The sequence below is a fragment of the Culex pipiens genome, chromosome 3 (assembly GCF_016801865.2).
Source record: "Culex pipiens pallens isolate TS chromosome 3, TS_CPP_V2, whole genome shotgun sequence".
NCBI lineage: Eukaryota > Metazoa > Arthropoda > Insecta > Diptera > Culicidae > Culex > Culex pipiens.
In genome coordinates this window covers 120201393-120489750 of record NC_068939.1, presented here as the reverse complement: position 1 = coordinate 120489750, position 288358 = coordinate 120201393, and the positions used below count along the sequence as shown (strand labels likewise).

The 288358-nt window shown below is 38.6% G+C and overlaps 14 protein-coding genes, 1 long non-coding RNA gene and 1 pseudogene across 27 annotated transcripts in view; 7 read left to right on the top strand and 9 right to left on the bottom strand.

Annotated features, from left to right (window-relative positions):
- LOC120428975 (uncharacterized protein ZK1073.1) overlaps positions 1-3999 on the bottom strand; it is a 123111-nt gene extending 119112 nt beyond the window's left edge. For both annotated transcript variants that reach the window (XM_052711096.1, XM_052711097.1), the window contains exon 1: positions 3740-3999. The gene's annotated coding sequence lies outside the window, so the exon portion shown is untranslated. The remainder of the gene's footprint in view (positions 1-3739) is intronic.
- Positions 4000-12567: 8568 nt separating this feature from the next.
- Positions 12568-13867, top strand: LOC120413976 (uncharacterized). Its single transcript, XM_039574983.2, has 3 exons — positions 12568-13268; positions 13325-13430; positions 13713-13867. Exons 1-3 carry the CDS (start codon positions 12693-12695, stop codon positions 13790-13792), a joined length of 762 nt encoding a protein of 253 aa, XP_039430917.1. The 5' UTR covers positions 12568-12692; the 3' UTR covers positions 13793-13867.
- Positions 13868-17395: 3528 nt separating this feature from the next.
- LOC120413940 (protein jagunal) lies at positions 17396-22529 on the top strand. Of its 2 annotated transcripts, none has more exons than XM_039574939.2 (3): positions 17396-17763; positions 20475-20853; positions 21024-22529. In XM_039574939.2, the coding sequence occupies exons 1-3, from the start codon at positions 17675-17677 to the stop codon at positions 21153-21155; spliced, it is 600 nt and encodes a 199-aa protein (XP_039430873.1). In that variant the 5' UTR covers positions 17396-17674; the 3' UTR covers positions 21156-22529. The 2 variants fall into 2 exon arrangements, with proteins under 2 accessions (XP_039430873.1, XP_039430874.1); XM_039574940.2 differs by having other exon boundaries at positions 17397-17763; positions 20475-20847.
- A 1642-nt stretch (positions 22530-24171) lies between these two features.
- On the bottom strand, positions 24172-25947 carry LOC120413959 (uncharacterized). Its single transcript, XM_039574965.2, has 2 exons — positions 24899-25947; positions 24172-24838 (listed from the first exon to the last, which is right to left on the bottom strand). Exons 1-2 carry the CDS (start codon positions 25910-25912, stop codon positions 24284-24286), a joined length of 1569 nt encoding a protein of 522 aa, XP_039430899.1. The 5' UTR covers positions 25913-25947; the 3' UTR covers positions 24172-24283.
- A 2158-nt stretch (positions 25948-28105) lies between these two features.
- Positions 28106-84494, bottom strand: LOC120413955 (katanin p60 ATPase-containing subunit A-like 1). 4 transcript variants are annotated; one of them, XM_039574962.2, is made up of 5 exons: positions 84374-84494; positions 34369-34757; positions 28675-29623; positions 28383-28616; positions 28106-28317 (listed from the first exon to the last, which is right to left on the bottom strand). In XM_039574962.2, the coding sequence occupies exons 1-5, from the start codon at positions 84454-84456 to the stop codon at positions 28119-28121; spliced, it is 1854 nt and encodes a 617-aa protein (XP_039430896.1). In that variant the 5' UTR covers positions 84457-84494; the 3' UTR covers positions 28106-28118. The 4 variants fall into 4 exon arrangements, with proteins under 4 accessions (XP_039430896.1, XP_039430895.1, XP_039430893.1 ...); XM_039574961.2 differs by lacking the exon at positions 84374-84494 and adding an exon at positions 74162-75112; XM_039574959.2 differs by lacking the exon at positions 84374-84494 and adding an exon at positions 55635-56226.
- Positions 81162-82285, top strand: LOC120413956 (uncharacterized). Its single transcript, XR_005604995.2, has 3 exons — positions 81162-81385; positions 81445-81740; positions 81800-82285. It is a non-coding gene; the product is annotated as an uncharacterized LOC120413956 (long non-coding RNA).
- An 8576-nt stretch (positions 84495-93070) lies between the features above and the next one.
- On the bottom strand, positions 93071-95460 carry LOC120413954 (another transcription unit protein). The gene is made up of 2 exons (XM_039574957.2): positions 95302-95460; positions 93071-95234 (listed from the first exon to the last, which is right to left on the bottom strand). The coding sequence occupies exons 1-2, from the start codon at positions 95330-95332 to the stop codon at positions 93139-93141; spliced, it is 2127 nt and encodes a 708-aa protein (XP_039430891.1). The 5' UTR covers positions 95333-95460; the 3' UTR covers positions 93071-93138.
- Positions 95461-100561: 5101 nt separating this feature from the next.
- LOC120413963 (uncharacterized) lies at positions 100562-104680 on the bottom strand. The gene is made up of 3 exons (XM_039574969.2): positions 104220-104680; positions 101230-101838; positions 100562-101172 (listed from the first exon to the last, which is right to left on the bottom strand). The coding sequence occupies exons 1-3, from the start codon at positions 104553-104555 to the stop codon at positions 100783-100785; spliced, it is 1335 nt and encodes a 444-aa protein (XP_039430903.1). The 5' UTR covers positions 104556-104680; the 3' UTR covers positions 100562-100782.
- A 1917-nt stretch (positions 104681-106597) lies between these two features.
- Positions 106598-108506, bottom strand: LOC120413968 (histone acetyltransferase type B catalytic subunit). Of its 2 annotated transcripts, none has more exons than XM_039574975.2 (5): positions 108349-108506; positions 107967-108213; positions 107412-107909; positions 106910-107341; positions 106598-106841 (listed from the first exon to the last, which is right to left on the bottom strand). In XM_039574975.2, exons 2-5 carry the CDS (start codon positions 108201-108203, stop codon positions 106782-106784), a joined length of 1227 nt encoding a protein of 408 aa, XP_039430909.1. In that variant the 5' UTR covers positions 108204-108213; positions 108349-108506; the 3' UTR covers positions 106598-106781. The 2 variants fall into 2 exon arrangements, with proteins under 2 accessions (XP_039430909.1, XP_039430910.1); XM_039574976.2 differs by having other exon boundaries at positions 106598-106838.
- Positions 108507-108594: 88 nt separating this feature from the next.
- On the top strand, positions 108595-109262 carry LOC120413969 (UPF0545 protein C22orf39 homolog). Its single transcript, XM_039574977.2, has 2 exons — positions 108595-108747; positions 108812-109262. The coding sequence occupies exons 1-2, from the start codon at positions 108670-108672 to the stop codon at positions 109205-109207; spliced, it is 474 nt and encodes a 157-aa protein (XP_039430911.1). The 5' UTR covers positions 108595-108669; the 3' UTR covers positions 109208-109262.
- A 12092-nt stretch (positions 109263-121354) lies between these two features.
- On the bottom strand, positions 121355-256972 carry LOC120413939 (CDC42 small effector protein homolog). Of its 2 annotated transcripts, XM_052709575.1 has the most exons (5): positions 256107-256972; positions 216666-216769; positions 131647-131907; positions 122112-122218; positions 121355-122036 (listed from the first exon to the last, which is right to left on the bottom strand). In XM_052709575.1, the coding sequence occupies exons 3-5, from the start codon at positions 131786-131788 to the stop codon at positions 122028-122030; spliced, it is 258 nt and encodes an 85-aa protein (XP_052565535.1). In that variant the 5' UTR covers positions 131789-131907; positions 216666-216769; positions 256107-256972; the 3' UTR covers positions 121355-122027. The 2 variants fall into 2 exon arrangements, with proteins under 2 accessions (XP_052565535.1, XP_039430872.1); XM_039574938.2 differs by lacking the exons at positions 216666-216769; positions 256107-256972 and adding an exon at positions 162029-162394.
- On the top strand, positions 136674-137781 carry LOC120413967 (geminin-like). The gene is made up of 3 exons (XM_052709957.1): positions 136674-136693; positions 137177-137556; positions 137643-137781. Coding segments are annotated over exons 1-3 (402 nt in total). The 3' UTR covers positions 137645-137781.
- LOC120413966 (uncharacterized) lies at positions 137695-138368 on the top strand. Its single transcript, XM_039574972.2, has 2 exons — positions 137695-137831; positions 137891-138368. The coding sequence occupies exons 1-2, from the start codon at positions 137824-137826 to the stop codon at positions 138366-138368; spliced, it is 486 nt and encodes a 161-aa protein (XP_039430906.1). The 5' UTR covers positions 137695-137823.
- On the bottom strand, positions 142977-226102 carry LOC120413917 (nucleosome assembly protein 1-like 1; annotated as a pseudogene).
- Positions 256973-262854: 5882 nt separating the features above from the next.
- On the top strand, positions 262855-264130 carry LOC120413934 (DNA repair protein RAD51 homolog 3-like). Its single transcript, XM_039574931.1, has 5 exons — positions 262855-263111; positions 263171-263277; positions 263336-263526; positions 263586-263717; positions 263781-264130. The coding sequence occupies exons 1-5, from the start codon at positions 262948-262950 to the stop codon at positions 264012-264014; spliced, it is 828 nt and encodes a 275-aa protein (XP_039430865.1). The 5' UTR covers positions 262855-262947; the 3' UTR covers positions 264015-264130.
- On the bottom strand, positions 264026-278253 carry LOC120413933 (annexin B9). 6 transcript variants are annotated; one of them, XM_039574925.2, is made up of 7 exons: positions 278097-278253; positions 273240-273306; positions 269262-269744; positions 268975-269200; positions 268474-268655; positions 267909-267926; positions 266569-267031 (listed from the first exon to the last, which is right to left on the bottom strand). In XM_039574925.2, exons 2-7 carry the CDS (start codon positions 273267-273269, stop codon positions 266975-266977), a joined length of 996 nt encoding a protein of 331 aa, XP_039430859.1. In that variant the 5' UTR covers positions 273270-273306; positions 278097-278253; the 3' UTR covers positions 266569-266974. The 6 variants fall into 6 exon arrangements, with proteins under 6 accessions (XP_039430862.1, XP_039430861.1, XP_039430864.1 ...); XM_039574928.2 differs by lacking the exons at positions 266569-267031; positions 267909-267926 and adding an exon at positions 264026-264255; XM_039574927.2 differs by lacking the exons at positions 266569-267031; positions 267909-267926 and adding an exon at positions 264443-264986.
- Positions 278254-288358: the final 10105 nt, after the last annotated feature.

The following is a 288358-nucleotide window of genomic DNA, read 5'->3' as shown; positions in this document are numbered from 1 at the left end:
ATAAAGTGCACCGTTTTAAGTAAAAACCATTTTTAGGTAATTTTTTTGAAAAAAATCGCAGCTGTTAATTTTTTTTAAATCAGTGCCCATGTTTGCCCACTTTTGAGAAAAATATTTTTGAAAAGCTGAGAAAATTCTGTAAACTTCTGTACTTTTTTATTGCAAATTCGATTTTACATCGAAAAAAGAAGTTGACTATCTTTTGCGACCAATATTTCGACTTGAGCATGAGCATGAGCATGAGCATGGTTGACTGCCAATGAGCTGCTACTCCGTTATTGACAGATCAGCTGAAGTTAAACAATGAATCAAAAATGATCAGTGGGAGCCAACCATCCGTTCACTGTTTAACCTCTGAAGATCCCTTCTTTATTAGTCAATACCGGCGCCCTCCCAAGAAGCCTGCAGTTCAACGAAAGGGAGGAATGTTAGTCCGATAGTTGAAGTTGCAGACTCATCAAGCACATAGTTTTTCGCTATATACTTGTTGATACCGCTTGAGACCGTTGAATCCACAGCATCTCCTTCAAGCATCACGTGATTTTTTTTTTTTTTTTTTTGGTTTGTAGGATAAGGTATTGGCTTTTCGATGCCTCCCGAGCTACGACGCTATGGGGAGGACTTTCATAACAGACCCGTCGGCGAGCCTTCCGAGCAACGATGCTATGGGAAGGTCTTTCTGGTTAACACACAAAATCACTCACACACAGTTATTTTGCTCCACTATTAACTCGACTTTTTAAACTTGTTAGTGCGTCTTTCAATTATTATATAGAAATGGCTTTTTCACCGCAAAAAAAGCAAGAAACACAAACAATTCACGACAAAAGGCACACAAAAAATCACTTTTCACTCCGAATATTTTTTACGACCACGCGCTCCCTTTACAAATTATGCACTAACCCCATACGAACAGCGACACATAAGCACACAAAAAAAATAACCTTAATAATCACGACTTCGTGTCCCCACTTCCAACGCACCAATCTTTGCGACCAATATTTTGATTTTTTTTAAAACTCAGTATTGATTCAAAAAATCATAACTCGGTCAAAGATTTTTTGCACAACCTGGAAATTTCTGGAAAGTTGGCATTTGATGTCCCCTAAAACATTTCCAAAAATGAAAAAAAATAAAAATAGTTGTTTTTTGCAAATCAAGGTTGAGTGACAAAAAGTTTCACCAATTTTTTTTACCGTGTATCATTTTATTCAGTGTAGTCCTTATCCATAACTACAACTTTGCCGAAGACACCAAATCGATCAAAAAATTCCTTCAAAACACACAGATTTTTGAATTTTCATACATTATTTTTGTATGGACAGCTGCCAAATTTTTATGGAAAACTATATGGACAAACTAATGATGCAAAATGGCTTCTTTGGGCATACCGAAAGCACCATGAAAGTTTTAGCCGGATTAAAAAAAAATACAAAAATTAAAATTCAAATTTGATTTTAAAGCCTTCCCTCAGTAAGAAATATTCAATTTACCCTGAGGTTTTGATTGAATTATATGTAAACAAAAACTCTCAGCGATCGATTGCAATTGTCAGTTTTCCAGCAAGTACTCGTTCAAAGAGGAAAAATGAATTTTAAAACTTCAAACGCAACACGAGCAACACTGTACTTAAATTTTGAGTACCCCATTATATGATACGTAAAAAAAATCTTCAAATTTGCTTACCCAAAAGTTTATTTTTACCTTTACTACAATGATCGTGATTTAAGGTCGTAGAAGGTGTCCTTCACTTTTGGGGCAATGACTGTCAATGATGGTTCTGAATTCAGGGTTCAGAAATAGTAAATTGAAATGAAAAAATAATCGCGATATTTGAAATGCTTCTACACACAACACAAAGAAAACCAATTTTTGATTGAAACATTCTGATTCAAGATTTGAATGTTTTTCTAAAACAAACATGGCCGCCAAATGGCCGATCTGGAATGATGCCTTCCAGAGCCTTAAAAAGCTTTAAAACAGACCCTTTCTGATTAGAAGCCATATGACTCGGTCAGTTCTAGAGAGGTTTGTATCGAGGTGCCCCGATTTGGATGAACCATTCAGCGTTTTTTTGTCTATACATAAAATCTCGGGTGAGTTTTCAAAAAGCCGTAAGAGCCACCGTGACCTCCGGCATTTATTTTCGTTTTTCTCTTAATTGAAACAATATTTCATTTGTTTTTAGTTTAGAGCATTTGAAGGACGTGTAGATGAATAATCTCAAGCATTTTCAAATTGGTTATTCATAAGAAGGACGAATATCGATGTAAAAAGGGCTTAGTTTACCAATGGTTCTTAGGTCTTTTTAAAAACTAATTCGAGATTAATGAGCTCATGCCAAATAACAGCCCTGTACGACTCAGGGAATTAAGGTAAAACGGGCATTGAAGTTTGAAGTCACAATAACATTAACAATATTAAAATTGCTCGCATTTTCGTGAAACTTGATTAAATCACTGTAAAATGTGCCACAAAGATCCGGGATCGGTTTGACTTTTCCTCATAGCTTTTGCAAATTACTGTTGAAAATAAATATTTTATAACCCCAATATCAAACAAAAAGTTTGATCCAAATAGGGACTCCTCGACACAACCAATGACACACTGTAGAAAATCTCGCTCTTAAGTATTGTCAAAAAAACATTTCCTAGAAGAAGAATAACCTTCAAAAAATGCTATGGATTTCATGTAAAGTTAAGATCATTTGGGAAACAAGGTTAGATTTGTGTTGAAACCCTAAGAAGAAATTTAAACGATTTCATCGGTTCGTTCTGGCTAAAAAACCAACATTACTACACACTTGATAACGTAAAAAAAATCTTGATTTATTTCATTGTTTGTAAATAAACAGTATTTATGCAACTGATTAAGTTACAAACATATTCTCAGATTTGTGTTTTCTTTATTCGTTGTTTAAATATTTATGAATACATTATAAACCACACTCGAGAATCTCTCGAGCTGATAAGAAACCGATCGAATCCAAAGATTCGCCAAAACGAAGTGCCAATCCAAGACTCAAACTAGTGCAGCTATTTGAGGTCCGCCATCCAATTAAATCCACAAAAACGATTACCGCAGCAAAACTTGCCTCAAATCAATAATATTTATAGTCGTACGCGCGCGAGGGGGAGATCGCCGTACGCCACTCATTCAGTCACGGAACCTGCAGCTGTTGTTGGCATATCGGTATCACCACCGCAGTGGTGGCAGCAAACACGCGACTTCCTTGCAGTTTCAACTTTTGCCAATTCGTCGTACACGTACGAGAAATACGGCAAGTCAAAAGGTCAACCGAATTCGGCGGCCACCGAAAGAAGCTTCTGTCAATAATATCGCGAGATTTTTTTTGCGAAATTTTCCACTGACACTGTTGTGGGTTGATTCGTGGTGCAAGTTTTTAAAAATAAAACTTTCTTCTTTCGCTGAATTTTGGGTTTTGGGGATTCAAAATGATTCGAAGAAGATGACCATGCCATTTAGTAGCCGATGATCTACTTTCCCTTAAGTAGTCCTTAGCAGTTCCAATCAATTGGCTGAATCGAATTTCCTTGAGTCGTTGATATCCGGACGGGACAGCAGATGTTTCGAGCTGAGACGAAATCGACTTCGCGATCGATTACAATCAATTAGACGGACGATCAGCTAAATTTAACTGACCGTCCGTCAGTACGGCTTCTACAAAGGAAACACTTGTTGTCGGCTTTGACAGGTTTCCGCCGATGCACACACTCACTTTCCCACTGCACTGTTGCAACTGCTCGATCTATTTTCGGAAACCGCGGTGAAGTTCAATGTCACGCCGACTTATTTCTTAATTAAGATCTTTTGGAAAGATCACCGCGAACCTTAAGGACAAATCAACAATCACAGACGACCACAACACTTGTAAAAACCACTAAACTCCCAGAATTTAAAAATCGCGCGCGATCTTCCCCGAGAACAAACTTCAACCCGGACAATCTTTCGATTAGATTACACAAATCAAACTGAGCTCGGTAAGGCGTTGAAAATCGCTCGGAACCTCGCCGCGCGAAGTTGATGTTTTCGTGCCGTCCCTGTCTCGCAGCCGGGTGATGGTGGCGGAACGGCCGCACCCAAAAGCCGACCCGTTGCACCCACACCACCTCCTTGTGCCACAGCGGTTTACGACCGACCGACCGGCAACTGCGACGTTTTCGGGACTGCAGCAAGACTGCTGCTTCTGCTAGGGTAAGCGGGTATGTTGTGGTCCTGTTACAAGAACGAAGATCTTAACAGTTCTCATCCTGCATTCTGACAAGGTGGGCGCCGTTGATGGCCAGGGTGAGAGAAGCGACGAAGGACAAACAGTTGACTTGCCTGCATAAACTCAAATTTGATCATATCAAACTAAACTTTTTTACAGCCTAGCCTTCATTAGGGTTAATGACAAAGTTACGTTGTAAAACTACGATTGATTGGAAAAGCATCCCAATACCACCAGCAGTGTAAAGTAAGGCAATTTGAAGTCAATATCATGTTATAAAATTACCCATTTTAAACAAATTCTTTGAAGTTAAAAGTAAAAAAAACGGTAAAAACGGTAACGGTAAAACGGTAACTTTAACTATCTGATTCTCGGCCATAACTCATGAGTTGCAATTACAATAAGACTGTTCTATTCCCTAACAATTTTTGGGGTTGTAATCAAATTAAAAAAAAAAATAATAAAGCCATATTTTCTGAATTTCTATCAAGAAAGTATCATAAGTGCTTAAATAATTATGCTGCTGCCAAATAAAAAATGCCTAAGAAGTTTGAACAGTCCAAGCTCATAAAAAATAAATAAAAATAAATATCATGCAAATTCTACAAAACAGTTTACAGTAAACATAACCTAGCTTTTCCATCTAACAAAAACAATTTAAATTTTATTGTATCTTGCCATATTTGAAAAAGTTAAATAAATATGCTTAAATAATTTAAGAAACAAATTTAATTAACTGTTTCCTAGACTAACTTTCCCTAAAAATAGATTTTTTATTATTTTCACTCTGCTCCAAATTGTTTAGGCCATTGCAAATTTAATTTCATGTTGCAAATATTTTTTGAAGATTATGTCCCTTGATTCTAAACTGCAAACTTAGGTTATTTGAATAAAAAAAGTTTTAAAAATTGCATTATGCACCAGCCCAGTTGTTTCGGAATCATTAGTTTAAAAAATATGTAAGCATGGACGAGAAAAAAAACTTCTCGCGATACTGTACGTTGGAATTTCATACAAATCAAAATATGTTTAAAAGAGCCCAAACATGCTAAATCTGATTATCAATGCAGAAAAATGCATTTCAAATTGTTTTCAGTTGATTAGACTTCTATTCCCATTGAAATTGTTTAGTTTTTTGAAAATATTTCCCTGATTTTTAAACCAATTTTGACATAAACTTTGATTGTTACAGCATCTATGTTTTCTTCTCTTTTTTTTTCTTTTTTTAGGAAAGAATGAAAACATTCCATAGATAATGTAATCGTGACTAAAAAGAACAAAGATAATTAGAAAAGAATTTTTTCTCCCTTATTTCAATTATTATTGTTTACAAAGGTTTAAAAAAATAGATGTTCTATATGATGTTTTGAAATAAAATAATTGAAAGTGACATATTTTTTCCAGCTCTTGCCGCTAGAATGGTACCCTGATTTGAGAGCTCGATTGGAACCCTGAACAACGTGTGATGTGGTTTTGGCTCAATCAGCCTTCACTGAAATTTAAAAAAAAAGTACCAAATTCTTACATTCTAGGAATTTTGCCTCCTTTTCTCATTAAATAATCCTAACAACCCAATTACTAAATAAGGAAAGGAGCCAAAATTCCTAGAATTTAGGAATTTGGTACTTTAATATATATAAGTGTTCAGAATACCAAAATTTTCAAAATATTGAATTAGAGTCACATTTTGGGTTTCTATGAAATATGATTAATTTCAACATTAAAACATATAGTTTTTTAATGGAAATTTTTGAAATTTAAAAATAAAGACATCTCGAATTTCAAAAATGACCTTTGAGATATTTTCAGCACAATTTCCCCTTTCACAAGCAACCTCGTGCATTAAATTTGACCTAAGGTTTTTCGAAATCATTTAGTTTTGAAATTGCGTTGTTTTAAAATTGAAAAGGCTGTGACTTTCAACCAATAAAAACAAAAATGAATGTTCAGAGTTAGTTGTTTGTTTTCAGAGCACATAAGCAGCTCTAAAAATAACTTTTTTAGTTTTAGTTTTATCGATGTTGATAAAAATACTTATCATATACATTAATATTTTATGCAATTAATTTTTTAGGCAATTCAAGTTTTATTTGGCCAAAAATTACGCATCTATAGTTTTCTTTGAAAAGGTCCTATAAACAAAATTTTCAAGTTTTGCGTTTTGGATGTTTTTAGAACCGCCTTAAGTCAGGTGTATTCAAAAACACTCAAAAAGGAACTTATGAAAATTTTGTTAATAAGACCTTTAAAAAAAACTCCAGACATTTACTATTTTAAAACGTCTTCAAAGTTTTTTTGGTTGTAACAACTTGTAAGAGGTTATTGATACATTTTTTAACAAAAAATAAATTTAACAATTTAGTTAAAAATAATAAAAATATCGGATTGGCGTTGTAAAATAAGTGTCAATCTCTTAAAAAATAACTTAATCATTAAAACAAATAAAAATAACGGTTAAAAGGGTGCACAGCAACGAAGGAAGTTGTTGTCTTCTTATTCCAAAATTGTCAAACTTACGGACCCAATCCTGCAATAACGGGATTGTAAAATTAATCAAACTTTGTTGTAAATTACTGTGTGGACAGTACTTTAGGGGATGAATAAAAAAATATGTCGATAGTATCCGTAGTTTTGAAGATACTAAAATGTCTGTAACTAAAATCTGGGTGCAAAAGCTCTGGTTGATGTGCACCGTTAAAAAATATTTCAAAGCAAAATAACTTAAAATTAAAAAATATGAAAATGTTTCAAATAACTCTGTGCAAAAGTGCAAAATAAATTAAAATTTCTTTGTGTGTTTAACCAAATATGATGCTCTTATTTCTAACATAAAAGTAAATTTCATAGTATAAATTCCTCTAGATTTTGAATTATCTTTCATTGATTTTTACAAAATTGCATGTAGAAAAATGTTACATTTTTACAAAACTTTTTGATTAAAACTATTGAAAATCATGCTTGAAATTGGGAATTTGGCTATAGCTCAATATCAAACCTTAATAAATTAGCAAATTTACCAATTATCTGTACCCCTACCCTGATACTATTCGCTCCCTTCGGTTCAGTTTTTTAAGTATATGTGTACTGTGTACCCAAGTGTGCATAAAAACGACTCTGTTTACTATTCCCGTTTCTTCCACACCCCACGCTCCCTATTTGCCACAATCAAAGAAATACCAAGACACCTCCCGAATCTTTCCACCACTTGGCTTGAAACGGGACTCGAGTACAGAAACAAACAAAAAATTCTGTTCAACAACACTCGGCACATCTTCTGCGGCATTCTAGAAATTAGTCTTCGCAGCTGCACCCAGACTAGCGCGCGCGCGTTTTCGCGTACACTAATTATAATTAACCACTAAGCGTTTACTGAGAAGAGGGGAGAAGAGTGCTGGTCGGTGTCAGTGAGTGGGGCGCCGAAAAAGAACGCATTTTAACCGTTGATGCGTGTGTGGAATACGAAACATCGTTCTTAGATTTGCTTTGGGTGGGAGTGGATTCTTGAAGTGGTGGTTGTAGAAAACGCTATTAAACTTGCATTATTGAACCTAACAAAATTTTGAAATCAACGGGTAATTCTCCACCAACTCACGCAGCTGTTGCGCCGACCCCTCTACGATTTGCGTGCAACTTCGTCGTAAGGGGTAATTATTGTCCCTGATCACGATTTTTTTCGTATTATTTTATTTTCTTACTTTTAACATCAAACTCGAATCTGCGACCCCATTTAGTCCGATTTGAATAGTTGATTTCCTATTAAAATACAAAATGGATTTTTTCAATATTTGATCACCGCTATTTTGGCCGCCATGTTGGATTTAAAATTCTAAATCTTTTTAGCATAGTTTAGTGGTTATACTTAAGGGGTCGTGCATAAACCACGTGACATTTTTTCGAGAAATTTTGACCCCGATGGTTTTTCGTGGTTCACACCAAACCACCCAACCCACACAAAGTGTTATGGAATCTTCTTGAAAAATCCATCCAGCCAGATCTTCAATGTTTTGGACTCTTTGGAAAGGTCTTTCGATTACCTAACCAACGGTTTGTTGGATGATGGATCCGTATTTAGTTTTAATACATTGAGTGAGATACGGCCTCAAAAAAGTACATAAATATCACTCAAGTGGTCATAACTCGAGACAGGGTTTCCCGATCTTCAATGTTTTGGACTCGTTCGAAAGGTCTTTCGATTACCTAACCAACGGTTGGTTGGATGATAGATCCGGACATAGTTTTAAAACATTTAAGTGAGATACGGCCTCAAAAAAGTACATAAATATCACTTAAGTGGTCATAACTCGAGACAGGGTTGCCAGATCTTTGATGTTTTTGACTCGTTGAAAAGGTCTTGCGAACTAACCAACGATGTATAACATTAGGATATTTGAATCGATTTCCGGTCACTTATCCAACTTCCGTATGAATACAAAAACACATTTTTATACATAACATTTGAACTACATATCGAAACTTTATAAAAATCAATAGGTACGTATGGGACCTTAAACCCAATCGAATGCAACTGGTTTGACCAAAATCGGTTCAGTCAGTGCTGCGAAAACTCAGTGAGAATTTTGGTCACACACACATACAGACATTTGTTCAGTTTTCGATTCTAAGTCGATAGGTATACATGAAGCTGGGTCTACGAGATTTCTGTGAAAAGTTCATTTTTAGAGCAGGATTATAGCCTTACCTTAGTGAGGAAGCCAAAAATATGCAATCCGAGATTTTGGTGTCTATCGATTCCTTACACCATCCGCAGAAAAAGTCGGAAATAATATTTTAAAATGGCTTTGTCTCAAAACCTTCCTAAACTTGGGCGTCATCCATAAAGTACGTACGCTCTTAAGGGGGGAGGGGGGTTTGCGAGACTGTGACGTCACGCTACACTCAAATAAATGAGTTCGCGTAAACGTGAACAGCGTTCATGCCAACGGGAACCAGGAAGAAAACTGTTCACTTTCATGGTGCAATGCACTATAAAAGTTGAACAGTTTTCTTCCTGGTTCCCGGTGGCATGAACGCTGTTCACGTTTACGCGAACTCATTTTTTTTGAGTGTAGGTTTTTTTATGATAGCATAATATTAATTCGAAATGTACACAATTAAACTAAATCCATTTTTTCTAAAATTGTTTGCTTACTATTATTTAGAAGTACCGTAAAACGGGGTGACTTTGATAAGTTTGCGATTTTCCACAAAATGAATAGTATAATTAAAATACGTATGGAATTGTTTAGAATCATACTGACCGTGGTAGAGAAGTGTTCTAGGGAATTTTTCATAAAATTTTGAAAAAAATAAAATTTAGTTAAAATGTTGATAAAAGCCATTATTTTAAACTTCTCAAAGTGTCATGATTTTCTCAATGAACATGATTTCGAATCGGAAAACGGAATGCATTTTAGGAATCTTTGGACAATTTTCCACTAGGAACAGGTAAAATAAGTTTGTAAATAATAAATAATATTAGTTTTTGAAACACAATTAAAAAAAAACTCCAAATTTGTAGGCAATTTCAGTTAAATAAATTTAATGTAAAATGTGAAAATTTGTGATTCGTGATTTGAATTCAGTATAAAATGCAATATAAATCGATAATTTTATAAACAAAACTAGTTTTAACAAAAGTCAGGAAAAATTCCGACTTTTTAACAATTTTACCTAAAATTTATATGTATTTTGTTTAAAAGCTTATAAACATAGTTAACTAAATATAAACATTGGTTTTTTTCTTAAAACTATATCAGCTACTTTAGTGATGGTACATTTAACGTTCAAATAAAGTTTGAACATCTTAAATATGATTTTAACAAGAAAAACTTTGACTATCAAAGTCACCCCGGAATTTAAACTAAGAATTTTTAACGTAACTATTTTTCTAAACACTGTTGAAAAAACTTTTTTTTCGAAATAGTGTATGGACTTTGTGTGGCCTATCCCAGTACATGTTTTAAAAATAATAATCTTGAGAAAAACCTTACCTGTTGGAAAATATTCCAAAAACAAATTGAAATCCTATCAAAGTCACCCCGGTTTACGGTTTCACATTTTAATTTATTATATAGTAACTTTTTTTTTTCAGCTGGAACTTCAATATTTTCCAAATTCTTGCTCGATAAAAATAAATGCTTTGAAAGCAGAGTGTTCACAAGAAAACAGCTATAAATGATTTGAACTTATTAGATACAAAGCTGTGAAAAACAGTTTTCAAGATTTTTTAATACTTGAATGTTATAACAGGTTTTCTAATTTTTAAAAGATACAAAACTGTTTTTTATATTGCAATGTTTATTCTTAAAAAATGAATAGTTAGACAACTTTTTTTCATATTAAAATTGGCAAAAATACCAAAATTATGAGAGTTTAAAGAAATAAAAACTATAAAAAATCCCATCAAAAACAAGGGGGGCGGGGGTTTGGCAAAATGTGACGAACTTTTTGAGGGGAGGTTCAACCTTGTGTGACAAAGTGTGACATAGGGGGGAAGGGGGGTTAATTTTGGCCGATTTTCGCGTGACATACTTTATGGATGACGCCTTGGCAACGAGATACTTGACAGACATATGAAGCAAAATCCATCATTATCTCGAAATGCATATTCTTTATAGTGCTGAAATTCTAGAGATTGTTTTGTTTTCTTATTCAAAATCGGATGTTACATCTTAAGGGTTTGTTCAAATATTACGTTCAGAGATTTTCGGTATTTCAGACCCCCTCCCACCCTTCCCTCTCCCCCCTGTCACGCATTTTTTCCTTTACCTTAAACTGGGCTGTCACAAACGCTAGACAACACCCCCCCCCCCACCTCCCCCTATTAATGGACGTAATTTTTGAACGAAGGGGTCGTGCATAAAGGGCTATATCAACGAATGTTTTAATTTACATTTTTCTATAACGGTATTTTGAGCACCGCGACTGCACTCCTTTGTTGAAATGCTTCATCCGAACTGTCCAGCAAAGAGGTCGCAAACGACAAGGCATTGTGTGAATTCAACGTGTGCCACCATTTTTCCAATTTCAGCCCCTTTTGTTTTTCTAATTTAGTAAACCCTAAAAGTCTCACTTTTCTAATTGGTAGGTTTGATTATTGAACAACAGTGGACTCTCTGTCTGTCGATCTTCAATAAACTTTTCAGTTACGTTACAGTTACGCGCTGATGCCTGTTTTGCCTGATGGGATTGGAAGTTTAAAGTTAGTTCGAGGACCCGTCTAGTTCTTACTCTATGCTTAGGAGGGGCCAGACAATGCCCAATGACCTTGGAATTGGGCCGGTAAGAAATCCAAAACAATCTTTAGAATTTGAGCACCATAAAGAATATGCATTTCGAGATAATTATGGACTTTGCTTCATTAGAGAGCCTATATGGAGAGGCGAAATGTCACTCTCAGGGTTCCAATCGAACTGTCAAATCGGAGTTCCAATCGAGCAACAAGATCGTGTAAGAACAAGGTTGGAATCAATTTAAAATAATTTTGGCAAAAAAAGAGACTTATAACAATCACAAGCATTGTAAAACTGTTGTTGATAATAATCTGGTAGTTTTTGTTATGTTTGTGCTTGTTCGGTACAAGAAAAGTGCGCAAAGAAAAACTACAAGTTTTTCAACCTTAAATTTGAATGACTTTGGGTGTTTGAAATTTCTTCCAGAACATTTCATTTCCCTATGTAGGTCCCTATGCTTCATATGTAGTTCTTGGGATACAGCCATTTTAGAATGTTATCTCTGATTTTTCTACGAAAATCTATAACAAAAATACAATTTCGACCCATTTTATAATAAGAATTTCAAGATAATGATAAATTTTGCTTCATATGACTGCCAAGCTTATCTGGGCCAAGTTTCAGAAGGTTTGCTGATGTAGTTCTCGAGATATAGCCATTTTAAAATGTTATTTCCGATTTTTTCTAAGAAAATCTATAAAATCAATACAATTTCAGCACTGAACTGAAAAGTTGCTGTGCTCACTAAATTTTGAATTTTTTTTCCATACAATCATAATACACCCGAATGCTCCACACCGCATTTTGTTGCATTTTTAAGCCCTTTCAGATGTTTTTTGAATTTTGAAATTTGATTTAATTTTGCCTAAGTTACAGCCTTTTTAAGATTTTTGACGTTTTTTAACCTTTAAACGTTGTGTCCTGATTTGCCCTTCTTCTCGTTGTCCTAGAGTGCTCCTATTTTGATCAGATGCTAGTTTTATATGTACAAACAACTCCTGAAATTTTCAGGCATATTGGTGAGGTCGATATGAGATGGGTATGCTTTGCTCGTGGACTCGCTCTTAATACCTTCAACTTTTTTTTTAAATGTTTAGTTGCAAGGGATATTTAAATTACCCATACCAAATCAATCCAGACAAACTGTGTAATATAAAACAACTACATTGAGAAGAATATAAATAAACCATCAGTCTTCGTTATCACCTTCCTCCGAGCGGACCATCACAATGCAACGCACCTTCCAGCAGTTCGAACCGACAATCTGCTACGACAAACCGGCGGCCGCCATCGTCTCCCCGGAGTGGTGCCAAACGCGCCGATCGGCCGCCCTGGCCGGAACCCTGGTTCAGCAGCTGGTGGTTCCACGGAAATCCGCCAAAGCCTGGAAGTTACGCGCGGGTGACCTGTGTCGGGTTTCGTTGAACGAAGGTCCCCAGGTTGGCGATTTGAACTTTTGGAATTTGGACGATCCTCGGGAGCGGTTCTACTCCGGGAAGACGCGGCAGTTGCACGCGTCCCATTTGCGGGTTTATGACCGGCTGTGGAGTTGCTTTCCGTACTTGCGACCGATGGCCACGTTTGTGCGGGATTCCTTGGCCGAGTACGGCATCGATAAGGATGGTGGAGCGTTGCACGATGTGATCGGGACGAGGTGTGATGATTACACGTACAAGTTGATAACGGGACGGGAACGGTTTGGAAGTTGCCACAGCTATCTGGTGGAAGCGGTCAAGCAGTTCGGGCTGGAGGAATCCGATGTTCATGATGTGTGGAACATTTTCATGTGCACTGGATTCACCAGGGTAAGATAAAGGACCGTTTTTTAACGATGGCTTTATTATGTTTACGTTTGTCGTAGGATACCCAGCAGTACTTCTGCAAGCCAAGCCCAGCTCGGAAGGGTGACTTTATCGAGTTTATTGCTGATATGGATTTGCTGGTAGCACTCAGTGCTTGTCCGCAAGGTAAACTGTTTCCATTATCTTTTGCAACCAGAGTTTATGATCAGTTTGGGCATTCTTTTATCATAAACACTTCAGATCTAATTGACTGTTCTACACCCAAATGAAAAATGAAGTCCCCTCATTATGACGAAACAATTAATGTCAGAACTGCTGATAATAAGTGATATGATTCGCTTTTTGTACTGCGTGTCAAAAAGACTTTTGTTTGGGTGTACTCAATCAACTGTTATCGTGAAGCTTGGTTCTCGTACTGTTTACAAAAGTTGCAATTGATTTTTTCAGGTGATGTATCTATCGTTGTTGGACAGGAGGTACCCGAGGAGAAGTGCTTTCCATTGATGGTGGAGGTTTTTAGACCATGATTTGAAATGTTTATATAAACTAATAATACAACAGAATTAATAAAAAAAAACGATTACAATTCAAAGCTTTTCTAAATTGACCAAAACAATACAAAAAAAACAAAGATTGAGATGAGATTGAGATGAGATTGAGATGAGATTGAGATGAGATTGAGATGAGATTGAGATGAGATTGAGATGAGATTGAGATGAGATTGAGATGAGATTGAGATGAGATTGAGATGAGATTGAGATGAGATTGAGATGAGATTGAGATGAGATTGAGATGAGATTGAGATGAGATTGAGATGAGATTGAGATGAGATTGAGATGAGATTGAGATGAGATTGAGATGAGATTGAGATGAGATTGAGATGAGATTGAGATGAGATTGAGATGAGATTGAGATGAGATTGAGATGAGATTGAGATGAGATTGAGATGAGATTGAGATTGAGATGAGATTGAGATGAGATTGAGATGAGATTGAGATGAGATTGAGATGAGATTGAGATGAGATTGAGATGAGATTGAGATGAGATTGAGATGAGATTGAGATGAGATTGAGATGAGATTGAGATGAGATTGAGATGAGATTGAGATGAGATTGAGATGAGATTGAGATGAGATTGAGATGAGATTGAGATGAGATTGAGATGAGATTGAGATGAGATTGAGATGAGATTGAGATGAGATTGAGATGAGATTGAGATGAGATTGAGATGAGATTGAGATGAGATTGAGATGAGATTAAGATGAGGTTGAGATCGTTTCATTTATCTTCATGTTCCGTATCAAAACCATGAAGTTCGATACCCATATTGCCTAAACTCGTGTAGTTCGCTTGCTTGTTGTAGCCAGAATATTGCCGAGTATAGCGCAGTAGGCTTCGATTTTTTGACAGCGCGCTGACACACACACACACACACACATTTGAAGTTGCTTGTTAATTTCGGGGTAAATCTACTTGCAAAGCTGGATTCCATTGAATATCTGTTTTGCACACCCGAGCGGCAACATCACAGAGGAGCAGCTTACACCGTCGAAGATATTGAGTGAAGTCGTTTCCAATTTTGGCACTGGCCACTCCGAGTTGTGGCCAATGATGTCCAAATGCCACTTTTCATGTCTAGTATCAAAAACCATGAATTTTGATTTCCATATTGCCGAATCTTGTACGGTTCAGTAAATGTCCCCTCGGGAGAACCTCCCTGAGGGCACTGGCCACTCCAGGTTGTGGCAAATTTTGTCAAAATGGCCATTTTCATTACCAGTATAAAAAAACTATGAGTTTTGGTACCCATATAGCCTCATACCCACGTCATTCGCTTTTTGTTGCAACTGTGTTGAAAATTCATGAACATGACTTACTGCGTTGCATGCCACTTCCCTAACACGGACGTAAACTTCAAGTGCCGAAAAGCAGGATGCAAAAATTTTGGATTGTCACCGCAGATGGAGCTTTAAGACTAAGTTCTTTGTCAAAAAAATCGTAGCCAGCTGCGCGGGCGTGAACATATACATGAACACACCGCGTAGGTACTCGAGGTACCCCTCACGACCAAGATCTTGGTGCCGCTTCAATGGCATCCCCATGCGGATATCGTCCCACAACCATCTCCATCAATTCTTCAATTTTGCGCGCCTCCGCCCTGTATGTAGTAGCCGGGGTGACATGGGCCGGGGAATCGTGAGCAGAGATGTCGTGAGAAGATATGACGTAAGCCAGGCTGGCGCGAGGCTGTGTGGCAAGATCAAGGCTTCGGCTTCGCTCCAGGGCTTCTAGCCTTTCTTCGGGGCTTCTAGCCTTTGTTCAACCGCCGTCAGCCGTGAATCTAGTTCAAACAATTTTTGCTGCATGTTGACCTGTCGTGATCTCCGTGATCTCCCGTCGACATTTTTCAGACAAAGTCACAGATCCGACTTGCCTTTTGCAAGATTTTTCCTTCAGCGCTCTCTTCACATTATCACATAGGAAACAGGACCGAGAGATAAATGAAAAGACCAAGAGATAGAGAGAGAGAGGGAGAGATCAGCTTTGTTTCCTACAGTGTCCTGTCGCTTAGTTCCAAACCGTCTGCAATTCGCAAATATTTAATTTCAAACGAAGCTTCATGTAAACTGGGTGCTGTTTCTTTATTTGATTATCCGATGTAATTTATTCGCGTGGGTGTCGTAACTCTTCTTGGAGGCGACGCCATTTTCTCAGCCATTTCAAAATCCTAATACGAAAAGCGTACTTCGTTCTTCAAAGCTCGCAAATAGACTGATCGCTCTCTAGAACGCTGTGCTGGGCAAAGGTTCACAGCACCGAACCCTCTCCGGAAATCTCTCTTCGTTTTGGAGAGTTTCTCCCTCTCTCATATCACTGCGCACGAGCAATTCGTTGAGCCGAACCAACAACATTCTCGAATTTGTGTAACGCTCACCAATAACACGCTCGTGTCGTGGTGTGTGTGAATGGTGGTCGCTCGAATTCTCTTCATCATTTCACAGATAATTAGACATCAAATAATCTAATTGTTCTGTTCAACTTCTTTACTGAATAATTCAGAACATTAACAGTTCATTTAACTAATCACAGACAATATGAAGCGGATTTACAATTATTAGCAATTCTACTAGGCTTATCTCCGACAGTGGGTATCGGATATTCGAATTGGATTGTGTTCTTTAAAACTGATATTGTCAGTACTGTTAAGGGACCATCCACAAACCACGTGGACACTAGTTTTGGTAATCGCAACTACCCCCCCCCCCCCCTCGTGGACAATTGTCCATACAAAAAAAAACTTTTTTGTATGGAGCGTGGACAATCGCCATAACCCCCCCCCCCCCTCAAAGTGTCCACGTGGTTTATGGATGGTTCCTAATGAGTTTTCAGCATTTCAAGCGTTATAATGTGAACGGGCCATTGTGAATTTCCTAACAAAGATTGTATCCTGCTCACTCCTATTTAATCATTCAATGAAATGAGCCAGATACACTCTGGGTCCGGTGGTTTAGTGGTTAGCGTGGTAGCCTCTGAATCCCAGTATGGCCTGGGTTCAATCCCAGACGGACCCGGTGGCATTTTTCGAGACGAGATTTGCCTGACCACGCCTTCTATCGGATGGGGAAGTAAAACGTCGGTCCATTTGCGTAAAAAGAGGCTATGGGAGACTCACCACACATAACCTTCGGACGCCTAGAAATGAGCAGAAACTTGCAACAGAGACCACAAAAGACCCGGGGGTCGTTAAAGTGGATTACTTTGCTTTTTTTTACACTCTTTTTTTACTAACATATATTTTATTGCTTGATTTGAAGCATATTAAAGTTTGGTTACTTGGTGAAAAAGCCACCATTCGCAAATTTGATTAAAAACTCGTTTCAAATAAAACCATGTCAAATTTCAATTCGATATTCAATTTACACAATTATTATTGTTCAAGTTTCACCAACATTTCAGTTTAAAATAATTACCTCGCTTCTGGTGTTCCACATTCACATGACTTCACGGTTATCTTATGATTTCTCCTCTTTCACCACGATCAAAGCTTCGAACCATGGCATGCTATAAAATTTTACTTTTCGCCCCCTGCATTTGTCTGACAAGCCTCCCCGACGGCGGCGACCATCTGTCAAAAGTACGATACGTGTAGGGAAACCGCAACATACACGACGGCGACGTTCCGTCAGTGGACGTGATGTTGTGAGCCGAACGAGCCGAGAACCAGAGGCTGATCGTAGTGTGAAAGTAGTGAAAGAATTTTTCCCCGTGACGAAAGGCACGACGACGACGACGACGACGAGACGAAATCCGCGGGCGCTACATTCTCCACATCTCTCCAACGTTTTGTCCACTCGACCGACGTCCACGGCCTGCAGCACCTAGCCTGTGAAACCCGGAACGAGACTCACGATGGCATCCCGGGGCGGACCCATGGTCACTGGCACCGACGGTGCCGACTTCGAGCACAGACAACGTGTGGCCGCACATTACCAAATCAGGTTAAATTTTGCTTTTCTCCTTGAATTTATCGCTTTTCCTAACGATGACGGAAGTGTCAAAGCGTGCAACGTCAAGCTGGGCCGTAGCTGTCAAGCAACAGCATCCCAGGCCAGTGATTGTTATCGATTGCCAACGCAATCGATTCGCATAAATCGCTCGCGTAAAAATAGAGCTTCCATGAAGGATATTTTTGCATCGGTTTTGGCAGATAGTGACAGTATGTAATCGCTTCATTAGTATTTATGCTTGCTTACGCGACAACGACGACGACGACGGTTGTGTGGTGAACTGGTCCCTTAATTATAGCATGCTGAGCTGTCAAGAGTGCTATAAAATTTCGCCCGCCTTCACCAACACATGCGTCGAAACCAACACAACCGTACTGTCGCCCCCCTGGTAAGGTGTGTGCGTGTGCGCTGGGTGGTTTGTTTGTATCATCTCTTCTTGCTTCAACTATGTTTAGTCGGCGGCGCTATGTTTAGAAGAAACCGAAGAAGCATGGACAGACGGTTATGGATAGAGAGAGAGAGCGTCGCTTGTTTTATTGCGGTTTGTTTACCTCAACACCTGGTCGGAATCCGTAGAACGGAACTAAATCAATGTTGTTTTTTTTAATATTCTTGTTTAAGTTTAAGAGAGTTTAGAGAACATCTATCTTTTTATTCATATAATTGAACAGAATGATTCACTTGCATTCAGAAGCTTTGGTAAACGCAAGATTTCCTTCAACATGCTATGCATCTCTGGGCATTTGATCCCATGTAGGAATCAACCCCCTGGTATAAGTACAAACAACGCACCAAACCAAGCCTGCTCCGGTGGAATCGCTGGCGGTGGTTGGACTCGCAATCCAAAGGTCGCCAGTTCGAACCCTGGGGTGGAAGGATCCTTGGAGTAGAAAGAGGTTTGGGTGCTTTCCCCATTCAAGCCTTTGGAATCTTAAATCGAGCAGAAACTTGCAATTTAGACCTCAAACAACCGGGAGTCGTTAAAGTAAATGGTTTGATTAATTTGATTTTGATTTCCAACATCCTTCTTTTCTAAACGGCCAGGCCAACTGCGTAAAGCTAACCGCTAAGATGATTCGTTGAAATGGATTGAGTTAGAGCACGATTGTCCAAACAACAATACAATAATGAACTAATTCTCCCATTTTACGTAAAATTACCCTCTTTGGACAACGTTTGAAGTTTGCATAATGTTAGGCTAGTTTTTTTTGAATTTTCTAACCATTTTTCCTTGAAAGTCCAACCAATTATCTTTCTTTTGCATTCAAGAGAGCTAAAATCGGTTGAAATGACGCGTTGGTATGATATTTTGAAAAATGTGGTTATTGCAAAAATCGACGAATATGGTAATTTTTGGACCACCCTAATGGCCAAACGAAAAAAACGAGCCTTATTATATGGCCAAAAACCCCATTTTTTTTATGTTGAGCCAAGCCGGAGCACTTTTTTTTTTGTTTAACTTTCATATGGAACTGCTGATGTAATACAGTGGACTCTCTCGTTGTCGATATCGAAGGGACCATCGAGAGCGAGAGTTATCAAATTATAGAACGAAAAATCAAAGCAATCTATTTGAAGGGACTGAAAATTTTATTGACAGCTGGAGCAATATTGATATCGAGAACATTGACATCCTTATTTCGACTGAAAAGCCACTTTACAGTTCACACTCAATTTGGTTGGAATATTGCCTAAACAGTTGATTAGTATTTTGCCAAATACATTTTCTCAATAATTCATCACCGCCATTTTGACCACCATCTTGGATTTATAACTCAAAATCACTTTAGAGTTGTTTAGGGATCATACCTAAACTCGACAATCAAAAATAAGACAGCGAAAAAAATGTTTTATTTCGTGGTTTGTTTTTTTTTAATATACACATTTTTAGAGGTAAAATGAAGCATTTTTTATTGACATAAATGATGTACCAGATCGCAGCTATAATATTACAATGATTTTTGTACTGTGAGGGCCACTGATGAAAATTAACCATTTTTAAAATCCACTAAAATTGTTTGCTTGCATTACTATTGTGGATTTAGTTAATAGCTGGATTTTCTGGGATTTTCTCACGATGGTTTGAAACGGTCGGGGATAGACCAAAGGGATTCCAAATTATGTGAAAAAAATCAAATTAAAGAAAAATTATAGGTGAAATTTTTCGTCCTCAATCACTTCCCCAACATCTGAAATAATTGGGTCCTAAAGCCCTATGTTAATTTTCAATATCAAACTATGGGACCGGAAACAGGACAGAATGGAACGAATCCGGACAACAAATGTTTGGCCGAAGCCAGAACAGTTTCCTCAGCTGACCAGTGCTTGTCCCGGTCGTCTGCTTCTAACTTTAACCGTGATTCCGGATGCAGCTTTTCTTCAACCTTTGGGAACAAGATGGGCTCTTTGATGTCCCGGTGGCGCTCATCTTCCTCACTGACTCTTAACTGCTGCCCTCCAACAACAAACTTCTAGATATCTGATATCTGTACCTGTACTATCACTTTTGATTGAACAAATCAGAATCAATTTTCAAATCCAAAACAAAAATAATCATTTGTCCAAATAAATGTTTTACTGTTATTCCAGCTAGTTTTTGCAAACTTTTACGGTAAAAGTAGATTACTTTTAGTGTTACAGCACTTTTTATTTGTATGTATACGTAAAGGTAGATCTGAGACTGTTTTGTTTTCGCATTACAGCGCCCTCAACAAGGCCCGGTTAAAATACTGCATTTTCTTTCACTACCTGCTGTTCTTCGTGATGCTCGTCAAGCTGTCCGCCGACATCCTGGACCGCCTGGACATCTTCATCCTGGAGATCGAGGAGCTGCAGATACCGGCCCCGCTCTGGTGGGAGTACTTCTGGTGCCTGTCGGTGTTCCTGTCGTTTGTGGGCCTGTCAGCGGCCCGCCGCAACCGGGTGAACGACATGAAGAAGTACATGGTCGGCATCAGTACGGTTGCGTTCGTGCCGCTGATTTACTGCATCATGTACTACCTGAACGACGTGCTGGAGTACATTAGCCTGGAAGAGGGCACCGAGCTGGAGGACACGGACATCTTCGTCTGGCAGGTAATTGTTAGTACCAATTTGCAGCGCGCCTCGTAACGGACCGAATCCGACTAATGATTTGCTCTCCTCGAAATTTTCCCTCTTTTTCCATCCCTCGTGCACTTGTTTGCTGTGGTTTGCTTGAAATGCTTTCTCGCACACGTATCTCTTTCTTCCTCTTTTTTTTGTCTTAACAGGGTTACCCGTACGGACTGCTGTGGTACGGATTCGTCCTGGTGGCGGTGCAGGTGCACCTCTTCTCGCTGTACTTTGCCTGGAACCTGGTCAAGGCCTGGAAGGCTCGCGGAGCGCTCAAGCGGGAAAACTAGGACAGCACCCAGCCCAAAACACTCACTGGAATCAACCGTTGAAAGACAATATTTTTTTGGACTAGCGCGCAACCTCACGTACTTCAATGCTATAGTAGAGTTGCTACCTATCACTACCACCTAATTCACTAAACTAAACGAGACTCGATAGGATCGATCACATAAGCACACTTGGTACTTGTTTTGCAATTCCACCCTAGCGCACCTTTGACTAACCCTTGGTCAGTCAGCAAACAACGTCCTCGTACTAAGTGTCATGTCGTCCCAAACCTCCACACCTACACATAGCATGAATCAAGCAGTTTTACCATCGATGTTGTACAATAAGATATTTGATCAATTTGACAGAATAAAAGAAGCCCTAGCATTTAACGCTAGAACAGTAGGAAACCTTCCGCACAACCATCCCGTTGAAATCTCCAAACCACTACCGAAAGAGGAGGAAGAAGCCATTCATCTTATTCACACGGAAAAAAAGTCCTGTCAACGAAATCGCAAACAAAACAGTGACAATGTTGTCGAATCCGAAATCAATTCGCAAACACGTGTTTACGTTTTCGCTGACAGAACTTCACTCCGTGCTGCATCACCGTACGAACACTATTACTTATAAATACATACGAACGAATACAAGGCTGCCACAGACCTTAACACGTAAGCAATTTGTTGATTTTGTTAGCTACGTTTAACTTTTGAAATAAATCTTTTGTACCAATTTTATATTTTTGTTGTCGATGCGGAATCGAACCATGAACTGACAATTTTTCGTTTACCATGACATCAGTTTTTTTTTGCAACACTCGAATGCCCGAGTGTTTCACATTGGAGAATCAACCACTTAAAACAAAAACAAGATATAAATACACAATTGATAGACAAATAACGAAGAGCTCAATTAGTTTGATGTTTACAAAACATAGATTCTAGAAGAAATAAAAACAAAACGCAAACAGGAAGCAGGTTACACACACACATACATACTTTTTTGTGTAAAAAGAAATAAACCATAAACGAGCGATGCGCTAAAGGAGCTTGAACCAACCCACAACAGGACAGCTGAACTTGGAGAAAACCCCCCGCCTCGAAAACGGACTTGGCTACAGAGGCGCTACCACCTATGACAGATTGCGGATGTTAGTCCTTGAAACAAGGGAAAGCAGGATATTTTGCACGGACATTTTAGGTAAAAGTGAAAAGTAAAATAGACGATAACGGACAGACAGAGACAGTCGGAGAGAAATAAGCAAACGATATTTATTGTGAGTAACGTTATTCAAAAACCCGTTCTTATGAAAGCATTAGAGAGATTGAAAACTTTAGGAGGGAGGAAGCGTAAATAAAGTTGTTGTATAAACAGGAGGACCTGGAACCAAATGTTGTTTTATTTAAAATTTGAAGTAACCCTCTAAACTCAAGGTATTTTTCCCCTGTCTGCTGTCTGTGTTTAAGAAACAATCGAAAAAAAAACTCCATGCATTGAAGTCACTCTTCATATGAAAGAAGTTTCAATCTTGTCGTGCTATCTTGACACACCCTGAAAAGTTATTTAAGTGCGACAACTGACCAAAGGGATTTCAGGTTAGAACGCGTATGACACACGTACATGCCCGACTAACGTAATTATAACTCGAGACTCTGGCAACCAAATTCAACCAAACATCGGGACAATGCAAAGAATGTTCAACCAAACAAAACGTGTTTGTTATTGCTTACATTGCATGCTCCAGTTTTTGTTTATTCAAGTTCAAACATTAAAACGCATTTTTCTCGGAACGTCAAAAAGCGACGTGCGACAAGATCGCACGACAACATCGATCTAATATGTCGACGGTAACATTTCAATTTGCATATTCTGAAAGTACTCCTAATAAGCTACCTCTCCACCAAAAATGAGCAAGAGTTACTTCAGTAAAATCTGTTTAATCATGATTTTAAATAAAGTTACATAAACAAAATCTCTGCCATCAGCAGTCCCTGTTTATATAGCCCTGTCAACCTGTCAAACAAAAGACTACATGATCCTGGTGACGAAAAAAAAAGCAACATGAACAAAGCGCCATGTACATTCGGCGAAGAAAAACGAATCATAACAAAGCGCCCCCCTCAATAACAGCAGGGTGATATCGACGTTGGTGATTTCAAAAGGAGTTATGTTTGTTTTTCTGAAATAAAATTACGGAAATGATGGTTTATTGAATTTTGAAGATCAAGTATATCTAAAAGCAACGTTTTTCATCGTTTGTTATATTAGAAAATCTTATTTTGCTTTTATATTAAAATGGGAATTGAAAATGGATGCTCAACATTCAAATCGATGCCAACATTTCAAAAAGCATCATGTACACACCATCCTTTTTGAGAAAAACGCATTTGAATGTTGAGCATCCATTTTCAATTCCCAATTTAATATAAAAACAAAATAAGATGTTCTAATGATAACAAACGATGAAAAACGTTGCTTTTATTGATACTTGATCATCCAAATTCAATAACACATTATTTCCGTAATTTTATTTCAGAAAAACAAACATAACTTCTTTTGAAATCACCAACGTCTATATCACCCTGCTGTCATTGAGGGGGACGCTTTGTTATGATTCGTTTTTCTTCGCCGAATATACATGGCGCTTTGTTCATGTTGCTATTTTTCGTCACGAGGTTCATGTAGTCTTTTGTTTGACAAGTTGACAGGGCTATATAAACAGGGACTGCTGATGGCAGAGATTTTGTTTATGTAACTTTATTTAAAATCATGATTAAACAGATTTTACTGAAGTAACTCTTGCTCATTTTTGGTGGAGAGGTAGCTTATTAGGAGTACTTTCAGAATATGCAAAAAACCCAGAAAGTGTCAAAATGTACATGATGCCTTTTGAAATGTTACCGTCGAAATGCGTTTTTCTCAAAAAGGATGATGTGTACATAATGCTTTTTGAAATGTTGGCATCGATGTATCTGGGACCATAGAGTATCATTTAAGCAGAAAGTTTCATTTATCATAAGCATTAATAGTTTATTTATAATTATAGGAAAATATCACAACTTGTTTTAAATTAATACACCAATCGCCTAAACAAAATTTGCAATCAATATATATATATATATAATTTCAAAGAAACCCCCTAAAATCACATAAAATGATGCACCACACAGCTCGGCACAATGTCCCGTACCGCCCGAATCCCATCATCAGTGATCCGTCGACAGCAAGCGACCTCCAGGTAGTGCAGGTTCGGAAATTTCCGCACCACGTCCAGCAGCTCCCGGTCGGTCATACCGACGATAAACTTGAGCCGGAGTCGCTTCAGCGTACCACTCGGATGCAGGTAAGCCACCGGGACGTCCAAGCTGTTGAGCACCAGTTCGTCCAGCTGTTTTAGCACTTGTAGCGCGTTGTCGGCACTCGGTTCCGCGTTGGCCATCCGGTACGAGCGATCGGCAATTTCCAACCTTTGAAGCTTGGTGAAGGGCTTACAAGCGGACAGCAGGGTATTGCGGATCGTGAACTTCTCGTCGAAGGTTATTTTGAGCTGCTTGGTGTTTGGCAGTAGTTGGGTGAACCGCTGGAAGATCGCCTGATCGTTGTCCGATTCGTACATGTGCAGGTGGAACGTTTCCACGGTGGGCAGTGGCTTGCAGTCGGTTAGGAGGTTGGAGTTTAGCTTTCCGGATATTCCTAGAAGCTGAAATGGGAGAGAATAATTAAGAACTGGTTTGTAGACTTGGGTGAAATGCTAACTCACCTTTAAACATTTAAGACGGTTTAAATAACACAGAGATTTTTCACTCAGCTCAGTTGATTTCATATGAAGAATCTTCAGTTCTGGGCAGGCCCTCGTCAAAGTGTCCAGTACAACATCCTGGATGTTGCAATCAAACGAAGCTTCCCTCAAATTCGTGAATTGCTTGAAGAAATTCTTCTGCGCAGTCACCGACGTTTCAACAATCTTACCAGACAACTTAAGTATCTTCAGCTTAGGAAATCGTAATTCATTTATCTCGAAGTAGTAGTCGGATGCAAACATCTCCAAAGATTTCAGCTGAGGACCAAACTTTTTCAACGCTTCTATCGATTGACCGATGTTCTCCGAGCTGGTAAAGTTGACCGTAAGTTGTTCAAGGTTCGGCGCAAATCTAGGGACGTCCAATGCTGGACATTGTAACATGTGGTTCAGCGATCCCAAATCTTTCAAACGGCGCAATACCGGAAACGACCGTTCAGAATTCCCTTCGACACTCGAGAGACCCACAACCAACTGTTGCACGTTCGGCGTCTTCTCTACGATCTGCTGCAACTGTTTCGCCTTGAACATTGTCAGACAGAACAAGCTGTCCAACTCGCATCCGAAACGATCCACCAAGTTCAACAGCAGCTCAAACTGCGCCTCCGGGCACTCTTTCGGTCCAAAGAACGCCATAATGTGGCGATAACGCCTCGCACTGCTCCTCAGAACATCGTACTTGCTGGCCCGGAAGTTCTCCCAGTCCACGAGACGGAGTGTCACGTGGCGCATGAAGCGTCTGGAAAAGGCCAGTGCGCACCACGTGCGGCAAACCAGCGAGACGGATTTGCGATCGTGCAGCGGAAGGAAGCCGAACACGTGCTCGAGCATTTCCGAAGGAAGGATCTCATTGATGGTGGATTCTTCTTGGATAGATTGCGATTGGTCCGTAGTCGCCGTGGACTTGCTAACTTCGAAAAGTGCTTGTTTGGTAGAGAATTCTTGATTGACTAAATTGCTCTGAGCAAGTGCCATAATGATATTGAACTAGCTTTAAATTTATAAAATATATCTATCAAGGCTTGTTGTAAACTGAATAATATGCTTTTCAACCTTGAATATTATATACAACGTATCTGGTTTGAAAAGGTCTACCCTACAGAAATAAATATCCCTGATAGGTAAGGTAAACTAACAGTTGGTAAGTCATTTTTGTAATCGTATACCTACTGTGATTTGAACATTTCATAGAGACTGAAGCTAGTTTTTATCCTTTTGATCAAAAATACCTTGACATTTACAAACAATGTTTCACTCTTGTTAAACATATTTACAAATTTTTGGTAATCACGACAAAACTATCTTATAAAATCAATGTTTATCTTGGTTACCAAAAAGAAAAACTTTCTCAAAATTGGGAAACCAATTCAGTTTAAAGCCAATTTTGTCCGTTTTGGCCTCATTCGATCCGTCTTGGGGTCCCATAAGTCGCTATTAAAAATTATGCAGTTTAGTTAAATACCGTAATCTAGGGTGAATCGGGACTACAGTCTGAATAGGGACAGCAGTTTTTAGAGCACTTAAAGCTTTTAAATTTGGAAATGGACGTACCGTAAACTGGGGTCAATCGGGACACATGGGGCGAATTGGGACAGCAGTTTTAATCATGTTGGAGCACAATATTTTGATTTTTCTGGTTGGTTTCGGTTAGAACAGACTCAGGCCAACAAAATTTGTACATCCATTTCCAAATTTAAAAGCTTGAAGTGCTCTAAAAACTGCTGTCCCTGTTCAGACTGTAGTCCCGATTCACCCCAGATTACGGTACACATTATGTTGGCCTGAGTCTGTTCTAACCGAAACCAACCAGAAAAATCAAAATATTGTGCTCCAACATGGTTAAAACTGCTGTCCCAATTCGCCCCATGTGTCCCGATTGACCCCAGTTTACGATACTTCAAAAGTTAGCAAGATTGTAAAAATTGTGGTTTTTGTAAGAAAACTCGTCATGTTATATATTTTCAGAATGTTATTTGAAAGACCTTTCCAACGCATCCAAAACATTGAAGATCTGACAACCTTATCAAAAGTTATGAGCACTTAAGTGTTATTTATACACTTTATAGAAGCCGGATCTCAGATATTTTGATGAAAACATTGTCCGGATCTATCATGCGACCTATCTTTGGATAGGTAATTTAAAGACCTTTCCAACGAGCACGGATTGGATTGGAGATCTGACTACCCTATCATAAGTTGTAAGCACATAAGTGCCCTAAATTATGAAGATCTACACTACCCAATCTGATGGTATGAATAATGAGTCAAATTGACAAAACACTGAAAAACACCGCCCTTTGGTGTCTATTTTGGATAGCACCCTTCAAATGTGAGGAAGGCACCAACCATTTAATGGTGGATTAAGTTAATTGTTCAGGTTCAAGTCGACTGTTTAGTTACATTAGTTTCTTTGAGAGATATTTAGCTCAAGAATCATTTTGTGTTTTTTGTGTTGTGTGTTTTTTGTAAGTTGTGTGTTAGCAAAAGAGTCAATACGGTAAATGTTCAGTACACGGTGCTCAAAACACCTCTGAGCAAAAAATAAAAACATTTGTGATGTAGTTTTCGAGATACAGCCCTTTTAAGATGTTACATCCGATTTTTTCTAAGAAAGTCTACAATTGCCTTACAATGTGGACATTTTAAAGAATATTCAATTCGAGATTATTCTGCCATTTGCTTATGATGACTGTTGAGTACATCTGGGTCAATTTTCAGAAGGTTTGCTGATGTATATTCTGATTTACAGCCATTTTAAAATGTTATCTCCGACTTTTTCATTGAGACATGTGATATTGCACTACACATTAGTAAGGCATCTTTTATTGACTCATCTCAGCGTTTTATTTATCTATTTCATGCAAAAACAACAATGTTCTTATGTTACAATAATGGTAATAATACAACATTGGACACATTTAGTCAGATAAAGAAACAGATAAGTGAACTTTACGAAACGTAAGACAGAACACCTTCGAAATCATCAAATTATTATCTTAGCGAAAAACAAGTTTTCCTAATGAACACAACGGCTGTGGATGCAAGTTCGCATGAGATCATCGTCGATCGGTTTGAGAGACAAAATGTGACAAAGAGGGGAAAAAGGGGTAGCAATATCTGTTTGATGCCAGAACCAGAAAACCATGCGGATCAGGCGGAGGGTTTGAGCTTAGACGTAACACTAGCACGACCCGTACTCGTCCATCCACGTTTCATAGCGGACCACATCGTTCGCGGATACCGACTTGCGCGTCTTCTTCATCGCGTCCTGGAAGTCCTGGGCGGTCACCGGCAGGTCGACCTCCTCCCGCCGGATCATCTTGATCTCGGACGGGCTGAGGCCGCTGATGTGGCGCCTCATCGCCATCATGGCGGCATCGCTGGCGGATGAAACGAGAAGTCGATTAGAAACTGATCAGGTATTGGGCATCCGGAAAGAGCTTACCGGCAAACGTTAGCGATGTCCGACCCGGTGTACCCGTCCAGCTGTTCCACGATCGCTGGCGTCTCCAGATCCGGCGAAACGTTGACGCCCTTCAGGCAGAGCTCCAGCAGCGCCTTGCGGGTGTTGTCGTTCGGAAGACCAATGTAGACGCGCTTCTCGAACCGCCGTCGGAAGGCCTCGTCGATGTCCCAGGGGTGGTTGGTCGCCGCCAGGACCATGATGATCTTTTCGTCACTGAAATTTTTAAGAAGTTTAAGATTTTGAAACTTTGAGATTGAAACTCTTTACTCACTTGGTAGCATTCAACCCGTCCATCTGGATCAGCAGCTCCGCCTTGAAGCGTCGACTTGCCTCGTGCTCAGAATCGCTGCCCCGGGACGCACACAGCGAATCAATCTCGTCGATGAAGATCGTGCTGGGCGCGTAGAACCGGGCCATTTCAAAGAGCAGCCGGACCAACTTTTCGCTCTCCCCTCGGTACTTGGACGTGAGCGTACTCGAAGACACGTTGAAAAAGGTCGTTCCACACTCGGTGGCCACCGCCTTGGCAAGCATGGTCTTGCCGGTTCCCGGCGGTCCCACCATCAACACTCCCTTCCAGGGGCGTCGAATGCCTCGGAAAAAGTCGGGCAGAATAACTGGGAGGACAACGGCTTCCTGCAGGATCGCCTTTGCTTCGTTCAACCCCGCCACGTCGTTCCACTGGACGTTCGGATTCTTCTGGAGCATGTCCTTCTCCAGCGTGTCCACCAAATGGGACTCATACCCGATCGAATTGAACATCTTGGACTTTTCCAGCCGCTTGACCGGCGAGTGCTGCTGCTGCGGCGAGTTCTCCTCCACCGAGGTCACTTCCTGATCGTCCGAACCCCCGCCCTCCTCCGACGAGGACTTCTTCGGCCGCTCCTTAATCTTAGACGTGGCCAACTTCCGCGCCCGAATCCGCTCCACCGAGCGGCTCTTCCGCAGCGAACTCTTCTGGCCGCTATTGCGGCTGCTCCTCCGATCCGTCGGAGTGGTCGTCGAGCTGGTGTAACCGACGCTGTTCTGGTGCGTTAGCGATGAGGTACTGGTGCTGTGGTGCTGATTGGAGTTGTTGATTGAAGGCAGCGTTGGTTGCAGTTCCGGGTCGCGACGCCGCAGCGACGAGATCCAGCGGGAGTCGGTGGCCGTGGGCGGCGAGGACGCGTTGGAAGCCATGGACGCGACGTGGCTGTGGTGGCGCGGGTTAGGGTGGACCTCTGGAGCGGGGGAGAAGTGAAAAAAGATTAATTATTGATTTTCTTCCATTGGATTTGAAATTTAACTAGTACACTCAATGCAAAACTTTTACAACAAATTACAAGGCACTAAAACTAAGAAAAACGTTAAAATCTTTCAATTGTCAATTCAAGCAAATTGGTCTAAAATTTGTTAACTTTGTACAACCTTTTAAAAATTGCAGTTTATGCAATAAGTCGCAAAATAATGTTTTTTTCAGCACGATTCGCACATTATCCGCATTGACAAGTTAGGTAACTATGATAAGTGCTTAAAAAATCTAGTTTCGCCGCGAGCTGCATGTATTTTTTTTTCAATTCCAAAAAACGCTTTTGAATAGGATTTTTCAGTGAAACTTTTGCTACCCCGCTTTAGTTTACCGTACGTTTGGTCAACTCAAAAATCAAAACAGTGTCGTAAAGTATTATTTTTCGATTAAAAAAAATCGGGTCTCAATATTTTGACCAAGGAACTCCCATGCCAAATTCAGCAAAATTGAATCTGATACCTGCATATTTGACGTGGGATCGCAGAGTAACTTACTCTGTGGTGGGATAGCTATGCAATATATTTGGCGGTGATAAGTAGGCCATTTCAAAACTGACAGGAATAGTAACTTTTTTTTAACAGAATTGCTAAAACACTTTTCCACCTTTTAAAAATTACAATTTTCATTCATTTTTATTTTTTTAAATAAACATTGCCATAATAATTTGAATCTCCGCGTTTGATCATCTAAAACATACAAAAAAACATTTTCTACAACTTAGTACAAAAACCAAATAAATCATAAAGGTGAAACTTAAAATAAATAAATATTTTTATACATTTTTTTGTTTGTATGCAATGCATTCAAAATTCATTCGAACGCTCTATATCATCTCAACGTCCTGATACAAAGTGTTAACAGTTTCCAATAAATTACGAATTACAACCTTGCTGGAGACAATTAACTATTCGTCAGAAAGTTGTCATATTAGTTGGAACGACTGAACCATTTTTCCAACTTTTTGTTTCATTAGCTAAAATAATTTGCCCAGAATTGAATTATTTTTACTTTTATCCTGTCCATCGTCAACTCTCCAGAATATAAATTTGTTGCCATGGCGAATATAAATTTGTTGACAAAAAGCATTTAATAGGGATAGCTTCAACATTTGTAATGTTGATTCAATAAATAAATAAATTAATGAAAATAAATTTAAATAAATGTAAATATAGAGAATTTTCTCAGCTTTTCAAAAATATTTTTCAAAAGTGGGCAAACATGGGCACGAATTTTAAAAATGAATAACTGCGACTATTTTCAAAAAAGTTACCTAAAAATGACTACAGTCATGCCTCGGTTTAGCACCGCATATGAGGGATGCAAAACCGAGGCGTGCATAACCGAGGCACAGAGCTTATGGGATTTTGGCTACGTCTTTTCAAAAAAATACTCAAAATTTTTTTTTTTCAATATGGGTATCAAACGAATTTTCACAAAACTACGTATTTTTGAAAAAAAATGATTTGATTATTTGATACCCATAATGTAAAAACTGAAATTTTGAAAAGTTTTACAAAAATACGTAGTATTATGAAAATTTATTACAATTGAAATGTATGAAAAAAATCCCGATCGCTTGATACCCACTTTGTAAAAACGGAAATTTTGAGTATTTTTTTATCGAAAATACGTAGTTTTGTGATTTTTTTAGTATTTTCAAAGAATATTGTTATTACATTCGAAATGTATGAAAAAATCCCGATCGTTCGATACCTACATTGTAAAAACGGAAATTTTGAGTATTTTTTTCGAAAATACGTAGTTTTGTGAAAATTTTGAGTATTCAAAAAAATGTTGTTATTTCATTCGAAATGTAATGATACCCATATTGTAAAAATTGAAATTTTGAGTATTTTTTCGAAAAAACGTAGTTTTGTGAAAATTTGGAGTATTTTCTAAAAATGTTGTTATTACATCCGAAATGTATGAAAAAAACCTGATCATTTGATACCCATATTGCAATAACAATATATTTTTGGATTCTTTAGAGAACAAAAAATGCATTTTCGAAATACAGGAAAAATACGTATTTTTGTAAATTTTTTAATGAAATAATAATTTTAATGGATAACTGACATCATCCCGATTCCAAAACACTATAATTTTTTGATGTTTGCATGATTTTTCATACGATTAAAGCCAATGTCTCCCATATAGCCAAAATACCATAAGCTCTGTGCTTCAGTTAAGCACTGGGCCGTGCTTAACCGAGGCAGCTGAACGGTGCAAAACCGGGGCAGTGCAAAACCGAGGCGTGCAAAACCGAGGCATGACTGTATAACTTGAAAACGGTGCACTTTATCAAAATTTCACTGAATTTCTTTTTGATTGCAAATTCGATTTTACATCGAAAAACTTACTTAATCCACCTATGTGGTTGATGCCTTCCTCACTTTTTACCAACTATGGGTAATATGAGTGGTTTGGAAACATATTTCAGCTATTTTTTTAGATTCAGAAAAATAAGTACACAGATATAACTTAAGTGGTCATAACACGAGACAGGGTTGCCAGATTATCAATGTTGTGAACTCGTTGGAAAGGTCTCTCGATTACCTAACCAACGATGGGTCGGATGATGGATCCGGACATCGTTTGCATACATTTAATTGAGATCCGGCTTCAAAAATGTATATAAATATCACTTAAGTGGTCATAACTCGAGACAGGGTTGCCAGATCTTCAATGTTGTGAGCTCGTTGGAAAGGTCTCTCGATTACCTAACCAACGATGGGTCGGATGATGGATCCGGACATCGTTTGCATACATTTAATTGAGATCCGGCTTCAAAAAAGTACATAAATATCACTTAAGTGGTCATAACTCGAGGCAGGGTTGCCAGATCTTCAATGTTGTGGACTCGTTGGAAAGGTCTCTCGATTACCTAACCAACGATGGGTCGGGTGATTGATCCGGACATCGTTTGCATACATTTAATTGAGATCCGGCTTCAAAAAAGTACATAAATATCACTTAAGTGGTCATAACTCGAGGCAGGGTTGCCAGATCTTCAATGTTGTGGACTCGTTGGAAAGGTCTCTCGATTACCTAACCAACGATGGGTCGGGTGATGGATCCGGACATCGTTTGCATACATTTAATTGAGATCCGGCTTCAAAAAAGTACATAAATATCACTTAAGTGGTCATAACTCGAGACAGGGTTGCCAGATCTTCAATGTTGTGGACTCATTGGAAAGGTCTCTTGATTACCTAACCAACGATGGGTCGGATCCGGACATCGTTTACATGCATATAAATGAGATCCGGATATATGTGAAAACACATTTTTATACATAACTTTTGAACTAGTTATCGAAACTTCAAACAATTCAATAGCGATGTATGGGACCCTACACCAAGTCGATTGCAACTGGTTTGGTCAAAATCGGTTCAGCCAGTGCTGAGAAAACTCAGTGAGAATGTTGGTCACATACATACATACACACACACATACACACACACATACACACATACATACACACACACAGACATTTGTTCAGTTTTCGATTCTGAGTCGATATGTACACATGAAGGTGGGTCTCCGAGCTTTTCATAAAAAAATCATTTTTAGAGCAGGATTATAGCCTTACCTCAGTGAGGAAGGCAAAATGAAGTTGAAAAGTTTTTGCGACCTATATTTTGATTTTTTTTTAAATCAGTATTGATTCAAAAACTTATTAGATTTTTGCACATTCTGTAAATTTTTGAAAAGTTGGCATTTGTTGTCCCCTAAATTTTATCAAAAAATAAATGAAAATAAAAATAGTATTTTTTGCCAATCAAGTTTTTGTGACAAAATTATAAATCACCATTAATTTTTTTTTCGTGTATCGTTTTTTTCCAGTGTAGTCCCTACAACTTTGCCCAAGACACCAAATCGATCAAAAAAATCCTTCAAAAGATACAGATTTTTGAATTTTCACATATCATTTTTATATGGACAGCTGCCAAATTTGTATGGAAAATTATATGGAGAAACTAGTGATGCAAAATGGCTTCTTTGGGCATACCGAAGGCACCAAAAAAGTTTCAGCCGGATTAAAAAATACAAAAAAAAATCGAATGACCGAAATCTCACAGAATTGCTTAGCTGCAACTATTTTGCGAATTCCGAGATAACAAGTAACTATTAAACAAACCCCGAAGTGTTGAGAGATAGCTGGGGAGGCCAGCTATGGTTTTACACTAAGAGTTTTGTGAAGAAGTTTCCTGAAGCTTGAGAATTAGCCCTTTTTTCGTGTTGCTCCAGCTTTAATATCCTTAAATTTGAAATTTCCGTGCCATTTTAGTCTAGCTGAGCCATGTACCAGTCTGCCCAACCACAAACCTTAAAATTAAGGCCATCCAGAGCGAGCTAAGCAAAAGTCGTCATAAACACATGCAACCCCCAGAAAGGAAAGCCGAACTCCGTCTTGGACAATGTTGTTCTGAACAAAACCACCGACTCTCACCACCTTACCAGCACTAATTTAGGGGTCAGTTTCGAAACATTAAACGTGAAATTGGGGTTAATGTTATCGAATAAGGTGTGTGTAAAGGTGGGGAAAACCCCCGTTAATGTAGGTATTGGGGCCAATGGTTTTCGCTCATTAAATCCCGCGATAGATACGTGGACGACCTCCTTTCTTCCCCCCTTTTTTTGATAACACCCAGTTTGTTCGAATAAGGCACCCACCCATGCGACACAGACGACGACGTGCGGTTAAAGTCTTGGCATAATCTTCATGCTGACCTTGTGTTGGAATTTTGTTCTTCTGCAGGTTGACCCGGATCGTGGAACCGGGCGGGCCGCCGCCGCCACCGGGGTGGACCGAAGTCGCCGCAGCCACGTTGCTCGTGCTGGTTGCCTTCTTCATGCCGATGACGGGCACACCTCCACCGCCGATGGATGGTCCGGGTCCGCCCCCGCCGGGACCACCCCCCGCCCCTGGGTTGGTGGCCGAAATTCGCGACGGCCGGTGGGTGGTGGTTATTTTCGTAAAGGCGAACGGTGCTAAATTGTCCAGTATCAGCGTGTCCATCATGCGGGCCATGTGCTGGAAGCTGGACGTCGACGGTTGGGAGCTGTGTTGGGGGAGAAAGAGAAGAAGCAGTTGTTAGTGTTATAATTCAAAGGAATATCACTTTTCTCACTTGTTTATTTGGGTGATAATTTGAATTTTGGTAAATAAGTAAGGTAACATTTTATAATGATTTTTTTATTGAAAGATTCAAAATCCTGGAACAAAGATACAAAAATGTTTTTAAATATTTTAAGCATGATTTGGGATACAAACTGAATCATATTTGTTTTAACTAAGTTTAAATTTGTTTAGAAATATGTCTTTTGTCCAAAAAGCAATATCCAATAAATAATAAAATTGATTATCCTTAAAACAAAAGTACCTTTTCAAAAAAGTGCATTGTTGTCACTCTTCACTTGAAAGAAGTTTCAATCTTGTCGTGCTATCTTGGAACACCCTTAAAATTTCTGTAAGTGCGACAACTGGTCAAAGGGATTTCAAGTCAGAACGCGTTTGACACACGTACATGCTCGACTACCATAAACATTTTTAATGTTATCTTGGGACTCCAGCAACCAAATTCATAGAAACTTCGGGACAATGCACAGAATGGTCAACCAAACAAAACGTGTTAGTTATTGTTTACATTGCGTGCTCTAGTTTTTGTTTATTAAATGTTAAACATTGAAACGCGTTTATCTTGGAACGTCAAAAAGCGACGTGCGCTATCTTGTAAACGTTGATTTTCCAATTTTGTTATATTTTCATTTTTTACACCAACCCCAGACAATTTTTCATAATCGTGACTCAAATTCTCAGGGTACACTCAACCCTCGATGGTCGGTCACTTTTTCGTTTGACACTTTTTTAGTTTGTACCCCGTTGGTTTGTCAAAGTCAAACTAAAAAGTGACGAACTGGCACTTTTTACACGGCGCTTGCGCACACTATCAAAACAAACGTTTGGTAGTGTGTGTGGACTCCGTGTAAAAGGGGTGTCAAACTAAAAAGTGACCCCGTTCGTTTGACAACAGTTGGTGTCAAATCATGGGGGTTTGAGTGCATTCGAAGTAATTGCCCAGAAATTGCAAATCAAATCTGGATGCGCCATCGAGTCCAAAAATGAACTCAGTTTCCGAGCAGGAACACGAGAATACCAAAATTTGGTACCCTTGCTCGGGTTGTCCTGAAATGACCCATCAATTAAATTTTTAAAAGTTTGTATTCATTCAATTCGCAGAAAAACTATCAACAAAACCAAACCAAACCAGCACTAAGTTATCCCTTCCTAAGGTGTTAGGGTCTATATGACCCAGACGGCTTATAAAATGTGCTGTAACTTTTATTCATTCTTACTTACAGACTTGAAACTTTCTGACTTTTCCTAACTTTGTAAAATAAACATTTTGCAACCGGAAGCAACCTCCAGCGCCACCTAGAAAGGGCGCTACAAAAAAACTTACGTTAAAGGTGTTAAGGGGTCTATATGACCCCGGAATTAAAAAAGCTGGCAAAAATCCATTTTGCAACCGATTTTCGTTCTTTTGGACGCAAATGAAAGGTATGGATGTCTAGAAAGGCACCTGTGCTATGCGGACCCAATTTGGCCACTTTGGTTCCTGGGAATCGATTCCAAAGGAACAAACTTTCCGGCAAACCGGCTCTCATAATTTTTATTAGATTTAGCTATGGATTAATGCATAATAAACTATATATAATCTCTAAAAATACGAGTCATATGCTCCGGATCAGGTTGCATGCCATTTGGATCATATCTGGCCACTCTGGAACCGGTTCCGGATACCCTGGAAGTGGCCAGATTGCTATTTTGGTAAAAGCCTATCGTGCGACATATCAAACTTCATGGAATTACATGCCATGGACACTGGAACCAGCCAAAAGACAATTGGACCATATCTGGCCACTCTGGAACCGGTTCCGGATACCCTGGAAGTGGCCAGATTGCTATTTTGGTAAAAGCCTATCGTGCGACATATCAAATATCATGGAATTACATGCCATGGACACTGGAACCAGCCAAAAGACAATTGGACCATATCTGGCCACTCCGGGACCGGTTCCGAATACCTTGAAAGTGGCCAAATGGCTATTTTGGTAAAAGCCAATCGTGCAACATATCAAACTTCATGGAATAACATGCCATGCATGCTGGAACCAGCAAAAAGACAATTGGACCATATCTGGTCACTCTGGAACCGGTTCCAGAGTGGCCAGATATGGTCCAATTGTCTTTTGGCTGGTTTTAGTGTCCATGGCATGTAATTCCATGATGTTTGATATGTCGCACGATAGGCTTTTACCAAAATAGCAATCTGGCCACTTCCAGCGTATCCGGAACCGGTTCCAGAGTGGCCAGATATGGTCCAATTGTCTTTTGGCTGGTTCCAGTGTCCATGGCATGTAATTCCATGAAGTTTGATATGTCGCACGATAGGCTTTTACCAAAATAGCAATCTGGCCACTTCCAGCGTATCCGGAACCGGTTCCAGAGTGGCCAGATATGGTCCAATTGTCTTTTGGCTGGTTCCAGTGTCCATGGCATGTAATTCCATGAAGTTTGATATGTCGCACGATAGGCTTTTACCAAAATAGCAATCTGGCCACTTCCAGGGTATCCGGAACCGGTTCCAGAGTGGCCAGATATGGTCCAATTGTCTTTTGGCTGGTTCCAGTGTCCATGGCATGTAATTCCATGAAGTTTGATATGTCGCACGATAGGCTTTTACCAAAATAGCAATCTGGCCACTTCCAGGGTATCCGGAACCGGTTCCAGAGTGGCCAGATATGGCCCAATTGTCTTTTTGCTGGTTCCAGTGTCCATGGCATGTAATTCCATGAAGTTTAATATGTCGCACGATAGGCTTTTGCCAAAATAGCAATCTGGCCACTTCCAGGGTATCCGGAACCGGTTCCAGAGTGGCCAGATATGGTCCAATTGTCTTTTGGCTGGTTCCAGTGTCCATGGCATGTAATTCCATGAAGTTTGATATGTCGCACGATAGGCTTTTACCAAAATAGCAATCTGGCCACTTCCAGCGTATCCGGAACCGGTTCCAGAGTGGCCAGATATGGTCCAATTGTCTTTTGGCTGGTTCCAGTGTCCATGGCATGTAATTCCATGAAGTTTGATATGTCGCACGATAGGCTTTTACCAAAATAGCAATCTGGCCACTTCCAGCGTATCCGGAACCGGTTCCAGAGTGGCCAGATATGGTCCAATTGTCTTTTGGCTGGTTCCAGTGTCCATGGCATGTAATTCCATGAAGTTTGATATGTCGCACGATAGGCTTTTACCAAAATAGCAATCTGGCCACTTCCAGGGTATCCGGAACCGGTTCCAGAGTGGCCAGATATGATCCAAATGGCATGCAACCTGTTCCGGAGCGTATGACTCGTATTTTTAGAGATTATATATAGTTTATTATGCATTAATCCATAGCTAAATCTAATAAAAATTATGAGAGCCGGTTTGCCGGAAAGTTTGTTCCTTTGGAATCGATTCCCAGGAACCAAAGTGGCCAAATTGGGTCCGCATAGCACAGGTGCCTTTCTAAACATCCATACCTTTCATTTGCGTCCAAAAGAACGAAAATCGGTTGCAAAATGGATTTTTGCCAGCATTTACAATTCAGGGGTCATATAGACCCCTTAACACCTTTAACGTAAGTTTTTCTTAACATCCTAGGAAGGTTAAAAACGATAAAAATAGTAAATTCTTGTAAATAGCATTTAAACAAATTCGATTGTAATACTTAGTTATTTTATATTATTTATCTTCGATCGACGAAAAGGTGTTAGAGCAATTCCAGCTCAAATCGGCAATTTTTCTGGTACTTTTGTACCCGACCCTCTCCGATTTCAATGAAACTTTTTAGACATGTTATCTTAGGCCTATATAAGCCATTTTTGTGTGTATGGAGCCAGTTGCACTCGATAATGACATTTGATAAGGGCGTAAGGGTTTTAAATATTTTTGTATTTTGTAAATTAAATATTGCTGTATCTCTATGCCGTTACATCGTATCAAAAAGCGGTCAAAGACAAACTTTTAGGAAATTTGACGAGCTTTTTGAAAAAAAAAAACTGAAAGAAAAATACACGCCAATTCTATGAGAAATTTCAACAAACTCTGGAAAATTGGACGAGCTTTCCGGTAAAAAGTTAACGAGACTGAAAAATCAAGCCTGTCATATAGAAATAGCCAAAAACTACTAAAACCCTATTTTTTCAACATTTTTATTTTTAAAACCACTGTATCTTCACAAGGATTGGACATAGGACGATGGTCAATATGGAGATTTTTATGTAAAATTGTCTGGAAAATCGATTCCCACTATCTGTTTTAAAACATTTTGACGTTTAGACCACTTTAAAAAATAACAGTTTTAGTAAACGTTTTTGTATGTTTTTAGGAGAGACATACCATTCTGCATTTTTCGTGAGTTTTTTTGTCACATTTTAGGCTATTTTCACAAAAATCTTGAACGAAAAAAAATCGTGACATCACTTTAAAATTTAACTTTTAAATTTCTCATAGAATTGGCGTGTATTTTTCTTTCAGTAATTTTTTTTTTTAAAAAAGCTCGTCTAATTTCCTACAAGTTTGTCTTTGACCGCTTTTTGATACGATGTAACGGCATAGAGATACAGCAATATTTAATTTACAATATACAAAAATATTCAAAACCCTTACGCCCTTCTCAAATGTCATTATCGAGTGCAACTGGCTCCATATACACAAAAATGGCTTATATAGGCCTAGGATAACATGTCTCAAAAGTTTCATTGAAATCGGAGTAAGTCGGGTACGAAAGTACCAGAAAAATTCCTGATTTGAGCTGGAATTGCTCGTTATTGAATTAATTTGTTATGTATGTAGTTGATTCAGCCATGACGGAAATAGCAACAAAAACATCCGTAGCAAATACTGTACTAATTTTGTTTAAATAAAAATCAAATTTTGATAAATTAGAATGATTCCTGGTTCCTCTCCAAACAAAAATTCTTATTACCAGAAGTATCAGTCCTAAAGCTAGCTAAATTTCATATTATTTGAAGAAAGTTTCCTCGACTCCAATTACTGGCCCCCTCATTTCGTGAAAACTCCATGCAACATTTCGGAGCCCAAGCCTTGACACACATAACGTCTGCCTTCATGATTAGTCGCTTAGTTGTAACACTTTACTGCCCGCAAAGTCCGACGCTTAATCGCGGCTCATTTCCCTCCTGAGGAAACCTGGAAACTGCCCAAAGTGTGCTTTCAATGGGCTCCAGTCACGTAACCGTCAGAACTTTGCTCTATAGAGAGGCGAAGAAGCACGAAATTACACAGAAGTTCATCCACTAAATCAATTTGGTTTGTCCCGTGAGACTTCACCATCTTCTTCTTGGTTGTCATGCTTGAGGATAGTTGAACTTGAACGAAAAGAAAAAAATGCAATTTCCTATCTCGGAAAAAACGCACAAATAAAATTGCAACAGGTAAGATGCTGCAGAGCAAATAAACTTGAAATATGTGTGTCAACGCAAGTCAAAAACCGGAAATGTTGCAAACGCGACACTCCACGTTGTCCTTGTCACACATATTGCACACGACTTTATATAGCTTTGACTAACTGGGCTTTTGCTGTAAATATGCTGGCAACCACTTTCGTTGCGGGGAAATTCGATATTTATGCAAAAGTTTCGCGCATTTAAAGGGCGACTATTTTGAAAATAGCGTGCATTAGAAATTATGCAGATATATTTTGGAAACAAACAAAATTTCGTTTGACCTTTGAAAAAAGAAGCGATTTAAATTTGGACTACCATTTTGGAGCGAAATTAATTCACTCTAGTTTTGGTGGAAAATGTCAGCTCGGAGAAGTATCGATCGAATTTGATATGTTGGGAGTAAATAAAGTGCGTAATGTGCTGGGTACACCCATTTAAACCTGGGAGGGAGAAGCGAAGAGGTCTTCTTATTCTTATTCATTTTCTTGTTGTTGTTTTTGTTTTTTGTGCAAGATAATTTCTCTTCCCATTTAAATTTCCAGTCAGTCATCATCTGCCCTTCTTGACAAAACAAATTTCAAACAGCTCATTTCAAAATAGTGCTCAAGATCGTACATGACTCATGTGATGCAACTTTCTCCGCGGTTTTTTTTTTTATTCATTACTTATTTTTATTTGGTCCTCTTCGGTGCCGAGACGAGGGTAGGACCGGAAATCATGAATGTGACATAAAAAATAATGAAAATATTTTTTTCAACTAATGACAGCAAGGGTCATTTCACACCATACTTGCAGGACATGAAACCACAGAGTAACACAGAGCGAGCAGTCCGAAGAAATGTCATTTTATTTTTTGGCTGAATGAGGTTTGCTGGTAGCAGGCGTGCGATGTACCACAAAGTGGAACCAAAAATCGAATGGCAGTAGTGACTCTGTCTTACTCTGTGATGAAACCGATCACTTTTAATTGATCTGGGTGGGTTTGCTGCTTTTCAACTGGGTGCTGAACTCGTTGAAGATCCTCCACAGCTCAGCCGAACTTTAGAGTACCTCCTTGCCTTGTTCCTTCGTGACTCCACAGGCGTGAGGGGCCAGTATTTTGTTTGCTGCTTCCTGCTTGTCGAAAACGAACCTTCTGTTTTTTTCCGGAACCGCACCCGACAGCGGAGGAAACTACGCCGCCGTGAGCGCCGGTACTGCCGGACTTATTTTTCTGTAATATTCCTTTCTGGTTGCAATAAAATGCAAAACCCGAGCATTGGAGGAAGTAAAGTGAATTCGCTGTGACATGATCATTCTTCCGAGATGCCGGCTTTGCAGAGCGATTGTTTGAAAAACGGTGGCTTATGTTAAATTGAACGGTCTTAATTTTTAGGCAAATTTTACCTACGATGATTTTTTTTCCATAAAAAAAAGAAAACGTTCCGCTTCCTTTCAATTCATGTCAACCTCAGGCTCGCCGTTTTTTCCCGCTTTGTTCCTATTTCCATCCAGAGATTTTTTTTCACTTCTTCCACAGCTCTGGTTGTACTGAACGATTTATATATTTAAATACATTGACTAACTACTACTAACTTAATAAGTCTTAGTTTAAGCACATGTATGTAAGACATAACATTGATTGATTCATGGTCATATTGGAAATATAGGGGAAATATACCCATTTTAATCACTCTAAGTCGTTCGACCCATTCTCATCACTTTTGCCGTTTTCAGCTATTAAATCAACATTTTCAGATGTATCAACAATGGAGAGTTGCTTGCTCACTTTTATTTGAGCTATTTATTACTTTGGAACAGTCAAAAACACTTTATGAAAGCTGTAATTCATGATCAAAGTGCTGATAGGCCGATAATAGAAATAGGCTGAGAAAGGGTATAGTTCCCCTATCTCATGAATATATATTTTAAACTAAATCTTATCAAAAATAAGCAAAACTTGAAAAATAAATAAAGTTAATTATTTTATTTTAGCCTAAATTGTCTCAGTCCGAAAAAACATATGCAAATTTAAAAACTTTTTTAAATTTATTTTCCTAACAAATACAATACTGCTCTAACCAAATAAGAACAGTAACAAAAATTGAAGGCGGCTCTCACTGACAGTTCGCAAGTGGCTGACACTGACAACTAGGTGTATTCTTCTCCGCCCGACTCAGATTTAAACTGTTCACTGGTAATTGTAACTACAGAATGATGTATGACTGTTGACAGGCATAAATACGAGTGCAATGAACATATTTCTGTTCTAGAAATATGTTTTGAACAGCAATTACTTTTTTTTATTATTTCTAAGAGGGAAAAGCCTTTTCAAGATAAGTTCAATTTCCTCTCGTGCATAGCAAACCTTATAATTTTGTATAATGCTGTATCAAAATAATTTTCCTTTTGATATCAATAAGTAGTTTTATGTTTTGCATAAACCTCAATATTACATTACATTTTTTTTAAACAAAACTTTAGAACTCTTTGTAAAGTTAAGGTCCGCCAATTGTAAACATTCGAGTTTTCCGGAAAACTGTAAATATTCCTTCATTTAATATTTTTCGGAAAATATTTCTTCATTCAATATTTGCAGTTGACCTCAAGAAGGAAAAACAATGATTGTTTTGAGTCGTTTTTTATCATATTGCAAAAATCCCGATACTGGAAAATTATATATTAGCTAGTTTTTTACTTCACAAAAATCTAATAACAAGTTCATCTAAAAAGTTTGTGCAACTTTTGAAAAATCACTCAGTGCGGATGAAGATTCAAAAACATTTTAAACTACAATTTTGAGTCCAAAAACGCTCAAGAACGTTCTTTTGCTTAAGGGTGCACAGCAACCAAGGAAGTTGTTGTCTTCTTATTCAAAAATTGACAAACTTCTTGATATATACAGCACTTCCATTTGAATAGGGCCTAAACCGAAAAACAAGTTCTCCGATCGGGCTCGAAATTTTTCTGGGGGTTCCCTGGCCAAAATAATTAGACCCGTATTTTTTTGTTTGGCCATTAGGGTGACCTACATCGTGCTAGGGTGGTTCGAAAAATTGCATTTTTCGTAATTTTTCGCAAAAACCACTTTTTTCAAAAATTATATCTCCGCGTCATTTCATCCGATTTTAGCTGCCTTAGACGCTAAAGAAAGGTGATTATTGCTATTTGAGAAAAATGGTAAGAAGTTTCATAAATCTAGCTTAACATTTGGAAAAGTAGTATGAAAACTTAAAATGGCGTTTTGACCGTGTCTGGACCAAAAAGCCTATGTCTGAACATATTTTTATCGGATTCCTCGGAAAATTTTACATAACATATCAAAAAACTGGCGATGTTGAACCGTACGTTTCCGAGATATGATTTTTTGACAATAAAAACTGAGTTTTTCATCGCGCCACGCGCAAAAACAGGAAAATTACGAAATCTGCAAAAAATCAACTTTTTTCACTAAAACTGCGATAACTTAAAAATTTTAGCGATGACCTATACATTAGGGTGGGTACGTTTTTCAAAAAGTTCTCGGATCAAGTTTTAGTATGGTTCCCCTTGTAGGGCATGCCCATAGGGACTTTCATGCCAAATATCAGCTCATTTGGTTGTAAACTGGCTGCGCGCATCAGGGTTAAAGTTTACATGGGAATTACTATGAGAAATTGGAACTTTTTGTTCAAACGCTCCTACAGGTCGTGGAAAATCACGCGCCAACTTCTGGTATGGTCAGGCCTATGGGGAATGGTCTGGAGAACACTTTTCCCGAAGAGAGCATATGGATTCGTTGTCCCTAGACCTGGCGCATCGGCAAACAATCCAATGTCTCCGGAATCAACGGTTTTCCCGCAAAAAGTATCAAATTTTTCTAGCATGCTATGAAAATTTGATGAACACCGCGACGCCATATGTCAGACAGCTACCACGTGGTTGAAATATTTGCAAAAAAATACATATTTGCTATGCAAAGATTCTGAATTCGACTAAATAATATCTGGATTACTCGAAATGATCATTTTCTAGTTAAAAGAAGGTTTGCAATTGAATATTCCAGCCGTTTCTCACCCACGTGGTAGCTACCTGACGTATGGCGTCGCGGTGTTCATCAAACTTTCATAGCATGCTAAGGAATATTTGATGCTTTTTGCGGGAAAGCCTTTGATTCCGGAGACATCGGATTGTTTGCCGATGTGCCAGGTCTAGGGACAACGAATCCATATGCTCTCTTCGGGAAAAGTGTTCTCCAGACCATTCCCCATAGGCCTGACCATACCAGAAGTTGGCGCGTGATTTTCCACGACCTGTAGGAGCGTTTGAACAAAAAGTTCCAATTTCCCATAGTAATTCCCATGTAAACTTTAACCCTGATGAGCGCAGCCAGTTTACAACCAAATGAGCTGATATTTGGCATGAAAGTCCCTATGGGCATGCCCTACAAGGGGAACCATACTAAAACTTGATCCGAGAACTTTTTGAAAAACGTACCCACCCTACTATACATGTTAGGGTATCAAAAGTTGCGTATTTTAATTACAAATAAAGCTCAAATTGATCATTATTTTTAAAACAATTCGTTTTTATAAATGGATTTCCTGTATTTCGTTTATTTTGAATGAATTTGCCAAAAATGTATAGCACAAATTATTATCAGATTCATTTCAATTTATTATTATTTGACGTTTACTTCACATTGTGAAAAAATCATAAGTTGTCTACATGAAATTGTTATTGAAAAATATCACTAAGAAACAAGGAACAATTTCGCCGTGAAATTTCCTACAAGTAGCATGCATTAGTATTGAGCGAAATTTTTTGGTCATTTTGCGGAGTGGTTTTTAACATTTTTTCACTCAAAAGAACTAATTTTACTCCTAAAAACGCCCTGCCATATCCAAATATACGCAAATGATTTTTTTTCTGATGACGTTAAACTATAAATTGAAGCATTAGACGATCACATTTGCATGACTTGAGTACGTGCATTTCTAAAAATTTACTCAAAAAGCACTTTTTTTCATACAAGCTCAGCGCGCGAGTTTTAAAACATGTTTGGGATTTTGTTGTTGTATGGACATGGACATCCTAATCTATCACCAAACATTGTTGGTCGGTGTTATCTTCCACCGTAAAATCTTTGTACCACGTATTTTGAAACGAAATTGATAACACTTTGTGACGTCAAAAGTATCGATTTCAACGGAACCCATACATCACTTTCGCCCGAAAAGAAACCAAACCTTCTTTATCGCCCACAATCTACATCTCATTAGACCGCCTCCACCGGGTCGCCGTGAGTCAGCCCAAAATCCAAGCCTAAATTTAGAACTCTGTTAAATGCCTTCGCGGCAGACTGTTGTAACACGCCCAAGATTGCCGGTTTGACCCTGGAATTTGACTTGGTCGTTGTAACAAACCAAACTGCTTGCTCCAAATAGTCTTCTAGCGGTTAAATTGCTTTCAAATCTCTAAAAAACGAATTTGTCCACAATTCAACGGGTTGACCGGAAATGCAGCGCAACGAACTCAAGCGGTGGCCCAGTTTTGGGTCACGTCCGTTCGTCACACTTACTTTTTTATTAGTCAGTTCCAATCGGAAGACATTTCTTTATGCTAAATAATTGATCTCACGACAATCATACACACAGAAAAAAAAAGAGTTATTACACGCCACGGTTGGTCAACCGGACGAGGTCGTTGTCCTGCATGAACCGTTATTCAGCAAGGGGGTGCGGGTACTTTTGAGTACACATAGAGGTTCAGTACAGGTACCTACCTGAGTTGGAAAGTACGATTTATGTGAGGGGGTGGTAGCGTGCCGAAGGAAAAACCGACAAAGAATTCAAATAATGGCACATGCAGTCTCACGTGCCGGACTGTAAACATTAAGAATGCATTTTTTAAGTGTAGCACTTTACTATAGGCTCTAAGTTGGAACTCACGTGTTTTTCCTTATGTGGTCATTTGAAGCTACTTCAGTATTGGAAACAATTTGATAAAATATATAATCCGGTTAGTTTTTGCAGAACCTCACAAATTTCTCGCAAAATTTATGAAATTAATTTCCATATTTTTTCGATCCATTTCAAAATACATTCAAACCCCGATGGTTTGACACCAACTGTTGTCAAACGAACGGGGTCAATTTTTAGTTTGACACCCTTTTTACACGAAGTTCACACACACTACCAAACGTTTGCTTTGATAGTGTGCGTGAGCGCCGTGTAAAAAGTGACAGTTCGTCAATTTTTAGTTTGACTTTGACCAACCAACGGGGTACAAACTAAAAAAGTGTCAAACGAAAAAGTGACCAACCACCAGGGGTTGAGTGTAATGGAAAATTTATGGTCACTTACAATAACAAATATGTTTTTCAAGCCTTCTGAGCAATTTTCTCAAAAATAAGCAAATTTTTTGAAAAATTTATTGTTGTATTCTTTAATTTGAATGAAACTTTGTGTGAATGAAACTTTGTGTGACAAAAAATGCCAGTTGCATCATTGTTTCGCTCATACAAGTCTCCACCAATTTTGGCAACCATCCATAAATAAGGCTATTAAAGTATTCAAAAATCTGCAAATTGAGAACGGATTATCTGATCGATTTGGTGTCTGCGGGAAAGTTGTAAGTACAGCTTAGACAATTTCAGAAAAAAATTGTTACACTTAAAAAAATTACCCATTTTTTTATTGGGCTTAAAATAAAACACAAACACAAAACAAAACATGGACAAAAAAAATAAAAAAACAAAAATAAAACCATTATTTGACCTACACTTATCAGGGGTCAATTTCTACATTTTTGTATGACCAAATCTTACCCCTCAGACTCAATGTCACCCATGATGACAGTATTGAAAAAGTTGGTCATAATTTATTTGGCAGTGTTGCCAATTTATCAAAAAAACATAAAATTTTTAAAACGTTGAAAAACGTCGATTTTTTTACTTTATTTTTAGATGTGAAATTAATTGGCAATCGAAAAGTACATTTAAATTTCGATACCGTTCGACGCTTTTAAGTTAAAGCCACCGAAATTGTTATTTTGTTGATAACGTGACTTTCTTTACCTGTACTGCCGTTCTACGCATAATTGTCCCATGTTCAAAAATGTGCATCTGAGAAAAACGCGATTGAAATTTTTCTTCCGATTTCTGTGATTCTACGCTTAATTGTCCCGTGGGTCCCTATTCATCCTTTAAGTCCCGAATCATCCCAGTTAGCAGTTTATCACTCTTATTAGTAATCCTCTTGCTAACCAACAGGTAAACAAGACACAATACTTCGTAAAAGTAATGATTCCGTTAAAGAAAATACTTGGTGGGACAATTATGCGTAGAAGTGTAACGATGGGACAAACAGACTTGGTGTTGTTTTTGATGAGTTTCCGAACAAAGTACTAGATTTTATGTGTTTTTCTTAAAGTTTATATCAAACTAAACTTAAAAATGTCAAAAAGTCAAAATCGTCCAAAAATGACATGGGACAATTATGCGTAGAACGGCAGTGTACAAGTCATGACCAAGCTTAATCATCTCTAAAATCTAAAAACAAATCATTTGTTATACATTTGCTTAAAAGACATTTAGATTAGTTACTGAGATACATCCTCTAAAACAGGGGTGACCAAAGTATGGCCCGCGGGCCAAACGTGGCCCGCAAGGTGATTTTTTATGGCCCGCGGACCTAGCGTGTAAAGTGGCTTTTTGACCCATCTGTAAAATGATTTTATATTTTTTAAATATTTAGCATATACATTTATGTGAACAATTATATTTTTGTTCATTTTAAAGAAATAATTTATACATGCTTTGATCCCGACTAAACGACACAAATATTTTGTTGAGAAATCTATCCTAATAACAGTTTAAAAGCTATTAATTTTTTTTTAATTCATAAAACATTTATGAAAATGAGCTATAAATCGTTCCAATTTTACTCAAGTAGAAAACTTTACAAAAAGCAAAAACATAGATTTTCTAAACTAATTAAAAAATTACAACGCACCATTTTTTCTGGGCTAAGCCTCAAACTTATTTTGTACTTAGAAACTTTTCATCTCGGGATCGAACTTGTGTCATTTGAGTTATGAATCTAACATCTGATTCAGGCATACCATCATTTATTCAAATTTTGAATTTGGAGAAATAATGGTTGAAAACCCCTTTTGCAACGATTTAACATATTTTGTGTACTATAGAAATAAAATGACCTATTTCAAGTTACACCTTCTATTTTTTTTGAAACAATAATGAAAATGTAAAGGAAAATACGAGGGCTTTCAATTAAAAACCTTTTTTTATTTTTATTATATTTGAGAAAGTACAATCGTCTTCAGCCACAAAATGATCATTGATCAACCACCCCACGACCTTGACCCGTGATTTTTAAACTTTTACCAAAAGTATTTGCAGCATCCTTAACTGACTTCAATGTTTATTGAGGCATGCAAATAAAAAGCTAAAGGATATTTTTTTTTGCATTTTTTATATTTTGTTTATTTCAATAAATTTGAACCAACTGATTAGAAGCTTTTTTGAAATTTTTTTTTGAAAAACTGTAATTTTTTGTTCTCTTATATTTAAATGATAAATAAAAAAAAAATCATAGAATAATTTCAAAAAGACAACTCCTGATCGAAGTATTCTCAGTATTCTAAATTATAAAAACGTAATTATTATTATTATTTTTTTTTTTAATAATCATATTTTCACAGTTGGCCCGAAAGCTCACATGAGCTTCAAATTTGGCCCGCCATTCTTTGAGCACCCCTGCTCTAAAAGGAAAAGCAAGGGTTTCTCATCATCAAATTTTTAAGAGGCGATAACTCAACAAATATGCGGCCGATTTTTAATGTCAATAAATGAAAGTATCGTGGAACTTTACGATCTTTCATACAGAAATACTCTCAAAATTTCCAAATCAACCTCAACATTTTCGATCATACCGAACAATTACTTTGAATCAGATAAGAGAATTTGAAAAATATTGTTATAACCTTGAATTGTACAACATTTATACCAATTGATAACCTGCCAATACCTTTAAAATATAATGTTTTAGCTGCTTTTGGCCCACAATTACCATATTTTGATTAGTCTAATGATTCTTGAAATGAAAAACATAACATTTTTCATTCCATCAAACGGAATTATTATTACATCGTTTAGAGAGATTGAAAGAGGATGGTTTATTTATTTGTATTTGTATTTGTATCTTTATTTCAAAAATATACATAAGGGCAAGCCTTTTATCGTATACAGAGACATCATTAAGTTCGAATATGATAAAACTACAAACAAAAAAACATAAAACTAACTAAAAATTAGGATAGAGTACATCAAATGATCATTGTTTAAATAAAGAGAAATAACTTAACCTAAAAACAAATGAGAATGACTTCAACATGAAGAATTTAAGTGATAAAATAAACTGGTCAAGAAACTGTTTCTATCAAGTGTTCATTAAATATTCCCTACACTGATGCTTGAAATCACTTATAGAAGTAAGATTTTTCAGACGATGAGGCAAAGCGTTCCACAGGCGTGCGCCACGGACTACGAATGAATTCCCCAGATAATTAGTATGATGAGTTGGAATTAGAATGTTATGTGTACGTTGTGATCTACTAAAGGAAAGTTCTTCATATAGATAAGTTGGCTCTTTGAATTTAATAAGTTTAAACAAAAAAACAAGAAGCTGCAAATGAAAATATTTTTGTAATGGTATGCCAAGAATTGACGACTGATATTGAGAAACATGGTCATATCTGCGTAAATTGTAAATGAATCTAATACAACTATTGAAACAAACTTTTAAATGACGTTCAGTTTCTGCTGACAAATGAGAGAAAATCACATTACCGTAAATAAAGTGAGGTAAAAGAAGAGTTTTTACTAGTTTTGTTTTAGTATCAATTGATAAAGTGTTTCTATGTTGGTTTAAAATTCGTAAAGTTGTATAAACCTTCCTAATAATAAAAGATACATGATCGTTCCAGGTTAGGTGTTTGTTCATAACTATTCCAAGATTGTTTACTTTATCAACTATTTCAATTATATCGTTGTCTATTGTAATGGGCGGTAATACAGGTAGATCAGAATTAGGACGAGTAAAAATTATGGCTTTTGTTTTAGATGCGTTAAGTACTAGACCATTATTGCGACAAAAATTTAAAATGGATAAAAGATCAGCGTTTAGCAAAGAAATATAGTGGGGAAGTTCTGAAATAGGACAAGATAAATAAACTTGGGTGTCATCGGCAAAAGATTGTATACTGCAATAACGAACATGTTCTGGGAGATCATTAATTGACATTGTAAAGGCTAAGGGACCTCCAACGGATCCTTGTGGAACACCTCGTTCGTTTTGTCTAAATTGTGATCGACTTCCATTGATTTCAACCAATTGATGTCTTCCTCCTAAATAACTCTTACTTCTGATATGCATGTGTAATTGTGTGTTATGATATATTTATTTTATTTGAAGATACAATATTTAATTTAAGACAAAATATTCGTAAGACAGTTACAATTGTTCACATGAAACTTGAGTCAAATTAATATCCTCAATCCCAAGTGCGCAAAAATTGCAAATATTGCTTAACAAACAAAAACCGCCACCTCGCACGAATCCCAAATTTTCTCGTTTATTTCAAGCACCTTCAATTTAGTTGAACGACTCCAACTCCTCCCAAATACCGTGCTCGACAATCCTGCAAGTCAATTATGTACCACCAGTCAACAGCCAACCAACACATGCAACGCCCTCTCGTCCAACACAACATCAAAATGTATCCTAGCAGCAGCAGTCATCAGTCGCGGGGTCATCAAACTCGCATGCTAGGCTGGCAGTTCAGTCCAGCCTGAGTCCAGTTAAGGTTTAGGTCCGAGGAAAACTTGGGTGGAAAAACTATTCCAAATAGCGTGCCTGCGGTCATTATACCAAACTCTGTGTGAGTGTGTTCGCTTCCATTTTGACTGGTCCGGTGGAAATTCCTAGGTGAAACTTCTCTAGTCTTGGTGAAAAAGTTGTACCGTTAGGAGTACATATCCTATTGTTGGAAACTTTTCCATGATTTAACAGTGCACATCAACCAGAGCTTTTGCAACAAGATTTTTGTTTCAGACTTTTTTCAAAACAACGGGAACAATCGATTCAATTTTTGATTCATCCACTGAAGTACTGTCTACAAAGAAAATTACCGTAATCTGGGGTGAATCGGGACTACAGTCTGAATAGGGACAGCAGTTTTTAGAGCACTTTAAGCTTTTAAATTTGGAAATGGATGTACACATTTTGTTGGCCTGAGTCTGTTCTAACCGAAACCAACCAGAAAAATCAAAATACTGTGTTTCAACATGGTTAAAACTGCTGTCCCAATTCGCCCCATGTGTCCCGATTGACCCCAGTTTACGGTACACCAAAATTTGACTACTTTTACAATGAGATTGTTGCAGGATTGGGTCCGTAAGCTTGACAATTTTGGAATAAGAAGACAACAACTTCCTTGGTTGCAGTGGTGCACCCTTAAACGATTTAATATTAATACATGCAAAAAAAACTAGTTAAAAATACTCATTCAAGTTACCAAACATTCTAATAAGTGGCAACACTTAACTTTAGAGTGCCTGTACTAAGTAACCTGTTACATGGAAGCTTTAGCCGTAGCCAAACATTTATTTACAACTTTAACTTATTAGAGTTACCAAATTAGGGTAGTGTTGATAATGGAGTAATTCCATCCCAAAACAGGAAATTTTCAGGTACCGTCATCTGGGGCGAATCGAGACTACAGTCTGAATAGGGATAGCAGTGTTTAGATCACTTGAAAATTTTAAATTTGGAAATGGATGTACACATTTTGTTGGTCAGAGTCTGTTCTATCCGAACCCAACCAGAAAAATCAAAATATTGTGCTCTAACATGGTTAAAACTGCTGTCCCAATTCGCCCCAGTTGACGGTACTTTTTTAATCGACCTTCTCCGATATCAATGAAACTTTGTATACATGTTATCCTAGGCTTATATAAGCCAATTTTGTGTATATGGAGCTAGTTGCACTCGAGAATAACATTTAAGAAAGGCGTATTGCTGTATATCGAAGCCACTGAAACACTGAAAGAAAAATACCCGCCACTTCTATGAGATATTTTAATTTTTTAAGTTTAAAAGCCAGATTTGTTTTTTTTTTCAAAAAACTTCAAAATTTTAAAAGAAAAAGAAGTTTAATGGGACCAACCATAAACCACGTGGACAAAGGGGGGGGGGGGGCATTGTCCACGATCCATACAAAAAAGTTTTTTTTTGTATGGACAATTGTCCACGAGGGGGGGAGGGAGGGGTTACAGATTCCCAAAAATAAAAATGTCCACGTGGTTTATGGATGGTCCCTAATGAACTGAAAATAATTTGAAATGCATTTTCCTGCGTTTAAAATCATATTTAGCATATTTGAGATCGATCAACAATATTTTTTTGTGAAATTCCGTTGTACAGTACTGCAAAAAGTTTTTTTTTTTCGACAGAAAAAAATATTTCGCCAATACTTTGATATTTTGAAAACTAAAGATTGCAAAACATCTGGGCAGGTGTAAAATGCATTTTAAAACACTTGTTTCATTGAAATGTTAAAACCATTACTTGTAATTTCAACTTTTATATTTTTTTATTTGGGTGGCCTCCCCCCTCTTTCGACTTTGGCCAGAGTCGAGGTGGATTTTCAAAAAATATTTGCAACGGCCTAACCCAGAATTTTTTTTTTTTTCATTTAAAAAAAAAACATTTTAAATCACGTGTTTTATGTATTAACATAACGAGTTTGCATGTATCCTTCACGAGTCATCTTCTCATTCCAGTAATGAATTATGAAAAATTAGCCAGCATTAAAAAAATCTTTTGAAAGCATACGATTGAGTTTTAGGAATGAATGCTTTGAAAATTTGGTCAAAAATAAGTCAAAATTTGATTTGAAAATTTTATAGAGTGAGAGGGGAGGGGAACTATATTTCAAATTTAATTTTCAAAGCATTTCAACAAAACGAAAACATTTTTTTCAAAAATCTAAGAATAAGGATTTTTTTTTCAATATTATAGCTTTTTCAAAAAAATCAAGTTTTCGTCTCCACCATCCGAAATTACTCAAAAAAGTTGAGGGTTAACAAAATATGAATGACTAAAATTTAAATTCTCATTCAAAAACTAAAACCGATTGAAAATTACTATGAAAACGTAACACTTATTTATGCTTTTTGCCTCCCTCACCTTACTGAGGAAAGGTTATAAAATCACTCGAAAAATCAACTTCTTAATTCGACCTCGTAGACCCACCTCCACGTATAACTATCGATTCAGAATTAAATTCTGAACAAATGTCTGTGCGTGTGTCTGGATGTGAGTCCGTGCACCCAAAAAAAATGCACTCAATCACCTTAGGACTGGCTAAACCGATTTTGTCTGTTTTGGTCTCATTCGATAAGTCGCTATTGAAAATTATAAAGGGGTAATTCTCTACCAACTCACACGAAATCAGGAAAAGTTGCCCCGACCCCTCTTCGATTTGCGTGAAACTTTGTCCTAAGGGGTAACTTTTATCCCGGATCACGAATCCGAGGTCCGTTTTTTGATATCTCGTGACGGAGGGGCGGTACGACCCCTTCCATTTTTGAACATGCGAAAAAAGAGGTGTTTTTCAATAATTTGCAGCCTGAAACGGTGATGAGATAGAAATTTGGTGTCAAAGGGACTTTTATGTAAAATTAGACGCCCGATTTGATGGCGTACTCAGAATTCCGAAAAAACGTATTTTTCATCGAAAAAAAACACTAAACAAGTTTTAAAAATTCTCCCATTTTCCGTTACTTGACTGTAAAAAATTTTGGAACATGTCATTTTATGGAAAAATTAATGTACTTTTAGAATCTACATTGACCCAGAAGGGTCATTTAATCATTTAAAACAAAAATTTTCATTTTAAAATTTCGTGTTTTTTCTAACTTTGCAGGGTTATTTTTTAGAGTGTAACAATGTTCTACAAAGTTGTAGAGCAGACAATTACAAAAATTTTGATATATAGACATAAGGGGTTTGCTTATAAACATCACGAGTTATCGCGATTTTACGAAAAAAAGTTTTGAAAAAGTTACTTTTTGCGCTTCTCTTTGTTTCGTCGTCCGTGTCTGTCGCGGGTGACCATGAACGACTATGATCAACGACGACCAACATTTTGAAAACTTTTTTTTCGTAAAATCGCGATAACTCGTGATGTTCATAAGCAAACCCCCTCGTTGAGTACAAAACATTGAAGATCTGACCACCCTATCAAAAGTTATAAGCACTTAAGTGTTATTTATACACTTTTTTGAGGCCAGATCTCCGATATTTTGATGAAAACGTCGTCCGGATCTATAATGCGACCCATCGTTGGCTGGGTAATCAAAAGACCTTTCCAACGAGTCCAAATTGTAATTATTGTGCACCAATCACCCTTAGGTGTATTAAGTATAGTTTTTTTTATGTTTTTACAGTCGCTTTTAAATTTTTTGCTTGTTTTCACATTTTTTGCTACAGAACGATACGATTGTCATTTAAATTGCAGTGAAATGCGTAAAGGCATAGTCTGGGACATAACAATAATTACTGCAGTATATTTAGTAAATATATTGTTACAAAATATATAGGAAAAGTTGAGTGGAATCACATCCAAAATTTTAGTTGGCCAAATTGTCTCTATTTGGTGTTTAATTTCAAAAGCGGTAAATAAAAAATAAATCCCGCCCGTGTTAGGAGCCCTGGGCGGCGATATCCTTGTAGTTAAAAGGAAGACACTAGTAGTTGGTACTAGCAATGGTAGCCGACAGCTATAAAGTCAACTTCGTAAATAAAATAAAAATAGTTTTAAGGAACATCAAATCTCTATGAACCAGCCAATCGCACAAGGTGTAAAATTGTTATTTCGGCAATCAAAATAAATTGAATTTTGAATTGAAAATCGATTACATTTTAGTTTGTCATGAAATGTCATACAAATATTCTGGAAAACTCTTCACAAATAGGCTCTTCTCCCCTTTTAGCTTGGGACATTATTTTTCATTTCTCACACTCTGCGAGCCAAGTCATGCAACTTCCTTTGCGGGGTTGTATGAACTTTTAACACAATTATCGTTTCTTTTTCGCTACTTCACGGAGTAGTTGCTTTGGCAGAGTCCTTTTTTCCTTTTTGGAAAGTTGCCTCTTGAAGAAATTGACGTTTCTTTGAACTGGTCTTGAAGAACCATGCTTCTCCATGAATTTTTCAGTACTTTCAACATGACACTCTTAAGTAGATAGATCATCACACAACTTGGTTCTTTTTCTTCAGACTTTTTTTTGTCAGGGGAATGTCCCCACACACCGTAATTGCTATCGATTTGAATATAAAGTAGCTCCCAACAAACGGTGGACGGTCCACGTCCGGCTTACCATTCGTGCAGGTTCCACAGCGAGTGGTACGGCGTGTGGCGGATCGACTCGATGCTGTGGATCGGGACGGCCACCTCGTACTCCACGTGCACGTCCGATCGCTCCAGCGCCGGATGCGAGTTGGACACGTTCCGGGACATTTTGTACGACGAGGTCGAGGACAGCGACGAGGACGCGTTCGAGGAACTGTTGGACGAGTAATGTTCGATCAGGTTGCCACCGTGGGTTCCGGTTGTTCCGCCGGCACTTTCGTACTGCTGGTTGTAACAGCCGTAACTGTTCATCTCATTGGGTCCACGTGGCGCGTACTGGAGCATTCTCCGCTTCTTCACTAAATCTCCTCCGGAGGAAAATCCACTTTCACTTTCAAAGAGCTCTTCCAAACTACCCCCCAGGGGGTAGACCCAAACTTAGACACTCATCGTGTGACCATCACAAAAAAATAAGCAAGAAATCCAATCCAATTTCTTTTTTGGGGACCAACAACGAACACACTCGGGCACAAGGCACAACTTTCGACGGCCGCGGACAAACTTAAACTGACCGACCGACCGCGGACTTCTGGGGTGAAATGAAACTTGGCACAGGACACCCACCGATACCTCCAACCTGCCTGCTCCCTTCGGGTCAAGGGGAGGGAGGGAGTGTGAACTCACACCCTCTTGGACCTGGTGGTCAGAATATAGTGGAATTGCTTCCACCAACGAGCGGTCAACAACGTCGCGATGAGTTCTTTTTTTCGGTTTGGGGCGTGAAGACAGTGGCGTGGACAGATCATAATTAACCGTTTTGATTTAGATTTTGAATGGTTTCAATGGGACAAAACAAATATATTTTTAATAGTTCTATTACTTTTTCAAGAAATCAAAATAAAAAATATTACTTAAGGTAAAACTTGACACAAGTTCTTAGACAACTTCTGTTCAACTTAAATAAATTTCAGAACTCTTCAGATTTCTTGCTATCAACCTAAAAATCGAGGGGGAAAATCATATTTTTTCAAAAAGCTTTAAAATTTTAAAGGAAAGGCAAGTCTAAAACTTAAAACAATCTTAAATGCATTTTTATACGTTGAAAATCAAATTTAGCATATATGAGTTCGTTAAAAAATATTGTGAATTTCTGTTGATTTCCGATAATTTATCCGAGAACATTGAAATGAAAAAAAAATCGGCCGGTCTGATATTTGGCATTATGAAAAATTGGCTTTTTTCGAAATTTTGCGGAGTGCATCGAAATATTTCGTCGAGGGGATCTAGAGTAAAGAAAGAGAAGAGAAATTTTGGAGCAAACCACTTTTTATTTTAACGAAATTGGGCATATCTCTGCTTATATTGAACCAAAACTGAATCTTTTTTTAGAGAACTAGCAAACTGTCCTCTACAATGTGATTGGTACGAAAATGTTTCAAAACGTAATGGTGAAATATGGCAGAGGATTGAAAAAATAATTTTGGGAGCCCATTGAGTAATAAATTGTATCCGGGTAATAAATACGTTGCTATATTTTCATTTTAAATTGCGCAAAGAAAAAAAAATTCGATCTTTCTGGTTCTTTCAACTTTGATTTAGGGATAATTTCAAAGAAAACTAAATTTGGATCGGAAACTTTTCATAAGAGGTCAAATATCGGTCAAATATGTAAGTTAGAGTCTTCCAACTTCCAAGGCATATCGATAAGAAATTTGATGGATATGTACATGAATCCAGATTTTCAGCGACTTTTTGAAAATATCCTATGAATTCGAATTTTTTTTTCTAGATTGTTTCTCTAGACTTTTCGACAAAATATATCGATGCACCCCGCAACATGTTGGGAAAGACCACTTCTTTCATGGTGCCAAATATCAGACTAGCCGATTTTTTTTATTTTAAGTTTGTTCTACGAAACACATGGTGCAGCACCGAAAAACAAAATTTAGTTAACAATTATTTTTACGTCGATACTTAGAAATTAAGCAAATCTGAAAAATAATAGATGCAAAACAACTTGATTGGTGTATTATGCACTTTCAAATACATTTTTTCATATGTATTTTTAAAAAATACGGTATTTTTTGAAAATTTGAGTGTTTTTGGAAAAAACTGTAATCAGGTAAAAATCTTTCTTTTTTGCGTCGTTTGATACCCATAACAAACAATAAAAAATGAGAGTACACCTTTTTCAAATTGAAGTATTTTATACTAACAGCTCAAGTTAAGGAAAAGTCTCTCCAAAATGCATCCCGGCACCGTTAGCTCTGTGCTGAACAATACCCATGTTGCAAGTAGTAGTACCGTCATCGGTCTGGGGAGTGAGATTGGGTCATACAAATTTCAGCATTTTTGTATGACCCAATCTCACCCCCCAAACCCAATGTTACCCCTGATGACGGTATTGACATTACAAATTCTGGTTTAGTGGAAATCTATACAAAAATTAGCTTCGTTTGATACCCATATTGCAAATTATGAAACTTTAAGTATTTACAAAAAAATACTGCAGGTATCAAATATTTTACATTATTAAGATAATATAAAAAAAAATAAAATTTTCAAGCAGGTTTCGACCGTTTAAAAAAATGCTTTGTGAAAATGTGTACTTAAAAGTATTTTACAGTTAAAACTCTGGTAACGTTGTTTAATACCCGTATTACAAATTATGAATATTTGAGTATTTTCAAAAAAACTGTATTTTGTGAAAATTTGAGTAATTTACACTAAAAACGTGGGTTCAATCAAAATCTATAGACAGTTTTGCGTCGTTTCATACCCAAAGTGCAAATTATGAAAATTTAAGTACATAAAAAATAGCATTCGTTAAAAGTTTTCTGAGTACTTACAGGATAGCTCTATCGTTATCGTTATCGAAATACGATAAGCTCACTGTCGACAACCTCCATTCGAACCTTTATTCCAATTAGAATTTAGTGTGCTGTTATGTCAAATATAGCTGATTCAAAGAAAATTGTCTACATGCTGGGAAGTAATCAAGGGTTGTCCACAAAAGACCCGGGGGTTGTTAAAGTAGATGGTTTGTTTAATTTTATGATCGATATATTTCAAAATCTGTTAAAAATACAATGCACGATTTTAAACTCAATCGCAAAAGATGCATTTTTTAGTTCCCTCAAACATATAAAAAATCGAAAATTGTTTTTTTTTATTTAAATTTTTGCGATAAACAGTGACATAAATAACCTACATTTCCGCCGAAGACCCCTTCTAAAGATACAGATTATCAATATTCATATGCCTATTTTGTATGATTGGTGATCTTTTCTATTCTGGATTAGATCGCTTATTAAAGAGAAGGTAAACGGATTTAAGAGAAAGCTGTCACCGCGCTCCTGTGGCGTGGAAGCAAAATGAACGGTGGCGCGGTGGCAGATTTCTCACAAAACCCTATAATGTATCGTCACAAGCTGGACCTTACCACGGCACCTCAGGGAAGGCGACCTATGGAATGTTAATATAAACCTTAAAATATTAAATTTTTCTTTTTTTTTTTTATATTTATTTTGATTTTCTCTTCCATGTACATTCATTCAGTTTATATATTATTGAGTGTCCAATCACAATCGATGACTTTTCACCTCAATTTTAAAAAAAATATTAACATTAAGTTAACCCTCTACAACCCAACCCCACCTCTAGACGGGATTCGATTTTAAAAATCGCCAAAAATCAAATTTTCGACCAAATTTTTGATCTTTAAAAAGCATTGAAAAGAAGAACTCTTAAAATTATAGAACATTTTAGGGGTGATGGTTTGACTTGTTTTATGTGACTTTGCTAATGTCAACTTTGGCTGTGTTTCTTACTAACATTTTCTATGTTTTAAGTAAAAAGAAGTATGCAGTAATTTTTGTAATGTCTCAGACTATGCCCCTACGCATTTTTTTTATAATTTCAATGATAAAGGTGCCATTCAATACCAGAAAATGTGAAAAACAAGCAAAAAATTGAAAATTTTATGTAAAAACATGAAAAATTAGAAAGGCAAAATATAATGTTAGGAGGTGATAGAACAGGCCTGCCCAACGTCCGGCCCGCGACAGTTTTTCAAAATAGTTCTATGAACGGCCCTAAAGGCTGTTCATGAAAAACTCAATAAATAAATTGAATGTCAAAATTTTAAAAATAATCTTGAGACAAAACATTTATTTCTTCTTTTTTTTTTGCTTTTTACATAAAATGTTGCTGATTTAACGTTTTGTTTGGATTTTACCTTTGAACTTTTTAAAAATGATTAAATTTCACATTTAAACATTTTTTAAGTTTGAATTTAATTCTTATTATTTCTATATTGATATTTTCTGAATCAATTATTAAACTTGAAAAATGTGCAAAAAGATTGCAAAAAGACACTAATTTTTTTTTAATGTTTTGGCTGTTGTCACTTCTAATTGAATTGTTTCTTTTTTGAGAATTTTTAATTAAATTGTTTTTTCAAAGACGAGTGGCCGCTGCAAATATTTTTTGAAGTTTATGTCCCTCGACTCTGACCAAAGTCGAGGGGGGGGGGCAAAAAAATAAAAAAATATAAAAATTGAAATCACGAGCCATAGTTTCAACATTTTAAAGAAAAAAATGTTGTAAAATGCATTATACACCTGTCCAGTTGTTTTGCCATCACTAGTTTCCAAATTATTTAAGTATTGGTGAACATTTTATTATTTGCGAAAAATTAAATTTTTGCGGTGCTGAACATTGGAATTTCATAAAAATTCAAAACATTTTTAAACAAGCCCAAACATGCTAAATATGGTTATCAATGCAGAAAAATGCATTTTAGATTGTTTTCAGTTGATAAGACTTCTATTTTCATGGAATTTTTTTGAAGTTTTTTGGAAAAATATTTTTTTTGCCCCCTGATTTTTCAGACCAATTTTGAAGGGGGGGGAGGGGGGGCGACATAAACTTTGAAAAATATTTGCAACGGCCTAAGCCAAAATAGATAAACTTTCAAAGATAAAGTTTTGCTGCAACAACGCTTTTAAAAAGCAAATTAATCATATTGAAAATGAAGATCGCTACAAATTTTTATTTCAAATATAAAAAAAAATGTTTTAAATTGAGTCAAGAAATCAGATAACCATTTTTTTCATAAGCTTCAATACCAAGAAATTTGAAGAATGACGAAATAAAAACTATCAAATATATATTTTTCTACACTTTTTTGAATTTTGTGTCTTTAAAATTCATTTTGAAATGTTTTGTAAAATATTTGAATAAATGTGCAAAACAAATCTAAAATAGTTTTTTCGTAAAGATGCTTTGAATCCAAATAACGTTTCAATAAATTTTATCTTGTCTCGTTGATTGTTCAAACTTAAAAAAAACATGCAACGACGAAATTTTAATGTTTTTTTTTGAGTTAATGATATCAGGGTATTTAATCTCAATCGAAAAAAAAATATATTACAATTTTAACCAAAACAAAATAAAAATAAATCAAATAAACACATCTTTCAAAGATATCTTTGTTGTTTCTTTCGTAAAATCAAGATTTAAAAATCTTATTTGCAACACTAGTTTATTTATTTGTTTATTTGAAACAACCTTATAAAAAAATTATAAAGGTTGGGCACCCCTGTGATAGAATAAGCAAAATACTACCAAAAACAAAGAGAAACTTAACTAGATAAATGCACATTAAAATACTTAAAATAAAACAAGAAAACTATAAAACAAGAGAAGTAAAGTTTTTCGTAGAACAAAAGTTACTCAAAATGATCTCCTAAACATGGAAAAAAAAATCCAAAAATATTGGGCGGTAGAGGGTTACGAAATAGCACTGAATTCGCTTTGTAAATGCTGCCCCAATACTCTTCATGGGTTATAGGGGCATGCGAATAATTTACTTACTATTTTGAAAGATAACCCCGCAAAATTGTATGGAGGCTTGCATGAAAAAACTCAATGCATTCTTTGACATATGGAATTCATGGACAAAGTATCATTCAAACAAAAACTAAATTTAAAAAACCTCGAGAAAATTTCAAAACAGTAGAAAATTACTCAAAAAGGAATAAAGATAGTTAAATTCAAAATTCAAGATAGCTTTAAAAAATAAAAAAAAATAGACAGAAAAAATAGATGAAACATTATACCCAAATTTTCTAAATTAAACGCCCATGACCAAACTAGTACATAGTGTGATTGCAACACGCAATCATAGTCCACCACTCACAAACACAAACCTCCCCTCATTCTACCTCTATCATTAAAAAAGAAGGCAGCAGAATTTCCCACACCCTTTCGCCCACCCTCTAGCATGAACTGTAACACCTCGTACTGGCTTCACCGCTGACCACATTCCCACCACACAAAAAATAATCGACCCGCGGAAAACCCATCACCCCTAGCCTGGCCTGCATGTACGCAATACCAATCTACCCACCACAAAAAATTCTTGACATTCTTTCCAAAAGTGGTTTCGGTCAACGCAGGTGTCTTTCCCCTCCCAACAGGAGGACAATCCAGAATAGTTTTAGATTGGAACAGATTGCAACACTACTGGAACTGTGGTATAGTCTATTTGAGTGGATGGCTTTTCCCACGAGAAATTGTTTGAAAAAGAAAAATCGAAAGTAAGTCACAGGAACCTCCTTTTGGAATGGAGTTTGTGTTAACCCTCAATTGCTAGTAACCAATATATTAATCTTATTGAATTTTTGTGTGTTAAAAAATTCTTATTCTTTTGTTTTTTTTTTCTTTTTGAGCAAAAGACGGTAATCAAGGGTTAAGAATGAAAATGTGTGCGTGTTCACCAAAGTATGATTTTCCTACGTTTGTGGTGCCACAGTTGAATCAAGAACTTAGGAAAGGGTAAGCAAATGAGTTCAACTCAGGAAAACAGTAAAAATCGACCACGAAACCACGACGAATCAGCCAGCGGGATTTTAACCCGGTTAAAATCAAGTCGCGAAGTGGTACGTAGTGGTCAGTCATGAGCACGTTGCAAAATGCGACGAAAGTGTTATACCTTATTTACTTAGCCAAGTCAAGCCCGCAATTAATTAGCGTTGGTTACGGTTTGTTTTCGTTAGGGTGCCTCGCTGCTCAGGCACCCAATCAAATGGTAGGGTTGATATTGGGATTTGTGGGTCACAGTGATTTGGTTTTTTGGAATGTAGAAAGATTTGCACCACGCGGTGATGTCAACGGATTGACCTGGAAATCGAAAAGTAAACGAGTGTGGCCTTGGGAAATTTGAGAAATGAGCAACATTCATACTTGTAGATATTTGTTAAATACCTCAAATCGAAACCTCTCAGTTTGCTGACGCAGAAAAATCAAACCTTTTCCAAATTTGCTGACGGTACACAAAAAAAGTTTGATTTGGGGGGAGGGGGGTTCAGCGATTTTCCACGCTCCATATAAAAAAGGTTCATTTTGTATGGAAATTGTCCACGAAAGGGGGAGGGGTGGGGTCTGTGATTTCAAAAAAGTGTCCACGTGGTTTAAGGATTGTGCCATAGGGATTTTCTGATCGATTTGGTGTCTTGAGCAAAGTTATAGGTTATGATAACGACCATTCGGAAAAATAAGTACGAAGAAAAAATATTTTTTCAACACGGAACACGATTTTGACAAGCTTTACCCCCTTAGTTTTGTTTTTTTTTTTTTTTTCATTTTTTATATGTTTTAGTTGACAAAAGGAGCCAACTTTTGAACTATGAAAGACGTTTAGTTTTTCGTCAAATTATGATTTTTTTAAATAGTGATTTTTGTTTTTTTTTATTGTTTTTTATTTTTTGGAAAATATCGAAAGTTTTCCCGATATTAGTTGGATATAAAATTTGATTTGGAATCAAAAAATACTTTTGTGAACATTCGATAAGACGCACCGTTTTCGAGTATTTGCAATTTTCAGGTGGAGTTTTTCAGAATTCGTATTTTATATTTTTTTAAAAAGTGTCCATTCTTGTCCATCTCTGATTTTTTTACAAATAATGGAAACTTTGGATAATTGAGTCTGGACTGTGTTTAAAATAAACACTGAGACATTTTTTTTAAATTTTTTTTTTTTTGATCTTGTTGATCACACCTTTGGTGGCTAAGAAACGGCCTCGCAAAAAATTAAGAAAAATAAGTTTTTATAAGTGCACTCTCAATTTCCATTTGTTTATATCGACGCCTATGTGCTCGCTTATTCTAACTAGATTTAAAAAAAACCAACGAGCATAGAACGATAAAGCACAGAGGCATCGTGTGAAATTTTAATTCAATCGAATTATTTGGCTCAAATGTCGTGTAAGTCGTGATTTTTTAAACCTGAAAATAATGTTTGCATAAGGTTGTGAAATTTTTTAACGGTTTGCACTTTTCAAAATTCCATTTTGTCTGAAGAAACAGATTGAAAAAAAACTAAGGAATCGAAAGACTAAGATTCATCCAATTCAAAAACTACAAAGATTTAAAAAAGTTTTTTTGTCTAATTCTAAACAAATTCAAAAAAAAATCAGCATTCCTTTTTTTCAAGTTAAAGATCTAAAATGGTCTTTTTGTCTATTATCAATGCCAACGAAAGAAACATTCAGTAAATTTTAAGATCATATAAATATTTTACTATTTAAACTTGTCTTACGTTTGAAAAGGAAAAAAACAAACATAAAACATAAAACATAAAACATAAAACATAAAACATAAAACATAAAACATAAAACATAAAACATAAAACATAAAACATAAAACATAAAACATAAAACATAAAACATAAAACATAAAACATAAAACATAAAACATAAAACATAAAACATAAAACATAAAACATAAAACATAAAACATAAAACATAAAACATAAAACATAAAACATAAAACATAAAACATAAAACATAAAACATAAAACATAAAACATAAAACATAAAACATAAAAAATAAAACATAAAACATAAAACATAAAACATAAAACATAAAACATAAAACATAAAACATAAAACATAAAACATAAAACATAAAACATAAAACATAAAACATAAAACATAAAACATAAAACATAAAACATAAAACATAAAACATAAAACATAAAACATAAAACATAAAACATAAAACATAAAACATAAAACATAAAACATAAAAAATAAAACATAAAACATAAAACATAAAACATAAAACATAAAACATAAAACATAAAACATAAAACATAAAACATAAAACATAAAACATAAAACATAAAACATAAAACATAAAACATAAAACATAAAACATAAAACATAAAACATAAAACATAAGACATAAAACATAAAACATAAAACATAAAACATAAAACATAAAACATCATAAAACATAAAACATAAAACATAAAACATAAAACATAAAAGAAATAAGCAATCTTAACTCAATTTTAGGACAAAATCGACAAGGAATGTTTTAACTTACAATTCTCTACTAAAACAGCGATTTTTTAATTGGGTTTTTTGCATTTTATGATCTACTTGAAATTTTGTGGGTACCGTTCCGTAACCAAAGAAGACATTTTTTATCATCGGTTTGAACATACAGTTCTCCATACAAATTTTACATCTGTCCATACCGAAATGGCAACTATTAAAAAAATTGTTTCTCACGAGGAAATAGCAGTAGTCTTCGACAAAGTTGTAAGTATTAGTAAGAACTTTGTGAACAAAATAGATAAACGAAAAAAAAAATATCTGCTTTTTGTTACTAAAATGTGAATTACACAAACACTATTTTTATTTATTTTAAATATTTTGCAATGCAATGCATAAAATAACCGAAGGCTGAAATCGCAGTGATTTGCACTACTGCAAAGCAAAATATTCAAAATAGTTTCAAAGGTTCAAGCCTTGAAAGTAAATTAAAAAATCATTTAAGCCCAAAAAAATATGATGTTTGCAAGGTGCAAATTATTATTTTGTTAAGACTTAAGTTTGATTTGGTAATTTTCGGATAATCAAGTCTCGACTGTTAAACGTGTTTTAAATGTTATGCTCAAAATTACTGTTTTTTTTACTTGGTTAAAACTAACAAAGATTATTTTCTTAAAATCAATCAAATTAGCACAATTTATCAAATGCTTAATATTTTCGGTACTGCTTTTGCTGCTTTTAACAGAAAATCACGTCCTTCGAAGTTGCATAACAACAAATAAATTTAAAAAAATCCAACCCATGACTGTTGTTGAATATGACATAAAAAAAATATGAGATCAATTCACCTTCGAGATCAATAAATTCTCAACTACGAATTCCCAGCAAGTAGGGGTTAAAATGGTGTTTTGCAATTGAGTAAGCGATACAGAAATACTTGAAAAAGTGCTTTTCCAAACAAACATTAATAATTCATTGCATCCATCGGGAATTGCCTTACATCAGCCGCACCGAAAAGGCAAGATTCCTGTTCCGGCCTCAAAAGTAGATTCCATCGTGAGAATGAAGAAGATGGCTCGGTAAATATTTGGTAAGATTAGAGCTTGATACTCAAGGAGGAGGAAACTGTTTGTATCTAGACGAAAAGCTCGTGTGTTTTGGTAGGCTGAGTATTTGGTCCTATTTTTATATAATTTGCCTTTTCTCACTATATAATTATAATTTGGAAAAAAAATGACATTGACAATTGACCGCGATAGAAGCTCGTCGTTGTCATGCTATCTTGTCGCACGAGCATTTTGGGCCAAATTGAGTTAAGAACGCAATTTTGGACTGCTCACAATGCCTCACATTTTGACCTCCACAGATGCCCAAAATTGGATTCTAATCCTAATAGTGGAACAGCATCTAATTCCAGCGTGCCTCTAATGTTGGCAGGTTAGAACTTTGACATTCAATTAAAGCTAATTAAAAGCGATTTCAACTGAAATCGAGTGATAAAAAGCTCAATAAGATGTGAGCAAGCAAGTTTCTATCCAAAGTTTTGCAAAATTAGTTGTTTAAATAGTGAAAATCAGCAAATTGGATGGAGTTAGGAGCGAGTGCTTAACCTGCCAAACATACGAGAATTTCCCCTATATACATTGAAAACCGAAATAAAAACTCGGTGCATTGTTGTCTCTCTTTTAGCGATGGAAGAATCATAATCAAAAGAAAATCTTTTTTTTTTTTCATAAAATTATTTTTATTAGGTCCTTTTCGGTACTGGGACCTGGTTAGGACCGAGTCGGCTTTTGTAATTACATTTGACTTAATAATTACAGAGGATCTTGTGTGTAAATGTTAGTGGGAGGGGAGCCGATTACCCGCGGCCTACTCGGGGTTAGTAGGGAAGGGATTGATGTTAAAGACAAGGCGTGGGAAGGGAAGGGGGATTGTGTAGGGGTCTTGGTTGGCTCTGCTGGCCTTTGCTTTTGTCCTCAGCCGCAACTCGGTGTCCAGCTGCTGGGGCGTTCTTGCTTTGCTTCCGGTGCAACCAGAAACGACGGCTTTGTACGAAGGCGAGTTATACTAACAGAAGGAAAACTAACTGAAGGAAAACTAACTGAAGAAAAACTAAATGGATATTTTGGAATCTAAGAGGAACTGATAGATCGGATAGAGAACATCAAGGTCTAGTTGAGATAACGCGTCTCGCATCGGGATTTCTGGTGGTCTTCCTCGGGCCCTGAGGGTATCTTTCAGCTTAATTCTGTGAACATGGTGATCTGGACACGCCCATACGAGATGGTCGATGTCCTGATAACCCTGCCCACAGTCGCATAAGTTCGTATCACTCATGTTGATACGGTACAGATGAGCCTTGGACGAGTAATGGTTCGACATAAGGCGGGACATCGTTCTGATGAATCCACGCGTCAAGTCCATTCCCTTGAACCAGGCTTTTCTTTGCACCTTAGGTCGTATGGAATACATCCAACGTCCCTTGGTGTCGCCGTCCCATTGTGTTTGCCAATCCAGAAGCGCACGCTGCCTCGGAAAACCGTAGCATTCTTGTAGGCTAATTGGCCTTTCAAAAATGTCTCCACTCTCAGCACCCTTCTTGGCGAGCAAGTCCGCTTTTTCATTACCCGGAATCGAGCAATGAGCGCGGACCCACACCACCGTGATGTTGAAGGACTGAGCCGCCAGGTTGTTTAAAGTCTTACGTATTTCCGTGAGGAAAAACGTAGACTCCCTGGTCGGCTTCAGAGATCGGATAGCCTCAACAGAGCTAAAGCTATCGGTGAAGATGAAGTAGTGGTCAGGTGGCATGGTCTCGATGATTCGCAGTGCGCAGTAAACCGCGGCTAACTCTGCGACGTAAACCGAACTCGGGTCCTTCAGCTTAAAGAACAGCTGATAAGATTCATGATAAACACCGAAGCCCGTACAGCCGTCAAGCTTGGAGCCATCGGTGAAGAATCTGTTGTTTGGAGGAACATGGTTGTACTTTGATGCGAAGATCGACGGTACAACCCCCCGCAGAAGATGGTTTGGGATACCGCGAGTATCGGCTTACATGGACGTGTCGAAGCCAATCAGGGTGCTGCTGGTTAACGGAGGCGTGCGCTGTACCGTTGTGCTCGGGCTCCACTCCCACGATGACATAAAGTCATAATATAGAAGCATGCGCCGAGACTCAACGTGAAGGTTCAGCAACGTTTCAAAGTTGTCAATTACCAGTTTATTCCTGTAATCACACCGGATCAGGAACCGGTAAGACAGTTCGTAGTAACGAGTTCGCAGAGGCAACACTCCCGCCAAGACCTCGAGGGTCATGTTGTGAGTTGAGTGCATGCATCCCAAGACAATGCGAAGACTTCGGTACTGTATCCGCTGGAGAACCAACAAGCGTGATTTCGCAGCTGTTTGGAAGCAGAAATTGCCATATTCCAGCACCGAGAGTATCGTTGTCTTGTACAGTCGAAGCAGGTCAGAAGGATGAGCACCCCACCGGTTGCCAGAGACGCTGCGCAGAAAATTAGTTCTTTGCAGGCACTTTTGCTTCAGGTAGTTAATGTGCTTCCCCCATGTTCCCTTTTGATCAAAGATGGTACCCATGTACATGAAGTGGTCCGACTGCTCGATAGTCTTTCCCGAAAAAGAAAGATTGAGCTGCGGCGGTTCATGCTTCCCCGTAAAAACGACCAGTTCCGTCTTCTCCGGAGAGAATTCAATACCCTTTCCAACTGCCCAATGGGCCAAGTTGTTCAGGGTATCTTGCAAGGGTTCTAGCAGATCGACTTCCTTCTTGGCAGCGATTGAAACCACTGCGTCATCTGCGTACTGTATAAGGGAGCAGTCTCCGGTCAAGCAATCATCGATATCGCTGACGTAGAAGTTATACATGGATGGACTTAGGCGTGAGCCTTGTGCCAAACCCATGTAACTTATCCGGGTGATTGCCAGATCACCTTGCACAAAGTGCATGTGTTTTTCTGACAACAGGTTGATGAGGAAGTTGCACATCGTCGGATTGAGACCGCTCCGCCGCAGCTTTACTCCCAACACCTCGATGGAGACTGAATCGAATGCACCCTTGATGTCTAGGAAGACAGAAGCCATTTGCTGTTTTTTACCACGGGCTATGTCGATTCCTGTGGCCAGCAAGGCTAGACAGTCGCTTGTTCCCTTGCCTCTCCGGAAGCCATACTGCGTGTCTGACAGCAAGTGCTCTCGTTCCATCCATGGTTCGAGGCGGTCGAGGATCATCTTCTCCAGCAACTTGCGTAGACACGACAGCAAGCTGATTGGACGATACGAGTTGTGGTCGGACGCCGGCTTACCGGGCTTTTGAATGGCAACCACCCGGACCTGTCGCCATTCGTGTGGAATTATGTTCTGCTCCACCAACGTGTTGAACAGATTCAACAGACGCTGCTTGGCGACGTCCGGAAGATTCTTCAGCAAGCTGAACTTGATCTTGTCCGGACCAGGAGCAGTGTTGTTGCCCGTCAATAGTGCTATGGAGAGCTCTACCATCGAGAAGGGAGGATTAGAATCGCTCCCATCAACAACGTCGAATGATGGTTGTGTCGGCACCGAGTCCGGGCACACCTTCTTGGCGAAATCCAATATCCACTTGTCCGATTTTTCCACACTCTCGTTCGGAACGGAACCTCTACGCATGGCCCTCGCAACGCGCCACAGAGTGCTCATGGACGTATCTGCTGGTAGTCCTTCAACGAACTCCCGCCAGTACATTCGCTTCTTCCGCTTCAGAGTATTACTGTACCTGCGATCAAGAGCTCTGTACTTTTGGAAGTTCGCTCGGATTCCACACTTGCAGAAGTCCACATAAGCTTCTGACCTGGCCGCCGAGAGATCCGTACACTCCTTGTCCCACCAGGGAAGTGGAGGGCGCGTTCGGATGTACGGTCCCGGGACGGGTTTCGTCTGAGCTTGTAACGCACTGTCATAGATCAAATTAGCCAAAAACGCATATTCTTCAAGCGGTACCAACCCTGCTTGCAACTCAACTCCAATGGAGACTGCCTCCGCGTACTGTTTCCAGTCGATATTTCGCGTCAGATCGTAAGGCATCTCCACCGTTGTCGATTGCTGTGGGCCATGGCTAACCAGAATAGCGATCGGCAAATGATCACTGCCACGAGGATCTTGGAGCACGTTCCAGTCACAAAGAATTGCCAGACTGTTGGAACAGAGCGACAAGTCGATGGCACTCGCCTTCGTACCGGACGTGGTTGACGTTGGTGGTGTTGCAATCCGCGTAACTTGCTTGTCCCTGTTTAGGAGGGTCATCTGGAAGTCGTCGCACAGTTCATGAATCAGATATGCTTGAGGGTCTGTCTTGTGACTTCCCCACTCGGTGCTGTGAAGATTAAAGTCACCCAGAACCAGTCGCGGTGCCTGCAACAGCTCAAGCATACCCCACAACTTTTGTCGAGTTAACGACACCTGTGGGGGAACGTAGACGGACACAATGCAAATGTCCAGTCCTCTGATCCTGGCCTGTACTGCGACTGCTTCGATTCCTCCTAGCTTCGGGAGCGTGACCTTTCTAAAAGTGTGGCATTTCCTGACCCCAATCAGTACGCCTCCACCTCTATTTGGTCCTGCCCTGCTCTCTGTGATGATGTTGTACCCCCGGAAAGCTGGCGTCTCATCTCCGATAAGAAACGTTTCGCTCAGCGCAAACACATCACAGTCCCGTTCGAATGCGAATTGTTGAAAATCGTTTAACTTGGGGGTTAAACTTCTACAATTCCATTGTAGAAAGGAGATGCCGTTTTTGGTTTTTGGTGTATTACCCATCAAAGGAAATGAACGACAAGAGGGGCATCGTGCTAGCAAGCTGTTTCCCGATGTGTCTAGCGAGAGGCTCAAACCGCTTTATGATTAAACGCGTCGGTTCACTCACAAAAGAGCACAGCCATTCCACGATTGTGGAAAAAGGAAGGACTCCTTTGAAGGCATCGGTGATCGGATTTGGTTGAGAAACCGGTTTCAGGGGGATCTTTGGCAGCTTGGGAACGGGCTTCAGCGGCTTGGGAACTGGCTTCGGTACCGGCTTCGGAGCGGGCTTACCCGACGGACCGAAAGGAAAATCCTCCTCGAAGTTCAACGAGTCACTTTCCTTACCCTTGCCGCCAGCGGCTTTTTTGGACTTGGAAGCCTTGTTGCGCTTCGGGTTTGGCCCGGAAGAGTCACTTTCCTCGTCTCTCTGGAAGAGAACCTCCACATCGGATTCCTCGTCCTCCGAATCTTCATCCGCCAAAGGAGCAAAGCGATTGGGGTGGGTCACCTGACTCAGGATTTCCGCGAAGGACTTCTTGGAGCGTTCCCTCAAGGATCGCTTCATCTTGTCCTCGCGCTCCTTGTACTTTGGGCACTGCCGAGTTTTGTGCGGTTCCCCGCCACAAAGCAGGCATTTTTCAGCCTGCTTTTGGCATTCCACGTCCTTGTGGGGGCCGGCGCACTTTGAGCACTTGCTCTTGTTGCTGCAGTAGGTCTTGGTGTGTCCCAACTGCTGGCAGTTTTCGCAGCTCATCACTCGCGGAACGTACAATCGAACTGGAAGCCGAAGCTTGTACAGCTCAATGTAGTCCGGCAGAGCTGATCCTGCAAAAGTCACCCGGAACGAGGCAGAAGGAATGAACTTCTTCTGGCCAGCCTCGGTGGTGACGTTGCCCAGTTGCCGGCACTCGAGTACCTCCACAGCTGGAAGTTTAGGGTTCTTGAAGCGTCCCACCGCCCTTGAGAGGTCGACAAGCGACAGACTGTCATCGGTCACCACGCCATCGATTTCGACTTTGTGGGCCGGAATCCAAACACGGTACTCAATGCTGAACCGCAGATCAGTTACGATCTGATTCGCTTGCACCGCGGAGTTCACGATCACGCGGAGCTTGCTCTTGTTCAGCTTGGTACATTCGACCACCCCAGGATAGTGCTTCTGCAAATCCTTGGTGATCTGTACAAAGTTTAACGGCTTCTGTTTGGGCCGGAAGAAGACCACCCATTCCGTTTGCGATCCCTCTTGATACTGACGAGGACGTGGAATCGGTTTTTGAGAATGAGGATTCAGGGGCGGGGGGGGATTTGGATCCGGATTCGGCACTGGTGTTTTAGGAGGAATTGGATCTGGATTGGGAGGAATTGGATCTGGATTGGGAGGAATCGGGTCTGTAGTCAAGGGAGGAATCGGTGGTTGAGGGGGAACCGGATTCGGATCTGATTTAGAACGCTTTCGCTTCGTCCTCTTAGACCCGTCCGAGGATCCCCCTTTACCGCCAGGATCCTTATCCTTCAGGAAGAGGTCCCTGTTGGTGGTGTTTGAAGGAACTCCCAAAACAGAGTCCTCCATTTCCACGTCCTCGTCACCCTCAAGGGTTGAATCGGAGTCGAATTCCTCATGGTCCGACTCGGTCGGATCCATGTTTGCAAAGAAACGCGATAAACTAAACGAAAATGCAAGTGATGAAACTAATCGCAAAAGTAAAAAGGAGAAAGAAAAAAAAAACTAACCGAAAAAAAAACTATGAGAAAAAAAAAAAACTAAACGCTAACAAAAAACTCGCCTTTCGCACTCACCGCCGAACTGGCCGCACTGGCTGCCGCCCGCAGCGGGATGCGCGGGAAGCTCGTTTTCGCGCGCTTGTTGTTGTTGTTGTTGTTGTGCTGCCTGCTGCCAGCCACGTAAACAACGGGGTTGTCTCCGACCTGGCCTGGCCGAAAACTGGTCCGCCGACCGCAGTCGACTCTCCGGGGCCGATTCCACCGGCCAACGACTGTCTCTCTCCTCAGCTGCCTCCGCAGCCGCTGCTGCTGACTCCTCCTGCTGCTGCTGCTCGGATGCAGGAACTCGTTCCTCTTCCACTGCTGCACCGCCGCCGTGTCCACGACGACCAGATTGTGGCCTCTCTGACCACCGGAACGGGCTTGTCCGCTCGCACACGCCTCGGAATCGCCGTGAAAAACGCGCCAAACACACCGCGAAAAAAACACGACTACGCGCTGAGACTTCTGCCGGAGCAATGAAAAGAAAATCTTTGAACGTTCATAAAGAGCGATGGAAGAATCATCATCAAAAGACAATCTTCGAACGTTAATCAAAAGAAAAAATCAGAAGGGAACATGGCTCTCCTCTCTCGCGCACGAATGATCAGTAAAATAAATCTAAAAAAATCATCATCTTGATTATACGCCGGAATATCTTTTTCACTACACTCAACCCCCGGTGGTTGGTCACTTTTTCGTTTGACACTTTTTTAGTTTGTACCCCGTTGGTTGGTCAAAGTCAAACTAAAAAGTGACGAACTGTCACTTTTTACACGGCGCTCACGCACACTAGTAAAACAAACGTTTGGTAGTGTGTGTGAACTCCGTGTGAAAAGGGTGTCAAACTAAAAAGTGACCCCGTTCGTTTGACAACAGTTGGTGTCAAACCATCGGGGTTTGAGTGTACTACACTTGCAAGTGTAACGTCACACGTCGAAAAATGACCTGTCACTTTTTGTAGATGGACAATGTTTGTAAACAAAGCGAAATAAATAACTTTAAGTGGTGCTGACAAGGAAATTCACAAAAAAATCATCAACAGGAGAAGTTCGGCAGCGATTTTCTTTTGCGTGATTTGCCTCTTCTCTCTTTCGCGGGTGAAGAAAGCTCGCAAGCGAAAATAATTTGTTTGCGATTATTCCATCCCTGCTCTCTTTATATTAAAGAAGTTTCAATCTTGTCGTGCTATCTTGACACACCCTGAAAATAGCTAAAAGTGCGACAACTAGCCAAAGGGATTTCAGGTCAGAACGCGTTTGACACACGTACATGCCCGACTACCGTAAACATTTTTAATTTTAACTCAGGACTCCGTCAACCTAATTCATCAAAACTTCGGGACAATGCACGTAATGGTCAACCAAACAAAATGTGTTTGTTATTGTTTACATTGCGGGCTCTAGTTTTTGTTTATTCAATATTCAAGGTCAAACGACGTGCGACAAGAAAGCACAACAGCGTCGAGCTGAAAACGCTGAAACGCGCATTAGGTGCTGGATGGAAATACATGCTTTTCCCCAAGATTATAGGTAATTTCTCTATCTCTAGATAAGAATACATTTTGAATAATTGTTTAAGCCTAAAAGAATCGTCATTTTTTTAAAATTTGAAATTTTAAACATTTCGAGCGATTAAAATTACTACTTACTTCTCTACGATCGGCAGAAAGGACAAGGTCGAGTCCAGCGTCCGGATGGTGGTGTTCCCCCGTACGACCACCTTTTCGCGGATAATCCGCCGGTAGGTCTCGTCGCCACGACGCATTTTTATTCAATTATGTGCGCTGTGTATCACCCTGAGAGCGCCTGGCTGTTTTATTGAATGTTCGAATCTCCAAATCAAATTAAACTTTTGCCCCAACTTTGTTGCTGTTGGTATGTTGTAGATATATTGAAACGCTGAGAGAGTGTCACAAATTTTCGTTTCTTTTTTTCTTGGGAAATTTATTACACAGCTTTTTGGCTATCTGGACTATTACTACAGAGAAGCAAAAGCAGCTCACGAAAAAACTTGGCTGATTAATGGTATTATTGGACTGTATAAAACTTCAGTCTTTGAACAACTATTGCTAAATTACGTCGCTGTGGGATGCTGCTTTACTGCCGGATCCATCCAATCTACTGAGATTCGTCCCCAGAGTTAGAACACTGAACTTGACACTGACGTTCTACTTGGATCCAGACCATCAAATTAAACACTTAAAAACTCTTCTTCCCACTTTTTTATTGTCAACACTTCCACCCAACAAAAAATCAACTTTTGGCAAACCACTCAGACTCTCCAAATGCAATTATCCACTTTATCACATGATACACTGCTAGCGCGACGATTACTCGAAAGATAACACTCGGACCAATCTGACCGTGGTCTGTTCCGGCCAGAATCCCAAGATTGACAGATTCCACACACGAATCAAATCGGAGTCTGCCTACCAGATCGAATCCATTTGGTTTCATCTCGCGAATCAACAAGGATGTGGCAGACATCAATCGGAAGATGCCAAAAAAAAAACAGAGCACATGCGCAGAAATCCTTCCTATCCAGAATTATTGGTGTCTGGCTGGAGACCACGCCGCGTACGAACGACTGTCGCGGCAATTTCGCCAACGTTCGGACACTGCCTGCCGGGGCTGGACGTTGGACGCTGGCCGGCATCAACTACTCGCTATATGAACTATTATAGCACTTATGTGCACGATAGTGTGTTGCATATAGGGGATTTGAGTGGCTATTTTTGGCTTTTTAGCACAATTGTAGCTTTATACATGCATATAGAGCTAGAATTATGCGCTTAAAGCTTTTATTAAATTTGAAATCTAGTCTTTTTAAAGAAGGTTTTGAATATTTTTAGAACCAAGATCAACATAGGTCCCCCAACCCTAACTAATGCAAATCACATGCACTACCACGAGCGCACAGCTGCGCTGCTGTAGCACATGCGGATGAGCTTCCTTATTGCTACTACTAGGCATTCATGTGGTAATAGAATTTACCATTACTAGGTATAGCATGATGCATAATGAATGAAGTTTAGGATCCGACCAAACCCAGAAGGACGGAGGTGTGCAACAATTCCGCTATGTACAGAAGAGCATAGCACATTAGAGTGTAACAAAAATGACTTTTTGGCGGGCATTCAAGGGTTTGTTCCGGTGGGCATACTAAGCCCAAATCCAAAATATGAGCTTGATTGGACGTAACAGGAGCTGGCGCTCCGCCCTTCAATTTTAAATGGGATTTAACCCGTAAAAAAAGTTTTTTTCAAAAATGTCACTTTTTGAAGCATTTTGGCCACTGAAGCGTTTATTTTCAACATCATTGGCGTGTAGACCAGATCCTTGCGCATCTTTTGGTATATATAACATTGAAATTTGGAGCACCCTGGAGCTCGGTACAGACCTTCAAAGTTTGGCATTTTTTCGAAAAATTGGCCCCGGCAAAAAAGATATGCGTCGCGCCTCGCGACGCCCTAGACGCCATTTGATTTTGCCGGGGCCGATTTTTCGAAAAAATGCCAAACTTTGAAGGTCTGTACCGAGCTCCAGGGTGCTCCAAATTTCAATGTTATATATACCAAAAGATGCACAAGAATCTGGCCTACATGCCAATGATGTTGAAAATAAACGCTTCAGTGGCCAAAATGCCTCAAAAAGTGACATTTTTGAAAAAACTTTTTTTACGGGTTAAATCCCATTTAAAATTGAAGGGCGGAGCGCCAGCTCCTGTTACGTCCAATCAAGCTCATATTTTGGATTTGGGCTTAGTATGCCCACCGGAACAAACCCTTGAATGCCCGCCAAAAAGTCATTTTTGTTACATCCTAATAGCACATACCTTCTAGCATAGAAAGACGAGCTGCAGTTTTAAAGGTATTATTGACCCGGTCTGTGGACATTGAACGCACATGGTTGTTGGGGTGGACTCTTTTACAGTAATATGTTCCCGGATCAGTTGGTATCGATTTTGGAACCATCGGGTCACAACATAAATCAAACATCACGCGTATCGTTTCTAGTTGAGAGAGAAAGAAATGATGTTTAAGCATGAAACGACATAGATTTTCATTTTAAAAATATATATCTTGAGAAGGTATCTTTTAATCGTTATGGTATCATCGGCAAAGTAGGAAAAAGTTCAAAAATTGTAATTTCACTTAAAAAAATAAAACATTTCCCAGATTCTTAATCTTAATAAAATCAATTATCAAATCAAATTGTTCACTCTACAGCATTGCATTGACGTTCTCGATTGCGAGATTCCTACTCGAAACTAGGTGTCCGAAGGCTTGATTGTTGAGTCAGTTGCAAACCTCTTTTTACACCTAAGATCCATCCACCCCGGGATTCAAACTGATGATTGTGAGTCCAACTGTCTACCAGCGACTCCGCCGAAACAGAATCCATGGAGACGATCTGGGGCCAACATTTACTTTCTCGTCCTGACTTAAAATAGATATATCTCGGCAATGATGCAACCAAATATCTTCAAATTTATTTTGTTAATAGTTAAAAACGTATATTTTGATACCCTGAAAACAGATTTAAAAAAAATATTGTGTACTTATACCAACCCTTGACATTTTTGCCGATTTACATAAACGTAACCTCAAGACCTTGCAATGAATTGAAAGAAAATGTGAAATATTAAAAAACTTGGCAACTATTGGTCTGATTTTAAATATTTAAAGAAATATTAAACATTTGAGCATAATTCCAATCTTTCAAATACAAATATTTTTACACGCCCTTACGTTTGAAAAGTTGCAAAAAGACAGTTTTTTCCCTTTGGATATAAGCTGATGTTATTTTAAAATTTTCAAAATTGTTTGATTTGAAGGATTGTCAAATTTCAAAAAGGTTTTTTTTATAACGATAAACATTGGAAATCTAAACAATTGTGGCTGAAATATCGCAAGTCGCAAAAAAATAAAGACTTTGGGAAATTCTCGTATGTTTGGCAGGTTAAGCACTCGCTCCCAACTCCATCCAATTTGCTGATTTTCACTATTTAAACAACTAATTTTGCAAAACTTTTGATAGAAACTTGCTTGCTCACTTCTTATTGAGCTATTTATCACTCGATTTCAGTTGAAAACGCTTTTAATTAGCTTTAATTGAATATCAAAGTTCTGACCTGCCAACATTAGAGGCACGCTGGAATCAGATGCTGTTCCCCTAATAGAAAACACTTTGAAAAACTCATTTTTGACGAAGAACTTCGTCTTAGGGCTCTATACAGGGTAGCAATCCAAAATTTCGCGAAGCGAAATGAAACGCTTTGGTTTCACCTTCCCCTCTCGGCAAATTTCCCCTCTTCTTAGCGCACGCTGGTTGGTTGAACAAACGTTTCCCAATCAGTCAATCGAGAGACGTGAGATTGATGTATCTAAAATCGCCCCCACTCTACCTCATAATTTTCGGATCGTCGACGGGCAGCCCAAAGCCTCCGTTATCCAACGTCAAAATAACATGAGACCATCTTTGAGCAGAAATAAATAGATCTTAAGAAATAACTCATTCGTGATTGATTTTGTGGGCAAGAAACGCAAATATTAATAACTATAAAAAAAATCATTTACTTTTGTGTCCGAAGTTCTTCGTCATGATGGTTATGCCTGTAGTATTACCACAGCACCTTTTTCTCATCCTTTCATTTCTATCATACAAAAAGATATAGGGTATTTGTCCCTATTTTGGGCCTAGTACCTATTTTGGGTCTACCAAACCTAATTCAAAGAAATTGTGCGTTTTGCCAAACCTGGCAGGAATCTGCCACTTGAGAATGATACATGCACAGTCCCATTGCAAAAACAATCATTAAACTGCCACCAAATCAATAAAATAACTGATTAAAGTTGCTTCGTCCATATCGGAGAGAAATGGATATATTTTCGGTACATTTGACTATTCTACAAACTGTGCCAGTGTGTGTGCGCTACTCGAATGTTACAGTCTTTCTTGCATATTACGGGCTTGTTGTTTGGCTACGCAATAAATGTTTAATTATGTTTTAACTATTAAATGAATGATAAAAATGATGTTCATGCTAAGTATGCACGTAATGCAGGTGAAATAAATCATTCTAATGTTGATTTGTGGCTTAAAACATCACAATTATTTAGCATTTTTGTCGACCGAACATGTGCGGTTGCACTCTACGAGCTGAGGCTGAGCCGTACGTCAAAAATTCTCGCCACGTGCTTCGAGATTTCAACCAATCAGAAGGTAGGTCGGACAAAAAATGTATTTGTTTTTCGGGCTTAAACAGCGATAAATGATATTTTTATCAAATATGTGATTAAATACGAGCATTAGCATTAACAAACAAACTTATTCATATAGTATAAGCTAGGTTGCCTATAGCAGCCTTTGTGCATACATCAAATTAAAAGTACGCTCTGCTTAGTAGGCCCAAAATAGGGACAAACACCCTACACATAACGATGTTATACACTTTTTTAAATTCAAAATTTACTTATTTTGAATCTAAATTAGCCCTTGAAATGTTTTAACTTGCGAACGGTTCATTTCATTTTATCGATTTTATTATATTATATTAAATTATATTTTTTATATGTTTAGGGGCAAAACCCCGCATCTTTTAACCCTCTACTGCCCAAATTTTTTTTTCGAAATTTTTTATTTTTCCCGTGTTCAGGAGGTCATTTTGAGCAACTTTTGTTCTACGAAAAACTTTACTTCTCTTGTTTTATGTTTTTCTTGTTTCATTTTTAGTATTTTAATTTGCATTTATCTTATTTAGTTTATGTTTGTTTTTGATAGTATTTGGTCTATTCTACAACCTCCTATCATTACATTTTGCCTATCTAATTTTTTCATGTTTTTACAGCCACTTTTTCAATTTTTTGCTTGTTTTTCACATTTTTTGCTATAAAATGGCACCATTATCATTTAAATTGTAAATAAATGCGTAGAGGCATAGTCTGGGGCACTAGAAAAATTACTGCATACTTCTTTTTACTTAAAATATAGGAAATGTTAGTAAAAAACACAGCCAAAGTTGACCCATAAAAAAATTACATTTTTAAAAACATTGGCAAAGTCACATAAAACAAGTCAAACTTCCAACCCTAAAATTTTCCAAAATTTCAAAAGTTCTTCTTTCCAATGCTTTTTGAAGATCAAAAATTGGTTTAAAAATGGATTTTTGAGGATTTTTTAAATCGAAGCCCGTCTAGAGGCGGGGTTGGGTTGTAGAGGGTTAAGCCAATCAGAAGTATGAATAAAAAATTTGCAGAAGAGTGATGTGATTTTTTTTAATTTTTGACCTCATTTTTAATGTAGAATTGGATTTGCAATCGAAAATTACTTTACATTTTTTTTATTAAGTTCATCGTTTTCAAAATATAGCCATTAAAAATTAAATTTTGTCGGAAAAAAACCGTTTTTTTTTAATTTTTTTTAAATGGTGTCCATAATTATCCAATCCTGAAAATATTTTTTGAAGGGTTTAGAAAATTTGCTGTAAAATTGTCTAAGAGACATTGAAGATTGGACCTCTGGATGCTGAGAAACAGCGACTTAAAGAAAAAGAAACAGGAAAATTTAAGTTTTCTAATTCTCACCCAAACAACCCTCCATTTTCTAATGTTGATATCTAATGGTCCGATTTTCAATGTTAAAAAATGAAACATTCGTGAAATTTTCCGATCTTTTCGAAAACAATATTTTATTTTTTTTATCAAGACTAACATTTTAAAAGGGCCAAACATTTAATATTACGCCCTTTTGAAATGTTAGCCTTGATTATAAAATATTGTTTTGGAAAAAATCTGAAAATTCTATTTTAACATTGAGATATTGGCATTACAAAATGGACGAGACTCAGAAAACTTCAATTTTCCTGTTTCTTTTTCTTTAAGCCGCTGTATCTCAGTATCCAGAGGTCCAAACTTCAATGTCTTTTATTGTATAAAAGAGCAATTTTTCTGAAATCTTCAAAAAAATATTGTCAGGAATGGACAATGATGGACACTATTTAAAAAAAATTTAAAAAATAATTTCTGGACAAGATTTTACTTTCAATGGCAATATTTTGAAAACGGAGCACCTAATCAAAAAAAAATGCATAGTACTTTTCGATTGCAAATTCAATTTTATATAAAACAAATTCGGCCAAACAAATTTTATGTATAAAATTTAGATTTTTTTTTAAATCACAACTTTTTTCAAAAAATTATAACTCTGCGGCAGAATTTTTGACCTAAAAGTTGTGGGTTTTTGTACCCTTAAACATATAAAAAACGAAAATCAAAGCATACGGATTTTGGGAAATTGAGTTTTTGTAAAAAAAAAAGTTAATTTAAAAGTCGGCAAAAAATAATCCTTGCACCTTCCACAGATTTTCGAATATTTACGTATTATTTTTGTATGGACAGCTGCCAAAATTGTATGCACACAAAAAAATATTACCGTAATGCCAAAAGTTACTTATTTTTGTTTTAAAAAGTTGCTAAAATTAGCTTGAGGGAAAGTTTTTTTCTTGTTTAAAATATGAAAACTTTTACTGGTAAAGTTTTTGAAAATCTCCCTACTAACTGATTTAAAAGTCTTAACTTTTAATACGACTGTAGAATTTCTTTCATTTTGACGTTCTCGTGTAACCGTGTACGACTAAGTTCCAAATGTAAACAAACACTTTGGTGGGTCCAGTGGTGCTGGTGATTCTAGGACGCAAAGCAAAGCTAACGGTGGCAGCAGCCAGGAATCGGACGCGGAAACCTTCGTGAGCCAAACAGCAGCAGCGGAACGCATTCGAAGGGGGGTGGTGCGGGTGCGGGACGAGGTGAAGTGCTCAAAGAGTACAAGGCGAGCTTCCTGCAGGAACTGCAGCTGTTCCACGACCGGAATGGGTAAGAAGAAAGCTTGGGTGTTTTGTGGGGCTTGTGATTGATTTTGTTTGTTTTTTTAGGATAGGATGTGGATTCGCACCGGTTGTATTCGGTGGTGGTGGCCCGGGATTGGTGATTGAAGGTCAATTCCCGCGAGGACTGTAACGAGATCATCGAGGAGATGGCGCTGCCGAAGACTTGCGTGAACAACGAGATTGCGTTGAAGTAGATAAACATCCGGTTTTTGGACAAGTACGAGACAGGTGATTTTCACGGTGAGGAGAAGGAGCCGACGAAGAGGAGGACGTCGAGAAGCGGGATAATCGGAGGTAACCAGAGCGGATGTTGCACTCGGTGCCGGCGGTTTACAACACCTGTGAGTATTGGGAATGTGTACAGTGGTTTGCCAACTTCACTTACTTCCATCTCTTTTAGCAAATAACCGTCCACAAATGCTCATCTCGCGATGGCGCAGCACCAGCCGAATGAACCCTGGACAGCGTGCCGAAAAAATCTGTGTCATTCTCGAAGGAGGATGAAGTGCTCGAAATCGAATTCCGTTCCGAGGGCCTCATCAACCCAATCTTCCGGATGCGCTTCCAGAATCGGGAACTCCCCGTTCAGGCACATCACTTTCCAGCCAGTAAAAGTCGATCACCCTTGCCGAATCTACAGCCAACTTCTCCAAACCTGTCCTGATGAAGGCCGGCAACGTGACCATCCTGTTCTCTACTTTGCTGTCGCGCGTCGAAACGTCCGTCTGGAACCGTCCAGCTTGGGGTCTTCGGAAGTGACCGGTGGCGTACCCTAAGAATCGGTACAGCTTGGACTCGGATTTTGGCCAGAAGCGTTAAATACAATAACAAAATGTCTTATTTAACATACTGTTTAAAACTTTTAAAAATAAATATAAAATCAAGCCTAGAATCAAGCACATTTTTCTGAAATTAACACTGTAGTATTAAATGTTGTTTATTCTTGCTATAAAAGGTTTCTTTTCCAATTAAAAGTAAAACACTTTTATCGATACAACGATTTTGTTCCATAAATGCATGGTAGTATCAAAAACTTTCCAACTTTTAAATTGAAAAGTTTGAACTTTCTACGAATATTCACCAACGCGAACTTTTAATCCAACGAGCGATCTTTTTTAATTTAGAGTATTTTTTCTTTGTGTGTGGAGACTTGTAGGGGGTAACCAATGACACAAAATAGCTTCTTTGGTCATAGGGAAGGCCTCCATAAAGTTTGAGCCAAATAAAAAAATTCCAAAAAAAAGTTATGCAATAATAAAAACTAACACAGCATATCGATGTACGACTACTGCTACGCAATGCAGCTGCTCAGTGAGCTATAGAGGAGAAAAGCAACTCGCGACAAAATTTTGAGGCTTGGAATTTTGACAGGTATGATTTTCATAAAGTATTCGCCTCCTTTACTCTCCCGCATAAAAACTGGGGACAAGGTAGCTGTCAAACTATGCCAAACTGTTAAAGTCACTCACAAAATGAACTTTGAGTGACTTGAGTTCATTTCTGACGTCACGGTTTTCTCCTCTATAGCACTCACGACTGCGCCGGTTTTGTTTATGTCACGGTTTTGTGATTAGGTGAATGGAGATGGATAATTCGTGTCAACGTCGCCGATTCCGACCCTTGACATTTTCAGCACTGCTCCTGAATACAGGTAAAACTCTAACAGTACGGTCATTTTGTTTAAATTCCACAGGATTTCATATAAATGTACAGTCTAAAATTGCACAAAAATTAACGCAATGATTTTTATGACTACAAGGGGCAAAGTTTCAAACGTTATTTAATGTGATCACCTTTTTTGCCAAAATTTAATCGGAACGCGCGAAAACTGAAAACTGTAAATAAAGGTGACTTCTTTTAGAAAATAAACTAACTCATACATGCCAGCTTTGTATCACGACTGTGGGAGACGAAACAAAATAATTTTACAGGTTTTCAAAAGACCATTAATTTTGTACTGTTATCCGAAAAACTATCCGATCCGTTTCATTTTTATTCTTAAATCTATTTTGGGATCCTCAAATATTTTTATCCAAATAATTTTCAGTTCTGGTACAATTTTTTTACATCTCTTTTGATTTGGTTTGATTAAAAAGATGAAATCCTAGATCTACTATTCAATGGAGACGCTTGGTAGATTTCTAATTGATCATAACAAACGTTTAAACCCTCTAAATTCACCGTGAGTTCGACCTTGTCCCACAATCGTCCTCCGCCAAACCTTCATCGTTTCGTGACAAGGAAATGCTCATCACAGCAAAAGTAAACCATCCTCTGACAATATAATGTCTGGTCTGCGGTGATTAGAAGTTGATTGAAACTGAACATTTGTTCCTTTCGGTTCAAGATTGTCCCCACGCCATGCCACACCACACAGTCCCATCGTTATTCAGATGTAAATGCAAATTATTAGTCGTTTTTTTGTATTTCCCGGTGAAGGGAAAAACTGAGGCAAATTGCCTCCCCACCGGCAAGCAGTTCTATCATTCTTCAACCTTGGCGTCAAACGACGATGTTCCGTCTGCTAATATTTTTCTCGCTTCAAAAAAAATAAAAGAATAGAAATATTCCAAGTCACTAAACAAGTCCTCTAAAGTGGTACCTTCCTGCTGAGGGCAAATGACGACGGGCCAAGGACCTTGACACACTTTCCCGAAAACATTCATGTTACTTCTCTCTTTCTATTCTGTAAAGAAGGAGTTGGGGGTTTCCACGTGGTGCCAGGTGGTTTCGGGAGGAACCGTGACCGATGATTGGACATTATGCGAACCTGCTGTTGAGGGGTTTATCTATATGAGCCATCATCAGTCAACAGAACAGCGTTTCGGAGATTGTCTATCGATGGTCGACCTGCGGCCTCCGCGTGTGGTTCATGGGTTCATGATTCAGAGGAGGTTCAATAACATTCGATTAAGGATTACGGATGGTTCGTTACGCCTGTAAGGCCATCTAATTACAGGTTGATAATACTTACATTCGAGTCCTTCGTAGCAAAACGGCATCGTCTGATAGACTACTCAAAATCGATGGCAGTGACGGTATCGACGAAAGGAACATTTTGTCTAAAATAAAACTATCGATTGCTTGAAACTTTAACAACTTCTCACTAAATCACTTTCGAATGCTTAAAATAACACACATTTTTTAACGGTACGCGTTACACCGGAGTTTCATAACCTCAAAGTCATACGTCAGGACATGTCTGCCGTCGATGGCCGAATGAACCCTTAAACGATGTTATGGTCATGTCCACGTGGTGTGTGGTAGCGTGACGAACCCGTCGTAACAACTAGGACAGGATTCACATGGAAACCAAGTTTATGGGCGTTCAACAAGTTACCATGGTGCAGGCGGTTGCAACTGATGGAAGTTTGCAGTAGTGTTGGAATGCATGTTTTTGCATTTCAGTTTTTGTCCAAAGGAATATGTCAGAAGTGCCAACGATGTGTAAACAACGGATTGTAATCTTGTAACGGAAACAAAATTGAATGTCTCCACACAACTTAATAATAGTCGACTGATCGTTAACTGCCAACCCGATCTTTTGATCGCAAAAATTACAGATTTGATCAAATTGAGTTCTGCAAATTTCTAGGATCATCTAGACATCCTAACAAATCACAAAGAATCGTCTTGATTAGTTGAGTTATGCCCAAGAACCAGCTGTTTGAAGTTACCGTTCCAACTTATATATCATCACAGGAAAATGCATTTTATGTTGCTTTCAGTTGATTGCAAGTCTATCAAAATTAAAATAAAGATATTTTAGGGTGACTTTTTTTGTTGAAAAGTTATCCACATTCCATTCCCTAAAAAAATATTAGTTTTTGTAATAATATTGTGTACCGTCATTCGGTATGCCATTTCAATAACAAATACTGTTAAAATGACAGAAAGTGTTATGGAATCTTCTTGAAAAAAACATTTTTGCATAAAAGTTCAATAACAGTTTATGCTATCATAGCAAAATTTGTTATTGTTCTGATATTGGTTGAAAGCAAAAAAAAAATTGTTAATAAAATTTTGTGTTATGGAAGAATAATGCCAAGGGACCATCCATAAACCACGTGGACACTTTAGGGGGGGAAGGGTATGGCGATTGTCCACGCTCCATATAAAAAAGATTTGTTTTGTATGGACAATCGTCCACGAAGGGGGGGAGGGGTGTTGAGAATGCGAAAAAAGTGTCCACGTGGTTTATGGATGGTCCCCAACTGTTCTTAGGATGATCGGATTAGTTGTTAAAATAACAAAAAAAAACAACAAAGAATGGTTCGAAGAACAACTAAAAATGTTATTAGACATTAACAAAAAAAAATCAAAAACTACGAATAACAAATCTTGTTATAAATAACATAAAATGTTATTGGCCTAGTATTTCAAAAATCGAAAGATGTTATAAGCAAGTTGTTTCCGTCTGCTCGGGTTGTCGTAGCAATATTGTGAGTTTTTCCATTTTATCAAACATAACCATTTTTTGACTTTTTTTAAACAATCTTTTTTTGACTGTCGTGTTTTTTTATGAATGTTTCAATTGTTTAAAATATGAGCAGTTCTTTCAAAAAAAAAGTTCGACTTTTTTTCAATTCAATTCATTCTATTTATTTACCGACATAACAATTTTACAACTTGTGTGAATGGCTGGTTCATAGAGATTTGGTGTTCCTTGCAACTGTTTCCTTTTCATTAACCGCTTGGTAACAGAAGGTTTTTCAAATGCAATTAAACAAAAACTAGGGAAAATTTGGCCAAAAAACCTAGTGAGATAAAAGTTCGACTTCTAAAATATTTTGTAAGTTTTTATATTATTTACAAAAAAAAAACATGTTTGGAATATTTAAGTGCCTTTTCCATACTTTCAAGTATAAACAGTTGCGAAAATCAAAAAGTCTTGCTTCTTAAATATTGTTGCAAGATTTCTATCCTTCATGGTCACATCAGAGATTCTTAGAAAAATCTGACTTCAAAAATATAGCCACATATATAAAAAAAAAATCGATCGTATTCAAAAGTTCTTTTCAAAAAGTTTTCAACAATCTGGGGGCAAGTTTTTATTCAGAAGATCTCTAAATTTTTTAGAATACCGAAGTGTAATTAATGAAAACCATTCAAAACACCTTTCCATAGCTGCATTTTGGCTGACATCAAAAGTTTTTTTTTAATTCGATTTTTTTTATTTTTTTACCTTTTGTCCATTCGAACTTACGTCTTTCGACCTTTTGTCATACATTCAATTCAAACATCAGTAATTTATTAGTTTTTTTTTTTTTTGCAAGAGAATTAGATTTTTAAGTACAATTGACTGTGAGCTTATGCGTTTATTAAAAGAATGTATTTTTTGCCTTTCTTACAAAAGAAAGGTTTAAGGTTTGCTTTTGGAAAAACGCTTTTCTCAGAAATCTTAAAAAAATCGTGTGTGGCGAGGAATCGTCCCAGAAAAAAATCCTATTACTAAATTGAAGGTTTTTATGCGCTCTTGCGATTGAATTTTGGCCCGAAACCCGGAACTCAAAGCCTGATTTTTGAGAGCTCTTTTTCTGAAATACTTGTGCGATGTCTGTATCCGCTCTTAAAAATTTGTGTCTTCCATCATTGTAAAACCGCTCGTAAAACCAACAATTTTATAAGTTGCGTATTTCAACTACAAAAAAAATTGTACATGTATAGGTCATCGCTGGAATTTTCAAGTTATCGCAGTTTTTAGTAAAAAAAAGTCGTTTTTTTTGCCGTTTTTGTCATTTTCCCATTTTTGCGCGTGTCGCGTCGAAAACCCCAGTTTTTATTTTTTTTAAATCGTATCTCAGAAAATTGAAAACATTACTTCACCATTTTTTGATATGTTATGTAATTTTCCGAGGAATCAGGTAAAAATATTTTCAGACATAGGCTCTTTAGTCCCGAGACCTTTAAAACAGCATTTTAAATTTTCATACGACCTTTTCAAATGTTAAGCTAGATTTTTGAAACTTCTTACTATTTTTCCCAAATAGCCAAACTAATCACCTTTCTTTTGCGTCTAAGACAGCTAAAATCGGATTGAATGGCGCGGAGATATGATTTAAAAAAAAGTGGTTTTTGCGAAAAATGACGAAAATGGCTATTTTTCGGACCACCCTAACACGGCGTAGGCGGCGTAGGTCACCCTAAAGCCTGATCTACAATATCAAATCGCAGAATGTTGCGTCTGTCACTTTTGTCCCTGTTTACTTTGTTACTTCGATGTCAGGCTGGGATCGCAGCAACTGATGGTCGATTCTAGACTGACATCTAGATCAAATTGATGATTGTTTACGCAATAGTTTGCGTAAGTTTGATTGTAGATGAGGCTTAATGGCCAAACAAAAAAATACGGGTCTAATTATTTTGGCCAAGGAACCCCCAGAAAAATTTTGAGCCCGCTTTCGCTGAAATCAATATTTTATTTTAGTTTTTTAACTAATAAAGCTATCCGTTTTAGGGAAAAGTCAAACGTCTTTTATGTAATATTTTTAAATAGGCACGCGTTGTCAAAAAATAATTTTATGAAAAGTAAAAGTAAATCTTTCCCTGTTCCTGAGGGGAACACCAGTCCAGTTTGTGACGGTACACTACCAGCAATCGAATCCAGAAAAGAAAAGATCACCAGTTGTGTTTGTCCGAGTCGGGATTTGAACCCCGATCTACCGCTTACGAGGCGGAAGCGTTACCACTGGGCTACGTGGCTCGATTTATGACAAGCGTTCGATTAAAAAACAAACTATACATAATTAACATTGTATCTTTCCGTAGCCTACTGCCTGCTGGTTTTTGCGATTAAACTCCGATTAACTTTAAACGAAAAAATGGGCTTTATTTCTGGTTTGCTAAACCGCGTGTTTTGTAATGTCATTTGCTTTGAACTAAACTACATGGCACAGACGTCGATGACAGATGACGCGCTTGACCAGGGGGGTGGAAAGTTAAACACCTACACTCCTCCTCTTTCCAATCCCAGGACATCCCGGAATTTTTCGAACGCTCCTCGTGGAAGCGGCTTCGTTAAGATATCGGCCGCCTGTTGTTCAGACGGAACATACTCCAGCACCACCTCCTTGTTACACACCTTTTCTCGTACCAGATGATACTTGACGTCCACATGTTTGGTTCTCTTCGTCTCCGGATTTCTGGCCACAAACAAACAACCTTGATTGTCCTCCTGGATTGGGATTGGGTGACGAATTGGTTCAAGGATGTCCGCGAACATCTTTTTGAACCACAGGGCCTCCGAGACTGCGTTGGCTGCTGCGATGTATTCAGCTTCTGTTGTTGATTGAGCTACGACACCCTGCTTTCGAGTAGCCCAACTCACAATGTTCCCGTAGACTTGGAATAGGAACCCGCTTGTCGACCGTCTATCATCCAAATCGTTCGCCCAGTCCGAGTCGACGTATCCTGTGATTGGCGCTGCGTCAGGATTCCGAGAGTAAACCAGTTCGTACGCACTCGTTCCCCGCAGGTAACGAAGCACCCTCTTCAAGTGGTTGAAGTGCTGTTCGCCCGCACAATCTTGAAAGCGACTGAAGTAGCTTACCGCAAAGCAAAGATCCGGACGGCTTCCCAACATGAGATACATCAGGCTTCCAATTAACTCTCTGTACCGAGTGTCCGTGTTCGTTGCCCCCTCAGGCCGGCGAAGTTTGGTGCTGGGTTCGATGGGAGTGGTTACTGAATTGCACGATTGCATGCCGAAACGCTCCAAAATGGATTCGGCGAAAACGGCCTGACTGATTGTGACTCTCCCACGATCTCGATCGATCGCGATGCGCATTCCCATGAAATGCTCTACACAGCCGAGGTCTTTCATGCGGAACTCTGCAGACAGCACCACCTTCAAGTTCTCAATGGCTTTCAGATCACTCCCGCAAACCATCAGATCGTCCACATACAGCAGCAGGTACAGCAGTCCGGCGGCATCTTCTTTCACGTACAAGCAGTAATCTGCTTTCGACTGCACAAATCCAATGCTGATCACATAATGGTGGAAGCGATCGTTCCAACACTTGGGAGACTGCTTCAGGCCGTAGAGTGAGCGCTTCAATTTCAGGACAGATCCGTAAGCTGCTTCAACACCATCTGGAGCTTTCATGTAAACCGGCTGCTCCAGGTTTCCATGGAGGAATGCTGTTACCACGTCCATGTGGCAGAAGTGGTAACCTCGTTGAATCCCAATTGCCAGCAGAAATCGGATCGTTGCTAACTTTGCCACAGGCGCATATGTTTCCTGATAATCGACTCCATGTGTTTGAAGGAAGCCGCGTGCCACGAGTCGCGCCTTATACCGGTCTGGGTTCCCGTCCTTGTCGAGCTTTCGCTTGAAGACCCATTTCGCAGAGATCACCTTCTTTCCCGCTGAATTTGGCACGATGTCCCACGTGTCGTTGATCTTCAAAGATGACAACTCCTCCTCGATAGCACGCCTCCAGCATGTTTCATCACTGCGTCCTTCAATGTCGGCGTACGAGACTGGCACGTCATCCGGATTTCCTTCTGCGAGCAATGCCGATGACTCCATGTCGTAATCTTGATGCCACAGCGGAGGTCGACGCGACCTTTCTTTGCGAACAAGAAGGGGGTCCTGCTCGTTGTTCACTTCTTCGCCTCCCGCTGACACAGTCGACACTTCTTGCTCCACTAACACGACTTCGGCCTCCTGCACGCGCTCCTCCTGTTCCGGATTCTCCGAGTCGAAGAACTCGTCGTCACTAACAGCACTCACCTCCTCTTCCACTTCAGGAACGGGTTCCTCTGCAGTTGGACCACCATCGACACCGGTAACACCACCGACTTCTTAGCACGATCGTCCGAGATGAAGCCATCCGCCGACGTGACACGATCCTCCGAGACGAAGCGATCCGCCGACGTGACACGATCCTCCGAGACGAAGCGATCCGCCGACGTGACACGAAGCTCCGATCCGCGCTCACATGGATTTTCAATGGCTGGAAACTCGTCTTCCTTGAAGATCACGTCCCGTGACAGCAATAACTTTCGGTTGACCGGATCCCAGAGCCTGTAACCGTTTGTGTCGTATCCAATCATAATGCACTCCCGGCTTTTTGGGTCGAACTTTCCTCTCTTGTGCTTCGGGATGTGCGCATAAGCTTTGCACCCAAAAACTCTCAGAGCGGAAAGATCTGGTTTCTCTCCATACCATTCTTCCGCCGGTGTGACATCCGCTTTCAACGCCCTGGTTGGACTCCGGTTCGTAACGTAGAGAGCACACATCACGGCTTCTCCCCACATTTCTTTCGGTAGCCCAGAATCGTAGATCATCGCTCTGCCTTTTTCAACGATCGTCCGATTCATCCGCTCAGCTTCGCCGTTCTGTTCCGGAGTGTATGCCATCGTATACTCGACAACAACACCACTGTCCCGGCAGAAACTCTTGAATTCGTTTGACACGTACTCCCCGCCGTTGTCGCACCGCAGCTTGGACAAAGGCAAATCGAACCCAGCTTCAACCATCGCCTTGTACTCCTTGAACCGTGGGAGGACCTCATCTCTGGAAGCAATCAGGTAGATTACTGTGAAGTGCGTACAGTCGTCGATAAACGTGACAAAATACCGTTTTCCATCCCATGTTGCTGGTGTGATCGGTCCACAGACATCCGTATGTACGCGCTCCAGAGGACGGCTGGCACGACTTTCACGAGACCGGAACGGCGGTCTGGAGTGCTTTCCCATGATGCACGCTTCACAGAGCTCAGTAGAATCTGTAATTGACGAATTGATCCCTTTAGCCATTTGCCGCCGTGCTAAATCTCGAACACTCTTCATACCAAGATGCGCTAGACGTCGGTGCCAGAGAATGTTCCTGTCGACGTTCGCTTGGATCGAATTCGCCTCCACACGGTTCAGTGTAAACGATAACTCGTACAAATCCTGTGTTCGCTTTCCAACTGCGAAGATCGTGTTCCCATCAAGCAGCTCTACTACACCGTTACGGAAAACGACCGAAAATCTAGCTTTTTCGAGACGACTCACCGACAGCAAGTTATGCCGGAGTCCAGGGGCATACAGCACATCGGAAACCTCACAGAGGTACTCCTTTCCTTGCACGTAGCTCATGGCAGAGATGAACCCAACCTTCGTTGCTGCTATTGCTTGTCCTTCTTCTGCCAGCGACACGGGGTACGAGTTCCTCAAAGTCTGCTCTGCCAGGAACAATGATCCAAGTAACTTCCGAGCCACCTTTTCTCTTCAGCTCCGTTGTCTTGGTCATGAAAGCGAAACCTCCCCTTGGGACAGATTCCTCGCCTTCCTCTGCATCCGGTCGTCGAAGCTGGAAAGCTTTCTTCTTGGTTGGTAACCTCCCAGCAACTTCCCCACCACTCTCACGTGAACTTCCTGCTCCTTCTTCGGGCGCTTGACACTCGAACGACTTGTGGCCCGTTTGTTTACATCTCCAACACTGACCCGGAAACGGCTTCTGGCGTCTATCGGCTTTCCCAAGAAAAACAGCTGGCTTGGTCTCCTCCTGTCCAGCGCCGCTTCTTTCCTTCTGCTTCACGTACTCATTCAGCAAGTTAGCTTTCACTTTTGCGACCGTAAGGGTCTCCGGATCAATGGTCATAGGGCGGTGGCGACGTTGTCGTATGACCGTGGCAGCGTTTCGAGAAGATAGGTGATTGCCTCAGGTGTCTTGACATCCGCTCCAGCTGCCCGCAGGTCGGTCACGATCGAATCAAAACTCGCCAAATGCTTTTCCATTGATTCACCGTCGACGTACTTCAGGGCCAGCAGTTTCTTGCGCAGGAACATCTCACTCACGACACCAGTCTTCTCGTGAGCTTCCAGAAGAGTCTTCCACATCTGACGCGCCGTCGTCTTGCCCCGGACAGAGTCCACATAATCGTTCGTAAGGCACTTGACGATCAAATTTCGAGCTTTGACATCCTTCGACTTCCATTCCGCTAGTGCCAAATTCGATGCCGTGGGCTCCTTCTCGGTGTGGTCCGACAACTCTTTCTCCTCCAGCAACAACTCCACGCGGAACTTCCAGATCGCAAAATGTGTTCCGTCGAATTGCGGAAGACCTACTTTGTCCGCCTCCATCGTGCAGGGCCCATAACCTGCTGGTTTTTGCGATTAAACTCCGATTAACTTTAAACGAAAAAATGGGCTTTATTTCTGGTTTGCTAAACCGCGTGTGTTTTGTAATGTCATTTGCTTTGAACTAAACTACATGGCACAGACGTCGATGACAGATGACGCGCTTGACCAGGGGGGTGGAAAGTTAAACACCTACACTGCCTAAGATATTTTTAATTCAACCGATAACACATTGCTCATGGTCACATCACCTACCATAGTGAATCCTGACCTTATACCTCATCTTACTAACCCTTCAAAACTCACGTGATACTTTGTCGAAGACGCAATCAATTTAGAGGTCTTCATCACTCAAGTATCGGACTAACATCCCCGTGACTTACCACTGGTCGTGGCAGGCGCCGTGATTGATCAGCATGACGGGGGCATTTGAGAGTTGCGAAGGGGAGATGATTGGTTCCTACTTTTCATCTATGCTGTGCTATGTTATGCAGATTTCGACAGAAAAAAACGAAAGTGAACGGACACAAGAAAAAGGTGGAAAATTTGAAAAAGACGATCAGCTTCGAGGAGTGCTGCAAAATAAAGAAACTCAACACAATCTGCTTCAATTTGAATATTAATTTATTTCGTTCAGAGATAATACAGGTCAAGTGTTCACTTTCACACCTACTCATCGCTACCACTTCCCGCTCCCTCCCCACCGGACTTGGCCCCCTTGGCACTGCGCTCACTTCCGGACCCTCCCTCCGAACCCGATCCCGAGCCCCCTTCCGACCCGGACCCCTCCGAACCACTTCCACTGTGTTCCGAGCCCTCCTCGCTATCATCCGAATCGCCCAACGCCTTGAGCACTCGCTTCTTGTCCTTGTTCTTCTTCCGGCCCAGATCCACATCGGAACCGTCCTCATCCGACGAGTAGATGGCGGCGCCCTGCTTCGGCTTCGACCGATCGTCCTTATATTTGTTCTTGATGGCCGCGATCGAGATGCCCCCTTCGTCATCCGAGCCCTCGTCGTGGTGGTACGAACTGTTGGCATTGGCGCCGCCCTCGCCCCGCTTCCGGCTGGGCTTCGACGCGGTCGGTTTGGCACGCATCGCCATCCGGAGCTTTTCCTCTTCCTTTTTGATGTTCTGTTTACGGTTCGTGTCCGGATCGAAGCCGACCTGGGTGAGAATTTTGATGCCGGACGTTTTGGTGGACCGATCGGCCAACGACATGGTCATCTTCTTGTGCGTGAACGATTCCGTCGAGTGCGGTCGGAAGGTGAGCTTGGTGCGGAACACGGACTGTCCCTGGAGACCCGTGCCCTGGCGGATGAACAGATGGTTGTGGTCGCCTTGCAGGGGTTGTTTGTACACGTCGAAGATTTCAGACCCTAGATGAAGACTCATGCTTCCGTCGGACCATCGGACGAGCCGGGCGTTCGTCTCACGGACGCCGTTCCCCTCGTCGTCGATGTTGTTCCTCCAGCGGATCGTGTTGCCCACCTTCAGCTTCACGCGCTGACGACCTTCCTCGTCGAGCGTTTCCTCTTCGTCGATTTCGTCCTCGTACGTATCCGCGTCAAACGGTCGCGTCTCAACGGACAAGAAATTGGGCAGTTTGACAAAGTGCAGATCTCTGCCCAAATCCGTAACGATACGGGGGATTTCCACGTCGATTCTGGTCTCCGGAATCGGCTCCGGCTCAGGTTCGGGCTCCTTCGGCTCTTCAAAACGCGCTAACCCTTCACCACGTTCATCATCCGACGAGCGTCGATCACTTCCCCGACTCCTCGACCGCGACCTGGACCTGCTCCGTGATCTGCTCCGACTGCGCGACCGCTCCCGATCGCTTCCCCCTTCCTTATCCTTCTGCTCATCCTCCAAATCGTCCAACTCGTCCCGTTCCCTCCCCGAGCCCTCATCCGAGCTGATATCGTCCGCATCTCCAAACAGCGCGTCCGCCGTGACACTCTCCTTGGCCGCCTTCCCTCCCGCATCCGAATCCGAGTCCGAATCAATCAGCTTGTTCTTCTTCTTCTGCGTCACCTTCTCCCCATCCGACCCGGAATCGCTCGAAATAACCGCCCTCTTACGCTTCTCCGGCTGCGACTCCGCCGAACCGGACCGACTCCGTACCGGCGTTTTGCTCCCCGATCGTGACCTCGACCCGGAAGCCTGCGACTGCGGCGTCCTCGATCCCGACTTCCTCGACCGAGACCGCGAACGATGACTCCCCGGTGACTTCGCCGGCGACCCGGACTTTGACCGCGATCCACTCTTGGCAGACGGCGCCGGACTGCCACTTTTCGACCTCTCTCGATTCTCCGGCGTTCCACTGCGCGAACGTGCCGCGGGAGTTCCACTCCGAGACCGCGACTTGCCACTCCCCTCAGACGCCTGCGATTGCGACCTCCCGCTTCGCTGTGACCCGGCCCCGCTCGCCGCCGACTGCCGGGAAGCATTCGAACCCGAACGCGAGCGCTGTGAACCCGCCGGCGACTGCGAGCGAGACTTGCCCGAGGGAGAACCACCCCCCGAACGCGCCGGTGAATTCTGCTGCGAGCCGGCCGCCGATCCGGACCCGGCCGAATTGGACCGGCTTCGATTCTGTGGCGTTCCCGAGCGGCTACGGTTTTGCGGCGTTCCCGAACCGCTGCGGTTTGCCGCCGGCGAGTTGGACCTCGAGTCGTGGTGCTCGAGCGAGTAGCCCGGGGTGGGGGCGACCGCCGGTGTTCCGCTGCGGCTGCGACTTTCGCGGCTCGAGTCGGAATCGGAACCTGTCGAGCAAAACAAAATCAAATCGTAAACAATGCCCCATTTGTCACAATTGTTATCAAATCTTACCGGATCCGTCGCTGTCCCGCTTGCGGCCCATGTCTTGCTGTGCAGGAAGATCTATTGAAGGTCACAAATTTCCACCAGAAAATGCGCAATTTCCGTAATTTTCGCAAACAAAACTCTTCAAACTCGCAAACGCGCGTCGCGGACTCGGCGAAATTCACACGCTGACAGTTCGGGCGTTACGCAAACAAGTTGCGTTACGAGAATTTTATTGTGGACGATGTTAGCCCAATGCGTAACGTCTCGATGCGGAATCGAGCTGGAGCAGCGCTGCCAGATGTTAATCTGATAAATTATGATTTTTGGAAAAGTAAATATAAGTATTTATGTATTTATATCATTTATATGCTTTGAAAAAGTTTATTCAAAAACTTTTAACAAAATTTATTAATCATCAACAAAATTAGAAATCAATAATTTAATATTTTCTAAATAAAAAGAACTGAAAATTAGAAAATCTTAAATCTTAAAACTAGAAATAATAATATAAATAACGTATTACCACAGACAAACAGACGGGACACTCGAGTGCCGGACCATCGTCCTTCAAAAACGGTTATTTCAAATGCAATTTTGTTTCGGCATCCACTCACCCGGCGCTGATGGCGCTGCTGTCGTGACAGCTCACCCGTCTTTTCTCAGTGTGTGTGATGCGTGTTTTTGTTATGAAGTTGAGCGTGAGCACGTGCGAGACAGCAAATGAGAACACAAAAATTTATGGAATTTAGGAAATCTAACGGTGAAGCACAATCCAGGCTTTGCAGGAAAAGGTTGGGGCAGCCTTGGCCATAGCCTCTTGCCCCAATTTTAACCCGGTAGGCCTGTTCAACTGCCTGCCGATGTCGAGGCTGCTGCTGAGGCACCCGCTACTGCGGAGGAGTCTTCTCATTCGGAGCAACCTGCTTATCCTTCGTGGACTGCTGCTCAGATTGCTGCTGTTGGTCGTCCTTTTGGCCTTTTGGTGATGTTGCGCCACTCAATCTTTTTTCCACAGTTCAGTTTCTGTGGTTCTGTTTCGATATAAATTTAACGGCAGCATTTTTTGGAACCTTTGCCTTGCTTTTGTTGTTTGGCGCAACTTAACTGCGCCGTGGACACGTTTCCCGCGGATGTTTCCAAACCTGGGGTAGGAGGAATCTTCGACAGAACTTGGAAGCAACGGGGAGGACCAGTGGTTTGATCTCTATCGTTGCGGTTGTAGTGCGTCGTTGCTGGTGCTGCCGCATGATTTGGCGGAACTGATCCACCGTCATCTTCGACGTTGATTTTTATTTTTTGCATCTGGTACTGACGATCAGCATCAACAAAATTATGTCTGTTAGCTGTTGATGTTTACAATCGTTAAGGCTTGATTGTCTCACGCATACACTGACATGACACATGACAGTAATGGATTTGTATTGGTATGTTTGGGCTGCGCTTCGGCATCAGCTCACCAGGCAGCGCTGGCGTCGCCGTGATTTGATGGGGTTGATTAAGGACGATGGATTTCAAAAATAATTTGTATGGAGAGTCACGTCTGTTTGTCTGTGGTATTACTGCGGGCGTCAATAATTAGAGTTCACGCGCGGTGATACGACCGCAAGATAATGGTCGCATGACAGTCGCATGACAATCGCAGAACAAATTTTTGGTTGTTGTCAAAGGTTGCCTTTAGTTTTCAGCTGACTTTTTAGAAAATATTCAAAACAACCCTGATAGACTGAAGTCCCGCGGTCGTGCGATTTGAAGCGTTATCTGCTCGAAATCGATTGAGTCCTGCCATTTTCGAGCGTTTGTCGTGCGTTTTGATCGAATGTCAGAGAGGCGACATCTAGTGCGGGCAAAAATCTCAGCAGGCTTGAAAACAAATCAATGACAGATACGTTTTCGTTGGTTTTCAACTTTGTGAAAAAATCTATAAAGTGAACATTACGTTCCACATTCAGGAACCAGACTAGACGAACAAATGAAAGAGGTACATTCATATTATGCTCCCACGACATTTCAGTTAAGTTAACCTTAATTTCAGATAAAGATGAAAAAATGCTTGCTCTACCACATGGGACCAAGTTGACAGCCAAGTCAACGCAGAATTTCAGTTCAACTTGCTGATTTTTACACTGCGGAAGTTAGGCGGCAATAATCTCCTGTCACTCACAGCTAAGGAGAAACGTGATTTTATCTCGCAATAAGCAATACATAATTTTACAATTATAAAAATTGAAAAATACGAAATTATAAAATTATCGAATTATGAAAATATAAAATTATGAATATATGAAATAATGTAATTATGAAGCCATGAAATTATGAAGTTATAATATTATGAAATTATGAAATTAGAATATTAGAAAATTATAAAGTAAGGCTAGTACAAAAGTTTTGAAAGTCTTTTTTTTAATTCGTAAATTCTTAAATTCTTTAATTCTTAAATTCTTAAATTCTTAAATTCTTAAATTCTTAAATTCTTAAATTCTTAAATTCTTAAATTCTTAAATTCTTAAATTCTTAAATTCTTAAATTCTTAAATTCTTAAATTCTTAAATTCTTAAATTCTTAAATTCTTAAATTCTTAAATTCTTAAATTCTTAAATTCTTAAATTCTTAAATTCTTAAATTCCTAAATTCCTAAATTCTTAAATTCTTAAATTCTTAAATTCTTAAATTCTTAAATTCTTAAATTCTTAAATTCTTAAATTCTTAAATTCTTAAATTCTTAAATTCTTAAATTCTTAAATTCTTAAATTCTTAAATTCTTAAATTCTTAAATTCTTAAATTCTTAAATTCTTAAATTCTTAAATTCTTAAATTCTTAAATTCTTAAATTCTTAAATTCTTAAATTCTTAAATTCTTAAATTCTTAAATTCTTAAATTCTTAAATTCTTAAATTCTTAAATTCTTAAATTCTTAAATTCTTAAATTCTTAAATTCTTAAATTCTTAAATTCTTAAATTCTTAAATTCTTAAATTCTTAAATTCTTAAATTCTTAAATTCTTAAATTCTTAAATTCTTAAATTCTTAAATTCTTAAATTCTTAAATTCTTAAATTATTAAATTCTTAAATTCTTAAATTCTTAAATTCTTAAATTCTTAAATTCTTAAATTCTTAAATTCTTAAATTCTTAAATTCTTAAATTCTTAAATTCTTAAATTCTTAAATTATTAAATTCTTAAATTCTTAAATTCTTAAATTCTTAAATTCTTAAATTCTTAAATTCTTAAATTCTTAAATTCTTAAATTCTTAAATTCTTAAATTCTTAAATTCTTAAATTCTTAAATTCTTAAATTCTTAAATTCTTAAATTCTTAAATTCTTAAATTCTTAAATTCTTAAATTCTTAAATTCTTAAATTCTTAAATTCTTAAATTCTTAAATTCTCAAATTCTTAAATTCTTAAATTCTTAAATTCTTAAATTCTTAAATTCTTAAATTCTTAAATTCTTAAATTCTTAAATTCTTAAATTCTTAAATTCTTAAATTCTTAAATTCTTAAATTCTTAAATTCTTAAATTCTTAAATTCTTAAATTCTTAAATTCTTAAATTCTTAAATTCTTAAATTCTTAAATTCTTAAATTCTTAAATTCTTAAATTCTTAAATTCTTAAATTCTTAAATTCTTAAATTCTTAAATTCTTAAATTCTTAAATTCTTAAATTCTTAAATTCTTAAATTCTTAAATTCTTAAATTCTTAAATTCTTAAATTCTTAAATTCTTAAATTCTTAAATTCTTAAATTCTTAAATTCTTAAATTCTTAAATTCTTAAATTCTTAAATTCTTAAATTCTTAAATTCTTAAATTCTTAAATTCTTAAATTCTTAAATTCTTAAATTCTTAAATTCTTAAATTCTTAAATTCTTAAATTCTTAAATTCTAAAATTCTAAAATTCTAAAATTCTAAAATTCTAAAACTCTAAAATTCTAAAATTCTAAAATTCTAAAATTCTAAAAGTCTAAAATTCTTAAATTCTTAAATTCTTAAATTCTTAAATTCCTAAAATTCTTAAATTCTTTTCAAATTTTTCAAATCTTAAATATTTAACCTTGTTAATTTGTAAATTTTTGATTCTTAAATTTTTAAAATTCCTAGATTCTTAATTTTTCATTCTAGAATTTTAATTTTTTGAATTCTGAAAAAAAATAGTTTATAAATGTTAGAATTTCGAGGTTTTTCGAAAAATTGTATTTTCGAATTTCTATATTTCAGATTTTCAAAACTTTTGAAATTTTAACTTGTAAATTCTGAAATTTTTCAGGTTTAAAATTTAAATTTTTTTGAGCTATTGAATTTATAAATACTTTATTATTAAAATTATTATCCAATAATTGGATAATAATTTAAATATTAAAAAATCAAAAAAAAATTAAAAAAGTTCAGCAATTTTTAATATTTGAAATTGCTGAGTTTTTTTTATTATTATTTTTTTTTTTTGTTATTTGAAATTTCAGAAATGTTTGTTTTTCTATATTTTCGAATTTTTATTTTTGAATTATTTGTTTTATTGAATTTTAAAATTTCAGATGATTATTGTTTTCAGTAAGAAAATATATATTTGTATGATTCTTGTCAAGTTTATTTTCACTCTGGTTTACTTCATTTCGGTCTCGCCAGTTTTTAAAAAAACTTCTTTTTTTACTCAATTTCGTCCAAAATACTAAATCGGTTTTATAATTTCGGAATTCTGCATTTTGAGATTCGTCGGGGATTTTCAATATTATTAAATCGAATAAAAAAATATTAAAATGTTCATAATTATCAGTCGGGTTCAAAAAGGAAAATTCAAATTCTTTGATGTTTTCATCAAAACATATTACAAACAAGCACCGCGCGAAGAAACGTCAAACGCCACTTTCCGTTTCTGTTACTTTTACGCTGCGTACACTCAAAATTAGAAGTACCCTTCAAAAAGGGTTTTATCTACCCTTTATCTGTCATCCCAAAGAAAAAAAACCCTTTTTGAGGGTTACTTCCACCCTTTTTTTCAAGTTCACCCGTCGTCACCGGTAAACTTGAAAAAAGGGTGGAAGTAACCCTCAAAAAGGGTTTTTTTTCTTTGGGATGACAGATAAAGGGTAGATAAAACCCTTTTTGAAGGGTACTTCTGATTTTGAGTGTACCGCTTAAAATCTTTTGGTGACCCTTTCCTTGACCGTTTCTTGGGCGTTTTTTATATGGAGTTTTGCGTTTCTTCCAATCTGCGTATCAGACTTTAGGGAAAACAAATTTTCTGTTGGATAATTTATGGAATTTCGGATGATCAATAACACAAACATTTGGGTTTAATACTAGTTTCAGTTGATAATCAATATATTCTCAAAGAATGATGGCTTTCACCTGCAATTTTCATGCATAACACTAGTTTCTCCGCCCAGGTGTTCCGTATTTGAAGTAAGAAAAATACAAAATATTTCCGCAAAATAAAAAAAGTCAGTGAAATCAATATAATATACTTGTTTTTTTCTCCCAACTCACCAGGTTGGGAAATCAACAACTCTAACTTTAAGCCATCGCCGAAACAAGTCTCAGCTCGGGATGTTGCTCCATCGGCGTATCAACGACGACCTTACCGAAGGCATCCCCACCAGCAAACCCGTACTGCTCGAGCTCGTCATAATTCAGCTTGAACTCGAACGGCACGCCAAAACCGGACGGCGTTGAAGCAACTGACGAAGAAGATGAAGCACCCATCGAGTCGCGTCTGGTTCTGTACGCCGGTCCGAGCGCAGCGATGGCCTCCTCCAGGCCGAGATCGGCCGCCGCCGTAAAGTACCTCTTCGCCATCGAGCGGCTTCGTCGAAGGCCGCCCAGTCCGCGGGCGTAGTAAACTCCCAGGTTGTACATGGCCTGCGGGTGGCCGAGGGTCGACGCCAGGTGGAAGCACTCCATGGCCTGAAATGAGATCCGGTTGTGAGGGTTCTGTTGACAGTTACTTTGGTTGGAACTTACCACGCGGGCATTCTTCTTGACGCCAAAGCCCTGCTCGAAGCAGATTCCCAGGTTGAACGCCGCGCCGGCATGCTGGTGGCTGGTGCCTAGCTTGAGGTGCGACACGGCCGTCGCGTAGTCCCCGACCTCCAGGTTCTGCACGCCCAGCTGGTACTCAATCTCGCCGATGACCGCCACCAGGTTCTCCATAGCGGACTCCACGGTGGGAGACTGAGGCTCCGGCACCGTCGGAACATCCCGCCCGTTGGCGGCCACCTGCACGCCATACTGGACCGTCTTCGCCTTCGACTGTTCCTCGTGGTTCACAACCTGGAGAACCTCCGAGAAGCGCTCAAAGTCAAACTCCCCGAGCCGGCTGAGCTTGGCCGTTGGAACTGGGACCCCGAAGAAGGTCACATGTTGTTGAACCGATTCTTGGGACTTTTGCTCAACAGACGCTTCATGACCGCCAGCTGGTCCCTCCTTCAAGAAGCAATGCGGGAAGTTGCGCGGAAGGTTGTGCGCGGACGAAATTAAGAACGGCAAGCACTTGGGACCCTCCCAGTTGTGGTTCCGCCGGTACAGGCAGATCAGCTGGCTCGTGTACCAGCCGCAGATGATGGCACTGGTCTGTACGACAAAAACGGGATGTTTAATTTGTAACGTTAATTCAACAAAGGAGGAGAAAGCATGATTTCCCGTTTGTAGCGTTGTTTGCACTGTGTTTACCTGACTGGTTCTGATAAGAGGCGGCACACGATCGGAAGAGGTGGGTGACGTCTAAAGCTTTGTTTGCCTGGCGCGGTGATAATTGCTATCAATTATCAATTATCAATAAATAATTTGCCAGCTCATGACTCCCCGTGTTCCAGAAATAAAGTGGTATTCAACTTGGGTTGATTCGTCACAGTCGATTCATGTTTTTTACTTTTTTCAGGATTCCAGGTCCCTGGTTCAACTTTAGTACTTTCAGTGGTTCAACGATCCGAGGTACACAAACTCCTCCACAACCTCGAACTCGTCGCCGTCGATCGTCACGCTCGGTCCTATGCGAGTCCTGAGGGACTCGGTTCCTACTGCCAGCGGATACTTCGTCTTCGCCACATTCACCTTCAATCCAACCTTATCCGCTTCCCGCTTCAATTCGGTGTACTTCCTAGCCACCTCCTCGAACGTTCTGCCGGCAATTTCCATGTAGTCGGCATAGCAGATGAACTGGCTGGACCGGTTGATAATCGTTCCCCGCATGTTGAAGCCCGCCCGCCTCATGACACCTTCAAGCCCAATGTTGAAACAGAGGCCAGAGATACCGTCGCCTTGTCGCAGTCCGATGCGCGATTCGATCGGGTCGGACATCGAACCCGAGATCTTCGCGCTGCATCGTGCCCCGTCCATCGTTGATTTCACCAGTCTGATCAATTTCCCGGGAAAGCCGTTCTCGTACACGATCTTCCATAGCTCTTCGCGAGCCGTACGCTGCTTTGAATTCGTCCCAACGAAATCCTTTGCTCGCTCCGACAGACGACAGAAGATGATCTGAGACAGCACTTTGTAGGCCGCGTTGAGAATAGTGATGGCACGATAGTTCTCACATTCCAACTTGTCCCAATTTTTGTAGATCGGAAATATAACTCCCTCTTTCCACTCCTCCGGTAGCTGTTCTGTGTCCCAGATCTTGACAATCAGCTGGGGAAGATAAGCCGCCAGCTTGTCCGGGACCATCTTGATGAGTTCCGCACTGATACCATCCTTCTCGGCTGCTTTGTTGTTCTTCAACTTCTTGATGTCATCCTTAACTTCCCTCATCGTGGGTTGGCTCGTCCTCCCCGCCCACCATACTGCTGACGTCGTTTCCCCTGTCACCCTGGTACTCCGCCGACTCCTTGTTCTCACGGGTGTTCCGCAGCAGTCACTTGTGCGGCGCTGCCTCCAAAGGGGCTTTAGCGAGCTCACCCTTGTCTGGCAACGCAGCTTCGTGTTCCCGCGCGTACTGGGTAGCGACTTCATGGTCCTTAAGTAGCTCTAGATTATACCGCTGCGGGTGACGGTAAGTAAAAAGTAAATCTTTCCCAGTTCCTGAGGGGAACACCCTTGAAGAGTATCGGGGCCGGCATTTACAAAGCGGATTCAGTGGCAATTTCATTCTCAACTTTATGTTAACATTTTTAAGGTTAAGGTTAACATTCCATAGGTCGCCTCCCTAAGGTGTCGTGATAAGGTCCAGTTTGTGACGATACACTACCTTCCCTTTACTAAGCAATCGAATCCAGAAGAGAAACGATCACCAGTTGTGTTGGTCCGAGCCGGGATTTGAACCCCGATCTACCGCTTACTTACCACTAGGCTACGTGGCTACGGGTGACGGTACCGGATCTTATTGACCTCGGACAGGCGTTGGCACAGCTTTGCCACACCACCAGGTGGTGGTCCGAGTCGATTCACGGTAGGTTCTGACGTCGATTATGTCCGAGAAGTGCCGACCATCGATGAGAACATGGTTGATTTGCGTCTCCGTGTCGTTTGGTGATCTCCAGGTGTACTTGTATAGGGGGGTGTGCTGGAAGAAGGTATTACATATGGCCATGTTTCGGGAGGTAGCGAAATCGATGAGTCGTAGGCCGTTCTCGTTCGTCCGCTGGTGGGCGCTGAACCTCCCAATAACCGGTCTAAACTCCCTCTCCTGGCCAACTTGAGCGTTTAAGTCGCAGATGACAATCTTGACGTCGTGTTTTGGACACTTCCTGAACTCGCGGTCAAGAAGCTCGTAGAAAGCGTCTTTGTCATCGATGTGTGCCTGTGACAGTCAAAACTCAAAGTTTGCGTCGATGTTTTGAAATTTTTGACAACCAGTTGAATACCACCCTGACAGACCTTGCTAAAACGTTTCCCTTCTTTATCTTCCAAAACAAAAGTGCCAAATAAAGTCGCGAGGCAACAACAAAATCCATTCAGCCGTAACAAGCAACGCTCATCGAGAAATCGTCCCCCTGGTTCACCTTGACCAAACTCACCCAGGTAATGGCCCCGACCCAGCTGTGCTGCGGCGGACAGTAATCCTTCCGGCGGAAACCCTCCCCGCCATCGGAACCACCCGAACCGGGGTTTCTCCCGGCGGCCAGCTGCCCCAGCTGCTTCCGGGGAACCACCACATTCAGCAGGCTACAGTAGGACGGGCCCTTGCCATCTCCCTGACCTCCCGCCGCTCCCACATCCTTCCCCGCTCCTTCGTCGGGGAAATTTTCTGCGCAAAAACGTTCTCCGCCGCGCTGGAACGGCCGGCGGACGTCTAGTACGTTGTAGGTTCTGTCACACACATCGCGGATTCGGCGGGACACATACTTCCACATTTACCAACGCGAGGGACACTTTCCACCGGAAAAAATAGCACTTTGTTTCGATTTTTTTTACGCGACGAGAGCAGCTCACGATCCGTCGTGCGTTGCGACCATTTGCATTTTTTGTTATGATTACGCGAGGTGCGTGAAGTTTTGACAGATTTGTGAGGGGCAGGGCTGTCAGATGGTGACTGCTGGAAAGCGGGCTAACATCACGTCACACAGGTCGACAAAAATATTTTTTTTTTGATTAATTTAAATATTTTGGATTTAGTCCTGGTTGGGAAATAATCTGGTAAATTTGAGTGTCTGGCGCAGGCGGACGTTTGTCGTGCAGTTCAGACACACTTAACATACTTTTCTAGCCAAGTTTTGCGTAACGCCAGACGAATCTGGCGAAAATCGGCCGAAATTTCTGATAGCTGTCAACGGATTTAACGGATTCAATTGGGTCCTAAAATGAAGCTTAGATTGCTGATATTATTGTTTACAGCGGTATACGCACTTCGGAAGGAACCGGTCAAGAAAAAAAATCAAATGGGCAGCAGCGGCAGCGAAAGCAAGCCAGAGAAGGTGAAGAAAAGCACCAAGAAATCGCTCCCTCTCCTTTGTTCTGCTGTTCGCAAAGCTGTTTCTTGACCCCTTTCCTTCTGATCTGCATACTAGCCTTACAGCGATAAAGCTTATTTTTTTGAGTACAATGACCCTTTGTACGACCACAAAGAGTTTAAAATGGATTTTTGAATCAATTTTGAAAAATTAACCTCGCGGTCCTTCTTGACAGAAAGCTCCTACTTGACAGCTCGTTCCAAGGGGACCATATTCTATAGTTGATCCATCGAAAAAATGTTGTCTTGTCAAAAAAAAATTTTGCATTAAAATGAAAAAAAGTGATCAGAAATTGTTTTAAATCGTGTTTTTTACCGTTGCACATAAAAATTGACATAGGGCTTTAGTACCCAATTGAATCGTGGTTTGATTCATATTCGCTAGAAATCATGGCAGAAATCTGGGGCAAATCTGGAAGAAATACTGCCAGATCCCTGTAAGACTGAGGTCCGGCGGTCGTGCGATTCGAAGCATTATCTCTCGATGTCGATTGTGTCATGCCATTTTCGAGCGTTTGTCGTGCATTTGATCGAATGTAAAAGGTGACATCTGCAGTTCCTGTTGGTACTAGTATACTAGCACCTATAGGCTAATAATAATAATAATATTGATCAAAGTTTAATTATTTTCATTTTAAATAACCCAAAAAAAACCAAAACATGAGCATCCGACAATCACAGGACATAAATAACCAAATCGCTCGAAAATGGTCTGATTCGGCCCGTCATCGTTGATTTTCTCGAACGTCGGCCCCTTTTCCAACGTTTTTTTCAACGGTTTTCGGGCCGTCTTGTCGAGCCAACGAGTGGTTTTTAGACCGGTGTCGGACGAATCCGTCTATCAGGGATGGCTGGCACAAGCCGCCAGACGAACGCCAGAATTGTGCCCGCCATTTCCGACTGGGAGCTGTCAAACTGTTTGCGTCGACTATAATCGACGTCGAATTGAAGTAAAATCGATGGAAAAAACTATGTCGAGTGTTTGTCGTCCTTTCGACCAATCGATATCGAAACGGTAAAATCAAACCCGTGCGACAACTCGTACGACTTGCGACATGTTTCAATCAGGGAGGCACGAAGCAAACCCACTGAAAATTTTGGCCAGAGCCTCGACTCGATTCAGGCTCGATCTAGAGCCGAAATCTTGGCCGAAATTCTCAGTGGGAAAAGATAAAAGCACAAGCTGGTATGTCAGAGGCATATTTGGGTTAGGACAATTCATCAGGTTTTAGGTACTTAATCCCAAAAGGGGAAGCAAAATCCAACTCTTTCGTGATGTAGTTGACGACCCTGAAAAGGGCTGTTTTGTTGCAAATTGTGCTCCACAAAGCGCTGAAGATATGAAGCATTTTTTTCGGTGAGGCTGCTCTTCACAGAGCGTCGATGACTGGAGCACGGATCGAATAACTGAACGTTGAATTTCGGATTCTTATTACACAGAATGCATGACTTAACTAGAACGTGTATTTTACTTTCTTTCTTTAATATCGATTGTAAGATTCCTAACATTAATGAAACATGAGAAATAAACAGGACAACTTAACATAAGCGCATAAGAGGGAAAAGTCCTCCTTGAAGGAAGGTTAAAATAATAATGGATAGAAAATAAGAAGATCGATGTGATGGCATTTTAATCGCGAACCAGCTGCAGCTTTTTCAGCACCTGATAGTAGACGGATTCCACCTCCTGCTGAGTCAGAATGAAAGAATCAGTTTAATAAGCTTCGAAAAAGAAGTTAAAGAGAATCCTAAACCAACCTTGTACTCCGCGTTCAGCTGGCTGATCCGGTCCTCCAGGCTGGGCAGGATGCTGAACGCCCCGTCCACGTCGACGCCGCGCTTCTGCAGCCGCAGCAGCTCGCGCCGGTGCTTGCTGTAGTTCAGGTTGAGCCGCTTCTTCACCTCGAGCCGGTAGTTGCGGTACTCGGCGTCGTTCTTGGTGTCGGTGACGGCGAGGCGCAGAATCTCGTAGATGACGCGGCACTGTTTGGGGTTGATTTTGAACTTTTCCTTCGCCTCCGCGAGCATGTCCTTGCTGAAGCCGGCCAGCAGGTTGGCCTTGGCGAACGCGGGCAGCGCCATGCACCGTTTGGCGTCCACGACGGAGCGGATGTGCTGGACGATGTCGGTGGGCTCCTCGTAGGTGATGTCCGCGACGTTCTTCTTCGTGACGAAGTAGTTGTAGGTCGTCTGGAAAGGGAAGTTGAGGGAGGGCGGGGTTAGCGGAGGAACTTGGGCAAGTGGAAGCGCGACTGCTTACATGTTCGATCAACCGGGAGGCGATTCCGAGCTTCTGGAACGGTGGCAGCACCAGAATCTGGCTGATGCGCGGCCGGATAAACTCCGGGTACGAGTAGTACTGGTAAACGGTGAAGTAACCTGCGGTGGCGTACCGGACCTCGTTGTTGTTATTGGAGTACTTTTCGTACACGATGAAGAACAGCCAGAGCGGATCGTGCTCGACCCGGCTGAAGGCGTCGATGAACCAGAACGAGAACGACTCCAGCCGCGAGTGGAACTTGAGGAACTCCTGGTCGGTGATGTCGCTCACGTACACCTCGAAGGTGCGTGCCGACGCACCCGGGTTGACCTCGAACTCGTCCACCTTGGTGCCGAATGGTTTGAACGCCGCTGACCGCGCTTTGATGACCTTTTTGTACTCGTCCAGGTTGGTGTAGTAGCAGCCATCCTCGACGAGCGCGGCGAGCGATTTTTCCACGTCGTCCGCCTTGATGCCCTCGGTGTTGACGTCGTCAACCTGGCACGGGAGAATAACTTAAAAATCAAGAAATTAAAGAAACTTAAGATCTCTCACCTTCTTCGAGTACTTGATGTTGAAGTAAATGTCCAGCGGGCCCGCCGCGAAGCACACGTCGATCTGCAGGTCCCGGTAGCCGAAGATGTTCTCCTGCTCGCCGAAGATCTGGTGCGCCATCTCCGGATGGAACGCGGCCGCCTCCTCCTCAAAGTCGGCGTCCTCCCGGATCAACCGGAACCGGGTGCAGTCCAGCGCGCTGGTCACAAAGTTCTGCAAACTGTTGATGGCCGTCATGATGCGGGCTCTGGAATCGAGATGATGTTAATTTCAACCGGCGGAACCAAGGCCGAAAATTGCGCCAAATTTGCGACGTAACCTCAAACCTAGGCGGGAACTGTTTTGGCGATTTATTCGGGGATTTAAACATTTTTCAACCTACCTTTTATGTGTTGTCGGTGATAAGAGTGTTAACTATAAGATAATTTGCTTTTTAAGCGAATATCAACGCGATTAGCTGCTTATTTTACAATTTTTATGCCGTAAACAAAATTTTGCAAGGGGAAAGAAATACAAAAATTGCGTTCTTTCCAAAACGTCAAATCAATTGTCAGTGCTGCCAGCAATTTAAAAATTGTCGCGCAACGTTAGCCCTTCAAATTCAAACGTGACATTTCTCGCTGTCAAACCGAGTAAACACCGCACCGCTCAAAGTGTTTACATAATTCTGCACGAAGATCGGACCGTTTTTAGAAGGATTAGAATGGCCCCACAACTGCTAGATATTCCCCCCGAACCAAAGACCCCCGAAGAACAGGAAGTGTTCAAGAATCTGTGGTCGGTGAGTATCACTTCCATTCAAAATTGTCCCGCAAAAGCCAAAAAATACATTCCCCTTTTCAAAGATCCGCCCCTGCTACCTCTACAACGAAGAGTTCGACGACTGCACCAGCATCAAGGCCCGCTTCCACCAGTACTTTATCCACGGAAGCAGCGTCGATTGCACCCAGTGGAAGCGGGACTTTGACAATTGCGTCCGCTTCGAGAAGAACCCGCACGACACGAAGAGTGCGCTCGAGTTGATCGAAAGTGAGCGCAGCAGGAGGACTGAGCGGATGCGGGCACACTACGGGAACGACGTGTGGAAGAAGCGTGACCGGGTGCCGGAGGGCTGGGCCAAACCGCTGCCGGAACACCTGCAGAAGGAGTACGAGAGCTCGTACCTGGAGCTGAAGGCGCGCGAGCTGCGCGGGGAGGTCGAACCGGGCAAGGAGGAGCGGACGATGTGCGTTGTGATGTGACTGGGGAGGGAGGAAGCGTTCGCAATAAAGGTGTTAGGTTTTAAAGATTAACGGGAATTTCTTTGATAAATTCTGTACTAATAGATCAGCGATTCTCAACGGGGGTACCGGGCCTACTTGATTTACATGGCAGGGGGTACCAGCCTAGAAGAAGGTTGAGAATCGCTGTAATAGATGATAAATGCTTTTCATTTCACGAAGTTTGATAAGCAACATGTCGACTTTTAAATATCACAATCATCGAACCATTTGCGTGTGCCATGGAATCGGTTGCGGAGTGGCCACAGATGCCCTGAACCGACCCAAGGTAGTCAGTTTACCTATTTACTACAAACCACGTTTCATAACATTGGCTAAAATGTCCATTGAATTACAGATTGTCAAGGAAACAGATGAGCTACTCTCTACGAAATCGGCCGATTTCGACCATTTTTATTTTTTGTATTTTTTTATTTGACTTAATTGTGGGGGCCTTCCCTATGACCAAATAAGCTATTTTGCGTCATTGGTTCACCCATACAAGTCTCCATAAAATTTTGGCTGCTGTCCATACAAAAATGGTACGTAAATATTCAAACAGCTGTAACTTTTGGGTGAATTTTCTCTTCGGCAAAGTTGTATGTATTGTTGAGGACTTTTGAGAAAAAAATAGGTACACGGAAAAAAAAAATTGCAGATTTTTTTATCAACTTTTTTTTCACTAAAACTTAATTTCCCAAAATACGTATTTTTTGATTTTCGAGATTTTTTGATATGTTTTAGGGGACAAAAATCCGCAACTTTTGAGCCATAGAGAAACATGGTCAAAAAATCTGCCGCCGAGTTATGATTTTTTGAAAAATCAGTGATGAAAAGTTCAGAAAATTTGCTTTAAAATTGTCTAAGAGACATTGAAGATTGGACCTCGGGTTGCTGAGATAGAGCCGCTTTAAGAAAAAGAAACACGAAAATTGAAGTTTTCTTAATCTCACCAAAATAACCCACCATTTTCTAATGACGATATCTCAGCAACTAATGGTCCGATTATCAATGTTAATACATGAAACATTCGTGAAATTTTCCGATCTTTTCGAAAAAAATATTTTGAATTTTTTTAAATCAAGACTAACATTTTAAAAGGGCCAAACAATGAATATTACGCCCATTTAAAATGCAAGCCTTGATTTAAAAATAATCAAAATATTTTTTCGAAAAGATCGGAAAATTTCACGAAGTACTTTTCGATTGCAAATTAAATTTTACATTAAAAAATAATGTCAAACTTGTTTTTGCATGAAACTTCGATTTTTTTCAAAAATCACTGATTTTTCAAAAAATCATAACTCGGCGGCAGATTTTTTGACCATGTTTCTCTATGGCTCAAAAGTTGCGGATTTTTGTCCCCTAAAACATATCAAAAAATCTCGAAAATCAAAAAATACGTATTTTGGGAAATTAAGTTTTAGTGAAAAAAAGTTGATAAAAAAATCTGCAAATTTTTTTTTCCGTGTACCTATTTTTTTCTCAAAAGTCCTCAACAATACCTACAACTTTGCCGAAGACACCAAATTGATCAGAAAATTCACTCAAAAGTTACAGCTGTTTGAATATTTACATACCATTTTTGTATGGACAGCAGCCAAAATTGTATGGATGAACCAATCACACAAAATAGCTTATTTGGTCATAGGGAAGGCCCCCACAAAGTTTGAGCCAATAAAATCCAATAAAATCCGTTTCCGGTTTTGGTAGAGAATTGCTCAGATTGGCCAATGTTTGACAGATCCAAACGCGCTGGACACCAACCGCCTTTTACGCCCAGCAAAACTGGCAGTGTTGCAAGCGCAAAACATACGTTGCCAGTGCCTATTTATTTTGCATCGACCAATCTGTTCCCCTTGACAATCTGTACATTGAATGACAAAAGCTTTAAAAAACGTGCTTGACGGATGTTCCAGGCTGCCAGCAACCCAACCGGTGGCCATTTTGGACAAAATTCCCTCACCGGGAACTCATTGTCACAGTTAATGCTCGTTAAATGCAACTGAAAGTAACCCGCCTGACATTACCGTTTGGGAGATAAAGGCCCCAAAATCGGAGCCTCTAAAAGATTAACGCGTTAAGTACGGTATTCAGATCGGAAGGAACGCGGTCAAGAAATAATGAGTGTTCTTTTCGTGACACCCCCCCCCCCCCCCCCCTCTCCCAAGAAAAGTTGACAGTTCCACACAAAAAAATATTACTGTAATGACAAAAGTAACTTACTTTCGAATTAAAAAGTTGTTAAAATTTGCTACATTAAAAGTTTTTTTCTTGTTTTGAAAATGAAAACTTTTACTGCTACAGTTTTTGAAAATCTGATTGCTCACTGATTTAAAAGTTTTTCCTGTTAATTCGACTGTAAAATTTCTTTCATTTTGACGTTCTCGTGTAACCGTGTACGCCTAAGTCGCAAATGTAAACAAACACTTTGGTGGGTCCGGTGGTGCTGGTGAGTCTAGGACGCAACCCACTCAGCTCGTTCCGTTTGAATTCCGTTTAGAATTCCGCTTGAGCGAAAAAAGTTCGATTCGAATTCTAAACAGTGTTCGTTTTAGATTCTAAACCGCATTCCGTTTCAAACGCAACAACCGGTTCCGTTTGAGTTTTCGCCGCAAATCGGTTCAAGCGGAATTCAAACGGAATCGAAACGGAATGGACGGGTTGCTTTTGACAGCTGCTTCTTCTTCTTCTTTTTTCATTCTGGTTTTCTTTTTTTGTTTTGGTTGAATTAGTATTCAACCAGAAAAAATGCCTGAGTGTTTTCTAAGGTTTAAAACATTTTATTTACAAAGCAAAAAATAAAAACAAAGCCCAAACCCAATAAACCCCTAAAATTATGTTTAATTTCATAGAGAGAGTTTAAAATAAAGTACACCGTGACCAAAATGATGCAGATCTTTTCTACCATCTAAGTTTTGGTCTACCGCTAAGTTTTGGTCCTCCAGCTGCTAGACTTCTGTGAACGCTTCTTCCTGATGGGCAGCGGCCGCCACCAGCAACCGGACACTCGCCGATTCCAAATCAACTGGAGGTAGTTTCCTGAAGGTTCCTTCGCCGGTTGCCGACGGCCTTGACGTCGTACTGGGGCGTACTTGGGGCAGCTCGTCAACGAAGTCTGAAAGAATAAGTTGTCGTTAGTTAGGTTAGGTTTTAAATCATCAAGAGAGCATTTGTTTTCGGCTCGATCATGGCATTTGGAACATCCAACAATAAGATCCGGACGAGTTACTTACCTCCTAAAAAGCAGCAAAAGTTCAACAGCAGCGGCTGCTTCTGCTGCCCCCAGTGGGGGAGGGCTTGCGTTGAAGAATCTGCTACGGCTTGGGAAGAGGATTTTGGGTGAAGGACCATTAAAAGGGAACCTGAAACAAAAGAACAATTAAACGATTGTCGTGAACGAATATGTACATTGCCTTCAATACGGTGACTAAATCTTTTTGTAACATCAAAAATACAAATCTTACCAATTTTACGCAAGAAACGGACGAACTTGATTCGACAAGTCCAAAATTAACCGTCCTTCACCGTCGTGACGTGGTTTTTGACACTTTGCACTCACACAACCATCGCAAAGCCGTTTCGGCGAATCGCGGCGAAATGTCACCGAGGTTCCACCGTACACCAGTAGGTGTCGCCCTTGTTCAAAAATGGTTAAACGGAATCGAAACGGAGTCCAACCGGAGATTCCGTTTAGAAAATTTCGAAGCAATTTTCGAAGCGGAATTCGAAGCGGAATGAACCCGTCAAGCGGAGAACGGTTTGATTGGGAAGCAAAGCCGACCGCGGCAGCAGCCAGGACTCGGACGCGAAAACCTTCGTGAGCAACGTTGCCAGATTATTTTATGGGAAATCTGTATTTTCTTAAAAATAAATCTGTATTTTATCTGTATCGTGTCAAATTCGAAGCCATAGAAGATTGTTTTAGACTTTTCACAACAGATTTAAGCTTTTTAATCATATTAAAGCATAATTCAATTACTTAATTATTAAAATTTTCAAATTAAATCATTTTAAAAAAATCTGTATATACAGATTTTTGCGATTTTCGGGATCAAAAAATCTGTATAATACAGATTTATCTGTATATCTGGCATGGCTGTTCGTGAGCCAAACAGCAGCAGCGGAACGCCTTCGAAGGAGGGTGGTGCAGGAGCGGGACGAGGTCGAGTGCTCGAAAAGGACAAGGACAGCTTCCTGCAGGAACTGAAGCTGTCCCACGGCCGGAATGCGTAAGAAGGAAGCTTGAGTGTTTGGGGGGTTTGTGATTGATTTTGTTTGTTTTTGTAAGATAAGAGGTAGGAATGTGGATTCGCACCGGTTGTATTCGATGGTGGTGGCCCGGGATTGGTGATTGAAGGTCAATTCCCGCGAGGACTGGGGCGAGACCATCGAGGAGATGGCACTGCCGAAGCGTGGCGTGAACAACGATATTGCGTTGAAGAAGATTAACTTCCAGTTTTTGGACAAGTACGAGAAAGTTTACTTTCACGGTGAGGAGAAGGATCCGACGAAGAGGAGGACGACGAAAAGCTACATAATCGGAGGTGGTCAGCGCAGATGTTACACTCGGTACCGGCGGTTTACAACACCGGTGAGTATTGAAAATGTGTGCAGTGGCTAGCCAACTTCACTTACTTTCCATCTCTTTTAGCAACTTCCCGCCCACAAACACTCACCTCGCGACGGCGCAGCTTCAGCCGAATGAACCTGGACAGTGAGCCAAAAAAAATCTGTGTCATTCCCGAAGTAGGATTACGTGCTCAAAATCGAATTCCGTTCCGAGGGCCTCATCAACTCCATGTTCCGGATGCGCTTCCAGGATCGGGAACTCCCCGTTCAAGCACTTTACTTTCCAGCCGGAAAACGTCGACCACCCTTCCCGAATCAACGGCCAGCTCCTCCAAGACTATCCTAATTGAGGCCAGAAACGTGACCATCGTGTTACACTGCTGTCGCGCGTCGAAACCTTCTTCAGGAACCGTCCTGGGGTATTCGGAAGTGAACGGTGGCGTACCGTATGAATCGGTACAGCTTGGACTCGGATATTGGCTTACCTTGAGCTGAAGCTAGTGGAGAAGCGTTAAATACAATAAAAAATGCTTTTTTACAAACAGATTAATTTTTTAAAAATAAATGTAAAGAAAACCAAGCACATTTCTCTGAAATTATCCCTGTAGTGCTAAATGTTGTGTATTCTTGCCATAAAAGGTTTCTTTTCCAATTAAAAGTAAAATACGTTTACCAATACAATGATTTTGTTCCATAAATGCATAGTAGTATCAAAAACTTTCCAACTTTTAAATTGAAAAGTTTGAACTTTCTACGAATATTCACCAACGCGAACTTTTAATCCAACGAACGATCTTTTTAAATTTAGAGTAATTTTTCTTTGTGTGTCGGTATTAGCGCGTTTGACGGTGTGCGCGCTTGAGGTTCTTTCGGGGAAAAATAAAAAGATCAAAAATATTCAAAAGTTAAAATTATATAGATTAAAAATGTTTATTCAAAAACTTTAAACAACAATTATTAATTATAAACAAAATTGAGATATCAATAATTTAAATTTTCTTCAAAAAATCAAAAAATTAGATATTTATAAAGACAAACTAAAATTATAAAATTATGAAATTATGAATTATGTAATAAGGAAATTAAGAAATTAGGATGTTAGGAAATTAGGAAATTTGGTAATTGGGTACTAAAGCCCTATGTCAATTTTTATGTACAACGGTAAAAAACACGATTAAAAACCATATCTGATCACTTTTTTTCATTTTAATGCAAAAAAAAAATAATGACAAGACAACATTTTTTCGATGGATCAACTATGGTTCCCTTGGAACGAGCAGTCAAGTAGGAGCTTTTCTGTCAAGAAGGACCGCGAGGTTAATTTTTCAAAATTGATTTAAAAATCCATTTTAAACTCTTTGTGGTCGTACCAAGGGTCATTGTACTCAGAAAAATAAGCTTTATCGCTGTAAACATTAATATCAGCAATCTAAGCTTCATTTTAGGACCCAATTAGGAAATTAAGAAATTTGGAAGCTAGGAAATTGGGAAATTTGGTAATTAGGAAGTTATGAAATTATGAAATTATGTAATAATGAAATTAGGAAATTTGGATGTTGGGAAATTAGGAAATTTTGATGATTGAGAAATTTAGGAAATTATAAAATTAGGAATTTAGGATACCGTAAACCGGGGTGACTTTGATAGGATTTCAAATTGTTTTTAGAATATTTTCCAACAGGTAAGGGTTTTCTCAAGATTATTATTTTTAAAACATGTACTGGGGTAGGCCACACAAAGTCCATGCACTATTTTGGAAAAAAAAGTTTTTTCAGTAGTGTTTAGAAAAATAGTTACGTTAAAAATTCTTAGTTTTAATTCCGGGGTGACTTTGATAGTCATAGTCTTTCTTGCTAAAATCATATTTAAGATGTTCCAACTTTATTTTTACGTTAAATGTACCATCACTAAAGTAGCTGATATAGTTTGTAAGAAAAAAAAATCAATTTTTATGTTAAGTTAACTAAGTTTATAAGCTTTTTAACAAAATACATATAAATTTTAGGTAAAATTGCTAAAAAGTCGGAATTTTGCCTGAAATTTGTTAAAACCTGGGTGCAGAATAGTGGTTCGCAAAGCGGCCTCAATTTAGAACTGTCAAAGCGGAACCAATTTACTGTTCGCAAAATGCTACCAAGAAGTGGCAAGTATTGTGATCGATCTATAATTTATTTTGTTTTGTCATCACGTGGAAAACAAAAAAGGCCTCTTTTGGCTTCCCATCGTTTAGTCTACGAAGAAAAAGAGCGCAAAGCACTTAATTTTTCAGCGAAAACTTTAATATCAACAGATCCAAAATGTCTCAAAACAATTCACTTAAGCAGCAAAAAATATGTCACGCTTGAGCTTGAACATAGCCTTCTACTATGTTTATGTTTACAGCTGTAGTGCAGCTGTATTAGTGGGGAGCAGTGGGGAGCTTTCGAAAATCACGTTACGCAGTCTGTCTTTTCAGCACCCAGGTTAAAACTAGTTTTGTTTATAAAATTATTGATTTATATTGCATTTTATACTGAATTCGAAGCACGAATCACAAGTTTAAACATTTTACATGAAATTTGTTCAACAGGAAATACCTATAATTTTGAAGATTTTTTTTAACAGTGTTTCAAAAACACATATTATTTATTATTTACAAACTTATTTAATCTTCTCCTAGTGGAAAATTGTCCAAAGAATCCGAAAATGCATTCCGTTTTCCGATTCAAAATCATGTTTATTGAGAAAATCATGACACTTTGAGAAGTTTAAAATAATGACTTTCATCAACATTTTCTTAACTATAGTTAACTAACTTTTTAAACTCTTCAAAATTTTATGAAAACTTCTTCTTGAGGAACTTTGAACACTTCATTACCACGGTCAGTATGTTTTTGAACCATTCCTTACGTTTTTTAATTGTACTCTTCATTTTGCGGAAAAATCGCAAACCTATCAAAGTCACCCCGGCTATCAAAGTCACCCCGTTTTACGGTACTAGGAAATTAGGAAATCAGAAAATGAGGAAATTAGGAAGTTAAGAAATTTGGTAATAAGGAAATTTGGTTATTAGGAAATAAGGAAATTAGAAAATTAAAAAATTAGGAAATTAGAGTATTAGTAATTAAGATGTTAGGAAATTTGGATAATAGGAAATGTTTAAAGGTTTTTCTTAAATTCTTAAATTCCTCAATTCTTAAATTTTAAAATTTCTCAATTTTATTTTTTTTTGTTATTTTTAAATTTTAAAATTTGAGAACTCCACATTTCTTATTCTGGAATTTTGCGTTTTTTTTTAATTTTGAAAAATTAGAGTTTTTGAATGTTTCGGGTTTTTCGTAAATATGTGTTTTCGAATTTCTATAATTCAGATTTTTTAAACTTTTGAAATTTTGACCTGTAATTTCTGAAAATTTTCAGGTTTTGATTTTTTAATTTTTTGAGCTATTGAGTTGATAAATTCTTTGATCTCCACTTCAACATTATTTTTTTTTAATCCTGCATATTTTTTTTTTGAATTTCCAAAATACATTTTTTTAAATGGTTGGAATTTTCTTTATAATTTTTTGTTATTTGAAATTTCTGAAATATTTGTTTTCTATTTTTATTTTTGAATCATTTGTATTGTCGAAAATTAGATTATTATTGAATTTTTCAGTAAGAAAATAGATATTTGTATGATTATTGTCAAATTTATTTTCACTCCGGTTTATTTAATTTCGGTCCCGCCAGGGTGGATTAATCGGACAGTGCAGTGAACTAACAATCCAAAGGTTGCTGGTTGGTACTAGCAATAGTTGGCGACACGTGGGCCAACAGCATTAAAGGCAACTTCTATTTTTACTCCTTTTCGACCAAAAAACTAATCTGTCCTTTTAATTTCAAGATTCTGCATTTTGAGATTCACCGGGATTTTCTATTATTCTAACGAATATAAAATTATCAAAACGTTTGTAACATTCAGTCGCATTCAAAAAGTAAAATTCAAATTCTTTGATTTTTTCATCAAAACATATTACAAACAAGCACCGCGCGAAGAAACGTCAAACGCCACTTTCCGTTTCTGTTCCTTTTCAGCTGCATACCGCTTAAGAAAAATCTTTTCGTGACCCTTTCCTTGACCGTTTCTTGGGCGTTTTTTTATATGGAGTTTTGCGTTTCTTCCGATCTGCATACCAGCCTTAAATTATTAACGCTCCATTAAAAGTTTAAATTATATGTAAAAAAAAACAAAAAAATGAAAAATTGGCCGATACTGCAGAGAATTGCTCAGTTAACCTCAGGTTTTCGGATGCAACAAAAGCCATTTACTGCGTTGATGATTATTAAATTTAAATTAGTTTTTTTTTTATTTTCTTCAATAACAACGTTACATTTAGTTGTGCTCAAACTATAAACTCGGTTGTAGACATTCAAAATGCACACTTAATCTCTACAGCTTAACACTAATTTCTTCTCAGCATATTTCTCTTCTGTATTACATTTGTTGTATAGTATAGCAGTTGCAGGGTTGTTACGGGAAAGTCGAAAAAAAATCCGCGCCAAATCCGCGCCGACCGAAACCTATATCCGCGCGAAATCCGCGCCATATAAAAAAAATCGCGACCAATATTCAAGAAATGTTATTTCCAAAGAAAAAAACTAATACAGAAAGCATTTGATAAAAAAATTAAACTCGTTTTATGTTTGAAGGAATGAAAGCAAAAAATCCTTTTAAAAATACCTCAAGAAACGTCAAGAAAAGTGTCACCAAAAAAAAAAACTATTTGCAAATCAGAAGGACACTACAATAATTTTGACCAATATAAACAAAATAGAAAATTATCAACCAATATAAACAAAATTTAAAAATCTAATTTATTTATTCATTATTTAACTTCAAAAATGTTGGCTAAAAAAACCAAAATCTAAAATTTTATTATGATTAAATTTTAGATTTCGAAATTCTATAAATTCAAAATCTATGTATTTTAATACAGATTGTATTACAAATTTCTCACTAAAATTTCATTCCAAAATAATTTGCATTTCCAATATTTGAAATATTTTCTTCTAAAAAATTAAGAATTCAAGAATTTAAGGATTTTTAGAATTTAAGAATTTAAAAATTTAAGAATTTAAGAATTTAAGAATTTAAGAATTTAAGAATTTAAGAATTTAAGAATTTAAGAATTTAAGAATTTAAGAATTTAAGAATTTAAGAATTTAAGAATTTAAGAATTTAAGAATTTAATAATTTAAGAATTTAATAATTTAAGAATTTAAGAATTTAAGAATTTAAGAATTTAAGAATTTAAGAATTTAAGAATTTAAGAATTTAAGAATTTAAGAATTTAAGAATTTAAGAATTTAAGAATTTAAGAATTTAAGAATTTAAGAATTTAAGAATTTAAGAATTTAAGAATTTAAGAATTTAAGAATTTAAGAATTTAAGAATTTAAGAATTTAAGAATTTAAGAATTTAAGAATTTAAGAATTTAAGAATTTAAGAATTTAAGAATTTAAGAATTTAAGAATTTAAGAATTTAAGAATTTAAGAATTTAAGAATTTAAGAATTTAAGAATTTAAGAATTTAAGAATTTAAGAATTTAAGAATTTAAGAATTTAAGAATTTAAGAATTTAAGAATTTAAGAATTTAAGAATTTAAGAATTTAAGAATTTAAGAATTTAAGAATTTAAGAATTTAAGAATTTAAGAATTTAAGAATTTAAGAATTTAAGAATTTAAGAATTTAAGAATTTAAGAATTTAAGAATTTAAGAATTTAAGAATTTAAGAATTTAAGAATTTAAGAATTTAAGAATTTAAGAATTTAAGAATTTAAGAATTTAAGAATTTAAGAATTTAAGAATTTAAGAATTTAAGAATTTAAGAATTTAAGAATTTAAGAATTTAAGAATTTAAGAATTTAAGAATTTAAGAATTTAAGAATTTAAGAATTTAAGAATTTAAGAATTTAAGAATTTAAGAATTTAAGAATTTAAGAATTTAAGAATTTAAGAATTTAAGAATTTAAGAATTTAAGAATTTAAGAATTTAAGAATTTAAGAATTTAAGAATTTAAGAATTTAAGAATTTAAGAATTTAAGAATTTAAGAATTTAAGAATTTAAGAATTTAAGAATTTAAGAATTTAAGAATTTAAGAATTTAAGAATTTAAGAATTTAAGAATTTAAGAATTTAAGAATTTAAGAATTTAAGAATTTAAGAATTTAAGAATTTAAGAATTTAAGAATTTAAGAATTTAAGAATTTAAGAATTTAAGAATTTAAGAATTTAAGAATTTAAGAATTTAAGAATTTAAGAATTTAAGAATTTAAGAATTTAAGAATTTAAGAATTTAAGAATTTAAGAACTTAAGAATTTAAGAATTTAAGAATTTAAGAATTTAAGAATTTAAGAATCTAAGAATTTAAGAATTTAAGAATTTAAGAATTTAAGAATTTAAGAATTTAAGAATTTAAGAATTTAAGAATTTAAGAATTTAAGAATTTAAGAATTTAAGAATTTAAGAATTTAAGAATTTAAGAATTTAAGAATTTAAGAATTTAAGAATTTAAGAATTTAAGAATTTAAGAATTTAAGAATTTAAGAATTTAAGAATTTAAGAATTTAAGAATTTAAGAACTTAAGAATTTAAGAATTTAAGAATTTAAGAATTTAAGAATCTAAGAATTTAAGAATTTAAGAATTTAAGAATTTAAGAATTTAAGAATTTAAGAATTTAAGAATTTAAGAATTTAAATTTTATTGGAGATTTTTTTAGATTTCCATTTTTTTTTTAAATTTAATATTTTTTATTTTCAAAATTAGATTTTTTTTAATTTTAATTTTTTTTAATTTTGATTTTTTCTCTAAATTTTGAATTTTGGATTTTTTAGTTTTTTGGAGTTTTGAATTTCAGATTTTTAAAATTCTGAATTTAGAAATTTAGGATTTTTTAAATTACGATTTTAGAAATTCAAAATTGGTTGAATCTGAATTTTAAAAATTTTGATTCAAAAAAACTATTAAATATAAAAAAAATTTCGAATTTTTGAAATTTGAATTTTGAATGATAGAGCAATAATTTTGGAATGTTCTGATCTTTTTATTTTTCACCAAGAATGTTTAAATTTAGAAAAATATTTCTACGGGTAAATCCCATCTACAATTCAAAGGCAAATTGAATAAATCCACTAAAAAATTGAAAATAAATAAGGGTTAAAAAAAACATTACTCAAAACTCAAAAGAAATTACATATTTAGAGCCGGATATACTAAGAAATGAGTTAAGTGTAGTAATAATTAAATTTAAGAAATTCTCAACCATACATTTGAAAAATAATCTCTACATAATCTTCATCTTAATTTTTCGACGGTTCGTACTAAGAAAATACAAACAATCATTTTCAAAAAAAAAATCTATTAATAAGAAATTGAAATTGCAACTCAATGAAAAAAAAACAAACTTGAAAGTAATTTTATCTATTTATTTATTAAAATTGCCATCCGCGCGAAATCCGCGCCTGAGCAAAATTAGTCAGCAAATCCGCGCCAAATCCGCGCTATCCGCGCGAAACGCGCCATCCGCGCGACCCGCGCCGTCCGTAACAACCCTGCAGTTGTTGTTGTTTTTACATTTCTATCAGTTAGTTAAGGCATACTCATGAACATTATTTGATATTTTTGTTAAAAGTCGTTACAATCTGAGGGAAGGCAGTGTTTTGAACGAATTTTAATAAACTTAAACGTATTTTTTTTGTTAAAGAGGAACCATATATTTACAAGTAATGTACACTTTCAAACGCACGCATTTCACTCATCAAACACGTGCTAGCTCGATTTGTTTCAGGCTCTTTGCAATCGTTCTGTTTTATTTAGATCATTAATTAGTGAAGCACCATCAACGGATTAGTTTTTGATTGGAACTCGTCTTAACGCGCAAACTACGCATGTTAGCTTTATCATACTTTCTCACTCGCAGCTGCGCGCAAATCGGCTTCTTTAAAACACAATCTTAACACTAACCAGCAATCATCGAATTTGTTGGAGCTCTACCGAAAACGCTTCTTCACTTTTCTCCAGTTCGGAAGCTCGCACTCTTAATTAATAATTACAGTTTTTTCGTCTTCTGATTTTTGTTAGTGGCTAAAACTAAACGATTCTCCGCTGCTGCTGCCTCGTCAAAAAACCGCCCCAACTGCGATGTTTAATATTAATCACCTTACAAACTACAGTGTATAATAAATTAACGGACGGCGTCGCTTATCAGCAGGCCTGCCAACAAAAAAAAAGAAAAGCAAAATTAATTCCGCGTCCGTTTAGTTAGAGCGGCCGAAACCAAAATCTTACCTGCAGTCTCAGCGAGTTCATTTCGTAGCCCCCTTTACTCTGCATCTGGTTCTGTATCGCCGAAAGGTGGTTCGTTGTCAGCTCGACGTCGTTGGATCCGATGTGGCCTGTAAGTAAAAAGGAGGTAGGTAGGAGTATAAGTTTGCATTTTTAGATGGCGGTCAATCATAGAGTTGCGTGGATTCATTAGCAAATGCTGCACAAAAGTTAAAAAGTACCGCGCCGCGCCGTCATTAGTTAGAGTGGATTCGGTTTTTGGCGGTTAGTTTGTTGCACAAATGGCTGGTTTGCAACTTGAGTATGTGTTGTGTAGAAAGTGGTTTTAAGTTTTTACCGAAGTTGTCTAACATTGTTTTTCCAATAGCATGGAAAAAACAAAAAAAATCTTAATTTAATTATGATTATCACTTTGGGACCATCCGTAAACCACGTGGAAACTTTTCTGGTACACTCAAACCTCGATGTTTTGACACCAACTCACTATGGTACATTGGGTGGCCAAGTTTAAAAAAAGTGACCTTCTCCAAATATTTTTTGGTATTTTTTTCTCGAAAGTAAACATTCTAACTAAGAAAAATCCAAATTTTCAAATCTCTAAGTTTGTTTATTACGGAGATACGAAAGCTGAAAGTCAAAAATTGGAATAAAAAACTAGCGTTTTTCGTAAAAAAGGCTGATTGTTTAATTTTAACATAGCTCAGCCATTTTAAATATTTTACTAGGACAATTATACATCGTTGGAAAGGTAATGAGATGAGCTTTGAAACTATTAGTAGATAAATGTTGTTTCCAAACCAAAAACTGAAGTTTTCATCGAATAACTGGAGCATTTTTTTGACAAAACTTATTTTTTTGTGTTTGTTAATCGAGTACTTTTTTTGCTAATCGATGCTAAACATGAAACTAAGATCACTTGAAAGATTGGATCATAATCTAACATTGCTGAAATTTCCAGCCTGCGATTTTTTGCGTTTTCGGAGATATGCCATTTAAACATTTACGTTTTATCAAAATTTGCTGCAATCTACATATGCGCCCGTTTATTTTACTGCGTCGCTTCAAAAATCAGTACCTGGTTTCAAGAAGTAAAGTAGTAAAAAAGTAAAAAAGTTTCTCAAGCGAAACTGGAGAATGGAGAATCTCAGTTTGACTCCGAAAAAAGTATTCAGCAAAATATTGACTTAGCATGATGAATTTCTGCGATCAATCCATGAAACTGATCCACATTTAAGTTCTATGTTGGTTAGTACAACACGTCATAAAAAGTACCTTTAACAAATCCTGAAGCCGTCAGAAACTCTATAATCAAATGAATTTTCATGAACAAGAACATTAGGATTAGTAAGAAAATGTGTTGTATTGTATCGTTTTACTTCATAATTAATATTTTGAATAAAATTAATTTTTCTGTTATTTGATTTAACAATTAAAATATTCGCAATTTATGCCCGTAAGGGTCAAGTTATATGGCATGGACTTACAAAAAGAAACACACAGCAGTAAATAATAAATATTTGACTTAAAATGAATTTATTACGCTTAACAAAATTTTGTTAGTGGGGAGGAGGGGAGGGAGGGGGGTGAAAGAAAGAGGGGGGAGGGGTTGTGTCCTTGAAGTGGGGATGTATTAGCTTATCCATAATTTAATAATATAAACTTGCAATACAATATATACGCAATTCTGTTGAACTTGCAAATGTATGAAAATACTATTTATTATAAACAATTAACTATTGAAAAACATGAAAAGTCATAAAAATCGACGCATACCATTTCAATACCATGAAAAAAACGAAACTATTGGCACTACGCCCCCCGGGGCATGGCCTTCCTCTAACGTGGGATTTCTGCTCCAGCGCCTCTGACGAGACAGGAGAAACCGGGACCGACGTTTTACTTCACCATCCGATAGAAGCTCAGTGGATAAGGCGGGAATCGAACCCGCGTCTCATAGCATCATCGGGATCGGCAGCCGAAGCCGCTACCCCTGCGCCACGAGACCCCCATTTCAATACCATACATTTACCCAAATTTGTATGAAAAAAACATTTAAAAAGCAAAAAAAAAATTTGGCCGCCTGTTTGTATAGGGATGGCCCATAGTGCAACTGTTGTCAAACGAACGGGGTCACTTTTTAGTTTGACACCCCTTTTACACGGAGTTCACACACACTACCAAACGTATCTTTTGACACTTTTTAGTTTGACTTTGACCAACCAACGGGGTACAAACTAAAAAAGTGTCAATCGAAAAAGTGACCAACCACCGGGGATTGAGTGTAGTCTCAGCCTCACCTCCCTTATAGACAATTGTCCATACAAAAAATATTTGTTGTATAGAGCGTGGATTTCATTTCTGAACATCAAGAATCAAATCGATAGTTGCCGAGCTATTGTCAGTAGAAAAAATAAGGCTGATGGAACACCGGCAGTCGAGCATTTTTGTTTTTTTTTTTATCTCAAGCAGGTAGAAATAACTGGAAAAGTTCAAGTTCTGTTATTGGCAGGTCAGAACTTGTTATTAAAAGTTTTAATAATTTAATAATTAAAAAAATAATAAAATTAAATTAATAATTTAAAACACCCAGATTAGCTGTTAAAAACAAAAAATAATTTTACAGAAAATTAACAAAGAAAAAATTGTTCCCGGTAACTCAATTTGGAATTGGTGAGATAAATTTTTGCGCTAGTAAATAAATGATTTTGATATTGATTTCTTATTACAAGCTAATTAAATATTATTGCTAGGTTCCAATTAAATATAACATACATTGAAATGCTGAATGAAATCAGTAAACATTGGCTGACGGTTTACTCGATTTGAGCAATTCTCTACCAAAACCGGAAATGGATTTTATTTGTATTTTTTGATTTGGCTCAAACTTTGTGGGGGCCTTCCCTATGACCAAAGAAGCCATTTTGCATCATTAGTTTGTCCATATAAATTTCCATACAAATTTGGCAGCTGTTCATACAAAAATGGTACGTAAATATTCGAAAATCTGTAACTTTTGAAGGAATTTTTTGATCAATTTGGTGTCTTCGGCAAAGTTATAGGTATTGTTGAGGACTATTTAGAAAAAAATAGGTACACGGAAAAAAAAATTTCCCGATTTTTTTATTAACTTTTTTTTCACAAAAACTCAAATTCCCAAAATACGTATTTTTTGATTTTCGAGATTTTTTGATATGTTTTAGGGGACAAAAATTCGCAACTTTTGAGCTATAGAGAAACATGGTCAAAAAATCTGCCGCCGAGTTATGATTTTTTGAAAAACTGGTGATTTTTGGAAAAAATCGAAATTTCATACATACAATTTTTTTGACCTCATTTTTTTATGCAAAATTGAATTTGCAATCGAAAATTACTTTACAGATTTTTTGATAAAGGGCCCCGTTTTCAAGATATAGCCACCGAAAGTTTGATTTCAGCGAAATATTTGCAGTTTTGCGATTTTTAAAAATAGTGACCATGAGTGACCATTTCTAAAAATTTTTTTTTTGAAAAGTTCAGAAAATTTGCTATAAAATTGTCTAAGAGACATTGAAGATTGGACCTCTGGTTGTTGAGATACAGCGGCTTAAAGAAAAAGAAACACGAAAATTGAAGTTTTCTAAGTCTCACCCAAACAGCCCACCATTTTCTAATGACGATATCTCAGCAATTAATGGTTCAATTTTCAATGTTAATACATGAAACATTCGTGAAATTTTCCGATCTCTTCGAAAAAAATATTTTGAAAAAAATTAAATCAAGTCTAACATTTTAAATGGGCATAATATTCAATGTTTGGCCCTTTTAAAATGTTAGTCTTGATTTAATTTTTTTCAAAATATTTTTTTCGAAAAGATCGGAAAATTTCACGAATGTTTCATGTATCAACATTGAAAATTGAACCACAGAGTAATCCAGAGGGAGCACTGGCATTTAATTTATGGTTGCGTTACGCGGTACATCGTGGTACATCCCCCCTTCAGGAAAAACTTAGCATGAGAAGCTATTTCTTTGCTATCTTAGTTCACTGGATTTTCAGAGGCGTTACGTTTTTTCAATGACAGTTTTACTTGTCAGAAATTTAAAACATTACTCAATCCGACTCAATCAGTTGAAAATTCATAATTTTTAGGTTGCTTTCGAACTGTTATCAGTTTTTCCGTTAAATATTCGATAAGGCGTTTACCGAGCCGCAGGGCGTCTTAACGTCTTGCAGATGGGAAAGTTGGCTTGCACAAGTTTGCGTACGTCGCCAGTGGCTGATTAATTGCTTGATTGAAAAGCTACCGAGACGTTAATTCCGAGTAGGTATTGGCTTACTTTTAATGACCAGAGTTGTGAATTGACTCTCAAAAGTGCCATCGCTCGAAGTTCCGAATTCTATTGATTTGTGATACATTGCACTTGTGTTCCCGGCCTTGGAGGGGGGAGGTGGTGATTTAAACAGTTTTCTTGCTATCAAAACCCCGCAGCTCCCAAAGAAACATGTCCCGCGTATTTTATACTTCCTCCGTTTGGTTTTCATTTGAAAATAAGAAACAATTCCCATTATATCAATTAAATGTATAGCCGCTTAAAATTATATTTGCCTTATTATATTCAAACATATGCCAAACATATTGAAAAAAACATAAACATTTCTTCGCAATCCGAGCCTGGCTGATTTCCTCCCTCAGCAAAACATGACATTTCTTTAAAGCCGACTTTCCGGCCCCGAGACGAGGTCAGTTTGCCGGGCGGATTATCTCCTTCATCAAATCAAAAAAAAAAATCATGATCGGCCCGTCAAAGATTTTTTTTTCAAAACGAAACAAAAGTCAGTTTGACAGGCAATTATTTTTAATTCTTGGCTACTAGATTCAATTCAAATATCCGTTCAGAAACATAACGCCTGCTACCCTTATAGGTAGATCCAACAACAACAACCGTAACGCAGCCACAAAATTCGATGACATTTGTTCGGACTGCGTCCTCTGGATTACTCTGTGATTGAACCATTAATTGCTGAGATATCGTCATTAGAAAATGGTGGGCTGTTTGGGTGAGACTTAGAAAACTTCAATTTTCGTGTTTCTTTTTCTTTAAGCCGCTGTATCTCAACAACCAGAGGTCCAATCTTCAATGTCTCTTAGACAATTTTATAGCAAATTTTCTGAACTTTTCAAAAAAAATATTTTCAGAAATGGTCACTCATAATCACTATTTTTAAAAATCGAAAAACTGCAAATATTTCGCTGAAATCAAACTTTCGGTGGCTATAACTTGAAAACGGGGCCCTTTATCAAAAAATCTGTAAAGTAATTTTCGATTGCAAATTCAATTTTGCATAAAAAAATGAGGTCAAAAAAATTTTATGTATGAAATTTATATTTTTCCAAAAATTACCAGTTTTTCAAAAAATCATAACTCGGCGGCAGATTTTTTGACCATGTTTCTCTATAGCTCAAAAGTTGCGGATTTTTGTCCCCTAAAACATATCAAAAAATCTCGAAAATCAAAAAATACGTATTTTGGGAATTTGAGTTTTTGTGAAAAAAAAGTTAATAAAAAAATCGGGAAATTTTTTTTTCCGTGTACCTATTTTTTTCTAAATAGTCCTTAACAATACCTACAACTTTGCCGAAGACACCAAATTGATCAAAAAATTCCTTCAAAAGTTACGGATTTTCGAATATTTACGTACCATTTTTGTATGAACAGCTGCCAAATTTGTATGGAAATTTATATGGACAAACTAATGATGCAAAATGGCTTCTTTGGTCATGGGGAAGGCCCCCACAAAGTTTGAGCCAAATAAAAAAATACAAAAAATAAAAATGGTCGAAATCGGCCGGTTTTGTAGAGAATTGCTCATTTGTAAATGAATAAAGCGATCAATGATTGAATGATTTTCCATAGTTGATACTTTGAGTTGTTATTGTCTTACTCTCTCATAAAGGAGCGTTCTTTTATTACGTAACGCAGTTGGGGGGAGGGGAGGTCGGAGGCCGTGTTACGCTCCATACATTTTTTTTTTAAATTTGTATGAAAATTTTGGGAGAGGGGGTCTAAAATCCGATTTTTTGCGTTACGTAATAAAAGAACGCTCCCTAAGATCTGTTCAATAACAATTGTTAGACTAAGTGGTTTTTTTTAGGAAAAATCAGATATTTTAACAGGGCTTGTTATTGAAATGACCTCCGTTTTGTTATTCCCACCTGCCCGGGCTACTATGAGCAATTCTCTACAAATTCGGCCTATTTTGTGCATTTCTATCCAGGTTTTTAAGCGAAAATGGCGTTCGAATGGTGAACGCCCAAAATGTCAAAATCACGCAGTGGTACCAACATTACGAAAAAAGTGTGCCATGGCATGACAGCCGCATTTTTTTTTTCTAATGTTGGTGCTACTGCGCGATTTTGACATTTCGGGCGTTCAATATTCGAACGCCATCTTCGCTTAAAAACCTGGATAAAGAAGCAATTTTGATTAATTGGTTCACCCATCCAAGTACCCATACAATTTTGATACGTTTGATACGTTGATATTAAAAAATCTGTCACGAAAATTAAATTTCCTCAATCCGTTGTTATATTTTATATTTTTCTACATGTTTTAGTGGACAAAGAAACCAGAAAATTTCAGAAAAGTTTAAATTTTCAGCATTGAAAATTGGACCATTATAGTTGCTGGAAAAAAAGCACCAAATTTAGAAAATTTAAATTTTCCTGTTTGATTTTTCTTTTATCCGCTGTAACACGAGGTCCAAACTGAAATGTTTCTTAGACGAAATTCAGGAAATTTTCTGAACCAACCCTTGGATTTTTTTTTGTTTTCAGAAATTGTTGCTATTTAAAAATAACGAGAAACTGTAATTTTTTAGTTAAAATCAAACTATAAGTGTCCATATCTCGAAAACGGTTCATGGTATAAAACATTCTTTAAAGCACTTTAGGATTGCAAATTCAATTTATATTAAAAACTGTAATCAAAAATGTTTTGGTAAACATTTTTTTCCAAAAATCCAATGTTGCGAATTTTTGTCCTAAATTTTTGTTTCAAAAACTAGAAAATATGTATTTTAAGAAATTGCGGACTGGTTACACAAAATAGGAATCTGAATACTCGAAAAATTTTAGCTTGAGAAGGGATTCGTTTTTTTTTTCACCAAAAATGGTACACGGAAAATACTGGGCTGAGAGCATGGCCCAGTAAAGCTGTCCAAATTTAGTGAGCACAGCTACTTTTCATTTCCTTTTGGGGTCCTAAACAACTCAACAACTAAAGCTTTGGAACGATTGGTTAAGTCCACACTTTGGGCAAAGCGTATGAAAATTAGTATGGGGAAATTTTTTTTTTGGATCTTGTTTTTTTTTTTCAAAAATCCACGTTTCGCGCTATACTAAAAACGGATTCATATTCGGTTGCTTTGGAATGTGCGCTACAGCTTTCCCGAAGAGAAAATGGCGCTAACTTGCTCCTAAAAAAAGGAAAAGCGTTTCCAAAACTGGTCTGAAATGTGTAGTTGTTCGAATATCACGTTTTGATGAGATTTGAGGACGCTGTATCAAGAACAAGTTAGCTTCATACCCTCTTCGGGAAAGTTGTAGAGCACCTTTAAGAGCATCCCATTATGAGTCCGGTTTTATTATAGCGTGAAACGTGGATTTTTTAAATATCAAATAAAAAAAAATTATTTTCCCATAAAAATTTGCATGGCAAAGTGCGGACTTAATCAATCGTTTCAAAACTTTAGTAAGTTGTTTAGGACCCCAAAAGGAATTGAAAAATTGCTGTGCTGGGAAATCGATTTTGTTATTGTACCCTAATGGCACAATTACCGAATGCTGTTCAAAATATGAAAATAAAAGTAACTTATAACTATTACTAGAACATTTGCTCTAAATTTTATTTGAATGCGAGATACAATTTCACAACAAAAAAACAAAAACATATAAGGAATATTAAGTTGGTAAAATAGATTTTTGCATCCACTGACCCCTGAATCTTTTTGCCTTGTTTTTGTTTTTTGACGTTTGGCTTCTTTTTAACTGGACTACAGTCCAGTTATCGGGCACCCAGCCAAAAAGCAGCCCAGTTAAACAACACCCAGTTACCGAACAAATACTGTACTTAAAATCGATAATTTTTCAAACAAAATTTCAAAAATCATTTTTAGATGCAAAATCAAATTTTTAATCGTTTTAAGTTATAGGCATTATTAGGCAAGTTTTTCAACATAATTGTATTTTTTTTTATTTAACTGTCTACTGCCCAAATTTTTTGTTCTTTTTTTTATTTTTCCGTTGTTCAGGAGGTCATTTTGAGCAATTTTTGTTCTACGAAAATCTTTACTTCTCTTGTTTTATGCTTTTCTTGTTATATTTTTAGGTATTTATATTTGCATTAATCTTGTTTAGTTAATGCTTGTTTCTGTTTTTATGTGGCTTATACTAACGCTTATCATCCTTTTGTCTTTTTAATTTTTTCATGTTTTTTACAGCCACTTTTTGATTTTTTGCATATTTTCACATTTTTATTCTAGAATGAAACCATTTTCATTTATATTGTTTAAAAATGCTTACAGGCATATTTTGCGACAATCCAAAAATACTGCATACTTATTTTTACATATAATAAAGAAAGTATTAGTAAAAAACACAGCCAAATTTACCCCATTTTTTTTAACATTGGCAAAGTCATATAAAACAACTCACACTTCCAACCCTAAAATTTTCTTAAATTTAAGAGTTCTTATTTCCAATGCTTTTTAAAGATCAAAAAATGGTTGAATAAATATTTTTTGGCGAATTTTTATGTTGAAGTCCACCTAGAGGCGGGGTTGGGTTGTAGAGAGTTAAAAAACTTCAAGGGAAAGCAACCCAGCAAAAATATTATTGAAAAGCTGAGAAAATTTCCTACGATTTTCTTGGTTTTGGACATTGCTGATTGCTGAATACAGCCTCCATAAGTTTAAATTTTGTGTAAAATTAAAATTTCTTGGTGTTATCCTATGTTATCGAACTAGCCATCATTATTCCACTCGTGATATCTCGGAATTTTTTAGGTAGATTTTCAATACTGAAAAATAAAATTTCATATCCTTCATATGGTTCAAAAGAATCAAAAGATGCTTTTTTGCAATTCCGTCGTGAAACTACTTACTTTCCCTGTCATTCTTGAACGACGAAATAGCCTACTTTTCTGTACAAAAATAACAGATCAATTAGCAACGCTTTTCAAAATAAATGCTGAAAAGTTCTACTTTACGACCTCGGTGAACCTCGTTGGATAAATGTATGACTCGTGCTGAAAAAATCCTCTTTTTGCAACTTGTTGCCTAAACTACTATTTTCCCTAAGAAACAAAATCGATCAGAAAATCCCTTCTCAAGAAACATATTTTCGAATATCTAAAACCCATTTTAGTATGGACAGCTGCCAACATTTTATGGATACTTGTATGATGCAAAATGCCTTCTTTGATTATAGGATAGCCAAAAAGTTTCAGCTAAGCTGGTTGTCGTGAAGAATTGCTCTATCCCCTTTTTTTTTAAACTAACCTGTGTGCACAAAGTTGGTGGGGTTGCCGATCATAGACCGGTCTATCCGCAGCCGCTGGTGGTGGCGCCTTCGCCGCGGGCTCTGCGGCTGGTGGAAACAGCACGAGAACCACTGCAGCCAGATATCGCCCGTGCTGGCCATCTTGCCGCTCTTCAGTTTTCTCTCCACCCTGGATGAGTTTGCGGCGTCGGGCCCGCGTCCGACTGCCTCAAATAAGGAAGTTCTAGTTGGACACGCTACTAGTTGGTGCTGTTGGTGTTCTGAAAAAGAGGAAAAAACAAAGAATTAATATTGAAATCAGGTGCATTGTGCGCGTCTTCAAATAAGGAGGGGGATCATAATTTACGCCTTGGTCCGACGACTTCCTTTTGTCTGTACAGTACACACTACGCTTTGCTTGACGACCTTGGGGTGGCTTGGTATCTTGGCCAGAGATCACTATGGTCATCTTCCCCCTCGTTACTCGTTGGCAAGTGAGCCGCGTGTTTGTGGTCATAAACAGACAGAACAGAGCATTTCTTGTGCCACAACACTGACTACCAACTCTGTGGCGGAAGCTTTTAGCTGCAGGGGTGCTCAAATAAATTTAAATTCTTGAAAGTTATCTTAATAATACAATTTTTAGCCTATTTAATAACCAAAGTCTTTAATGTTTCCAAATGTTTTAACAATATAAAGTCTTCAAAATTACCTCTCCAATATTATCCAAATATATCATCGTAAAAATTACTATATATTAAGAACCCCCTTCCAAGTTGTGCCAATATCAACCAGCCAGCACAACCAAACCAAAACCTCCGCACGAACTCTGGCTCTGGTTATGCTTTCAGGGTCAGACATTAACATTTTCTACACTGAGGTTGAGCATACTTTTACTGGTACACTATACTTTAGAAAGAACGAGAGAAACCCCCTACTCCGCAGACAAAGAACTGGCGCGATCGCAGACATTGTGGCTCTCAAGACTTGCTAGGTGGAGGATGAGGGAGAGGCCAACAAGAATCGCTTTATCTTTGGCCCTCAGCCCCTGGGGCGTGCGATCTGCGTGTGATCGTTAAACCCTAAGCCAACGAGACTTGTTTTTGTCTAGGGGTTATGACTTGGGTTACGTTCTCCGCCCTAGGCGGAACTGTTTGTAAACAGTGAGAGAATGGAAGGGTTGGTCAATTAAAAATTGTTTATTTGCTAGTAAAAGAGCATTCATGAACATTTTGAGTTCTATTTAAATTATTACATTTTAATACTGCTAGTATTTGAGTTTTCCAGATTTAGGCACGGATTACTTCAAATCTTCCTATCTTCAAAATTTCAAGTTTACAAATCTTTAAGTTTTCATACGTAGGGTTAATATACCCATTTTAAGCCTTATAAACGGTCGTGTTTGAATGATGCTGGATAATCTGGAGTGTTCCATGAAATTTAATAAAACCAAGTACACCACGAGTTGAGCAACTTTTTGTGAACATTTCTGTTTATTTTCACTTATACTAAAAGTCATTCTATTCATTTTACAAGCATTTAAAAAAAAAAATTTCCCAAATGTATTCTAATCTGACGAGAATGCACTGGGCCACGCCCATTTTTCTATTTTCAGCTTAGTTCTTTTTTCTTCCAGCGCTCTTTTGGGTCTGCTTAGTGCTGCCATTTGTGACGAAATTTTAAGCGAACACTCACGAAAAGTGGCATTTATAGAGAAAGTTTCCTGGCATCACTGGTTGCGCTGCTGGTGGTGTTGGTGGCCACCCTTTGTTCTTTACTTGCCTTCGCTTCTCGCTCGGTTTTCTTCAGCCTTCGATTGGAATGGGTCGTCAAAAGTCAAATGTAAAAAGACTTGGCGCGATTATTTTTTTGATGGCGCTTGCTAATTATTTACATGTTTCGGGATTATTTTTCCAGTGAGTGACTAACTAATGTTCAAAAGAACATGTTGCCGGTAGTTGGAAGCAATTTTATATCTTAAGCGCTTTGAAAACGTTAGCGCAATTGAAAAGATATTGATGGCGACTTTCGTTAAGCAGTTAAGCTCTCATCTTGCATGCGGTTGTGTGTGCCAAAAAAATGATGAGAAATGGTCTCGCGAAATAGAAATTATGGTCAAAAGTGCATTAAATTTGATCTTTTTGGCCAGTAAGTGGCATACATTCGCGTGCTTACTCGAGGCGGTGATGTTGCTAGTGAGTTTATAGCCTTAAACTTTTGAAGCTTTAATCGAGCATCAAAATCTCTCTATGACGAAGATAGGTGTTTGATTATAAAGGGTATATTACCCTTATAAGGGATCTGTAATTCACATGTCTTCAAAAGTCTACAAACCTAAAAATTTCAGTTGAAAATTTAGTATAGAAAGTCTCTAAGCCACCAAGTCTACAATTATTCACGTGAAAACAAACCTTCAAGATATTATGATATTATCTTATAAGATATAAATCTACAAACCTTTGAAAGCTCATAAGATTCACGGTCTACAAGAGTTTTAAACTTCATGTCTTCGAATATATACAATATCTTAAATGCCTTTTTTCTCTTCAAGTCTACAAGTTTTCAAAAAGTCTACAAGAATAGGCTTCGAAAGTCAACATGTCTTGGAGTCTCCAAATCAGTATGCAATTAAATAGTCTTCAATTTATCAGATAACTTTAAGTTTTCTAGTAAAAATGATGTTACTAAGAGGCTACACTACCGTAAATTTGGAGTCGGGTATTGTTTGAGAACCCGGAGTTGGAGTCGTCAAATTCTTAGAAGTTGGAATAACAGTGTTGGAGTTGTAAATTTCTAAAAAGCTGGAGTACGAGTCAAATTTAAAGAAGGTTAGTTTAGAAAAAGAAAAAAAAACATGTCTGATTTTGAAAATATTAAGGCAAAAAGCTTCACAGCATCAAACTTCTAAGGGTTCATAAACAGATTGATCATATAAGTTTTTCCCGAACTAAAGTCAATCAATTTTTAAAAATGGTTTGATGACTAGAAAACATGTTTTATTTTAACTTGAATTCTACAGAAGACTTAAATACATATTAAAACATTGAAAGTTTTAAAAGATTTGTGCAGACTTTCATAAGGTCGAAACCCCCTGAAGATTTTCGTAATCTTATGAGAGTTTGGTAATCTTGTAAACTTCTTTTTCTGTGTAGTTGTTTTTTTTTTCGTTGAAAAAAATATTACACTTTAAACTGATTTTTTTAAACTACACAGAAAAAAAGTTGAATTTTGGAATGTTGAAAATTTGGTAGGTTGAATATTACCTTTTTTTTGAGTAATCTATATATATAAAAAATTTCGACGGTTTTGTTCGAACGCGAATCAGTTCAATACGGAGAGTCGGATCGAGGTGGTCTTTGTTGCGTTGGGTTCGTATAAGCCCAAGGAAGGTTCTTACGCCAAAAAGTAACAACTTTGGCCACTCTGGAACCGATTCCGGAAGGTCTGCAGATTGTATGGGAAAAGTAACGTAAAATCAAATTTTGATCACAGGAGGCTGAATTAGCAAACAAGCATTAAACGTCAGGAAAATTAAAAAGGGCAAGACGAAGTTTGCCGGGAAGAGCTTGTATTGCATAAAAAATGTGTAAAAATGTGAACCTGATGAATATTCATCAAAAACTGATGAAAATTCATCATTTTCTTGGGTAAAATTAATCAATTTTTTGCCTCAAAATCTGTCATCATTTCCTGATGAATATTACCATATTTTTTTTTATCTGTGCTGGTACTTTGGAAGGCGTCTACAAGTCACGTTTTTTTATGAAGAAAACAGCAAAAAAAGTAGTAATCCAGCAGCATGTAAAAAGCCTGGGTGTAAAATTAATTTTGCATTATTTCATGAAATTGTATGTAATATTACACCCTGAAATATGTAGCCCATCAGTATGGGAAACCTACACAGAAAAAAAGTTGAATTTTGGAATATTGAAAATTTGGTAGGTTGAATATTACCTCTTTATTTGTGTAATATTACATAAAAATGTGTAAAAATGTGAACCTGATGAATATTCATCAAAAACTGATGAAAATTCATCATTTTCTGGGGTAAAATTTATCATTTATTTTGCCACAAAATCTGTCACCATTTCCTGATGAATATTACCATCATTTTTTTTTCTGTGATACTTGACCGAAATGTCATGCTCATATATGCGTTTATTCATTCTATTCTTCATCGGTGTAATGGCCGAGCTGGCTAAGGCGCCAGTCTTTGCTGTTGGTGATGGGTTTGAATCGTCGTTTACCCCACCCATAGAAATTTGTCAGTATTTGATTCTGAGTCGATATGTATACGTGAAGGTAGGTCTAGATGAGGTATTTTAGAAGCTCATTTTTCGAGTGATTTTTCTCAGTGGAAGGAAAGCAAAACTGGATGCAATGGAAATAATCCACTGACCTGTTCTAGTTTCTAGTTCAAGTGCTTCTTCCATCATCGAGACTCTCTACTGCACCCAGCTGGTTCAGTATTGATCGCCACTAGATCCAATTTAAGCGCCTGACTTCATTCCGCCGCGGACAAAGTACACAGAAAAAAATAATGTAAATTTGGAAGCTGTAATTTTGGAAGGTTGAATATTACCTCTTTTATGATGTAATTTTACCTCATTTTAGACTGAAAAAGTGACGTTACACCAGAAATGTGGTAAAATTACACATTTCCAGAGGTAAAATTACACCTATTTTCTGACATAAAAGATGTACCCCATCCCAGATGTAATATTACCACGATTTTTTTTTTCTATGTACATGCAAATATAGACATTAAACAGAGCTGCAAAACTAAATCGAACGCTCTCATCTAATACCCGTTTAGCTAGATCAAGGTTAGGATACAAAACACACAATCGACCCAACCTTGGGTGACCCAAATCCAGTCTTCAGAGTCTTTGACTGGTTTGTCCTGAAGTTGTCCAGCAGCAGCAGCACCGCAACAAAACTGGTCGCAAATGGGAGCTCGTTTTGCTAAATTAATTTAATTTAAAGTTTGCGCGAGTGCGGTGGAGGAGAAATAATGGATTACCCGACGGGCCAAAATTTCTCATAGATGGCGCTGTTCGTTTGGTGGTAAGAAATTCAAATTTGTTCTGAGAATTTTTCTTTTTTGTGAATATCTCAGCAACTACGAATCGCAGGATGACAAAATTTGACCTGCTGGTTCAAAAAAAAATTAGCTTTCACCAGGTCAAATTTCATCCCTAACCGGTCTTTAATTTGGGAAATATTGAATTTAAATTGATTTCCCCCATACATTTTTTGAATCGCTTACTACCAGCGTGACAGCGGCCGCCATGATCGTTTTTCTCTTTCTCGCCTCGGTTTTGACAGCGAGAACTGCCAGCTCGAAATGTCAAACCATGTTTTTTTTTTGTTTAATCGCGGAATCGTCGTCGGAACGTCATATTAAACGCCGGTTAAATCCTTTCCGGAAAGGTTCGCTTCGAAATCGATGTACGGTCCACGCTGTGCCGGTTTGTTTGTTTCCTGGTGATGAGGAAAGTGCGTGAAAATTGACTTCCGAGGTGGAGGCGGTGGCTGTTGGCCTTGAAGGCGGTCGCAGTCGAGCCAGACATCACCGGAGAAGGCGTTCGGCTCGAAACCTACCATCACCGAGGAGGACCTGACCTCGGCCGAAGGTCCCAGCCAGCAGTACTGGGAGGTGCTGGCCGAGAAGCGACGCGCCGCCCTCCAGGAATCCCTCTCGGAGAACATGGACCTGTACGAGCAGCTTTCGTCGCTCAAGGAGGAACTCAGCACGTCTAAACAGATGCTGCAAGAATCGCGCAATATCGTCGAAGTGCTGACCGAGCTGCTGCAGGAGGACGAAGCCGAGATAGAGCTGCGTTTGGGAAGCACGGCGGCGGAACTAGCCTGGAAGATGACAGCGGCGTTGTGCCGGAAGTACCGAGCGACAGCGACGACGATTCGCTGTGAGTTGGAAGAGTTCCTCTCTCTCTCTCTCTCTCTCTCTTGATTTATTTTTGTAAATATGTAGTTACATTTGAACGATTTTCAGGATGCTGCTCACTGCCAGACCTTCATTCATGACCTAAGGTGTCGGTCGCGATTTGCGGCTAATCTCTAGCCAACCGTAAGACATGTTCAGGAAACGGGCGGAAGGACGAGTATGGTTAGATTCCGGAAGGAGGCCTGCTACTGGCCCAGATGGAGAACGGCGCGGATGATTATCTAGGAAGATGTACAGGTAAGTTTAGTTGGTGGGGATTGAGGTGTAAATTGAAACTAAAGAAAAAAACATTGCAGGTTGATGGATCCTTTCAACCTGGCTGCATTCGCTGCTGCCATGAAGATGAAGGCCGAACGTCCGGGATCGGGATCGGGATCGTTGGAGGGAAGCCCGATGAACCGCTACAAGTACGACGTTACGATACTTTGCTGGAACAACGAGCATGACTCTCCCGAAGAGGAGCACAACTACATCCGGCTGGACAACTGCTCAGTGCCGCTCTTGTTCCGAAACGTTCCGTCACCTATTGATGATCCGGAAGAACACCAAGGCGGTGTATCCGATCGAGTAGAAGAGCTTCAAGCGTCCACAGTGCGTGAGATGTTTCCCCTCGGCGGTCATTCGCGATCGCCTCGTGTGACCAGATGTACGACTCGAAGAACGGCTCGAGCAGGACGTGGCGGCGGTGCACGATCCGGCTTCCGCCAACTACACGGCGGAGTGGTTGCGATGCGGAGTTTTGAACCGAGAAAAAGTTCTTTGATATGCATTTGAAGATCTACCATCAACGCAAGCCCCCCCTGGTTCGGTTCCCGGAAGGGCCCATGAGCACGTCCGGCAGATCATTCCCGAGATTGCGTAATTTCGGGCCGAAGTCGACGGACAGCTTATCCTTTTCATGCCTTGACATTTCGCAGTTGATCGAGAACACGTTCGGGACCCCCTCCCCCGGGGAACGGAGCACCCGCCGTCGAGAGCAGTTTTGACACCTCGCTCCATAATAAATACATTGTAGAAAAAACACAAACTGTTCGACGGCGGGTGCTCCATTTAGCCTGCTCAGACATTCCAAAATATTGGCCTCACTCCTGAAGAAAATCTTTCAGTGTTGGCACTATGCTAAGAAGTTCTGGTGCTCCAGGTCCCTCAGGGATGGGACATTGTATTTCCACAAATGCTCGGGACATTGTTGGCGTGGTTAAAGTGCCACAACTCGCTCATTAGTATTTTTGTTTTTTATATTCTTTAATTAGGCCGTTGCAAATATTCTTTACAGTTAATGTCCCTTGCCTCTGGCCAAAGGCGAAGGAAGGGGGTGGGGGGGGGGGGGGGTGAGATAAACATTGAATTTCTTCAACATTTTGAAAAGGGGATCAAGTTACCCCTAACATCACAAAACTTAAGTTTTGACGAAAAAAATATTTTTTGCACAAATGAACTTTTGAAAATATATTTGCAACGGTCTTTGTTTGTTTTTTTTTTTTTAAGTTGGCCTTATACTTGCTACCTAGTTTTTTTTTTCTAAATTTAGCTATTATGCTACAGAGCAATTCTCTACGAAATCGGTCTTTTTTCTTCAATTTTAATTTTTGTATTTTTTAATCCTGCTGAAACTTTTCTGGTGCCTTCGGTATGCCCAAAGAAGCCATTTTGCATTATCAGTTTGTCCATATCATTTTCCATACAAATTTGGCAGCTGTCCATACAAAAATTATGTATGAAAATTCCAAAATCTGTATCTTTTAAAGGAATTTTTTGATCGATTTGATGTCTTGGGCAAAGTTGTAGGTATGGATACAGACTACACTGAAAACAAAAGATACACGGTAAAAAAATTTGGTGATTTTTTATTTAACTTTTTATCACTAAAACTTGATTTGCAAAAAAACACTATTTTTATTTTTTTTTCATTTTTTGATATGTTTTATAGGACATAAAATGCCAACTTATCAGAAATTTCCAGGTTGTGCAAAAAATCTTTGAGCGAGTTATGATTTTTTTTAATCAATACTGATTTTTTAAAAAAATCGAAATATTGGTCGCAACAATTTTTCAACTTCATTTTTCGATGTAAAATCAAATTTTCAATCAAAAAGTACTTCAGAGAAATTTTGATAAAGTGCACCGTTTTCAAGTTATAGCCATTTTTAGGTAACTTTTTTGAAAATAGTCGCAGTTTTTCATTTTTTTCGAAAAGATCGGAAAATTTCACGAATGTTTCATGTTTTAAATCGGAACAATAGTTGCTGAGATATCGACATTAGAAAAAGATGGATTTTTTGGGTGAGACTTAGAAAACATCAATTTTCCTGTTTTTAAACCTTTGCATTGCAATATCTCAGCAACTAAGGGTCGTATCAACAAAGTTCAAAAAAGCTAAATATAGAGAATTTTCTCAGCTTTTTAAAAATATTTTTTTCAAAGATGGGCAAACATGTGCACTAATTAAAAAAAAAATGAAAAACTGCGACTATTTTCAAAAAAGTTACCTAAAAATGGCTATAACCTGGGTGCTGAAAAGACAGAATGCGTAACGTGATTTTCGAATGCTCCCCACTGCTCCTCACTAATGCATCTGCACTACAGCTGTAAACATAAACAAAGTGGAAGGCTATGCTCAAGCTCAAGCGTGACATATATTTTGCTGCGGAAATTAGCTGTTTTGATTTTTTTTAAATCTGTTCATGTTTAAATTTTCGTTTAAAAATTAAGGGCTTTACACTTTTTTTTGTTCGTAGACTATTCGTAGTAATCAGTATTGATTAAAAAAAAATCATAACTCGCTCAAAGATTTTTTGCACAACCTGGAAATTTCTGAAAAGTTGGCATTTGTTGTCCTCTAAAACATATCAAAAAATGAAAAAAATAGTGTTTTTTTGCAAATCAAGTTTTAGTGATAAAAAGTTTAATCAAAAATCACCAATTTTTTTTTACCTTGTATCATTTTTTTTCAGTGTAGTCCATATCAATCCAGGTTTTTAAGCGAAAATGGCGTTCGAATGGTGAACGCCCGAAATGTCAAAATCACGCAGTGGTACCAACATTACGAAAAAAAGTGTGCCATGGCATGACAGCCGCATTTTTTTCTAATGTTGGTGCTACTGCGCGATTTTGACATTTCGGACGTTCAACATTCGAACGCCATATTCGCTTAAAAACCTGGATACCTACAACTTTGCCGAAGACACCAAATCGATCAAAAAATTCCTTCAAAAGATACAGATTTTGGAATTTTTATACATCATTTTTGTATAGACAGCCGCCAAATTTGTATGGAAAATTATATGAACAAACTAATGATGCAAAATGGCTTCTTTGGGCATACCGAAGGCACCAAAAAAGTTTCAGTCGGATTAAAAAATACAAAAAAACGAATGACTGAAATCTGAGAGAACTGCTCTACAGTCGTTAGAGGGTCTCGTGGCGCGGTGGTTAGCGGTTCGGTTGCCGATCCCTAAGTTGACGCGGGTTCGATATCGGATGGGAAAGTAAAACGTCGGTCCATTTGCGTAAAAGAGGTTTTGGGTGATTCACCACACATAAACTTCGGACGCCTATAAATGAGCAGAAACTTGCAACAGAGACCACAAAAGACCCGGGGGTCGTTAAAGTGGATTGCTTTGCTTTTTTTTTTTGTTACAGTAGTTGTTCGGTAACTGGGCGTTGTTTAACTGGGCTGCTTTTTAACTGGGCACCCCCCCTCCCACTGCGTTACGTAATGAAAGAGCGCTCCCTTGCCTTTTTGCTATTTGGCTATTTTGCTTTTTTTTTAATTTAGCCTCTTTCCATTTTGGTATTTTGCTACTTGCTATTGTTTAATTTTGCTATTTTGACATTTTGCTATTACACTCAACCCCCGGTGGTTGGTCACTTTTTCGTTTGACACTTTTTCAGTTTGTACCTCGTCGGTTTGACAAAGTCAAACAAAAAGTGACGAACTGTCACTTTTTATACACGACTCACATATGCTATCAAACAAAACGTTTGGTAGTAAATGTGAGCTCTGTGTAAAGAGAGTGTCAAACTAAAAAGTGACCCCGTTCGTTTGACAACAGTTGGTGTCAAACCATCGGGGTTTCAGTGTATTTTTATTGCATTTTTTCTATTTCGCCATTTTGCTATTTGATTGGTTTGCAAATTGGCTATTCTCTTGTTTTTTTTAAATTTATCTATTTTTTGTATTTTGTTACAGTCATTCCTCATATTCGGAACAGTTTATAGATCGGCCAATGTTCAACAAATCATATAAAATCGATAATTGAACATAATGATTTGCTTTTACCTCCATGTGAAAGCTTTTCTTACGATCTTTCGATTGATGTATAGACCGGCTGTACATTTTTACGTTTAATATCAAGTTTTTAAAGAAAAACATTGACCCTTGAAATCCACAAATTCGGAACACTTTTTTCTTACGATGTAAACAAACTTTTTTTTTCTCTCCAGGAGCACATATTTTTTACAAAATAATGACTTTGCACTCTGAAACCAATAAAACTCATGCTTAGTAATGTTTTATGAATGGTCTGATAACTTTTTTGTAAAAATATCAGTTAAATTCAGGTGTTCCACAATTGTGGGAGACACAATAACATCCCACAATCATGGAACAGGCAATTTGGAGGCAGTGTTTTGGTGCTCTGGATAAAATAGTCTGGAAATGCAGTTTTTGTTTGAAAAGTATTACTTTTGCTAGTGGAATAGCAAGAGAGTATCCAAATAAAGGCCCTAAAAATAGCAGGGTCGGCAGAAAAGTTGCATTTAGCATTCTATTGACAAATTACGACAAAAGTGTTCCGAATTTGTGGGTGTTCCGAATATGTGGAATGACTGTACCTGCTATTTTTTAACTGTGCTATTTTGCCATTTTGCTTTTTTTTTCTTATTTGCTATTGCCATTTTGCTATTTTACTGGATGTTATTTGGCTGTTTTACTGTTTTTTTATGTAAGTATTTTGATCTTTTTTTCAATTTCGTATTTTGCTATCTTGCTATTTTTTAAATTTAATAGCTATTTTGTTTTTTTCCTTATTTAACTTTTTTGTAATTTTGCTATTTTACTGGTTTGCAGTTTTGCTTTTTTTCTGACATTTTCGTATCCTATTTCACTGATTTGCTATTTTGATGTTGCTATTTGCTATATATTTTTAAATTCTGTTTTGCTATTTTACTTGTTCTTTTTTTTAAATTCTGCTATTTAGCACATTCCTCGAAATGCATGCACATTGGAAAATGCATTGGATCGTTGCGTTGCCGACGTTTGATTGAACAACGCGAACAAAATGTTCCCGGTTCCAGGAGATCCGGAAATGGTACGGTCCCTTGGCCTTTTGCTTCTTCTAGCCAACTCAGGTTGGAATCGGAGGCCCGTTCTTTTTCATCTTATCGCAATCTTCTCTGGTAGACTGAATGTTGTTGGTGAGTACATAAGCCGTTTCCAAAAAATGCGAGGCTAGTCGATTCCGTCGATTTAATCCACCTCATTGTCTGGCTGGCACTCGGCCGGATTTTGGCAGTCATTTTTCTTGGCGCCGCGGTATTTCCGGTCCGCTCGTCCTCATCCTCCTCGCCGTCGTCGTCCTCGTCTATCACCTCGTCGTTGTAGTACAGGGTGGCCTTCGGGATGATGCGGACGCGCAGGAAGTGTCCAATCTCAAAGTCCGACGTAATCAGCATCTGCGTCTCGTCTTCGACGTTCTTCTCGTCCTCCTGCACCTGAGCGGGTTGAAGAACGAGGCGTTCGGCAGCATCTTCGTCAGGGTGCGAATGACCCTCGCTGTTTGTGCGCGTTTTTAGACGGGATTCACTGGGTCGTGCAGCTAGTGCACTTGAAAAACTCCGGGCCCTCAAAGTTGAACGGATCATCTTGGTCGACGGTGCATCGCATAAAGTGTTGTTATGTAAGGACGGTTACGGAAGTAGGGCAAAAAGTGAAACTCGATGACGTCCACATTGGTCAAGTGGGCCAGAACCGGTACGTCGTGCGGCTGGAACATGTCGACCACGGTCCAAGTATTCTAGAACTCCGTCAACCAGAACGCCGGAATGTCGTCCTTGATGATCTTCGAGTGCTGGTTCTTATACTTGAAGGCCATCCGCTTGAAGCGTTTCATCACTTCGGCGTCAACCTCGTCCTCGGACTCTTCCTTCCACTCGACCTCACCCATCACCAACTTCGGCTCCCCATGATGACCGCTTCCTGCTTCCTGGTCCTCCAGAGGCTGGTACAGCTCATGGTATTAAATTTTGCACTCCAACGCGTAAACCTACTCGAAGAACTTGGCCTCCTTGAGGTGCTTCTTCTGAAAGTGCTTCAACGCGTTCATCCGGTGCTGGATATTCTCCGGCAGGGCCTTCTCCGTCATCCAGCGCGATGCAGAACTTATGTACGCCGGGTCGTCCAAAAAGCCCGGAACCTGGTCGTCTCCGTCCGACGCCGACTTCACGGCCTTTGCGGAATTCTTAGTTCCAGGTATTCTTCCGGCTTGTTGCTACACGTGAAAATTTTTGCCCATAAACGGACGGAACTTGTTGCAGGGCGAACCCGGAATTTATTGCAACGCACTCGAGGGGACACAGGTTCAGCTGCCCCACAAAAAGTAAAATTTAAAATGAATCGCAAAAACGTTAACAAAAACATAAACAAGGTCTACCGTTGTGTATTGCAAGTCTGTACGAAACGGAAAATAACAAAATTTGAGGCAGAATCAAATATTTTTGATTATAATGTAATGTAAATATACGGAGCTGATTTTAGTAACAAAATAACTAACTTTGCGTTCGTTAGTTTGAATATTAGAGTGAAAAATTAATATTTTTAAATATTTTTTTAAAGTTTCAAGTCACTACCTGGCACGGTCAATGTTTACGTGATAGTGGCGGCATCTATTTTATAAAATCTAGTTCTACGCAAATGACACCAGGGGGATTTAGCGTACAACAAAGGCGCACCTAGCGGCAGTTTTGGGAAACTGGCCGTCGGGCGTTCCATTCGTGGATAATTTTGCACGTGCGCGGTTTGGTTCCGAATTTGACGAGCAGAGTTCAACCTTGAAGTTCGATAATTTGCCGAATAATTTGGCTTGCCAAAAGATTATTTAATTGCTCATTGTTGACCAAATAAAACGTGGTCCTTTGTTTAGTAAATTTCCGACTAACAAATTGTAGTAGCAACATTGTTGGACAAACCATTTTGTGTCTACAAAGTCTGCTGAATTAGGCATGAATCACGCTAAATGAGCACGGTGGGTTTTACGATCTGGGCTACGCGATAGGCCTTTTTTTGCTTTCATAGGAAGATCAGTGCAGTGTGGTGTGAATATTTCGCGCTCCAGCAAGTACTCGTGGATCCGCAACGATCAAACAACTAAAACAGCAAATTTTGTTGAATTTAAGTGATGATAAAATTTGATGGATACTTATGGTTGTATTTTACGTAGGAGCAGTTCTCTACGAAATCGGTCTTTTTCTTTAAATTTTTGTATTTTTGCAACCGGTTGAAACTTTTTTGAAGGCTTCGGTATGCCCAAAGAAACCATTTTGCATTATTACTTTGTCCATATAATTTTCCATACAAATTTGGCATTTGCCGTACAAAAATGATTCAAAAATTTACACTGAACTACAAAACTATTGACTACACTGAAAAAAAAATCAAGTTTCAGTGACAAAAAGTAAAATTAAAAATCACAAAAAAAAGTTTCGAAAAAATCGAAATATGTAAAATTGAATTTGCAATCAATAAGTACTTTGGTGAAATTTTGATAAAGTGCCCCGTTTTCAAGTTATTTTTTTTTAAATAGTCGCAGTTATTCATTTTTTAAAGTTAATGCCCATGTTTGCCAACTTTTGAAAAAAAATATTTTTGAGAAGCTGAGAAAATTCTCTATATTTTGCTTTTATGAACTTTGTTGATACTAGTGCGTCCATCCCGGGAATTCCCGGGATTTTTCCAAAACCGGGAATTCCCGAATCCCGGGATTTTTTATATTTTGTCCCTGGAATTCCCGAAATTGAAAACAAATCAAATTTTGGTTTATAAATTCTAATTTGGTTGTAGAAATAGATATAAAGTTGAATACTTAGTAATTTTTTTTGTTTTGATGATTACGGTTACAATAGGAACAAACCAAAACAATTAGTATACCGGGTTTTTAAATTTATTGATCTAAAATCTCTTGTACCTTTTCAGACAGCAGTCCCGATTATCCCAAGTTGGTGGTAGTGACTCAAAGATAATTTTTGAAATATGTTTTAAATATAAAACATAAAATTCTAAATTTATCCAGAGTGTTACACTGTCTTGTATAATTTTATTTTTTTTCGTTTCTTGCTTTTTTAGACAGTTTTAATGATTTTGTTTAAGTTTTTGTAGTCTTGTTATAAAAATTAATAAACAAAAGAAATATATTAAAAATTGTGGTTCATATGAATTCCAAAGCACATCAAAGAACAAAAAAAATTGATGTGTTCTAAACTATATATATATACTGATGTCCTTGTTCAGATTGAAGTGTAGTTTATTACCAATTATACGAACCTAAGTTGCTGAGATATTGCCATGCAAAGATTAAAAACAGAAAAATTGATGTTTTCTAAGTCTCACCCAAACAGCCCACCATTTTTCAATGTCGATATCTCAGCAACTAATGGTCCGATTTTCAATGTTAAAATATGAAACATTTGTGAAATTTTTCGATCTTTCAGAAACCATTATTTTCATTTTTTTAAATCAAGACTTACAGTTCAAAAGGGCCAAACATTCAATATGACGCCCTTTTGAATATCAGAAAATGAAAAAAATTAAAAATAGTCAAAAACAAATCAAGCTTTAGTGACAAAAAGTGAAATTAAAAATCACCAAAAAATGTTTTACCCTGTATCATTTTATTAGTGTAGTCCTTATTCATACCTACAACTTTGCCGAAGACACCAAATCGATCAAAAAATTCCTTCAAAAGATACAGATTTTTGAATTTGCATAAATCATTTTTGTATGGAAACGAAACGAAACGAAACTATTGGCACTACGCCCCCCGGGGCATGGCCTTCCTCTAACGTGGGATTTCTGCTCCAGCGCCTCTGACGAGACAGGAGAAACCGGGACCGACGTTTTACTTCACCATCCGATAGAAGCTCAGTGGATAAGGCGGGAATCGAACCCGCGTCTCATAGCATCATCGGGATCGGCAGCCGAAGCCGCTACCCCTGCGCCACGAGACCCATTTTTGTATGGACAGCTGCCAAATTTGTATGGAAAATTATAAGGACAAACTAATAATGCAAAATGGCTTCTTTGGGCATACCGAAGGCACCAAAAAAGTTTCAGCCGGATTAAAAAATACAAAAATTAAAATTAAAGAAAAAAGATCGATTTCATAAAGAACTGCTCAGCTGGAACAGTGAAGTCAATTTTAACATTGTGTTTTTATAAGGAATTTTGAATTTGTTGTTTTTTCCACAATGGCTGACAAAAATTAATTATTCAAAAACCAAAATTGTTCAGTAAGACGTTTCCTACAAGATGATGGCATTGAAAGTCTTTGGAATTCTACAAGCCTTCAAAAGTCTACAGCTCCTAAGGATAAACAGCTTAAAAAAATAACTATAATTCGGTGGAAGTCTACAGACGTCCTATGAATAAACAACTTTAGAAGCATACAATTATTTTCAAGTCTACTATTCTCTAACGTCTAACGTTTCTTATCTCTTAGTATTTTCAAAAACTTGTACATTCTTCGATAATCTTAAACCCTAAGTGTCAATATCTATAAATGTTACAAAGTTTCAAATGTCTAAAATTCTGCCTTTAAGTTCTATTCAGGACACTCCTTCGTACAATTACCACATTTCCTTCCCTTATCAGCAAAACGCGACAAGCTTTCCCACACGAAATTAAACCCAAAAAAACAACAACCCGGCCCCAGATGAGTCAGGCCTTACTAGGTTACAGGTGCACACAATTCGGTGCGGCCACCGTGTCTCAGTCTTTCCCCGCCGCGCGGCCACTTTCGGGGTCGTAAAACCGACCTCCTCTTTATCACTCTGGTTGTTGATGCTGTGATGTACGCACTTTGGCCAAACCCACCAAACTCACAGCTCACTCCACCGAACTGTGCTTGTTGGTAGGTAAGGTACGGAGACTCGAAACCCAGTGAAATAAATTATGCAACCGAAATCAACAAAACTGGTTTCCTCCTCCTTCGGAACCACTCGGTGAGTTTCATCGCGATCGACCAGGTCGGCGACGGAATACATCACACGGCGGCGATGGTGGCCACTTCTTTTCTGGACGGAGAAAGGCGCGAGGGAAAACCATTCGCAGTACCATAAACATACAAAAAAGAAGAAGTAAAGCAGTCGAAACAACTCGTAATGTAGATGCGTTCGAAGTAAACAACTCGTCCCGAAGGTGCTAGGTCCCAGGTTGGAATCACTGAAGATTGTAATGTACCTATTTTGGTCCTAATTCGTCGCTTGTAAAATAAATTAGCCTGTTTTAGACCCATTGATGTTCCTTTTTTAGTTCTAGAAATGACAACTAACTCATTCGACACACGGATGTACCTATTTTAGCCCTACTTTATATTTTGAAAACGTACTTTAAGGTCAACCATAGAACCAGTTACCCTACCCCATAAGATTCGTGGGTGAATCAGTTTGACAAGATTTGCAGCGCGGGTTGTGTGGGACGAGCTCAAACTCTCTTCGGGAATGACCTGATCTGTCCATCTCTCCTGGGCCTGAATTAGCGCTATTCCAGACTGGTTTAGTGCCCTGCAGTCTTAAGTGGGCCTTATCTAGTGCTCCGGAATGGCCTCCAGACCTGAGGCGAGAGATTACACTTTCGTTTCGGTTGAGGCCATCTTCATCCTCCAGTTGGAGCAATTGCAGGGTGGTCACCAAAATAATTTTCTGGAATTAAACAACTTACGTGTATTTTTGCAGACCTTAAAATTTTAGGCATTTTTAGCAAAAATGTAAATGCAAATCTAAAAGATAAAAAAAAAGTCACGAAGGACTACTACCAGGTTTTTTCGATTATCCGACTTGGGTGGCCACCCAAGTCACTCTCTCAAGCGAGGAAAATTAATCATTTTTCTCCATTTTAACCATCATTTGGGCAGCGGTTTTGAGTAGTATTTCGAGGTTTATAGCTCTGTGAAATGGCAAAGTGCGAGCTTTATTTCAAATTAGCGGGGTTTTAGTTTTGACTAAATAAGAGTTATGGGTACTTTAGTATGAGTTGACATATCGGTTAAACCACTATTATAAAAAAGATTTTTTTGTGTAACCTTACCCTAAATACAAGTCATTAATTTTCGTCACCAACAACTCTAAAAAAAGATTGATGATAATTTTCAATCAACAAAATCCATTCGTTTATCTTTAATTCACCTTTAAAACACCGTTCCAAATCTGCTCAATTATCAACGCTTCACGACCACGACGACCTGCTGCAGCGCGAGACCTTGGCGCAATCAACAGCATCCTCACATAAATGTTGGAGACTTTCCTGCAACTTCGATTTGCGATTGGGATCACACCACGTCTCATACCTACATATCGTCGCTGTTGTGCTAACTTGTCGCACGTGCATTTTTAGCCACATTTAGTTAAGAACGCCATTTTATGCAGCTCACAATGCCTCACCTTTTGACCTTCACAGTTCCCCAACATTCGATTGCAATCCTGAGATATTCAATAGAAACCGAAAAAACTCCGTGTATTTTTGACACTTTTCATATGAAAGAACGCGTTTGACACGCGTACATGCCCGACTGCCGTAAGCATTTGTAATTATAACTCGGAACTCCAGAAACCAAATTCAATCAAACTTCAGGACAATGCCCAGAATGGTCAACGAAACAAAACGTGTTTTTTATTGTTTACATTGCGTGCTCCCGTTTTTGTTTATTCAAGGTCAAACATTAAAACGCGTTTTTCTCGGAACGTCAAAAAGCGACGTGCGACAAGAGAGCACGACAGCGTCGATATGATACCCGATCGTTTGACGGTTGGTTGGTCTTCTGCCAAATAGGTCAGAAGGTCCCTCAGAGCGCGCGCGCTCACGATTCGACTGTTGTTGCAACAGTCACGAGTAGATTTTATCGCCGCGCACAAGGTGAGATTCGGATATCGTCGCCGTCGTGCTAACTTGTCGTACGTGCATTTTGGGCCAAATTGAGTTAAGAACGCCATTTTGTGCAGCTCACAATGCCTCATCTTTTGACCTTCACAGATCCCCAAAATTCGATTTCAATCCTGAGATATTCAATGAAAACCAAAAAAGCTCCGAAAATTTTTGTCACTTTTCATATGAAAGAAGTTTCAATCTTGTGGTGCTATCTTGTCACTCCCTGAAAATTGATGTAAGTGTGACAAAGGGCAAAGGGATTGCAGGTCAGGATGCGTTTGACGCACGTACAAGTGAGACTACCGTAAACATTTTTAATTATAACTCGGGACTCCAGCAACCAACTTCAACCAAACTTCGGGACAATGCACAGAATGGTCGGCCGAACAAAACGTGTTTGTTATTGTTTACATTGCGTGCTTTCGTTTTTGTTTATTCAAGGTCAAACATTAAAATGCGTTTTTCTCGGAACGTCAAAATGGCGGGTGCGACATGATAGCACGACGACGTCGATATGTTAATGTCGTTTTTAAACTTTGTTCACCTTACCTGAGGGTCATAGATTTAAGCTTTGGGTTGACAAAAGTAAACCTAAATTCAAGTGGACATCAATTTGGGTTAAACTGGGATTAAACCTCATCAATGTAGCAATTCTCAAAAATTTCGTTTATTTTTTTGTATTTCTTATATGCGCCATTCTCTGAGATTTTGGTCATTCGTTTTTTTTGTATTTTTCAATCCGGCTGAAACTTTTTTGGTGCCTTCGGTATACCCAAAGAAGCCATTTTGCATCATTAGATTGTCCATATAATTTTCCATACTAATCTGGCAGCTCTCCATACAAAATTGATACATGAAAATTCAAAAATCTGTATCTTTTGAAGGATTTTTTAGATCGATTTGGTATCTTGGGCAAAGTTGTGGGTATGAATAACGACTACAGTTAAAAAAATATTCGCGGTAAATTTTTTTTGGTGATTTTTAATTTCACTTTTTGTCACTAAAACTTGATTTGCAAGGGGACATCAAATGCCAACTTTTCAGAAATTCCCGGCAAACAATCTTTGAACCAGTTATGATTCTTTGAATCAATACCGATTTTTTTTTTCAAAAATCGAAATATTGGTCGCAAAAATGTTCAACTTCATTTTTTGATGTAAAATCAAATTTGCAATCAAAAAGTACTTTAGAGAAATTTTGATAAAGTGCACCGTTTTCAAGTTATAGGCATTTTTGGGTAACTTTTTGAAAATAATCGCAGTTTTTTTTTAATTAGTGCCCATGTTCGCCCACTTTCAAAAATTTTTTTTTGGAAAAGCTAAGAAAATTCTCTATATTTTACTTTTTTGAACTTAGTTAAAACGACCCTTAGTTGCTGAGATATTGCCATGCAAAGGTTTAAAAACAGGAAAATTTATGTATTCTAAGTCTCACCCAAACAACCCACCATTATCTAATGTCGATCTCATCAACTTATGGTCCAATTTACAATGTTAAAATATGAAACATTCGTGAAATTTTCCGATTTTTTCGAAAACAAAATTTTCCAGTTTTTTAATCAAGACTAACATTTCAAAAGGGCCAAACATTCAATATAACGCCCTTTTGAAATGTTAGTCTTTTTTTATCGATAGTTTCAAAGATATCGGTATTTCAAAGTTGAGTACAATTTGAGCGATAATGAAAAAATGTTCCTTATTATTTTACTTTTGTGGATGCATTTCAGCAACTGAAGGTTCGGTCTTTAAAGTTTTTAAGACAAATTTGTATGAAATTTTTTGAACCTAAAACACATATTTTCAGACTAGAAGAACCGAACCATTACAATTTTTTTGCATAGATCAATTTTCAGTTGGATTCATCTCGCAAACGCACTTTATCAAAATTTCTGTGGAGTTCTTTTTGATTTCAAATCTAATTTTTGATCTAAAAATGAAATGATTTTTTTCCAAAAAAAAAGTAAAAAAATGGCACATTGCCAACACATTTTTTGCCCTTGCTTGTTCATGGCTCAAATTTTTGTTTTGTTTTCTAAAACATCTCAAGAAATGAAAACTAAAAAAAATAGCAAAATGGCTTAAGGGTATACAGCAACCAAGGAAGTTGTTGTCTTTTTATTCCAAAATTGTTAAACTTACGAACCGAATCCTGAAATAATTTGATTTTAAATATTGATTTTTTTGTTGTAAATCTCTAGGGAAATAGCAGCTTAGGGGATGAATAAAAAATGATATCGATAGTTCCCGTAGTTTTGAAGATACTAAAATGTCTGTAACAAAAATCTGGGTGCAAATGCTCTGGTTGATGTGCACCGTTAAGGAAAATAAAAAAAAATCAAAAATTAAATTTCAAAAAGGCTGATTTCTGTAAAGTTACTCAATGGATTTACTTTAGCCTGAGTTAAATGTGACGTTATCTTAACCTAAATATGATTTGATGTTAACAATGGTCTCAACTTGACTCGACATCAACCAAATTTTATTTAATTGGGAAATTTAATTTTTATGGTTTTAAACTTTGTGTGAACCGTCAGTATGGTTGACTATAAGTTAAAAAAAGATACACTTTTCGTTATTTCTAAATAAAAAAAAAACAATTTTAATGATATCAAAATACTTTTAACGTTAGATTGTTCTTAGAGAGTTTACTATAACTTTCCCAAAATATGGTGGAATTTGATGGACTCTACTTTGAATGCTAATCGTTTGAAAATTAACCCAGTCTCATCCCTTAGACGGGGTGACATTGGGTCCAATAAAACTAAAATGATAGGATAGACATAGAAAGGATCAAAACAAATCATTCAACAGTATTACTTGTTCAAGGGAAGCGGAGCTTTTAAAACAATTAGGTACTTTTCGAGTAATTAAAAAATAATAAAAGGTGTCATCCATAAAGTATGTCACGCTCTAGGGGGGGGGTCTGAGCAAGTGTGACATTGCATGTTATAAGTATAGGAAAAGCGTGACAAAGGGGGGGAGGGGGGGTAAATTTTGGCTGATTTTAGCGTGACGTACTTTATGGATGAAGCCACAGGTTGGATTTATGAAAGGTCGTTTTTGGCCAAACACCAACCTCCTGCCAAAATGTCAGGATTTGTTCTAGGAACGTGATTTCTTCAGCAAAGTTTTATTAAGATGTCCTTTACATAACTCTTAAACAGATTTGAGAAGAACCTGTAAAATTGTAAAATCCGTAAAAAAAATCACATTGACCCAATCTCACCCCAAACCCACTGTTGTCCATGCAAAAAAGCTATATTAAGAGCGAGTCCACGAACAGGGCATACCCCTTTGTATGGGACGTCGTTTGGACCTCACCAATCTGCCTGAAATTTTCAGGGGTTGTTTGTACATATAAAACTAGCATATGGCCAAAATATGAGCACTCTAGGTCAACGAGAAGTGGGGCAAATCGGGACACAAAGTTTGAGGGTTCAAAAACGACAAAAATCTTGAAAATGCTGTAACTTGGGCAAAATTCAATTTAATTTCAAAATTCAAAATGCATCTGAAAGGGCTTAAAAAATGCAACAAAATGCAGGGAGAAGCATTCCAATTGGTTTAACCTAAAGGGAGTTATTGGTATTTTAGTGAAAAAATAGCATAATTTTCAAACTCAAATAAAAAAGTGTTCCATCCAGATATCAACTCGGTTCGACCTGCAGCTTGTAGGGGACATCTGGGACTACCATCTGAGACTGAGAACGCTTTGGGTAAGGCAGTTTAACATATTAAATAGACACTTTTACTTTTAGTAAATTTTTTGGTTGTAAATTATTGCTCGGGGGACCCCTTAGATCCTATTTTCTGGTGATAATTTTATCATATTCGTGTTCCTGAGACAATTTCACATTCGAAACATGCATAAAAGTTGTTATTTTCATCAATTTTAACCCTTTAAAAAATGAAAGAAAAAAAATTAAGAAGCTGCTTTTTTTCTGGTGTCATCTAGTATCCTTGGAAACGAACTTGATTTTCAATAAATGTGAATCGAAGATTTTTTTTAACTTTCATTTTTTAAATGATTAAAATTGATGAAAATAACAATTTTTATGCATGTTTCTTATGTGAAATTGTCTAAGAAACACGAATATGATAAAATTATCACCAGAAAATGGGATCTAAGGGGTCCCCCGAGCAAAAATTTACAGCCAAAAAATTTACTAAAAGTAAAAGTGTCTATTTAATATGTTAAACTGCCTTACCCAAAGCGTTCTCAGTCTCAGATGGTAGTCCCAGATGTCCCCTACAAGCTGCAGGTCGAACCGAGTTGATATCTGGATGGAACACTTTTTTATTTGAGTTTGAAAATTATGTAATTTTTTCACTAAAATGCCAATAACTCCCTTTAGGTTAAACCAATTGGGAAGCTTCTCCCTGCATTTTGTTGCATTTTTTAAGCCCTTTCAGATGCATTTTGAATTTTGAAATTAAATTGAATTTTGCCAAAGTTATAGCCTTTTCAAGATTTTTGTCGTTTTTGAACCTTCAAACTTTGTGTCCCGATTTGCCCCACTTCCCGTTGACCTAGAGTGCTCATATTTTGGCCAGATGCTAGTTTTATATGTACAAACAACCCCTGAAAATTTCAGGCAGATTGGTGAGGTTGTACGAGATGGGTATGCTTTGCTCGTGGACTCGCTCTTAAAACATTAAAAAGTCTCAATTTTGGATATGTTTTAGATGACAAAAAATGCCATCTTTGAGCTATGGCACGAGTTTGTCAAATGAGCAATTCTCTACCAAAACCGAAAATGGATTTTATTTGTATTTTTTGATTTGGCTCAAACTTTGTGGGGGCCTTCCCTAAGACCAAAGAAGCCATTTTGCATAATTAGTTTGTCCATATAAATTTCCATACAAATTTGGCAGCTGTTCATACAAAAATGGTACGTAAATATTCGAAAATCTGTAACTTTTGAAGGAATTTTTTGATCAATTTGGTGTCTTCGGCAAAGTTGTAGGTATTGTTAAGGACTATTTAGAAAAAAATAGGTACACGGAAAAAAAAATTTCCCGATTTTTTTATTAACTTTTTTTTCACAAAAACTCAAATTCCCAAAATATGTATTTTTTGATTTTCGAGATTTTTTGATATGTTTTAGGGGACAAAAATCCGCAACTTTTGAGCTATAGAGAAACATGGTCAAAAAATCTGCCGCCGAGTTATGATTTTTTGAAAAACTGGTGATTTTTGGAAAAAATCGAAATTTCATACATAAAATTTTTTTGACCTCATTTTTTTATGCAAAATTGAATTTGCAATCGAAAATTACTTTACAGATTTTTTGATAAAGGGCCCCGCTTTCAAGATATAGCCACCGAAAGTTTGATTTCAGCGAAACATTTGCAGTTTTTCGATTTTTTAAAATAGTGACCATGAGTGACCATTTCTAAAAATATTTTTTTTGAAAAGTTCAGAAAATTTGCTATAAAATTGTCTAAGAGACATTGAAGATTGGACCTCTGGTTGTTGAGATACAGCGGCTTAAAGAAAAAGAAACACGAAAATTGAAGTTTTCTAAGTCTCACCCAAACAGCCCACGATTTTCTAATGACGATATCTCAGCAACTAATGGTCCGATTTTCAATGTTAATACATGAAACATTCGTGAAATTTTCCGATCTTTTCGAAAAAAATATTTTGAAAAAAATTAAATCAAGACTAACATTTTAAAAGGACCAAACATTGAATATTATGCCCATTTAAAATGCTAGTATTGATTTAAAAAATTTCAAATTTTTTTTTTTCCGAAAAGATCGGAAAATTTCACGAATGTTTCATGTATTAACATTGAAAATCGGACCATTAGTTGCTGAGATATCGTCATTAGAAAATCGTGGGCTGTTTGGGTGAGACTTAGAAAACTTCAATTTTCGTGTTTCTTTTTCTTTAAGCCGCTGTATCTCAACAACCAGAGGTCCAATCTTCAATGTCTCTTAGACAATATTATAGCAAATTTTCTGAACTTTTCAAAAAAAATATTTTTAGAAATGGTCACTCATGGTCACTATTTTAAAAAATCGAAAAACTGCAAATATTTCGCTGAAATCAAACTTTCGGTGGCTATATCTTGAAAACGGGGCCCTTTATCAAAAAATCTGTAAAGTAATTTTCGATTGCAAATTCAATTTTGCATAAAAAAATGAGGTCAAAAAAATTTTATGTATGAAATTTCGATTTTTTCCAAAAATCACCAGTTTTTCAAAAAATCATAACTCGGCGGCAGATTTTTTGACCATGTTTCTCTATAGCTCAAAAGTTGCGGATTTTTGTCCCCTAAAACATATCAAAAAATCTCGAAAATCAAAAAATATGTATTTTGGGAATTTGAGTTTTTGTGAAAAAAAAGTTAATAAAAAAATCGGGAAATTTTTTTTTCCGTGTACCTATTTGTTTCTAAATAGTCCTTAACAATACCTACAACTTTGCCGAAGACACCAAATTGATCAAAAAATTCCTTCAAAAGTTACAGATTTTCGAATATTTACGTACCATTTTTGTATGAACAGCTGCCAAATTTGTATGGAAATTTATATGGACAAACTAATGATGCAAAATGGCTTCTTTGGTCATAGGGAAGGCCCCCACAAAGTTTGAGCCAAATCAAAAAATACAAAAAATAAAAATGGTCTAAATCGGCCGGTTTTGTAGAGAATTGCTCAAATATAATTTGGCAGTGTTGCAAATTTTTCGAAAATAATCATATTTTTTTTTAAAACGTTGAAAAAAATCGATTATTTATTTTTGACATTATTTTTAGAAGTGAAATTAAATTTGCAATCGAAAATTATTAACATAAATTGAAGTTAAAGCCACATAAATTAGAATTTTTGTTGATTCCGTGATTTTTTTTAACTGTAGAAGTCATGACCAAGCTTGAAATTTCATGTAAATTTGCTTCAAAGACATTGGCAAAGACAAAGCCATTGAAAAGCGATCCATTCAAAAAATTACGAAAGGTCGAAAAGACAAAAGGTAAAAATTGCAGAATAGGAGAAATGGACCAAAAGACAATGCTCGAAATTGCTAGAATTTCAAAAAAGTGTCCACGTCATTTATGGATGACCTCCAAATTATGCCAAACACCAAATTGATAAAAAAAAATCTGTTCTCTTACCAAAGATTCTTCAAATTTGATAAACACTTTTATGGTCAAAGGGTGTCCAAAAAAGTTGATCTTAAGTGGAAAACAGATTGTTGGGATGTTTTGAGCTAAATTTGAGCAAGAAAACTAAATTTAAAGCTGGAATTTTTTTTTAAAAAAAATCATGCCATCCCTGTACTCCCCGATTCAATGTCAACCATCACCACGGATTAGACAAGACAACCCCAGTTCAAATGCTTTCCATAACTGGCTTGTATGACGTTCGCCATCGCAAGACCTATTCAACCAGCAAGGTGCGGTTTCGGTGCTCTCCGACTTTGGTTGTCGATCAACCTAAATTATTATGTTAACAGCAGATTCTATACACTCTTGCTCTCCGAACAAGTTTCAAGTTCTTTTCGGTAGAAGGTGCACGCGTGGGCGTGTGAATAATTATCTTCTTTTTTTATTTTGTTGGCCTCGATTAAAGGTTTGCCTTTTACTGCAATTTTTAAGCGTTAAAGAGTGATTTTGGAGGGCACTTGCGTGTTTGGAGTCACTTTTCGGCGTTCGAAAGGAAGTTGCACGAACATTTGGCCATGATTCATTGTGAACGCTTTGAGCTTTTCATCCTTTGTTTGGCTTAAATTTGTTGGCATTTAACTAATACAACGTAGTAGCGCCATCTGTGGATGACAAGCGTTTCAAGCAACTGCCAAACTCGTGTAAACGAGCTGTGGTGAATTCATGATTGCCGTGGTGAGTTTCCGAACGTCATATTGTTTATTGACAGATTTAGAAGACATTTTCTTCTGTTTGTCTCTGTTAAAACTGCTCAAATAGGTGACAGCAAAAACAGGTCACTTTACCCTACCTCAACAAAATGGCTCACCGGAGGGCGCAATGATGGTTGAAGTCGTCGTCGGCGGCGTCGGTGTTCAATTTCAAAGATGCGAATCATGAATTATTGAAATAAATTGTACGTTATACGGATCGTTAAGTACCACCACAATACCGCGGCAGCGGCAGTTCGTTGGTTGGCTTCTGGTTTGGTCCCAAAAGGGGGTGACGGCGGTGCTCTTCTTTTTTTTATCTTCTTGGCGATCCAACGCGGTGTGGTTAGCCTTTTGGGGTCGTGTATCGTCTTCTTCAGAGGGAGTTGATGAGCCGGAACACGTGTGCTGATTTGTGACTTGATTTTTCTTGTGTGAAGTGTGCGGTTTGGAATTGGCTTTATTTGTCATTTCTGGGCCAGTATAGAAGGTTGGAGTGCCCATTTTGCTCTTAAAACTGTTTCGAGAGTGATTTCGAGGTGATCAGAATCGAATAGTGATCAATTACTATTCCACACCGGTCAGCGATCGGTTCTTGGATTGAATGCTCACTGCTCTTTTGTGAACATCATGAGTTGCTTGGCCTACTACGATCATTGACGGCGCTCAACAGAAACATCTGACTGAAGAGACCAAGTCAGCAAAATCTCCGTGTGGCTCTGATTTGATCTTAAGTGAGTGATGATTGTAATTTGGTCTATTTTGATCGCTCAACTCACTCACTCGGCGTCAGCACCGGAGAGTAGAGGATGAGAGCTCTCGCCCAGTCAAATCAATCCGAATTCTACAACGGAATCTAATTAGAATCGTATACAAATTCCGTTTCAAACGCAACAACCGGTTCCGTGTTCGAACCAGTTGTTGCGTTTGAAATGGAATTCGTATACGATTCTAAATAGATTCCGTTTCAGAATTCGGATTGAGTTAACTGGGCGCATTAGTGGTGAGCAAGGTTGTTAAAATATCAAAATATCAGCTCTCAGCAACTACAATTATCCCGCCTGAATATTCATGCCTCAAATACAACTGCTCTTCTCTCCTCATTGAAACTCTCAGCGCCGAACATAGCCGAGCACGTTTTCGTGTTTACCCACTCGCGATTGACATTTTCCTTTTCTCTCTCATTCTCGCTTCCACGATCATCCTACCGCAACAGCGTTTAACCACAAAAGCCGCCACAAAACCAATTTTGCAAACGCAGTTTAACGGGACGTCATGCGTGGTCGGCTCCTAATCGCCATCTCGCGTTCTCTCATTGCAGTTTTCGGAGAGATTGAGAGACTCAGCGGTGAGAGCGCAGAGTCGAGGAAAAGGGAAGGAGTGATAGAGAGAGAATGACATCGCTGGGAATCATGAGACACAAGAAGAGATTTCACAAGCTATAGTGACGGCCGCTATACTCTCGGATATTTTTGGTGCAGAGATAATCTATTGATAGCTTTTCTATCACTCTTTTGCAACACTGGTGGTGAGTGGTGCTCAGAGTAAATCCAAACTTTCAAATTTTATTAAAAAATAGGCTTGAAATTTGAGCTAAATAATGACGAATTACATGCAACTGTTAATCTCTCGCTAAATAAAACAATAAATCGCCTCAAAACAGTTAATAAACAGATTACCGAAACCCCCTTTTCAAAATAATAAAACGAAAACAAAAGAAACAAAATCAGAACTGGGCGGGTTCAACGAGGGTCAATTTAATGGACGGGGAAGCCGGCCGTCCATCAGATAAGCCAGTTCCTCCTCAGACTCGGAGGGGGTAGCGTGCGATGAATCACACTTTCCCCAAAATATTTGACCGGCCGTACTTGCTATACAATCTCTCTTGAAACACACACCCATGAAAACCGCAACCGATAAGTGGTAATAGTGGCGGTAATGGCATTAGTCACACCACTGAGTAGTTTGTTAGGGTGTGTGTGTGTGAATTGAGCCTGATTGAAGTGTATTGTTTTTATTTCTTCGCGGGGCAAACGGTTCTCGTGATTGATGCTATATTTACTTCCCTTTTGGTTATTCTTTTCATTGAGCGGTGTCCACAGTGGGAGCCAAAAAAACACATTAAATGATATGTTTCTCGATTTTTTTATTGAATTTTGTTATCGTTTCGAAAAAGCAAAACAGTTTCTACAATCTATAACCGATGTTACAGTGCAGTGTTCATGCTACGAGTGTAACCATCATGACGAAGAACTTTAAATACTTGAATAACACCCCATGTAACATTTTAGGCTTTATCAAAGCTGTCACAACCGCTATGAAACCTATTAGCCAAAACCAACATTAAAACCACTAAGTCGTAACAGCCTCCCCAGAACCCCGATAAACCTCTGTTAAAACCCTAGAGGACCTCCGCAAAAGGTTTTCACGGCCTATTTATAAAACCTACATAGGATTTCAAGGCTTTACAACTGAATCCTAACAACATCCTCAAAGCCTTGATAAAACCTTTGTTAAAACCTAGTCAGGAGCTAAGGAAAAATTCATTTCATCCGTCTTCAAGCGTCATATGCCAAATAGGTTTTATTTTGGCAAAAAATAAGTCTTTGTCTTGCCAAATGATAAAATGGAGATGGTTTGCAAAAATGGCGATGAAAAATAATAGATATTGGAGGTAATCAAAATAATTTGCGGTTGAAATTTTATTGATAAATGTAAGGGAGATAGATAAAAAAAAATCAACCCGCTTCATAAAAAATCATTATTTGTAATCATAGTTTTTAATGTTAAAAAATATTTTATTGCTATTCTTTGAAAAAAATGTTCAAATATATATATATATATATAGATAATTTAGACGGTTTTTTTCGAACGCGAATCAGTTTAATACGGAGCGTCGGATCGAGGTGCTCTTTGTTGCGTTGGGTTCGTATAAGTCCAAGGAAGATTCTTACGCCAAAAAGTGACGACTTTGGCCACTCTGGAACCGATTCCGGAAAATCTGCAGATTATATGGGAAGAGTTACGTAAAATCACATTTTGATCAAAGGACTGTATAACCAAACAAGCTAAAAATGTCAACAAACGAAAAAAGACAATACCAAGTTAGTCGGGGTTAGCTTGTTATTTATAAACATCTATCGCTATATTAATTATATCAGAAATTCAGCAAAAATGAGTGTTTTCGTCTAATTTAAATCAAATGGCGGTTAATCACATTCAATCAGAACACGCTTTTAGCGCCATATTTTGGACTGCTAATTGGCCGCGTTAAAAGCTTTTTCAAGAGCATGTGGTTTTAATTAAGCTTTTTTTTTAATGTTACTTGGGACGTCCCGAGAAGGGAATGGGAGTTTCATCTTAAGCCGTTTATCGTTTTTACTTCATCTACTGTAATTTCTGATTGAATCATTGAGAGAATAGACTCCAAAGCGAACTTAGAAAGGATTAATGAATTATCACTTGGAGAAACTAGAGTTCCGAAAATTGTGAACAAGCGTTTATGAAAATGGGAACCACGAACAAAATGTTCAAATTGCATGGTACCTACGTTTTTCAAAAACGTTCCCATTTTCATGGACGCTTGTTCTCGATGTTCGGAACTCTTTTTTCTATTGAAATGTTAGTAGAAATGTTGAAATTTGGATATAATTTTGATGCACAGCCCTAAACATAGTTTTAGAAAATGTATGTTTTTTTCTGGGTTTTGCAAAATAGTTCAAACTTGACTTCAACTTGACTTCAAAATGAATTTTAACATAAAACGGTAAAAAGCTTTTTTTTTAATTTTCATGCACAAAAATACATTCTCTCAAAAAAGGACGCGATCTTCTTTTTTAAATTCATTCCAAAATCCTTTTAAATACTTTGTGTTCCTTCAAAGTGCTTTTGTGCTTAGAAAAATAAGCTTTATCCTTGTTTGTAAAAAATCGGGATCTTATACTCAATTTTAGAACCAAATTTGTGACAGTTACTGTACAATGAATTTCGTATTGATTTGGTGGAATTCTAGGCGAGGCAAAGAACAGTGAAAGATTCAATAAAACGAAAAGCACACCCTCGGAATCCAGTAAACAAACGCTATTTTCAGTATAGATGAAAAGGCAAATCAAAAAGAAGAAGAAACTCTGACTAAAACTTGCTACGCGAGTCAAGAATGGATTGATTCTTGTTTCGAATAGAAGAATTCGAAAATATCGTTTTGTGTTTATACAATTTGACAGGCAACAAGTTTCCTGCTGTCATGAGCTCAGGAAGCTCGACTCGATTAGAAATTCCGATCAACCGTCGATTGGTGTGACGTGATTTGCAAGTTGCTTCGAGCACCTTATGCAGTGTGTTTTTGCGAAATTCAAGTCACGTTGAACTACTGAGTTTGCATCTTGAACAAATAAATTCATACTTTGATAACGATTACCACAATGAAGGTACTTACAAATTGTTTAATGAGTCGATTTACTTGCAAAGAACATCTCTCCGGCCGATTCGCAAACATAAAGTGTAAATATTTTGCCAACGACTCTCATCAACATCCTACAGTGAATCATAAAAGTTTAATCACCATCTTCTCTCGTCGAAGGAGACGACCACACACTCTTCACGATAAACGACGAGGAACCGCGCGATTCGTCATGGGCGGTTTGCAGAAATAATTTGAGCCTCACTTTTCGAGCAATCACATCGATTAATCTTCCATTACCAGCGTGGATACTGTACGCGATGCACTTTTATATTACTTGCTGTGTGGTTTTAAACAAGTCGATTAAACCTGCTTGCGAACATCGGAGAAGTAAACAAAAGTCTTGAGACCGGCTTTGCAAAGAAAACGCATACACGACATCCGAACGATGCATCACACAACGCTGTCAGCTCTGCACTAAACTCGAATCGTTGTGGAGTCATGTGCCAATTTGGCTTTGACGGCATGGAAGTGTGTTTGTGTTTGTGCGGAAGAGAAACGGAAAGTTTTAAACATAGTGTTTTGTTGTTAATTATAACGTTATAATTTCAGCCTGGCATCCATTTTTAGTGTCAAAATCGTGAATCTTTGAAATTTTTCAATAATTCTTGTAGTTTAAATAAAAAAGGTGCAGGTGGTTATGTTCTACATGACCAATATGACAAAGAACTTTGTACAAAACTCCTAAAAAATATTCTATTTTATTTTATATTTTAAAACATTGCCTATGTATTTAATCCTAAATAATTTATTCCTATAACATTTTTTCAATCTTTGGCACCTCTGTGGAAATAAATTGCCAAAACAAGTATGGTTCGGAAAATGTCCAATCAAAATGGTAATTTCCATGTCCAGTATCAAAAACCATGAATTTTGGTACCCATATTGCCCCAAGTCGAATAGTTCGATTGATGTCCCCCCGGTAGAACCTTCCCGAGGGCATTTGCCACTCCGGGTGTGGCCAATCCAGTCAAAATGCCCATTTTTATTACCAGTTTCAAAAACCATGAATTTTGATACCCATATTGCCCTAAGTCGTATGGTTCGATTAATGTCCCCCCGGTAGAACTTTCCCGAGGGCACTGGCCACTCCGGGTGTGGCCAATCCAATCAAAATGGTAATTTTCATGTCCAGTATCAAAAACCATGAATTTTGGTACCCATATTGCCCCAAGTCGAATAGTTCGATTGATGTCCCCCCCGGTAGAACCTTCCCGAGGGCACTGGCCACTCCGGGTGTGGCCAATCCAGTCAAAATGGCCATTTTCATTACCAGTTTCAAAAACCATGAATTTTGATACCCATATTGCCCCAAGTCGTATGGTTCGAATAATGTCCCCCCGGTAGAACCTTCCCGAGGGCACTGGCCACTCCGGGTGTGGCCAATATCCTATAAATGTGCTCCCAAGCCTATTGCCCCAAATCATTCTGGTCCGGTGACCGTCCTTACAATCTTCATAAGAACAGAATTCCTCCCAATTTAGTGCACAAACTGTGTCTTTCAATGTGTGCGTGTGTGTGTGTGTGAGCAATAAAATTACCACCGTCGATCCGTCTCTGACGGATTTTCGGTCAAAACTATCTGTTCAGAGGCTATCTGTTAGCTTATATAGTTCGCATGAAATGTGGCAACAATGGTGCAACATTCTCGCGTGACAGTTCCAAGAAAGCAGGAGACGAGGCAAAATTTGCACAATGTTGCCACATTTCATGCGGACTATATAAGCTAACAGATAGCCTCTGAACAGATAGTTTTGACCGAAAATCCGTCAGAGACGGATCGACGGTGGTAATTTTATTGCTCACACACACACACACGCACACATTGAAAGACACAGTTTGTGCACTAAATTGGGAGGAATTCTGTTCTTATGAAGATTGTAAAGACGGTCACCGGACCAGAATGATTTGGGGCAATAGGCTTGGGAGCACATTTATAGGATATTGGCCACACCCGGAGTGGCCAGTGCCCTCGGGAAGGTTCTACCGGGGGGACATTATTCGAACCATACGACTTGGGGCAATATGGGTATCAAAATTCATGGTTTTTGAAACTGGTAATGAAAATGGCCATTTTGACTGGATTGGCCACACCCGGAGTGGCCAGTGCCCTCGGGAAGGTTCTACCGGGGGACATTAATCGAACCATACGACTTAGGGCAATATGGGTATCAAAATTCATAGTTTTTGAAACTGGTAATGAAAATGGCCATTTTGACTGGATTGGCCACACCCGGAGTGACCAGTGCCCTGAGGGAAGGTTCTACCGGGAGGACATTTACGGAACCATACGACTTGGGGCAATATGCGTATCAAAATTCATGGTTTTTGAAACTGGTAATGAAAATGGCCATTTTGGCAGGATTTGCCACACCCGGAGTGGCCAGTGCCCTCGGGAAGGTTCTACCGGGGGGACATTAATCGAACCATACGACTTAGGGCAATATGGGTATCAAAATTCATGGTTTTTGAAACTGGTAATGAAAATGGCCATTTTGACTGGATTGGCCACACCCGGAGTGACCAGTGCCCTGAGGGAAGGTTCTACCGGGAGGACATTTACGGAACCATACGACTTGGGGCAATATGCGTATCAAAATTCATGGTTTTTGATACTGGTGATGAAAATGGCCATTTTGGCAGGATTTGCCACACCCGGAGTGGCCAGTGCCCTCGAGAAGGTTCTACCGGGGGGACATTAATCGAACCATACGACTTAGGGCAATATGGGTATCAAAATTCATGGTTTTTGAAACTGGTAATAAAAATGGCCATTTTGACTGGATTGGCCACACCCGGAGTGGCCAGTGCCCTCGGGAAGGTTCTACCGGGGGGACATTAATCGAACCATACGACTTGGGGCAATATAGGTATCAAAATTCATGGTTTTTGAAACTGGTAATGAAAATGGCCATTTTGACTGGATTGGCCACACCCGGAGTGGCCAGTGCCCTCGGGAAGGTTCTACCGGGGGGACATTAATCGAACCATACGACTTGGGGCAATATGGGTATCAAAATTCATGGTTTTTGAAACTGGTAATGAAAATGGCCATTTTGACTGGATTGGCCACACCCGGAGTGGCCAGTGCCCTCGGGAAGGTTCTACCGGGGGGACATTAATCGAACCATACGACTTGGGGCAATAAAGGTATAAAAATTCATTGTTTTTGAAACTGGTAATGAAAATGGCCATTTTGACTGGATTGGCCACACCCGGAGTGGCCAGTGCCCTCGGGAAGGTTCTGCCGGGGGACATTAATCGAACCATACGACTTGGGGCAATATGGGTATCAAAATTCATGGTTTTTGAAACTGGTAATGAAAATGGCCATTTTGACTGGATTGGCCACACCCGGAGTGGCCAGTGCCCTCGGGAAGGTTCTACCGGGGGGACATTAATCGAACCATACGACTTGGGGCAATATGGGTATCAAAATTCATGGTTTTTGAAACTGGTAATGAAAATGGCCATTTTGACTGGATTGGCCACACCCGGAGTGGCCAGTGCCCTCGGGAAGGTTCTACCGGGGGGACATTAATCGAACCATACGACTTGGGGCAATATGGGTATCAAAATTCATGGTTTTTGAAACTGGTAATGAAAATGGCCATTTTGACTGGATTGGCCACACCCGGAGTGGCCAGTGCCCTCGGGAAGGTTCTACCGGGGGGACATTAATCGAACCATACGACTTGGGGAAATATAGGTATCAAAATTCATGGTTTTTGAAACTGGTAATGAAAATGGCCATTTTGACTGGATTGGCCACACCCGGAGTGGCCAGTGCCCTCGGGAAGGTTCTACCGGGGGGACATTATTCGAACCATACGACTTGGGGCAATATGGGTATCAAAATTCATGGTTTTTGAAACTGGTAATGAAAATGGCCATTTTGACTGGATTGGCCACACCCGGAGTGGCCAGTGCCCTCGGGAAGGTTTCTACCGGGGGACATTAATCGAACCATACGACTTAGGGCAATATGGGTATCAAAATTCATGGTTTGGCCACTACGGGTGTGGCCAATCCGGGTGTGGCCAATCCGGTCAAAATTGTCATTTTCATTACCAGTTTCAAAAACCATGTATTTGGATTCCCATATTGCCCCAAGTCGTATGGTTCGATTAATGTCCCCCGGCAGAACCTTCCCGAGGGCACTGGCCACTCCGGGTGTGGCCAATCCAGTCAAAATGGCCATTTTCATTACCAGTTTCAAAAACCATGAATTTTGATACCCATATTGCCCCAAGTCGTATGGTTCGATTAATGTCCCCCGGTAGAACCTTCCCGAGGGCACTGGCCACTCCGGGTGTGGCCAATCCAGTCAAAATGGCCATTTTCAATACCAGTTTCAAAAACCATGAATTTTGATACCCAAATTGCCCCAAGTCGTATGGTTCGATTAATGTCCCCCCGGTAGAACCTTCCCTCAGGGCACTGGCCACTCCGGGTGTGGCCAATCCAGTCAAAATGGCCATTTTCATTACCAGTTTCAATAACCATGAATTTTGATACCCATATTGCCCCAAGTCGTATGGCTCGATTAATATCCCCCAGTAGAACCTTCCCGAGGGCACTGGCCACTCCGGGTGTGGCCAATCCAGTCAAAATGGCCATTTTCATTACCAGTTTCAAAAACCATGAATTTTGATACCTATATTGCCCCAAGTCGTATGGTTCGATTAATGTCCCCCCAGTAGAACCTTCCCGAGGGACTGGCCACTCCGGGTGTGGCCAATCCAGTCAAAATGGCCATTTTCAATACCAGTTTCAAAAACCATGAATTTTGATACCCAAATTGCCCCAAGTCGTATGGTTCGATTAATGTCCCCCCAGTAGAACCTTCCCGAGGGCACTGGCCACTCCGGGTGTGGCCAATCCAGTCAAAATGGCCATTTTCATTACCAGTTTCAATAACCATGAATTTTGATACCCAAATTGCCCCAAGTCGTATGGTTCGATTAATGTCCCCCCAGTAGAACCTTCCCTCAGGGCACTGGCCACTCCGGGTGTGGCCAATCCAGTCAAAATGGCCATTTTCATTACCAGTTTCAATAACCATGAATTTTGATACCCATATTGCCCCAAGTCGTATGGTTCGATTAATGTCCCCCAGTAGAACCTTCCCGAGGGCACTGGCCACTCCGGGTGTGGCCAATCCAGTCAAAATGGCCATTTTCATTACCAGTTTCAAAAACCATGAATTTTGATACCTATATTGCCCCAAGTCGTATGGTTCGATTAATGTCCCCCCAGTAGAACCTTCCCGAGGGCACTGGCCACTCCGGGTGTGGCCAATCCAGTCAAAATGGCCATTTTCATTACCAGTTTCAAAAACCATGAATTTTGATACCCAAATTGCCCTAAGTCGTATGGTTCGATTAATGTCCCCCCAGTAGAACCTTCCCTCAGGGCACTGGCCACTCCGGGTGTGGCCAATCCAGTCAAAATGGCCATTTTCATTACCAGTTTCAATAACCATGAATTTTGATACCCATATTGCCCCAAGTCGTATGGTTCGATTAATGTCCCCCAGTAGAACCTTCCCGAGGGCACTGGCCACTCCGGGTGTGGCCAATCCAGTCAAAATGGCCATTTTCATTACCAGTTTCAATAACCATGAATTTTGATACCCATATTGCCCCAAGTCGTATGGTTCGATTAATGTCCCCCAGTAGAACCTTCCCGAGGGCACTGGCCACTCCGGGTGTGGCCAATATCCTATAAATGTGCTCCCAAGCCTATTGCCCCAAATCATTCTGGTCCGGTGACCGTCCTTACAATCTTCATAAGAACAGAATTCCTCCCAATTTAGTGCACAAACTGTGTCTTTCAATGTGTGCGTGTGTGTGTGTGTGAGCAATAAAATTACCACCGTCGATCCGTCTCTGACGGATTTTCGGTCAAAACTATCTGTTCAGAGGCTATCTGTTAGCTTATATAGTTCGCATGAAATGTGGCAACATTGTGCAAATTTTGCCTCGTCTCCTGCTTTCTTGGAACTGTCACGCGAGAATGTTGCACCATTGTTGCCACATTTCATGCGAACTATATAAGCTAACAGATAGCCTCTGAACAGATAGTTTTGACCGAAAATCCGTCAGAGACGGATCGACGGTGGTAATTTTATTGCTCACACACACACACACGCACACATTGAAAGACACAGTTTGTGCACTAAATTGGGAGGAATTCTGTTCTTATGAAGATTGTAAGGACGGTCACCGGACCAGAATGATTTGGGGCAATAGGCTTGGGAGCACATTTATAGGATATTGGCCACACCCGGAGTGGCCAGTGCCCTCGGGAAGGTTCTACCGGGGGGACATTATTCGAACCATACGACTTGGGGCAATATGGGTATCAAAATTCATGGTTTTTGAAACTGGTAATGAAAATGGCCATTTTGACTGGATTGGCCACACCCGGAGTGGCCAGTGCCCTCGGGAAGGTTCTACCGGGGGGACATTAATCGAACCATACGACTTGGGGCAATATGGGTATCAAAATTCATGGTTTTTGAAACTGGTAATGAAAATGGCCATTTTGACTGGATTGGCCACACCCGGAGTGGCCAGTGCCCTCGGAAAGGTTCTACCGGGGGGACATTAATCGAACCATACGACTTGGGGCAATATGGGTATCAAAATTCATGGTTTTTGAAACTGGTAATGAAAATGGCCATTTTGACTGGATTGGCCACACCCGGAGTGGCCAGTGCCCTCGGGAAGGTTCTACCGGGGGGACATTAATCGAACCATACGACTTAGGGCAATATGGGTATCAAAATTCATGGTTTGGCCACTACGGGTGTGGCCAATCCGGGTGTGGCCAATCCGGTCAAAATTGTAATTTTCATTACCAGTTTCAAAAACCATGAATTTTGATACCCATATTGCCCTAAGTCGTATGGTTCGATTAATGTCCCCCCGGTAGAACCTTCCCGAGGGCAATGGCCACTCCGGGTGTGGACAATCCTGCAAAAATGGTCATTTTCATTACCAGTATCAAAAACCATGAATTTTGGTACCCATATTGCCCAAATTTGTATAGTTCCTTAAGTGTCCTCCCGGTAGAACCTTCCCTCAGGGCATTGGCCACTCCGGGTGTGGCCAATCCTGCCCAAATGGCCATTTTCATCACCAGTATCAAAAACCATGAATTTTGATACGCATATTGCCCCAAGTCGTATGGTTCCGTAAATGTCCTCCCGGTTGAACCTTCCCTCAGGGCACTGGCCACTCCGGGTGTGGCCAATTCTGCCAAAATGCCCATTTTCATTACCAGTTTCAAAAACCATGAATTTTGATACCTTTATTGCCCCAAGTCGTATGGTTCGATTAATGTCCCCCCGGTAGAACCTTCCCGAGGGCACTGGCCACTCCGGGTGTGGCCAATCCAGTCAAAATGGCCATTTTCATTACCAGTTTCAAAAACCATGAATTTTGATACCCATATTGCCCTAAGTCGTATGGTTCGATTAATGTCCCCCCGGTAGAACCTTCCCGAGGGCACTGGCCACTCCGGGTGTGGCCAATCCTGCCCAAATGGCCATTTTCATCACCAGTATCAAAAACCATGAATTTTGATACGCATATTGCCCCAAGTCGTATGGTTCCGTAAATGTCCTCCCGGTAGAACCTTCCCTCAGGGCACTGGCCACTCCGGGTGTGGCCAATTCTGCCAAAATGCCCATTTTCATTACCAGTTTCAAAAACCATGAATTTTGATACCTATATTGCCCCAAGTCGTATGGTTCGATTAATGTCCCCCCGGTAGAACCTTCCCGAGGGCACTGGCCACTCCGGGTGTGGCCAATCCAGTCAAAATGGCCATTTTCATTACCAGTTTCAAAAACCATGAATTTTGATACCCATATTGCCCCAAGTCGTATGGTTCGATTAATGTCCCCCCGGTAGAACCTTCCCGAGGGCACTGGCCACTCCGGGTGTGGCCAATCCAGTCAAAATGGCCATTTTCATTACCAGTTTCAAAAACCATGAATTTTGATACCTATATTGCCCCAAGTCGTATGGTTCGATTAATGTCCCCCCGGTAGAACCTTCTCGAGGGCACTGGCCACTCCGGGTGTGGCCAATCCAGTCAAAATGGCCATTTTCATCACCAGTTTCAAAAACCATGAATTTTGATACGCATATTGCCCCAAGTCGTATGGTTCCGTAAGTGTCCTCCCGGTAGAACCTTCCCTCAGGGCACTGGCCACTCCGGGTGTGGCCAATTCTGCCAAAATGCCCATTTTCATTACCAGTTTCAAAAACCATGAATTTTGATACCCATATTGCCCCAATTCGTATGGTTCGATTAATGTCCCCCCGGTAGAACCTTCCCGAGGGCACTGGCCACTCCGGGTGTGGCCAATCCAGTCAAAATGGCCATTTTCATTACCAGTTTCAATAACCATGAATTTTGATACCCATATTGCCCCAAGTCGTATGGTTCGATTAATGTCCCCCCGGTAGAACCTTCCCTCAGGGCACTGGCCACTCCGGGTGTGGCCAATTCTGCCAAAATGCCCATTTTCATTACCAGTTTCAAAAACCATGAATTTTGATACCTATATTGCCCCAAGTCGTATGGTTCGATTAATGTCCCCCCGGTAGAACCTTCCCGAGGGCACTGGCCACTCCGGGTGTGGCCAATCCAGTCAAAATGGCCATTTTCATTACCAGTTTCAAAAACTATGAATTTTGATACCCATATTGCCCTAAGTCGTATGGTTCGATTAATGTCCCCCCGGTAGAACCTTCCCGAGGGCACTGGCCACTCCGGGTGTGGCCAATCCTGCCAAAATGGCCATTTTCATCACCAGTATCAAAAACCATGAATTTTGATACCCATATTGCCCTAAGTCGTATGGTTCGATTAATGTCCCCCCGGTAGAACCTTCCCTCAGGGCACTGGCCACTCCGGGTGTGGCCAATTCTGCCAAAATGCCCATTTTCATTACCAGTTTCAAAAACCATGAATTTTGATACCTATATTGCCCCAAGTCGTATGGTTCGATTAATGTCCCCCCGGTAGAACCTTCCCGAGGGCACTGGCCACTCCGGGTGTGGCCAATCCAGTCAAAATAGCCATTTTTATTACCAGTTTCAAAAACCATGAATTTTAATACCCATATTGCCCTAAGTCGTATGGTTCCGTAAATGTCCTCCCGGTAGAACCTTCCCTCAGGGCACTGGCCACTCCGGGTGCGGCCAATTCTGCCCAAATGGCCATTTTCATCACCAGTATCAAAAACCATGAATTTTGATACCCATATTGCCCAAATTTGTATGGTTCCGTAAATGTCCTCCCGGTAGAACCTTCCCTCAGGGCAATGGCCACTCCGGGTGTGGCCAATCCTGCCAAAATGGCCATTTTCATTACCAGTATCAAAAACCATGAATTTTGATACCCATATTGCCCAAATTTTTATGGTTCCGTAAATGTCCTCCCGGTAGAACCTTCCCTTAGGGCAATGGCCACTCCGGGTGTGGCCAATCCTGCCAAAATGGTCATTTTAATTACCAGTATCAAAAACCATGAATTTTGATACCCATATTGCCCAAATTTGTATGGTTCCGTAAATGTCCTCCCGGTAGAACCTTCCCTTAGGGCAATGGCCACTCCGGGTGTGGCCAATCCTGCCAAAATGGTCATTTTAATTACCAGTATCAAAAACCATGAATTTTGATACCCATATTGCCCAAATTTGTATGGTTCCGTAAATGTCCTCCCGGTAGAACCTTCCCTCAGGGCACTGGCCACTCCGGGTGTGGCCAATCCTGCCAAAATGGTCATTTTAATTACCAGTATCAAAAACCATGAATTTTGATACCCATATTGCCCAAATTTGTATGGTTCCGTAAATGTCCTCCCGGTAGAACCTTCCCTCAGGGCACTGGCCACTCCGGGTGTGGCCGATTTCCTACCAAATTGTTCCCAATAATTTCGGTATTCCGGTGACCGTTCTGGCTACCGTCAATAACTTCTTGGACCTCCTCTCAAGTTCGTGCACCACCTGCGTGTGTGTGTGTGTGTGTGAGCAATAAAATTCCCAACGTAAGGTCCGTCTTTGATGAAAGTCTAATGGACACTAAATCCTCCAGAGGCTAACTTTTAGCTTAAATAGTTTTCACGGCATCTACGCAACAGAAACAGAATGTCACGCCGAGGGCTTGCGACGGTAACGCTACATTTTCGAAAAATTTTGCATTGACACCGCAGATAGAGCTTTAAGACAAAGTCCTTTGTCAAAATATATTTCAACTTATACTTTCTAGAAGTTGTGAAACTGATGTGTTTTTTCATTTGGGATTGGAGCAATTATCTGAGATTTCGGTCATTCGATTTTTTTTCTATTTTTTAATCCAGCTGAAACTTTTTTTGGTGCCTTTGGTATGCCCAAAGAAGCTATTTTGCATCATTAGTTTGTCCATATAATTTTCCATACAAATTTGGCAGCTGTCCTTACAAAAATGATATATGAAAATTCAAACATCTGTATCTTTTGAAGGAATTTTTTGATCGATTTGGTGTCTTCGGAAAATTTGTAGGTATGGATAAGGACTACACTGAAAAAAATTATACACGGTAAACAAATTTTGGTTATTTTTAATTTCACTTATTGTCACTAAAACTAGATTTACAATAAACACTATTTTTTATTTATTTTTTATTTCTTATATGTTTTAGGGGACATCAAATGCCACCTTTTCAGAAATTTCAAGGACGGGCAAAAAATCTTTGACCGAGTTATGAATTTTTGATCGCAAACAATTTTCAACTTCATTTTTCTATGTAAAATCGAATTGCAAAAAGTACTTGAGTGAAATTTTGATGAAGTGCACTGTTTTCAAGTTATAGCCATTTTTAGGTAACTTTTTTAAGTCGCAGTTATTCATTTTTTCAAACTAGTGCCCATGTCTACCAACTTTTGAAAAAAAATATGTTTGAAAAGCTGAAAAAAATCTCAATGTTAAAATATGAAACATTCGTGAAATTTTCCGATCATTTCAAAAACAATATTTTCATTTTTTTTAAATCAAGACTAACATTTCAAAAGAGTCAAACATTCAATACTACGCCCTCAGAAAAATATAGTGATTTTCATCAAATTTTAGTAACAAAAAGTGAAATTAAAAATAAACAAAATAAAATATTTTTGAACATTTACATACGGTTCATTCCAGGTCAACTGGGTACACTTTTGAACTCGACCTTTACCGATTTGGACCAAACTTGAAGGGGAACGTTAATTTATCGATAGTTAACAGAAATCTCAAGTTTGGTGCTGATTGGACCATCCTTTTATTTTTGGCACGCCCTGTTTTTTGACGATTTTCTAAAAAACGTTTTTTTCTTTTAATCATAACTTTGCTACTATTTGAGCAAAATACTTTCTACATGTTGCATTTTATAGAAAATTATCTAATTCGATAAAAATAAAATTTTAACCCTTAACGGTGCACATCAACCAGAGCTTTTGCACCCAGATTTTTGTTACGAACATTTTAGTATCGTCAAAACTACGGGAACTATCGATATGATTTTTCATTTATCCCCTAAAGTACTGTCCACAAAGTAATTTACAACAAAGTTTGACTAATTTTACAATCCCGTTGTTGCAGGATTGGGTCCGTAAGTTTGGCAATTTTGGAAAAATAAGACAACAACTTCCTTCGTTGCTGTGCACCCTTAAATGCCCACTAATATTATATTTTAACATTTTAAGTATTAAATTTCATGTTTGACCAATTTCTTATATTTTTATTTGTTTTATTTTATCACCATCGTGTTCCCCGGACATTTTTACATAATAATCAATGTAAACCTCAAACTAAAATGAACTATTGGCGAGATACAGCGATTTTACTGCAAAAAAAAAAATGATTTGGCGCTGCACTCTGTCCTATGAATTATATTCCAAAATAAGTTTCTCACATATAAAACCGAACTAGTTCTTCCGAGTGCTGCGCAAAATCAAACTTTTTTCAGTAAAATCGCGGTTTCTCGCCAATAGTTCATTTTAGTTTGAGGTCTACATTGATTATTATATAAAATTGTCCGGGGAACACGATGGTGATAAAATAAAACAATTAAAAATATGAAGATTTGGTCAAACATGAAATTTAATACTTAAAACGTTAAAATATAATATTAGGGGATATTTCAAGGTTAAATTTTTATTTTTATCGAATTCCTTGGACAATTTTCTATAAAATGAAACCTGTAGAAAGTGTTTTGCTCAAATAGTTGCAAAGTTATGATTAAAAGAAAAAAAAAGGTGCAGGTGGTTATGTTCTACATGACCAATATGACAAAGAACTTTGTACAAAACTCAAAAAATCATGCTATTTTTATTTATATTTTTTTAATTCTTTGCCTATTTATGTAATCCTGAATAATTAATTCTAATTAAATTTATTCAATCAATGGCACCGGTAAAACCTTCTCTCAGGGTCATGGCCACTCCGGGTGTGGCCAATCCTGTCAAAATGGCCATTTTCATCACAAGTATCAAAAACCATGAATTTTGATACCCATATTGTCCCAAGTCGTATGGTTCGATAAATCTCCCCCGGTAGAACCTTCCCTCAGGGCCATGGCCACTCCGGGTGTGGCCAATCCTGTCAAAATGGGCATTTTAATCACCAGTATCAAAAACCATGAATTTTGATACCCATATTGTCCCAAGTCGTATGGTTCGATAAATGTCCCCTCGGTAGAACCTTCCCTCAGGGCCATGGCCACTCCGGGTGTGGCCAATCCTGTCAAAATGGGCATTTTAATCACCAGTATCAAAAACCATGAATTTTGATACCCATATTGCCCCAAGTCGTATGGTTCGATAAATGTCCCCCCGGTAGAACCTTCCCTCAGGCCCATGGCCACTTCGGGTGTGGCCAATCCTGTCAAAATGGCCATTTTCATCACCAGTATCAAAAACCATGAATTTTGATACCCATATTGTCCCAAGTCGTATGGTTCGATAAATGTCCCCTCGGTAGAACCTTCCCTCAGGGCCATGGCCACTCCGGGTGTGGCCAATCCTGTCAAAATGGGCATTTTAATCACCAGTATCAAAAACCATGAATTTTGATACCCATATTGCCCCAAGTCGTATGGTTCGATAAATGTCCCCCCGGTAGAACCTTCCCTCAGGGCCATGGCCACTTCGGGTGTGGCCAATATCCTACCAGTTTGGTCCCAACCCCATTGCCTTGAATCATTCTGGTTTCCGAGTGACCGTTCTAACAATGTTCTTTAGAACAGAATTCCTCCCAAGTTGGTGCACAACCTGTGTCTTTCAATGTGTGTATGTGTGTGTGAGCAATAAAATTACCACCGTCGATCCGTCTCTGACGGATTTTCAGTCAAAACTAAATTGTTCAGAGGCTATCTGTTAGCTTATATAGTCCGCATGAAATGTGGCAACATGGTGCAAATTTTGCCTCGTCTCCTGCTTTCTTGGAACTGTCACGCGAGAATGTTGCACCATTGTTGCCACATTTCATGCGGACTATATAAGCTAACAGATAGCCTCTGAACAATTTAGTTCTGACTGAAAATCCGTCAGAGACGGATCGACGGTGGTAATTTTATTGCTCACACACACATACACACATTGAAAGACACAGGTTGTGCACCAACTTGGGAGGAATTCTGTTCTAAAGAACATTGTTAGAACGGTCACTCGGAAACCAGAATGATTCAAGGCAATGGGGTTGGGACCAAACTGGTAGGATATTGGCCACAACCGTAGTGGCCATGGCCCTGAGGGAAGGTTCTAGGGGGGGGACATTTATTGAACCATACGACTTAAGGCAATATGGGTATCAAAATTCATGGTTTTTGATACTGGTAATGAAAATGGCTATTTTGACAGGATTGGCCACACCCAGAGTGGCCATGGCCCTGAGGGAAGGTTCTACCGGGGTGGCCATGGCCCTGAGGGAAGGTTCTACCGGGGGGACATTTATCGAACCATACGACTTGGGACAATATGGGTATCAAAATTCATGGTTTTTGATACTGGTGATTAAAATGGCCATTTTGACAGGATTGGCCACACTCGGAGTGGCCATGGCCCTGAGGGAAGGTTCTACCGGGGGGACATTTATCGAACCATACGACTTGGGGCAATATGGGTATCAAAATTCATGGTTTTTGATACTGGTGATGAAAATGACCATTTTGACAGGATTGGCCACACCCGGAGTGGCCATTGCACAGTGTTCGGAATGGCAAAATTAAGTGGAATAAATTGATAACTCTTTTATTTGACGTCCTAGCCAAATGGTGTCTTCGGAAGAGTTGTTGTACTTGATAAGGGCTATCTTTTGAAGATATTGACATACAGGGTGACGACCTTCCAGGGTGTCAACCATAATTAACTTTGTTGGATGACGTTGTAGGGCTTTGGTGTCTTGGGCAAAGTTGTAGAGAAGAAAAATTCACGAAGGTTGGTCCAAGGCGTCAAATTTGTAGCTCTTATTCTACTCGAGATATACGCCAGTTTTGCAAAAATGGTCCAAAAAGCACTTTTTTGTGATAACTTAAAATGTTAGCGTTTTAGCGGCCTACTATGTTCTGAAGAGTTGTTTATGACATAAAATTTCATATCTTTGCCGAAAACAGCAAAATGTTTTGAGCCTTTATTGAGGAGTTATAACCATTTGTAAGTGATTTTGAGCCTATTTTCAAGTTGCAATGTTTTCAAAATGGCGCATTTTGGCGCAAAACCGAACAATGCACCTGAAAGTACACACTTTCAACTACATTTCCTGAAAATATCTCCGTGTATATATTTTTAGATATCTCAATTTGAATTTGCCGATTTTTAATCAATTTATTTATAAATGTTATTCGAAATCATAATGAATACAAGGTGAAAATCGGTAAATTGAAGGGTAAATTGATCGATTTTTATGGAAATTACATTGTCTATGAAAAAATACGACAACCTTTCCAGAGTGACCACATATGAAAGGAAATACTTAATTTTAAATACGAACAATTATTTAAAATTTTCACTTACATTATTTTTGGGAAAAACATGTATTTATTCATAATTTTAAAATGTGTATCATAGTTTTAAGCATGAACAATGTTTTACTGAGGGCGTCAATAATTAGAGTTCACGCGCGGTGATACGACCGCAAGATAATGGTAGCATGACAGCCGCAAGACAACCGCAGAACAAATTTTTGGCTGTTGTCAAAGGTTGCCTTGAGTTTTGAGCTGACTTTTTGGAAAATATTCAAAACAAACCAAGTTGACAGCCAAATCAACCAGAATTTCAGTTCAACTTGCTGATTTTTATAAGGCGGCAATAATCTTCAGTCAATCACAGCGAAGGAGAAACGTGATTTTATCTCGCAATAAGCAATATTAAAATCGATCAATTTACCCTTTCAATTAACTGATTATTACCACGTTTCAATAAGATTCCGCTTAAAAATTATAAATATATTGATTAATAAAAACCGTTAAATTCAAATTGAGATACAGTGGACTCTCTCGTTGTCGATATTGAAGGGACCGTCGAGAGCAGGAGTTATGAAATTATAGAACAAAAAATCAAAGCAATCTATTTGGAGGGACTGAACAATTTATTAACAGCTGGAGTAATATTGATATCGAGAAGATCGACAACGAGAGAGTCCACTGTATCTCTAAATCGACACCGATAGACACGGAGATATTTTCAGAAAATGTAGTTGAAAGTGTGTACTTTCATGTGCATTGTTCGGTTTTGCGCCAAAATTCGCCATTTCGAAAACATTGCAACTTGAAAATATGCTCAAAATCACTTACAAATGGTTATAACTCCTCAATAAAGGCTCAAAACATTTTGCTGTCTTGGGCAAAGATGTGTAATTTTATGTCAAAAACAACTCTTCAGAACATAGTAGGCCGCTAAAATGCTAACATTTTAAGTTATCACAAAAAAGTGCTTTTTTACCATTTTTGCAAAAATGACGTAGTAGATTAAGAGCTACAAATTTGGCGCCTTTGACAAACTTTCATGAAATTTTCTCCTCTACAACTTTGCGCGATACACCAAAGCCCTACAACGTCATCCAACAGAGTTAGTTTTTGGTTGACACCCTGGAAGGTCGTCACCCTGTATGTCAATATCTTCAAAAGATAGCCCTTATCAAGTACAACAACTCTTCCGAAGACACCATTTGGCTAAGAGGTCAAATAAAGGAGTAATCAATTTATTCAATTGCCCTGAGGGAAGGTTTTACCGGGGGGATATTTATCGAACCATATTGATACTGGTAATGAAAATGGACATTTTGGCAGGATTGGCCTCAACCGAAGTGACTATGGCCCTGGGGAAGGTTCTACCGGGGACATTTATCGAACCATACGACTTGGGACGGTACCAAAAACCATGAATTTTGATACCCATATTGCCCCAAGTCGTATGGTTCGATAAATGTCCCCCCCGGTAGAACCTTCCCTCAGGGCCACGGCCATTCCGAGTGTGGCCAAACCTGTCAAAATGGCCATTCTACCATAAATTTTGATACCCATATTTTCCCATTCGTATGGTTCGATAAATGTCCCCCCGGTAGAACCTTCCCTCAGGGCCATGGCCACTCCGGGTGTGGCCAATCCTGTCAAAATGGCCATTTTCATCACCAGTATCAAAAACCATGAATTTTACTACTCATATTGTCTCAAGTCGTATGGTTCGATAAATGTCCCCCCGGTAGAACCTTCCCTCAGGGCCATGGCCACTCCGGGTGTGGCCAATCCTGTCAAAATGGCCATTTTCATCACCAGTATCAAAAACCATGAATTTTACTACCCATATTGTCCCAAGTCGTACGGTTCGATAAATGTCCCCCCGGTAGAACCTTCCCTCAGGGCCATGGCCACTCCGGGTGTGGCCAATCCTGTCAAAATGGCCATTTTCATCACCAGTATCAAAAACCATGAATTTTGATACCCATATTGTCCCAAGTCGTATGGTTCGATAAATGTCCCCCCGGTAGAACCTTCCCTCAGGGCCATGGCCACTCCGAGTGTGGCCAATCCTGTCAAAATGGCCATTTTCATCACCAGTATCAAAAACCATGAATTTTGATACCCATATTGTCCCAAGTCGTATGGTTCGATAAATGTCCCCCCGGTAGATCCTTCCCTCAGGGCCATGGCCACTCCGGGTGTGGCCAATCCTGTCAAAATGGCCATTTTCATCACCAGTATCAAAAACCATGAATTTTGATACCCATATTGTCCCAAGTCGTATGGTTCGATAAATGTCCCCCCGGTAGAACCTTCCCTCAGGGCCATGGCCACTCCGAGTGTGGCCAATCCTGTCAAAATGGCCATTTTCATCACCAGTATCAAAAACCATGAATTTTGATACCCATATTGTCCCAAGTCGTATGGTTCGATAAATGTCCCCCCGGTAGATCCTTCCCTCAGGGCCATGGCCACTCCGGGTGTGGCCAATCCTGTCAAAATGGCCATTTTCATCACCAGTATCAAAAACAATGAATTTTGATACCCATATTGTCCCAAGTCGTATGGTTCGATAAATGTCCCCCCGGTAGAACCTTCCCTCAGGGCCATGGCCACTCCGGGTGTGGCCAATCCTGTCAAAATGGTCATTTTCATCACCAGTATCAAAAACCATGAATTTTGATACCCATATTGTCCCAAGTCGTATGGTTCGATAAATGTCCCCCCGGTAGAACCTTCCCTCAGGGCCATGGCCACTCCGGGTGTGGCCAATCCTGTCAAAATGGCCATTTTCATCACCAGTATCAAAAACCATGAATTTTACTACCCATATTGTCCCAAGTCGTATGGTTCGATAAATGTCCCCCGGTAGAACCTTCCCTCAGGGCCATGGCCACTCCGGGTGTGGCCAATCCTGTCATAATGGCCATTTTCATCACCAGTATCAAAAACCATAAATTTTGATACCCATATTGTCCCAAGTCGTATGGTTCGATAAATGTCCCCCCGGTAGAACCTTCCCTCAGGGCCATGGCCACTCCGGATGTGTCCAATCCTGTCAAAATGGCCATTTTCATCACCAGTATCAAAAACCATGAATTTTGATACCCATATTGCCTAAAGTCGTATGGTTCGATAAATGTCCCCCCGGTAGAACCTTCCCTCAGGGCCATGGCCACTCCGGGTGTGGCCAATCCTGTCAAAATGGCCATTTTCATCACCAGTATCAAAAACCATGAATTTTGATACCCATATTGCCTAAAGTCGTATGGTTCGATAAATGTCCCCCCGGTAGAACCTTCCCTCAGGGCCATGGCCACTCCGAGTGTGGCCAATCCTGTCAAAATGGCCATTTTAATCACCAGTATCAAAAACCATGAATTTTGATACCCATATTGTCCCAAGTCGTATGGTTCGATAAATGTCCCCCCGGTAGAACCTTCCCTCAGGGCCATGGCCACTCCGAGTGTGGCCAATCCTGTCAAAATGGCCATTTTAATCACCAGTATCAAAAACCATGAATTTTAATACCCATATTGTCTCAAGTCGTATGGTTCGATAAATGTCCCCCCGGTAGAACCTTCCCTCAGGGCCATGGCCACTCCGGGTGTGGCCAATCCTGTCAAAATGGCCATTTTAATCACCAGTATCAAAAACCATGAATTTTGATACCCATATTGTCCCAAGTCGTATGGTTCGATAAATGTCCCCCCGGTAGATCCTTCCCTCAGGGCCATGGCCACTCCGGGTGTAGCCAATCCTGTCAAAATGGCCATTTTCATCACCAGTATCAAAAACCATGAATTTTGATACCCATATTGCCCCAAGTCGTATGGTTCGATAAATGTCCCCCCGGTAGAACCTTCCCTCAGGGCCATGGCCACTCCGAGTGTGGCCAATCCTGTCAAAATGGCCATTTTAATCACCAGTATCAAAAACCATGAATTTTGATACCCATATTGTCCCAAGTCGTATGGTTCGATAAATGTCCCCCCGGTAGATCCTTCCCTCAGGGCCATGGCCACTCCGGGTGTGGCCAATCGTGTCAAAATGGCCATTTTAATCACCAGTATCAAAAACCATGAATTTTAATACCCATATTGCCCCAATTTGCATGGTTCCGTAAATGTCCTCCCGGTAGAACCTTCCCTAGGGCACTGGCCACTCCGGGTGTGGCCGATATCCTACCAATTTGTTCAAAATCATTTCGGTATTCCGGTGACCGTTCTGGCAACCGTCAATATCTTCTTGGACCTCCCTCAAGTTTATGCACCACCTGTTTCTTTCAACGTGTGCGTGTGTGTGTGAGCATTAAAATTCCCAACGTAAGGTCCTTCTTTGATGAAAGTCTGATGGACACTAAATCCTCCAGAGGCTAACTTTTAGCTTAAATAGTTTTCACGGCATCCACGCAACAGAAACAGAATGTCACGCCGAGGGCATGCGACGGTAACGCTACATTTTCGAAAAATTTTGCATTGACACCGCAGATAGAGCTTTAAGACAAAGTCCTTTGTCAAAAGTTTTTTAGAAAATCGTCAAAAAAGAGGGCGGTGTTAAAAATAGAGGGATAGACCAGCACCACATTTGGGATTTCTGTTAACTATTGATAGATGAAGGTTCCCTCCAAGTTTGGTCCAAATCGGTGAAGGTCGAGTAAGAAAGTGTACCGAGTTGACCTAGAATGACCCATACAATTTATTTAAGGTTAGCTCTCAAAATTTAATGGAGGCTTGTATCGGCATTATCGGCATTTAAACTTAAATAATTAAAATATTTTTTTTCTCTAGGAGTGGAGAATTACTCATCTAATATTTTTAAAAACATGTCAAAATAAATAAATAAATTAATAAATAACTTTTCCGTGTCACCACGAAATTTCTTTTCACTAAGCTCACCAACACTGAAAGAAAGGCACACAGCAATATCACATGTTTTACACGTGAATCTGCCCCATACGGCTTAACATGTGAATTTCATGTGCAAAGCACTTAAATCAAATCATGGCACGAACCTGTCATTCCAAATGAAAAACACTTTGATCTGACGTGAAATCTCACATGAATTTCCAATGCTTGGCTTATAAATATGTGATGAGATTGTAGTGCGATTCAAATGGATTTCCATTGGAATTCATGTGTGTTAAATATTTAGTATTTTCTTTTGGATTGAAATTTTATTATTTAAAAATTGCTTGCATAAATAAATTTATTTTTCAAAATAGTAAAAACACATACAATACATAAATTTTTTTCCACTGATTCTGAAGGTCACTGTTACGCTGCGTCGGAAAGTCTGATTGCGATTCCGCGCTGGGTCCGTAGGACTTGAGGGCACTTCCTGGCGGACGTCGGGAAGCACCGCCCGAAATAATTGGTTCTCGTAGTTCTCCATAGCCAGCCAGATGAAACTAGAGCGGATCTTCCGATTCGCCGCATCAGGTGTGGATTCCAAAGCCGAAGCTGGAACTTGATTTCCTGAAAAAAAAAATGTGAAGCTTAGTTAGTATCAAATTTTCTGCACCTTCACTATGTATTCTTTTTTGTACTCACCGAAAACTTATTGAATGCTCAGTTTAAATTTGCAAACAAATCTTTAGCAGAAGCAAATTTTTGACCATCATCGTCCGTGGCCATCTTAGTAATGAAAATTTTTCACCATCCGCAATTAAAAACCGAAACATTTGAGTCTGACGTGTTTTTCACTTCGCAATCAAAGGAAAAGTCAAATGGGGCAAATCAAAGTGCAATTCATTTCAATCTCACGTGACATTCTCTTAAAAACCAAAGGACAAGTGGATTGGGGCAAATCTAAGTGAAATTCATTTGAATCTCACGTGTACATCATCCGAATAATGAGTGAATTCTTTTTTGTCAACGATCAGCTGGAGATGAATGATTTAAACATTAATTTGACATGTAAAGCACGTGAAATTCAAATGAAAAGCACGTGAAGTTATCGTGTTGGTTTTTGGAGTGACTCACGTGAAAAAACATTTGATTTTTCTATGTTGGATTTTTTCAGTGAAAACGACTGTAACTGTAAAGAGAAATGCATCTTTTGCTTTTTTTGCTCGACTCAAAATCCTCAAGAAAGAAGCCAGTCCTTTAGGTAAGGTTAGTCACATACACACACCGTTCAGAGGAGCACGCAATTACAAGCCGCGCACCATCATCATACTGCACCGACCGGTACGCGATGCTTAAATCGTGCTTACAAGCACTAAGAGCACCGGTTTATAATGCTGTCTGATGCCGACAACTTTCGATTTCATTGCACTTTTTTTTTGCTTTTCTTTGCTGGCATGTTTTTTGTCACCGTGATTGTTTACCTTTTTTTGCCAGATGTGTGTGGTCTGTTGGATGTCTGACTGAGTTCGTGTTGCGTGCAACAGAGCTTTTTGAAGCCTTTAGACCATCCAAACGATGACGCACACGTGACGTGACGGGAATTGTTTTGGCGAACGAGCGAAAAAGTCATAACATAATCGACTGGTTGGTGGTCGCGTGATGAAATAATTTTACTTTTCACAGTTTAATGATTTTTTTTATGCTTGCACGCATGTTTTTTTTTGCATTCCCGTAACTGGTGATAAAATTGGCACCGGAATGATTATGCGAAAGTTGTTTAAATCAGCAATTAAAGAGTGATAAATAAAATTGTCTGTTTTGCCTACTATTGCAGGGCCAGGCCTACCGTGTCGAGTTAACCGCAAATATGATTGCTTTTTACTTCGTAAGGGATAGAATTTAAGTTAGGCTCAACTTCTTTCGATGTTTCCCCAACTAAAGTGATTCCTTCAGCCGTAAATCAAGCCGGTCCATCGAAAACCTAACGAGAAACAAAATACTTCGCATCGTTCGACCCATTTTGAGGCCATTTCACAAAGAACCCATCTCGTTGCAAACCATACACCCTGCCCTTACTTAACACAACCGTCCACATGAGTCATAAACTCCCAAATGACTCCTCGACCACGTGTTGGACATGCAGCTCCGCTTCATTCCTCAGATTGGATCATCACCGCACGTTCGTCATCCATATGTGCGCTCTCAGCTCGAATGACATAATTCCCTCCTGAGGACATAAATTTCCCCGTTTTTTTTCTCAAACTCACAAGACGCCCTCGGGGAAGTTTTGGCCAACACCAGATTGCATCTTATGGCACATTTGATAGCTTTTTTTTGCGGCAACCTCCTCCTCGAACCGATTCGAGAGATTTGAGGTTGGTCAATTAGAAAAAAAAAACTCAAATCGACTCGAGAGGGATAAAAAATCCATCACACTAAATCCGCCCCGAAAGTTCGGATCTAATTAATGCGTGGCGATCGAGCTCTCGTGATCGTGATGAAATTCACAACAGCCACAGATATCTACATGGTTGTAGCAGCAGACGGTGGTGTTTGATTTGGATCCATTATCGCCCGGACGCGGTTCTAATTGTTGAAGATTCGGTTTTCGGTTGAAGGTGTAGGAGGTTTGCCTCTACGAAATTATTTTGATTGATTGCGGTTGCAATATTGGAATGGCACTCGAGTTCAGCGTGCAAACAGCTCGGAGAATTGGTTCTCCCTTTTGCGTAGGAGATGGTTCTAAAAATATCTTTTATTACACCCACTGCATTGCAGGAGTTTCGGATGCTGTACTCACAATGTGCATGTTGAAACTGAGCAATCCTCTACGTTTTCGCAAACCTAATATTTTTGTGATTTTTGGAAAGTATCAAAAATGCACCCGAAAAAGTTTACAAATATAATTTTTAACATGTAAAAGACAGATTCTTAGTGGAGCTACACCAAAATGTTACTTTTATTTTTTATTTTTTATGTGATTTTTTTAAATGAACTATTTAATTTCTATTATTTTGATTATAGCTGGCAAAAACGCAAATGTTAACCCATTCGTTCAGTTCAAGGAGCAAAACATTTGTTTTTCAATTTGTGAAATTGGGCAAAAATAGATGGAAAAACATATAGTTGAACAATTTTCGAATTTTGTTAGGGTGGTCCCATACATATTTCCCTTGAAAATTAGACATTTTCAAATGAATATATCCCTAGTTTAAAGAAAAATACCCCTGAGCAACTCTCTACGAAATCGGCCGATTTCGACCATTTTTATTTTTTCTATTTTTTGATTTGGCTCAACTTTGTGGGGGCCTTCCCTATGACCAAATAAGCTATTTTGTGTCATTGGTTCACCCATACAAGTCTCCATACAATGATGGCAGCTGTCCATACAAAAATGGTATGTAAATATTCAAACAGCTGTAACTTTTGAGTGAATTTTCTGATCAATTTGGTGTCTTCGGCAAAGTTGTAGGTATTGTTGAGGACTTTTGAGAAAAAAATAGGTACACGGAAAAAAAATTTTGCAGATTTTTTAATCAACTTTTTTTTTACTAAAACTCAATTTCCCAAAATACGTATTTTTTGATTTTCGAGAATTTTTGATATGTTTTAGGGGACAAAATTCCGCAACTTTTGAGCTATAGAGAAACATGGTCAAAAAATCTGACGCCGAGTTATGATTTTTTGAAAAAATAGTGATTTTTGGAAAAAATCGAAGTTTTATGCAAAAACAAGTTTGACATTATTTTTTAATGCAAAATTGAATTTGCAATCGAAAAGTACTTTACAGATTTTTTGATAAAAAGCTCCGTTTTCAAGATATAGCCACCGAAAGTTTGATTTTAGCGAAATATTTGCAGTTTTTTGATTTTTAAAAATAGTGACCATGAGTGACCATTTCTAAAAATATTTTTTTTGAAAAGTTCAGAAAATTTGCTATAAAATTGTCTAAGAGACATTGAAGATTGGACCTCTGGTTGCTGAGATAGAGCCGCTTTAAGAAAAAGAAACACGAAAATTGAAGTTTTCTAAATATCACCAAAACAACCCACCATTTTCTAATGACGATATCTCAGCAACTAATGGTCCGATTTTCAATGTTAAAATATGAAACATTCGTGAAATTTTCCGATCTTTTCGAAAAAAATATTTTGAAAATTTTTAAATCAAGACTAACATTTTAAAAGGGCCAAACATAGAATATTACGCCCTTTTGAAATGTTAGTCTTGATTTAAAAATTTTCAAAATATTTTTTTCGAAAAGATCGGAAAATTTCACGAATGTTTCATATTTTAACATTGAAAATCAGACCATTAGTTGCTGAGATATCGTCATTAGAAAATGGTGCGTTGTTTTGGTGAGATTTAGAAAACTTCAATTTTCGTGTTTCTTTTTCTTAAAGCGGCTGTATCTCAGCAACCAGAGGTCCAATCATCAATGTCTCTTAGACAATTTAATAGAAAATTTTCTGAACTTTAAAAAAAAATATTTTTAGAAATGGTCACTCATGGTCACTATTTTTAAAAATCAAAAAACTGCAAATATTTCGCTAAAATCAAACTTTCGGTGGCTATATCTTGAAAACGGAGCTTTTTATCAAAAAATCTGTAAAGTACTTTTAGATTGCAAATTCAATTTTGCATTAAAAAATAATGTCAAACTTGTTTTTGCATGAAACTTCGATTTTTTCCAAAAATCACTATTTTTTCAAAAAATCATAACTCGGCGTCAGATTTTTTGACCATGTTTCTCTATAGCTCAAAAGTTGCGGATTTTTGTCCCCTAAAACATATCAAAAAATCTCGAAAATCAAAACATACGTATTTTGGGAAATTGAGTTTTAGTGAAAAAAAAGTTGATTAAAAAATCTGCAAATTTTTTTTTCCGTGTACCTATATTTTTCTCAAAAGTCCTCAACAATACCTACAACTTTGCCGAAGAGACCAAATTGATCAGAAAATTCACTCAAAAGTTACAGCTGTTTGAATATTTACATACCATTTTTGTATGGACAGCTGCCATCATTGTATGGAGACTTGTATGGGTGAACCAATGACACAAAATAGCTTATTTGGTCATAGAGAAGGCCCCCACAAAGTTTGAGCCAAATCAAAAAATACAAATAAAATCCATTTCCGGTTTTGGTAGAGAATTGCTCCCCTGAGATTTTGTCAGCGTTTGTAGTGCCATTTTTCCCTTTTCGAATGCATTCTGGCGCTTAAAATTTGGCCTGCGTCTATTTGAGATATTTAAGTTTAAAATTTGCATCTTTTTTACCTTAAATGGTTGTAACTTTTGACCCTTAAGTCCAAATTGAGCTGTTAAAAAATAAAAATGTCTGTTTTTAGAGCTATAAAATTGCCCGAGCATCACTTTCTCAAAAACTTAACCCTGAATTGCCACGTTAAAAAACTCTAAATTTCGACGCCAACATTTCAAAAAGCATCATGTACAAACCATGCGTTTTGAGAAAAACGCATTTGAATGTTGAGCATCCATTTTCAATTCCCATTTTAATATAAAAGCAAAATAAGATGTTCTAATGATAACAAACGATGAAAAACGTTGCTTTTATTTATACTTGATCATAAAAATTCAATAAAACATTATTTCCGTAATTTTATTTGAGAAAAACAAACATAACTTCTTTTGAAATCACCAACGTCGATATCACCCTGCTGTCATTGAGGGGGGCGCTTTGTTATGATTCGGTTTTCTTCGCCAAATGTACATGGCGCTTTGTTCATGTTGCTTTTTTTCCGTCACGAGGTTCATGTAGCCTTTTGTTCGACAGGTTGACAGGGCTATATAAACAGGGACTGCTGATGGCAGAGATTTTGTTTATGTTACTTTATTTAAAATCATGATTAAACAGACTTTACTGAAGTAACTTTTGCTCATTTTTGGTGGAGAGGTAGCTTATTAGGAGTACTTTCAGAATATGCAATAACCCAGAAAGTGTCAAAATGTACATGATGCCTTTTGAAATGTTACCGTCGATTTGGTCGTAGAAGGCGTAGATTACGAGATAAAATTGCGGTGTCTTCGACAAAGTTGCTTGAATTGGCAAGCTCAACAGCTTTCTAGAAGACAAAAAAAAATGAAAAGTTAGATTTTCAAAATCGCCCTAATCGTGAGCCACCCTAATTTTTAACCAAATCAAAAGTTACTTCTTTTCATTTGCAACAACTCTTCTCAAGACACTTAAGCTCCAAAACCTCAACTTTTTTCGAAAAATCCATTTTCCACTTAATTGTAAATTTTATTTAAAACAAGCTCTTCCCGGCAAACTTCGTCCAGCCCTTTTTAGGTTTCTTGACGTTTCTGGCTTGTTTGGTAATTCAGCCTCCTGTGATCAAAATTTTAATTTTCGTACATTTTCCCTTACAATCTGCAGATGCTCCGGAATCGGTCCCAGAGTGGCCAAAGTGGGAATTTTTTAGCATATAAACCTTCCTTGGGTTTACACGAACCTAACGCAATAAAAAGCACCTCGTTCCGACGTTCCGTGTTCAACTGATTCGCGTTCGAACAAAACCATCGAAATTTTATATATATCTTGACTTTTTTTTGATAAGGTCCTATAAACAAATGTAAACATTGAGTGTATCCCGCTTACTCCGATGGACTTTGACATAAGGTGTGAAAGGGATACACTCAATGTTTACATTTGTTTATAGGACCTTATCAAAAAAAAGTCAAGATATATAGATTTGTATAAAAAGGGGGCAAAAAATGATGAAATTTAAATTTTATTGGAAACCTTTTACAATAGATTGTAAAATACTAAGGATATTTTGATTAACTTTTTTTAGTATTTTAATGAAAAGAGCACTTTGAAGGTTTTTACAGCTTTTGAATATAGGGGCCACACATTAAAAAGGTGCAGGTGGTTATGTTCTACATGACCAATATGACAAAGAACTTTGTACAAAACTCAAAAAATCATGCTATTTTTATTTATATTTTTTTAATTCTTTGCCTATTTATGTAATCCTGAATAATTAATTCTAATTAAATTTATTCAATCAATGGCACCGGTAAAACCTTCTCTCAGGGTCATGGCCACTCCGGGTGTGGCCAATCCTGTCAAAATGGCCATTTTCATCACAAGTATCAAAAACCATGAATTTTGATACCCATATTGTCCCAAGTCGTATGGTTCGATAAATCTCCCCCGGTAGAACCTTCCCTCAGGGCCATGGCCACTCCGGGTGTGGCCAATCCTGTCAAAATGGGCATTTTAATCACCAGTATCAAAAACCATGAATTTTGATACCCATATTGCCCCAAGTCGTATGGTTCGATAAATGTCCCCCCGGTAGAACCTTCCCTACGGGCCATGGCCACTCCGGGTGTGGCCAATCCTGTCAAAATGGGCATTTTAATCACCAGTATCAAAAACCTTGAATTTTGATACCCATATTGCCCCAAGTCGTATGGTTCGATAAATGTCCCCCCGGTAGAACCTTCCCTACGGGCCATGGCCACTCCGGGTGTGGCCAATCCTGTCAAAATGGCCATTTTAATCACCAGTATCAAAAACCATGAATTTTGATACCCATATTGCCCCAAGTCGTATGGTTCGATAAATGTCCCCCCGGTAGAACCTTCCCTACGGGCCATGGCCACTCCGGGTGTGGCCAATCCTGTCAAAATGGCCATTTTCTTCACAAGTATCAAAAACCATGAATTTTGATACCCATATTGTCCCAAGTCGTATGGTTCGATAAATCTCCCCCGGTAGAACCTTCCCTCAGAGCCATGGCCACTCCGGGTGTGGCCAATCCTGTAAAAATGGCCATTTTAATCACCAGTATCAAAAACCATGAATTTTGATACCCATATTGCCCCAAGTCGTATGGTTCGATAAATGTCCCCCCGGTAGAACCTTCCCTCAGGGTCATGGCCACTCCGGGTGTGGCCAATCCTGTCAAAATGGCCATTTTCATCACAAGTATCAAAAACCATGAATTTTGATACCCATATTGTCCCAAGTCGTATGGTTCGATAAATCTCCCCCGGTAGAACCTTCCCTCAGGGCCATGGCCACTCCGGGTGTGGTCAGTCCTGTCAAAATAGCCATTTTAATCACCAGTATCAAAAACCATGAATTTTGATACCCATATTGCCCCAAGTCGTATGGTTCGATAAATGTCCCCCCGGTAGAACCTTTCCTACAGGCCATGGCCACTCCGGGTGTGGCCAATCCTGTCAAAATGGCCATTTTAATCACCAGTATCAAAAACCATGAATTTTTATACCCATATTGCCCCAAGTCGTATGGTTCGATAAATGTCCCCCCGGTAGAACCTTCCCTCAGGGCCATGGCCACTTCGGGTGTGGCCAATCCTGTCAAAATGGCCATTTTCATCACCAGTATCACAAACCATGAATTTTGATACCCATATTGTCCCAAGTCGTATGGTTCGATAAATGTCCCCCCGGTAGAACCTTCCCTCAGGGCCATGGCCACTCCGGGTGTGGCCAATCCTGTCAAAATGGCCATTTTAATCACCAGTATCAAAAACCATGAATTTTTATACCCATATTGCCCCAAGTCGTATGGTTCGATAAATGTCCCCCCGGTAGAACCTTCCCTACGGGCCATGGCCACTCCGGGTGTGGCCAATCCTGTCAAAATGGCCATTTTAATCACCAGTATCAAAAACCATGAATTTTGATACCCATATTGCCCCAAGTCGTATGGTTCGATAAATGTCCCCCCGGTAGAACCTTCCCTACGGGCCATGGCCACTCCGGGTGTGGCCAATCCTGTCAAAATGGCCATTTTCATCACAAGTATCAAAAACCATGAATTTTGATACCCATATTGTCCCAAGTCGTATGGTTCGATAAATCTCCCCCGGTAGAACCTTCCCTCAGGGCCATGGCCACTTCGGGTGTGGCCAATCCTGTCAAAATGGCCATTTTAATCACCAGTATCAAAAACCATGAATTTTGATACCCATATTGCCCCAAGTCGTATGGTTCGATAAATGTCCCCCCGGTAGAACCTTCCCTCAGGGCCATGGCCACTCCGGGTGTGGCCAATATCCTACCAGTTTGGTCCCAACCCCATTGCCTTGAATCATTCTGGTTTCCGAGTGACCGTTCTAACAATGTTCTTTAGAACAGAATTCCTCCCAAGTTGGTGCACAACCTGTGTCTTTCAATGTGTGTATGTGTGTGTGAGCAATAAAATTACCACCGTCGATCCGTCTCTGACGGATTTTCAGTCAAAACTAAATTGTTCAGAGGCTATCTGTTAGCTTATATAGTCCGCATGAAATGTGGCAACATGGTGCAAATTTTGCCTCGTCTCCTGCTTTCTTGGAACTGTCACGCGAGAATGTTGCACCATTGTTGCCACATTTCATGCGGACTATATAAGCTAACAGATAGCCTCTGAACAATTTAGTTCTGACTGAAAATCCGTCAGAGACGGATCGACGGTGGTAATTTTATTGCTCACACACACATACACACATTGAAAGACACAGGTTGTGCACCAACTTGGGAGGAATTCTGTTCTAAAGAACATTGTTAGAACGGTCACTCGGAAACCAGAATGATTCAAGGCAATGGGGTTGGGACCAAACTGGTAGGATATTGGCCACAACCGTAGTGGCCATGGCCCTGAGGGAAGGTTCTAGGGGGGGGACATTTATTGAACCATACGACTTAAGGCAATATGGGTATCAAAATTCATGGTTTTTGATACTGGTAATGAAAATGGCTATTTTGACAGGATTGGCCACACCCAGAGTGGCCATGGCCCTGAGGGAAGGTTCTACCGGGGTGGCCATGGCCCTGAGGGAAGGTTCTACCGGGGGGACATTTATCGAACCATACGACTTGGGACAATATGGGTATCAAAATTCATGGTTTTTGATACTGGTGATTAAAATGGCCATTTTGACAGGATTGGCCACACTCGGAGTGGCCATGGCCCTGAGGGAAGGTTCTACCGGGGGGACATTTATCGAACCATACGACTTGGGGCAATATGGGTATCAAAATTCATGGTTTTTGATACTGGTGATGAAAATGACCATTTTGACAGGATTGGCCACACCCGGAGTGGCCATTGCACAGTGTTCGGAATGGCAAAATTAAGTGGAATAAATTGATAACTCTTTTATTTGACGTCCTAGCCAAATGGTGTCTTCGGAAGAGTTGTTGTACTTGATAAGGGCTATCTTTTGAAGATATTGACATACAGGGTGACGACCTTCCAGGGTGTCAACCATAATTAACTTTGTTGGATGACGTTGTAGGGCTTTGGTGTCTTGGGCAAAGTTGTAGAGAAGAAAAATTCACGAAGGTTGGTCCAAGGCGTCAAATTTGTAGCTCTTATTCTACTCGAGATATACGCCAGTTTTGCAAAAATGGTCCAAAAAGCACTTTTTTGTGATAACTTAAAATGTTAGCGTTTTAGCGGCCTACTATGTTCTGAAGAGTTGTTTATGACATAAAATTTCATATCTTTGCCGAAAACAGCAAAATGTTTTGAGCCTTTATTGAGGAGTTATAACCATTTGTAAGTGATTTTGAGCCTATTTTCAAGTTGCAATGTTTTCAAAATGGCGCATTTTGGCGCAAAACCGAACAATGCACCTGAAAGTACACACTTTCAACTACATTTCCTGAAAATATCTCCGTGTATATATTTTTAGATATCTCAATTTGAATTTGCCGATTTTTAATCAATTTATTTATAAATGTTATTCGAAATCATAATGAATACAAGGTGAAAATCGGTAAATTGAAGGGTAAATTGATCGATTTTTATGGAAATTACATTGTCTATGAAAAAATACGACAACCTTTCCAGAGTGACCACATATGAAAGGAAATACTTAATTTTAAATACGAACAATTATTTAAAATTTTCACTTACATTATTTTTGGGAAAAACATGTATTTATTCATAATTTTAAAATGTGTATCATAGTTTTAAGCATGAACAATGTTTTACTGAGGGCGTCAATAATTAGAGTTCACGCGCGGTGATACGACCGCAAGATAATGGTAGCATGACAGCCGCAAGACAACCGCAGAACAAATTTTTGGCTGTTGTCAAAGGTTGCCTTGAGTTTTGAGCTGACTTTTTGGAAAATATTCAAAACAAACCAAGTTGACAGCCAAATCAACCAGAATTTCAGTTCAACTTGCTGATTTTTATAAGGCGGCAATAATCTTCAGTCAATCACAGCGAAGGAGAAACGTGATTTTATCTCGCAATAAGCAATATTAAAATCGATCAATTTACCCTTTCAATTAACTGATTATTACCACGTTTCAATAAGATTCCGCTTAAAAATTATAAATATATTGATAAATAAAAACCGTTAAATTCAAATTGAGATACAGTGGACTCTCTCGTTGTCGATATTGAAGGGACCGTCGAGAGCAGGAGTTATGAAATTATAGAACAAAAAATCAAAGCAATCTATTTGGAGGGACTGAACAATTTATTAACAGCTGGAGTAATATTGATATCGAGAAGATCGACAACGAGAGAGTCCACTGTATCTCTAAATCGACACCGATAGACACGGAGATATTTTCAGAAAATGTAGTTGAAAGTGTGTACTTTCATGTGCATTGTTCGGTTTTGCGCCAAAATTCGCCATTTCGAAAACATTGCAACTTGAAAATATGCTCAAAATCACTTACAAATGGTTATAACTCCTCAATAAAGGCTCAAAACATTTTGCTGTCTTGGGCAAAGATGTGTAATTTTATGTCAAAAACAACTCTTCAGAACATAGTAGGCCGCTAAAATGCTAACATTTTAAGTTATCACAAAAAAGTGCTTTTTTACCATTTTTGCAAAAATGACGTAGTAGATTAAGAGCTACAAATTTGGCGCCTTTGACAAACTTTCATGAAATTTTCTCCTCTACAACTTTGCGCGATACACCAAAGCCCTACAACGTCATCCAACAGAGTTAGTTTTTGGTTGACACCCTGGAAGGTCGTCACCCTGTATGTCAATATCTTCAAAAGATAGCCCTTATCAAGTACAACAACTCTTCCGAAGACACCATTTGGCTAAGAGGTCAAATAAAGGAGTAATCAATTTATTCAATTGCCCTGAGGGAAGGTTTTACCGGGGGGATATTTATCGAACCATATTGATACTGGTAATGAAAATGGACATTTTGGCAGGATTGGCCTCAACCGAAGTGACTATGGCCCTGGGGAAGGTTCTACCGGGGACATTTATCGAACCATACGACTTGGGACGGTACCAAAAACCATGAATTTTGATACCCATATTGCCCCAAGTCGTATGGTTCGATAAATGTCCCCCCCGGTAGAACCTTCCCTCAGGGCCACGGCCATTCCGAGTGTGGCCAAACCTGTCAAAATGGCCATTCTACCATAAATTTTGATACCCATATTTTCCCATTCGTATGGTTCGATAAATGTCCCCCCGGTAGAACCTTCCCTCAGGGCCATGGCCACTCCGGGTGTGGCCAATCCTGTCAAAATGGCCATTTTCATCACCAGTATCAAAAACCATGAATTTTGATACCCATATTGTCCCAAGTCGTATGGTTCGATAAATGTCCCCCCGGTAGAACCTTCCCTCAGGGCCATGGCCACTCCGAGTGTGGCCAATCCTGTCAAAATGGCCATTTTCATCACCAGTATCAAAAACCATGAATTTTGATACCCATATTGTCCCAAGTCGTATGGTTCGATAAATGTCCCCCCGGTAGATCCTTCCCTCAGGGCCATGGCCACTCCGGGTGTGGCCAATCCTGTCAAAATGGCCATTTTCATCACCAGTATCAAAAACAATGAATTTTGATACCCATATTGTCCCAAGTCGTATGGTTCGATAAATGTCCCCCCGGTAGAACCTTCCCTCAGGGCCATGGCCACTCCGGGTGTGGCCAATCCTGTCAAAATGGTCATTTTCATCACCAGTATCAAAAACCATGAATTTTGATACCCATATTGTCCCAAGTCGTATGGTTCGATAAATGTCCCCCCGGTAGAACCTTCCCTCAGGGCCATGGCCACTCCGGGTGTGGCCAATCCTGTCAAAATGGCCATTTTCATCACCAGTATCAAAAACCATGAATTTTACTACCCATATTGTCCCAAGTCGTATGGTTCGATAAATGTCCCCCGGTAGAACCTTCCCTCAGGGCCATGGCCACTCCGGGTGTGGCCAATCCTGTCATAATGGCCATTTTCATCACCAGTATCAAAAACCATAAATTTTGATACCCATATTGTCCCAAGTCGTATGGTTCGATAAATGTCCCCCCGGTAGAACCTTCCCTCAGGGCCATGGCCACTCCGGATGTGTCCAATCCTGTCAAAATGGCCATTTTCATCACCAGTATCAAAAACCATGAATTTTGATACCCATATTGCCTAAAGTCGTATGGTTCGATAAATGTCCCCCCGGTAGAACCTTCCCTCAGGGCCATGGCCACTCCGGGTGTGGCCAATCCTGTCAAAATGGCCATTTTCATCACCAGTATCAAAAACCATGAATTTTGATACCCATATTGCCTAAAGTCGTATGGTTCGATAAATGTCCCCCCGGTAGAACCTTCCCTCAGGGCCATGGCCACTCCGAGTGTGGCCAATCCTGTCAAAATGGCCATTTTAATCACCAGTATCAAAAACCATGAATTTTGATACCCATATTGTCCCAAGTCGTATGGTTCGATAAATGTCCCCCCGGTAGAACCTTCCCTCAGGGCCATGGCCACTCCGAGTGTGGCCAATCCTGTCAAAATGGCCATTTTAATCACCAGTATCAAAAACCATGAATTTTAATACCCATATTATCTCAAGTCGTATGGTTCGATAAATGTCCCCCCGGTAGAACCTTCCCTCAGGGCCATGGCCACTCCGGGTGTGGCCAATCCTGTCAAAATGGCCATTTTAATCACCAGTATCAAAAACCATGAATTTTGATACCCATATTGCCCCAAGTCGTATGGTTCGATAAATGTCCCCCCGGTAGAACCTTCCCTCAGGGCCATGGCCACTCCGAGTGTGGCCAATCCTGTCAAAATGGCCATTTTAATCACCAGTATCAAAAACCATGAATTTTGATACCCATATTGTCCCAAGTCGTATGGTTCGATAAATGTCCCCCCGGTAGATCCTTCCCTCAGGGCCATGGCCACTCCGGGTGTGGCCAATCGTGTCAAAATGGCCATTTTAATCACCAGTATCAAAAACCATGAATTTTAATACCCATATTGCCCCAATTTGCATGGTTCCGTAAATGTCCTCCCGGTAGAACCTTCCCCAGGGCACTGGCCACTCCGGGTGTGGCCGATATCCTACCAATTTGTTCAAAATCATTTCGGTATTCCGGTGACCGTTCTGGCAACCGTCAATATCTTCTTGGACCTCCCTCAAGTTTATGCACCACCTGTTTCTTTCAACGTGTGCGTGTGTGTGTGAGCATTAAAATTCCCAACGTAAGGTCCTTCTTTGATGAAAGTCTGATGGACACTAAATCCTCCAGAGGCTAACTTTTAGCTTAAATAGTTTTCACGGCATCCACGCAACAGAAACAGAATGTCACGCCGAGGGCATGCGACGGTAACGCTACATTTTCGAAAAATTTTGCATTGACACCGCAGATAGAGCTTTAAGACAAAGTCCTTTGTCAAAAGTTTTTTAGAAAATCGTCAAAAAAGAGGGCGGTGTTAAAAATAGAGGGATAGACCAGCACCACATTTGGGATTTCTGTTAACTATTGATAGATGAAGGTTCCCTCCAAGTTTGGTCCAAATCGGTGAAGGTCGAGTAAGAAAGTGTACCGAGTTGACCTAGAATGACCCATACAATTTATTTAAGGTTAGCTCTCAAAATTTAATGGAGGCTTGTATCGGCATTATCGGCATTTAAACTTAAATAATTAAAATATTTTTTTTCTCTAGGAGTGGAGAATTACTCATCTAATATTTTTAAAAACATGTCAAAATAAATAAATAAATTAATAAATAACTTTTCCGTGTCACCACGAAATTTCTTTTCACTAAGCTCACCAACACTGAAAGAAAGGCACACAGCAATATCACATGTTTTACACGTGAATCTGCCCCATACGGCTTAACATGTGAATTTCATGTGCAAAGCACTTAAATCAAATCATGGCACGAACCTGTCATTCCAAATGAAAAACACTTTGATCTGACGTGAAATCTCACATGAATTTCCAATGCTTGGCTTATAAATATGTGATGAGATTGTAGTGCGATTCAAATGGATTTCCATTGGAATTCATGTGTGTTAAATATTTAGTATTTTCTTTTGGATTGAAATTTTATTATTTAAAAATTGCTTGCATAAATAAATTTATTTTTCAAAATAGTAAAAACACATACAATACATAAATTTTTTTCCACTGATTCTGAAGGTCACTGTTACGCTGCGTCGGAAAGTCTGATTGCGATTCCGCGCTGGGTCCGTAGGACTTGAGGGCACTTCCTGGCGGACGTCGGGAAGCACCGCCCGAAATAATTGGTTCTCGTAGTTCTCCATAGCCAGCCAGATGAAACTAGAGCGGATCTTCCGATTCGCCGCATCAGGTGTGGATTCCAAAGCCGAAGCTGGAACTTGATTTCCTGAAAAAAAAAATGTGAAGCTTAGTTAGTATCAAATTTTCTGCACCTTCACTATGTATTCTTTTTTGTACTCACCGAAAACTTATTGAATGCTCAGTTTAAATTTGCAAACAAATCTTTAGCAGAAGCAAATTTTTGACCATCATCGTCCGTGGCCATCTTAGTAATGAAAATTTTTCACCATCCGCAATTAAAAACCGAAACATTTGAGTCTGACGTGTTTTTCACTTCGCAATCAAAGGAAAAGTCAAATGGGGCAAATCAAAGTGCAATTCATTTCAATCTCACGTGACATTCTCTTAAAAACCAAAGGACAAGTGGATTGGGGCAAATCTAAGTGAAATTCATTTGAATCTCACGTGTACATCATCCGAATAATGAGTGAATTCTTTTTTGTCAACGATCAGCTGGAGATGAATGATTTAAACATTAATTTGACATGTAAAGCACGTGAAATTCAAATGAAAAGCACGTGAAGTTATCGTGTTGGTTTTTGGAGTGACTCACGTGAAAAAACATTTGATTTTTCTATGTTGGATTTTTTCAGTGAAAACGACTGTAACTGTAAAGAGAAATGCATCTTTTGCTTTTTTTGCTCGACTCAAAATCCTCAAGAAAGAAGCCAGTCCTTTAGGTAAGGTTAGTCACATACACACACCGTTCAGAGGAGCACGCAATTACAAGCCGCGCACCATCATCATACTGCACCGACCGGTACGCGATGCTTAAATCGTGCTTACAAGCACTAAGAGCACCGGTTTATAATGCTGTCTGATGCCGACAACTTTCGATTTCATTGCACTTTTTTTTTGCTTTTCTTTGCTGGCATGTTTTTTGTCACCGTGATTGTTTACCTTTTTTTGCCAGATGTGTGTGGTCTGTTGGATGTCTGACTGAGTTCGTGTTGCGTGCAACAGAGCTTTTTGAAGCCTTTAGACCATCCAAACGATGACGAACACGTGACGTGACGGGAATTGTTTTGTCGAACGAGCGAAAAAGTCATAACATAATCGACTGGTTGGTGGTCGCGTGATGAAATAATTTTACTTTTCACAGTTTAATGATTTTTTTTATGCTTGCACGCATGTTTTTTTTTGCATTCCCGTAACTGGTGATAAAATTGGCACCGGAATGATTATGCGAAAGTTGTTTAAATCAGCAATTAAAGAGTGATAAATAAAATTGTCTGTTTTGCCTACTATTGCAGGGCCAGGCCTACCGTGTCGAGTTAACCGCAAATATGATTGCTTTTTACTTCGTAAGGGATAGAATTTAAGTTAGGCTCAACTTCTTTCGATGTTTCCCCAACTAAAGTGATTCCTTCAGCCGTAAATCAAGCCGGTCCATCGAAAACCTAACGAGAAACAAAATACTTCGCATCGTTCGACCCATTTTGAGGCCATTTCACAAAGAACCCATCTCGTTGCAAACCATACACCCTGCCCTTACTTAACACAACCGTCCACATGAGTCATAAACTCCCAAATGACTCCTCGACCACGTGTTGGACATGCAGCTCCGCTTCATTCCTCAGATTGGATCATCACCGCACGTTCGTCATCCATATGTGCGCTCTCAGCTCGAATGACATAATTCCCTCCTGAGGACATAAATTTCCCCGTTTTTTTTCTCAAACTCACAAGACGCCCTCGGGGAAGTTTTGGCCAACACCAGATTGCATCTTATGGCACATTTGATAGCTTTTTTTTGCGGCAACCTCCTCCTCGAACCGATTCGAGAGATTTGAGGTTGGTCAATTAGAAAAAAAAAACTCAAATCGACTCGAGAGGGATAAAAAATCCATCACACTAAATCCGCCCCGAAAGTTCGGATCTAATTAATGCGTGGCGATCGAGCTCTCGTGATCGTGATGAAATTCACAACAGCCACAGATATCTACATGGTTGTAGCAGCAGACGGTGGTGTTTGATTTGGATCCATTATCGCCCGGACGCGGTTCTAATTGTTGAAGATTCGGTTTTCGGTTGAAGGTGTAGGAGGTTTGCCTCTACGAAATTATTTTGATTGATTGCGGTTGCAATATTGGAATGGCACTCGAGTTCAGCGTGCAAACAGCTCGGAGAATTGGTTCTCCCTTTTGCGTAGGAGATGGTTCTAAAAATATCTTTTATTACACCCACTGCATTGCAGGAGTTTCGGATGCTGTACTCACAATGTGCATGTTGAAACTGAGCAATCCTCTACGTTTTCGCAAACCTAATATTTTTGTGATTTTTGGAAAGTATCAAAAATGCACCCGAAAAAGTTTACAAATATAATTTTTAACATGTAAAAGACAGATTCTTAGTGGAGCTACACCAAAATGTTACTTTTATTTTTTATTTTTTATGTGATTTTTTTAAATGAACTATTTAATTTCTATTATTTTGATTATAGCTGGCAAAAACGCAAATGTTAACCCATTCGTTCAGTTCAAGGAGCAAAACATTTGTTTTTCAATTTGTGAAATTGGGCAAAAATAGATGGAAAAACATATAGTTGAACAATTTTCGAATTTTGTTAGGGTGGTCCCATACATATTTCCCTTGAAAATTAGACATTTTCAAATGAATATATCCCTAGTTTAAAGAAAAATACCCCTGAGCAACTCTCTACGAAATCGGCCGATTTCGACCATTTTTATTTTTTCTATTTTTTGATTTGGCTCAACTTTGTGGGGGCCTTCCCTATGACCAAATAAGCTATTTTGTGTCATTGGTTCACCCATACAAGTCTCCATACAATGATGGCAGCTGTCCATACAAAAATGGTATGTAAATATTCAAACAGCTGTAACTTTTGAGTGAATTTTCTGATCAATTTGGTGTCTTCGGCAAAGTTGTAGGTATTGTTGAGGACTTTTGAGAAAAAAATAGGTACACGGAAAAAAAATTTTGCAGATTTTTTAATCAACTTTTTTTTTACTAAAACTCAATTTCCCAAAATACGTATTTTTTGATTTTCGAGAATTTTTGATATGTTTTAGGGGACAAAATTCCGCAACTTTTGAGCTATAGAGAAACATGGTCAAAAAATCTGACGCCGAGTTATGATTTTTTGAAAAAATAGTGATTTTTGGAAAAAATCGAAGTTTTATGCAAAAACAAGTTTGACATTATTTTTTAATGCAAAATTGAATTTGCAATCGAAAAGTACTTTACAGATTTTTTGATAAAAAGCTCCGTTTTCAAGATATAGCCACCGAAAGTTTGATTTTAGCGAAATATTTGCAGTTTTTTGATTTTTAAAAATAGTGACCATGAGTGACCATTTCTAAAAATATTTTTTTTGAAAAGTTCAGAAAATTTGCTATAAAATTGTCTAAGAGACATTGAAGATTGGACCTCTGGTTGCTGAGATAGAGCCGCTTTAAGAAAAAGAAACACGAAAATTGAAGTTTTCTAAATATCACCAAAACAACCCACCATTTTCTAATGACGATATCTCAGCAACTAATGGTCCGATTTTCAATGTTAAAATATGAAACATTCGTGAAATTTTCCGATCTTTTCGAAAAAAATATTTTGAAAATTTTTAAATCAAGACTAACATTTTAAAAGGGCCAAACATAGAATATTACGCCCTTTTGAAATGTTAGTCTTGATTTAAAAATTTTCAAAATATTTTTTTCGAAAAGATCGGAAAATTTCACGAATGTTTCATATTTTAACATTGAAAATCAGACCATTAGTTGCTGAGATATCGTCATTAGAAAATGGTGCGTTGTTTTGGTGAGATTTAGAAAACTTCAATTTTCGTGTTTCTTTTTCTTAAAGCGGCTGTATCTCAGCAACCAGAGGTCCAATCATCAATGTCTCTTAGACAATTTAATAGAAAATTTTCTGAACTTTAAAAAAAAATATTTTTAGAAATGGTCACTCATGGTCACTATTTTTAAAAATCAAAAAACTGCAAATATTTCGCTAAAATCAAACTTTCGGTGGCTATATCTTGAAAACGGAGCTTTTTATCAAAAAATCTGTAAAGTACTTTTAGATTGCAAATTCAATTTTGCATTAAAAAATAATGTCAAACTTGTTTTTGCATGAAACTTCGATTTTTTCCAAAAATCACTATTTTTTCAAAAAATCATAACTCGGCGTCAGATTTTTTGACCATGTTTCTCTATAGCTCAAAAGTTGCGGATTTTTGTCCCCTAAAACATATCAAAAAATCTCGAAAATCAAAACATACGTATTTTGGGAAATTGAGTTTTAGTGAAAAAAAAGTTGATTAAAAAATCTGCAAATTTTTTTTTCCGTGTACCTATATTTTTCTCAAAAGTCCTCAACAATACCTACAACTTTGCCGAAGAGACCAAATTGATCAGAAAATTCACTCAAAAGTTACAGCTGTTTGAATATTTACATACCATTTTTGTATGGACAGCTGCCATCATTGTATGGAGACTTGTATGGGTGAACCAATGACACAAAATAGCTTATTTGGTCATAGAGAAGGCCCCCACAAAGTTTGAGCCAAATCAAAAAATACAAATAAAATCCATTTCCGGTTTTGGTAGAGAATTGCTCCCCTGAGATTTTGTCAGCGTTTGTAGTGCCATTTTTCCCTTTTCGAATGCATTCTGGCGCTTAAAATTTGGCCTGCGTCTATTTGAGATATTTAAGTTTAAAATTTGCATCTTTTTTACCTTAAATGGTTGTAACTTTTGACCCTTAAGTCCAAATTGAGCTGTTAAAAAATAAAAATGTCTGTTTTTAGAGCTATAAAATTGCCCGAGCATCACTTTCTCAAAAACTTAACCCTGAATTGCCACGTTAAAAAACTCTAAATTTCGACGCCAACATTTCAAAAAGCATCATGTACAAACCATGCGTTTTGAGAAAAACGCATTTGAATGTTGAGCATCCATTTTCAATTCCCATTTTAATATAAAAGCAAAATAAGATGTTCTAATGATAACAAACGATGAAAAACGTTGCTTTTATTTATACTTGATCATAAAAATTCAATAAAACATTATTTCCGTAATTTTATTTGAGAAAAACAAACATAACTTCTTTTGAAATCACCAACGTCGATATCACCCTGCTGTCATTGAGGGGGGCGCTTTGTTATGATTCGGTTTTCTTCGCCAAATGTACATGGCGCTTTGTTCATGTTGCTTTTTTTTCCGTCACGAGGTTCATGTAGCCTTTTGTTCGACAGGTTGACAGGGCTATATAAACAGGGACTGCTGATGGCAGAGATTTTGTTTATGTTACTTTATTTAAAATCATGATTAAACAGACTTTACTGAAGTAACTTTTGCTCATTTTTGGTGGAGAGGTAGCTTATTAGGAGTACTTTCAGAATATGCAATAACCCAGAAAGTGTCAAAATGTACATGATGCCTTTTGAAATGTTACCGTCGATTTGGTCGTAGAAGGCGTAGATTACGAGATAAAATTGCGGTGTCTTCGACAAAGTTGCTTGAATTGGCAAGCTCAACAGCTTTCTAGAAGACAAAAAAAAATGAAAAGTTAGATTTTCAAAATCGCCCTAATCGTGAGCCACCCTAATTTTTAACCAAATCAAAAGTTACTTCTTTTCATTTGCAACAACTCTTCTCAAGACACTTAAGCTCCAAAACCTCAACTTTTTTCGAAAAATCCATTTTCCACTTAATTGTAAATTTTATTTAAAACAAGCTCTTCCCGGCAAACTTCGTCCAGCCCTTTTTAGGTTTCTTGACGTTTCTGGCTTGTTTGGTAATTCAGCCTCCTGTGATCAAAATTTTAATTTTCGTACATTTTCCCTTACAATCTGCAGATGCTCCGGAATCGGTCCCAGAGTGGCCAAAGTGGGAATTTTTTAGCATATAAACCTTCCTTGGGTTTACACGAACCTAACGCAATAAAAAGCACCTCGTTCCGACGTTCCGTGTTCAACTGATTCGCGTTCGAACAAAACCATCGAAATTTTATATATATCTTGACTTTTTTTTGATAAGGTCCTATAAACAAATGTAAACATTGAGTGTATCCCGCTTACTCCGATGGACTTTGACATAAGGTGTGAAAGGGATACACTCAATGTTTACATTTGTTTATAGGACCTTATCAAAAAAAAGTCAAGATATATAGATTTGTATAAAAAGGGGGCAAAAAATGATGAAATTTAAATTTTATTGGAAACCTTTTACAATAGATTGTAAAATACTAAGGATATTTTGATTAACTTTTTTTAGTATTTTAATGAAAAGAGCACTTTGAAGGTTTTTACAGCTTTTGAATATAGGGGCCACACATTAAAAAGGTGCAGGTGGTTATGTTCTACATGACCAATATGACAAAGAACTTTGTACAAAACTCAAAAAATCATGCTATTTTTATTTATATTTTTTTAATTCTTTGCCTATTTATGTAATCCTGAATAATTAATTCTAATTAAATTTATTCAATCAATGGCACCGGTAAAACCTTCTCTCAGGGTCATGGCCACTCCGGGTGTGGCCAATCCTGTCAAAATGGCCATTTTCATCACAAGTATCAAAAACCATGAATTTTGATACCCATATTGTCCCAAGTCGTATGGTTCGATAAATCTCCCCCGGTAGAACCTTCCCTCAGGGCCATGGCCACTCCGGGTGTGGCCAATCCTGTCAAAATGGGCATTTTAATCACCAGTATCAAAAACCATGAATTTTGATACCCATATTGCCCCAAGTCGTATGGTTCGATAAATGTCCCCCCGGTAGAACCTTCCCTACGGGCCATGGCCACTCCGGGTGTGGCCAATCCTGTCAAAATGGGCATTTTAATCACCAGTATCAAAAACCTTGAATTTTGATACCCATATTGCCCCAAGTCGTATGGTTCGATAAATGTCCCCCCGGTAGAACCTTCCCTACGGGCCATGGCCACTCCGGGTGTGGCCAATCCTGTCAAAATGGCCATTTTAATCACCAGTATCAAAAACCATGAATTTTGATACCCATATTGCCCCAAGTCGTATGGTTCGATAAATGTCCCCCCGGTAGAACCTTCCCTACGGGCCATGGCCACTCCGGGTGTGGCCAATCCTGTCAAAATGGCCATTTTCTTCACAAGTATCAAAAACCATGAATTTTGATACCCATATTGTCCCAAGTCGTATGGTTCGATAAATCTCCCCCGGTAGAACCTTCCCTCAGAGCCATGGCCACTCCGGGTGTGGCCAATCCTGTAAAAATGGCCATTTTAATCACCAGTATCAAAAACCATGAATTTTGATACCCATATTGCCCCAAGTCGTATGGTTCGATAAATGTCCCCCCGGTAGAACCTTCCCTCAGGGTCATGGCCACTCCGGGTGTGGCCAATCCTGTCAAAATGGCCATTTTCATCACAAGTATCAAAAACCATGAATTTTGATACCCATATTGTCCCAAGTCGTATGGTTCGATAAATCTCCCCCGGTAGAACCTTCCCTCAGGGCCATGGCCACTCCGGGTGTGGTCAGTCCTGTCAAAATAGCCATTTTAATCACCAGTATCAAAAACCATGAATTTTGATACCCATATTGCCCCAAGTCGTATGGTTCGATAAATGTCCCCCCGGTAGAACCTTTCCTACAGGCCATGGCCACTCCGGGTGTGGCCAATCCTGTCAAAATGGCCATTTTAATCACCAGTATCAAAAACCATGAATTTTTATACCCATATTGCCCCAAGTCGTATGGTTCGATAAATGTCCCCCCGGTAGAACCTTCCCTCAGGGCCATGGCCACTTCGGGTGTGGCCAATCCTGTCAAAATGGCCATTTTCATCACCAGTATCACAAACCATGAATTTTGATACCCATATTGTCCCAAGTCGTATGGTTCGATAAATGTCCCCCCGGTAGAACCTTCCCTCAGGGCCATGGCCACTCCGGGTGTGGCCAATCCTGTCAAAATGGCCATTTTAATCACCAGTATCAAAAACCATGAATTTTTATACCCATATTGCCCCAAGTCGTATGGTTCGATAAATGTCCCCCCGGTAGAACCTTCCCTACGGGCCATGGCCACTCCGGGTGTGGCCAATCCTGTCAAAATGGCCATTTTAATCACCAGTATCAAAAACCATGAATTTTGATACCCATATTGCCCCAAGTCGTATGGTTCGATAAATGTCCCCCCGGTAGAACCTTCCCTACGGGCCATGGCCACTCCGGGTGTGGCCAATCCTGTCAAAATGGCCATTTTCATCACAAGTATCAAAAACCATGAATTTTGATACCCATATTGTCCCAAGTCGTATGGTTCGATAAATCTCCCCCGGTAGAACCTTCCCTCAGGGCCATGGCCACTTCGGGTGTGGCCAATCCTGTCAAAATGGCCATTTTAATCACCAGTATCAAAAACCATGAATTTTGATACCCATATTGCCCCAAGTCGTATGGTTCGATAAATGTCCCCCCGGTAGAACCTTCCCTCAGGGCCATGGCCACTCCGGGTGTGGCCAATATCCTACCAGTTTGGTCCCAACCCCATTGCCTTGAATCATTCTGGTTTCCGAGTGACCGTTCTAACAATGTTCTTTAGAACAGAATTCCTCCCAAGTTGGTGCACAACCTGTGTCTTTCAATGTGTGTATGTGTGTGTGAGCAATAAAATTACCACCGTCGATCCGTCTCTGACGGATTTTCAGTCAAAACTAAATTGTTCAGAGGCTATCTGTTAGCTTATATAGTCCGCATGAAATGTGGCAACATGGTGCAAATTTTGCCTCGTCTCCTGCTTTCTTGGAACTGTCACGCGAGAATGTTGCACCATTGTTGCCACATTTCATGCGGACTATATAAGCTAACAGATAGCCTCTGAACAATTTAGTTCTGACTGAAAATCCGTCAGAGACGGATCGACGGTGGTAATTTTATTGCTCACACACACATACACACATTGAAAGACACAGGTTGTGCACCAACTTGGGAGGAATTCTGTTCTAAAGAACATTGTTAGAACGGTCACTCGGAAACCAGAATGATTCAAGGCAATGGGGTTGGGACCAAACTGGTAGGATATTGGCCACAACCGTAGTGGCCATGGCCCTGAGGGAAGGTTCTAGGGGGGGGACATTTATTGAACCATACGACTTAAGGCAATATGGGTATCAAAATTCATGGTTTTTGATACTGGTAATGAAAATGGCTATTTTGACAGGATTGGCCACACCCAGAGTGGCCATGGCCCTGAGGGAAGGTTCTACCGGGGTGGCCATGGCCCTGAGGGAAGGTTCTACCGGGGGGACATTTATCGAACCATACGACTTGGGACAATATGGGTATCAAAATTCATGGTTTTTGATACTGGTGATTAAAATGGCCATTTTGACAGGATTGGCCACACTCGGAGTGGCCATGGCCCTGAGGGAAGGTTCTACCGGGGGGACATTTATCGAACCATACGACTTGGGGCAATATGGGTATCAAAATTCATGGTTTTTGATACTGGTGATGAAAATGACCATTTTGACAGGATTGGCCACACCCGGAGTGGCCATTGCACAGTGTTCGGAATGGCAAAATTAAGTGGAATAAATTGATAACTCTTTTATTTGACGTCCTAGCCAAATGGTGTCTTCGGAAGAGTTGTTGTACTTGATAAGGGCTATCTTTTGAAGATATTGACATACAGGGTGACGACCTTCCAGGGTGTCAACCATAATTAACTTTGTTGGATGACGTTGTAGGGCTTTGGTGTCTTGGGCAAAGTTGTAGAGAAGAAAAATTCACGAAGGTTGGTCCAAGGCGTCAAATTTGTAGCTCTTATTCTACTCGAGATATACGCCAGTTTTGCAAAAATGGTCCAAAAAGCACTTTTTTGTGATAACTTAAAATGTTAGCGTTTTAGCGGCCTACTATGTTCTGAAGAGTTGTTTATGACATAAAATTTCATATCTTTGCCGAAAACAGCAAAATGTTTTGAGCCTTTATTGAGGAGTTATAACCATTTGTAAGTGATTTTGAGCCTATTTTCAAGTTGCAATGTTTTCAAAATGGCGCATTTTGGCGCAAAACCGAACAATGCACCTGAAAGTACACACTTTCAACTACATTTCCTGAAAATATCTCCGTGTATATATTTTTAGATATCTCAATTTGAATTTGCCGATTTTTAATCAATTTATTTATAAATGTTATTCGAAATCATAATGAATACAAGGTGAAAATCGGTAAATTGAAGGGTAAATTGATCGATTTTTATGGAAATTACATTGTCTATGAAAAAATACGACAACCTTTCCAGAGTGACCACATATGAAAGGAAATACTTAATTTTAAATACGAACAATTATTTAAAATTTTCACTTACATTATTTTTGGGAAAAACATGTATTTATTCATAATTTTAAAATGTGTATCATAGTTTTAAGCATGAACAATGTTTTACTGAGGGCGTCAATAATTAGAGTTCACGCGCGGTGATACGACCGCAAGATAATGGTAGCATGACAGCCGCAAGACAACCGCAGAACAAATTTTTGGCTGTTGTCAAAGGTTGCCTTGAGTTTTGAGCTGACTTTTTGGAAAATATTCAAAACAAACCAAGTTGACAGCCAAATCAACCAGAATTTCAGTTCAACTTGCTGATTTTTATAAGGCGGCAATAATCTTCAGTCAATCACAGCGAAGGAGAAACGTGATTTTATCTCGCAATAAGCAATATTAAAATCGATCAATTTACCCTTTCAATTAACTGATTATTACCACGTTTCAATAAGATTCCGCTTAAAAATTATAAATATATTGATAAATAAAAACCGTTAAATTCAAATTGAGATACAGTGGACTCTCTCGTTGTCGATATTGAAGGGACCGTCGAGAGCAGGAGTTATGAAATTATAGAACAAAAAATCAAAGCAATCTATTTGGAGGGACTGAACAATTTATTAACAGCTGGAGTAATATTGATATCGAGAAGATCGACAACGAGAGAGTCCACTGTATCTCTAAATCGACACCGATAGACACGGAGATATTTTCAGAAAATGTAGTTGAAAGTGTGTACTTTCATGTGCATTGTTCGGTTTTGCGCCAAAATTCGCCATTTCGAAAACATTGCAACTTGAAAATATGCTCAAAATCACTTACAAATGGTTATAACTCCTCAATAAAGGCTCAAAACATTTTGCTGTCTTGGGCAAAGATGTGTAATTTTATGTCAAAAACAACTCTTCAGAACATAGTAGGCCGCTAAAATGCTAACATTTTAAGTTATCACAAAAAAGTGCTTTTTTACCATTTTTGCAAAAATGACGTAGTAGATTAAGAGCTACAAATTTGGCGCCTTTGACAAACTTTCATGAAATTTTCTCCTCTACAACTTTGCGCGATACACCAAAGCCCTACAACGTCATCCAACAGAGTTAGTTTTTGGTTGACACCCTGGAAGGTCGTCACCCTGTATGTCAATATCTTCAAAAGATAGCCCTTATCAAGTACAACAACTCTTCCGAAGACACCATTTGGCTAAGAGGTCAAATAAAGGAGTAATCAATTTATTCAATTGCCCTGAGGGAAGGTTTTACCGGGGGGATATTTATCGAACCATATTGATACTGGTAATGAAAATGGACATTTTGGCAGGATTGGCCTCAACCGAAGTGACTATGGCCCTGGGGAAGGTTCTACCGGGGACATTTATCGAACCATACGACTTGGGACGGTACCAAAAACCATGAATTTTGATACCCATATTGCCCCAAGTCGTATGGTTCGATAAATGTCCCCCCCGGTAGAACCTTCCCTCAGGGCCACGGCCATTCCGAGTGTGGCCAAACCTGTCAAAATGGCCATTCTACCATAAATTTTGATACCCATATTTTCCCATTCGTATGGTTCGATAAATGTCCCCCCGGTAGAACCTTCCCTCAGGGCCATGGCCACTCCGGGTGTGGCCAATCCTGTCAAAATGGCCATTTTCATCACCAGTATCAAAAACCATGAATTTTACTACTCATATTGTCTCAAGTCGTATGGTTCGATAAATGTCCCCCCGGTAGAACCTTCCCTCAGGGCCATGGCCACTCCGGGTGTGGCCAATCCTGTCAAAATGGCCATTTTCATCACCAGTATCAAAAACCATGAATTTTACTACCCATATTGTCCCAAGTCGTACGGTTCGATAAATGTCCCCCCGGTAGAACCTTCCCTCAGGGCCATGGCCACTCCGGGTGTGGCCAATCCTGTCAAAATGGCCATTTTCATTACCAGTATCAAAAACCATGAATTTTGATACCCATATTGTCCCAAGTCGTATGGTTCGATAAATGTCCCCCCGGTAGAACCTTCCCTCAGGGCCATGGCCACTCCGAGTGTGGCCAATCCTGTCAAAATGGCCATTTTCATCACCAGTATCAAAAACCATGAATTTTGATACCCATATTGTCCCAAGTCGTATGGTTCGATAAATGTCCCCCCGGTAGATCCTTCCCTCAGGGCCATGGCCACTCCGGGTGTGGCCAATCCTGTCAAAATGGCCATTTTCATCACCAGTATCAAAAACCATGAATTTTGATACCCATATTGTCCCAAGTCGTATGGTTCGATAAATGTCCCCCCGGTAGAACCTTCCCTCAGGGCCATGGCCACTCCGAGTGTGGCCAATCCTGTCAAAATGGCCATTTTCATCACCAGTATCAAAAACCATGAATTTTGATACCCATATTGTCCCAAGTCGTATGGTTCGATAAATGTCCCCCCGGTAGATCCTTCCCTCAGGGCCATGGCCACTCCGGGTGTGGCCAATCCTGTCAAAATGGCCATTTTCATCACCAGTATCAAAAACAATGAATTTTGATACCCATATTGTCCCAAGTCGTATGGTTCGATAAATGTCCCCCCGGTAGAACCTTCCCTCAGGGCCATGGCCACTCCGGGTGTGGCCAATCCTGTCAAAATGGTCATTTTCATCACCAGTATCAAAAACCATGAATTTTGATACCCATATTGTCCCAAGTCGTATGGTTCGATAAATGTCCCCCCGGTAGAACCTTCCCTCAGGGCCATGGCCACTCCGGGTGTGGCCAATCCTGTCAAAATGGCCATTTTCATCACCAGTATCAAAAACCATGAATTTTACTACCCATATTGTCCCAAGTCGTATGGTTCGATAAATGTCCCCCGGTAGAACCTTCCCTCAGGGCCATGGCCACTCCGGGTGTGGCCAATCCTGTCATAATGGCCATTTTCATCACCAGTATCAAAAACCATAAATTTTGATACCCATATTGTCCCAAGTCGTATGGTTCGATAAATGTCCCCCCGGTAGAACCTTCCCTCAGGGCCATGGCCACTCCGGATGTGTCCAATCCTGTCAAAATGGCCATTTTCATCACCAGTATCAAAAACCATGAATTTTGATACCCATATTGCCTAAAGTCGTATGGTTCGATAAATGTCCCCCCGGTAGAACCTTCCCTCAGGGCCATGGCCACTCCGGGTGTGGCCAATCCTGTCAAAATGGCCATTTTCATCACCAGTATCAAAAACCATGAATTTTGATACCCATATTGCCTAAAGTCGTATGGTTCGATAAATGTCCCCCCGGTAGAACCTTCCCTCAGGGCCATGGCCACTCCGAGTGTGGCCAATCCTGTCAAAATGGCCATTTTAATCACCAGTATCAAAAACCATGAATTTTGATACCCATATTGTCCCAAGTCGTATGGTTCGATAAATGTCCCCCCGGTAGAACCTTCCCTCAGGGCCATGGCCACTCCGAGTGTGGCCAATCCTGTCAAAATGGCCATTTTAATCACCAGTATCAAAAACCATGAATTTTAATACCCATATTGTCTCAAGTCGTATGGTTCGATAAATGTCCCCCCGGTAGAACCTTCCCTCAGGGCCATGGCCACTCCGGGTGTGGCCAATCCTGTCAAAATGGCCATTTTAATCACCAGTATCAAAAACCATGAATTTTGATACCCATATTGTCCCAAGTCGTATGGTTCGATAAATGTCCCCCCGGTAGATCCTTCCCTCAGGGCCATGGCCACTCCGGGTGTAGCCAATCCTGTCAAAATGGCCATTTTCATCACCAGTATCAAAAACCATGAATTTTGATACCCATATTGCCCCAAGTCGTATGGTTCGATAAATGTCCCCCCGGTAGAACCTTCCCTCAGGGCCATGGCCACTCCGAGTGTGGCCAATCCTGTCAAAATGGCCATTTTAATCACCAGTATCAAAAACCATGAATTTTGATACCCATATTGTCCCAAGTCGTATGGTTCGATAAATGTCCCCCCGGTAGATCCTTCCCTCAGGGCCATGGCCACTCCGGGTGTGGCCAATCGTGTCAAAATGGCCATTTTAATCACCAGTATCAAAAACCATGAATTTTAATACCCATATTGCCCCAATTTGCATGGTTCCGTAAATGTCCTCCCGGTAGAACCTTCCCCAGGGCACTGGCCACTCCGGGTGTGGCCGATATCCTACCAATTTGTTCAAAATCATTTCGGTATTCCGGTGACCGTTCTGGCAACCGTCAATATCTTCTTGGACCTCCCTCAAGTTTATGCACCACCTGTTTCTTTCAACGTGTGCGTGTGTGTGTGAGCATTAAAATTCCCAACGTAAGGTCCTTCTTTGATGAAAGTCTGATGGACACTAAATCCTCCAGAGGCTAACTTTTAGCTTAAATAGTTTTCACGGCATCCACGCAACAGAAACAGAATGTCACGCCGAGGGCATGCGACGGTAACGCTACATTTTCGAAAAATTTTGCATTGACACCGCAGATAGAGCTTTAAGACAAAGTCCTTTGTCAAAATACGCAAACACTGTGTGCCCAAGACACCACATGGATCAAAAAATCGCTTTTGAAGATACAGATTCTCGAATATTTTCGTAGCATTTTTCTTTGGACAGCCCCCAAATTTGTATGGAGAAACCAATGGTGCAAAATAAAATTGTTAGACAAAATTGATCCAAATATAAAAAAATCAAAATTTAAAAATATATTTTTTAGCGGAACTCTACACAGAAAAAAAATCATGGTAATATTACATCTGGGAATGGGTACATCTTTTATGTCAGATTTTTTTTGTAATTTTACCTCTGAAAATGTGTATTTTTACCACTTTTCTGGTGTAATGCCAGTTTTTCAGTCTAAATTGAGGTAAAATTACATCATAAAAGAGGTCATATTCAACTTTCTAAAATTAAATCTTCCAAATAAACACATTTTTTTCTGTGTACACAGAAAAACAATCATGGTAAAGGGAAGGGGTACATCTTTTATGCCAGAAAAAATGTGTAATTTTACCTCTGAAAATGTGTATTTTTACCACTTTTCTGGTGTAATGTCACTTGTTCAGTCTAAATTGAGGTAAAATTACATCATAAAAGAGGTAATATTCAACCTTCCAAATTTACAAAAAAAATACTGTGTAGAGAACTGCTAAGCTGCATTTATTTATTTTTTCTAGTTGGGAATAACCGTCTAAAATAGTATGCAAATTGTTTGTAGAAATCGAATCCTCATGGTAGGCGTTAAAAAGTTACAACACCTCCTTCAAGATTTCAGCTAATCAGAGAGTAAGTCGAAATTAGATACATTAAAGGTTCGATAAAAACAAGTTTTACGTTTAATGAAAAAAATTGGAGACTGTTCAAACGGGTTTTTAAAAACATCATTGCCGAAGAGTGCGAAAGGATTCGTCGACTTTGAAGAATTGTTGTAACTTGAGGGAAGATAACTCTTTTTGTTCAATCATGCTTCGAGCTCAGTACACCTAGGAAATTATGCTTATCCAGGAGGTCCCCAGAATCAGGGCTGTGGAGTCGGAGTCGACCCCGGAGTCGCAAAATTACCAGAAGCCGGAAACGGAGTTGCCTTAAAGGCTACTCGAATCCAGAGCCTTGTCCAGAATCACAGGCATTTTTGTTTCAAATATTTCAGGATGTGATGAAGAGATACAAATTTTAGTCAATCTATGCTGTTTGGTGAAAAAACAACAGTTTGATCAATTGTGATTAGGATCCTTTTTTTCACATTCAGAATTTGAGATATGATGAACAAACATAATTTCGAAAGTAACTCATTGAGTCATATTTAATATTGTAAAGCAGTATGGACTCAGAAGTTCAATCCTCCGAAAAAAAACACATTAATCCGAAACTCCGTTGAACAATTCAATTAAAAATACCGCTACATTAAGCTACATTCAATTCATACGATTATTCCACGACTAAACCGTTCATCAGGCATCATGAGCCACCATCGTCTCCATCGCACCGTGAAAAAGTACAAATTTGATACCATCAAATTCACGCGTGGTCCATTTTTGTATCTCTTTTTATCTTCTTCTTTTTTTTTGGTAGATAAATCACCCCTCGATCAATCCGTCACACCTTGATCGCCGCTCAGCTCGTGATGCGATCTTGACGGCTCGCCCACCTTCACCATCTTTTCGGCTCTCAACGGTTGGGTTAATGTTTTTGTTATGATTTTACCTAGCTCCGAATAGTGTGCCCAAAACGAAGGGAAACTGCATCTCTTCAAACTGAAAGCGAAAACGCCATTAAACGAGAAGAAGGTTTACGTTTTCCCTTTCACAGCTCCGACTGCTGATGATGTTGATGGCCGGAGGAGCGGTTTGATACTTTGTTGTTGTTGTTTATGCTAGAGCTCGGCGTATGTGCTACTACTGGCCACTGAACTGCCGAGTGTTTTGGCTTCACTCTCTATTAGCCTGTCCCATTTTGAGGTCATGTCGAGGAATTTCAGGTGCTCACTTCTTAAATGATAGATTATGATGTTAGGAACAATGTTTTCTTAGACAAGAAAAAATAATAAAATACTTTCTCGCACCCCCTAGTCGATTTACTGAAAAAAGTCACTTTTTTGAACAAATTTTCTAAAATCGCTTGGAATCAATACAAAAACTGTTTCGATCAGGTGTGTATTATCTTCAAACGATAGGTTTTTGTCCATAGATTAAGATGCACTATCAATATTGGACCAAAATTTAAGTTTTTGGACTCTCCCAGGCGGATTTGTGTCGAAAAAATCGCATTTTTTCGAAACTTTTTTCAGAAATGTTCATTTAATTTAGGGTAGCCTATTTTTCCCAGTGAAACCAATACATGCAGCTTGTAGGAAATTTCATGGCGAACATTTTTTCCTCTGAGAAAATGCAATTTCGACACTCCAGAGCCGAGATATTTGAGTTTTAGTGAGGAAAAAAGTGACAATTTTCAAAATTTCTCAGAATTCAGAAGCAAGGCCTACTAATTACACGATGTAGCAAGCATATGTCTCAATGGTCAGGGTATGCTTTTTTATAGTAATTTTGGCCGCTGAATCCGAATCTGAAATCAAATTTCGTGTAAACAGTGATGTTTTGGAGCTACACCCTTTTGGAATGTTATTTGCGTGTTTAAGAGGCAGTTTTTGTAAATATTGATCGGTTTGTTTTAGAGGTCGTATCAAGGTGCTCCGATTTGGATGAAACTTTCAGCGTTTGTTTGTCTGTACATGAGATGAACTCATGCCAAATATGAGCCCTCTACGACAAAGGGAAGTGGGGAAAAAATATAAAAAATCTTAAAATTAAATTGCTCGCATTTTAGTAAAACTTCATCAATTCCCACTCTCTTAGATGCATTCGAAAGGTCTTTTGAAGCACTTCAAAATGGGCCATAGGCATCCAGGATTGGTTTAACTTTTTCTCATAGCTTTTGCAAATTACTGTTAAAATGGTTTTTTTTAAACCTCAATATCTTTTTGCAACAGCCTCCAACACCCATACTCTTTTAGTTCAAAAGATAGGTAATTTCATGGACTATAAGCCTACGGTAATAACTTTTTGGCCAATCACAGTTTTTCTCATAGTTTTTCGATTTTTCTATAACAAACATTTTACAACGTTAGTTATTGTCCTGTAGGCATCCATAGCGGCACTTTTTAGTCTCACTTTTGTCATATTTGAAATCCTCAGAAAATTCAAACTTCAATGCCCGTTTTATCCCACTTCCCTTTGTCGTAAAAGGCTCATATTTGGCATGAGTTCATCTCATGTACAGACAAACAAACGCTGAAAGTTTCATCCAAATCGGAGCACCTTGATACGACCTCTAAAACAAACCGATCAATATTTACAAAAACTGCCTCTTAAACACGCAAATAACATTCCAAAAGGGTGTAGCTCCAAAACATCACTGTTTACACGAAATTTGATTTCAGATTCGGATTCAGCGGCCAAAATTACTATAAAAAAGCATACCCTGACCATTGAGACATATGCTTGCTACATCGTGTAATTAGTAGGCCTTGCTTCTGAATTCTGAGAAATTTTGAAAATTGGCACTTTTTTCCTCACTAAAACTCAAATATCTCGGCTCTGGAGTGTTGAAATTGCATTTTCTCAGAGGAAAAAATGTTCGCCATGAAATTTCCTACAAGCTGCATGTATTGGTTTCACTGGGAAAAATAGGCTACCCTAAATTAAATGAACATTTCTGAAAAAAGTTTCGAAAAAATGCGATTTTTTCGACACAAATCCGCATGGGAGAGTCCAAAAACTTAAATTTTGGTCCAATATTGATAGTGCATCTTAATCTATGGACAAAAACCTATCGTTTGAAGATAATACACACCTGATCGAAACAGTTTTTGTATTGATTCCAAGCGATTTTAGAAAATTTGTTCAAAAAAGTGACTTTTTTCAGTAAATCGACTAGGGGGTGCGAGAAAGTATTTTATTATTTTTTCTTGTCTAAGAAAACATTGTTCCTAACATCATAATCTATCATTTAAGAAGTGAGCACCTGAAATTCCTCGACATGACCTCAAAATGGGACAGGCTACTCTCTATATCTCTATACGAACCTCAGACGATCGATGCTGGTTGGGGGGAGTTTGCTGGAAGTATGGGCTTGACCGGCCTCTAGCATTGATACTGCTGACCTACATCAGGCCACGCTCCAATCGAAGCGAGATAATTATAATTTTGGTCGTTTTCACCGACGATGGGTTGCGGGGTGTTCGTGAAACGGTTTGAGGTTAGGAACTGGGTGACCCTTCAACGGATATTGGTCTTAGGGGTTTTTTGCCCCTTTGAAGAATTGATTTTGAACAATTGGGTCATGCGTGTTGATTTGATATGGCCTCTATAGCTCACCAATCCTCAAAACAAAATTCAATCTAATTAACACTCCAATAAAACAACTTACCTTCTCTGTTCAATTGACGTCACGGTTGTTGTCGGAAGCCAAAGTTTCGCCGGTCAACAGATAATCCGATTGCACACCTTCACTGGTCACGCACACACACACACCTGAAACAGAACCAGAAAACAAAACTTTGTTAAACAAAAATTAGCATCCAAACCATGCGCACAGACATTCAAGTCAAAATGCAAATTGTAAGCCATCGACCCTCTCCATATCTACGAACATGGGCGACCTTTATCAGAGAGGGAGAGACTACGAATCCATTTTAATATTGGGTTTAGCTGGGTTCACCAAAGGGGATACCGTCAACCGGTTTGAATTTGGACATGTGAATTTGTACAATTTTCTGATGATTTCCTAAACAGAAAAATAAAATTAGAGTTCCAAATTTTAACAGTAGTCACGTTTCACCCCAGTTGACGGTACCCGATAGCAGGCGTATTAGTACACTGTGGCGGGAAGGTAGGAAACGATGGCTTTCCTACAAGGAAGTTGTCGGATTTGTCTCTGTCAGATCGAGAGCCGTACGAGTGCGGGCGAACAAATCGCGAAAATGACGCGAATTTTTGCGCGAACTGCAAAGGTTAGTGACACCTGTTGTGAATTTAATTTAAAGGAATGAATAATAGTATTTCGAGAAATTCTAATAAATTATTTTTTGTAAATGAACAATTCTCCATCAAACCAGGAAATGGATTTTACCTATATTTTTTTATTTGGCTCAAACTTTGTGGGGGCCTTCCCTATCACCAAAGTAGTCATTTTGTGTCATGTGTCATTGGTTCACCCATAAAAGTCTCTAGCCAGGTTTTTAAGCGAAGATGGCGTTCGAATGGTGAACGTCCGAAATGTCAAAATCACGCAGTGGTACAAATATTCCGAAAAAGTGTGCCATGGCATGACAGTCACATTTGTTTTCTAATGTTGGTGCTACTGCGCGATTTTGACATTTCGGATGTTCGCCATTCGAAAGCCATCTTCGCTAAAAACCTGGATACAATTTTGGCAGCTGTTCATACGAACATGGTACGTAAATATTCGAAAATTTGTAACTTTTCAAGGAACTTTTTGATTGATTTGGTGTCTTCGGCAAAGTTGTAGGTATTAATGAGGACTATTCAAAAAAAAATAGGTACAAAAAAAATAAACAAATTTATAAAAATGTAAATAACCACGCCATAGTCTGAACATTTGAATGCAAAAAGTGTTTAAAAATGCATTTTACACTAGTTCAGTTGTTTTGCAATCATTAGTTTTAAAAAAATGTACGATTTGACGAAAACAAAAAAAAAACGCGAAGAAAAATTTGTGATACTAAACATCGAACATTTTCAAAATTTCAACAGATTTTTAAATCAACCCAAACATGCTAAAAGTGATTTTAAACGTAGGGGAATGCATTTTAAATTAATTGTAGTTGATTGCACTTAAATTTCCATTGAAATTTTGAAGTTGTTTGAAAAAATTTTTTTTTTTGCCTCCTGATTTTTCGGACCAACATTGAAGGGGGGAGGGGGGACAAATACTTTAAATAAAATTTCAGCCTTAGTGATTTTTGTAAAAAAAATGAAGTTCTGTACTTAAAATTTGTTGACCTAATTTTGTATGTAAAATCGAGTTTGCAATCGAAAAGTTACATTTTTTTGATAAAGTGCACCGTTTTCAAAACATAGCCATTCAAAATTAAATTTTGTATGAAAAAATCCGGTTTTTTACGGAGATCATTTTTCTTTTTTTTTTAATTCAATTTTTGTCCACGCAAAGCCGAGATATTTGCATTTTAGTGAACAAAAAGTGACGAATTTTCAAAATTCTTGGTAAACAAGCGTTTGTAGCATAAAACATTGTTCATATCGAGAAGATCACAGAACAGTACTTATAAATATGTCGTTTACGTCACATTGTGAGAAAATCTCATGTTTTTCATGAAATGTTATTAACGAATATCATTTTTGAGCAAGCAAAATAAAAATATCCAAAATATATGCCTTCCCGTTTGAAATCATAGTAGCCAATGTTTTATGCTAAAAACGCTTGTATACCAAGAATTTTGAAAATTCGTCACATTTTGTTCACTAAAATGCAAATATTTGTTCACTAAAATGCACTTTATTCATTCAAGCTCCGCGCGCGAGTTGTAAACCATTTTTGGGATTTTTTTGTTGTATGAAAACATTGTTCCTGACATCCTAATCTATCATTCTAAAAAAAATCATAGTTTGAGCCAAATCAAAAATAAAAATAGTTGAAATCGGCCGATTTCGTAGAGAATTGAGTCGAATTATTCTTAAACAAACATTTTATCAGGATAACATTTGAGTTGTGAAAGGAAAAAAAGTGAAGGTTCAATTTCCTGCATATTTTAGTAATTCCCTTGCTCAAGGAAGCGCATTCCCAATCACAGCTGCCCAAGCTCGAGTTGGTAATTTGAGAAATTGCAATCCAAACCGTTCGGGGTGACATTTCATACACTGTCTCTTGTTTGCCTATACCCTTTTGCTGCTAATAACCGTTTGAAAGGTCCAACTCCACCGACTGGCAGCCAAACTAGTTCAACCAACAGAAAAAGGGGGTTTTAAAACCGTTCAATTACAAGCATCGTGAGCAGCTTAAAACACATCGGGCGGGCATCAGATATCCGGAAATCGCAGCTTTTCGCCGCGCGTTTTGCCGAGACTAATGTCAGTTTTGTAGTTCAGTTTGTTAGGCTGGACTAGACGATGGCCCGGCCACGGTTAGTGGACCAGCCACGCGGCCAAGACCCGGTCTCTTAAGTGCCATGTTGTACACAAAGCTAAGAAGGTAGTCAGCAATCGAAAGAGAGAAAAAACGAATCAAACAACATGGTTGGAAAATTTTTGCCAGCAAAAGCTTCGAAATAAAAAATCTAAGCAACAACTCACGACGGGAAAAAGACAAAACAAAAAAAAAAAGTTCGCCACATAAAGTGAAAGGAAAGGAAATCGTTCTGGAAATCACGCGCAATCCGGCCGGAATAAGAAGCAATGTGAAAAAAAAGCTCAATAAAACGTGGCCACGTGAGCGAGCGCCCGTGCGCCTGGTTCAGAGGAGAGAGAGGGTCTACAACACAACACGTTTATTTCTGCCTGCCTGCCGTGATGACCTGGATTTCCTGAATTGTGCAGCTGCCCTGGTGATCTTTTCCGCAGCGGCGACCGGACAATCGTTGGGTCACGGCAAGCTAGCGAAAGTTGGTACGCGGATTGTTCGGAAAATGATTTTTGGGTTATCAAGGTTTATTTTTATAGGTAAATCAGCTTCTGAAATATTTCAAAATTTATTTCTGTACTATTTACGATTTTGAAATAAACAGTTGAAAATATCCCACATCACACACATCACATCATAACTGAGTCGAAGCGTAAGTTAAGGTATGTCCACGCATCCTTTCTCCCCTATTGATTCTGTAAAATGTGTTCCATTCCTAATCTGTGCGTTGAACGCAACGCATTAGGCCTAAGATTTCGTAATTTCAGGGGGTATTCAGACGAAATGCAATCATAGATACATACAAGAAAGCGAAAAATAACGAAGTTGACTTTATAGCTGTCGGCCACCATTGCTAGTACCAACCACTAGTGTCTTCCTTTTTATCTACAAGGACTTCGCCGCCCTGGGCTCCTAAGTGTATGAAAGTATGGCACGGAGCGACGGCGCCGGATACCCATATTTACACAAAGAATTTTAGAGCGCCCGCCGCGGGATTCGAACCAGCAACCTCTGGATTGTGAACCCAGTGTGCGGTCCGATTGATCCACACGGGCGGGACAAGAAAGCACTTCGGGCGTAATCTAATCTAATCTTATCTTTTATTTTTCGAAACTTTGGATAATCGAATTACAAAACTATTTTTTTGCTTTATTTATTTTTCATTGTCGAGCTAAAGTATGACTCCTGAACTACTGTAAAGTGATTTAGAATTGTTTAATCCAAGATGACGGCCAAAATGACGATGATGGAATATTGAAAAAATGCATTTTTAGTTTAATAGGCAATCAACCATTCAAATTTGTGTAAAATGGGGTCGCAGTACTCAAATTTGATGTTAAAAGTAAGAAAATAAAAAAATATTAAAACATTTTTTTATTGTTCGTGATTCGATTATCCGAAGTCCCATACAAACCTTCGGATAATCGAGTCTGGACTGTACAGCGATCCACGTCAAACAGAAAGTATCCAAATCAAAACTGCTCCGATCTGGCTCAAATTTGGCATGGGAGATTCTTGGCCAAAATAACACAGGAAAAAATCCGATGGTTAAATCGGATGCAAAAGCATGCACATCACCTTCGTCAAAAAAGACACTTAATATTACACACTGCATGTACAATTTTTGTAAACACAACAAAAAGTGGCAACCGATGGGATTGAAACCCAGCACCAACAGTAAGGACTGGCGCCTTAGCCCGCTCGGCCATCAGACCGATGAAGAATGGAAAGGATAAACGCATATATGAGCTTGATATTTCGGTCCAGTAGGTTTCCCATACTGATGGGGTACATATTTCAGGGTGTAATATTACATAAAATTTCATAAAATAATGCAAAATTTATTTTACACCCAGGCCTTTTACACGCAGCTGGATTACTACTACCGTATTTTTTGTATGGCGATTAGGGTGCTCCTATCGAAAATAGGGTTTCGTCGATTTTCGCCAATCACCACAACAAAAAACTAATAGTGCCACAATTCTTTATTAAGGCTTTTCAGGAAAAATATGTTGATGTTCGAAAAACTAGCTAAATATTCTAAGAGTTCTTATGAAAAATTTCATTTGCTGATTTGAAGGTCTCGGGACCAAAGAGCTCATATCTGAAAATATATTTTCTCGAATTTTTGTAATATGATAGATAGAGATATGATTTTTTGAACATAAAAACTGGGGTTTTCGACGCATTGCACGCAAAACGGTAAAATGACGAAAACGTGTAAAACTCAACTTTTTTCTCTAAAACTTCGATAACTTGTTAATTTTAGCGATGAAATTATGTTAAAAAAATATTCTGCTGAGAAATGGCCTTGCAAAGAATGAAAATGACCAAATGTGAGTTTTTTTCTAAATTCTACCCAATAGACCCTCAATTTTCAATCGATGATAATCTTTAAACCATTGATCAGATTTTCAATGTTTAAAGGTGAATCTTGTGTAAAGTTTTCTCAACCTTTTGAAAAAAATATTTTCAGATTTTTTAAATCACGACTTACATTCCAATACATGGCAAAATATTATAAATGAACCATTTTTTAAATGTAAGTTGTGATTTCAAAAATGAAAAACACTTTTTAACATTGAAAATCGGATAATTTTTTTCCAAGATATTACTAATTGAAAATTGCGAGTTAATTAAGGTCCAATTGGGTAGAACTTAAATAAACTTCATTGAGACCACCGGGTCTGATGATTTCAAATAAACAAACAACATAAACAAACTTATTTTGCGTCAATCTTTATACGGCCATATCTGGGCAATGAAAAAAAATCTAAATCAGATCAGGTCAGGTCAAAAATGTTAAAAAAAGTATGTATTTTTTTTTCATGTATTTTTTTTTCAAAAATGGGCAAGGATGAACACTATTTTTCAAAATTAAAAAGAGACCATTTTAATGAATAATTTAACCTATAAATGGCTATAACTGAAAATTATGAACTTAATATTTTTTTTTACAGAGGTGCTTGATTTAGGCTTAAATTTTACATCTTAAAAATATTTTGTTATTTTACCACTTTTCTATTGTATTGTCGCTTTTTCAGTCTAAATTGAGGTAAAATTACATCATAAAAGAGGTAATATTCAACCTTTCAAGATTACACCTTCAAAATTTACACAATTTTTCACTGTGTATGGACAGTTTGTATAAAGAAACTAAGGATTCAAAATGGCTTATTAGGACATAAGGAATTCATGGACAAAGTTTTATGCAAAAATACAAAAATTAAAATATTTTTTTGAATTAGATTCAAAATAAAATTAGTTTTCCAAATTTCCATACAAAATAAAAATGCAATGCTCAAAGTGGGGACTCAAAAATCAGTCCTTAATTTAGAGGTTTTTTGAGACCCGAAAAGCATCTAATAATCTTTGTTCTGATTTGATTGATCATTTCAAAATTCCCCATAGCAGTTTAAATAAATGTTTCCAGGACTCAGGTTTAATCAAATTTAAAATCCGCCATATAAAAGTTCTTAAAATATCACAAATGTCACAATTTCTCAAGACAATTTTAGCAACTGGAATTTTTGGAGTGGACTTTTACAATTTTAAGTTCTTGTTTCACAGCCTTTCCTCAGAGGGACGCAAAACAATGATCATATTATTTTTTTTAATAACGTCTCATGGTATGAAATTCTTACATAACATTCCCCGAGCATGAAAAATCTCCTCCAAACCACACCGCCTCAGTCCCGCGTCTAATATAGGCCACATGCCACGCCAAAGCATGTTCCAATCGACACAAATTACGCTCAACATATTGAACACCTTGTACGGAATCAGGTTAATTTAATCATTTTCATTGAATTTTCCCTGCCCAACTAACGGCCGTCGCCGCTTGATAAGTTATTCAAACCAGAAGTCGGGCACGTGTCCATTTGTCTGTGGTGGCACCACACCGCCACCGACCGTTAGTTAGTCGCAGTTGGTAAGTTAGTCGCGTGCGCGCCGTTGTCCCTCTCTGCCCGTTTGCTGGGGAGGTGCATCGTTAATGAGATTGTGTAAATAACCGTTTTGCGTTATGCTTTTTTTTCAAGGGAGTGAAGGTTACGCAATCGAACACGGAGGGATCGGTGAAACGGCAACCTTACAACATAAATAAGTAAAAATTAAGCTTAAGCTTGGTTTTTCAATTTGAGATCGTCGACGTGCCTTCCGAGTTGCGATGTCATTGAAAGAGCAACAAATCGTCGCTAAAATAGTTGAGTAAAATGCACTCCAACATTTCCCGCAGTGCTCACAACGCGGAAAACAAGTTTAAGTTATTGCGATGCGACTTCCGACTTGCAGACACGATGTTTTAATCTGTCGTCAGCGGTACTTTGAATACCTCGGAGGGAATACCTTACGGCATAGCTCTCTAATCGATGTGTCCACCTCTGAGGGGAGTCGCTACTAATCCTTGCGCAAATGAGGCCTCCTCCTGCTGAGTCGAACTTGATGCTCGTCGGCTTCCGTATGGAAAAAAAGTTGGTCGGCTTTGCTCAGCAATTTTCCCGGCCGACGCGATTAAACGCTCCGCCGAGTTGTGTAATTGGTTGTCACTTGTTGGTTTAGCCGAGGGTAAAGTGACTTTCCCACTCTCACTCTCGAGAGTCTCGATGCGGACAATTTAATCCTACCCCGGGTGAACTTTCCTTTGGAGGGTTAAGGGAAATCAGAGGAGTCTCCTCTCTTGAGTAAGCCAAGATGCTGTTACGGGGTGCGCTCTCTTGAGTCAACTTTGAATATCTAGGTCTTCCGCCCAGGGGAAAAAAAGCGCACGCTCTCAGCCTTCCAGCAGTGTTTGATCATGACTGACCAATTGGCTCAGCTCAGCATCACGTCGACGACGTGTTATCTTGTCACATTTAACCTTAATTATTAGGGTTAGTGAATTTTCACGATTTCGCGGACAGCGTGAAATTCGTGAAATTTGAAGATTTCCGTGAAATTCCGTGAAATTTATATTATTTCTAAGCAATGGAAAGCAACGGAAATCTTCAAATTCCAGTTGTTAAACAACAAAATAAATATTTCATCAATGAAGACTTTTTAAGTAAATTATATTAGTTTTCAATTGAATGAAAAATCATTTCAAGAATTGTTAGCAAAACATACATGAACATAAAATTGTTACTTCTTTTGCTGAGAAGTGAATGCTACGAATACTTAAATAATGTTAACATAAATCAGTCGAAGTAAAAAATATATTCTCGGAATCATCAAGTTATCACAAGGATGATATGATCAATCATTTGACTGTAGTTACCAAATAGTTTTTTTTATACAGATTTTGGCTTTTATACCAAAACTTATTAAAATTGACTAAACAAGTATTTTGTGATAAATTAATAAAAACAAATTTGTCAAGTTCAAATTTTATCTATTCTAATCATATAATCAGACCCTAACGCAGCCAATCTTTCGAAGGGATCCTGAGAGTAAAGTAAAAAAATGATCCTGAGAGTGCCTTAGGTTAAATGACGCCTAGCACTCTTCTTGTCATGTATTAACATTTGTAGTGCGCCATAGGGACGTGGCGTTACATCGTGCTGCCATCTGGTTTTTTTAAGTGCAAGAGTGGAAAAGTGCTGAGTCATCGTCTAAAAATAGACGGCGTCCTATCTCGCCCAGCGAAATGAAGTCGGTAAAGTAGTCGGTTTCGATGGAGTAAAAGTGGAAAACGTGGCCTAAAAATAGCGACGCCATCCACCTATTGCATTAGAATGCATTGAAACATCACAAGCGTTAAAGCGGCCAGGCCTACTGCGTAAAGTCGTATCGCAGAGACATGATTCGTTTGAAGTGGGTTGAGTTTGAGCACAGAGTGTTCGAACAACAACACAATTCTGAATCGACAGGGGAGGAAGAAGCGTGGGGACACACCACCATACGCTCCGAGATTTTTGATTGTATTCGTTGGGAGCACCATGCTCCAGCACCATGGTACTCCGGGACCCTCTGGGATGGGACATTGTATTTCAACGAATGCCCTGGACACTATTTGCCGTGGTTATAGCGCCACAACTCGCTCTCTGTAACAGTATTCCTAATACCAGTTCACGCTCACCAAGTCGTCATGGCCTAGTGGTTAGCATTTTTGCTTACCAATCTAAAGGACGGGGGATCGAACCCCGCCTCGAGCGACTTTGATTTTCGTTCATATTCATCATTTCAAATTTATGTGTTCTAAACTTTCCGTTGGGAGCAGATGGGGATCGAACCCAGAACCATTCGCTTACAAAGCGAACACCGTAACCAGTCAGCCACGGCCGCTCCCAAGTGTCAAGTTCAAATTTTATTATATTTTATTTTATTGAAAAATAATAAATAATGAAGCAAAAAAGCAGAGTCTGTTATTTTTACATCAGATTTTCACGGTTATTTAAAAAAAAAGCCCCGTGAAATTTGCAATTTTCGAAAGTGAAAAATCACTAAGCCTATTAATTATTTACATATTTGGCAGACCATTTCACATCATAAGTTGCTCAAAATGTTGCATCTTCTTGTACACCAGGAACAAGGAAAGGAATTTGGAAGATGCGAAGTCTCTATAGTCCACTTTTTTAAGGGGACAGGGGAAATTCTCCGCAATTTCTCCAAGTTAGTTCCGCAGTTCTTGTGAGGCATTCGATGTGAATTTCAAATGTGACAAGAGAGATCTTCCCCGGCGATCTGCTCACCATTTGCAGGAACTTATTGAAGCTTATTTCAAAGTCCATTATTATCATTAGATAACGCTCCGAGTCTTGGAACCGCACCGGTAGCACCGGCCACCGAAGACTTCACGGCGGGACGCAATCAGGCTTTTAACGAGCCCACCCCAGCCCCCTTGGCGATAAGTGTAGCTGTTTACCCAGCGAAATAGACCCCGCACAAACCGGAGAAGCCACCTGACGCCAAGCCAAGATGATGTGGCGCATTGGCTGATGGTATACAAAGTTTTTCGAGTTAAGTGAAAATCAGAAACGATTCGGCGGGTAGTCCGCGCGAGCTATAATTGGCTTTATCGATCGGGCCAAACCCTCAAAACGGTCATCTTGGCCGGCCGATCCAAGAAGGAAATACGCGATGATGTAAGCGCTTTTCTAACTTCTTCTCGTGAATTGGTTCGTGCCGTGGACCGGACTAAAACTGTAAATTTACACGTTTGATGACGAAAGCTGTGGCTGTGTGTTTAACGGGTTTATTGAGCTATTGGAGAGGTTTGAGTTATTTAAGACTTGAAAATGTTTAATTTGAGATTGATTCACATTTAAAGAACATACACATAATTCTTTTGAACGTTGCAAAAAAATTGAACCAAGGTCGATTTGCACAAAGTTCAACTACCTTAGTAAACACTTTTCAGTGATTGTTCGCACTACTGTTTGTAATGGCTCGTTGGGCAGCGGCGTCAACGCAGTGTCCACAAAGTACTGTGTGAAAAAGTGGAATAGATGGAAACGCCTTCCCAAAATGCACCACTCTTGCAGACAAAGTGCTGCGTTTAGACCGGTAATTAAATTAATTTATTAACGCGTGAGAAGAAAAAACCAAATCGTAACTACACGAAGCAATGATTTAATGCTACAAGTAGCTACCACCACGTACTGCACACTTAGACTTTGTGCAGCAGAGTTGACCGTAAGGCTGAAAGTCCGGTAGACCCTCTGGTTTGTGTTCAACGGTGATGTTGGATTTCTCGCGTTAAAACAACGCCGGTTTTTCAACAAGATTCGTGCGCTAAACGATCGGTCGACCACGGTTAGGTGGTTTAGTTTTAGGAAAGGACTGGGTAATGTAGCTACGCGGCGGTGGTAGCACAGAACACCATGTTGTTTACACCTTCACGACATTGTCAGATCCTAATAAATTTATGTGCTGCGTAACATGTCTGTTGGATGTTGAGTTTGGACTCTATTTCATTAGATACACTACTAACCTAAGATACACTACTAACCTAAATGCAGTATTTTATATTCTTGAACATTCTGTGCAACAATTTGGTCAATTGAATTTGACCTGCTAGACCCACCTTCACGTGTACATAACGACTTAGAATTAAATTCTGAGCAAATGCCTGTGTGTGTGGTGGGATGTTGATAAAAAAAAAATCACTGGACTATCGCGACACTGGCTCAACAAATTTTGTCTCATTCGATCCATCTTGGGGTCCCATATTGAAAATTATGAAGTTTAGTTAAGGACCTCAACAGCAATGCTAAAAAAACGATTAAAACTAAAGACTGGAAGATTATAAAAGGGTGGTTTTGCTAAGAAAACTCGTCATGTTATACATTTTCGAAATGGTTTTAAAAAGGCCTTTCTAACGAGTCCAAAACATTGATGATCTGACGACCCTATCAAAAGTTATAAGCACTTAAGTGTTTTAATACACTTTTTTAAGGCCGGATCTCAGATATTTTGATGAAAATGTTGTCCGGAACTGTCATGCGACCCTTCGTTCGATGGGTAATCAGAAGACCTTTTCAACACGCCCAAAAGATTGAAGATATAATAACCCTATCAAAAGAAAAATATAACTACCGTAAACCGGGACCCGTGGCCATGATCAACGACGACCAACTTTTTCAAAACTTTTTTTCGTAAAATCGCGATGACCGCGATGTTTACAAGCAATGGCTCGTTCCCTTATGTTTTATATCAAAATTTTTGTAATTGTCTGCTCTACAACTTTGTAGAACATTGTTATGCTCTAAAAAATAACCCTGCAAAGTTAGAAAAAAACACGAAATTTTATAATGAAAATTTTTGTTCTGAATGAAAAAAAAGGGCCCTTCTGAAAGGAGTAGGCGTGGCTGAATGGTTACGCTGTTCGCTTTGAAAGCGGAAGGTTCTGGGTTCGATTCCCATCTGCTCCTATCGAGAAATTATGGAACGAAGGAATTCTGAACACTTGAATATGAACGAAAAATTCATTAGATCGCGGCGGGGTTCGATCCCCCGTCCTTTGGGTCAGCAGACAAAAATGCTAACCACCAGACCATCGAAGCTTAGTTGACTAGGAGGATTAAGAATGCTATAAGAATCCAAGAAACTTGATTGGAATGTGAACCTAAGAACAGGACATGCAATATTGAATGCAAGTTGAATTTAAGAACATTACTGGTTGCATACTCGTTAGGCGAATATTGAACTTTCAACACGACCAGAATTCACCACAAAAAAAAAGCTTGGTGAACCGAATTGGAAAGCTTCCAAAATGAATCCAAGAACATACGAAGAATTAAGGACTATAAATAGATTTGACCGGCCGCATCACTTACCACGGTGAATCCTGGCTTCACACCCATCTTACTAACACCCTCAAACCTCACGTGATACTTTGTCGAAGACGCAGCCGATTTAGCGGTCTTCATCACTCAAGTATCGGACTAAAATTCCTATCCACTTCCCCGTGTCTTACCACTGGTCGTGGCCGGCGCTGTGATTGGCTAGCATGATAGGGACATTTGAATGTTGCGAAGTGGTGATGATTGGTTCCTACTCTTCATCTGTGGTCCACGGAGCAATTCTTGGAGGTCCAGGCCAATAACAGAGTAGCAACTACGGGTAGACACCAATGCTATGCTATGAATGAAAAAATGACCCTTCTGGGTTAATGTAGATTCGAAAAGTACAATAAATTTCCCTTAAAATTACATGTTCCAATTTTTTGTACAGTTGAGTAACGGAAATGGCAGGGTTTTTAAAGCTTGTTTAGTGTTTTTTTCGATGAAAAATACGTTTCGGAATTCTGAGTACGCCATCAAAAATCCAATTTTACATTGAAGTCCCTTTGACACCAAATTTCTATCTCATCACCGTTTCAGGCTGCAAATTATTCAAAATCACCTCTTTTTTCGCATGTTCAAAAATGGAAGGGGTCGAACCGCCCCTCCATCACGAGATATCAAAAAACGGACCTCGGACTCGTGATCAGAGACAAAAGTTACCCCTTAGGACAAAGTTTCAAGCAAATTGAAGAGGGGTCGGGGAAACTGCTGTGTGAGTCGTTGGAGAATTACTTTTTAATTAATTCCTTTTACAATTTCATATAAAATGCAACCAGAAGAAAGCCTTTTGGTATAATCACAGCAAAAAAAAAAAACGATGGTAAAATCGGATGCAAAAGCATGCACATCACCTTTGTGAGCTAAGGCATGTAATATTGTTTGGGAAAACGTGTAAACAAATAGCATGTACAAAAGAAAAAAAAAATGCTTACCCCAAAAATAGCAACAATCTGGTGAGAGTCATATCCAGATTACCAAGTCCGCGCCCCAACCATCTCGGCTATGTAATTGTTTGGTTCAATGCCGATGTTGCAGTGGCTTTCCCGTACGTCGTATCATATTGACTGTATACGATGTATGGGGAACTTATTTATTTCCTCCGTACATGCTTTTTGTGTACACGTTTTCTCATACAATATTACATGCTTTTGCTCACAACACTGATGTGCATGCGAATTTACACAGAAATTTTTTACTGTGAGTTGAAAAGCTACAAGTAAACGAATAAAAAGTTTTTTAGAAAATCCTGGAGGACCTGGAATGACCCAAAATTTCTTTGAGTTTTTGCATTCTTTCAAACATGAGAAGTTCTTTATTTTGAATATAATTTTGAATCAATGCTGTGAGTCTTTGCATTAACAGATAACTAGTTTAAACAAAATCTGGTTCTGAAACTAATAAAAACATTTTTTGTGAGTTTTTGCATTCTTTAATGCGTGAGCAGTTCTTTTAATTTTCAGTAAATTATTTTGATAATTTTCTGTGAGTTTTGCTTTCTTTGCCTTTTTTAATCATATTATAATATTGTATAATTGTTATTGTAGATTATGAACGGTAATATTCAGGAAAATTTTAATTTTTAATTAATTCGATTTTATTGGTAAATTATTAATATACAATAAGTTCTTTTGGAATACATAACAGAGTTTTGGAGTTCCTTTCAGCTGTGTGTTACATCATAATCCATTTTGGAACAATTGTTGCTTATAGTTAAGGGGTTACCGAAAGTAAGAAAAAGATAAAAAAAAACTTACTAAAATTGCAAGGGATTCAGGAAAATTTATTTCACTCAGAAAACCTCAATTTTATAAACATTATGCCACAAAAATTACAACTTTCGACAACTTACAAAGTACTCAACAAAATGTATCAGAAAAATGTTGTTGATATTTCAACCCTGTTGTTCGGATATTTCCAAACATGGTTTAAGCTTTTGACAGAAAAAAGAAACACTGAACAATTTTCAAAAAAATAAGTCAATAAGGCAGTTTATCAAAAAATGTTTAAAAAACATTTTCGACGCAAAATAAGATTTTATTTTATTTTATATAAATTTTGATTGACACTATTTTAGTTTATTTTTTCAAAAAATCACATTTGAACATTTTATTTTGGTTCCGGTTGTTGCATCCTTAACTCTAGCGCAAAAGATGCCGTTTTTAGTCCCATAAAAAATATTAAAAAATGAAAAATTACGAAAAATGTTTTAGGAATGCAACTTTTACTGCTAACAAAGCCCAATTAATTCAGGGGTCATTGTTATCCGAGCATTCGTTGGTGAAGGTTGTCTGAATCAACATGACTCGTCGCGTCCCGGCGCAAAACGCCGGCAATATTGCCCTACCTGCGGCTCAAGCAGGCAAAAAAGTGGGAATTTCCAAAAGGAAGGTTGAGGCCTCAACTGATGGCCAAAAACCGGGGATTTCCAAGAGGAAGGTGCTTTTGGAAGTGACATCGAACAGCAAAAAGACGAAAAAGAGCGACGGTACTGTACCGATGGATGAGGAGGAGGAGAACTCTTCATCGCACGAGGAGCAGCTTTTGAAGAACAACAAGTTCGCTGGACTGCCTGACGAGGACCAGGTAGCGGAAGCAAAGGAGAATGAAGTGAAACAGCGAAAGGAGAAACTGCCTCCTTTTTATGTACGGCAATCAGCAGCAACGATCGACTTTCGAGCGGGGCTGGTTGAACTCATCAAGTCTGGGAAAGTCCTAGGCAACATTCGTCTGTGTCAAGACGGATTTAAGGTGCTGGTGCAATCCAGGCAGCACTATCAACTGGTCAAGGATTACTTGACCGAAAACGAGGCGGAGTACTTTACCCATGATGTCGTCATGGATAAGCCGTTCAAAATCGTCGTCAGAGGTCTGTACGACATGCCAGTGGAGGAATTAGCTGCCGAGCTAAAAGTTTTGAAACTGGATGTGTTGGCCGTGCACAAAATGAGCCGACGCAACAAAGACATCAAGTACCGTGACCAGCTCTACCTGCTGCATTTGGCTAAGGGATCGACGACGCTTCCTGAGCTGAAGGCAATTCGAGCGGTTTTCAACATTATCGTGTCGTGGGAGCGATACCGACCAGTGCATCGTGACGTCACACAATGCTTCAACTGCCTGGGCTTCGGGCACGGAGGTATGAACTGCCACCTAAAGCGTCGTTGCGCCAAGTGTGGTACCGATGCGCACATCACATCCCAGTGCATCCAAGATTCGCTGGTGAAGTGCCTCAACTGCAACGGTGAGCACTCGTCAACCGATCGAAAGTGCCCCAAGAGAGCTGAGTTCGTGAAAATTCGGCAGCAAGCATCGACGAAGAATCAGCCTCAGCGTCGTAGAACTCCTCCAGCCCTGGTGGAGCAAAACTTTCCACCTCTTCAACCGCGACGCCAGGTCCCGAACTTGGCACCGTTGCCGTTGGATCCCAGGAAGAGAGCTGAGATGAATCATCCACGGCCGGGTTCCAGCCAGGAGCCGAGACCGCCACCACCGGGCTTCAGCCAGGAGCCAAGACCAACCCAAGAACCAGCAGTTGAGGAAAATGGTAATGATCTTTACACCTCAACCGAACTCCTCAATATTTTCAAACAGATGTCCGCTGCACTGCGTGGATGCAAAACCAAGACCCAGCAGATTGAAGTGCTGACCTCGTTCGTCATCCAGTATGGATCGTAGGTCTCTCAAGCTGCTGAATTGGAACGCTTGCTCCATTAGGAGGAAGAACTTAGAGCTGGTGGATTTTCTTCGCGAGAAGGAGATCGACGTAGCTGCCATCACGGAAACTCATCTGAAGCCCGGTGAAAAAGTTTATCTGCAAAACTACAAGATCGCGACGCAGCTCGACAGGACCACCTCTGGAGGAGGAGGTGTGCTTGTCGCTGTTCATCGTGATCTCAAGCCACGCCGGCTGCCACACTTCAAGCTGGACATCATCGAGGCTGTTGGGGTGGAAATTCCCACTTCGGTTGGCCCAGTACTCTTCATTGCTGCATACTGCCCACGTCAGGTGAATTCCAGAGATGGTTCAGCAGCAAAACTGAAGAGCGATATCCAGAAGCTGACACGGCGGAGCGCAAAGTACATCATCGCTGGTGACCTCAACGCGAAGCATGAAGTTTGGGGCAACAGCAGGAGGAATCGGAACGGAGTGATTCTGCACAACGATCTGCAAAACGGATACTACAACGTTGTGAGTCCAGATCGTCCAACGAGGGTGGCCCGGTCTGGGAATCACTCAATCATCGACTTCTTCATTACCAATATGGCTGAGAACGTGGCTCATCCTGAGGTGTTTGAAGAGTTGAGTTCTGATCACTATCCGGTGGTTGTGGAGGTTGGAGCTTCCGTTACTCCGCAGCGGCAACCAACCCGGAAAGATTACCACAACGTTGACTGGCAGCAGTTTCAGCAAGTGGTCGACAGCAACATCGACTATGATCAACACCCGGAAACTTTTGCTGATATTGATCGTTCACTGGAGGTGATCCAGCAGGCTATCAACCAAGCAGAGGCTGCCAACGTTCGGGAGGTTCCTGTTAATTTTAAGGTAACTGATATTGACGTAGATACTAAACACTTGATTAGACTTAGGAATGTTTATAGGAGACAATATCAACGGACTGGGGACTATGACAAAAAGATTTCAGTGAACAATTTGAACAAAATCATACAAGATCGACTTGACAATATCAGAAATCAAGAATTTTCAAAACATGTAAGCCAGCTTGGGAATTATTCAAAACCATTTTGGAAACTTTCAAAAGTTCTTAAAAACAAACCAAAGCCTATTCCTCCTCTTATTGTTGAGGATTCTCCCTTGATTACATCAGAGGAAAAGGTAAATGCACTTGGGATTCATTTTGTTAGTTCTCATAATCTTGGCACTTCCATGACCAGCCGTAAAGAAACATCAGTTGCCAATAGTATTTCAACAATTAATAGCTCTACTTTTGAATTTCCTGCAGATTCCTATGTTTCTGGTGAGGAAGTCAAAGTTGCAGTAAAACAAATGAAAAATATGAAAGCTCCTGGCTTTGATAACATTTTTAATCTGGTGTTGAAAAAACAGAGTGATCAGTTCTTTCAACATCTAGCCAATATTTTCAATAAATGTTTGCAACTTGGTTACTTCCCCACCAATTGGAAGCTGGGCAAAGTCATACCAATTTTGAAGCCTCAAAAAGATCCAACATCGCCAACAAGTTATCGTCCCATTAGTCTTTTGAGTAGCCTGTCCAAACTCTTTGAGAAGGTCATCTATTCAAGGCTTTTGGATTTTACCAACGATAATAATATAATTTTGAACGAGCAGTTTGGCTTCCGAAAGGGACATAATACTGCTCATCAGCTTACGAGAGTAACTAAAATCATCAAGCAGAACAAGCTTGAGTCTAAATCAACTGCTATGGCTTTGTTGGATGTTGAGAAGGCTTTTGACAATGTTTGGCATGATGGTTTGATACATAAACTGTATTTATACGGTTTTCCAATGTATCTTATCAAAATTATCCAGCACTATCTTTCGGAGAGATCGTTCAAGGTTTTTCTGAATGGGATTGCTTCTGGATTATTCAACATTGATGCTGGGGTTCCCCAAGGAAGTATTCTTGGCCCACTTCTGTACAATATTTTTACATCTGATTTGCCTACTCTTCCTGGTAATGGTGTGTTGTCACTTTTTGCTGATGACACTGCCGTTATTTATAAGGGTAAAATAACCAGATATTTAGTTGGCCGTCTCCAGAAGGGTCTTGACGTTCTTTCCGAATACTTTGGCGACTGGAAAATTCGCATAAATGCAGCCGAAACTCAAACCATCATTTTTCCACTTTCCAAATCGGCCCGATTTGCCCCTAAGGATGATGTTTTGATTAAAATGAATGATGTTTCAATACCCTGGTCAAAGGAGGTTGTCTATTTAGGTCTCATACTTGACTCGAAACTATTGTTTCGGCAGCATGTAGATAAAATATTGAACAAGTGCAGCATTCTCATCAGGTGTTTGTATCCTTTAATTAACAGAAAATCAAAGCTATCTTTGAAAAATAAGCTAGCAGTTTACAAACAAATAATTTACCCCGTTATTGAGTATGCAGTACCTGTTTGGGAGTGTTGCGCTAGAACTCATAAATTGAAGCTCCAGCGTGTCCAAAACAAGGTACTCAAAATGGTTTTGAATGTTCCTGGCTGGACAAGATCAAGTGAGGTTCATGAATTAGCAGAAGTAAAAATGTTGGATCAGAAAATTCAAGAAAAATGTTTGAAATTCAGGGAAAAATGTGCTATTTCTGAATACCCCTTGATTCAAGGATTGGTTTAGTTTATTGTAAGTTTAAGTTAGTTTTAGGTTAGGTTATGTTTTCTCAACATTTTTTTTTCCTCATTGTACCTAGTGTTACAAAAATGATAAATCATGTACTTTTAAAGTTATAAAAATGAACAGTGTTTAAATCACGAAAAGCAAACTAAAGCTGAAGAGCCACAGCTGACCACTTATTATGTAAACCAAATGTAATCATTATAAGAAAGATTCAATAAAGTATATTTAATTCAAAAAAAAAAAATTAATTCAGGGATTTTTTCTTGTTATCTCATACATTCAACCCCCGGTGGTTGGTCACTTTATCGTTTGACACTTTTTAGTTTGTATCCCGTTGGTTTGACGAAGTGTCACTTTTAAACGAATCGTTTAGTAGTGAGTGTGAGTCCGTGTAGAGAGGGGGTATCAAACTAAAAAGTGACCCCGTTCGTTTGTCAACAGTTGGTGACAAACCATCGGTGTTTCAGTGAAAAGATTTTTGAAAATTCATTTGTCCATATTGCATGGATATCCTAAAGATGCAAAATAGCTTCTTTCGACATAAAAAATAATTAAAATTTCATTCAAATAAAACAAGGGCGTTTGAAAAATTGTCCGAAATAAGCTTGTGATTATACACCAACTTCCCTTTAGAATACATTTATGGAAAAAAAGCAAAGGAAAAGTATGTTGTGGAATTCAAAAGTAATTTAGATTATTATTTTTTCCCATTTTTACGTATATATCGTTTTCCCTCACCTCTCTGATCTCGAACAGAGTAAAGTCAATAATAGACTCCAAAAAATATTTAACACGGCCTTATTAGTGATGTGAGGAATCAGTTAATCGATGGTTTGTTTTGCGTTATTCAGTCCTCCACGGGTATATCGTTTAATTTAAATTCAATGTAAAAACAATATATTTAAAGCTCCCAGATAATAACTCGGAGAGACAACATTGAAAATCGTCAAAAAATCATAAATTGGCCGCTCTGGTTTGCCCTGAATAAATTCGAAAACTTCACCATCAAAACATTCTGCGCTCACAATTGAGGTGTGAGAAAATGCATTTTTCAAAAGCGGCTGCAACGTAAAACAATACCTTTCGCAACCGGAGAAACAAATCAAGCAAAGTGCGATGCGATTCTTTGGGTCGTAAATTTATGTTAATCCAAACAACAACAACAACTTGTTGGCCATGGTTGCGAGTACTGGAAGACCAGCAAAAGTTATTAAAACCAAAATGGCCTGATTGCACGACGGGAGAAAGTTGCGCGGGTCTCTCAAACTAACCTAGGGGTAGAGCTGGTACCAAGTATCTTGTTCTGCACCGACCACAAGAGGAGGAAGAAACAACGCCGGGTGAGGTTAATGTATGGATGTAGATGAACTTTTAAGAGTGCCATTCGTTATATTTGTTGCTGCTGGCCTGATGCTTTTGTAACTGGTTGTGTTATTTTTGCGTTTTGATTCGAAACTTGGACGGTAGAGGTTGTTACTGGTAGATTTATAATTGGAGTTGATTTGCAAGAAAGTGAAATTGGCTTGTTTGATTCAAATTTGCACGCATAACCTTAAAAAAATAGTTTCGCCGAGAGTTTCAATGATTTTAGAAGAGATTCAAGGCAATTAAAAGATATTCGAAGACTTTCAAAAATATTCACAGAGAAACAAAGAAGTTCGATCAAATACAAAGAGATTCCATGAGATTTGAAGATTTAAGCTTAAAGTGCTTAAAAAGTGTAAAAGTGATTCAAAGAGATTAAAAAAGACTCAAAAAGGTTCAAAGAGATTCGTAGTGATTCAAAGATATTCAAACAAATTCAGAGATTCAAAGATTTTCTAAGATTAAAAATGATATGAAGAGATTGAAAGAGTTTCAAAGAGATTAATCGAGATTCTAATATTTTAAAAGATTCAAATAACAAGAAACAGATTAACTTCCTTTACAGACTGTAGATTAAGCTTGAGCAATGCTCTCTATAAAAGGTTTAAGAAGTCGTGTTGTACTCCAACTCCCCACGATTCCCGGTGTTCGATGAACTCCACCGACTTGTGTCGTCAGGTTTTAATTAACAGCCTGTACACACCAACTCATTAAACACACGACGTTGACCGGGCTGTGAAGCACGATTACAATCGCGTAAGAGGAGCTTGGACGTTCTTCTGTTTGTATTTAGTCATAGCGTGAACCTCCCCGGCGTCAATTGCACCCAAGATGTTATCTGGTGCTGGGTGACGGACGGTGATTATGACCTGTGAAATTGTGTGCGACAAACGGGAAATGATCGCGTGAGATCAACGCTTAACACGATCAACCCGAATTGGTACCAGTAACTTTAATTAAGGTGAAATGTTGCTCCAACACGTGATTGTTTGCTATCGATCAATTCGATTTACGATTCGACGTCGAAATTGTGACTTGAAGTTTCTAAATCTTGCTTAGCTCTTGCTAAGTTGGGAGACAGTTTAAATTCCCAGACGACAAAGATCTACAATTTGGTTGAAGTCGCGTTCGCTTGCTTTCTTCACGAGAGATTGTAGTTTATGAAGTTGGATCTGGTTGCACATCTGTCGCCGTGATGTTCCCGTGGTACAATTTTAGACCTAGTTTGGAGAGAGAGGAGGTGTTTCAAGCTATTGAAACCAGAATCAGAACTTGAACTTATCGAAGTTGTTCCAGACCACCGGATTACTGGAATTAATCCAAAAATAACAACAATTTGTCCTCTACTCGAACAAAAAAAATACTTTTTTTTTTTTTTTTTTTTCATAAAATTATTTTTATTAGGTCCTTTTCGGTACTGGGACCTGGTTAGGACCGAGTCGGCTTTTGTAATTACATTTGACTTAATAATTACAGAGGATCTTGTGTGTAAATGTTAGTGGGAGGGGAGCCGATTACCCGCGGCCTACTCGGGGTAAGTAGGGAAGGGATTGATGTTAAAGACAAGGCGTGGGAAGGGAAGGGGGATTGTGTAGGGGTCTTGGTTGGCTCTGCTGGCCTTTGCGTTTTGTCCTCAGCCGCAACTCGGTGTCCAGCTGCTGGGGCGATCTTGCTTTGCATCCGGTGCAAACCAGAAACGACGGCTTTGTGTGAAGGCGAGTTATTCTAACTGAAGGAAAACTAACTGAAAGAAAACTAACTGGAAGAAAACTAAATAGATATTTTGGAATCTGAGAGGAACTGATAGATAGGATAGAGAACATCAAGGTCTAGTTGAGATAGCGCGTCTCGCATCGGGATTTCTGGTGGTCTTCCTCGGGCCCTGAGGGTATCTTTCAACTTAATTCTGTGAGCCTGGTGATCTGGACACGCCCATACGAGATGGTCGATGTCCTGATAACCCTGCCCACAGTCGCAAAGGTTCGTATCACTCATGTTGATACGGTAAAGATGAGCCTTGCACGAGTAATGGTTCGACATAAGGCGGGACATCGTTCTGATGAATCCACGCGTCAAGTCCATCCCCTTGAACCAGGCTTTTCTTTGCACCTTAGGTCGTATGGAATACATCCAACGTCCCTTGGTGTCGCCGTCCCATTGTGTTTGCCAATCCAGAAGCGCACGCTGCCTCGGAAAACCGTAGCATTCTTGTAGGCTAATTGGCCTTTCAAAAATGTCTCCACTCTCAGCACCCTTCTTAGCGAGCAAGTCCGCTTTCTCATTACCCGGAATCGAGCAATGAGCGCGGACCCACACCACCGTGATGTTGAAGGACTGAGCCGCCAGGTTGTTTAAAGTCTTACGTATTTCCGTGAGGAAAAACGAAGACTCCCTGGTCGGCTTCAGAGACCGGATAGCCTCAACAGAGCTAAAGCTATCGGTGAAGATGAAGTAGTGGTCAGGTGGCATGGTCTCGATGATTCGCAGTGCGCAGTAAACCGCGGCTAACTCTGCGACGTAAACCGAACTCGGGTCCTTCAGCTTAAAGAACAGCTGATAAGATTCATGATATACACCGAAGCCCGTACAGCCGTCAAGCTTGGAGCCATCGGTGAAGAATCTGTTGTTTGGAGGAACATGGTTGTACTTTGATGCGAAGATCGACGGTACAACTCCCCGCAGAAGATGGTTTGGGATACCGCGAGTATCGGCTTTCATGGACGTGTCAAAGCCAATCAGGGTGCTGCTGGTTAACGGAGGCGTGCGCTGTACCGTTGTGCTCGGGCTCCGCTCCCACGATGACATAAAGTCATAATATAGAAGCATGCGCCGAGACTCAACGTGAAGGTTTAGCAACGTTTCAAAATTGTCAATTACCAGTTTATTCCTGTAATCACACCGGATCAGGAACCGGTAAGACAGTTCGTAGTAACGAGTTCGCAGAGGCAACACTCCCGCCAAGACCTCGAGGGTCATGTTGTGAGTTGAGTGCATGCATCCCAAGACAATGCGAAGACTTCGGTACTGTATCCGCTGGAGAACCAACAAGCGTGATTTCGCAGCTGTTTGGAAGCAGAAATTGCCATATTCCAGCACCGAGAGTATCGTTGTCTTGTACAGTCGAAGCAGGTCAGAAGGATGAGCACCCCACCGGTTGCCAGAGACGCTGCGCAGAAAATTAGTTCTTTGCAGGCACTTTTGCTTCAGGTAGTTAATGTGCTTCCCCCATGTTCCCTTTTGATCAAAGATGGTACCCATGTACATGAAGTGGTCCGACTGCTCGATAGTCTTTCCCGAAAGAGAAAGATTGAGCTGCGGCGGTTCATGCTTCCCCGTAAAAACGACCAGTTCCGTCTTCTCCGGAGAGAATTCAATACCCTTTTCAACTGCCCAATGGGCCAAGTTGTTCAGGGTATCTTGCAAGGGTTCTAGCAGATCGGCTTCCTTCTTGGCAGCGATTGAAACCACTGCGTCATCTGCGTACTGTATAAGGGTGCAGTCTCCGGTCAAGCAATCATCGATATCGCTGACGTAGAAGTTATACATGGATGGACTAAGGCGTGAGCCTTGTGCCAAACCCATGTAACTTATCCGGGTGATTGCCAGATCACCTTGCACAAAGTGCATGTGTTTTTCAGACAACAGGTTGATGAGGAAGTTGCACATCGTCGGATTGAGACCGCTCCGCCGCAGCTTTACTCCCAACACATCGATGGAGACTGAATCGAATGCACCCTTGATGTCTAGGAAGACAGAAGCCATTTGCTGTTTTTTACCACGGGCTATGTCGATTCCTGTGGCCAGCAAGGCTAGACAGTCGCTTGTTCCCTTGCCTCTCCGGAAGCCATACTGCGTGTCTGACAGCAAGTGCTCTCGTTCCATCCATGGTTCGAGGCGGTCGAGGATCATCTTCTCCAGCAACTTTCGTAGACATGACAGCAAGCTGATTGGACGATACGAGTTGTGGTCGGACGCCGGCTTACCGGGCTTTTGAATGGCAACCACCCGGACCTGTCGCCATTCGTGTGGAATTACGTTCTGCTCCACGAACGTGTTGAACAGATTCAACAGACGCTGCTTGGCGATGTCCGGAAGATTCTTCAGCAAGCTGAACTTGATCTTGTCCGGACCAGGAGCAGTGTTGTTGCCCGTCAATAGTGCTATGGAGAGCTCTACCATCGAGAAGGGAGGATTAGAATCGCTCCCATCAACAACGTCGAATGATGGTTGTGTCGGCACCGAGTCCGGGCACACCTTCTTGGCGAAATCCAATATCCACTTGTCCGATTTTTCCACACTCTCGTTCGGAACGGAACCTCTACGCATGGCCCTCGCAACGCGCCACAGAGTGCTCATGGACGTATCTGCTGGTAGTCCTTCAACGAACTCCCGCCAGTACATTCGCTTCTTTCGCTTCAGAGTATTACTGTACCTGCGATCAAGAGCTCTGTACTTTTGGAAGTTCGCTCGGATTCCACACTTGCAGAAGTCCACATAAGCTTCTGACCTGGCCGCCGAGAGATCCGTACACTCCTTGTCCCACCAGGGAAGTGGAGGGCGCGTTCGGATGTATGGTCCCGGGACGGGTTTCGTCTGAGCTTGTAACGCACTGTCATAGATCAAATTAGCCAAAAACGCATATTCTTCAAGCGGTGCCAACCCTGCTCGCAACTCAACTCCAATGGAGACTGCCTCCGCGTACTGTTTCCAGTCGATATTTCGCGTCAGATCGTAAGGCATCTCCACCGTTGTCGATTGCTGTGGGCCATGGCTAACCAGAATAGCGATCGGCAAATGATCACTGCCACGAGGATCTTGGAGCACGTTCCAGTCACAGAGAACTGCCAGACTGTTGGAACAGAGCGACAAGTCGATGGCACTCGCCTTCGTACCGGACGTGGTTGGCGTTGGTGGTGTTGCAATGCGCGTAACTTGCTTGTCCCTGTTTAGGAGGGTCATCTGGAAGTCGTCGCACAGTTCATGAATCAGGTATGCTTGAGGGTCTGTCTTGTGACTTCCCCACTCGGTGCTGTGAAGATTAAAGTCACCCAGAACCAGTCGCGGTGCCTGCAACAGCTCAAGCATACCCCACAACTTTTGTCGAGTTAACGACACCTGTGGAGGAACGTAGACGGACACAATGCAAATGTCCAGTCCTCTGATCCTGGCCTGTACTGCGACTGCTTCGATTCCACCTAGCTTCGGGAGCGTGACCTTTCTAAAAGTGTGGCATTTCCTGATCCCAATTAGTACGCCTCCACCTCTATTTGGTCCTGCCCTGCTCTCTGTGATGATGTTGTACCCCCGGAAAGCTGGCGTCTCATCTCCGATAAGAAACGTTTCGCTCAGCGCAAACACATCACAGTCCCGTTCGAATGCGAATTGTTGAAAATCGTTTAACTTGGGGGTTAAACTTCTACAATTCCATTGTAGAAAGGAGATGCCGTTTTTCGTTTTTGGTGTATTACCCATCAAAGGAAATGAACGACAAGAGGGGCATCGTGCTAGCAAGCTGTTTCCCGATGTGTCTAGCGAGAGGCTCAAACCGCTTTATGATTAAACGCGTCGGTTCACTCACAAAAGAGCACAGCCATTCCACGATTGTGGAAAAAGGAAGGACTCCTTTGAAGGCATCGGTGATCGGATTCGGTTGAGGAACCGGTTTCAGGGGGATCTTTGGCAGTTTGGGAACGGGCTTCAGCGGCTTGGGAACGGGCTTCGGTGCCGGCTTCGGAGCGGGCTTACCCGACGGACCGAAAGGAAAATCCTCCTCGAAGTTCAACGAGTCACTTTCCTTACCCTTGCCGCCAGCGGCTTTTTTGGACTTGGAAGCCTTGTTGCGCTTCGGGTTTGGCCCGGAAGAGTCACTTTCCTCGTCTCTCTGGAAGAGGACCTCCACATCGGAATCTTCGTCCCCCGAATCTTCGTCCGCCAAAGGAGCGAAGCGATTGGGATGGGTCACCTGACTAAGGATTTCCGCGAAGGACTTCTTGGAGCGTTCCCTCAAGGATCGCTTCATCTTGTCCTCGCGCTCCTTGTACTTTGGGCACTGTCGAGTTTTGTGCGGTTCCCCGCCACAAAGCAGGCATTTTTCAGCCTGCTTTTGGCAATCCACGTCCTTGTGGGGGCCGGCGCACTTTGAGCACTTGCTCTTGTTGCTGCAGTAGGTCTTGGTGTGTCCCAACTGCTGGCAGTTTTCGCAGCACATCACTCGCGGAACGTACAATCGAACTGGAAGCCGAAGCTTGTACAGCTCAATGTAGTCCGGCAGAGCTGACCCTGCAAAAGTCACCCGGAACGAGGCAGAAGGAATGAACTTCTTCTGGCCACCCTCGGTGGTGACGTTGCCCAGTTGCCGGCACTCGAGTACCTCCACAGCTGGAAGTTTAGGGTTCTTGAAGCGTCCCACCGCCCTTGAGAGGTCGACAAGCGACAGACTGTCATCGGTCACCACGCCGTCGATCTCGACTTTGTGGGCCGGAATCCAAACACGGTACTCAATGCTGAACCGCAGATCAGTTACGATCTGATTAGCTTGCACCGCGGAGTTCACGATCACGCGGAGCTTGCTCTTGTTCAGCTTGGTACATTCGACCACCCCAGGATAGTGCTTCTGCAAATCCTTGGTGATCTGTACAAAGTTTAACGGCTTCTGTTTGGGCCGGAAGAAGACCACCCATTCCGTTTGCGATCCCTCTTGATACTGACGAGGACGAGGAATCGGTTTTTGGGAATGAGGATTCAGGGGCGGGGGGGGATTTGGATCCGGATTCGGCACCGGTGTTTTAGGAGGAATTGGATCTGGATTGGGAGGAATTGGATCTGGATTGGGAGGAATCGGGTCTGGATTAAAGGGAGGAATCGGTGGTTGAGGGGGAACCGGATTCGGATCTGATTTAGAACGCTTTCGCTTCGTCCTCTTAGACCCGTCCGAGGATCCCCCTTTACCGCCAGGATCCTTATCCTTCAGGAAGAGGTCCCTGTTGGTGGTGTTTGAAGGAACTCCCAAAACAGAGTCCTCCATTTCCACGTCCTCGTCACCCTCAAGGGTTGAATCGGAGTCGAATTCCTCATGGTCCGACTCGGTCGGATCCATGTTTGCGAAGAAACGCGATAAACTAAACGAAAATGAAAGTGATGAAACTAATCGCAAAAATAAAAAAGGAGAAAGAAAAAAAAAACTAACCAAAAAAAAAACTATGAGAAAAAAAAAAAAAAAAAACTAAACGCTAACAAAAAACTCGCCTTTCGCACTCACCGCCGAATTGGCCGCACTGGCTGCCGCCCGCAGCGGGATGCGCGGGAAGCTCGTTTTCGCGCGCTTGTTGTTGTTGTTGTGCTGCCTGCTGCCAGCCACGTAAACAACGGGGTTGTCTCCGACCTGGCCTGGCCGAAAACTGGTCCGCCGACCGCAGTCGACTCTCCGGGGCCGATTCCACCGACCAACGACCGTCTCTCGCCTCAGCTGCCTCCGCGGCCGCTGCTGCTCACTCCTCCTGCTGCTGCTGCTCGGATGCAGGAACTCGTTCCTCTTCCGCTGCTGCACCGCCGCCGTGTCCACGACGACCAGATTGTGGCCTCTCTGACCACCGGAACGGGCTTGTCCGCTCGCACACGCCTCGGAATCGCCGTGAAAAACGCGCCAAACACACCGCGAAAAAACACGACTAACCGCTGAGACTTCTGCCGGAGCAATGTGAAAAAAAAAAAATACTTCTCCAGACAAAGAACCATCAGTCCGGAATGCATCCTAGTCGCGTCGAGGAATTCTTCGACTGTGCACCGCATATCTTTCGGCACTTCTGCGCTGCACCTAATGGTCGCCCGTGTGCAATGAACAATAAGGCAAATGCGCCGCTCGTTCAACCGCAGAAGTAGATTTGGGCGTGAATCGCTAACGGAAGACGTTAATCAAGCTGTCACTGTTGGCGCTGGTGTTGATGCTGGCGGACTACAGGTCTTCACCAATAATAGGGTAATTTGTCGAGTATCGGCGACTCAAGGCGACTGAGTCTTCAAGTCCTCATATACTCAAGTTTGTGAGTCCTCAAATCTTTAAGTCCTCAAATGTTTGAATTATTAAGTCTTCGAGTCCTCAAGTCTGTGAGTCCTCAAGTCTTCTAGGGACTGAAATCTTTTAGGGACTGAAGTCATTGTATTCCTAAGTCTTTGAGGACTCAAGTCTTTTAATAACTCAAGTCTTTTAGGAACTCAAGTCTTTTAGGAACTCAAGTCTTTTAGAGACTCAAGTCTTTGAGGACTCAAGTCTTTTCTGCATTCAAGTCTTTTAGGTACTCAAGTTTTTTAGGGACTCAAGTCTTTTAGGGACTGAAGTCTTTCAAGGACTCAAGACTTTTAGGGACTCAAGTCTTTTAGGACTCAAGTCTTTCAGGGATTCAAGTCTTTTAGGGACTCAAGTCTTTTAGGGACTCAAGTCTTTAAGGGACTCAAATCTTTTAGGAACTCGAATCTTTTAGGAACTCAAGTCTTTTAGAGACTCAAGTCTTTTCTGCACTCAAGGCTTTTAGGTACTCAAGTTTTTTAGGGACTCAAGTCTTTTAGGGACTGAAGTCTTTCAAGGACTCAAGACTTTTAGGGACTCAAGTCTTTTAGGACTCAAGTCTTTCAGGGATTCAAATCTTTTAGGAACTCGAATCTTTTAGGAACTCAAGTCTTTTAGAGACTCAAGTCTTTTCTGCACTCAAGTCTTTTAGGTACTCAAGTTTTTTAGGGACTCAAGTCTTTTAGGGACTGAAGTCTTTTAATGATTCAAGTCTTTTAGGGACTCAAGTCTTTTAGGACTCAAGTCTTTTAGGGACTCAAGTCTTTTAGGGATTCAAGTCTTTTAGGGACTCAAGTCTTTTAGGGACAAGTCTTTTAGGGACTCAAATCTTTTAGGAACTCAAGTCTTTTAGAGACTCAAGTATTTGAGGACTCAAGTATTTGAGGACTCAAGTCTTTTCTGCAATCAAGTCTTTTAGGTACTCAAGTTTCTTAGGGACTCAAGTCTTTTAGGGACTGAAGTCTTTTAAGGACTCAAGTCTTTTAGGGACTCAAGTCTTTAAGGGACTCAAATCTTTTAGGAACTCGAATCTTTTAGGAACTCAAGTCTTTTAGAGACTCAAGTCTTTTCTGCACTCAAGTCTTTTAGGTACTCAAGTTTTTTAGGGACTCAAGTCTTTTAGGGACTGAAGTCTTTCAAGGACTCAAGACTTTTAGGGACTCAAGTCTTTTAGGACTCAAGTCTTTCAGGGATTCAAATCTTTTAGGAACTCGAATCTTTTAGGAACTCAAGTCTTTTAGAGACTCAAGTCTTTTCTGCACTCAAGTCTTTTAGGTACTCAAGTTTTTTAGGGACTCAAGTCTTTTAGGGACTGAAGTCTTTTAATGATTCAAGTCTTTTAGGGACTCAAGTCTTTTAGGGACAAGTCTTTTAGGGACTCAAATCTTTTAGGAACTCAAGTCTTTTAGAGACTCAAGTATTTGAGGACTCAAGTATTTGAGGACTCAAGTCTTTTCTGCAATCAAGTCTTTTAGGTACTCAAGTTTTTTAGGGACTCAAGTCTTTTAGGGACTGAAGTCTTTTAAGGACTCAAGTCTTTTAGGGACTCAAGTCTTTTAGGGACTCAAGTCTTTAAGGGACTGAAATCTTTTAGGGACTCAAGTCAGTCCTTAAGTTTTTGAGAACTTAAGTCTAAGTGTGCTTAGGTCTTTGGATCCTGAAGTCTTTTTACTAAATCTCTGAATTCTGAAATATTTATTCCTCAGTTCTTCAAATCATTAAAACATGTAAGCGCTGAACCTAACATTCTTCACTCACATTGCCCTTAAACTAGGCATCTTTGTAGCACAAATTCGGCGCAGTCTCCGTAAAAAAACCCCAACTGGGCAACAACAGTTATCCACGGCAACCGCTGGCTGATGGCAGGTACGGATCGGATCTTCCCCCCCGAAAAAAAGGCAGCGATATCCGGCCATCGCGGCTCGTAAAACCCGGCACAGTTTCGAGCAGTTAGACACATGAGTAACGAGCATCTTTTGTTCAACACGGGCCCAGTAAAGTCGTCGTCGTCGTCGTTTTTTGTGGTGGTACACATTTCTTCTTTGATCAAACCTCCAAGATCACCCGCTAACGATCCATCTATCTGTCTGTGGCGAGGAAGACTCCAAGGCACCATCGAGAGCTCGCGCGCACAAAAGATTCGACAAAACGGTATGGAGTTCCGTGCCTCATGCTGGTTTGGTAAGTTACACACGTTGGGGTACAGGTCGTAATTTGGACACAAACTTAAAGCATCGTAAAACTTGAAGAAGTTGTCCAAATTAAGACCCGCTACCCTGCAGAACATCTGTACGTGTGCAACATCAGCCGGTCGTTTGTAATGCTAATGATGCGTTTGTTGGCGGCTCTGACACGATGCTTCTAATGCTTCTCCAGTCAATTCAGTTCTCGGCGTAATATGCGGTTAAAGTAGTAGGCATTTGAGTTTGGAATGTCTCGTCTTTCCGTGCTGAACACACAAACACGTACACTTCCTTCGTCAACTTGGGTTCAGGAAAGACGAAAAAGACGCTTCAGGCTTCAGTCATTCACATTGCCATTGACTAAATTAAATTGTGGTTATAATGAGTGAATTAATTTTATTTTTTATTTTTATTTTTTTTGGGAGGGTGATCCAGCCGCACATCGTTGATGTCGAAACCTCTAAACTGGGCCCTCGTCCTGTCACGTCCGTCAGTAGTCTTGTCGTACATTACAACTAGAATCAGATCTGCCAATGAATTAGTACACTTCGACCAAATAAACACTGACGCTGTATGGATCTGACTCTAGAATAAATGCACAGTTGTGTGTTATTCATAAGTCCAAAATGTTCAATTATTCATATAAGTCCAAATTTTCATTTGCGGATAACTACCTAACTTGAATTGAATACAAGATTTAAAGCAACCTATCCGAAAGCTACTCTTATCTCAAATCCCCGACATTTTAATTATTAACAAAAAAAACGTTTCTTTTAAAACCTGTCTGGCTTCTTTTAAAAAACAAAAAAAAATAACAGTTGATATTTTACAAGTCGTGAATTGAAAAAGAGACGACCATTTGTTCGTCAGAATTCCAGTAGATCCTCGATTCGCAACAATGGTCGATACAATCATAATCCGACAACCGTTAGTTCAACAGATCAACGAATTTAGTCCGATATCATTTCACTATTGATTGATCGAGACTCTATGGAAATTTTGACAAATCAGAATATTGTTTATGCTACTTGAATGAAAATCACCGATTCTGATAGAATTACTAAATTCACTGTTACTAATTTTGTCCCTAAATAACTAAAGGCAAAGTATAAAAAGTTGATATTTATAGTTAAAATCCTAAATTCTACAAAAACTATTTTTTTAAAAACCCGCATCCTAACCTGACACCCACATTAAGATAGGGAAAAATCACATATGTAGCGGTTCATTGTACAAATGTGATATTTCCACTATCGGAGAACCTCCTTGTCTCGATGACAGCTTACCGGCCATCGATTAAGCCCTGAGACTGCGCCAAAGTGGGTTCTCGCAGCATGAAGTGGTGTCCATGTGTAAAAATGGAAGCTTCAGCAATATACTGAACACTTCGATTTTAATTCCACATCGAATCAAATCATACTCTTTGCCAAACAAGCATCAAACCTATGACACTCATTATGACAAAGCCCAGGGTATAATGAGTGAATTAATTTTATTGCTTGAAAAGCAAAGGAACTGTTCAAACTTAAATAATTGAAGCTCTTTACGTCTTTGATACTTTTTGAATTTTAAATCTCTTTGAATCCTATCCAATTTTTTTTTGTATTTGAATTTGTTTGAATCTCTTTGAATCTCTGTCCCTTTGAATCTCTGTCCCTTTGAATACCTTTGAATCTCTCTCTTTGAAACCCTTCAAACTCCTCTAAATCTATTTAATTCACTTTAAGGCTTTTTAAATCTCTTTGAATCCATTCGAATCCCTTTGAATCTCTTTAAATCCACGAATCCATTAAAATTTCAATGAATCTCTTTTGAATCTTTTTGATTCTTTGAATCTCTCTGAATCACTTTGAATATCTTTGAATCTCAGTGAATTCATTCGAATCCCTCTCATTGAATATCTTCCAATCTCATTGAATCCCTTCGAATCTTTTTAAATCAATTTGAATCTCTTCAAAATCATGCTAGATGCACAGGGCTTCTAAGTTCTTATAATCCCAGTGAATACTTTTGAATCTCTTAAAATAACTTTGAATCCGTTTGAATTCCTTTGTGTCTCTTGCATATATCATGAAATATTTGTTAAAATCTTTCAGGATGTGAACTTTTTCGAGTTGTGTATACCTTAAATGATGTTTGCAACTTATAAGGAACTTCTTCTAACTACTCCAACTTCACAGTCTCCCAAAAATTTTGGTCACCATCTATTTAGTATAATACCTTCCCTATACCTTCCATTCATTGGCATATTTTCTCTCACGATCTTGTTACACCAAGCCGAGTCGCAGGGAAAATCGGCCTTTTACCTTGGCTTTCTGCGACCACCTCCACGACCTGGCAAGTGGGCCACAACCAGGAGTCGCAGCACGATTCGCTGCTGATTTGATCAAGTGCACTGAAATGTTTTCGCTAAAAACCAACAACGTCGTCCGACAACCTCAGCTTCAGACACTGGGAAGGAAGGAAGAACAGCCTACGATGAACTCTCGTTTAATAACTATACGGGTCAACCTGTAGGACTTCTTCTTATTGTTGCTTGTTTTTTTCTGCTTGAGTTGAGTCCTCTCCAATTTATCGCGCCCGCGAAAGTAACCTTCCTCCAGACGAAAAGTCGTACTTGATGATGGTCCAAAGTAACGGTTCCAGCCTCTTCGTACAGCAAAGCCTTTTTCCCCTTGGGACTCGGGGGGTTGGCAATAAGTTTCTACGTAGGGGAGGGTTGGTTATTGGGTAACAATTCGATTTGTTAAATATGTCTAGTATAGGAATTATCATTGATAATATCGGAAGAATTCAAGGTATATAACTTTCAACTTCCTAAAATTAGTTACATAATTGCATAGAAGTGTAACGAAAACAATATGGTACCCCAACCTCCCCTAAACTTAGGTTCCGGGCAACCAGACAAAAAATCGAATCTGTGGAACGTTTTTTTTTTGTGTGCCAGTGTTGACGATGAAAGTGTACGTACAGAGAAAGAGAGAGGTATAGAAAGATAGATTAGGAAGAGGAGTCCCAAGCAAGTACTTATTTTATTTACTTATCACGGCGTGTTTTCTGGGCAACCTTAAGGAGAAAAAATAGTCATCACTACTTTCAAATGTGTCTTATAGGAAATTTTCTCAGCTTTCCAATGCTTCTAAGAGCGAAATGTTTCATCGGGAAATTTCTGAGATATCTCTATTTTAAGTTTTTTCTTTTAAAATCCTTGATTATTAATTGGACACTTTTAAATAACAGTCCAGAAAACTTGTCAAATTATGTGTTTCATGTGTCTTTTACTCATCAAAATGTGCAGAATAAGACAAGAAACAACATTGTAGAAGGTTGCAAACCGCTAAACATTTTGAAAATTAAGTTTTAACCGAATTTTTGGATATGTGGGATTTATTCAAATATTAAAATAATTAAATCGTATTGAAATATTATTTTTAAAAGAACAAATAGATTATTACATAATTGATGTGTACAAATAACACCGGTCTGCTCTGATCCAGCTTGGAATTAGCTGATACAACCGAAATTTCTACAGGTTTGAGATTGATAGGGTATTACAAGATTTTTATGATAAATATAATATTTCCTTAATCAAACACTAAACAGTTGCATGGATACAAAACATGTTTAATACTAGAAATTAAACTGCAAATTATTGTTGCGAGCTTTAGGAGAAATACTTTTCATTAGTATGAAATGATTGTTTTAGTTTTTTGTATTAAATGATTAAATGATTAGCAATATTTTAGAAGTTTATAAGACTCTCATCTTCAATCTCATCTATAAAAAAAATATATATATTTCTTGATTTTTTTTTCAAATAGTTTGATAAGAAAGTTTCTGTTTGTTTTTTTTTGTTAAAATATTATTTAATTTTTGTTCAAACAAAAAAAAATGTTTGTGACGGTGTTTTCAGCATTCTGAATTGGAAGACTCGAGTTTAAGTGCTACTTTTAAGTGCATTTTCAACAGAAAACATTTTATAAAATTTAATTTTTATTTTATGCTGATGAAAATATGACTTTTGAAGCTTGCTACAGTAATATGTAGTATATTTTCGATTTCAAATCATATTTGTATTTATGTTCCAGGTTAATGTTTGCTTAAGAAAATATCAAATTTATTCATTAAAATTCAATAATACCATTAACAATTACAAACCTGCCATAGTTTCGGTTGAACAAGCTAAATCAGAGTAGACACGTGTTATTTGAACACAAAAAATATGTAATTATCAAATAATTCTTGTACAAAATATATTTTTACACTGTTTTATGATTTTAATTTCTGAATAAATCCCATATATTCAAAAACTTAGACAAAACATGATTTGCAAAATGTTTAGCGGTTTGCAACCTTCTACAAAGTTTTTTTTGTCTTATTCTGCACATTTTCATGAGTAAAAGACACATGAAACACATCATTTGACAAGTTTCCTGGACTGTTATTTAAAAGTTTCCAATAAATAATAAAGGAATTTAAAACCAAAAACAATAAAATAGAGATATCTCAGGAATTTCCCGATGAAACATTTCGCTCTTAGAAGCATTGGAAAGCTGAGAAAATTTCCTATAAGACACATTTGAATGTAGCGATGACTATTTTTTCCTGATAAGGTTGTTCTAGAAAACACGCCGTGCTTATGCCAACTCTTTTTTTGCTGTGATTCGGAATAATTATTGCTTCATTATATCAGCAGTGCCCGTTAGTTGAATGTTGAACTTTTAACTTCTATCTTATCACGGTTGATATTTTAGGCCAACTAGAAAGAATAACAATTTGAATACAGTTTTTATTTGTTACGTATCGAAATACGAAATCAATGTTTGAAAAGGTTAAAATATTTTTGGTTTGATTTTTATACTAATTTCATTTGATTTTGTCAATGCATTTTACTATTAGAGGGGTGACTTGTCTAAAGATTATTAAATTTACCGGGAATCGATAGTTGTATTTTCGCTTTTTCTCAAGAATTTCCGGTCCCCGGGCAAAATCGTAAAACAAAAGTTGCCTAAGACGATCTCTTGAAAGTGAAAAAAAAAATCGAAAATAGAATTGGGCATGAACGATACTTTTATCGTTTGATTAACATTTTCAAATTTTCAAGATTAACATCAACTAAGCAGAGACCATCGTAAAAAATATCCAAACGAGGACTGTCGTCAAAATAAAACACTCAACCCCCGGTGGTTGGTCACTTTTTCGTTTTACACTTTTTTAGTTTGTACCCCGTTGGTTGGTCAAAGTCAAACTAAGAAGTGACGAACTGTCACTTTTTACACGGCGCTCACGCACACTATCAAAACAAATGTGTGTTTGAACTCCGTGTAAAAGGGGAGTCAAACTAAAAAGTGACCCCGTTCGTTTCACAACAGTTGGTGTCAAACCATCGGGGTTTGAGTGTAACTTTTTAGAAATCCAAACGTAAATATTTTTATGTGTCCTGAAAAAAATCATCACATTAGTTTTTGAAATAATTGTTGACAACCTCTTAAAAAAAATGCTTATGGCAAACAGTTTTGTTTTAAGTGGCTGTAAGTAACATGTTAATGGCTATTCAGCTGGTACAAATATTTTTTAAAGTTTTTGTGACTCTCTTTATTTATTTAACATTCAAACCGTTCTGATTTTTTTTTAAATAGATAAATAATTCTTTCAATAAATGAAAATCAAGCTATACCGAGAAAAAAATATCGCGCGATAAAAAAAGTAAAACTGAGATAAAAAACATTTAAAAAAAAATACTGTTGAAAAAAAAAATGCCAACTTGAACTTGGAATAGTTTTTTTTTCAAGTATTTTTTTCTGTTTTCAAAATAATTTTCCAAAGACTTTATTTTTCAAAGATTACTATTATTTTTCTAGCGAATATCAAAATCTCTTGATTAATAAAAAAATACAAAATTTTAGGATTTTTATACATATATAGCTTTTTTATTTTCAAATAGTAAAATCAAATCAAATCAAATCAAATTATTCGCTCTACAGCATTGCCTTGGCGTTCTCGATTGCGAGATTCCTACTCGAAACTAGGTGTTCGAAGGCTTGATTGTTGAGGCAATTGCAAACCTCTTTTTACACCTTAGCTTCCATCCACCCCGGGATTCGAACTGACGACCTTTGGATTGTGAGTTCAACTGCCTACCAGCGACTCCACCGAGGCAGGACCCAGGGAGACGACTCCTACACCTGGAGTGAGCTAACGACCTAACCTTTTTTAGGTTAGTCCGGGACCAACATTTACTTCCCTTCCGACGGAAGGCGTGATCAGACAAATCTCGTCTCGAAAAATGCCACCGGGACCGTCTGGGATCGAACCCAGGCCGACTGGGTGAGAGGCAATCACGCTTACCCCTACACCACGGTCCCGGCTTTTTTTTTTCAAATAGTAAATGGAACCTAAAATTGCTCAAGACGATTTAATAACTGTACAAAAGATTTAAAAATACTCAAACGGCTGGAAAATATAGCTACGAAAATGATATATGATTTCCGACATTTTATGACAAAATTCTCGATTTTTCACTGATTTTTTTCAATTCTCGACATTTTGTTGACTTTTACGGAGACGGCACTAGGGTGACAAGAAAAAAAATATATTTTTGTTAAAAACTTTGGTGACACCCACTGGCCACCAGTGGGACGTCGAAAAACATCATCATACCGAAAACGACGTTTTAATTCATTGTATTTTTCGAATTATGAGCAAAAATGTAAATAATTGACAAAATCACGAAAATTTTGTTTTTTTTTTCGAGGTTTCTAAATAAGCTTTCTGAAAAGTATGATTGTTTGAAAAAGTTTGTTCAATGCTTAAAATGTTACTAGAGGTTACTACCAAGGTAAACAAACAACAACGGAACCTTCAAATCATTTAGAGGCTTGGTGGTGGAAGTGTTAAATTAAATTCCACTTGGGGGCAGAATGGACCACCCTTTCCCTGCCTTATAAAAACAATCAAAAGTTACGAAATTTGAGCTAAATGGATTATTTCACTCCTGGTAGCTTCACAAATCACGTTTAATGCAACATTAGTTGATTTTTTACTTGTTTTGATGCTTATTTGTAAAAATAGTGTCTTATTACAACATTTTAACACTTTTTTCAAAAATGTTTGTTTTGTTAAGTGACTATTTTTATAAAAGTTGTCTAACTTCATGGAAACTATTTTAGAAAGGTCCTTTAAGTCATTTATTATCTCCCTTCACCGTTGTTTTAAATGAAATGGCTTGTTTTCTAAGGTGGCCCATTCTGCCCCACAGGGTTGTCCATTCTTCCCCGCACCCTGGAAAAGTAGTCGAAAAAACTTTTTTTTTAAAGTGGCTCAAAAATAGTTCTAAGCTCAAAATGTTCATCAACCAAGTATAGAACATTGAAGGGAACATCCCAAAGTATAAGCCTACTACACTGAATTCATACATTTTTATGTTTTTCTATGGTTTTTGGCGCATTTGACTTAGGCGGACCATTCTGCCCCCCTGCCCCTATCTGTGCCAATCCTAGGCCAAAACGGTCAAGGTGAAGCTGGTACATTTCGCCGAATGGATGATTTGCAGAATTGCATAAAAAATAAACTTTTTTTATAATTTATCGCATGTCTTGGCTGCAGTGCTATCTTATGACTTGTTCATGCAAACATGTAGAAAAAGTGGCAAGATAATCATATAATAATGTAAACTTCTCGTATTTGAAAGAATGCAAAAACAAATAGAAATAATTCAATTAATATGCATAGAAAAACAAAGAATGTAAAAACTCACAGAAATTAATCAAAATTACATGCTGGAAATCAAAAGAACTGCTCACGTTTTAATGAATATAGAAACTCACAGAAAAGGATTTCTTTTGTTTGAAAACCCGATTATTAAAAAAAGACAACTTGGTTAGAAAAAAAATGCAAAAAACACACAGAAATCATTAAACATTATTTGCTGGAAATTAAGAGTACTGCTCATATTTGAAAGAAAGTGAAAACTCACAGAAATAGTTCTAATAGAAAATCCATATTCTAGAACAATAATTAAATCCATAGTCGAGATACAGCTTCTCGAATATTTTCATAGAACAGTCCCAAAACTTATTTGAATACGTCTATCAAAAAACCAATATACAAAATGGCTAAGTTCGATCCATAGAACTTATAGACATAGTTTCATCTAAATTAAAAAAAAAAAACAAACTTTAAATAGAGAAAAACTGGACACTACTCTGTTTTGCTTTTAATCTGTTTTATTGTTAAATTTTAAGTAAACGTGTTATTATCTCCATTTATTTATTATTTCATCGAAACAATGCCTATATTGGTGTTATATCAGTCAAAGCTCTTAATTTAACATTTTATTGACTCACTGAAGTGTAATGAAGCAGTCATAATTTAATTTTTTGTTAAGCATTTCTTGAAAACTTCACTAAGTACTCCAAAACAAAAACATAGCTACTTTGAAGAATTCATTAAAAAAAATGCAAAACTACTCCTAACGTAAAAATGCTATTAAAACAACTAAAAGCGAATATAAAGAACTCAAATATCACCCTCGACACAAATTTGGACAATCTGCTTCTTCTTGCAAATAAAGCCACCGGCAAGTGCCTTAAACCAGTCCAAAATACCAAAACCAATTGCCAAGCTCGCATAACTCGGCCGTGTAGACAAGCGGATTGTCGAAGGTGCTGCATTATGCAGGTAAATATTTTCGCAGTGCATTTTTATGCAAATGGATGCAGCAGCTACGACTACGACGAATTTGGCCACGGTTTGGCCTGTATGTATGGCCATTGGAATGGAATTCTTTTTACAAGCTACACAAGATACGAAAACAAAGTTGAGATTTTTTTTTCTGCTTCATTTAGTCGCATGGCACTACAGTTTTAAAATGTTTTTGGCACCGAGAGCTAGACAAGCTCAGCTAAATTAAAAATGGTAAAGCCCCCCTTGACTTGGGTGCACTTGTGTGGGACACGACACGGTTGCGAAAGCGATTTTGGTCTGGCCCTCGCCGTTGGAGAATCTTGGACAGAAAACAGCATAAGGAGGTTGGTAAAAAGTTGTGCAAAAACTGTAAGCAACAGAAGAGAGAAGAACACTGAGGCTGTTGGCTCTGGTTTCGAGCGCGAAACAAGATGAAAGAACGCAGATGATGCAAGACAGGCCATGTCTATTTAGCATCGTAAATTTTCGAGCCAGAACGAACACAAAAAAACAAGCCAAGGTTGTTCAGCTGATGGAGTTAACATGTTCTTAGTTGAGCGGACTTTTGTTGTTTGAACTCGAAACAGAATTATTTTTATGGTTGAAGTTTTCATAAACAAAAAATATTCATGAAAAACTACAGAGTATCGATGTATAACTTTCAATACACCTTTTAATGAGCCATACATTTCGAAGATGGAAGGATGTGTTGATGCTCCACTTTTTTAAGGTGGTAAGGGAAATTCTCCGCGGTATATTTTTAAGTAAGTTACGCTTGATAATGGACGGGTTTTGGGAAGACGAATTGTCTAAGTTTCAGAATAATAAACTTACCAAAAGCAGTTGTCGCTCCAACAGGTTATCCAATAATCACTCTTTAAATTTGTAGGCTTAACACGTAACACTTGAATCAACAAATTAATACTTTCAAAAAGCTTTCACAGCTGAAACTTGATCTCTTCGTGTAATCCCGGTTCTGTTTTATCTGAACTGAAAGCCCTCAATTTACACCTTTCCGACCCGATAGTTTCTCACTCTGGCACAACTTTTTTGTTGTCGCCTACAAACTCATTGAATATTATGCAAATTTTGGACGATGTTTACACCGGATTTGAATAATTCACACAGACTGGGCCACTCTTCTTCCTTTGCTGGTCGTTGAGCACCACACTCACACAACACCCACGTAAATGTGGTACAAAAAATATGTAAAAGAACCCTCACTCGATCACGACACGATCTTCAATAGAACGGGTTTATTTTTCTTCTTCTGCGACACGATGATGGCCGATTTAGAGGGATAACTTTGATCTAAATCACCAATATAAATGCGGAGTTCACATACAATCACAACTTCTATTGTTCTGGTCAGTAGTGATCGAACACAACACAAAAACACGATCAAAGTGGATCAGCAAAATTTGGTCACTTTCTCTTCAAGATCGTCAGGCACAACACCAATATCATCATTATCGGTTCATGCTACGAGTGTTGGTGCACGGGTCAACTGTGCGACGACGACGAGGAGAGAGGTTGCTAAGCTTTTGTTGTGGTTACACACAATAGTGTGGTCAGTACACGCGATCGTGCGGTCATTGACTCTATTGTTCTCTTCAACCGTAACAGGACGCGATCGTGCTTACACAAATGAATGTTTATTGGAAAAAAGAGCTTCAAATAAACTATTTTCCTAATAAAAAACACAAATCACACAAAAAACATGAAAACCGCAGAACCGATCAAGACACGAACCACACAAAGAACCGAACACGACGACGGAATGCGAACGAATGAGTTGAGGACAGTAGCAAAGAGAAGAGAACCCCCCGACCCGACTACATGGAACATAGTGCAAATAAATAAAACATGTTGAGTGGCGGACAGTGTGGGATGGAAGAAAGAGTGTGGAATTTAAAAACTAAAACCGGGCTGCGTACTGGGCACGTGCGAATGTGCGCGTGAAGCATGCTCGTTTGCGTATGGCTGCGTGCGCGCAGAGGCGACGTGGGATTACACATCAGACGTTTGAAATGTAGCCCGAGGAGGAATGAGTATCATGTTGAGATGTTTATTAATTTTAAATAAATAAGAATTTTAAATTTATTTTAAACAATAATTTAAACAACTAGTATACTGGCCTACATAAAGAAATCACTGTTTCATTTCTAGAGTTAAATTCAAAAGTTGAAAATAGAGCGGAATAAAAAATGAAAATTAACTTAAGTTAAAATATTTTTAATAGTGTCTGTTAGGGTGGTCCAAATCCGGGCTTTCTCGGGGCTACCCCCTGAAATCAAAGATTGACCCATCACTAGGCTAAATGTAGGACCTTCATCAAATTTAGAACAACTTTCCCGAAGACACCATACATTTTTTGGCTGAAATATGTTAGCCAGATCTTGGGCCAGATGGGGCCAGCCAAACTAATTTTCCTGGAATCTATTGGTTCAGATGTTTAAAAATGCTTAAACATATTTGAAAATGCTTAAACATATTTGTAATACCACTTCTTCTAATACTTATACTAACTACGTCATATTACTTTTGTTTACATTGAAGAAAATGTTTCCAGAACATGAAACATAGGAATATTGCTATTCATAAAGTCCAAGTCAAATTTGATTCTCCCATTATTGATGACGATCTTCAGCTTTTGATTCGTCTGAAAAATGTTCGCCGAAGACAGTATCAACGTTCTCGTGATCCTTCACTGAAGCGAATTCTAAAAGATTTTCAAAAGGTTATTGACCACAGATTCACTCTCCTGCGAAATGAAAAGTTCGCAAGAGAAACAAATTAAACCTTATTCTTAACCTTTTTGGAAATGTTCAAAGGATCTGTAGAAACCTCAAAAACCAATCCCTTCTGAGCAGTTCTCTACGAAATCGATCTTTTTTTTTAATTTTAATTTTTGTATTTTTAATCTGGCTGAAACTTTTATGGTGCCTTCGGTATGCCCAAAGAAGCCATTTTGCATCATTAGTTTGTCCATATAATTTTCTATACAAATTTGGCAGCTGTCCATACAAAAATGATGTATCATACCCGAGCATGGGTAAATAACAAGGGAAATGCGTAATAATACCTTTCTCTGGTATCAATACCAAATTTTGGTATTCCTGGACCCTTTTAAATTTGCCTTAAGGATTATGCAAGAGCAAAAAGTTGGAATCATACCAATTTAAGATAATGTTTTGATATTGCAAAATTGCAGAATTTGTCAATGGTCGAAAACCACATTTTGGTATTCTTTTGGTATTACAGTGTTTTATCAAATTCCTCTGAAACTATAAGAAAATTTTGACCAATTTTGACAAAATAATTAATTTTGCGCTAAAATGATGTCTCAAAGCGAATGCTTTCATTGAAAACCGGAAATTTCAAACTTGATTTTAAACATTTTTGATATACCCCCTACAGAAATGACTTGAAATTGTGGAATTTTTTTTAAGTCAGGATGCCACATCTTGGTATTATTTTGGTATTGAAAGGTTTCATCAAATTTCTCTGATACTATGGGAAAATTTTGACCAATTTTGACAAAATAATTAATTTTGCGCTAAAATGACTTGAAACCCAAAAATGTTAAAGCTGATTTCAAATTTTTTTTGTGTTATACGTTGATATTTTTCAAATACTTTGAAAAACGAGTTAATCGACAAATTATTGAATTTTGGTGAATTTCAATCCAGTTTCATTTTAATAACACTTATTTTTCAATCTTGTTATTTTTCAGAAGCTTCAAGAACTTCAAGCACAGGCCGTTCATCAATGACAAATGCATTCGATGTGGTGAAGAATATCACTAAGAACAAAATGGAATCATCAGGTGAGTAGATTTGGCTGTTGCATATGGATCATTTCCGTTTTTTCACTAACTGCAACTGCTGCACTAAAAATGGTATAAAAATACCAAATTTTGGTATTACTTGTGCAAATACCAGCGACCAAAATGTGCTCTTGGTTGCCCAGTAATAGATGGTAAAATACCATGAAATCATACCAAAATCTGATTTTCCAAGGGCGCGGGAATACCTAAAAATAAAACCATGGCAATACCAAGTTTTGGTATTCAAGCAATGTTCAAAAATCCAGAAGACCTCAACATGGTATTGAAATGGTTTTATTTTGTGGTCTTATTTTACCCTTGGAATAACATGGTTTGGTAATGTTGTGCCCTTCCACATACAAGATTTTGGTATGATTTCATGGTATTTTACCATCTAATACTGGGCAACCAAGGGCACATTTTGGTCGCTGTTATTTGCCCAAGTAATACCAAAATTTGGTATTCCAGTGTTATTTACCCCTGCTCGGATAATTCAAAAATCTGTATCTTTTGAAGGTATTTTTTGATCGATGGTGTCTTTGGCAAAGTTGTAAGTATTGATATGACCAGACTGAAAAATAAAATGATACACGGTAAAAAAAAATTGGTGATTTTTAATTTAACTTTTTGTCACTAAAACTTTATTTGCACAAAAACCCTTTTTTTGATTTTTTTAATTTTTTTTTGTTTAGGGGACATCAAATGCCAACTTTACAGAAATTTCCAGGTTGTGCAAAACATCTTTAAACGAGTTATGATTTTTTGAATCAAAACTGATTTTTTCAAAAAAATTAAATATTGGTCACCAAAATTTTTTAACGTAATTTTTCGATGTAAAATCAAATTTGCAATCAGAAAGTACCTTAGAGCAGTTCTCTAGGATTTCGGTCATTCGATTTTTTTTGTATTTTTTAATCCGCCTGAAACTTTTTTGGTGCCTTCGGTATGCCCAAAGAAGCCATTTTGCATCATTAGTTTGTCCATATAATTTTCCATACAAATTTGGCAGCTGTCCATACAAAAATGATGTATGAAAATTCAAAAATCTGTATCTTTTGAAGGAATTTTTTGATCGATTTGGTGTCTTCGGCAAAGTTGTAGGTATGGATACGGACTACACTGGAAAAAAATAAAACACGGTAAAAAAAATTTGGTGATTTTTTTATTTAACTTTTTATCACTAAAACTTGATTTACAAAAAAACACTATTTTTAATTTTTTTTATTTTTTGATATGTTTTAGAGGACATAAAATGCCAACTTTTCAGAAATTTCCAGGTTGTGCAAAAAATCATTGACCGAGTTATACATTTTTTAATCAATACTGATTTTTTCAAAAAATCGAAATTTTGGTCGTAAAAATTTTTCAACTTCATTTTTTGATGTAAAATCAAATTTGCAATCAAAAAGTACTTTAGTGAAATTTTGATAAAGTGCACCGTTTTCAAGTTATAGCCATATTTAAATGACTTTTTTGAAAATAGTCGCAGTTTTTCATTTTTTTAAATTAGTGCACATGTTTGCCAAGTTTTGAAAAAAATATTTTTGAAAGGCTGAGAAAATTCTCTATATTTTGCTTCTTCGGACTTTGTTGATACGACCTTTAGTTGCTGAGATATTGCAATGCAAAGGTTTAAAAACAGGAAAATTGATGTTTTCTAAGTCTCACCCAAACAACCCATAATTTTCTATCGTCAATATCTCAGCAACTAATGGTCCGATTTTCAATGTTAAAATATGAAACATTTGTGAAATTTTCCGATCTTTTCGAAAAAAATATTTTCAAAATTTTCAAATCAAGACTAACATTTCAAAAAGGCCAAACATTCAATATTACGCCCTTTTAAAATGTTAGTCTTGATTTGAAAATTTTGAAAATTTTGTTTTCGAAAAGATCGGAAAATTTCACAAATGTTTCATATTTTAACATTGAACATCGGACCATTAGTTGCTGAGATATTGACGATAGAAAATGGTGGGTTGTTTGGGTGAGACTTAGAAAACATCAATTTTCCTGTTTTTAAACCTTTGCATTGCAATATCTCAGCAACTAAAGGTCGTATCAACAAAGTCCAAAGAAGCAAAATATAGAGAATTTTCTCAGCCTTTCAAAAATATTTTTTTCAAAACTTGGCAAACAAAAAAAAAACGAAACTATTGGCACTACGCCCCCCGGGGCATGGCCTTCCTCTAACGTGGGATTTCTGCTCCAGCGCCTCTGACGAGACAGGAGAAACCGGGACCGACGTTTTACTTCACCATCCGATAGAAGCTCAGTGGATAAGGCGGGAATCGAACCCGCGTCTCATAGCATCATCGGGATCGGCAGCCGAAGCCGCTACCCCTGCGCCACGAGACCCACTTGGCAAACATGTGCACTAATTATAAAAAATGAAAAACTGCGACTATTTTCAAAAAAGTCATTTAAATATGGCTATAACTTGAAAACGGTGCACTTTATCAAAATTTCACTAAAGTACTTTTTGATTGCAAATTTGATTTTACATCGAAAAATGAAGTTGAAAAATTTTTACGACAAAAATTTCGATTTTTTGAAAAAATCAGTATTGATTAAAAAATGTATAACTCGGTCAATGATTTTTTGCACAACCTGGAAAAATGTATAACTCGGTCAATGATTTTTTGCACAACCTGGAAATTTCTGAAAAGTTGGCATTTTATGTCCTCTAAAACATATCAAAAAATAAAAAAAATTAAAAATAGTGTTTTTTTGTAAATCAAGTTTTAGTGATAAAAAGTTAAATAAAAAAATCACCAAATTTTTTTTACCGTGTATTATTTTTTTTCCAGTGTAGTCCATATCTATACCTACAACTTTGCCGAAGACACCAAATCGATCAAAAAATTCCTTCAAAAGATACAGATTTTTGAATTTTCATACATCATTTTTGTATGGACATCTGCCAAATTTGTATGGAAAATTATATGGACAAACTAATGATGCAAAATGGCTTCTTTGGGCATACCGAAGGCACCAAAAAAGTTTCAGTCGGATTAAAAAATACAAAAATTAAAATTGAAGAAAAAAGACCGATTTCGTAGAGAATTGCTCCTTAGTGAAATTTTGATAATGTGCACCGTTTTCAAGTTATACCCATTTTTATGTAACTTTTTTGAAAAAAGTCGCAGTTTTTCATTTTTTTAACTTGGTTCACTTGTTTGCCCACATTTGAAAAAAAATATTTTTTTAAATCTGAAAGAATTCTCTATATTTTGCTTTTTTGGACTTCGTTGATACGACCTTTAGTTGCTGAGATATTATATTTAAAAACAGGAAAATTGATGTTTTTTAAGTCTCACCCAAACAACCCACCATTTTCTAACGTCGATATCTCAGCAACTAATGGTCCGATTTACAATGTTAAAATATGAAACATTCGTGAAATTTTCCGATCTTTTCGAAAACAATATTTTCAAAATTTTCAAATCAAGACTAACAACATCATGAAAAATTGTCTCAGTTTCGAAAAATTTGAGTTTAAATTTTCGGTGCTCTGGAGTAAGGATTAAAAAAAACTTAGTCTTCCTATCATTCAAGTGATGAAATGGCCTACTTGTCGTTACCAATAATAACAATGCTGAAAAATTCATTTTACAACAACTTTTGAGCAAATGTTTTCTGTTGAACATTAGGAAATTTACCCTACTGAAATCAAACGTCTGAAAATCGTTATTTTCAGTGACGGGTGCTTAACTAATTTTTGTTGACAAACATTTCCGTGCTCTTCAAAGATTCCCCTCAACAGCGCGCGCAATTTTTTAAACATTTGAATTTTATCAAAAAGTTTTAACTAAATTACTTTAAAATAGCGTAATTTGACCTAAAATGTTCACCAAAACGTGCGCCGATTTGCTGCAGCAGGAAGCCCGACTGCCCGGCATCATAACGTTCTGCAAGGACCTGGACCACGCAATCGGTCACTCAGGCGTGTCCGTTGGCCTGATTACGGAGTTTTGCGGACCACCGGGCAGTGGTAAGACGCAGATGTGGTGAGTACTTACTGCTTCGAAATTTGATGTTTAGATTTTTGAGCACGATTTCAAACAAGTTTACAGCTCTGCGTAAACGCTAACCTTCCTTCAGAGCTTGGAGGTCTCGGAGGGAAGTCACTTTACCTTGACACGAATTTCGGTTTTAGTCCCGATAGATTAAGAGGTGAATATTTAGAGGATTTTCATAAAAGAATAACTTTAAAAAATCAATCGTGTACAAGAAATTGCAACAGCATGTGTTCAGCATTGCCAAAGAATAGTCCGTACTAGCCGGCCGCAGCTGGCGGAAGTTACCTCGAAATTTACCGCGGAAAGTATTGTGGAAAGTGTGCTCTACAATCACGTGCACGTTTGTAACGATTTAACCAAAAGTATTGACACGCTGGAGAGGCTACTCAAATTAGGGGAGAAGGTAACTTTTGAAGATTGAGTTTTGAAGCAGATTTGTTGAGTTCTTTGTTCAACTTTTAGATTCGACTCGTCGTAATAGATTCGTACTCATTTCTGATAAGATGCAACATTGAGAATACCTTGGAACGAATCCGGATAGACCACACGGTATTAAACAGGTTGCAGATTCTCGCTCAGCAGTTCAAGTTTGCAGTAAGTTGTATTGCTACAATTAGTTGGAAAAGACGTACTTAAATCTTTTCAAAATCTACCCAGATCGTCCTCACAAACGACGTGACCACCAAACTGAACGGAACCGAGCCGAGCACGATTGCCCCGGCCCTTGGCGACAGCCACGGCCACCGGATCAACCAGCGGATTGTGCTGGGGCAAACCGGCAGCGAGCCCGGCATGTTTGTGGCATCTGTAGAAAAAGGCTTTCACCGGCCTCGGATGGCGGTCAAATTTCAAATCAGCTCTGCCGGAGTGCGGGGAGTTCGGAAAAAGTAACAATCTACCTCTGGTGGAAACATTTTATTTCTTCTCAAACCGATGCGAATTCTGTGATAAGTGTGTGCCACACATGACTTACCCTTTTCAATAAATAATTGCTAGTGCATGCTTAATACTCTTTCACAAACATGATTTTCAAAAAAACAACAAAATTTGGCGACTCTTTTTCCCAATTCAGGTGGTCTTAAAACGAGGTCAGTGTTACCAGAACGTCGCGGTAATCACCGCTCAGGTCGTCCTGAAAGAAAAGCGGAAACAGTTTTTGTTTTGGCGTCTGGCTTCATTGGACGATTTTGTGCGAGTTGGGGTAAGTCGGAAATGTGCTGATTATGTGAACAATAATTTTCATTTGGGCTCAAGGGACTGTCATCATCGCTTTGCGGGTTCAAAATGGCACGAAATGAGGCTGAAGGGATGACTCCTGCTTTCGTTTAACATATGTTTATTTACTCTCTGATTTGTTTAAATAGCTGACTTCGACAAATATATTCACGTGAAGACACTTTGCACAACATAAATAAATTAAATCATAAAATTCAAATGCTTTTGAAGCAACAAAGTCTAGTTTGACTAAACAGTATAATATCTCAAAAACACAAAAAAGATTCACATTAAACATGGATTGTAACGTTTACGCTTGCATCACACTTTGTTGTGCACTCTTGGACGTGATTTAGAACGTAGCCACTTCGGCAAGCAGGTTGCCCAAATCACTTCCCAGGTCTTCCTGCGGGAGATCGATGGAAGAAGAAAAATGGAAGAACAAAAACTGATTGAAACTACGGCACAAGTTAACGCCCTCTAAAACCTATTTAAAACCTTTGCCAAATTAGTGTGAATGAAACGAAATGAACTGTGTTTTGTTTAAGTTTAACTAGAAGAATCTTAGAATTCTGCAATTTTCTTTTTCAGATCTTAGTACGAGGCCAAAGTTGCCAAAAGATCGCCAAGATCGCCTTCACAATCCTCCTGTGGAAGAAAACAGAAGGAAAGTGAAAGAATTTTAGTAAATTTTGCTGAATTTGACAATTTATGATTTAGTCAATCGAATTGTTGGAATTGTAGTCAATCTCTAAAAAAATAAGCCATAATTGAAACAATAAAACATGTTATTTTTCGAATAAATTAGATTGTTTTGCTGAAAATTTTCACTAAGCACACTCACTGAGAGAGAAATTCAAAAGAAATCAAGTCCTTGATCTAGTCTCAATTTTTTTGTATCTGAGTGAAATTCACTCAAAATTTGACAGATGCCCTACTTACTCATTTCTGAGTAGGTTCGGTTTTGATGAAAAGTGAGTGAATATGATCGTGCGTTCAGACCGTTCAGACGACCAATATTTGTAAACAAAATGTAAAATCGTACACGCTCATTTCCAATAACTCATTTCTGATTTGGTTTTTGACGAAATCTGATTGAAAATAGATTCTATAGCAGGTTATTGAGTTGATAAATGAAAATTGAGTAGTGAGCGAATTTTTAAGATTATTACTTATGAACATTTTAACTCTCTTTGTAAGAATTTTATATTTTACAACACATATCTTCGACTTGTTCTTTTGATAATGTACTTTTTTAATAAAAGATATTATAAAAAGCTCAAACTTCGATAAAATATAATTTATTCGGATAAAATATATGATAATAAAATATTGATTAAACATAATACTTTCGATATGGTTTTATAAGCATCGGTGCTTGTTTTGTTCAACTGATTGGAATGCAAAAATAATAATAATCTCGTGTAAATCTCTTCACCAAGCGACCACATGGTACAGCAATTCAGCGTTTTCGCCGCCGAGATCCTCCTGAATTATGGGAAAGGGGCAAAGGACAAACAAAAAAGTGAATGATTTGAAATGCAAAAAGTTTAACAGTGACGAAACGCTCCCCAATACGATTTTAGTACATTTTTTCCGGCATAATTTGTATTTTGAATAAATTCCGAACAAAGATATTTTTATTTTTTTGAAAAGTTTAAATCTTCATGAAACCAAACTATAAATTTTGAAAAATAATGTTTGCCAATTCCATTCTTCAATCACATCTCAAATATTTTATGAGTTATTTTTACTCACATTTCGTTAGACCAGACCTGAATGCTGAATGTTTTAACTCTCCATTTCGGGTAAAATTTGACCACGCACGAGTAAAATTCATTCAAGATATATGAAAATAAAAACATTCCAAACCTATTGATGGGTAAGTTTGGTTTTGACAAAATATGAGTAAAAGTTACTTAGAAATGAGATACAAATTTAGGATCTTTTTTTTATAAACTTTGAAAGTTTTTTTTTTAGTTACGGATAAATTTTACTGAAAATGTATTGAGGGCCCCCGAGGTATTTATGTTCAATTTTGTCAAATTGTGCCAATAAACTTATAAAAGGTTTAAACAGATTTGTGCGATCGATACAGTTCTAACTACTCGTGAGATGACCTTTATGTTAAACAATGAGACATGATGAACATGATTGTGTTAGTTACACAGTGTGAAGAAGCATCCTGGAAGGGGTGTTGTTGTTAAAATGATACAAAACTCAAGTGAAATACTTATTAGATAAGTTAAGACCTTTATTCGTTTTTTATAGGTTTTGTTTTTGTTTACACTAAAATACAACAAAATTAGATCAGTTCCAACTTGAAACACAATACCAGTTTTGTAATAAAATAAAGTCAAAATTACTGAAACCAAACTTAACTTAAAAATCCTATCTCGGTGTTATTACGTAGTAAGTCTTCTGAGGTCAGTGGGTGTGAAGTTGTGTATGTGTGTTAATGTGTACGTGTGTTTGTAAAGTATTGTTCATATCTATTGTCCTTATTGTTGCATTTTTAAGAAGTTTTAACAATCTGTGAGAAAGTGTTACGGCGTGTTTTTTTTTACGTTTAATTAAAATTTTCTTTGAGAAATAACTTTAAGCAACTGTAAAATTCCGGTTCCGCCCTCACTGCTTTACACATATCCGGAAATGGCCAAAAGCGCACGCTTGTAATCGCCCGATGTGTCACCCTGGAAGAAGCGACAAGTTTTGTGTGTTTGTTTGTTTAGGTAACAACGACTGTTGTTTGTATAGTTTCAAGGGAAATGTGTGGAAATGGGAAACAAAAATTTACGAAGTGTGATTTTTTACGGAAAAAAGACTGCAAATCAAATTGAAAGCTTCTAATAAAAGAAAAATAATAAATAACGGTAACATACATGGCAATTGCCTGATAAACTCATATCAAAAGTGCTTTGATAATTTTTATGCCCTCTAATTTAAAATCACTCAGTTTTCGTTAAAACTAAACATACTCAGAAATGAGTAAATGTGACAAGTGCCAGATTTCAGTGAAGTTAGCTCAGATGTTGATGAATTTTACTCAACTTTCGATGAATTCTGAGTGAAATACACTCTAATCCGACAGATAACTTATTAACTCATTTCTGAGTAGGTTCGGGCTTTAAAAAAAGTGATTTTGAATTTGCGTGTATAAATAATTTATACCCCTTAAGAAATTAAATGATTTAGTTATATTGGACAGACACTACAACAATTTTCTCGGAGCTGTTCAAAGCTTTTTGTAACTGGGAGTGACTCGTGACACCTGTTTATTTCATACACCAAAAACGTGCACGAAGACCTATTTATGATTATTATATCGCCTATATATATCGTAATTCTCAGTAAATGTTACTAAAAGTTTAAACATATTTTTTTATGTTTTAAAAAAACAAAAAGAGATCAATAATATGACGTAATACGAAGTCACATTTTCACAGAAATATTCTGGAATTAATTATGCTTGTCTGTTTACTTTTGCTAAACATCTGTGCAAAGTTAAATGATTTGCAATAGATTCTTCAAACGCATTCCATCATCTAACGATAATCATTTGTTACTCACTTGAATTTTGCCATAATACTAAATTTCCAAAAATTGCCATTAGTGAGACACAAATATGAGACAGTTGAAAAAGAAAAATGTTATTTTTAGAATATCGCCAAAATTCTAAAAATCTGCTACGATGATTCAAAATTTTGACTAAACCTGTTAGAAAAATAGTACGAAATTGCTTCCATGCAACGTTGAAATGAGCCAAAGTTTGAAGAGAGATATTTTGAGAATTTGCAGACCCACTACTAAGCGCTCGGTTCGTTATCATTCACATAATCAACTGGGTGTTTGGTTAACAGGGTGATGATTAGAGTAAGAAGTCAACGGATTTTGGATGTTGTCGTGTTGTGTACAGATAAAAAAGAAGGTGTGAGATAACTGTTAATGCCAGCTTTGGCAGGGTTCGACAAAGCCGCCGGTTTCCCCGCTCAAAAGCCAGCACCCGTGACGGAGAAAGTGTGTGTGTAATGTTTGTGTTGGTAGGTGTGACTTTAATGGATTATTGACTTCCGAATTTAGGGGTGACAGGTTGAGTCTGAAGAGGAGGAAACGAAAAAAAGCAGACGATATTTACCTTAATCCACGACTCGAGCGACTTGCCGTACATCTCCTGGAACGCTTCCTTGATGTCGCCCAAGTCGATTTCCGAGCGGCTAACGACAATACGGATCAGCGTCTTGTCGTTGGTACCGAGGCCGGCCATCGAGTTGTGCAGACGCTTGGCAAAGTACTGGACCTTCGATCGGACGCAGCGGACTGTGGGAAGAAAAGTTAGGAAGTTCGTCACAATCTGGTTGAATTCTAGTCACAGGTTAGGTAGTCCGATTTAAGCGTGCACTTGACAGCTGCAGAAATCGTTAACTTGGAACAGTTGGAAAAGGAATGTCAACAAAGTTGAACTGTCATTTGACGGATGCAGTATCTGCTTGTTTTAATGTAGTTCTAAATTTGAATTTGAAGGTGTTGTCATGTTTTAAATTAAGTTGCTCATGAATAAATTAGTCGCCCGTCCGAAATGAAAATTCCTGTGCCAGCGTGTAACTCTAAACAGTACTGATACGAAAGTTAAGCTTACCAATGGCCTTGAAGCCCTCCTCGATGGCGCCGCTGAACTCGCGCTTGACGGCGTCCTCGATCGAGTGTCCAGCGATGCTCTCGTACACCTCGAACACGGCGCGCAGCTGCTGGTACGACCGGGTCACCAGAATCTGGTTGAAGATGGACTCGTCCGTTCCCCACTGGCCCTCGCCAGCTTCAAACAGAGCCTGGGCATCGGCCGCGGCAGCACCCTCATCGACGCCCTGCAAGCAAGATCGTTTGATCAACGCGTTCCCTGGGTTATTAAGCAAACACAACACTTACGTTGTTCTCGTCGCGATTTCCCTGAACCAGAGAGACGCACAGCCGCTTGAAGGCTCCGCTGGTGTCACCCTTCAGGTCCGACTCGAGCGACACTCCGTACAGCTGCTCGTAGAACTCGGCGATCGTCTTGATGCCGTAGTTGGACAGCGTGCACAGGATCTCGATGATCGCCTCCTCGTCGGTGCCGATGCCGGAGATGGCATCGTGCAGCTCCTTGGCGTAGAACTGGGGCAGCGGGGTCATCAGCGCCAGGATCACATCCTCGAACTTGCCGCCCAGCTCCGACTTCAGATCGTTGATAAGATCCTTACCGAACGAGGTCTTGTACGCCTGGGAAATCTCCAGACGCTGCACGATGCCGCGACGGGCCAGCACCTCGATGATCGCCTTCTCGTCGGTTCCGAAGCCCTTCATGGCCTTGCGGAGAGTTCCGGCATCCTCGGTGGCATCGAAGGGATCGGCCGCGTACACGGTCGGGGTGCACTAGAAGAATGAATCTCGTATTAATCTCAAACTCAACCAACTTCATCCAAATTTCAAGTCCGTCCAAGTCAAGTCCAAGTCCCTGTTCCAGTCACAACTCACCGGAATCGTGATATACTTAGCCTTCGGCAGTGGCTGTTCGATCTGCTCTTCGTCGGATTCGTCCGAGTACAGGTTCCCGATCGAGTCAAACTTGTCGTACAGGTAAATCCGGGACCCGGTGTGGCGTGGCCCACGCAGGAACCCACGGGTCCGCTGGACCAGATCGCCACACGAATTGTTCAACGCCTTTCCAGCCAAAAGTGGGGGAGTAAATACAATTAACTTTCCCTTTGGTCACGAAACAACTGCTTCTACCAACCAAAATTCTACCATGCCTTCATGCGCCCACCCAGCTTATGTTGATGGGTCAACAAATCGAGGTCATCACCCGCCGACCACCTCTTCTAAACGCTTCTACTAATTAAGGGTGCGAGTGACCTTCGTGGGCCTCCAAATCTAACGAAAAACTACGGGGAATGGCCACCATAATCGGGCTTATCGCACCCTAAATGGCACATGAATAATGAAAAAGTATTAGGAAGGAACACGCTTTTCCAGGGCGCGAAATGGCTCTTAGTTCATGGCCAATGAGGTGGGGGTGAGTAATGAGCGGGTTTGTTGGAGAAAATCGATCAATATCTATTGTGGATTTTATGATATCGTAGTTTGGTTGCCGTTTTCATAGTTGATATAGTGATTGGATAGCTGAAGTGCAAATCACTCCAAAGGTTTTAGAAAATTATTTGAGAAATTTGGATCGAATAACACGAGATTGTCATGATTCTAGCAAATCTTTGAAATCGTACAAGTGATACCAATTTTTAACTTTGTTCAAATTTATCTTTTAAAAGAAAATTATCTCAAAATACTAAAATTCTATCCTGAAAATTTGCAGGTCATTACAAAGGATTTACGTCATCAAAAAAGTATAACGAGAAAATTCGTATAGAAAAAAAAAGAATTCCGTACCAAACACTCAGATGATCAACTTTTGAACATGTTTTTTGATCAAAGATTTCACAAAATTTACATGAAAAATCCGACAAATGCAAAAAAGGGCAAAATATGGATAACTAGGGGAAATATACCCATTTTAGGCCTAATAAGCGGTCGTTGTTGAATGATGCTGGGTAATCTGAAGTGTTCCTTGAAATTTACTAAAACCAAGTACACCAACGAGTAGAGCAACTTTTTGTGAACATTTCTGTTTATTTTCACTTTTACTCCTTTTACAAGCATTTAAAAAAATATTTCCGAAATGTATTCCAATCAAACAAGAATGCACAGCTTAGTTCTTTTTTCTTTCAGCGTTCTTTTGGTGCTGCCTTTTGAGGCAAAATTTTAAGCAAACACTCACGAAAAGTAGCATTTATAGTGAAAGTTTCCTGGCATCACTGGCTCACTCCGAAAGGCAGTGCTGGTGGTGTTGGTGGCCACCCTTTGTTCTTTATTTGCCTTCGCTTCTCGCTCGGTTTTATTCAGCCTTCGATTGGAATGGGTCGTCAAAAGCCAAACGTCAAAAGACTTGGCGCGTTTGTTTTTTTTTTATGGCGCTTGCTAATTATTTACATGTTTCGGGATTATTTTTCAAGTGAGTGACTAACTAATGTTCAAAAGAACATGTTGCCGGTAGTTGGAAGCAATTTCATATCTTAAGCGCTTTGAAAACGTTAGCGCAAGTGAAAAGATATTGATGGCGACTTTCGTTAAGCAGTTAACCTCTCATCTTGCGTGTGGATGTGTGTGCCACCAAAATGATGAGAAGTGGTCTTGCAAAATAGAAATTATGATCAAAAGTGCATTAAATTTGATCTTTATGGCCTGTTGCTGGTAAGTTTATTGCCTGAATAGTATTTTTGGAGCTTTAATCGAGCATCAAACTTTCATATGACGAAGATAGGTGTTTGATTAGAAAGGGTATATTTCCCCTATATTTCCAATTTATTTCTTCAATTTTTCAGTTCAAATCGAAAAAAATGTGTTTGAAAACCTTTTAAAAAAAACTTGCTGGAAGATAAAGGAAAAAAAAAGAAAAGAAATGCATTGTATAATCAAAATTTGACGGAAACACACTTAGAATAACTTAAAAACATTGTTACGAGCAATTACTTCAAAATGATTCAACTCTGGCAATTTTATCATTACAGCAGCCTCGCTTCAACAACAAAGTGCGACGTATAAAACGTGTTATCTATTGTTGCGACCCGGTGGGATTTCCCATGGAGAGACTACACTACTGCACCAGTGCGGCAAACTAAACATATAAATATGTTCATAGTTTGAGAGTATGCTTTCGCAATGTGGCTGGTGCCAATCCCCTAGCCTAGTGCGATGGTGGCGTCGACAAGGCTAGACAAGGCACCCAATAGTATTTCTTGCTCGACCCATATACTATGGAGAGTGCCAAAGCTCCTTGCTGTTATGCCATGAACCACGAAGGTCAGCTTTGGAGCTTCCTGATTGCTGTGAAGATACTTTTGGGTGCCCAATAACGCTAAAATTTTAGTCATTAGTCACTGTTGACTCACTTAAGTTACGTGGTTTAGAATGCTATTTAGTCATTCCAAAACCACCATCACACGTTGGAAATTCTACAGTTTAAATTGATTTTCGTTCGTTGGTTCTTGCTAGCGAGACGTGTGATTCCATGATTGATGATGACGTAATTCGTGGAATATCCACCACTATACACTTGGCTTATGCTTGTTTGCGAAGGAATTCACACGATTTGTGAGGGTGTGAATTTTTCATGACTCCATGACTTGTCGTGAAGGTTTTATGCCCTGCAATCGTCCGCGAGCAACAGCTTATAGCTCAATCAGAATTGCTTATGAGAATGTGAGAAATCGATTTGTAACAATCAATCAAAATAAATTTATTGAACATGCAATAGATTAAACGTGTTATCTAATCAAAAAAATTGCTCACGCGACTACTGATAAAAAAGATTAAACTTTGATTTGAAAACCCTCCTCGGTAGTCACCTCTGCTGACTCTATCTCTCGTTGAGGTAGTTGATTTGATTACCATCTATTAACTACGACTACCAAACGGTTGAGATTGATTCATTCGACCTGATCAATCTGAGAATGTGGGGGAAAATGAGAATTTTCCAACTGTTTGAGGCCACCTTAACGTCGCATACGTCACGTGGCCGTGAAAAAACAGAAACACTTATCGTGATGCTAATTAGTCCTACACATAGTAGGCTTAGTCAGTTCTCACCAGATGCGGTCGGAATGCGTCTCCATGGTGAGTTATTAGATATTGTCTCAAAGTGTCTAATCTAAATCGTTTGTGTGAGTGTGTGTGTACTAAGTAATAAAGATAATCGTGAGAGCTGTCTCGGCCGCAGTCTGAGCAGTTCAAGTCGAGCAAATGTGTGTGTGTACTTAGGTGTCCTAAAGTCACTTAAAATTCATACCAGAAGTTCGGGATGCAGCGAATACTTACTTGGAATGGGTAGTACTGCGCTGAGCTCATGGTGTTTGCTGGTGGTGTTGTGTTGGCTTATTTGTACCTGCAACAATGAGAGGGAGGAAAAAAGGTGTGGAGTTAGACAAATGTTGTAAAAGGAGCAATTAGTGTGACGGATCAATTTCAGCAGTTCAAGCTTCTAAACTGACAGAAATCAACTATTAACATACTCAAAAATATAAAAATTTCAAACAACTTTTCATTAACGGTGCTCATCAACGAGAGCCTTTGCACCAAGATTTTTGTTACAGATATTTTAGTATTTTCAAAACTACAAGAAATATCAATATAATTTTTTATTCATCTCATTAATTACTGTCTACGAAACAGTTTTCAACAAAATTTTACCATTTTTACATTCAGATTGTTGCAGGATTGGGTCCGTAATTTTGACAATGTTGGAATCAGCTCCCCAATTTTTTTTCGCTTTTTTTATTTTTTCCGTGTTTAGGAGGACATTTTGAGCAACTTTACTTCTTCTGTTTTATGTTTTTCTTGTTTTATTTTTAGTATTTCAATTTGATTTTATCTTGTTTTATTTTTTATGATTGTTTTTAATAGTATTTGGGCAGTTCTACCACCTCGTATCATTTATTTTGCCTATTTATTTTTTTTTCTTGTTTTTACAGTCACTTTTTAAATTTTTTACTTGTTTTTCACATTTTCTGCTATAGAATGGCGATTTTTCACAATCACAATGTCATTCTCTTGCACAAACACTCTTCAAAATTAACATTAAAATACGTCACAATATTCAAAAAAAGTCAACCCAGTCTCAAAACGGACTTTGCTGTCAATATTTGTCAAAAATATTTTTTTTGAAGCAATTTTGAATCGTAAAAAGCATTGTAAAGTAGAACTTTGATTTTTTACAAAATCTCGGGTTGGGCGATTTTATTGGTTTTGTGATACTTTGCCTTTGTGAAAAAGGTATTTTTCTGGGATCTACTTTGGCCGTTTTATGCCCCATTTTATAATTGACACACTTTGATGTAACTTAAAAGCTGGTTTAAGATAATAAAAAAAAATGAAAAAGATGAAAATAACACATAAAAAACAAAATCAAAACTTGATAAATTCATATAAAAATACAAAAAATAATCTTGAAACCCATTTAACAAGAGAAGAAAATTTCAAGTAGAAGTAAACCAGCTGAACTCCTTTTTCAAAACAAAAATGGGCTTGAGGCAAAAAACTCTATTAACTCGATAATTTTTTCGGAAATTTGGAACAAACGCTTGGGGAGCGGCCGTGGCTGACTGGTTACGGTGTTCGCTTTGTAAGCGAATGGTTCTGGGTTCGATTCCCATCTGCTCCCAACGAGAAAGTTAAGAACACATAAATTTGAAATGTTGAATATGAACGAAAAATCAAAGTCGCTCGAGGCGGGGTTCGATCCTCCGTCCTTTGGATTGGTAAGCAAAAATGCTAACCACTAGGCCATGACGACTTGGTGAGCGTAGACTGGAATTAGGAATACTGTTACAGAGAGCGAGTTGTGGCGCTATAACCACGGCAAATAGTGTCCAGGGCATTCGTGGAAATACAATGTCCCATCCCAGAGGGTCCCGGAGTACCAAACCTTCTTAGCATGGTGCTCCCACCGAATACAACCAAATCTCGGAGCGTATGGTGGTGTGTCCCCACACTTCTTCCTCCCCTGTCGATTCAGAATTGTGTTGTTGTTCGAACACTCAGTGCTCAAACTCAACCCAATTACGAGTCATCTCTGCGATACGGCTTTACGCAGTAGGCCTGGCCGCTTTAACGCTTGTAATGTTTCAATGCATTCTAATGCAATGGCGCACTACAAATGTTAATAAATGACAAGAAGAGTGCTAGGCGTCATCTAACCTAAGGCACTCTCCAGGATCCCTTCGAAAGATTGGCTGCGCTAGGGTCTGATTAGATTAGATTAGAAATTTGGAACAAACGCTTGATTCCTGGACTTCTTTTCGAGTTTTATTAAAAGTTTTGTTTATAAATTTTACTATCAAATAATGAATTAGAAATCGTCCATTTCCTAAAAGTCTTTGTTCTTTTTAAGGGGTTACAAGCCTGTAAATTCGAAAAATAAAAAAAATACCGGAAATTATCAAATCTACCAAATAACATAATTTACAATCGCCCTTGAAAGTTTCATGAAGGTGTTTTATGATTCAAATTGAAGTGAGTTTCAGACGATTTGAGCTCAAAATTTTACCATGCACAAAGTGAACTGTTAAACTTTCTACGCGTTTTTTTCTGAAAACACCGCGATGATTTACGGGTGTCACAATACCTCGAGACCAGGTTGGCTAAAATTTGAGGTAAAGACTCACAAGGCACAAGCGTGCATGACAATGTCCGATTTTGGAATCTTGTTAACAAAAATCATATGAACCTGCCGTTTTATATGAAATAATATTTTAGCCGATTTACATGCACAGTAAAAAATTGTGCAAATTTTGAAGGTGTAAATTTGAAGGTTTAATCTTACCTCCTTTTCGATGTAATATTACCTAGTAATTTTACAAATTTTTAGATGGAATATTACTATTTTTCTGACATAAGAGATTTACCCATTTCCAGATGTAATATTTGCATGATTCTTTTAACTGTATGTACGTAACCCCTTAAACATCGATAAGAGCAAAAATATCAAAAACAAATTGTAAGTTACTATTTAAAAAAAACTTCAATAAATAAAATCGAGTCATCCTTTTTGTAGATATTTGTTTGTATTATTCCAGCCCTTTGTCACTGCCGCCATGTTTATGAAACCAAAATATTTGATAACGAACATCAAGAAAACAAAGAAGAAAAACACGGTGTCTACTGTCAGATTTTGAAAAATAAACAAAGTGTAGAGACGTTTTTTAAATTATGTTCTTTTTCACACGTTATACTTGCTGCATATCCTCTTTAAAGAATGTTGGAAATTTTATCCTCGGTCCCAGATGTTCCCGGTCGAAGCGGATTTTTGCTTTAAATTGGTTAAAACTACTCCTGCTTCTCCGGCTGCTCATCCCGCCATCCGATTCAAGAGCTCCTTTGAATCCGGCCTCATACACACACATAATATGTCCGGAAATCTGCCCTAGATAAACAGGACCACTCTCGTGACCACTTTAATCGAATTTTGTATAAATAATACACCAAAATATTATTTTTGGTTAACTTCTTTCGCGTTCGACATTTCCCTATTTTGATGTAAACAATCAGAATACACCAATACTACTTCATCCAAAGCTTTGTTGATGGTGGGCTCTTCACACATACTAATGCACATTCTCTATCCAATGCATTGTTTATGGTGGGCTCTTCACACATACTAATGCGTGGGCTCTTCGAGGTTTTGGTGACTGTCAAACGTTCCAGACGTTTACAGTGGTGCCAGGGGGCTGTATTATTCTATTAGGTTATTTTGAAAATTCTGAATTATACCGAATACACTTCAAAATCAGTATCCATCAAAGAACTCCCTCAGTTCGTTAAAATTTAAACATATTGTCAGTGTCACGTCACACTGATATTTCAAACGCCTCCTAAACCTACCTCAAAGTTATGGACATGCAACTTTCTCCGCCATCAGCAGCGGGGTGTAAAACAAGTTCAATATTTCATGTCACCATCATCGGCGTTTCCACGACGGCAAGTCACTTGCCCGCGCGATGCAAACCACCCTGAATCGTGGCGAAAACCATTAGTGAAATGGTGCAGGGTAATGTTGCCATTAGTTGACTTTGAACAAGTTTTTGTTAAAAATGTAATGTCTAAATTTAAAATTTTTACTAAGTTTCTATTTATGTTTTTTTTTAGTTTAATTTTAATAAGCAAATATTGAAATTTAAAAACCGAAAAGCTGTCAACTAACAAAATTTTCCCAATAACAGGTCATGTTTCACGGTGCTGAGGCTATTGAACACGGTGCCAACCAGCAAAACATGTGTCAGCTGAAACAAAATAGCACAAATCACCGTTAAATTTAGCCTCGCCAGAATCGTGCACATTTTTCGAACTCTGCTCTGCTGTTTTAAACTCTTGTTATGATTATTTTGCCCCACACTACCGCAGTCTTCCATGTGCTGGTGTATTTTGAATTAAATTTAATTTCTTTTTCATCGTCTGAGTGGCCAATAAAATTGACTCTTACTTATGCGATTGCACCGGCAGAGCATGTCGTGCATAGTGATAACATTGAACCATAATTTTTAACCGCAATGCCACAACCAAATCAGAGTCGAGAGGGGGAAAATGCTCCATTTATTTTGTATGAAAAACAATTCGTCACGTTTACACGGTGGGTAAGTGCAACGAAAATAAACAAAACTCGAACTTTCTAGGTCGAGTGAAAGCTTGGGCTTTCCAAATGTTCAACATTTTAAGCGCAGGTGGAAAATAAATTACTCAAAATTAACGACCTTGTGTGAACCCTCCAGCGCGGCAACGCCCTAATGGCGCAACTGACTTAAGCTTTTGACTTAAACTCTGCGATCATGGCGATGAGCAAAAGAGCAAATTACTTTTGGATACTTGAATACGACTACAATTTTAGTACTCGTTTTTTATTTTTATTTTGAGAATGTTTATGATTCATACATAACTTCGCAGAATAACAATTATTTCGATTTTAAACACTTAAAAATACAAAAAAAGTCATCTTATCACAAATACACACTCAAAAAAATCCACTGCAATAAAACGTAAGATGATGTCTTCTGCGAAATTTCGTAGTCCCACACACATTTTTGCACAGAAGATGAACACAGTTTCCACGAAAAAAAAATATCGTAAAATTTCACACACTTGCTCCCCAACCCTCGACGAAACCCAAGTTGGATAAATAAATACCTAATACCGGTGGTTGAATGTGTGGTAAGGTTTTGTTGCAATATTTCTTTTTTCCACTTGAATGCGGGCTAAATTTACCGGTCCGGACGATCCGAGGGTTGAACTGAAACTGACGCGAAATTTGTTCGCCCGGTTGAATTCTCGCGAGTCTCAACGACCGACAACGACTTGCTTTTACTTATACACTGTCCCTATTGTATTGGGGCGACTTCGTGTTTGGATGACTGTTTCCTCTTCTTCGCCATCATCATCGGTTCCGATGACGAAGACCGGAAGAAAACGAAGACTGTGGGCAAAGTGAGAAACTAAAGAAATAAAACAGAAAGATGCATTTTGAACTCAAAAACAACAAAATAAAACAAAACAGAAACATGAAATCATGAGGACTTTTATAATTCAATAAGTAAAAACAAACACTGAATCAGAAACAAGATACAAATACAAAAATATAAAAAAATATATAATAAAGGCCAGACACGAACGACGAAACAAAGAAAAAACGCAAAAAGTAACTTTTTCGAAACTTTTTTTTTATATCGCTGACTCTTAATGCAAAGCCTTTAAGTTAAAAAAAAATCAAAATTTTATAATTTTCTGCTCTACAACATTGAAAAAAACGGTGTTTAGTTTTTTTATGTGGCTCAATCTTGACCAAAATAATCAATTTTTACAAAAATGGTACGTAAATGTGCGAAAATTTGTAACTTATGAAGGAATCTTCGCAAAGTTGTTGATGATGACTTTTCAAAACATGGAAAAAAATCTTACCGATTTTTTAATAAACTTTTTTTTTCACAAAACTAGCTTTCCCACAATCCGTATTTTTTAATTTCGAGATTTTTTTATATGTTTTAGGTGACCAAAATCAGCAACTTTTGAAACTATAAAAAGTATAGTCAAAAAATTTGCCGACAAGTTATGATTTTTTGAAAAAAAAAATTAAATTTCATACATAAATTTGTTTGACTTAATTTTTTTTAAATGTAAATTTGAATTTGCAAACGAAAAATACTTTACAGATTTTTTGATAAAGTGCATCGTTTTCAAGATATAGTCACCGAAAATTTGATTTAGCAAAATATTTACAGTTCTTCGATTTTTTTTTAATGTTCAGAAAATTTGCCTCGATTATCCGAAGCCTCGATTCCGAAGTTTCGATTATCCGAAGTGAAATTTTGCCAAGACCTTTGGATAACTGGTTTTGACGGTTGAGTGCTTTTTAATTCGAATACTTTCGAATTTGCGGACATTCTAAGTAGCGAAATTCGAATGAACGAATCCGCTCTGTAGGTATTCTAAGTTTCTAACCCTCCATTTCTGATGCCGATTCTCAGCAACTAATGGTACGATTTTCAATGTGAAAAAATGAAACATTCGTAATTTTTTCCGAACATTCCGAAAATTTGTTTTTTTTTTATTTTTAAAGCAAGACTAACATTTTAAATTTTTAAAGCAAGACTATCATTTCAAAATTGCGCCCTTTTGAAATGTTAGTCTTGATTCAAAAAAAATTAAAATAAATCCAAAATCATATTTTTTTCTAAAATTCATAACTCGACGGCAATATTTTTGACCTTAGTTCTGTATGGCTCAAAAGTTGCGGGTTTTGGTCCCCTAAAACATATAAAAAATCGTAAATCTAAAAATAAGGATTTCGAGAAATTTAGTTTTTGTGAAAAAAAGTTATTTGAAAAATCGGCAAGATTTTTTTTTCGTGTGCCTTTTTTTCCTCATCAATACCTACAACTATGTCGAAGACACCAAAATGATCAGAAAATTCCTTCAAAAGTAACATATTTTCGAATATTTACGTACCATTTTGGTAACGACAGCTGCCAAAATTGTTTGAAGACTTGTGTGGGTGAATTAATGATACACTACTCTACTCTTAGACATACACTACTTTTCAAAATAACTGCATGCACGACAAATTATTTAAAAAAGCTCGCAACACGAAAAAAAAGTTCATGAAACGCTTGTTCACGATTTTGGGAACTCTTTTTTCTCCGTGCACTAAGCCAAATTGTGCACATTCACAATGAAAATTCACAGTACATACATTGAGGCATGTCTAAATCGGAACTACGAAAAAATCTGTACAACAGCAGTAATATCTAGTATGTAAGAATTTTTTTAAAGTAGTCAACAAAGGCTTGACGAATAAACAACGAACGTTGACATTATTCTCTCCTATAGCAAGGTACAACGAAAAACATATTTTCAATGGAGTCTCTTCGATTGTACCTTGAATATGTCTAAATAAAACAAAAATACATTCATATTCTAGTGACGTATTCTAGTGTTGTTGTCCCGCCCGTGTGGATCAATCGGAGGCGCACTGGACTCCAATCCAGAGGTCGCCGGTTCGAATCCCGCGGCGGGCGCTCTAAAATTCTTTGTGTAAATATGGGTATTCGGTGCCGTCGCTCCGTGCCATACTTTCATACACTTAGGAGCCCAGGGCGGCGAAGTCCTTGTAGATAAAAAGGAAGACACTAGTGGTTGGTACTAGCAATGGTGGCCGACAGCTATAAAGTCAACTTCGTTTTTCTAGAGACGTATTTTCAAATATTTATTATGTATATTTTATATTGTGAATCGCGATCACTTTGAAAACTGCTTGTTTTAAACAATCTACTAGAAACTTTGTCCTGCACCTGCCATACAAATCGCCCGGAATGAAAATCATGGAAATTAAAAAAATGTATTTATTTTAAAATCATAAAATGTTTACGCAAATTTAGCCATGCTAGAATTCTTTTTTTTTCCTTCCTAAAAATAGATGAATCGGAACACATGGCCTTCGGACAGGGACGGAATAATCGCAAAAAATAATTTTCACTTGCGAACTTTCTTCATCACGCAAAAGAAAATCGCTTCCGAACACCTCGAATAAAATCAATCTGTTGAAGTTGAAGATTTTTTTGTGATTTTCCTTGTTAGCACCGCTTAAAGTTATTTACACTCAAACCCCGATGGTTTGACACCATTTGTTGTCAAACGAACGGGGTCACTTTTTAGTTTGACACCCCTTTTACATGGAGTTCACACTTGGTAGTGTGTGTGTTGTTTGTTTTGATAGTGTGCGTGAGCGCCGTGTAAAAAGTGACAGTTCGTCACTTTTTAGTTTGACTTTGACCAACCAACGGGGTACAAACTAAAAAAGTGTCAAACGAAAAAGTGACCAAACACCGGGGGTTGAGTGTATTTTGTTTTGTTTACAAACATTGCCCATCTACACTAAGTGACAGGTAATTTTTCGGCTTGTGACGCTGCACCTGTAAGTTAGAGACCCTAAATAAGACCCTAAATAGGGAGACTGGTCTAAGCTGGCTAAATCGATCTGGCAATGTATGTTTTGAGCTTGGCAACACTAATAACTTTTGCTGGGCGTAAAGGCAAATGCTCGTATGGATACCGTAAACCGGGGTGACTTTGATAGGATTTCAATTTGTTTTTTTAATATTTTCCAACAGGTAAGGTTTTTCTCAAGATTATTATTTTTAAATCATGTACTGGGGTAGGCCACACAAAGTCCATGCACTATTTCGGAAAAAAAGTTTTTTCAATAATGTTTAGAAAAATAGTTACGTTAAAATTTTTTAGTTTTAATTCCGGGGTGACTTTGATAGTTATAGTTTTTCTCGTTAAAATCATAATTAAGATGTTCAAACTTTATTTGTACGCTAAATGTACCATCACTAAAGTAGCTGATATAGTTTTAAGAAAAAAAAAATCAATGTTTATATTTAGTTAACTAAGTGTATAAGCTTTTTAGCAAAATACATATAAATTTTAGGTAAAATTGTTAAAAAGTCGGAATTTTGTCTGAAATTTGTTAAAACTTGTTTTGTTTATAAAATTATCGATTTATATTGCATTTTATACTGAATTTGAAGCACGAATCACAGATTTTCACATTTTACATGAAATTTGTTCAACTGAAATTGCCTATAAAGTTGGTGATTTTTTTAAATTGTGTTTCAAAAACACAAATTATTTATTATTAACAAACTTTTTTAACCTTCTCCTAGTGGAAAATTGTCCAAAGAATCCGAAAATGCATTCCATTTTCCGATTAAAAATCATGTTCATTGAGGAAATCATGACACTTTGAGAAGTGTAAAATAATGACTTTCATCAACATTTTCTTTACTATACTTAACTAACTTTTTAAACTTGTCAAAATTTTATGAAAAGTTCTTGTTGAGATACTTCGAACTCTTCTCTACCACGGTCAGTATGTTTCTTAACCATTCCTTACGTATTTTAATTGTACTCTTCATTTTGCGGAAAAATCGCAAACCTATCAAAGTCACCCCGGCTATCAAAGTCACCCCGTTTTACGGTACGTCAAACTCGTGTCTGTTTGGGTACGTCAAATTCACTTCGACCAGTCTCCCTATTTAGGATCTCTTCTGTAAGTGCGGTAGTGAAAAACATGTTCCGAAGAATAATCAAGATGATGATTTTTTGAGACTATCTTTCGTGCGCGAGAGAGGAGAGCCAAGTTACCTTCCGATTTTTTCTCTTGATGAGCGTCAAAAGATTTTTTTTGATAATGATTCGCTGATAATTTGTTTATTATTCGATATAATCGACCAGAAATTTTATAAATTTGATGTTTCTAAGAAAGCAAAATGACTTGAAAGTTTCCCAAACACAATTCTATTGCAGCAGGTACATTCTGCGAAAATGTTTTGTGTGCTAGTTGAGTTCAGGAAATTTGTTTTGTGGAAAACTGACTGATTTCATCAGAAATATTATTATATGTGAGTTGTTATAACAACAAGGCTTTAGTGATGTATGGGGTATACAATGCAGACCCGATTATCCGAAGCCACAAAGTTTATTTTATTTTAAGATAAAAATTATGCTAAAATACAAACATAGGGTAAAATCAAGTCAAACATCAATGAAACTTGTTCGAGAGAATCGTCTTGACATGTTAACTGTTTAAAGTAAAGCTTTTCAATCATTAAGGTACTTTTCGAACATTTACGAAAAATAATTTAAAAGGTTGATTTTTCGAGAGGTCACTTTTGCCAAAAATGTACCTAAACAACTGCCATTTGACCGATGATTTTTTTCGTTTTTTCGACCTTAAGATGCCCCAACAAAATTCTTTAAACATACATACTTAATTTTAATTGAATAAAATTTGAGAAATTGGAAAAAAAAAACTAAACTAAACTAATATTTCACAAACTCTTTTCAAAAGTATTGAGCCAACATCTCGACAACTTGCTTGTGTATTAGAGGTAGACCTATTTCAGCGAATTCGAGATGAATAAGATCGCGCGTTTACTTCCATCTCACGACCGTGCGAGTGACTCATGTTTGTTAGCGAAACGACAAGCTCAAATGATTAAGAGTTGAATAGCTGAACATGAACAACCACTGAATAGCTAGGATCGTCATCCATCGGGTTTGTCGTCATGATACCTTCGAGGGTTTGGAGTCGTAATTCTTCAACGGTGTAATTTAAACTTTGACTAACCACTCGGTTAAGGTGAAGGGCAAACCTTGAAGTCAAAGTGTTATAAAAATTCCAACCGCCGCCTGTCAGTAACGTTAGCCAACGAAGATCAAACTTTTAACAAAACCACCAATTTGGGTGGAGAAAAAAAACATTCCAGATAGATTTTATTTAATATTCAATGCGTCATTTGACCGGCACTTGCAGTCTTCATGCAGTGTGTATAATGCAGTTTGCATGGCGGTATGAAAAAAAATCAAGCATTCAACAAATACCTTCAACCTAACAGCAATCTTTTCATCAACATCTCACCACCAATATACTGAAAATGCGAACATTGTGCCACGAGACACACTGGCCGAGAGAGTCGCGGGATTTGCCGAGGAGCGCGCGGCGATGATTGCCGAATGCCGGTGTGTGGAGAATTGGACAGAGTAAAAATTACGTCATCTTTTAGTTGGATGCCGATAGCAGTGGAAGCCAGAAGACTTAAAACTGTGGGCTAAAAATGATTTGAAACTGAAAATTTGCAAAACAAAAATCCACTAATGTGAATATTTTCATACAGTATCAATTTGGTGTCTTCAGCAAAGTTGTAGGTATCGATGAGGAATATTTAGAAAAAATAGGTACAAGGAAAAAAATCCGATTTTTTTATTATTATTTTTACAAAAACTCAATTTCTCAAAATCCGTATTTTTTTTTTATTTTCGAGATTATTTGATATGTTGTTGTTTATTTTATAAACGTGACTTTAACCTAGAGAGGTCATTCGTCACTTTATTTGATATGATTCATGACTAAAACCCGCAACTTTTAAGCCATAGAGAAGTATGGTAAAAAATTGTGATGTTTAGAAAAAAAAATCGAAATTTCATGCATAGAATTTTTTTACTTAATTTTTTATGATTTTTGACAGGCTTCACTGAACACCAAGATCTGGTGCGCCGTGGTGCGGTTTTCGTGTCACTCTAGAAACCAAACCGAGCTGTTTGTTGTCACACCATAGCAACTGTACCGAAAGCACCTTGGTACACCACCGGTGCACCCAAACTGTATACGAAGGATGCAACTCAACATATGGTTGATCCAAGTAAACCGGAGGCGACATTGTTTTGATTGAGGTTTGCCAGCCTTCATTCACAACTTCGGGATGGCGTGGTGGTTGTTGTCTCCGTCTTTTTACCACGAGGTTCCTGGTTCAATCCTGGGTACAAATATTTTTGAGGATTTTTTTTTCAATATTTGCTGTCAAAATTACTGATTATATACATTTTTTAAGTAACTTCTTCGAACCTGCGACGCTTTAGTCAAAGAGTTAAAAAATTGAATGGATTTTTGTAGTGGAATAGAGAAAACATTCCATATTATGCAGGCAGGTTTAAGTGCAAATGCCTATTTCAGGGTTATATGCACGAGAAGTTAAAGTTTATATTTCATGACAAAATTCGAAATTCTATTCCTAACGAACTATTCTAAACAAATAAAAAACATTCAAAAAATAAAATAATAACTGTCGAGATTCGAACCAAGAACCTTTAAAATACTAATGCACTGCCTTTGACAACCACACCATTAAGAACTGTTGAGTTCAGTAGGCTTGCAAGGCATCAAGAGTTCCAAACTTCTCCCGTGTGGTAGGCGCAGAAACCATGTCAGTTTTGTGTACCCGATCCACACCGCCGTCACACCAAATTTCGGTTTGGTGCACCGATCAAGCTACCGAGTTGTGTCGGGTTTTGGGTCGTGACGAGAAATGGTGCGCATTGAAAAACCGGTATCATAGCAAACCGTTGTCGCACCCGTCAAAAGGTAAGTCTGATTTTTGATAAAGTGCCTCGTTTTGAAGATATAGCCACCGAAAGTTTGATTTCAGCGAAACAATTGCAGTTTTTTGATTTAAAAAAAGTGACCATTTCTGAAAATATGTTGTTTGAAAAGTCCAGAAAATTGGCTATAAACTTGTCTAAGAGACATTGAAGATTGGACCTCTGGTTGCTGAGATGGTAGTTTATGTTTATGGTAATATTTGGCCTATTCTACCATCTCCTATCATTACTTTTTGTCTATCTATTTTTTTCATGTTTTTAAAGTCACTTTTTCATTTTTTTTTTGCTTGTTTTTCACATTTTCTGCTCTAGAATGGCACAAAACGCCACCAAGAGGCAAAAGGTGATTACGAATATTTTTGGCACTTTCGTTAAAAATATGCAGTTTTGCAAAAACAAATAACAAAACCCACTTTTAACAGTAGTTGGACTGTCAAACTTGTAATTCGTTGCTGATTTGGTCGAAAATTTGTTAAAAATAATAAGTTTTTTTGCAGCACCCCTTTTGGACGGACATTTCTGTTATCACCTTCTGGTTCCTTGGATTGACCATGGATAATTTCACAGCGTAATAAACAGGGCAGCTACCACCACGTGGCGCCACTGTTTCGAATGAGAAAATGATACAGGTTTTTCAGACGAGTTTCAATCCCGTGATGGCACCCACGGCGTGTTTTCTAGAACAAACATTTCAGGCAAAAATAGTCATCGCTACTGTCAAATGTGTCTAATAGGAAATTTTCTCAGCTTTCAAATGCTTCTTAGAGCGAAATGTTTCATCGGTAAATTTCTGAGATATCTATTTTTAAGTTTTTTGTTCTAAATTCCTTTATTATGTATTGGAAACTTTTTAATCAGTTTAGGAAACTTGTCAAATGTTATTTAACAGAAAAAATCAAACAGAAGCTTCCATTCCAAACTATTTAAACAAAATTCAAAGTATTTGTAAAACGTTTTAAAAAGATAGGATAAGACTTCTATAATAATGCTGATTCCTTGACCATTTCATACAAAATAAAAATTATAAAATTATTTAAATTATATTGTAAAATCGTTTAAAACTCATGAAAAGCTCGCCACAGTAATTTTTAGTTCAATTTCGAGTATAAAACATGTTTTATATCCATGCAACTGGTTGATGTTTGGTTAAGGAAACATAATATTTTTTTCTAAAAATCTAGTAATACCCTTATCAATCTAAAAAATGCAAAAAAAACGGTTTAATCAGCTTAATTCAAGCTAAATCCGAGCAGACGGGTGATATTTGTACAAAAAATATTAAAAATCTAATAATTCTTGTAAAAATTATATTTTGATACGGTTTTTATTTCTGAATAAATCCCATATACTCAAAAACTCGGTTAAACATAATTTGAACATTTGAACAACTATTGAAACAAACTGTTAAATGACGTTCAGTTTTTGCTGACAACTGACAGAAAATGACATTTCTGTAGGGGAGAGTGGGGAGACTTGATCCTCGGGGACACTTGATCCCAAGCCTGTATCTTGTCAGCATGTGGGTAAAACAATTAGCATTGTTCTAGAAAGTTGTGCGAAATTAACTAAAACTCATTGTAGAAAACAAAGAAAAAAATTAAAAAATGTTTAGATTGAGTTACACACATTTTTCTAAAACGAGCTGCAAAAAACTTCCAAGAGATCTTTTTATCTTTGTTTTGATATATATAGAAAATACTCAAAAATTATTCAAAAAAATATTTTTTATACATGATTTGTTTGATAAACTTATCAACTCCAAAACCCTTACGCATTTGATGTTAAATTTATCGTCATACTATTTTTACAATCAATTGTTTAAAAAAGTGCGTTTAGAGAGACTTGATCCCTGCATTTTGACAGTCACTGGAATCAGCCTCAAGATTAATTAATTGGGCTGGGTTTTCATACATAGTTTCCTTTAGTATAGTTGTACATAACTTACTGCAGTTTGAACCTTTTTTCAAATGTTTTGTGAACAAAAATTTCCAGCTTTTGTAAACATGCTTAATTTTGGTCTAAAAAATAATATTTCAAGTTTTTAAATATTTTACATACTAAACTTGTTATATTTTGAACACAAACGTAAAGGTTTTATGTGAAATTGCTGTAACTTATAGAAAACTAAAAGTATGAATGAATAAGAAACATTTTGTTTAAGATTTCTTCAAAATGTTGAAAGGGGGATCAAGTTACCCCTAACATTTTTAAAATGACGGTTTAAAATATTTTTTTAAAACGCTTGGCATGATTCGAAGAGTTCTTCTGATGAAATACCCTTATTAGCCAAACATAGATGAATGTTTAAGCTTTCAATTTATGCAAAAAGTTTATAGTTTTAAGAGAAATTAACAGAGTTATGTGCGATACAAAAAAGGGGATCAAGTCTCCCCACTCTCCCCTAAATAAAGTGAGGTAAAAGAAGAGTTTTGACTAGTTTTGTTTTGGTATCTATTGATAAAGTCTCGGATTAGTTTTCAAAAAGACGTAAGGCCCATTGGTAAACAAAGCCCTTTTTGCATTGGCTTGAGATTGTTCATCTACACGTCCTTCAATCGCCCTAAACTTAAACAAATGAAATGTTGTTTCAATTTGAAGAAAAAGGAAAATTAATGCCGGAGGTCACGGCGGCTCTTACGGCTTTTTGAAAACTCACCCGAGAAGTGTTTCTATGTTGTAAACCTTCCTATGTTAAGAGATACATGTTTGTTCATAACTGTTCCAAGATTTTTTACTTTATCAAGATTCGATTATCCAAGGTGAATTTTTTACAAGGACTTCGGAGACTGTCAAAGTTTTAATGAATTTGTATTCTTTTTGATAAAAATTATTAACTTTAAAAGTTTCTTAAAAGGCCGATATTTTTCAATTTCGTTGGTTGGTTTGTTTGTTGGATTTTTTTTCGAAAAGTTTACTATTTGCTATAATATTTTTCTAATTCATCTGCTCCTTTG

Coding starts and splice junctions, on each gene's coding strand:
- LOC120413976 (XM_039574983.2), top strand. CDS start 12,693: ATGCAACGCACCTTCCAGCAGTTCGAACCGACAATCTGCTACGACAAA. Junction 13,269..13,324: donor TGTGCACTGGATTCACCAGG/GTAAGATAAAGG, acceptor CGTTTGTCGTAG/GATACCCAGCAGTACTTCTG. Junction 13,431..13,712: donor ACTCAGTGCTTGTCCGCAAG/GTAAACTGTTTC, acceptor TGATTTTTTCAG/GTGATGTATCTATCGTTGTT.
- LOC120413940 (XM_039574939.2), top strand. CDS start 17,675: ATGGCATCCCGGGGCGGACCCATGGTCACTGGCACCGACGGTGCCGAC. Junction 17,764..20,474: donor GCCGCACATTACCAAATCAG/GTTAAATTTTGC, acceptor TTCGCATTACAG/CGCCCTCAACAAGGCCCGGT. Junction 20,854..21,023: donor TCTTCGTCTGGCAGGTAATT/GTTAGTACCAAT, acceptor TTGTCTTAACAG/GGTTACCCGTACGGACTGCT.
- LOC120413959 (XM_039574965.2), bottom strand. CDS start 25,912: ATGGCACTTGCTCAGAGCAATTTAGTCAATCAAGAATTCTCTACCAAA. Junction 24,839..24,898: donor ACCGTCTTAAATGTTTAAAG/GTGAGTTAGCAT, acceptor CTCCCATTTCAG/CTTCTAGGAATATCCGGAAA.
- LOC120413955 (XM_039574959.2), bottom strand. CDS start 55,951: ATGCTCCAGTACGCGCCACGTGGACCCAATGAGATGAACAGTTACGGC. Junction 29,624..34,368: donor TCGTCGTCTGTGTCGCATGG/GTGGGTGCCTTA, acceptor CCCCCGCTCCAG/AGGTCCACCCTAACCCGCGC. Junction 28,318..28,382: donor GACATCGCTAACGTTTGCCG/GTAAGCTCTTTC, acceptor TTCATCCGCCAG/CGATGCCGCCATGATGGCGA.
- LOC120413954 (XM_039574957.2), bottom strand. CDS start 95,332: ATGGGCCGCAAGCGGGACAGCGACGGATCCG. Junction 95,235..95,301: donor GCGGGACAGCGACGGATCCG/GTAAGATTTGAT, acceptor TTTGCTCGACAG/GTTCCGATTCCGACTCGAGC.
- LOC120413963 (XM_039574969.2), bottom strand. CDS start 104,555: ATGTGGAAGTATGTGTCCCGCCGAATCCGCGATGTGTGTGACAGAACC. Junction 101,839..104,219: donor GGGTCGGGGCCATTACCTGG/GTGAGTTTGGTC, acceptor TTTGTCGTACAG/ACCAGTGCCATCATCTGCGG. Junction 101,173..101,229: donor TCAAGAAGAATGCCCGCGTG/GTAAGTTCCAAC, acceptor ATCTCATTTCAG/GCCATGGAGTGCTTCCACCT.
- LOC120413968 (XM_039574975.2), bottom strand. CDS start 108,203: ATGACGGCCATCAACAGTTTGCAGAACTTTGTGACCAGCGCGCTGGAC. Junction 107,910..107,966: donor ACATCAAGTACTCGAAGAAG/GTGAGAGATCTT, acceptor CTCCCGTGCCAG/GTTGACGACGTCAACACCGA. Junction 107,342..107,411: donor CCTCCCGGTTGATCGAACAT/GTAAGCAGTCGC, acceptor TTCCCTTTCCAG/ACGACCTACAACTACTTCGT.
- LOC120413969 (XM_039574977.2), top strand. CDS start 108,670: ATGGCCCCACAACTGCTAGATATTCCCCCCGAACCAAAGACCCCCGAA. Junction 108,748..108,811: donor TGTTCAAGAATCTGTGGTCG/GTGAGTATCACT, acceptor CCCTTTTCAAAG/ATCCGCCCCTGCTACCTCTA.
- LOC120413939 (XM_052709575.1), bottom strand. CDS start 131,788: ATGGCCAGCACGGGCGATATCTGGCTGCAGTGGTTCTCGTGCTGTTTC. Junction 122,219..131,646: donor CACCAACTTTGTGCACACAG/GTTAGTTTAAAA, acceptor TTTTACTTACAG/GCCACATCGGATCCAACGAC.
- LOC120413967 (XM_052709957.1), top strand. CDS start 136,674: ATGGCGCTGTTCGTTTGGTG. Junction 136,694..137,176: donor ATGGCGCTGTTCGTTTGGTG/GTAAGAAATTCA, acceptor TTGGCCTTGAAG/GCGGTCGCAGTCGAGCCAGA.
- LOC120413934 (XM_039574931.1), top strand. CDS start 262,948: ATGTTCACCAAAACGTGCGCCGATTTGCTGCAGCAGGAAGCCCGACTG. Junction 263,278..263,335: donor TAGTCCCGATAGATTAAGAG/GTGAATATTTAG, acceptor ATCGTGTACAAG/AAATTGCAACAGCATGTGTT. Junction 263,718..263,780: donor CTCAGCAGTTCAAGTTTGCA/GTAAGTTGTATT, acceptor AAATCTACCCAG/ATCGTCCTCACAAACGACGT.
- LOC120413933 (XM_039574925.2), bottom strand. CDS start 273,269: ATGAGCTCAGCGCAGTACTACCCATTCCAA. Junction 269,745..273,239: donor CGCAGTACTACCCATTCCAA/GTAAGTATTCGC, acceptor TCATTCTTCTAG/TGCACCCCGACCGTGTACGC. Junction 269,201..269,261: donor GAAATCGCGACGAGAACAAC/GTAAGTGTTGTG, acceptor TCTTGCTTGCAG/GGCGTCGATGAGGGTGCTGC.